Raw genomic sequence first — 288,358 nt, 5'->3', positions numbered from 1 at the left:
AAATAAGTTCATAAGTTAATAAGATAGAATATAGTATTGGTTTATGTTCTTCATAGTGTGCTTGAAAGACATATTTTTATTCCTGAAGAAGTAAATTCTCACCCAACCACCAGAGTGTGACTCGTTTTTATTAATCCAGGCTTTGCATAGTGAGGGAAGTGGTAAAATGTCTTAGGAAATACGTTCTTCATCAGAGTTGTTGACTGCATTCTGTGGTACAAACCATAAAGCAGTGGAAAGCAATGACATACTTCATTCATTTGGGACATGAAATTATCAGATGCTTGATGAAAAGTAGCATCCCTGATAACCTCTTTTTCACAATACTCTAATTGATTATCAGCTTGTCAAAACATGGGTAAAGCTGCTCTAAGTAAATGAAATCTCACTATCTTCTGAATAAAATGTTTGTAAATTTAAATCACCCTTTTGTAGCCTTAATGAGGACACCCAGACCTTGAGCAGCTGTGATTTTTTTCTTTGAATGTGGCCCATTGATTCTTGTGTCACTTTTTGAGTTGATTTGCTTATGTGGTCCTTTATATCATCCTTCTCAGCTTGTAGAGATTATCCTTTTGCTCTGCTTAAGAAAAAAGATAATAACCTGTAAAGCTTAAAAATTCAATGGAGCAATCATAATTAAAGTTATGAAAGCTTAGGAAAATCCTTCCAAGAAGCAGGAGGGTAGTTTTATTTAATTATGTTTTTTTCTTTTCAAATCTGCAGTTTCTTGTCTTGGCCAGAAAAACTCTGTACAAACTTACTGTTCAGAATACCATGCCATCAAATCTTCAATTTTTCTGGAGCATGACTTGAAGTGTGGACATTTCCTTGTATCGTATTATGAATGCATGTTGAGTCAATCACTTTGTTTCTTCCTCTACTATAAAAGCACATTTTAATACACATAGAATCATAAAACGACTTGGGTTGGAAGGGACCTTAAAGCTCATCGAGTTCCAACCACTCTCCATGGGCAGGGACACCTCCCACTAGACCAGGTTTCTCAAGGCCCCATCCAACCTGGCCTTGAACACTTCCAGGTATGGGGCAGCTACAACTTCCTTGGGCAACCTGTGCCAGGGTCTCATCACCCTCAAATTAAAGAACTTCTTCCTAATGTCTAACTTAAATCTCTACTCTTCAAGTTTGAAACCATTTACCCTTGTCCTCTCACACCTGTGTAAAAAGCCCTACCCCAGATTTCTTGTAGGCCACTTCAGATATAGGAAGGTTGCTATAAGGTCACCTCAGAGCTGCCAGGCTGAACAATGCAAACTTCTTTAGTATGATTGAAATTAATAATGAAAGTCATGTTGGTAGAACTGTGATTTTACTGCCATTGTACCTTTGAATTTCACATATTTAAAACAATTAATTCACATGAAAATACATGTCAGCTTTATGAAATTGAGCAGTATTTGTGGAAGAAAAAAGGGTTTCTAATTTAGAAATCATACCTATAGTTCTTAGGGTTTCTAATTTAATTTTGACTGAAAATATGGATGACCAACCCTGAACTCCTTTACTGTGTAAAATAGGATTTTACTGGTGTCTTAGCACTCCTAGTGCTTGTAGCTGTAGAAACATTCTTTATGAGAGTATCACAAAAAAGGCCAGTTTATGTAATAGAAAATTGTCTGTCTTTTCATGGCTAAAAAGGAAAAAAACCTGGTGCTTCCATACTTTTATCTTATACTGGAAACATATGGTTGATATTGCTGTTGTTATTAATGGTAAGAATATACTTTGACGATGAGATAAGTGTTCCTTTTACTCCTGTGATAACATCAAAAACTTAAATGGCTTTTCACATTTGAAACCATATAATTTGCTTTAATTTGGTGCCCTGAATTTTATATTCTGATGGTTAAGCAACAGACCTACGATTACCTGACAGAGGCTGCCTTCTTGACATTTTCCAGCGTATTTTTTATCCTCAAGTAGAGCTGTGTATTTTGCATAAGCCTTAGATAATCATGTAAACTAGTTGCATCACTGAAGAATTTTTATTTCAAATTCAAATAGATTGAAGGCATACATGAGTTTAAAATAGGTTTTGCACATCTCATCTAATGTCTATCTTTATCTGATTTAAATTGTTCTTAAATCTCTTTCCTATACCTTTTGTATCAAAGGCAAAAATCCAGTTAACTTTAAATACATAAATTATATTTGCAGAAGTATTGAGATAATGAGTGATATTTACTTCATGGTTTCTGTTCTTACCTTTACCATATGTGTTGCATCCTCACTCCCATGTTCTGTTCAGCATCAGGTGACAATACTGTGAACAGTTCTGCTAGGGCAAAGAGATAGGACTCTTACAAGCAGTTAATTTGTACAAGTGTTGAAAGGTTCAGTGTCCTTGATGGTTAGAGTTTTCAGTAAAGTTTTCTCTGAAAAGGGCACATGAACTATAAAATGACTTTCAGTCCTTCCTAAGGGTTAATGTTAGCCACTAGTGAATAACCCTTTTTCCTAAGAGCCTGGTGAATAGCAAAACTCATCTGTTGTCTTAAAGGACTAAAATTCAGATTTACTGAACTGTCAGGTACAATAAATGCTAGCTGTAGATCATACTTAATTCGTCTCAGGCCAAAGCATTTGATGTGTAATAAGTGCCATAGGTTGGGCATGCACAGAAAATTGTACAAATGAGTGTGTGTCTCTCTTCTTCAGCTGTCAGCCCAGATACATCATCATATATCATTGCCACTTCTAGCAATGACAAAGGAACATCTTGAGCAGAAGTGTACTCATGTGCACATGTAAGTATAATATATGGCACTTACCTCCCTATGGAGTGTTCCAAAGGCACAGCCACCTCGTTTGAGGATTAAAATAACTTCCTTCTTATATCATAAATAAGCACAGTGTGTATTGGTGCTTAACTTGTTCAACCCTTGTACTCTCCTTGTTGTGAAAATATAAAGGTGTCTTCATACTAAACTGAGAGCTAAAGCTACCCTCTGCACCTAAACATCCTTTAGAAAAGGTTGTGCTAAATTAGCAATAGGGGAAATGTACCCAGGGCATTTTAGTTCTCAGATTAGGTTGATTTGATATCTTGCAAGCTGAAGGAAAAAAAGATTTCTAAATTGCACTCTTCTTAATTTTCTCAAAAAGTACCAGGTACTGAGAGCCAGATTTTGGAAGTTATTTGAATGTCCAAAGGTTCAAATAGCTGTCTTTGGGTTACAAAGGACACCCACCTGCTTTGCCAGGTAGAGAAGAAGGAGTTGTCTTTCATCTTGTGGTAGGCATCTAATTTAGTTACTTCCATTAATTACTCAAAGTGTTTATTTGCATTTAGGAGCCCCTTTTAAAATTAAGAAGAGTGTAAAATTTGCTTTCAATTTTCCCTGTATGAAACCCCTCTCTGACCTACTAATGTGTCTGAAATTACTGTGACTTACAGTCATTGTACTCTCAGGAAAATAGAATTATATTTGCCTCAGACTCCAAGTGTACCCATGTGTACTCCAAGTGTAACGTTCTCTGAAATCTGTACTTTGTTCATGTGGAGGTTTGGATGAATTTTATGATTTTTAAATGATGAGTACTAGTTGTTTGTAATGCAGGAGAAAGATTTTTTCGTAGAGCAAGTAAAGCTGTTGCTAGAGGTGTCAAGTAGTCACTTTTCATCCAGTAATTGTTTCCAGTTACTCTTGCTGCAGGGGGTTGTTTAATTTGGCTTAGAGATGATGTGATTTCTTGTGTAGTGGATACCCAAATTAAAACCATCAGATTTATTTCTTATGAAATACTGAGAAGTAGTTAAATAGCAAAGATTCTGTAACAGTAATAGTCTACCTAACAAACTACTGTAGTAGTAAATGTCATTGGCAAAAAAATTATAAGTAAAAATTTAATCATATAAAATGGATTTATGTTAATAGTAGCTATTCAAATATTGATAAAGAGCTGTAATCTTAATTCCTGTTTTTATCTGTGACTGAAAATAAATTGACAATGTGTAAATATTTTGGAAACCAAAGATTTTATAATTTCTAGTAAAACACAAGCTTATTTTTCCATAATACTCCTTATTATTCAGTATAGCATCTTAAGGACTACAAGATCAGCTGAGCAGGAGAGAATGACGAGAGAAGTTACACTGTATTGGTGTGAAAATTTAGTTCCTTAGGTCTTTTAATTGGCTGTGTTTGTTCAGGCAAAGAATAAAGATAAGAATCAGCAAATTAGCTTTGCAAGGGTAGCTGGAAATAAAAAAAAGAAGGTAAAGAAGAAATATTTGACTTCTAAGAAAGTCATGGAAATTAGATAGATTTAATTAGATATATTAATTATTTAGATATATTTAATATGCTTACATATATTGAAAATCTAATTTTTCAGTGATTTTGTAAAGCCCTTCATTGACCCTTCGAAATCTCAGAAGGCCAAAATCTTTTCTCCACTATGATGGTGGATTTTCACACATATATTAAATAATGCAAAGTGATTGTCTAGGCTCAGGAAAAAGTAAATCAATTTCTTCTCAATTGTCCTTCCTAAAATTATTTTCCAATCATTTTAGCGCTCAGACTGACAAATAAATAGCAATCCTGTTCTTGGGGGATGCTAGGCCACATCTTACAAAAGGGGAAAAAAACCCAACTTCTATGGAACTAAATGAAGTGAAAAGCACCAGAACACATCTTATACATAATCAACTGAAGATTTGGTTTGGTTTTGATCATTGAAAATTCATCATTTTCCTTAAAGACTGAGTAAAGCTTGAAAATTTAGGGAAAAGAACTTTTCTCATGGAGTCTTTAAACAGTCACTAAAAATGAAGTAAAAAAGAAAATTCTGAGGCAATGTTTTAACAGGAACATTTATTTGTCAGGTTCTCCTCCCATAGATGTATTTCAGATCCAAGGAAGATGAGAAAGGAAAATAAATGTAATTTTTGGAGAAGGTAGCTAAACAACTCTGTCTTTTCATTGACATAATTTGAAATCCAAGCTCTCAAAAAACAAAGATAGGACTTTTAACCACATGTGAGCTCAAGCAAGCATCAGGAACTGTTCATTTGCCAAGCAAAAGCAGTTAATGTGGAGATGTCTGCCCTTAGTTAGCTAGTGAGTTACAAGTTTGATTGGTTGAAGTAACTATTATAAATAAATAATTTTAATTATAAATCCAAATTTGAATCAGCTAACCCTTTTGTAGAAGATACTGTCGTTGTGAAAAGGCTATGTTTTCTGTGTTATTTAACAGAAATAAAGCTCAAAGACTAAAGCTCACCTGAATAACATACTTGTGTCCATTTCTGAAAATAAAATCCAAGGTTTTCTTATTTATATCCCGTGCTTTCTGATAATTTTTAGCAGTATAAAAGGAAAACTTAAGTGGTTTAAATTGTTGAAATATACTGATGGTTGCCAGCTTTCAAAGTCTTTTTTGTGACTTTACTTCCTTTGGTCTTTACCTGAATAAAGGTAGCAAAGTAAACTGGTAACAGTAACAATCTAATACAAATACCCAGCTGATCTCAGAACACAAGGTAATGCTACAAGGCAGCTATTCTGCAAATTGCAAGAATGTGAGTCAAGAATAGGATGGGAAGCTCTACTTGTCTATGTGAGTTCTTGCTTGTAGGGTGTGTACCTGACCTTACTGTTATTTTGCCACATCCACCTTGCATTTCACTGAATCTTGAAGTTTAGAGCTGGAAAAATAATCATTTTAAGACATGAGAATTTAAGGACAGATGGAGGAGCAGAGAACACCCCTGAGTTGCATTCTTTGCGTGCCATCTGTTTAGCAAATACTAGAAGGACAGAAGGAACATATGTTGCTTTGCTGGCCCCGTTTCCTGCCAGGAAACACATTAGACTGGCGTGATCCAGGGACAACAGTGTTGAAGGAACTGTGAAGAGCTTCACAAGCATGAGCAATTTGCCCAGATAGCGAAGGAAACTGTAGAAAAACCCAACAGTCCTGCTGAAATCCCTTGGACCTGTGAAGCTGATTACATGTGGGACATGCAGAGTATGACTTCTGAGCTCCCCTTGCCGTCACCAAGTGCATTCAGACTCTTGTTTAACCAATTTAATGTAAATTATTTTTTTTTCTGACCTGGATTTGAAGTAGGAAGAAGGCTTCATCTGGATTTGTAGAAAAGAAAAACATGGCTTAGACTGTAGTAAGGCAAACTTTGTCCTAGTTCGCTGCTGCCCTCTGTATCAAGGAGTCTGCTTCCCTGACGAACAGGAACTGAAAATACATAAAAACCTGAACATTTCCCTACAGGGTGGTAAGGGATTAAACTGGTTCTCCTGGTTCATTCCCTACTTTTTCTCTGTCTTCAAACCTGTTTTTCAAGGGTCAAATCAGCATTGTAGCCTCCATGCAGGTGGGTGCCTGAAGATGCCACAGCACAAACCTGGCTCACTGACCTACACAGATGGCACCAACTGGGGTTACATTGCCCTCTCCCTACCCACTTACTGGTAAATTCATGTCCAAAAGTGAAGAAGTCTTATCAAGGGTGAATACAGAGGGCTAGGGAGAGACTAATACCAACCTTCACCAGGCACATTAGATTACAAAGGAAAGATGTGTGAGGTCAGCTCAAGCCAGCTATTTCATAAGAGTGTGATTTGATTACAGCTGGGCTATGGCCTAGCTAGATGGGGCAAGAGATAGTCTGGACATTTTTGCCATTAATTTAAGTGGGAGCACAGTCTTCTGCCAGCCTGTAATCTTTATCATTTATAGTTTGTGATTGCATTATTAAAGCAAGCTGTTTGCTGAAGCTCAGAGGCAGAATTTATATCGATTATTATATAGCTAGTACTTTATCTTGGCTTCTTGTTTAAATATAAGCTTGTTCATTAGCTGTCAGGCAGCCATGCACTCAAGTATATAAATAGCATTAGGAAAAAAATGCATTTAACTTTAAAAAATCTAAATTCAATGCCAATGTGAAAATGAATTTGCTTTGAAAACTGTTAGTACCCAGCAGATTAAGCTGTTTCATTTTTGTCAGGCTTTCACTTTACTACCTTTTAAACAGGAAGATAAAATATCATTGAAAGTGCAATCATAATGAAATGGCACAATATAAATAGATGACTTTCATCATAATGCACTGTTTTTAGAAATGTTCATAATTTAAACAATTATGTTCCTTGAATTCCTGCCAATTAAGTTTAGTCATCTAGGGACTGTGAATTTTAATGAGAAAGCTGAATGGTCTTTTGCAGATATGATCTGTTGGCAGGGACACAATCAAATAAGGAAAGGTTTAGCCTCTTATTTTCCCCTCATTTCTTTAAGTATCTTTAAAAAGATAAGAGAAAATATTTAAGTGGCAGAAGAAACAAAATCACTATGGAGAAAATGCTTATAGCTTTATGTAGATTGAATATATTAAAAAAAATTAATCTTTGCTTACTACCCCTTGAAATGAGCACGATAGGCTTAAAAGAGAGAGGAGATGTTAAACTTGCCCATGAGAAAATTAAAAATAGAAGCAAACTGTAGCCAATAGCTGTTACACTGGGAATATCCAGACAGTTCTAATGAATCTTTAAACGTTGGGGGGTTTTTTGGTTTTTTTTTGTGGGTTTTTTTTTTTTTTTTTTTTTTGGATCTGGAAATAATAAAAAAAAGAAAGATTAAATAGGATTGACATAAGATGCTTCAGATGGTAAAATGTGGTCCATGCATCTACCTTTCAAGGGACAAACCAGAATTCCCCTGAGGATCAGAGTTAGATTAGCTGAATACTTAACAGCTGTCTCACAGGCATGAGACTAGATAAAGCAACCAAGCTGTAAATCTGTGCAAACTGCATGAAAGGCTACGTAATGCAAATTGATTAGTTTAGGACTTGCATTAATGTGGTTGTGAATAAAAATAACCCACCAACAAATCCTCTCCTAATTTTAACAGCTACTGAAGAGAAGAATTTAACAGATGGATCATTATGAGGTATGATTCTACAGTGAATTTACATTGTGATCAAAGAAAAAAAATACAACCCTGAATTACTAATCCTCATAAAGTAAGAGTTCTAATCTCTGTACAGAAAGACAAATACTTGAGGTTTTAACTTGGATTGATAGACCAATATCATGGAATACCAGTGCCCTTTGCATTTTTTATAAATAAAAAGTATGAAAAAAAAAGGTATTTATATTCAAAGATAGAATATATAGTATGGGACTCAACTCAGTGATCATAAACTACCAAAATGGAACCTATGGTAACATTTAGGACTGATTAGTTACATGCAGTTTCAAGATTACAACATCTGAAATTAAGAATGGTAGGAGCATTGACTTTATTGTTTGAATTTCTTAAACCTAGAGAACCCAATGTTAAACCTGTTTAATTGTGTTTCTTGCTTACGCAAAGTGTCTTACTCAGATGATTTTTATCATGTGCCATTTAATGAGTGCTTAATTTGTAAGACATTTGTGAGTGGCAGAATTTTGTCATAACTTGTCAAGAGTTAATAACCATGAGATAACGAAAACACATTAAGATCAGTGGCTTACACTCTTTCCCTTCATGCTATCCCTTCATATCATCTTACTCTTTATTTATGGGCTGCTGTATTAATATTAATGTGGATTTGTTCTGTGCCATACACTGAAAAAAACTGAAGTTTCACTGGATTGGCAGGCTCTTGGCTGTAGAGAGGCTAAAAGACTAAAAGCCTCCTCGTGTGTATCTGCTGAGTTCTCGAGGCTTTGAGCATGCAGAAGAATCCTTCTGTGATGTTTCTGAATGCTGATAATTAGACTGTTCTGCCTAGTCTTGTGCTTTTAGTCAGCCAGAAGTCACATAGCCATAGTTTGTATAAAAGTAAAGCCCAAGGTAAAAGATGAGATCATAGAATCATAGAATAGGCTGGGTTGGAAGGGACCTCAGAGATCATCGAGTCCAACCCTTGATCAACTACCGCCACAGTCACTAGACTATGGCACTGAGTGCCATATCGAGTCGCTTTTTAAATGTCTCCAGGGACAAAGAGTCCACCACCTCCCCAGGCAGCCCGTTCCAATGTCTGATCACCCTTTCCGTGAAAAAATTCTTTCTAATATCCAACCTAAACCTCCCCCGGCACAATTTAAGACCATGCCCTCTTGTCTTACTGAGAGTTGCCTGGGAAAAGAGACCAACCCCTGCCTGGCTCCATCTTCCTTTCAGGTAGTTGTAGAGAGCAATGAGGTCTCCCCTGAGCCTCCTCTTCTTCAGGCTGAACAGCCCCAGCTCCCTCAGCCTCTCCTCATAGGATCTGTGTTCGAGTCCCTTCACCAGCTTGGTTGCCCTCCTTTGGACCTGTTCGAGGACCTCAATATCCTTCTTGAACTGAGGGGCCCAGAACTGAACACAGTACTCAAGGTGTGGCCTTACCAGGGCTGAGTATAGGGGCAGAATCACCTCCTTGGACCTGCTGGTGACGCTGTTTCTGATACATGCCAGGATGCCATTGGCCTTCTTGGCCACCTGGGCACACTGCTGGCTCATGTTCAGCTTCCTGTCAATCCAGAAAAACTGCATTGTAAAGGAAAAATGTGAGAGATGTACTGAATCAGGTAGTAATGCAGCCATGAGTAGAGATTGAGCAGAAAAAATTTATGCACATGGCTTCTCTTCAGTGTTGCCCACATGCCCTCAGCCACAGAGCACTTAGATACCTCTCTCACCTACATGTTCTAAGACTTCACCCTCTAAGGGTTTCTCTGCTTTTACCCCTGTGAGGTCTTATATGTGCTTTATGTTTTTTTAAGCACTATAGGGTGCCTGAAATCCCAGTTCTAAAGCCTGTACAATATGTAAATGATACTTAAATGCTCCTTTGACTCAAATCAGATTTCCCTCAGTGATAACAGTAATCACTGGTCTGTAAAGAGTCCTGGTCTGAGCCAGCAGGCACTGTATAAATGCAATATTTCAGTTGTTTTAACATGAAGAAAGAAGCACAAAATTGTATTTCAACTTTCAAAATTTTGCTTGAGTATTCAAAAATCAATACCATTTGCAAAACTTTCTATTTCTTTCAATGCTTCTGCGACATAGGGAGAAGTTGTTAATTTGGGATTGTAATTCATGAATGAAAAAACTGCAATCTCAGTAACCCTTGTTGAAGATAACAGTTATCATCACTGTATATCAAACCTTATTCTTACCTGATGGTTTGAGTATTTGTATACTGTAATCCTGGTAAGGAAAGGCTCTTGCAAGAGAGCTAAAGCCATCAGTATGCTAGCTAACAGCTACGTGTCTGAGTTCTTGTTCACTGTATTTTGGGGTGTAACTGAAGCAATTAAAAATTCAATAAAAAGTAATGAAGATACTTCATACAGGTAAAACCAAAATTTTGACACACATTTCATCCAATTTGGCATTCATCACAAACCCAAAACAAGGCAACAACCTCAAGAAAGGTTTTTTCAATAAGGAAAAAACCAAAATAATGCAGGGTTTGTGAAAATGAAACAATGTATTTTGTTCTGAAGCATAGATTGCGAGTTTATTATGTTATTTCACTACATAGAACAAGTGATACTAGAGGCCATAAAATGCTATAGCCTTTTAAAATTTGACATTATTCGACTCACTGACTTTCTGTGGCAGTGAATTACACAGGTAGATATATCTCATAGACTATATTTTCCCCATCTTTTCTAAGGATCAGTGATTTTTTTTTCTGGTCACAGGAATTCACTGTCTGCTACAGCTGTATATCATTGCTGCTTTCTTCCTGGCTAAGCCTTCTGATCAAGCTACAGGAAAGTAATAGAAAATTACAGGAAACATAATCCCCTTGCAGCACCCTATGTCCTAAGCCCATAAAACACTAAGCATTCAGGCCATGTTACAAAGAAATTGAAAGCGGACTTACAGAAAGTTATTTCCTATATACAAGTCCCCTTTACACCACTCTTGCTTTCAAGGGTATGTTTGTGGATTCCCAGCAGTGGGCTGAGGTTTACAGTGACTGTGGTATCTCACCCCTAGCAAAGGAAGGTAAGGAAAGAAGGAAAAGTCTGATTTTATTAGATTTCACAAGTCTATTTAAAAGTGTTTCACAAATAAGTTAACATATTTGTGCTTTTATGTTTCATTATGCTGAAGTTTTGTGTGGCATGGTAATCATGTGGCAATCCAATCATGTGGCAAGAGGAAAAACTGGAACAAAATACAGACGTACATATGCACTGCTTTTAAAGTTCTTATTTGCTTAATCTATAAATTAAAATAAATACTATAGGAAAAACAATTAATGTACATTAATGATGACTATAGAGCTGAAGTAATAAATGTGGTAAATGGCAAATGAAAAAATAGGGAAGATATGCACAGATAAATCGAGCGTGGTATATTTATTAGAGAGCATAAGGTTGGAGCCATCCCTCCCTTTCTGTTCTTTGTTCTTATTCCTGTACAGCCTGTTACTGTCTTACACTTTCTTGTTATTTTCACAGTATGTGGGATATTTTACATATGTCATACACAAATTCTTTTTTCTCTTTGTAGTTCCCTAAAACCTGTTCTAGCCAGCTTTAAAGGTTTCGTTCTTTCAGAGATCCATAGCGGCCAATTTATGATTTGTAGTCTTTGGCCTCCTTATTATCTTATGCCTTTATTTTCTATATTTTTGCCACTGCGTTGTCTTTGGTCTCCTAAGGCCCTTGCTACACTTTAATCTCCTGTGCTTTGTCCATGATATGCAGGAGGAACATTACTGTGTACCTGCTGTTAGCTCCTGCTATCAAACTTTTTCCCTCGAGGCTTGCAGAGGCTTCCACCTGCTTGTTGTTCTAAGGAAAGATGGAAAACAATCTATGCTCCTGGTAGCTTGTTTTGGTCAAACTTTCAGTGTTTCTAAGGACTTTCATCTTTCTACTTTATTGTGATCATGCAGCTTGTAAGTTGGAGCGTTTCTTTAAAAAACATTTTGCACTCTGACTTCATATAGGAAGGGGTTTGTCAGTCAGTAAATTTGCTGCTGTTGGTGTCTGGAGTCAGCTCTGCCTGTGTAGCAGAGTTCTAGAGGATGGTTCAATAAATGCCAGCACTTGTATTTGTCTCTTTTCTTGTTGAAGTTGGTGATATTTTAGCATTGACTTCAAAGGGTGATGTGTTGGTTACGAGATGTACCCTGCTGGGCAAAGGCCAAGAAGAAATCCTAATGAAAGAGGGGGGCATAAAAGAGGTTCCTACTGGTTGCTTGATACATTAATTCAATATATGTGGACAGCTTAAAGCAGCTGTTTCTGTGCCTCAGATGCCAGCTGGCAAGCTGCTCACACTCCCACATCACACATACCAGTTTAAGGTTAATGAAACAGTGGCTAGAGGACCCATGAAATTCCTACTGTCCACGTGTGGGGTTTGTGTTCTGTCGGATGACCATGAATTCATCTCTGTGAGTCATCTTCTGTATCTGAGTGTTAAAGATCTGGGGAGTGATGCTGAAGGTATGAAAGTAGGATCACAGTAACTGATAGGGAATGACCATTGTGAATAAATGAGAGATTCTGTTCTACATCAAAACATGCCTCATGTGCAGATAGATCAAAGGTTTTCTTGAAATATGGTAGCATTTACTTTTTTTTCCTATGCATACCTGTTTATAAAGCTGGGAGAAACACACGGGTAAAATGTTCATACTTTTTTATGAGCCACAAATGCTAATTTATGTCCTTGTCACCCTTATAAAATAGCCTGATAGTGTCAAACAATCCAATTCCTTAACAAATCCTATAATGTTTGAATTTATGATTCCTGAAATTTTGGATACTTTAGCTGTAATTGTATCTTGCTTTAATTCCCTACGTTTCATTTATTCTCTTCTCACTAATCTCTTCTACAGATATTGCACCACAACAATATAGTCTGTTGGGTTTTTTTGATTTTTCTTCCAAGCTGCTGGTTTGACAGGAGAGGAGAAAGGGCCTTTAGGCCTTTTGAGCTTTCCCCTGGCCCAAAAAAATAATTTCAGATTTTTCCATCAGGAATACTGATACCTGAATCAGTATTTTGCTTCATAGTTGGCATAGTATAAACTATAAAGTTAAAGAAAGTTGGTTTTTTCAAGCTTCCTGTTTCCTTGTGTAACAAGTAAAGCCTACACATCAAATCCTCTCAAAGGAGAGAAATCCCTTCCCTCAAGTGCCAACATAATTGTGACAGGATGGCATTGCTTTTTATGACTTAATGATTTAATTTATATTGGTGTTTTACCATGGGTTTTAATGACTTTTCCAATCCTTTTATTTTTAGAATCATAGAATCATAGAATAGTTTGGGTTGGAAGGGACCTTTAAAGGACCTTTAGTCCAACCTCCAATAATGAGGATCAAAATCTAAAATTGAGAGTACCTATAACTCATTTGCTAGCTTGTGACTTAACTACTTTGTCATTTCCAAGCCATCAGATGTTCAGCAAAATTACTTATCTCAGTTCCTTTCTGTGTTAAGTATATGTTACATCATGTAATGTGGAGAGAACAGAAAGCAGTGTAGGATAAAATGAAAAGCAAAATTTAGCCATGCTGCAGTGAAGCTTGTAAACTGAAGCATTTCATAGTGAGCAAGCTAGGTGGTAAAAGTAGTCATAACTAAGTTGGGAGCTTTCTTGTAAGCTGCGTTGTCTCTGGAATTTAGATAGAGCCAAGATCACTCATGTAAATTAATCACAGTATCTTGAGTTGATATGGCTCCAAGAATGAAAGTGAGTTCTGTGATGGGCAGGAACAGAGCAAATATGACCCAAGGTTGGAAGATATGTTTTCTTGTTCTTCTCTAGAGAATTAATTTCATCAATTTTTAATGAACCCTTCTGAGGTGCCAATTATATTACGTAGGCTTTGACGCTATGTAGAATTTTTTAAAAGCGTATAACTGGTTAAATACAGGGCATGTAAATTCCCCATATCATGTATTTTCCCCTCCCAAAGTTCTATCTTGACTTTAAAAGTTTTTTTGAGGGAATCGTTTGGTTTTGAAACTTAAAATGTTGAAATATTTCATATGCAACCTGTAGATTTTGTGTGGCATTTAATAAACTGATTAAATATGCTGTCTATATCTGATATAGTTGAGGAAAATAAATAAATAAAAAAAAAAAGTATAGATGAAAATCTCATCCTAAAAGGGATTTGAACTCCTAGCCTTCAGTGTTTGTGGCTGTTAATTTGTTTATTAGGCTATCTAATTAAGCACATAAGCAAGCTAGACGTATTTTGAATGTTAATTTTACCACTGGAGGGAGCCCATATTCCGTAAATGCTGAAGTAAAAAAATGATTAGAATTTCAAAAGGGAAGAAAAAGCTCACTTTCACAATAACACATTTTCATGGTGACGATTTTGCATTTATGAAGTTTTTCTGACATGTTTACTGTACTGTTAATTTTATTCCTTCCTCATAATATGAAAATTAAATGTCAGAAGTCAGAAAACCAGAATTTAGGTACAGCTTTTTCCAAAAATAGATACTTAAAATAAATTATTACCTTAGTTTTAACACTGTAAATAGGTTAATCTCTAGATTGCTAGATGAGTTTGGTTCCAGATTTTGCAGAGTCTTCTGCTCCCTTGGTTTTTACATCTTTTTCTATTGTTAAGTTTAATTTTTCATAACAATAACAATCTTTTAATCTTGGTGGACCTGCTAAGTATGATTTTTCATCTTCTGAGACCTCTGACTTTTTAAATATGATCTTGAGTTAATCTACTCTAAAGCACGGTTCAAATGTCTAGAAAAGTTACCCGTGAAATGCCGTTTGTCATCATCTTATAATAACCAGTTGACAGGCAAGAAGCTATTAAAGCTTTCTTCTCCCTTGTGGGTTATTTGATTTGTCATTCTCCATTTTTGCAGCCTGTGTACTCGAACCAATTTGTGATAACAGGATGGAAAGCTAAATTCAGTAAAGAGTTCATACTGACATTGTTCTTCCACACAGGAGGCCCAGGAGGGAGAGAGAATGCTGTTATTCAGATAACATGATGAAATGAGATTTTGTATCACAAATGCTTTGGCAGATAAGAAAACCTAAACATCTCCTTATATAAATTAGAAGATGATGTGGGGGTCATACTCTGCTTGCATCTGCTGTTTTTTTTTTAAACTTTTTTAAAGATAATTCAGTTGAACTGGGGCTGAGGGAGATGCATAGTTTATGAGAGGTTCACTCAACACATATTTTAAGATTTAGGTTTACTTTGGCAGGTATTTTTTATTTCAAATATTTGAAGTAGGTCAGAAGAAAAACATGCAATGAGCTATATTTATCACAGCAGATACTCTAAAAGTTAATTGCATAAGCCTGAAAGAGCTTTAGGTTTCCATAATTAAATTGATATCGATTTCCTGAATATTTTAAAGAATTATTTTTGAGAACATGGGGCAGCCCAGAATATCCTTACTTTTAGCAGTGATCCAGTAGACACTAGCTAGTTTATAGTAGAAAAGCTCACCTTTTTCTCTACCTTTTTTTTTTTAGCATCTTAGTTCAAATATTTTGTATTTTTTATTAATTATGCACTGTTTCTCATGGTGGTACTCAAAATGGAGTATTTTGACTCAGTTTCCTCTTATTTTTATGTAAATGCAATCTTGCCTTGCTACAATTAGGATTTTGGGTTTTGCATGTGTGTGCTGGTCATTGGTGACTGAATTTAACTTGCATCTTATATTTTTCTAAATATACTTCAAGAAAACCTATTTTTACATGAAACATAACATAGCAAAGCAAATTAAAATTAAGGTAGAATTTAGTGTATTGAAGAGAATTAAGACTAAATATTATCTTGTGAAGCCATACTGAACTGAGGTCAGAGGTATGTGGTTTAGAAATGATTCTGTACAGTCATATCTGTATATATATCTATGACAAAAATATATATTTTTTTTCTTAAATAGTTTTTATAATGAGTCGTAGGCAAGTCACTTTGGTTTTGATAGTTTGTTCTCAAAAGCGTGTGCTTTGCAAATTTTAATGTAGAAAAATGTCAAAACAGCAGATAAAGAAAAATAAACTACTTTAATTAAATATAAATTAAATTAGTGTAAGTACTGACATGGAGAGTTTCTGAATACTTCATTGGTTTTGTGATAAAGAATGGCCTAAGAGTGCATCTTTTATGTTTGCACAGTTAGAAGTTTTGCTGCCTAAAACGTGCCATTGAACACGGAGGAATTCCTTTTTCAAGCAGCTTTCTGAACTCTTCTTACTATCAGGTACATTTACCCTCAGAACAGCTCTTCAGTGAAATTTAAAGTGAGGTAAATAGAGTGCCTTCTGTGGAGTTCTTTTGATGTCAGCATTTCAAGTTGTTCAAACAAAGGGTTTGTTTTCATTAGGAGAAGGTAGAGAAAGTATCTGTGAGCTGTACAAAGCAAAAGTGGTATTTTCAGAATCCTGGCCCAGTTTAATTCTTTAGCCTACATAGCTTAGTAACCATCTCCTCATCCTCATGTTCTGTAGAAAATCACAGGCTAAACCTGCTTGATGCTGCTGGTGTTTTCTATTTTTATAAACTCCTTTTATTGAAGCAAATCTTTGTTACTCCTCCATCTCAATAGTAGTTTGGTCTTTCTTCCGTAGTGGATGTATAGAAAAGTAGTTTTGGCAGTGTTTTATAAAACTGTTTATAACTTTGCTTCACAAGTATTTTATCAAAAGATCAGTTCCAAATAATTAAAAAAAAGGATGATATCTGAAAAAGCAGGCCAGAAACTGGAATTTTTCAGGCAAGAGATACAGGAGAGGCCTTGTGACCTTTACCCCAAACTTTTAGGGCAGATTAAGGAAAAGAATTGACCATGACATTTTAAATGAAGAGCCCAAATGTCTATTTTGAATACACAGGTATTAAAAATAAAATAAAAATCTTTGCTCAACTCTTCATGTAGTACAAAAACTGAGCTTTCATTTTCTGAGCATAAGGAGGGGAACAGCTTAAAAGAAAAACCAGGAGATAATCTGAATGAGTTGAAGAAAATGTTTCTTCAAGGAAGACAGGGAAACTGCATGTGACAGTTGTATATCCCAGATACCATAAAATCAGAGTAGATACCTGTTAATTAATTAAGTCACGTGAACAGAAAGACTCTAGCCAAATTTCCGTCCTATACCAAAGAACCAAATTGACTTCCATATTTCCCTTTATAGATGATACATCCTTGGGAAATCGTGATCTCTTACATATTGCAAAAGACCAGAGTTTTCTTCAACAGGTCTCTATCTAGTAACTATTAGTGCTTCCTTCTAGGCTCAGATATCTTTTGTTTGTAACTCAAACATTCTTTGAAGATAAAGTTCTAAACTATATAGATATCTTTCCTCTGTGCTCAAGGTAGTTCTTTACTTAATTTTTATTCCTGTTCTTTCTAGTTTGCAACCATGCACCATTCAAAAAACCAACGTGCCAGACACCTGTAATTGGAAACATGGGAAATGTATTTGTAGCACCAAATGTTTTTAAATGGATTGGATTTTTTAAAAATTACAAAGCCACACAGATATTCATATTAAAACTTAGAATTCATGAGTATGTCATTGCAATCCATTCATTTGCACTTGGGCACAGATCAAGGTTGAGTTTAGCTGCATAAGCGAAGAGAGAGGAATGGTTTTTTTTCAAAAGTCATCCTTTATTTTGCAATGACTTTATGAGCCCAAGTCATCTCCTGGGTCTAATTGTCTCTCTTGCTGAGACGTAAGATGCTTCTTTTTTTTTTTTTAATTTGTAAAAATGTTGTGCCATATACAAGATTAACTGTTAAAATGAAAGCTTTTGGTTTGTTGTGAATTGCAACACTTTAACATGAAATTCAGACTTGAGCCCTGAATGGTTTTGAGACTTCTCTTAAAAACTTAAAAGGGTTAGTTACTGAAAAAGTAGAAATTAATTGTCCTTATCTTTAACATAATGTGTATTTTTTAAAAAATCACTTGGGACCTATACTAAGTGATGTGCTATTGCAAGAAGATCTCAAAAGGAAATTAGGAAAAGAGGAGAACGCAGTGTATTGTTTGGGAGGAGATCCAAATTACCCAAAATTATTGAGTAGACTATGTGAGTGGCAGGAAATATTCTTGAAATAATGATGAAAAGATTCTTTGGTTTTGTTGCTCTCTGTATCAATGAGACATAAACAGACAAGTCACAGCCTCCTTGTACCTGAGTTTTGTAAAATTATTATAAGCATCTATTTCATTCAGAGATTGAGCTAAATTAGTATTTGGAAATGTATTGAAGTCTTTTAAATGAACTGTTTCTAAAAATACAAAACATTAAAATAAATTATGTGAAATTGTAGCTTTAAATAGTATTGAGAATGTGTTGATTTGTTTTTTAAATTGCAAAGGGAGAGGAAAGTAAACAAATTAAAGGTAATGTAACAAAAGAACAAAATGGAAAGCCAAATTATGCAGCCATCTGCAGGAAATATTTTAATGACTATCACTGAACTATTTTTACAGATTTTGAATCCTTTAGAAAGCCAACTGTTATTTACAAGCTGGCCTTATTAAGTGGCAAGGAATGGCTCTGGCTTTGTTATTTAGATGATTAAACAAAACAAACCAAAGTCGATGTTGATTAGGGATTTAGGAAGTTATATGAGCTGCTCTTTGTGGCAATGAAGTAAGCATTGTAAAAAGGGAATGAATACAGCTTTCTGTTTTAAAGAAAGCAAGCAAATTAAAGAGGGAAATTAAAGTGTTAGATACCTACATTCATGGCAGTAATCCCATTTCAAAATATTAGTAAGATAATAGAAACATTTAAGCACATGGGTCTTGAAAAGAGCTGTGTTTTAAATGACAACTATAAGGCTTGCTTATTAGTTGACTAACAGAGCCTTCCCTTCCTTCACAGATCATCTGTTTATTCATTGCTTTCGCACTGTAACAGAGATTATTTGTTTTTTTTTTTTTAATAAAAAAATTGTTTCCTTAGGTCTTCATAAAAAAAAAACACCTAAGACCAATAATGAAAAACTGAAGCAAAAGGGTTTTACTTGTCACTGAACAGCCCTGTCACTTAGTGACCAGGGACACCACCTTGTCCTTTCACCCACACAGGGGGCATTCTGCAGCTTGCAGAATACAAGGATAGGAACAGAAGTCAGTCCCTGCCTTTTTGTCCACAGACTTGCTCAAAATGTTATTTTCATTTTAACAGTGCTTAGCTATGTTTTAGGAATACTTCTTTAGAGAGAAGAAATACATTTCATGGCAAGAAAGTGGTGGTATTGCTAATTTAGTGTGCTTGATTTAATTATGTGGCTACTATAAAGCATTTATCAATTTATACAGGGTAACAAAGGATTTGGTTTTATGACTATTTAAAAATGTATACTCAGTTTGGAGTCTTCATGTATATTACAGCACTTGCTGATCTGGGCCCCACTAGACGGAGTCCATTACACAGAATATAGCAAATAGTGTACTAAATAATTCTGCTATATACAGAAATGGTTCTAACTTCCTTAATTCTGGATCAGGAAACTGATTTAGTAGAAAATGAACATTTTTTTTTTAAAGTTTCCAGTTTTATGAATCCACTAGTCCAACTTGGTGATAGATGAGATGAATAGGAGCACCAGAGCAATGGAGGCAGTAGGGTTTGGCATTGAAAATGAAAGGCTGGGAAATGGGGAGGTGAGATTGCCCCACTTTACAGAAATGAAGGTTTTAGTTGGATCAAAGTGACTGCTTTGCCTAGAAACAGAGCACAGAGAGTAAGAAGAGAAAGTTAAGGAAAGCATACAGAGTTTTTGTGTGGAAAAGGTGATTCAGCCCCCAGCATTTATTTAAAAGAACTGAAACAGTTGATGGTAAGGTGGATTTACTTTCATTCCAGTAATGGTCTATTTGTAGCAAAATTGAAGAAATGTTTTGATAAAATTGGACATTAAAATCACATATTTGAGCTTTTTTCACTCTGAATAGTAAAAACTGCCTTGCTTTATAAACAGTAATTTATCCTGCTGGAAGGAGTTACATCATTTTCTGTAGCTTCTCTGTATTTTTGGAGAGTTCCCTTTGTTAAACTTTGGTAGCTTTCCTTGGAGTACAGGTTCTTTCTTGGGATTTTTCATTACCCCTTCAAAGTTTTGCTATTAAAGATAGATTATAGAAAGTTGGAGTGTTTGCAGCTACGTGTATAGTAACTATGAGGTGGTTTGGCACCAACTATAGGTATAGTTTGCAATTTGTAGTTTGCATGCTCCTAAGTGGGGTTGCTTTGGTGTTGACATAGTTGAACCAAGAGCAGCCACTGTAAGAAATCTTTGAGAAAAGTCCTTCTGTTTTGCAGCCGGTGACTCTTGAGATGTCAGGAGCATGTGACAACCCAACACAATGAAAACTACGACAAATGTGAAAAGGAAGAAGAAAACCATAAAATATGCTATTTTCAAAATGAAAAAAAAAACCCACAAAAAAAGGTGTGCATTAAGAAGCATCAGAGGATTTCAAAGTAATTTAATATCTTTTCCCATAACCCAGTCTTTGCAGTGTAATGTCTTTAAGCAATAAATAATGAAATTTTTGAAGGAAAGACATCTTACATTTTCAAATGAGTGACATAAATCTTACCATATGGATTAGGAAGTCATCCTTATCTACTTACAGTCTAATCTGCTGATGATACATAGTGTGTTCTGTTGTCATTTCTTTAATATGGTAGGAGATGAAGAACCTATCCGTCATTTCCAGATTACCTTCAAGATGGTTTTCAGAATGCTCTTTTAATGAGGATAATTTTTAATGAAAAATTGTGTACAACTTCTTGACATGAATGATGAAAATCCAATGAAGAAAAAAACACAAAGGCAACTATTGTAACAAAAGCCTTCTTGATATCTATTACTCCATCCTTATTTCTCATATTTAGTCCTTAATAATAAAAACTGTGTCTGAAATTTCAGCATATTCATGGAAGTGCCGACATCTGAAAAGCAGAGTTACTAATATTGGATTCAAATATAAAATATAGACAAATGTTCATATTAATCTATCTGAAAATTGTGACTGCTTAAATGACTTAGAAGTCTGAATTTTCAATAAAAGATGATAACTTGTTCATAACTTCTGGTCTTGTACAGTTACCTTTTTTTAAAGTGGCCAATATATCACATGTGTGATGACCCTTGATGGGTTTTCCCTGTAGATGGTTTTATATTGCTTTGTACATTTTAAATTTTGTTATTGCACCACTGCTGTGCTCTGTATGTTGCTTTTTTCATAGAATGAGTCATTAGTGCAATATATTTGGGGAATCACTCCTTTATTACAACTCTGAATAATATGAAAACAGAGTACAGAGAAAACTGGAGGAGGAGGAGCTTGTGTTCCTTTCAGTAGTTCTCATTTGTACCTTACATATACATAGAGATTGTGCAATCCTGTTTCAGCTGATGAGTTGCATGAAATAACCAGCCCTTATCAGAATGAAAGACTGATCATGTCAAGCAGTGGTTTGTTAGGTTTGGTACTTTTTAGCATTTGGTGTAAGTATCAAAAAGGTGAAAAGATAGATAAGATTTTCTTGTCTAGAGATGGCTTAAAAAAAGAATAAAGCAGTGCTGCATTGCAGAAATGGCTACTGAATATTTTTCAATTTAGATGGTAAATTCTGGGAACTTTTTATACGACTAATAAATCCTATATGATGCCTATGTAACATTAACTCATTTATGCAATGAAGTTGTGACTAACTAGTCATGATTTTTGAGTATTAAATAAGAATAAAAAGCAACCCTCTCCCTTTCAACTTCACTTCATGTTAATACATGGTTTTCAATACAGAACAGCTATATTAAGAGTCAAGACAGTGGCAGCTGTAAAGGTAACAGACACCTAACAATACAATCACAAAGATAGCAATATATTGATCCCTTGTGTTTTCTCATGAGTATAAATTCTGTCACTTAGCTAACTCTACATTCAGTAAGGAATAATTTATGAAAATAAACTACTTAGTGTCAAGAGGACTGTAGACATCAAAGTGATAGGGCTTGGCAGACAGGTAAAAGTGTTTTTTTAATATGCCTGTGATGTTTTTTTTTTTAAACCTGGTAAGAAGCAAATTATCTCATCAGATGATTGTCTTGTTAGTGTCACATTTGATGAGCCAAATGTGAAGGTTTTGACATGTTTTAAAACTCTGATATGAGATAAAACTTTGTATCTAAAAGGAAAGAAGGGTGGGTGGGGAAAGTATCTCCCAGATGTATTTTCCCAGAAGTAAAACCTGGCACCCTGATTGTCATATCTAAATGCAATTGTGAATGATAGCTGAAATGCCTGTGTAAAGGCTAACTAGATTCTTAACATTTTTTAATTTAAAGGCAAGCAAACAAGGGCTTGGTATTTATTTTTTTTATGTTTGTTTTTTGGGGTTTTTTTACATTGTGAGATTGGTTTTATGCTGTGTTTTGAAGAATATGATGGTTACCTTGTTATATACAAACTAAACATAGTTTACTATGCAATATTATTTTTCCTTAAAAAAAAAAAAAAAAAAAAAAAAAGATGTAGTAAGTGATAGGAAATATCCATATCTACACAGCATTGAAAAGTTGACTCTTTTTGTTTTTTATTGAAAAGGAAGAGGCTCACACATACTTAGATCAGTAAAAACTGTATCCTAGGCTTATCACTTTAACTTCTCTCATTTGTGTCTTTTCATCTGCTGTGTATTTACAGTCATAAAAATAAATAATTGGTGGCAGAATATAGAATGTGTGCTAAGATTTAGTTTCATTATTTGTAATGAGCACATCTATGAATAAATGTGCTATATCAAGCTATAAAACTTGTATGAACTTGCTGGAAAATACTTTTTGCTATATATGTGTCTGATGCGAGAAAAGAACCTCAGGAATTAAGCTAACCTCAAGCATGTTTCAGAAGTCTGTTTTCTGGGCTGTCCTGCAGGACTGAGAGTCCAGATTTGGGATGGACATGGGATCACATAGCTTAACCCTCTAAGGAAGTGCAATGAGACCGTTGTTTTCATGGGCTCCCTTCACAGTTCTTAAGAACCTACAGTTGAGTAAATTCCTGTGGGTTGCCATCTTTCAGTGTTTCAGTACCCTAAGAATCAGATTTTCCTGGTATTATCCTTAGGTCTTTTTGCCACAGACTTAAAATTGTGATCATTCTGCTTCTGTAGACTGACATGGGGAAAAAGCTTTGTCATGGGGAAAGAGCTGATGACATTTCTCTTAAGATATTATGATGGGGAGATAAATGGCCATAACCTTGCAAAATAATTTGTAGCCAAAAAAAATCTTAATTCCTTGAACTTTTCCAAGGAGACTGAGTCATAGATAACTTTTCTTGGACGAAGAAGCCCCTCAGCAGCAAGAAAAGTTGATGGATTTTGTTCTGGTCATCATGAAGTGCACGTTGATAAATTGAAGAAGAAGATCTTCGTGGGTTTTTTGAGCAGTGTTCCATTACTGATTTACATTCAGATGTAAATTGAATTCACATTCCTCACTGTGAAACAGCAATGACTACTGAGCTTTTCCCACTTGGTACTTATGCATTTATCTTCTGATTTATTGCTCTTCTCAGCCAAACTTTTGCTGAATGCTTTGATGATTTTAGGTTATGTCTTCAATTTGGCAAAATAATTTTGAATTTTGAGCTTATTCTCCAGATACCTGTCCTACAGGAGAGGTTGCATTTTCTCCTGATACGAAGCTGTCAACGTTATTAATGTATTTATTTCCTTATTTTGGTAAAGTTTCCCAGTGGGAGCTGTTTTGAGACATATTTGAGATATGACTGTCAGACACTCATAATTAACCCTTTGCTGCAATTTCATCATTCAGCTTTTGCCTTTAGTTCGTGTAAGTGCCCTGTAAACTTTAATTTACTTATCTCGAGTATGCTTATGCTGGAGGATACTGAAGTCTGGCTGAAGTTTCTGATGCCACAATAGTTTCAGCTGTTAGCTACTAGAAGCAGAGAAGCTTATCACCCCAAACTAATGTTGATAAAAGCCATTAAGTACCACTCTCTCTTCCTCCCTTAATACAGACCATACGCAACCTTTAGCACATCTTGCTGATGTATTTGTCAGGCATTCTGATATCATGGCAGCCCAAAAAGGTGTTTTCACTAAATTATCTTGCAGAGCAGAGCTTTAATATTAGCAGAGTTTCTCCATAATGGGCTGCAATTGCTTTATAGCATTAGTAGGACATCTTGAGCTCCCTCAGGATTTGCCTTGCAGCTTTGAGTTTTGAATCACTGCAGTTTTTCCTTCTGTGGTCGGAGTGCTGGCTAGCATGCTCATGTCCTGCATTTTGCTTTTGGCATTGGTATGATAATTTATTGCTTATGAATGCTTCTAAGGGTTCATTATAAACCTACAGACCTAATTTTAAGAGAGATCTACATGCAGTTTTAATTATTGTTGTTGTCTAAGGAAAGAGCGAAGACATTTAATTAACAATTTTGGAAAAATTGTTGACACCTTGAAAATACTTACTGAATAGTTGAACTGGAACTAAGGTTTCATTTGATGACACAATAAAGAGGCCAGACTTACACATAGTTGCATACATTGGGGGTCAAAAGGCAGAAAAAAAATAATGCTGATATTAGCCAAACTATGAATTGGGAAGTCTTCCTAATTAAAGTGGCAAAAAGATAAAAAGTTGTTGGTAATCATAGGTGAGTGAGATTAGGATTTGCTTACTTTATTATCTGCACGTTTCTTTGACCAAGGTAGTGCAATAAAAGATGTTCTCATTCAGCACTTACAGAAGGATATTTATTTGGTTTGCTCAGTATTATATACTAAGTTTTACAGTTTTTACAATATTGAGGTATCCGCAACACGTACAGGGCAAATATTGGACCTTCATTTTTTTGTTTGTTTTCCTTCTCCTTTTGGCCTGCCAATATTTTTTCCCCCCAATATTTAGCAGTTGAAGGGAAAGCTACACTCTGCTACTTTTTCACTGAAATTGTGGAGAAAATGGTTTCAGCAGCACTGTCTCTGATTCCTTGCCAGCTGGAGGCAAGCACCTGCCAGTTCCCCACCCCTCCAGCTGCCTCCAGAGCTGTGCTGGCTTTAGCAGAGATGTGTGGTACCATCGTTGGGAGAGACACCTGATGAGGATGGCTTTACAAATATCTTCTGCAGTTTTGGAAAGCTGCATAAGAACAGTCTTTCCTAAGACTGGTTTTTACTCCTGGAAATGTTCTGACTAAAAGAGGATGTACGTGATTTTTCACTCTTGTGTATCTCATTACAAAGCTGTGTGTGTTATTTGGGATGCAGGAGGGAGTGTAATATTAATTAACATTAGAGATGGCTCTGCTGCAAAAAACTTGGTTCTTTCTAAACGAACATTTGCTGTACATAAACAGCCATAATAGGCAATCAGGTCTACAGTTGGAAAGGTTGTTAGCCTTGGGTGATTATGGGTTTTTTTAGCAGAGAACATGTATTTGGTTCTTGAGGGTTTTTCTTTCCAGTGGAGAAAATGACAAGCTCTATTAAAAAGGATTGTATGCTTGTACCTTGAATGGGAGTACAACTGAGGATATGAGATCAGCACAAAGGTCTCTGTGTGAAAGTTTTTGAGAAAATAGGAAAGTGGAAACTAAGGCTGACTCATTTTGAAACTGAGGGTTAGATGAGGAGCCATAGTTTGCTAAAAGTATCAGTGGAAGTGTTAGGTAAAGGAGACTAAGGAAGTCAAGGCTGACATGTATTTTGCTGTTTTAGCTTGCCTTTTTTTTTTTTTTTTTTCCTCTAGAATGTTCTTTGTAGTTATGTTATTGTTATATTATCACTATCCCTCAGGTATATCTTTTTGACTTCCCCTGCCTTCCTGGCTGTGATATATCAACTGTACTCTGTTCTTGCCTTGCTTAGATTGCCGTACTTCTATTGAAGAGAGCTGTTCTGTCAGTTTTCAAAATCTCCCTCTACCACCAGAAAACTCACTGTCTGGAAAAATTCAATTTACTGTAGCTGCCTGTGCTTCCCCTGCATGTTTCTTCCTCCATCACCATCTTGCATTCACGGTTCCTCATTCACTTCATCTTCCCAACACCTCCTGATGCAGACATTAAATGTGAAGGGGGGAAAAAAAAAAGCATCTAAGTTCAGAAATCACCAGCCTAAGAGGTTTGAAGCTAAGAAGGCAGCACATCAAACACTGGAAAAAATTGGGTAGTTTCTTCAGTTTCTCTTTAGAAAATGAAACCTTTTTCTGTGTTTAAAATTTGCAAGAGCCCTGTGCCTGAAAATATTTGTCTGGCTGTCTGGGATTTGCAGACTGGGTGCATTAGCTGTTGAGACAGATAAACAGTGACATTTTAATGAAAATATTTTAAAAGGCATATTTGATTTTCATTCATTTCCGAAGCATGTAAAGAAGCACCTTAAGAAGCAGATATTATAGGAGATCGATCTGTGTTCCAAATGTATCGTGTTAAATATTAAAACAAAACTCAGTCTTCAAAGTTAAAAAAAAAAAGCCTCAACATGACCTAAAATATTACACTGCTATCAGTGTCTTTATGATAAATTGCCAAAAGCAATAATCTGTATCTGTAATGAGATACAACAACAGTGTCTGTGAAGTCACTTTTCTGCTTATGCAGAGGGCTCCATTCAATTAATCAAAAAGTGGATTTAAAAGCAGAACACAATCTGTTAAAATTCAAGACCTGGCAAGTTTAGTGTTTCTTCAGTAGTATAAAATCTGAACTGCTTTAGTTGTTGGTAGAATTGACCTTTTTCCTAGATGTTTGAGATAATACTGACATTTTCAAGATGTACCAAAAGTTGGCAAGCGAATAAAAGAGGAGAAAATGTTTTTAAATACTTTGCTATAAAGTACAAAATTGTGTGTGTGTGCATGTTAAATGGATGCCTGCATATTGATAGCTGCTGGAACAGGCAAGCACTCATCTCTGTGAATTTCATGTTTTTAACCATGTTTTTAAGCTTATGAATTAGTTATTGAAGGGAAGAGCACAGAACAGCAGAAGAAAATTCAGAGCTGTCTTTGTGTCAGTCTGGAGAAAAAAACTGGGAGACATGGTTGCATCCAAGAATGTTTTTGTTTGTGTAAGGAAGAAGCCTGCTAAATAAATACATAGTCATTGGGATGGTAAGGAGAGCAGCTTTGCTACATAAATCTGGTAGAGAGTGAGATGGTTGTAAAGGTGAGTCAAGGAGGACTGCTGAGATTTCTAGAGGGCATGCTGGCACATCTGCTGTGTGGAACAGACAGACAGAAAAGGTCAGCTCAAAAATTTCAGAATATACATATGTTTCAATTTCTGTTGAAATAGGTAGAGAGGGTACTTTCTCCTGATGACCTTGACTGACACAACAGCTTTCAATCGGTTCCCTTAAAATGCATTAAGTCTCTGCTACACCAGATCTCTGTTCTGGTTTTTGTTGAATTGCTTTTAAAGTCATGCTTTTATTGTTCCTTTGATTCGTAATAGGAACCTTATAACAATTTGATTTTGGAAGGTTTTAAAGAAGTTCAGATCACATGTCTCAGATCCCATAACACTTCACAATTTGGATTTATTTTCTTTTTTTACTTCATTGTGTTTTGTACAGAAAAAATATCTTTTGAAGTCTTCTGCAAAGAGGAATGGCCTCTTGTGTTCAGCCTAGTACTTAATATTGTTAATAAATTATGATTATTAAAGATGAATATGCAAGGTGAGGGCTATCTAGCTGTGTACAGTACAAATCAGGCTCCAGAAGTGCAGCAGTTCCCTGCCTGTACAGCTTGAGCGTGTCCTTAAGCCCCTGAAAGTTCAGAGCCTCACAGAAAAAACACAGGGCGAGAGGTGGGAAAATGTTGATCTTTTTGTATGTAGGGAAAGGAGGGAGGAGGTGCTTTTTTTAGAGGCAGAAATAGTTATTTAGAAAAACACCACCAAAAGCCAAGAGAAATTAGTTAGAGTAGGTGTGTGAGATTGCTGTAAGCTTCTTGTACCTAGTTCTTTCCAATTCGACAATAAATTACTTCACATTTTCTAAACCAACTTGGCAAAGTGTCTGAAGTTGCTCTCATGAACTGTCAATGATCTGCTCCTTGAGAAGGTGTACCTACCTATTTTGTATATGTTAAAGCAATTTAGGATTTATGATGTGTGAAAACGTTTGTGTGAGAACCTTGCAGATAAGAAACCATGATATTCAAAAGCTATTTTGTGGCTGATATATTTTAAATTGTTGGAACTTATTTTAGAACAGGGCTAATGAAGGGTATCTGAAGCTATCTGTGTGCATTACTATTTTTGCACTGACCCTAGTCCCTGTAGAAATATATTTACCCACAAACAGTGTTAAGTCTTTAAATTAAATTGAATAATCTCTTTCTGTTGCCTTCATCTTGCCCTTATGAGTTTGTGTAAATCTGCTTCCTTCATTGTTATGCATCACACAAAATATACTAAAAATAAGAGGCTTTTGTTTGGTTGGATTTTTTTTTAAGTGCATACTGAAACAGAGATAAAATGATAAAGTATATTGTGTTTTTATATAACTCCTGCTTGGCAGATATTACTCCTTTTAAGTGTCATTTTGTGTCAACATGCCCAGCAAAAGCTGTAGGACCTTAAATACCACTCACGCAAATAGTTTCTGATTCCTGTGAGGAGTCATTTTCCTTAAGTATCTATCCAACAGATGGATCACATTTTCCTTCTATGGCAGAAACAGTTAAAGTAGGATGAAGCCACAGGAACATTATATTACAATGTAGTTTCAATTCTGTTTACTTGCTATCTTCCTGTAACTTGCACAGCATCTTGAGACATTAATGATCTTCCCTTTTTAGTAGCCATAAAAATGTTCATACTGTGTTGTGTTTTCCTTTGTTTTCTAACTCTTGCCTGGCTTGGCAATATATTTCAAAGGACTTTGGTCTGACCTGATTCAGATAAGAATGGGGGGAAGTTTTCTGTTGCTGGAGTGTGCCATTCTTTTTGCCAAGAGTTAGTGGAATAAGTCATACAGGCTTCAACTTCTAAATTCACGCAAGGTGCCATGATAATATTGCATGGAAAAATGGAGAAGAGTGACTGCTCTGTAACATTGCTTGGTCCATGCCTTAGTAGATATTATGCCTCTCTTATAGAATTTTGCTGAGTACTATTTTATTTATTTATTTATTTACTTATATATATTTTCCCTGCCAGGACACCATATAAGCTGTCTGGGCTAGCTGTGTTCACTTCTCTTTTTCAGACAGCAGAACTGGAAAGACCTGGGTGCTGGGAATGGCCAGTATGGTTTTAAAGACTAGATTATGAAATAGGTTTTTCATGGGAACTAACGTGGGCTGGCAAGGATTGCATAGTAAATGAAAAGGCAGTCTTGCTTTTTAACTTGTTTCTCAGCTCTGTAATTCCTCTGTTTTCTTACCAAAATTAATTTACTAGTAATTAGTAGATCGCCAAAGCTCTTGGCAAGCTTTAGGTTTTCATTCCTTTTTTTTTTTTTGACAAACAAACTTTTTCCAACTTTTTGATTGCACCAACTGCCATTGATGGATTGACAGTGTACGTTTCTTTGGGCAATTTTTAACACATTTCAAGATTTGCAGCATGGAGGCAATTCATTTCAGTTTCTAATCCTTCACCATATATTAACTCTGCACTATTGAGGCAGTAGTCAAACTATAAATTAGACTATAGCCTGCCACTGTACATCTTGTAAGCTAGCATTTAATATAAATCCTAGTTAAGCAGACATGAGTTTTCCCAAGACAGAAAGACTCTTCATGACTAAATAATTGTCATGGCCTGATATTTATGTTATACTGTTGCTTCTTGAGAGAGAGGACCAACTTCAGATCTCATTCCAGAGAGATCCAGTGATGTTATTTGAAATTTCCTCTGGTGAAAGTGAGATCTGAACTCTTGATTCTTGGTGTTTTAAAGCAGGCATAGCAAGTATTGAAGCACACTTCTTGGGGGGAAGAAACAAAACTTAAGAATGAAGTGTTTCATGCTGAGTTGCATGGGATGAGAGCTGGGGTATGGCCAGCTGGAGAAGAGAAAGAAAAAAAGTGAGGAAGCTCCTGGAAAGTAGACACATAGCAAAAAGGAAGCAGGAAAAGAAATCATTGGAGAACGATCAAGAGTCAGGTTAAATATTGCCCTGTGTGACAATGTTTTAGTCAAAAGAGGTGAGTGTCTGGAGCATGGATACCTGGGGCACACAGGGGTATGGTGTCAGTGCACACTCATGGGGGGTTAAGTACTGCTCCACAGTCAGCTGAGGGCTGAGGAGAACAGCACACTACTGAGGATCTTATTTGTGTTAGCTTTAGTATTTTAAGTAAGAGCAGATCTGTTTGGGTTTTTTGTTTTGGTTTTTTTTTTTTTTTTGCTTGCTTGCTTGCCTTTTTTTTTTTTTTTTCCTTTTTTTTTTTTTTTCTTTTTTTTTCTTTTTTTCTTCCCCGAAGCTTTTAAATCTGTGAAGCATATGGGCAGTGCAACTGCTTCTTGTATGGCTGAGATGAACTGTATCCATTTCCTTCAGAAATATAGCAGTGACCTTAATAGCTTTGTTGCCACACTCTTAATTTTCAGTAATTCTTCAGACAAGGTTTGTGGAAAGGCCTTTTTAATATTTTCAACCTGAAAATAACTCTGTACTAGGAACAAATATAAAGAGGAACTACTTCAGGATCTGGTGAATTAATTTTCAAGAACATAATATCCTCACTCAATATTCTTTGAATATTGGAGGACTAGATTGAAAATCTCTTTGGTTTGTAAATGTCTTTCTATCATTGGCACTGGGGTGCTCTACAGCTCTTTTCTTAGTGACCAAACATAGTCCTTGTGCTTTTTTCTTTCCTCCTTGAATATTTACTTCAGATCCAAATCTGCTGTTGGGATGCTGACTGGCCACCACTGATGTTTATAATACATTTTTAAAGTATTTTGCACTGTTACAATCTCATTTTCTTTTAAGCTCCTCAATTTCCCTCAGGGAAAGACCAAAGATGCAGATGAATTGAAGGTACAGATGTATTAGCAGTCATTTGCAAATGCCTTGCTACAAAAACTGTTTGTTTTTCTGTTCTGCAACTCTAGATGGAATTATCCTACCATCTCGCTAGCACATGAAGTGTGACTATGCAGTGTCCCATTCTAGTAGCCATGCCTAATGCATGAGTTTCAACTTTAAAAGTTCCCTTGCATTAGAAACAATGCACAATTACATGCTGCTTCAAATGATGTAACGGGAGTGAGGGCAAAGGGAAAAAAAAAATTCCATCTGGAACAACTTAGCTTCCTAAAATACTTGTTTATGCTATGAATTTCAATAATTAATGTATGAATTAAAACATTTTGCTTATCTTCTTCTTCCAGCAGTAGGGTCAGCACCTATAGCTGCACAGAAGGAAGCCAGAAAAGCTTCCAGCCACAAAGCTGACAAGTACAGTACTTCAGCTGCAGCTTCAGTTTATGCTGCAAAACTCTGTAAGTTACTGCACTAATGGGAATGTGTTTGTTTTTTCTGGCCAGCCCACTGGTGTGCTGTTTAAGCTATCTTTTTCTGCTGAAGTTTTGTTTTTGTTTTTTTTTTTTTCCTTTTGGTATTATATAACATGTATGCCAAAGCCTTTATGCAGCTTTTAATGTGCTCGGAATTGTTCCTCTCTCCTTGCCTGTTATAAAGCTTGTTTACCTTCAGGAGTCAGCAGAGCCATTTGTGAACTAAGATCTCCTTGTCTCTCTGCAGCCAATTCTTTAGTAGCTCTGTTGTATATAGTGGTGCTCTGGCAGGGGGGGTTGGACTAGATGATCTTTCGAGGTCCCTTCCAACCCCTAGGATTCTGTGATTCTGTGTGATTCTGTGTGTTTCAGTATACTCACTAAAAAACCTGTGAGCTTCCAAGTGAAGAGTGTTGATAGTGCTGTTGGGGGCTCTTTTTCTTGTTTACATATGTAGAAGTTGCATGTAGGCACTATTTTTTCTTAAAAATGTTTGTGCGTTTTTGTTTGTTTGTTTTTTTAAATCACGGATTTTTCAAGCTTTAAAATGCACAACATTTTAAGAAATTCTTTTAGAGCAGTAAAATAGGATAAGACTCTTAGACTAACCTCTTACATAGGTTATTGACAAGAATAAATTCCAATGCCTGTTAAAGCAATGGAAAAGATCTTACGGATGAATCTCCTAAAATTCTGTATACTTACAGAGAAGCAAGCAAATGCTTTGAAAGTATAGATGTTTTGAAATTATATTACGTTATCCTGCATTATTCATGTGAATTTAAACATAAGATTATGGCAGATTTGCCATCAGTAGACTCCATTAGTTTTATCTGCATGACTAAACACTGAACTGGCATGTAAATTGCTTGGAGAAGTGCAAGAGAAAAATGATTAGAATACTGAATTCCCCAAGACGAAAACATGAAAAATATTTGTGTTAAACCTGAAAGTTCCAAAGGTAATTGTGGAGGGGGGGAGGACTATGATTAATTTGGAGACTGCTCTTAGGAAAAGTTTGATGATTTTACATGTATAAATACATGTAAAAATTTATTTTTCACAAAAAACATGAATTCCAAATCCCTGCTTACATAAATGCTTAGATAAAAAGCAACTAACATGTAATATCCACATTGTAATGCAATGAAATTGCCTGCTGTATTGTAACTGAACCATAGTATTTGATTTATACCCGAAATTACTAAACTTCACTTTGTGTACCCCAATTTTCCTACTTAAAAGGGATTAATAAATAGAAGAGAGAGAAAAACAGTAGATTCAGAAATATATGAGGGATATAGATTTGGTGGAAATCTGATAAATTATTAAGATGAAAATATGATAAATCCAAAAGCATATAAATTATATAGACTCAATGTAATTATTCTGACTCAGGTGAAAGGAGAGTACCCATGTCTGTGAACAGCAAGCATTTAAAAAAAACAACATTCAAGCAAATACGTCATTTGAGTGGACTGGTTGTGTGTAGGCTTGTAAGGTCAAGGTTTTAGTATTCCTGCACTAATTAGTAAAGACTAATCTAACATACAGTTAAGCACACCTGTACTCTACATATGACCTCTGATGTTCTGTATGTCTCAGTCAGTAAAAACATTTCCATGTAAGATTTGCACGGATAACCCCATTTTCTCCCCCACTGCAGAAACCCTGAAATAGCACAGGGAATGAGTAAACTTGTGTGTAAGCACAATAAAATGCCAGCCAAATTTGTATTCTATCCTGTAGGTTTGTTCTTTTCTGGGAGGCTTATATTTAAGTATCTCTTTAGTGCACATGTATTTCTATTACTACATCTTAAGAGAGGAAGGGGAAGGATTTTGCAATGCTGACAATTGAATATCACCTTTACCCAAAGAGGCATAGCAGAGAAAAATATGTGGGTTTCTTGCACCTAATAGACCAACTCTTGCATCCAATTGCTTACATGTGTGCCTGTGGCAAGTAGGACCAATAAAATAATGTACACAGAGCACATCGTAAGAAAACTTGGCGTATATAGAGTATAGATTCTGATAATTTATGCAGAAAAAAAAAATCTAGGCAACTGACTTGTTGTGATTCTTTTTAGACTTTCCAAGGGATTATCATCACTTTGGTAATGTTGTTTTCTCTCAAGGAATGCTTTTATATCTTTCAAGCAGACATAAACTGAAATGAATAGTGCTCATGTTTCATTTAGGAAACTGCTCTCAGGATATGAAATGGCTTTTAAATGTGACATAATTTCATGAATTCATGACAAGATTGTGAAGTCTACAGAATTTTTTAGATTATTACTGTCTTGGGGCAGAGAGAGGCCAGAACAAGAAATATTTAGGCAGTTATATTTAGACCATCCTAAGCCACACTGAAATGCGGTTGTGTGAAAAAACATCTCCGTACATAGCACCTCCCATTAAGCTAAATATACTAAATTTCTGGTTTCTGTTTTGATCTCTAAAGTAAAGCTCGGGGGTTTTTTGTTTCTAGAGGGGTTAAGGTGAGTGTAGTCACTGTTATTTTGGGGAGTCTTACCATCATTTTCCTCAGCATCAAATGTATATTGTATAAAGATGACAATGAAATTTGTATGATAGTTACTATGTCCTGTAATGTCAAAGGATTGCTTTTTTCCTTTCCTCTTTTACAGTTGTAACAAATTATATTTACACACTATTTACAGACTTGTACAGGTTTATTGGAATATACTTACTGGATGAGAAAACACTGTCAGCGTACTGAAGCTGATCAGTTTTCAGGTGAACACTGAAATCAGTGGATGTTTGCAGGGATAATTAATAGTTGCAGTTGCCACTTAGACTCAGTAGAGATTTTAAGCAATGGAATAATTTAAAAGACTGACTAATTGATCCCTGCTGCAGTGCCCTGAGGCAGATAAGAAATGCCATGCTGCACAACCGTGGTAGAGATGATAAACTGAGGCACAAATCTTTTAAGTTTGTAGCTAAGCCAGGATTATCACCCAGTAGACCTGAACCCTAGTCATGCATGTGCTTTAGCCACTAATGCTCATCTGAACTAGAAGAATTACCAAAGTGTTCACATCTTAGAAAAGAGAAATCCTCCTCATTATCAGAGATTTTCACATTTTTCCTGTTCAGTAACTTGATAAGAGCATCATGTTCTGCGGCTTGGGTCATTCACCAATCTTTTAAGTGCATATATATGCATTAAAAGACAGTTAGAGATAGACATAAAACTGCTATGTGATATGTGCAGCTTTGTTAATTTCATTTTATGACAATGTGATCCCAATACCATACAAACTTAGATTTGCTCAGTGAGGACTATCCATTAGACAGTGGGTGTTGAACTGAAAGAACCAAAAAATTTTTTTACTGTAAGGGTGACAGAGCCCTGGAACAGGCTGCCCAGGGAGGTTGTGGAGTCTCCTTCACTGGAGACATTCAAAACCCGCTTGGACACGTTCCTGCGCGATGTACTCTAGGTGGCCCTGCTCTGGCAGGGGGGGTTGGACTAGATGATCTTTCGAGGTCCCTTCCAACCCCTAGGATTCTATGATTCTATGATTCTATGATTCTATGATTTCTCAAATAGTAATTAAAAAACAAAACAAAACAAAACAAAACAAAAAAAATAGTCCTGGTTTTAGGTACACTGTATTTGGGGCTTTTATGTCTGAGTTCATGACACATCAGAGCAATTATGCTTATTATCATCCATTACACCAGAAGTAGTTTCTTTGTGTAAAGACTATTCCTGTCAGGCACTGCTTAAATCTCTGAAGACTTATTTTTCATCACAGGCAGATAACTCTTTCTCAGCTAGAAACTTTTTTCAGTCAAAAGAAAGCAAATATCTAGAAATTCCCCCACATTAACCAAACAGTAGCCATGTTTTATTGGCATATGGGTTGTGTGTGACATGTGCATGGATTATGCACTATCAGAAAATATTAACAAGTGTAAAGCAAGATCAGAAAGTATTTAGTACGTGTTAAGATAAATTTTACTAAAGGATCATATCTTCTTTCCCAGTTATGGTATTTAAGAAGGTATTAGCACTTTTCAGACTTCGAACAGCGCTATTGTTATTTCAATATAATTATGCAATCTTTTAAAGTGAAGTTACAAAAACGAATGCAGCCTTTGTTGCAAAAAGTCTCAAGGGAAGGTTTAGGATGACAAGTAAGCTATTCCAACTTGAAATAAAAAAAATTTATGATATTATTTTTCCTGTGTACTTAATATTGGTGTAATATACTAGTGATCAGTATGCCAAGCAGGCAGTGAATGTTAATCCTGAGTAAGAGTTTGATCTTCGTAGTTGAGGAAAAGTGTTTACCTTTCATAGCAATATACTATATTTTCCTCTGAAATTACTAGCTAGGTTGCAAATTTTCACAAACATGTCCACTAATACAATATATCTCCAGATGAATGAACCTGAGAGTGTCATTGCAGTCACATGATCTCTCTCTTCATTGGAAAAAATTATAAGGATTCCATATCTTGGAGTAAAGAAAAACATATTTCTTACTGGTAAGAACTCAAATTAAATCACACTTAGTTGTCATGGAATTTCTTGGACACAATGTCTCAGACTGTGCAATGAAAATATATATTTTTGGCTTTCTGCTCATTGCTTTTGGTATAGAGATTACAGTCAGTATTTTAACCCAAAATACAGTGTTTCTACCTACAGCAATTCAGTGTGATAAAAATAGTAACAGTTCCTGTCTTTCTTACCTCTTGTACCACTTCTGGTTTTAGATAGTTAGCTTGAACTTAGTGAATTACAGTAACCTGGAACTTTTACTTAAGATTTTTTTTTTAAACTTAAGAACAAATATATATCATTTTGTATATATTATATAACTAATATAACTCATTGTGACTGACCTGAGTAGTCAATATTTGCTTGGTGATACAATAAGAACCATTTTCTGTGTGTTCATGCAAAAATACATGCATGCACATCCATACGTACATATATATAGATAAATCTGAACAGTGGTCAGGATATCTCAGGGAAATTGGCACCTAACAAAGCCTCCATATGTTCTAGTATTAAAATCACTTAAGCATGGGTGTGTAGTGAAATGAGGCAACCAGGTGCACTAATTGCCAGGGAGTGAGCATGAGCCTGTGCTTCAGGCCTCACCTTTTATTGGCCCCCTGGTCCTGCTCATGTGCAGTGGGGGCCCGCCCTAATCAGGCACAGGTGGGCTTGACACAAGCTTATGCTCACTCCCTGGCAATTAGTGGCACCTGGTTGCCTCATTTCACTACAAGGGTGTACTGTCAACTAATTCCACAGCCATGTGAATACTTAGTTACATCCTTCTTCTATGCTTGTAATTAATACTTCACTGTATATAGGGGTCATAGTGATGTTAAGAAAAATGAGGGTGTTCAATCAATGTTACTTCTTGGCTGGAAAAGTAATCATATCACTCTGAGAATCCTGTTGGAGAAGGTGAAGGGAAAAGGTTTCACCCAAAGGTGAAGGGAAAGCATGCCAGGCTTGGAATGGACTGTGTTACCCTAGCCTAGCTACTTGAAACCATAACCATGTCTGAGGTTCCATGGGAAGGATGAGCAACTGCAAAGCTTTGCCCTAAGCATGCCCACTGTCCTTTCAAGCCTAATATTTCCCACTCTTGTTAACAAATTTAAGTCAGGTTGGGTTTTTATATATACATACACGCATATAGTATCTATATGTATATTTAGGGATGTAAATTTATAAAATAAATAGAGTCTCCTTAAGTTCTTACTCTGTGTGCTGCCTAATAGGACTCTCCTGGTTGGACTTCACGGGTCTTAATTTTGAAAGTTGCTTGTTTTAGAGATCTGTATTTTCCTTAGAGGTAAACTCCTTTCTATTGCAGTGGGAAAAGGTCTGGGAGCTTCTGTTTCTCTGTCTAGAGAGAGCTTATTTGGGGAATAAGAGAAAACAAAATCTGAGCACTGGAATAAGACCTCACCTGTACTAATATACAGAGCAGCACACACTAAGTCCTTCATAATCCATGTGTTTTCCTAGGAAATCTTGATAGCAGGCCAGTGGAAAAGACACCAAAACCTGTGAAGAAAACCCAGATTTACTACAGTGTGCACAAAAGATTTTAGAATGAAGTTGGAAGGGAGTTGGAGAAATTGTATCTTGCTGTTGTCCAGATCACTGGTAAGAGAGAGACTTCAGCTTTAGATGAGTTTCTTAGTTGTTCAATTTTTTACTTTCCTTAAAAGTCCAATTAATTTTTCCAAGGAAATTGTATTTACTTTATAATAGAGAAATACACCGAACTAAAAGTCAGTTCCTAGCTTTGTGATCGAAGAAAAAGGTTTTCTTGAAATGCTTTTTATTTGAAGCAGTATTTTATGTAAATGAGTTTATACTTTTGGAAAGTGCTTTCCCCATGGTCAGGATTGCATGCTGCAATTCAGTCAAAATGGAATTCTTTAAAAGATTAAATTTTCTGCACTATTTTTTCTTTTTTTTTTTTTTTCCTCTTGAAAAGGAGTGTCAAGAAGCCACAAAGACTTTGCTTTGAATATTTTGAAACATAACATAAAAGCCACAAACCCTGGCATTAATTTTACAATTATTAAATTTTTAAATATCAACCGTTCATGCTATTCCTGCTGTAGATTTACTGTACTTTTATATATATGACTTTAAAAACAAACAAACAAACAAACAAACCCCAAACAAATGAAAGAACAGAAAATCCTGCCAATATTTCATGGCCACTTTAATTTTTTCTTTGAAACTATACAAACTTGTTTGTATCATCACAGTTAGTGTAAGGGAGCATAACTTTCCATATTTATTATTTTACTAATCTTCATTATGACTCTACAGTTGGTCAAATAGGATTTCTCAGTAACTGAGAAATAAGTAAGTTTTATATGTAAGATCTATTCATTGCAGATTCTCCAAAAGTAAAAGTTGGTACTTTTATAACTAGCTTAGAGGAAACACTGGGTTTCTTTGAAGGCTGAAAGCAGAAATTCTGGAATGACAGAAATGTCTCTATAGAGGAGGGGAGGAAAGGAAATACCTTCATAAAATCTGAAAAGCACATTCCTCTACTCTGATAATAGGTGCCATAGCACAGTATTTGCCAACTTTTAGCTAAGCTGATAAGAACAGGAGAGTGGTGGAAAAGTATTTGGAACTCAAGCAAATTCATGCTATTCTATTTATAAATAAGGAGTTGTGCAGGCATGAGTGAAATTCAAACATGAAAAAACATAGAATTTTGTCTTAAGTGGTATAATGGCAGATCAACATAGTTGACCTAAAGGTTATTTTAACATTTGTATAGCTAATATTTTCTATTCAGGAGGGCCAAACATTAAATCCGTGACAAGAAGAGTGCTTATTTTGTATGAGATTGCAGCACTGATTTCCACCATTATTCCAAGAGAATTTATTGCAAATGAAGTTGGCTTTTTTACTTGGTAAATTATACACATTAAAAGATGAAAGATCACAGATGGGGAAAGCATTGCCTAGATAGATTTCACAGGTTCCTAGAGAACAAAAAAAAAATAAAGATATAAATATATGCATATGCATGTATGTATATAAATATAGAATCAGTACATGCATACACAGAATTAGATGCCTGTGCTTGGTGCTAGGTAATGGCACCAAGATCCAAGAAACTTAGAAATCAAAAAGATTTCTAAGTTTCCAGTTCAGTACCTGGATGATAATTACCATTTATTCTTTTCTTACTTTGAACAATGTAGTTTTAAATCCAACGAAAAAGAGGAATTTTTCATTAAATTTCCAACACTTTGTAATTTATTTCTTAATGTAGCTAGTGGATATCTATATCTTCCAAATGATGCTTTAAAATTTACAAACTGAAAAAACACAAGTACTGTGAAGATTGCATTAGTACTTAAATAATTCATAGTTTTATTTAAACCAGTTTTCTAATCCTCCGCTAGGCCATTTTGTTCATAATATTGTAAAAGGACATGAGCTCTATTTTTGGGTCTGCAATCATATTTTAAATGAATCATACTATTCCCCTGTCTCTTTTTCCACATTTATAAATAGCAATAATAAGATTTGTCTGCCTTAGCAGTACAGTAAAGACAGTATAAAGCTCCAAATTATTAATACTTCTTAACACATGCATATACACACCTAAGCAAATGAGATCCCATTCTGCGAATGAACCTAAAGTAGAAGACTGGCCAAGCATCACAGAACAAAAAACTTAATCTTTGTGGAGAAAATTTAAAAAGCATGGATTTGCAAATATTTGGAATGTACCTGGGAGAAGAAACGACTTTATTTTGAGGCAGCATCCTTCTGACACACTGAGGAAACAGAACACAAGAGGATATTGTGGCACAATTGTGGAAAACCTGACTTGGGAAAGCTGCTGTTTTAAGCAGCCATTTTACAGAATGAGTTCAGCTGGGGAGATCCAGAGATGTTTCCAGCCCTTGGGTCTTGCTGTGGGCAGCATCTGTCTTCTGACTCCTCATTTACTGTCACATGGACATGCGGTAATGCCTCCCAATGCCTTCCCAAGAGAAGGAAATGCATCTATCTTTCCCAGATGGTCCAGGAGTGAGAGTTTTTACACTTGCCAGCAGTTAGCAGACAGTACAGAAAAGTACTACTTCTGTTACAGTCATTTCCCATGTTTCTCATAGGGATGAACATAACAACTACCAGTAAGAGTATAATGCTTTAATACAGCAACACATGCTGTGATGCTTCTGTTGACTATGAAGTAATTACAGTATTGAGCGGAATAAAGTTTTAGATCTATCTATTTTTTTTTTATATCATAAAAGCATACAGAAATAGAGGGATTACTTTGAATTGCATGCATTTCTATAGGGTTTTGTAACTCAACCTTTTGTATATTGTGCAAGTACATGGGAACTGTGAAGTGAAAGGGAGCAAAGCCACTAATCAGTTCACTAATGTGTTTTCCTTATCAGGCTGAAAGAAGTGCTAAGAACAAGCAAGTAGCATACATTATGAAAAGAGATGGAGTGTCAGATATGGCCTTTTGAGGTACATCTGTGCAGTGTGAGAGATTTAACTTTTCCCTTAATATAAAATTTCTACTTCTATAAATAAAATGGTACGAAAATACTCTTGGGTATATAATCATCTGGTATACATATCTGAATTTAATGCATGTTTCCCAGGTGACATTAGGCAAGTAACTTAAATCTCCTGCACCATCAGTATGGGTATACCTCAATATAACCTATAATCTGTTCCCTTCTCAGGCAGCTCATTACCAATATAAAAAATGCAGTATTTCATCCTCATTCGATGTATCATGTCATCAGCCTCCAAACAACTGCAGCCACTTGCTATAAGCATCCAGGCAATTTTTTTAAGCAATTTTGAACTTTAACATTGTGGGGTCTATTTTGAGGAACCCATTCTCTCTGTGCTTCAACCACTACCTAGTTTTGTTCAGTATCTTTAAATACTGCTGTAACAGAAAAAACAATAATCGTATTGGTAATGACCTTTTCATTGTAATTCCTAATGTGACCGTTCTTAAGTCCATTTAATATTAACAGCTACCTAACTTTGGTAGTTGTATAGTTTTGGGAAATGATTTTGCAATCTTAAGGCTTGATTTGGAGTGCAGATAAATCTCAGTTGCCAGAAGACGATTCAGCCCTAATATAACAACATTGCTGTCATTTAACTACTCATATTTTACAATTATTTTCCACTTTATGATTTGCACAGATGTACTGTGAGAGTGGAAAAAAACTTCATTTGATGATGATCAGGTTGCAAGACATATCATAAATGCTTGGCTAACATTGAATTTCCTTGTGCAATGCATCTTTAAGTATTTAAGCAATTAATGATTGCACAATAGATCACTGCAGGTTTGATGTACAGCTCTCTTCAGTCTATTTGCATGAACTGACTTTCAATAAATAAAAGCAATAGTGTCCCTTAGGGATATCTAGAGAAGGCCACTTTCAAAAGAAAGTGAATTAAAACAAAGGGCACACTGATAAACTCACCATATACAGGAACTGAGCCAGAAAATTTATTATAGCATATATCTTTCTTTATCTAGTTCATTCACATTTTTAAAATTACTGAAAAAATTGTATTTATGTATTTATGATCACCTTTACAGTCTGCTGGTTTTACAGCAGACTTGTAAGTTCCATGGGCTGTGATGCCATTTTAATTGATTTTGATGGACAGACTCTCTTCCAGAATACCTATTTGACATGTAGAGTATGCATCTTCTTGTATCCTGTTCATCTGAAAAACATACAAATTAAAAGGACATACTGTGAAATAGTTAAAAAAAAAAAAGTTTATTAATGAATACTCAAGTAAGATTCGGTGCATTAAAAGTAATAAATTAAAAGAGAGCATACATAAGTACCTCAAGCTGGCTTGAATAAATTTGATTCAGCACTTACCTTGAATTCCTTAGAGTCTGTTAATTCCTTTCAAAGAAAAAATATACATGAATACGTTAACGGTCTGCACAGAAACCCCAAATCATTGCCATTCCACTGAAATTGTAGTTGTATTAATAATTGCTTTGAACCTATATAATCATTTTAGTGCCATAGAAGAATTTGCTAGCTACCTATGTTTATGCAAAAAGAGAGATACTCTTTATTTTACTCAGTGAGATAACCTTTTCTGGTTTGTTAGAAACTGCAAACACAGTGAAGATGTAAGCTCTTTGGAAATGTGACTGTGAGCCAAATGCTTAAACTGCCCAAAGCATCAGACACGCTTATATAAATACCTAACAACATCATATAAACCCTGAGGTGAGAATTTAAAATGATTTGCAATAGGCAGCTAAATTCAGGGTGATGTCTTGTGAAAAACTGGTGAAATAGTTGAATTAGTTTTGAATATTAAAATGGAAATCAGAATATACAGTGGATCTTATTCTTACTAGTGTCCTTTACCTAGAAACCATTGGCAGGGATGCCGGGGAGGAACAGGTTAAGGTATTAATTATTTCCAGCTGGATCCCTCATATAGTCCAGAGCGTTCTCAGGAGTGTCTTAAACTGAACTGCCTTGTTGCTTTGCACCTGCTGTGCAGAAGAAATATGTGAATAAGTTGTCATCTGCTGGGTACCATTGTGGGACAGTGGTGGGAAAAGTTCTGTCAGTCTTTCATGCCTGAGGAATTTCCACTTTGCTGCTGCCAACACTATTGATGTTATGGTTGTTGCCTTCATCTAGAGCAAAGTAAGTGTAGGCATATGGGAAAACTTAGTCCCATGTCCAAGCACACAATTAGTTATAATCTCCACTCTTGATTGCAAGCCAGGAGAAGATGGTGAAGGCATGCAAGAAACGAGTCTCAGAGATTATCCCAAGTAAGCACAAGGCAGTAAGCTTCCAGGCTCCCACTGATATTAACAACTGAGCTATAAAAATGACTTGCAGCTTAAATCCGGGCTCCCCTATTGATTTCCAGCTTGATTTTTATATGAATGTCATATCTCTCTCTTATCAGCTTCATGCAGCTCTAGTTGGTTTGGCACTCTGTGATGTTCTTGACATTGTTCAGAGAGATGCTAAGTTAAAGCTGAGCGGCTTTCTTGACCTGAAAACTAAACAAGAATGTGACAGTGATGGAATTTTACTTAAGACTCAGAAACGTCTTCAAAAGTACCTGAAAACTGCCTTTTTAGAACCATTTCAGGCAAGCCCATTGCTAGCAGTAAGTATTTAATAATTTGGGAGCCATTATTAACTGGTTGGGATTTTGATAGACACAGTTCATCTAAAGAACAAAAACTATTTAGGAAGGATCTTCTAAATCTAATCTTAAGCCTGTGCAAACCTTTTCTTCCCCTGCCCCACACAGAAGATTGTTTGGTTTCACAAAAACATGAGTTGATGTGGGTGCCTTTTACACGTGACGGAATGAATAAACCTGAAGGTTTCACAATCATTTTGTCTGGACTAGCATCATCTATGTATTTTAATACAGTTCTTAAAAAAAGTCAAAATTGGTGGTGTTGGTGTTAGAATCATAGAATCATAGAATTGGCTGGGTTGGAAGGGACCTCAGAGATCATCGAGTCCAACCCTTGAACCACTGTTGCGGTTGCTAGACCATGGCACTGAGTGCCACATCCAGTCTCTTTTTAAATATCTCCAGACACAGAGAATCCACTACTTCCCTGGGCAGCCCATTCCAATGTCTGATCACCCTCTCGGTAAAGAAATTCTTTCTAATATCCAACCTAAACTTCCCCTGGCACAATTTAAGACCATGCCCTCTTGTCTTGTTGAAAGTCATCTGGGAAAAGAGACCAACCCCCACCTGGCTACACCCTCCTTTCAGGGAGTTGTAGAGAGTGATGAGGTCTCCCCTGAGCCTCCTCTTCTCCCGGCTGAACAGCCCCAGCTCCTTCAGCGTCTTCTCATAGGATCTGTGCTCAAGTCACTTCACCAGCCTGGTTGGCTTCCTTTGGACCTGCTCCAGGACCTCGATATCCTTCCTGAAGTGGGGGCCCAGAACTGGACACAGGACTCGAGGTGTGGCCTCACCAGTGCTGAGTATAGGGGCAGAATCACTTCCCTGGACCTGCTGGTGACGCTGTTTCTGATACAGGCCAGGATGCCATTGGCTTTCTTGGCCACCTGGGCACACTGCTGGCTCATGTTCAGCTTCCTGTCAATCCAGACTCCCAGGTCCCTTTCTGCCTGGCTGCTCTCAGCCACTCTGTGCCCAGCCTGGAGCTCCCCATGGGATTGTTGTGGCCAAAGTGCAGGACCTGGCACTTGGCCTTGTTGAACCTCATCCCTTTGGAATCAGCCCAACTCTCCAGTCTGCCCAGGTCCCTCTGCAGAGCCCTCCTGCCTTCCAGCTGATCCACACTCCCCCCCAGCTTAGTGTTGTCTGTGAATTTGCAGATGGTGGACTCAATCCCCTCATCTAAATCATCAATGAAGATATTAAACAGAACTGGGCCCAACACTGATCCCTGGGGGACACCACTAGTGACCGTCCGCCAACTGGATGCAGCACTGTTCAGCACCACTCTCTGGGCCTGGCCCTCCAGCCAGTTCCTAATCCAGCACAGAGTGCTCCTATCTGAGCCCTGGGCTGACAGCTTTTTCAGGTGGATGCTGTGGGAGACGGTGTCAAACACTTTGCTGAAGTCCAGGTAGACCACATCCACAGCCCTCCCCTCATCCACCAATCGTGTCACCTGATCATAAAAGGAGATCAGGTTGGTCAGGCATGACCTGCCCTCTCTAAACCTGTGCTGGCTGGGTCTAATCTCTTGCCCATCCTGCAGGTGCTGTGTGATTGCACTGAGGATGATCTGCTCCATAACCTTGCCAGGCACTGAGGTCAGGCTGACGGGCCTGTAGTTTCCTGGGTCCTCTTTCCAGCCCTTTTTGTGGATTGGTGTGACATTCACCAACTTCCAATCATCTGGGATGTCCCCAGTGAGCCAGGACTGTTGGTAGATGATAGAGAGAGGCTTGGCGAGCTCTTCTGCCAGCTCCCTCATTACCCTTGGGTGGATCCCATCCAGTCCCATAGACTTGTGGGGATCCAAGCATCTCAGTAAGTCACTGACTGTGTCCTTCAGGATTACAGGGGGGCTGTTTAGATTCTTGTCACCTTCTATAAGCTCCAGAAGCCATCCGTCCTCAGGGACATCTTTCTGCTGAAAACTGAGGTAAAGAAGGTGTTAAATACCTCAGCCTTTTCTTCATCTTTGACAACTATATTCCCACCTGTGTCCAGTAAAGAATGGATGTTTTCCTTGCCCCTTCTTTTGCTGCTGATGTATCTGTAGAAGGACTTTTTTTTATCCTTCACAGAGGTGGCGAGATTCAGTTCACATTGTGCCTTTGTCTCTCTAATTTTCTTTCTACATAACCTAACTATATTCCTAAATTCCTCCTGAGTAGCTAGCCCTTTTTTCCATAATTGGTAGGCCCTCTTCTTAACCCTAATTTCTTTCAGAGTCTCCCAATTCAGCCAGAGCGGTCATCTTCCCCGCTGGCTCGCCTTTTGGCACACTGGGACAGCCTGCTCCTGTGCTTTCAAAATTTGCTCCTTGAAGTACGACCATCCCTCCTGGACCCCTCTGTTTTCAAGGGCTGTTTCCCAGGGCATACTCTGAACTAGTCTTCTGAATAGGCCAAAATCTGCCCTCCGGAAGTCCAACGTAGAGGTTTTATTGACGACCCTCCTTGTATCCCTGAATATTGAAAACGTTATTATTTCATGATCGCTATATTATTTCATGATCCACCTTATTATTGCTGACCTCAACTTCTACAGTGTCAAGAGACTCTCTAGCACACAGAGCTATCCCTCCGCCTCTCCTAGCCTGCCTGTTCCTTCTGAAGAGACTGTAGCCACCCATGGCAGCACTCCAGTAATGGGAGTCATCCCACCACGTTTCCATGATAGCGACTACATCATAGCTTTCCTGCTGCACAATGGCTTCCAGCTCCTCCTGTTTGTTGCCCATACTGTATGCATTGGTGTACATGCACTTCAGCTGGGCTGCTGGTTTGTCTCTTATCTTGGGTAGACCACCCTCAGGCTCCTTTCTGGAGAGCCCAGTTTCAACCCCATCCCCCTTCAAACCTAGTTTAAAGCCCTCCTTATCAGCCCCTCCAACTTATAAGTTAGAGTCCTTTTCCCATTGTTAGTTAGATGAACCCCATCTGATTTGAGGACTCTAGGTAGTATGGAATTTGCCCCGTGGTCGAAAAACCCAAAGTTCTGCCAGTGGCACCAGTCCCTTAGCCACCTATTGATCAGATAGGTTTTCCTAGTCCTCTCTTCATTCAGGTCTTCTATAGCTGGAACTGAGGCGAACACCACCTGTGCTCCTGACCCACCAACTAAACGACCCAGTGTCCTTTTTAATCACCTTTGTAATTCTCCCAGTAATGTCATCACTGCCAGCCTGGACTACCAACTGTGGATAATAATCTGAGGTCTGAATTAGCTGAGGGAGTCTCCTACTAATATCCCTCACCTGGGCACCGGGAAGGCAGCAGACCTCTCTGTGGGATGGGTCAGGTCGACATATAGGGCCCTGTTAGAACAGATACAGTATGATGAAAGCAAAATTAAAGAAAAAGAAGGTATGTTAAGGCAAGGTTATCCCCCAAGTATTTCTGAGCAGACTTTTATATAGGTATGGGCAATGTTTAAGGATGCTGTGGAGAGCAGAGAATGACTGTTAAACTTGATGTTTTCAGTCTTAATTATTATGCTTTGCTCCAGCTATGCACTGTCAGAAGACTACAGTCACTATTATGATCCCTAATCTGTATCCCCTTTTTGTAAAGGGTTTTTGCCTGTTGTCCAACTGACAGATAAAACTGTCCATGAACTGAAAATGAAAACCTGAAATATATATCAAGAAAAAGAACGTGTAAGCTTTTAAGAGCTTCGAAATGGCAACACAGGAGGGTTTCCTGAGGAATGGGCTGGGGAGATGACTCAAAATTGGAAAGAACTGTCTTGTATGGTAAGGTTTCTTTTCTTTGTGATCATTATTTTAAGGTGATATTTGAGCACCCTATAGTCTCCTTTCTGGTCCTTTGCTTCACAGTAGCTTTGCTAACTAGGACTTGACAGGAGAATGTAAAGAGCCTTCACTGACCTACTTTCAAGTCTTGTGAATTATTTCCTTGTGATAATGTTTCCCACTGAGTAAGGCATAATACTTTCATATTCATGTTTAGAAAGTGTCAAATCAGATGAAGATGTATGTTAAGTTTCATGGATTATACACAGTGCTTTACAGCTAATCAAAGACAAAAAAGCTCTTCTGACCTTAATGGTGATAAATGATATTTCTTTTCAGTATCTCCTTAGGAATTTAGAAGTAGATTTGCAGCACATGCAAAGAGGAGTCAGGAATTACACACCTGAAATAAATACATGGAGAATCTGGAAAAAAACTAATCTTGCTTTGATGAGCTAATTACTCGTAATTGGCTTGCTGAAAGCTTTTGGGGGAGGGGAGTAAGTTGTGGATAAAAGTGATGTAAGGATTTCATAACTGATTACAGCAAGGTGTGAAATTGCTGTAATCAGGTACTGACTGATAACAGGGAATCTCATACCCTGTTACAATATTGCACAACTGAGAAGACATTCTATGAGATAGCTATATGTAAATTAAGTGAACATTTAGCAGGAACTAAATGAAAACAAATTATTGTTTGTGGAAAACAACATAATGTAAGAGAGGATACAAAATAAAAGTGGTAAGTTGTTTGATTTTTTTTCCTTTTTTTAAAAATTAATATATATCTTTCTTATGTAGTTGATAATATAATCTCATCTACATAAAGGGGTGTCAGTGGCTAGACAGTGACAGATACTAAGTAATAAAAAATATATTTTCTTTCTGTGCTAGAAGCAGTTCATAGCAACACTTTCGAGGTTTGTGTTTGTATCTATTTGCTGTTTTATAGGTAGACATCTTTTATGTATATAAAGAAAGTAAATAACAAAGACTAATCCCAAACTCACTGTGTTTAGGTGGTAGTGAATTCAGAAATAGCTTTTATGTCTGGTGCAAAGGAATTGCCTGGGTCTCACTCTTGTGGCAGTTACAGTCTCTGGGGAATCTTTGCACAAATAAGCAGACTGGATTCTTAATTCAGGAGAGAGCAAGAACAGCAAGAGAAGCACTTGGATGATCCAGTTCATTGTATCCCTGTTGCTAAGCAGACAGGCTTTTGTAACACTTGGAATGTTTTCAGGCTCCGTGGCTGCATTCCTAGATGAATTGCAATAATTAAATGTGAAAGTACTGATTGCCAGCATTGCTTGCCAATTCCAGATTTATCAAAAGGGGCAAAACCATCTGATCAGCCCTAGACAGAAACAGAAATTTGTTTGACCTATAATTATGTGCCAGACCAATGGCAGTGTGAGAAACAAAAACATAAAAATCCTCCTAAGCTATAGGTTATTTTAGTATTCTGAGAGGAGATACTCCTTGTTAGGAAATACCCTGGAGGAGGAAATTTCCTTTAAGTGACTCTGTTTCTACTGGCAGAAGATTTTTTTTTTTTTCCTCTCCTCACTTATTTCAAGACTCTTTGAACTTCAGATTTTGCTAGGCACTGGGCAAGTTCTTTTTATGTAATGGATAAGTCTAGGTATTATCTTTAATCTCCTGGTTTTCCAGTTCATGTTGTCTTATCAGCATTTTTAGCCACCTCTGCTAGGGACTGAATAACAAGGTAAAGAGAGAGAAATGAACTTTTTGCTGCCTCTTTGTTGACACCTGCAGGGGTGGAGAAGTGGCAGTAATAAACTTGTGGTTTTCATGTGACTGAAAAGGCCTACAGAGTAATTTTCTATCCATTTGGATGGACTGTGGAAGCAACAGAGGGCTATTAGTGATTACTGTTCCTAAATGATGTAAAAAGGTTTGATAATATGAGTATTGGTACCACCCAGAGAATAAAACCAGCTGTGTTAAAATGTGGTGAATTTGTTTTTTGTTTATTTGGTTTTGGGTGGTTTTTTTGTTTGTTTCTGTTGGTTTTGTGGTTTTTTTTTTTTTGGTATTTTGGTTTTTTTTTTGTTTGTTTGTTTGGTTGGTTTTTTTACAAACTTTTATCTAAAAAAGGACAGGTATATTTCTTCAGTATATAAAAAAAAGGTTATCAGAAAAAACAATATCAAGACTTAATATGGAATGTTCTGTTTTACCAGCTTGGTACTAGGCTTTTTATTCATTGATGGTTTGGTTGTTTGTTGTTTTGTTGTGGGTTTCTATCTAAATGATTCAATCCTCTGGCCTGCACATAAGCTTTTTTCACATAGAGTACAAGACCAAATGAGAAAATAAGTGAGACAGTTCCCCTCTTCATTGAATCCTACCTCAGTTTGGGCTCCTTGTGAACTTGCCTATGAGAGCAGATGTATCGAATTTTCTTTGCAGTCTGCACAACTACTATATTTAAGTAGTTGTAATTTAAGTTTCTCCCAACATGAAATGAGACATCCTCCTGGAAATGGTGGCTTTGCAGAAATGGCTTGTTTTCCACTGGAAAATAAATTAGCATAAACATTTCTGGACAGCTTTTGTGAATACAGATAGATTTTTCTTCTCATATGGGTAAGATGAAAATATCAAAGTTCAAGCCATAATTCAATACTGGGGCTGGAGGCTTGTCTTGAAAGATTAAGGTTTTTCAGTATGGAAATCATTCTTTGCTGTGTGCTTTCAGAAGCTATATAATGGTAATTTGTGAGGTCTCTAATGTCCACGAATATTTTTAGTTTGTACAGGTCTGAATATTGGAAGTTTTAGAATGGATATAAAACTGTGAAGTAAGTCTGAAGTGGTCATTTTTATTATATTTATAGTTTTACTATTTGTGCTGTTAATATCACAAGGCTCTGCAAGTTTGTCACACTGAGTCAAGTAAAATTTGAAGGACTTGCACTGGGTGTGATAGCCAGGGAACAGGTATCAAAACAACAGAAAGTAGCTTTCCTGGGCAACCTGTTCTGTCTCACCACCCTCACACTGAAGAATTTCTTCCTAATACCTAACCTAAATCTGCCCTCTTTTCGTTTAAAGCCATTACATATCATCTGTTACTACACACCCTTGTAAGAAGTCCCTCCCCAGCTTTCCTGCAGCCCCTTCAGGTACTGGAAAGATGCTATAAGGTCTCCCTGGAACCTTCTCTTTTCCAGGCTAAACAACTCCAAGGCTCTCAGCCTGTCTTTGAGGCAGAGGTGCTTCAGCCTCTGATCATGGCCCTCCTCTGGACTCGCTTCAACATCTCAATGTACTTCTTATGTTGAGGGCTCCAGAACTGGACAAAGTACCCCAGGAGAGAATATACTGTGAGGGTGCCCCCTCAGCACTGTTGTTTTAAAAGTGGGTGAAGATTAAGCTGCAGACAGGCACCCTGCATGTGGGACAGGTTTGGCACAAAGGAATCACTGTGTGTTGAAAGGAATAACAGTTTTTTCCAATGGGTCCTCTATGAAGGCAGGTCCTGCTACTGCCTTAGCAAGCAGTGCAATATAAAAAAGTCATGAATTGGAGATATTTCGCAACTTAGTAGCTGTGGGGGGTGTTAAAACTCACCTTAGGAAACAAATATTTGTGAATAGTTACTTCATAAATACATCCATGATGAATATTCATCTGCTGTACAGAGGAATTTCTGGCTGGGATTTGACTTGCATGCACGTACTATGACAAATTTTCTACCACAGGCAATTACAATAATTTAAAGTGAGACATGATGAGAATAAAGAGTAGAAAGAGCAGTTGTTGCCTTAATGATTCTGTTTCATCTAAAAAAAATGGTTCATTTAATTTCCAAGAACATCTGCTATGTATTTTTTCATTATGTTCTGATTTCAGAATAAATAATGAAGAGGGTAGCGATACTGGATTGAGAAAAAAACAATAATCCATTAAGTCTATTAATTTTTAAGGATAATTCAGGTTGGAAGGGACCTCAGGAGGTTTCTGTTCCAATCTCTTACTAAAAGCAGGGTCAGCTATAGGATCTGCCTGAGTTGCTCAGATCTGTATTTGGTGCTTGAGAACCTTCTGTAAAGGGCATGGCATATATTTAGCATGCATATTTATTTTTATCAACTAAGAAAAATATTCAAACTTGTGCTGAAACTGAACAAGACATTGAAGTTATTGTGGGATGAAACTGAATGTTTTTTTCAAGAACATGGTAATAACATCAGCATGTGGTTTCACCCTGGTGTAAGTAGGAGACAGCTAAGTCCCAATGAGAAGGAGAAATGCACCCTTGCTGCTGATGCAGAATAAAGTGGGGAATTGTGAGCACCTGCCATGGAAAGTAACTTATGTTGTCTGTAGTCTATTTTTTTATAATTTGTATTTTGTATAATTTCTCACTGGGATCTTTCCTCTTACCTTGAATAGGAGTTAACCAGTTGAACCATATTTCACGTGTTCATTCCAGTTAAAATCTAGGTGAATTTTGCTCCTTTTTGTACTTCCACAAAGCAAAGATAGTGAAAGTAAAGTATTTTTATGCAGAATTGTGGTAATTTCTGTTGAGGTTTGCCTTAGTGGCAACACACCCTTGACCTGATATGTCTCACCATCATGGTGATAAAAGGTTACTGAGGATAATCAGAATCATAGCAAGCTTTTCAGGAAATAGGTTTGATTAGATTAGTCTTCATGTTCTTTTACCATCCCAGTCACATTTCCAGAGGAGTGTTTACCTTGTTAAAGTAGGATGCGAAAGTAGCAAAGTGAAAAGGCAGTTTCTCTGCCTTTAGGAAAACTGGAGCATAGACTTTGTGTTAATTCTCAGTCTTCTCACTTTGTTTTAACGGGACTTAAATCTCTGCCCTGTGGTTTGACTCCAGTCCTGTAAAGTGTCTGTTCTGATTATCTGGTATTACATTCATACCATACTCACAGTCACTGAGAAAACTACAATTGTGGGAAATGCACTTACTCTCCTCAGCTTCCATTCCTACACAGGCACGTTGTTCCCCAGTGTAATTAAATGGCAGGGAAACTTTGATCTGTGACAGCCAGGGAGAGAGTTTTGAATGTAACGAGGGTTAGATCTGTAGGAAGAAAATCTGGCTTTAGGGAAAGGAATTATTATTCCTTTTCACTTTTGAATTATGTAGCAAGAAATCTCAATTTAAATTTGCTATCCTGCATACATACCTTTTGTTTAATCAACTAAATTTATGTACTGTCTAGAGAAAATTGGAACTTATACTTTCTGAGTATAGGATCTTATGTCACCTTTTACTGCATGTACGTTTTTTATCTTGTTACTATTTGCTAAACAGTTACTAGTCAATACTTACTTATGGTTTTATTTTTCCTTCCAAATTTTAGACTCATAGATTAAAAATGAGCAAACTTTATTGAATCTAATGGGATACAAACTACTTTGACACAAATTTGAATTGACCACAGACAAAAACCCCTGTGTTTTTTCCTCTTTGTTTTAAAACTATTAATTTAGAATGCCACGTCAAAAATGTCATGAGTTTCTATGCTGAGTGATGTTCCTTGTGTTATTTGATCCTTTTATATTTGCAGATGCATTTGTCTTTGCATCATGAACAAAAGCATGTGAAGGCACAAGTGAGTTTTAAAAAGAGCTTACCTACAGTATATGCAGGCAAGAAGTAGAAAAGAACGTGGAACTTCCGCACTGATTGCACAACCTGCCTCTTGGTCAGGATAGCATGTGAAGTACTAATCAAACAGGTTCAGTGACTAAGCTTTTATTGGCAATCATTGCAATATCTGAAAGCTACAAGAACAGTTTTATTATACAAGGGGTGCTTATGCTCTATTTTGATTCAATTTAGAGAGGTCTTGTGCTTTGGCTAAGAGAGAAATCTTGAGAGAGGCAGCAGGATGGGCTAAACTAATCATTGCCATCAACTTAATTAGTTTAATATTAGCCTTATTTCACTTTCATTTTTTAATGAGGTATAGGATGTAACTACCAATCTGATAAACAGTTTAACAAATAGTTTGCCAAAATATTCTGTTTCTTTTCATAAGAACAATTTTTATGAGGTATGAATGTGATTCCTTATATGAATGTGAAGTTTAATATGTTCTCTGAGTCAAGCCAGACAGGATATATAAAGAGTATGTTGTCTCTGCCAGCTACACTGGTAGCTTCAAGTGCTTTGCATTATTTATTTGAAATTGTCTGTTGCTTAAACATTGGCTTTGACTGCATCCTTTTTAAGTGACAGGAAGTCTACCATTTTGGATCCATGTAGTGAAAAGTGAAAGCTCCTTCCCATAAATTCTGAGCTGCAACTGTAGGAAACAGTGTCAGAAATGGGAATTAATGAAGTTCTGTGTGCAAGTGGTAGCTGACTCCTCTAAACAAATGGTTGCATTGCTCTGTGCTTTGGTTTTCATTTCTCACCAATGCCATTTACACTGTGAGCATGTAACATGATTGTGACATCCTCTGCTGCTCATGACACATAAAAGATGTGTGAGAAAAGGATTGACATCTAATACTCCTGATTTAAAACACCAGATTCTATATTCTGAATTTTAAAATTTCTACCATCCAACATAGATTATTTCTTATGTTTAATTAATGAGATGCTCCAGCAGCAGACCAAGATCCAGATTTTAGATACATGTCAGATCCTACAAGTCTATTTTAGTGGGATTAACTGCTAAATTTCCCAAGGAGCTCTCCCAGAATACTGAGAACTGAGAGAATGCTGGGTCAAGAGAAGGCTTCAGACAGTTCCTCTCTGACCCCTGTGCTGAGGTGTCCTGATACTAAGATGAAAGTCTGATGGTGGTCCCTGGTTCTGCAAATCCTGCCTATATACCACTGTTCAAGGTCTACATTAATTGAACAGTAGTTGACACTCTCTACCCTAGAGTAAGAAATGTGAAATATTTCCAACAGAGATTCCTTACAATTCCTAAAGTCTGTGGTTTACTGAAATTTTGTTCCAGTTGATATTTTACAGGCGTAGAGTATAAGCATATTTTTCCTCACAATGAGTACAATTTTTTACACTGATCTCAATGTTTTTCACTGAAGCCATTTCAGAAGAAAAAACATGATCCTTAGTCATACAAGACATGCATGTGAAAACATACAAGAAAACTCATCTGCTCTGAGAATTTTTGTGATAGTAGTTTGAATCAGTAAAACAAAATAATGATACAGAGATAATTTACAAGAATTGTCTTTTAAAATGCCTGGAAAGACTGTCTACTTGCTTTGTAGAAAGGCTAAATATTTTGGTTTGGAAGTATCAATGGTTTTTAACTCAAGAGTAGTAATGTATTTTGATGTTTTAAAAGGTACTTGCAGTGTTAATGAAAAATTGTAAATTTTTTTTTATTTATTTTATTTTTTTCCATTCATTGTGAAATGGCTTCTTTCATTCAGAAGTCATGTTGTCTGGAAAGTAAACTCTTAATCCTAGCAAAAGAACTAAGTCATTATGCTCTGGAAAGAAGGTGACTTCCCCTAAAGCAGAATTTTAGAAAGGGAAAAGCCTTTCTAATTGTAAAAGTCTTTAATTTTCTATATTTGCTTTATAAGGGTGTATGAGATATGGTTCTTCATAAAATACAAGAGAATACTTCTGTAGTGATAATAGTTTTAAAATAAACACATCTACAGGATAAAGATGGCAATTTCAGAGTATTTATCACTGAATTGAGGGGTTTTTTTAAATAAATATAATAAAGGAGAATTTCTAACAATACCACGTAGATCATAAGTGTGGGGGTGGAAGAGAAGGTGTAAGAGAAAATACTAGTATGATAATTTAGGAATAAATAATTTTTGAACCCAGTGTTGTTGGAGGTGTTGGGCTCAAGGTTTTCAGCATAGGAATATTAAAGATAGATCTGAAGATAGATGAGGATGTATATCTGAGTAGGATTAGAAATGTAGGGACTGTTTTCTATTTCAGGTTGCCCATTTGTTTTTTAATACTGTTATGTCAACCAAAGAAATCCTTATTACAGTCTTTGTACTGGAAACTTCAGTGTTATGAGAGTGCTGACCTTAGATTACTGGCAGGACTTCCTGAAATATGCAGTCTAAATAATTATTCAGCAATTATACTAGCTGTGTTTCAAATATTATTTTATCTGGAACTTGGAAATAGGATAATGAAGACACTTTGTTCCAAATCCATGGTTTAGCGTAACTCAAGCCCAGTGAGTTTTAATGACTTTTAAAAATAAAGTTTTATAGTGCAAACAATGTGGTTACAAAATGCAGGTGGAAAAAGATGGGCTGAGTCACTGTGGATAGTGGAGATTTTATTTTGTTACGTTTTGAGATATCAGTCCATTCTCTTCTGCATAATGTTTTTTTGTGGGTTTTGGGGTTTTTTTTTAGGATACGTGCATATGATCTTTAATACTATTTGCAAACATCTATAGTTTGCTACAAAAATGGAAGACTTCACATTGATGCCATCTAAAAATCTCACAGAATTTGGAATCTTCCCTGGGGTCCTGTCCTGTTCCCATTTAGACTGATGGGTACCTTCCTGTTGTTCTCTGTTAAAATAGGCTCAGGGTCACAGTATAAATTTGAGAGTACTAAAGTATTTTTTTCTTCTCTTTAAAATGACTTCCACAACACCTTAAAATGCCCTTGATGTTTTAGTGGTTCCTTTGTACAGACAATAGCTGCTGCTTCTAATAGCTCAGTTTGATATAGGAGAGCAAGTTACAGTTTGTTTATAACACACCAAATATAGGCAGAGATTTTTTTCTATTTTAACATCAAGAAAAATTCCATAGATATCCAAAGGCAGGTGACAAGAAAAGAGGAGGAAACAAATGAAAAGAAAACTATAAACTACTTTTGAAATCTAATTAACTGTCAGAGTCCCAGACCACACACACTGAAGACTATGATATGGTCTAAATAATAAAAAAAAAAAAAAATATATGTTTTCCTCCTAACTGGCTAGTATACAGTAATTTGTGTAAGACTTTTTATTGTATCTGTCTGTTGATTTTTTATTTCTTCGCTCTACTCTGTTAAAGCCCTAGGGATGCTTTGATTATCCAGTGGAAATACTGTCTTCAACTAAGTTCTTTACATTAAGCAAAATGAAGCTCAGACCAGGTGTTGTGTTACTTGAATCAATCCAGAAAAAAAAAAATATCCTCAACAAACCAGTTTCTTGGACAATAATGAATTGTAGCAAGATTTAAGTGTCCTTTGGCCTTTTGTGAAAATGAGAGTTTAAAAGAAATAGAAATGGTTTGACCTACTGAAGGTCAGCTGGCACCTGATGTTGTCTGTGCAGCTGTCTGGATGCAGTTTCTCCTCTGTGAACTGACTAACTGCAGATCTGAAAGTGAGAGGGGAAGTCAAGTCCCTTTTTTCAAGCCTTGAATCACTGTAGGTTTTTTCTGCACTCATCAAAGCTGGAGGCAAAGTCAAAGCACAGCATGTCCAGCATGTTATCTCTAATGTACAGTTTGGGGAAGAGCAACAGGGAGCATACGGGGAGGTTAGCTGGGACAAGAAATACAATATGTTTGTATTTGGGAGGGAACTGGAGCAAATCCCATCTCTCTTCCCTTCTAAGCAAGGAAAGTAAAGTAACTGTATTACAGGTCCTCTCTTTGGAAGTTTTTTATGTGGCTTGTCTGGTTCATCTCATTTTCAAGTTATCAAAGGGATGGAGCTGTGCCTGGTAGGGGAGAATTTGCTCAGCTTGATAAATCCCTCTTGAAATTAATTCTTGCAGTTTGACAGGAGGTATTTTGTAGTTTCCAAGACTTTCAGACTTGGGAAACAGTGGATCCAGTTAATATGTCTTGTATTTGTCATCTAACCAATATTAATTTTTCACACTAATCTGGTTTTATAGGTTAAAAAAAGCATATATTATTAATTCAGGCAAAGCAGAAGATTAAGGTGTTGATTGTTAAACTTGGAAAAAAAACCCCTCTAACATGAGGAAGTAAAATAATCAGTGTAGCCTTAGGGCTTATCAGAGGTGAAATAATTTCCTTTGCATTACTTAAGGTTGTTGAGGTTAATCTTGGCCTTAGGCCAATGGGGGCAATTCAGCTGCTAGCAGCCCCTTTGTGGAATACTAAGCCTCATAGTGCAAGCCTGAAGCCATCAGTGTGAGGGAGGTACTCATCTTGTTCCAAACTGCTCCTAGCAACAGTTATAGTGAGAATCTTTCATCAGTTCATCAGGGATGGGCATCCCCACGCCCTCTGCTTGTGGCACCTGTAGCCTGTCTCATGCTGCTGATCAGAGGATGTACAGCTCTTTCCATGACCTGACTTCTCTCAGATCATTACTGTGCCTCATTAGCTGGTTTCTCTGGCTTCAGTGGCTTCACCCTTTTCAGCTTTACAAGACTGCTATCAGTCTTCTAAAATCAATAAGAGTATTGATTGTACAACCGTACTCTTAATTTTGCAGTCTCTACCATGTCCACAGCTTGTCAAAGACATCATGCAGGGTATGAATAGTCCAGGCATCAAAGCAGACATTAACTGTAACTTGTAACTCCATAACTTTTGTTAGTTGCAGGGGTTCCTCCCTTCATACCTCCTGTATGCTTCCATATGAAACACTTGATATTTCTAACGTAAGGATCCAGTTTCTGATGCTCTTACTCACCTTATCTTGTATTTTTAATTGAGATCTAATACTCAGTAGGTCTGTTGACATAGTTCAAATCTGAGTAACATAACAGAACTTAGATTTTTAAAAAGTCCGTGTAGACATGAGAAAATTGACAACTTTCAGTTTTTATAAGTGGTACTATCTAAAGAAAACTTCTCCTGAATGTCTGGAATGCAGCAGTTTCAAGTGCAGCTCAGGCAGTCACAACAACTGGTGTTTGAGGATCCGGTACCTGGTGTTTCAGGACTGAAATAGCCATTAAATAGTTTCCTTTAAGATGCCTCTTTTGTATAAGTAGGCTTATTTAGAAATTTGTTACATATATTTTTCTCTTTGCTCATATGTCAAATGTCTGCTGTAGCGGAGGATAGATTGTGATTTGTCTGTGTTTTATTTTTCTGTTTCATAGAGGTATATTAAATCCATTGCTGATGTTCTTGAAACTTTGAGCTATTTTGTTCCTGTGGGCCTGCTGCTGTATGCCAGGTAGCCTGGAAACATAGATGTTAAGGAAGAAGTTTGTCCAAATGCTGGACATCATAATCATAATATTGGTTAGTTGAATCTAATGAATGTTTGGTCACTGCCTATGTGTATTTGCTGAGAATAACCATTTTTTTTTTATTATTTTTTTTTTAAAGTAGTAAGTACAAAACTTAGTTAAAAGCTTCTCTTGTAGTAAATTCATGGGTAATACTTTATGGAGTTTAATTTATGTTTTACAGTTACTCTTAGCTTTAATTTTTAAAATAGAACTGAATAAACAAAACTTCATCTTGAAAAAAATACAAATGAGACTATTTCCTGATAATGAAAGTCAGCAGAGCATAGCCTGATTTCTTGTGATAGGGATAAATATATTGGCACTAATGTGCTTGAAAGGCAAATATTAGTTTTTAATGAATGCAAGAGATTTACTTTTTTAGCAGAGCTACTAAATAATCATACATAAAGGAGTATTTCACGCAAGCTCAGGAAATTATATGCAGAGATTTAGCTAGGGAATGTGGTTCTGGTTTGAAAGATAACATTCATTTATATATACAAAAAATTGTTTAGTTCATTAGCATACTTTTATTCTGCAGACACCAAAAAGCTTTAATGCCCCCCAAATTACTTAAACGTAACTTACTTTTGTGAGTTATCAAGCACTGAAGATATAAATAGCCTTATTATTCCACCGCAGCTAGTTCAGTACTGTTCCAGAATACCACTATGGCAAAATAGGAGGCATTTTAAAGGGTGCTTTTTTCTTCTCCTAGTGTACCAAATGAGCTTGATTCTGAGATAATGTACTGCTGAAAGTGGCTGTATGATTTTAAGACATCTGATGAAGTTCAGACTTCCACATTAAAGTGTTAAAATGTGTCTAAAGGGCAGATACTGTTTTTTGAAGTGAGGTTTTTATTCATAATCTAAATGCAGCACCAATGGAAAATTAGTCAAATCAATTTAATGAACAAGAAAAGTGGTCGGACCAAAATGTGTTGCCTTCATGCTGGACACAATGTTCACTTGCTCACATCTATGAATATATGTGTATATGTATATATATAAAAGCTTAGTACCATTGGTGATGGCAACCAGTGAAGCTGCAGTTATGAAAAAACAGACTAAAGAAGCAGATATTTGGCATTAACTTAATTTGTGAGAACTCAACAGGTATCAATAGCAGGAGTCACATAGCTACAAGATGCACTGCATGTTGAGAATTTCTCATAAATTGAAATTAATCTCTCCCAGTTCTCCAAAGAAACTCATGACATGCTGTATAGAAATTAATATCAGACAGTAAATATCAATGCATCATCAGCAGCATTGATTATTAATGACTCCACAAGGAAATGCTCAAACTTGGCTGAATTATGCACACAGGAATCCAGTTAACTTTGGTTTAGGTCTGCATGTCTTTTGCTTGAGACTTTATATTAATCACTGTGAGTGTATTAGATAAAAAGCAGAAACCGGATAAACAGAAACAGTATGTTGGAAATAGCTGTCATTCTCTGGGAAAATTATTCAAAGGAACTTAGTTACAACTTTATAGGTGAGAAATGTGCTGTACAAGTGATACCTTTTGTCTCTACTAAAATAATAATAATAATAATAATAATAACACCCCAAACTCCCAAACTTGTACAAGAAAAATATACTGTAAGGAACTGCTAGCTGTTATTACCCAAACGGTACTAAGTGATAATATTCTTATGCCACATTGATAAGCACCTGTACAAGAAATATAGATTCCCAACTAAATTAGTCTGGTAATCCTGATAAGTCTATAGTGAGGTCTATAATGTCTGCTAGGGGCAAAAATGTATTCTGTAAGACTGGCTTACAATCTATACTTTCAGTCTATGCACGTCAATCAAATTATTTCAGGAAGGGCTTTAGCTTCTCAGATAGAGAAAATGGCCTTGAAAATTTCCTTCAAATCCAAGTCCTCAAATATAACTTTCAGCAAGGTAAGAGATAATGCTAACTAGGTTAAGGCTTTAAAGCTGTCTGGGGCTTTCATGGCAACCAGAGGCTGAAAGTGAAATTTAAAAAGTATTTGATCTAATCCTTATTTTTAATTTTTTTAATTTTAATTTTTACTGTTTTCTTCCAAGGAAAGAACATGGTTAAAGCTACTGATGGCAGTATGTAAGTAGCAACAGCGGAGTTGACAGAAAATGCTATGGCTGGTTGGGATTTAGTCTGGAGGAGGCTCAGGGGAGACCTCATCACTCTCTACAACTACCTGAAAGTTGATTGGAGCCAGGGGGGGTTTCGGTCTCTTCTCCCAGGCAGTTTTCAATAAGACAAGAGGACATGATCTTATGCTCTGTCAGGGGAGGTTTAGGTTAGATATTAGGAAGAAATTTTTTACAGAGAAAGTGATCAGGCACTGGAATGGGCTGCCCAGGGAGGGGGTTGATTCTCTGTCCATGCAGGTTTCTAAGAGATTAGATGTGGCACTCAGTCTAGTACTGGGTCTAGTAACCTAACCATGGCAGTGGTGGGTCAAGGGTTGGACGTGATGATCTCAGAGGTTCTTTCCAACCTGACTGATTCTCTGATTTTGTGGTTCTGTAATGCAGCAGACACTTTGAATTATATTCTTTAATCATTATCACATGGTTGGGACACATTCTGAAGGCTGTTCTAAAATGGTTTATGTAGTCTGGCTCAATGACGTCAAACAAGAATAAAAAGGTGATTTTAAAATTCAAGATGGGTTACAGGTGGCTTAGACTTACAGAAAAACTATATTTGTATTGAATTCAGGCAGATTTTGTGAATAGAACTAAGAGCATTACATATAAAGCTAATAAACTCTCAATGTGCAGTCATGTAGGCAGAATACAAGTGATTATATACTTGCATGAGAAATTCCACATAGTGAAAAATTATTTCTTTTGATGGCCACGTATTTTATCCTTAGTAACTTGTTCTGTCTGAAGAGTATACATTAAATCTTATTTAAGAATGTATGAGGTAGTTTATGTGTATGAGGCATCAAATGAATCTGTCAGAGAGCTGACTGTTGATAAGATATGGTAACCAATGGCTTGGCAACTCTCGACTCGCAAAACTTCTTTGCAATCAATACTGCATTAATCATTTAGTTTCTGCAACTTTAAAATGGATATTCTTTCAGGGACCCCATCTAGCACAGTGAAATACGATGTAGCATCAGCAGTGCTGTTGTATTCAGGATGGGAAGTCAAACCAGGAAATTTTAAATTGGCCTCCTAGGGCGAGTGTGACATTTGTCTGCCTGAGTGTAATTTTTTCATGGTAAACTGAATATGTTGGAATATTTTGTGAGAAGTTTTCCCTGAGAGACACTTTCCCTGAGGGTAAAGGCCAGAAAGAAATCATACCAATGGCAGCAAATGGCCAGTGCAGTCTTGACTGCGATAGGTGGCAAACATAACACTAAGAGGCTGTTGAATTTTCCTGTACAGTGTTTCACTTACTTGTCCCCAGGCATTTGGTTAGTGGGGATTTTCACATGAACACAAACCAGAAATTCACATAAATTATATAGCTGAAGGTACAATGGTTACTGACCTGAAAGGGGGGAAAATGAGAGTGCACTTTTCTAGTATGATTCATGTTAACAGAACATAATTTGAGAACTGCAGTTCATTGCTTCACAATGCATTACAAGAGAAATTATTTTATCATAGAAATGGAGCAGAGCCTTTAGGATGACAAATGTTTTCTTGTGTGTGACCTTCTCCCAAATTCTTTTCTTCAAAGTTTAAAAGGTAAGAAGGTGCCAGTAGAGGTAGTAATTATTATAAATCTGTTCTCTGGAGGCTCTCATCTGCTTGTATTATTAAATTATCTGTCTCTTCCAAAACAATATTTGAAGAATTTCGTGGGTTTCTGTTTTGTTTGGTTTTTTTTTCTCTCTTTGTCTGCTCCTATTGCAAGGTAGGCCTGCAGAATGCTCCCCATGTTCTGCACCAGAGCAGAAGTCTGTGGTGAAAGATAATTCTACTCTGTGGCTATGTGCAAACAGACATGCCTTGAAATTGTTGATTTCACTGTTTGCTTTCAAATATACTGAATTTGGATCCATATTGCACAACTTATAAACTTTTCCATATCTTTTGCACAAGTGTCTTACTGGTGCTAACAGCAATTTTATAGCTAGTTGAAATGTGTACTATTATACGAAGCCCAAGTTAAACAATCTTGTCTTTGTAGCACGTCCAGATAAAAACCATCTTTATTAGTCTTTCTAACTTCTTTGGGCAATTACACCTAAGAACTTTTTAACTCCAGGTTATGCTCCATTCTATTCTTTGTTATATACCTTAAATACTTTTTTTTTTTTCTGTGAAGATGGTTTGTGAAGTACAGGCAAAGATCATGCAATGGGATGGCTTCAGCTGTTCTGTAACTTTTAAAGGTCATCATGCTTGCTATTTCTCTCTTCACTACTGAAAGAACAAAAAAAATATGTAATGAATTGCTGATTTTTAGCTAACTTGTAGGTCCAGTGACAAAGAAGATGAGTCATCTTTGAATTTCTGGTTCCCCTTTGGTAGAGGGCAGCAAAAATATTTGTCCACAGAGATAGCTAGAGAGGATAGACAGAAAAATAATAATCCAGTAGCAGCTGGGTTAATCTGTACTTCAGCAAAGTTAAATGAAAGGCTTGTTTACAGAAGTTTTACTTGAAGGCTGATCTCCATACTCAGGAGAGTTGAGAGGATTTGTAAGGAAATTCAGGCTTGTAAGTTTCAGAAGCAAACCCAATATAGGGTTTAACATAGGAGAAGCAACAAAATCAAACTAGGCACTTCCAAGGAATGATGCATGATGCCTGTCTTAGGGCCTCTTGTAGGCTGAGCTGATGGAGTGTAATAGTGCCAGCTGTCTCTGTTGGCAATTAAGGGAAGTCTAGAGGGCTCGCTCAGATGCAGACAGGGCAAACACCTAAGGCTGGCCATTTGTTTTCTAATGTACTCTCTGCAGTTTGTGAACATGCAGATGTAGCCTTTCCTGTGTTGGCATGCAAGGTGTGCTTCAGGCAAATCAAATTATTACACTGCTTTGAATAAAGCTGAATGCATTCTTAACAACTCTGTCTTATCTATTTTGTGGACTATTGTTTTATAAATAACACTGTATAAGAAAAAAAGGTATGACTGTATGAGGTGTGTTAGTTCCAAGCCTGGCAATTTCTGGAGCATTTCCTTCTAGTTCAAAGAAGTTTGTCAGGAGCTTATGTTTTCATGTCCACATTGGAGGTGATGCAGTCCACGTGTCAGCCTGAGTCAGCACTGTGATGGTTGTAGTGCCTGACATGAGATGTTTCAACAGAGGCAGCAGATATTCTTCAGAAGGCTTTGTTTCTAATCCAGTTTTATAAGGAATATTTTACTGAATGTATATGGACCACAGTTACACAGACTTTGGTCGCAGCTGCAAATGTGTAACCCAGTGCCATGACTCATTTCCAAATATGTGAGGTATTCAACAGAAACCTTAGATGCTGCATGTCGTTTTATGTTTGTCATCTGCTCCTTTTCTGTACAGATTACAAGTAAGGACTGAGGCCAACACTGCCAAAGAGTTTTATGGTTATTTAGATGGCAGCTATCTAGGTGCAGAGAGTTGCTCAGCTGATATAAGTCACCTGGGCATTTTTTGTGTCTGTTAACAAAAAACTAGGTGATCAAGTTCCTGAGATAAGCAGGATCTGCAGTCTTTCACACTTCCATGTGTGCTTACATTTTATGTATTCTTACAATACTGTATGCCTCCTTAATGTTGGGAGCAGTTTTAGGCAGAGAATCACCCAAAAGAGAGCCTTTGGTGTACTTCTTTACAGAACATTCTGACAGTCAAACATAAAATTCTGTCTTTTCCAAATTATAGTTATTCTAGTTGCTTGGTCTATTGCATATCCTATAAGATCACCTAATACAGAAAAATAAAATGAGCATAAACCAGGCTTTAATATAATTTATTAGTAAAAAGGCTTAAAAAGATTAAAAATGCCAAGTTTGTTTTAATTTTTAAACTGTTATGCATGACTTGCATGACAACTGAAGACAGTGGTAAGAGAACCAGTTTTCCTTTAAATTAGTTGCATCCTGTGGAATTGGGGATTATTGTTTAAATTATAAAACACTTCATGAAAGAATTAAAATCCTAGAAGCATATAAAATGCAGGAATGTCAGTATTTGCAATGAGATGTGTTTATAAACACACTGTTATGTTTGCTCATCTGTATACTCCACATTAAAAAAGCTTCCAAAACTTTCTGGCCAATACTTTGACTGTTGGAAATGTAGCAGAATCCAAAGTTGTATCAAAAGTGCCCTTTTTGGCCAAACCCTCATCCCTTTTTGGACATGTCTGTGTCAGAGCAGATGTGTTGTGCAGCTGAACACTATTTGCTACGAGGGAACATCCAGCTGATCAAAGTTTCCACCCTGTGACTGCAATAATCCTTCCTTCCTCTCTGGTGTTTGAGATCCCCCAAACCAGTGAATCTGATAGGGGGGTTTAGTGTGGGCAGCGAGGAGGAGATATAATATCTTTAGAAAGAGAAGATATTAGCAGTATGCTATTACTTGCAATAGTACACTTCTGAACCAGACCTTGGTAAGTGGTGGTGTTAATAAGGAAGACTTTTCATGGCAATTGTTTTGGCTTTGGACTTGCTGGATGTTTACACAAGGGTTGGCCATGGATTCAGTGGAAACAATGTTTTACTCATTTGCTACATCAAACTGTGAAAGGAGATTTTTCACATACTGGTCTAATTTCCTAAAGCTCAGGAATTAGAAAGAATGTGAAAAATTGTGTGCCTTTGTTACGTGTATATATTTTTTTTCATTAGGTAGATGATGCAAATCTGTGTAGCATTTGCTTACAATCCTTTTAATTACAACTGGTCTCTTGTGCATTTAAAGAGCTTCATTCAAATGCAGGTGGAAGGCAGACTCGGCTTGATTGACTGTAAAATGCTTCCACATTTAGATGTGTTTTATGAAATAAATATGAAAGAAAAATCCTTTGTATCTGAAAATGCAGTTATCACTGCCATGTGAGAGAGAATGATGGGAGGGAGGAAGATGCAGAAAAATAAATTGTGAGATAAGGGGCAAAGGGAACTTCAGAAAATATTGAAAAAAGCCCTACAAAAGAAACACACAAAACCAAAACATATACTGAATGAATTAACTTTTCAAATGAGTCATAATTTGGAACAAAAAACCCTTTCATACACAGATAGTGTGCCACCTAGGTTTCTACTGTGAAAAAATTTAACTTTGGGTAATATTACTCTATTCTAGGGTGTACTCTAACCAGAGGAAAAAAAATATATAGGAATGCATTTCCCTATCTTATAATTGCTATAAAATGTTGATGCTCTCAAAAACCTGTAAATTTATTTTTTTCTTAAATGCAGTTGAGGGTTTATGGAAGATAAATACAATTCACTATACTGAAAATGGATTCCCAAGGAAGATCAATAAATGCTGTATGCAGCAGAATGAAGTTATCAAAATGCAAATATTTTAAACAAAACAGAATTTAACAATTGCTGAGATAAGATATTCCCTCAAAGCACACTGAAAACATTTTCTAGTTTACATAATGTAATTAAATTCAAGCCTGAAGAATTCCAGTTTGTCCCACAGACATTATTGGCAATGTGATTTAATGTGGTGATAAGGATGAAAACATAGCCTGTTTGAAGGCCACAAGAGTATTATAAAATTACATTTGAAAGCTGACAACAATTGTTTGCAAGCTGCTTTTTTTTTTTTGCTTCTTCTTTTTTTTTTTTTTTTTTTTTTTTTTTTTTTTTTTTAGAAAACTACTCAGTAGTGACACAATGAATAGAAGACCTTTTCCATTTTTAGCAGCAGAACTTTCTCCTGCCACAATTTGGGTCAAGTTCACCCCAACATAACTTTCGCAGTCTCACTGAAGATACGGCATATCAGGAGAAAATGTCCTTTTTTTTTAATATGTGTGTGTGTGTGGGGGGGGATCAATTTAAAAAACAAAAAAAACCAAAACAAAAAACCCCACCAGACCCCAAACATGTAAGTGAACACAGTCTAAGAAAAATGTGAATCAGTGCTTTCTTACAATGGAGCAATCCATTTAGTTCATATTCTTTCAACAATATGAGAAATGAATACATGTTTTCTGTACACTGTGTTCTCACAGTTGGTTTTACTATTTATATGATGGGAAGACAGTGTGATCTGAGTGCTGCCCTTGAGTTAGGAGCTCCAGGGGTTCAGCCTTTTTTCTGTCCCCAACTAATACTTCTAATTACATTTTAAACCCACATTTCATCTGGAAAACAAGGATATAGTATTTCTCACTTTGTAAGATCAGCTAGTTGAAAATGCAACAGCTCTTGCAAAAATATTAATATCATGAATGTTAATGTCCTTTGATCCTTTTGTATTTTGAGTGCCTCAAGTCTGGTAAATGAGGACTTAGTCAGGGTACAGAAAGATTAATTCTGTGAAACATATTCTGGCAATGGGGGGGACATCTTGAAAGGTGCCAGTGTTTTGCTGTTGATGAGCATGGGTCATTTAGCTTTCTGAGATGAAAGGGTCTTTAACTAGGATTAGAAAGGGAGAGAACCATTTGGATAGGGGCTCTTCTTACTGAGGAAGCTTTATAGTCAAATTGCTCTTCTTGAAAGGATTTACTTGTTCCTTAACAATTTTGTGGCATGACCCCTGATTGATAGTGATGTGGTATTTATAGTATTTAGCCAGTCATCAGAAATGACTAATTATACCTCCCTTGGAATATGCATGCTTTGATGACTCATGTAATATGCTCTCATTATCTCACAATTTGGTATCTCTGATATGTTTAAAAATATGTACATAAGTACAGTAGTACATTAAAATCTGCCTTTCTTAAAGTTCCATAAATTAAATGTTTTGTAATTTTTAGGTAAAAACTCTTGCCCCTCCTCTGGTGTCCCCTTTCAAAGTAAGAGCTATTACTTGTTCAGTCAGTCATTCTTCCACTTGTCATTTTACAAAATCTTCTAACAGGCTTGAATGCACATAAATCAAGGAAAAAAGATCAAAGGCTAATCCATTAGTAGCCTCTCTGATCTGACCTTCCCTTAAAAAAGATTCTATGAAAAGTTTAAAATAACTTTTTACAGAAGGACTGCATACTATTGCAGAAAAAATATGAAATATGTGGCATGTGCAACAGCAGGACCAAACCCCTGGTTCATTTGCTTCTCAACTGGAAAATCAGATTAAATACTCACATAATATGTAAAGAATAGTTTGTGTCCTCAAGTTTGCTATTTATGTCTTGCTTAGGCCGTACTTTATATAACTTCCTTCCAAAGAAATCTTGAAAGTGCTTATTGTTAAATAGTACTTGAAAGCCACTAAACTCTTCTGTTCTGTTATTACTGTTGCTTTAAGCTTATCACAGTCTCTTTGATTTCTGTTTTTCAAGTTAAAAATTACCTAACTCAAATAAAATGTCAATATTTTTTTTTTCAAAGTAACAGTGTATTTTGCCTCCCTCTGCTGTACCCAGCCTGATACCTAAGAAAAACGCATACACCCCATTTTATTATTTCTCAAAAAAATGCCTTATAGCAGGCACTTTACCAATATTATGGCAAAGTTTCTCTATCAAGAATTGTATTTTCACAGTACTTGCATTTGTATCCCAGGAAACAAAGAAACAGAAAAACAAGAAACCTGAAAAAACCACCAAAATATACTCTATTAAGTTGGCTACCTAGATGTTGGGAACAGTTTTAATTACTTGTCTTGATTCAGAGCAAAGGTGTTCCCCTGGGTCTTCCCTATCCTGGATGACCCATTGATACAAGAGAGCTATTCTGAAGGTAGATCCTATTGCTTGACCTCACAGGGTCTGTATTTGTTGATCTAAACATTCATAGAATCAGACAGGAATTTAAGAGATCAAAAGCTTGTTAAAGCACTCACCAGGTACCTAGGAGACAGTAGCCTAAATTCCTGCATTGAATGGATGAGGACAGGTGATGGGAAGTAAACCATCTACTATGGAACTGTGGGCATTAATCTTTACATAGGGGAGATATGCCTTGAATCCTGCAGGATTGATGGCTATACTCCAGCCAGGACAAGTCTTTCAGGTGGTTCCAATGGACTTCTGCCCACTTGGGAGATGCTTGCCAAGGGCCTTGACTAAATTGGTTGGAATATCCAACAAAGATTAGGAAAAAAGGAGGTTTCTAACCTGACTAGAATAGTGATGAGGCCCAAAAGACAAAGATGTAACCAGTCATGACCAATTTTTATGCCCATAAGCAGTGAGCAGGACCCACGTAAGACTTTACTCATAATAGCTGCTAACACTGATCATAATGTACTAACACTTTGACCATTATAATTTAACTGCTTACTCATTCTAATCAAGTATCTCTAGGGTACTTAATAGAAAGAAAAAATATAATAAAACAGAGTGCAAATTTTATCACTCCTAATTTTAAAATTTTATTGGCCTCCTATCCAGTGGTGAAAGAACAGATTATGTTGTTGAGCAAGAAAAAGAATGAAAGAAGGGGAAACAGGATTTCTAATGTAGCTAATTACCTGTGAAGCAAGTTAATTTTACATCTGAGAAATCATCTAGCAATGTCAAGTGGCTGAACATAATTATGTATGTATATGAAGCTGTGTACATGTTTTATGCAATATTGGACGACTTGTGCATGGTACTTTTTGAACTTGTTTTTGAAGTCGTTGGTTTTAAGGGATGTAAATAAAGATTAAACATTGCCTAGTGGATTTTAATGTATAGACTGTTATTCTTGGTAAAAATACTTGATTAAATGCCCTGGTGATCAAGGAAAGCAGTGGTAAATTAGTAATGAAAAGTGTATCAATACAAACAGTATCAGCCTCTTATAGAACGTGATAAATTATCTCTAGTGGTATAAACTAGGCACTGCAGACTTTGGGGTGAAATGCTTGTACTGAGACCTTCTATTTCTTTCAAACACTTTTGGTTAAGTCTTTTTCTGCTGCAGAAAACTGAACTATGAAATCACTGGAAATGAAATGAATGTGTAGTCACTTTTACATTGCAGTCCATTCAGTGCAAGCTGTCCAAACACAAACATTTATGAAATGACAGTCACTTTTTCACAGAATAAGAAAGCAGAAGATTTGCAGATGAAATGAACATAGTACATCACACCATCATGCATCTTCATGAAAAACTCATCTTCTGCTCTGCTACCTGCAGACCATTTCTCAGAGAGGAGATACCAACCCCTACCCTGAGCTTTTCTGCATCTGACAAGCCAAGGCTGAGATGGTTTTGGCCTAACATAATCCTTCTGTCTGAGATGAATTCATAGGCAGTCAGTCCACTTGAAACAGTTGTCTCATATCTAGAGTCTGGATAGATATGTCTTGGACTTTCAAATGTAGGTGAAAGTTTTTCAGTTGTTGATGCTTTGTAGGAGTACAGAGTTAAGCTAAAAGGTACACCTTAATTTGTGGTATGCATCTATATCATGTAGAGAAAAAAAATAATTCTGTGAGGTAAGCATTTAGTTCGATATTTTCTGCCTCTAGATCTTTATTTAGGCCCCTAGAGTAACAAAGCTTATTTTTAGAGGTACCGAGTGGCAAAGTGACTAAAAGTCAAGTCAATGAATTATCTAAAACTAGCTGCAGTGCTCTGTTTAGATAATCATGTTTCACTATTATTAATTTCCTAACTTCTTGGCATAAATACAGTTGCAAAATACTAAGATGAACACTGAAAAGTGAATATCAAAGAGACAGCTTGGCTTTGGAAAGCAGTTTTTCACTCAGCAATGGGAAATAGACAGAATTACTTATAGGCTGCAGTTATGGCAAGGTGTTTTCAAACCTGGTAATTAAATTCAAAGGTATGGCAGATCAAAAGGAAACTGCACATGAAAAAGATGTAAAAAGAAAGTCAGGAACAGATTCAGACAGGAGTTTTTTGCTGTACATGTCGTTGTGAATTAGTATGGCAGGAGACTCTATCAATAAGATCAAAAGAGGAGAACAGAGATGAAAACACTCCTTTTACTGTTAATTACTCTAAACCAGGTAGGAATGTATTTGAACACTTCTGGCAGAGTGCTAGAAAGCAGTAACTTTCTCCCCCACCCCATTCTTCCTGAAAAGTAATACTGGAGCATTTGAAATTGAAAAAAAAAAATCCATTGTTTCTGGATGATTTTAGAATTTTTTCATTTTTCTATTTTTTTCCCCCACTATTAACAGTGAATAGCTGCATCAGCTAACAGCCACTTTCTGACATGCTTCCATTTTGTCTTAAAAGTAAGTATGAATAGCATAAATTAATTCACAGTGATCTTGCTGGAATGTGTTTATTGTAGGAGGTCACCCAAAGAGGTGCTTTCCTCTGTGCAAACAGACAGACATTTCTCATGTTTGGTTTGTTGTTTTTTGGGGGTTTTTTTTGTTTTGGTTTGGTTTTTTTGCAAAGGATCAAATACTGAAGCACTGTGTGATCATTGAAAATTCCAGGAAATTTTCTCAGGCACTGGGGAAGCTAATGTCATAGTTCATTCCTTAAGAGATAATTCAGTTTTTCTTGTAGAAATTTCATGCTGGTTCACTTGCAGGTGTTCTTCATGTTCTGTTTAAAATTGCTCTTTAGTGTTGCTGAACGCAGTTGGTTGTGGCTGTGATGATTCCAGATAGAAGAGAATTTCAATAGATGTGAGTGATGTGTGGGGATCCCAGGTCTTTTAAGAGGGATGGAAAACTTGGCTGGGATTCGTCTTGCATTTCTCAGAGTATATATAGTTAGGTGCATGTGTATAGGTATCTATGAGTGAATTAGCTGTATAAGATCCATGCTTGGTCAGTGTAATTCTAGTCAATATAGTTAATGGAGCTTGGAGAGCTACTTGGCCAACTAAGGTTGGTGTCTTGATAAAGAACTCTCAGACTTTGACTACATCGATTTGATCTCCATTGATTGTGATGGGAAATTAGCCACCCAGCTCACAGGTAGGCATCCACATATACATATAAAAAACTTAGGTGTCAGTCTCTGAGTCAAATCTCACCAGTGGGATTTGAGAGCTAGGGAAAAAATAAATGTCACTGACATTTTCAGTTCATGGCAATTCATTCTGTACACTCTGATATGAACCTTACTTGTGTGGTACTGAAAAATTAGTACATGTGAATCAAAATTAGTGGTAGTGTGAATAAAAACAATATAAATTTTTTCAATCATGTATCATGAAAGCTGATGTAACTTTCATCTTTTTGTGTTATCAAATTAGTGGCTTGTCTGCTGCTGGTTTATCCTCCTCTTTTTCCATGTCAGTTTCTGATAGATTGCAGCTTACTAACCTTTAACTAGCATTTCCTTTGATAGCAGTGTGTTGATGAAAATAATATGTCCTTGGAATTCAAACACATCATGCATGCTTTCTATGAGATTGTTTATACTACTTTATAGTAATTGGAGGTGATATTTATTGTGCTTAACTGAAACTGGCTAAAAGTTTATTGTCTCACCTGAGTTAAATGTTGATACCTATCTGTAAGTCAGTGGAATAAGAAAAGTACCTGCAGAGAGGGACTGGTCATCTTCCTCTCATTTTATCAAAGGATGAGTTGCCCCACAAGGTACCTGTAGCACTGGCTGGTTTAGCTGAGATGCTTCCTATTTAGGTAGCTAAAGATGGATGTGCTTTAAGCTCCTGCCTGTGCTTGGTTTCAAACGCAGTGCTGGCTCCTTGCAGACTCTTAAGATGCTGCTGTCAAGCATCTTAGCTCTCCAGAGCAGAGAAGTTGTTGTGATGTGAAGCTGGCAGGATTTGTGCCCCTTCCTAGTTGTACGTCTGTTCTGCTGCCTTGCTCCCATTGATTGAGCCAGTAGGAAAACCAAGTTGCTCTGCATCCACTCATATTGGGGCTGCATGTGTCAGCATTTCCCTTTTGCAGTTAGATATTGAAATCACAATTCAGTGCCTTCATAATCACTGGGAAAGGTGAAAATCATACTGCATTGCTATTTGTTTTTTTGTTTGTTTCATCTATGAGCAGCTGTATACAGCATCAAAAAAAAAAAAATTGAAGAAGTAACGTATCATGCATTTATCTTGACATTTTTCCATTTAGGCACTTAAGGATGTGGAAACTGATTTTATTATATTTTACAGCAGCAAACAGAATGCAGATAAAATCTTTTACATATCTCGTGCTTCAAGGTGTTTGGTTTTTTAAATTAAAATTAGGAGAAGAATTGTTTGGGAAGAAAAGGAAAGGCATGGAAAGAAAATTGACGCATCCTTAAATAACTAGAGGTCACTAGATTAAAAAGACTAAAAAAAGTCATTTCATGGGCACAAAAATGGAAAACTTTGGCTAAAAGCCTATTCTTGTTCAGCTCACAAAATAAGGGCAGCAATTAGAAATTAAAAACTAAAAAACTAAAATTATAAATGAGGAAGTGAGTACTAATCAATATAAATTAGAAATAATAAATAAGGAAAATTTATATGGAAAGCCAAAGCAGGAAATAAAAAAAAAATACGGTTGGCAGGGAAAAAGAACATTAGAAAGTTTTTAAAAAAAATGTTAATAGTGTAAGCCACTAGATGGAGATAGTAAGATTGTTATGAGTGATTTGAAGCAGCCAAAAGTGTTAAATAAATAGCTTGTATTCTGTATTTTGAAAAAAGCTCGATGCTGTTCTCATGTCATGAATGTGTTGAGGCAGTTTCCAAAATGTCTGAAAGAAAGCAAGGTATTAAGCAGCAACTATTAAAAACAAAAAAAAACCCAAAAACTAAAAATCCAAACTGAAACAAAACCCTAAAACCAAACCAACAAGGATCTCCCACCCCCAACAACCTTCAAAAAAACCCCAAATAAACCACGCATTTCTGAAGCCACAGAAAAGTGCAGGAGTGCTAATGATTTGCTGGCATTGGAATGTAACCGATATCACATTGTTATCATTTCTAAGCAAAACAAAAAGGTGTCTAATCAATAATGCAATAAATTTAGCTGAGTTTAACTGAATATAACAGACAGCTAAAGCAAGCAGTATAAACAGACCATTTCAAAATCTAGTATCTGGGTTTTTTAATTGATGATGATTTAAGAGATGATTTAAAGATTATTTTAGAAATTATAGATATGCATAGGCCATTGTTTTCTTTTAAACAAGAAACTGTAGCATGCACTATACAGCATGTACACATATGATTAAGAAGAGGTTAATTGACAGCTCCTCTGCATAGTACAAGTAACTAATGCATGTTGGTACAATCAGAAATGCAAAAAAAAAAATTAAAAATAAAACTAAAATGTTAGAAAATAGTGCCGTGGATTTGCTGATGAATCTTAAAAAGTATGTTGCAGAATTTTAGAGTGTGTTAGAAAAATGAACAAAAATGAACCAAAAAAAAAAAAAAAGGCTAATTTATTCACCAAGGCTAGTAATGGTTTACCTATATGTGATAAACTTAAACCCCACACATTAGTTAAACAAATTTTGCTGAATACATTAAACAACTATATCCTATGGGATGGAGGGAGAAAGAAAGGACTATGCATGTTGGAGATGATGTAATGACAGGTTTGGGTTTTCATTCTTTGACTGAAAAAAATAATAGATTTTGTGTGTGTGTGACAATATGTTTGACACGGACTCAGCCAAGCTCCTCATTCTTGTTTGCTTTTAAGACTTTCTTCCTCTTCAAAATTTTTAACTGTGTTTATGGTCAAAGAACCACCTGCACCAGCTGTGTGTTCATTCACATCCATTATCTTAAATATTGTTAAATCCTTAGGAATAAATTATGACAGGAATAGGCATTTATTTAAAACAAACAAAAAACTCCCAACAAAAGAAAACAAAAAAAAGCAGCAATACTTCTTAAAATGTCAGTTTAGTTTTATGTTAGTAGCATGCTGTTTGTTTGTGTACTAATGATCTCCGTATCCTTGGGAAGAAAATTCAGAAAAATATGCCCTTCCAATTGCTATATCATCTGTGTTCAAACTGTATAATACAAGAATTATTTGCTTTAAGCTTACAAAAATGCATATTGTTGCTATTTGTATTTCTTAAAGCTTGCTTGTAGAAAATCCCAGTTTGCTTGAAAAGAACAGTGCTGCAAGTACTGTTACTGAGCTGATAAAGTCTGCACAGTAAAGATTTGTAAAGGCTCTTAGAATCAAAGGTGAGTCTTTGTTTACCTCTTGAAAATGCTTTTATAGGAGGTTCTGGTTAGCCATTTCCAATAGAGAATGGAGCAGTTGATCAGATAGTAGCTAAACTAATGAAAAGCATCATGGAAGTGACAGGAAGATTAATTAAGTTCCTCCAGTTGTATTCACGTGTGGCGGTCCAGAGTTCCTTTGGGTACTGCTGCAGTTAAATGGTATTCATGGTGACAAATATTGCAGATTTCCAGAAGTGACACATCTGAGTCAAGGGTAAAAAAACACATTTGGTAGTTTCAGCCAGTGAAGAGTGTGCATAACCAAAGATGAGCTTCTAAGGCTAGCTAAAATACACAATTGTAACTTATTCCTTCTAGCATAATCTCCAGAGATTAGCAACGAATCACAAACTCTGCATTATTGTGCAGTGTGTCTTAAACTACTCCAGATGTCTTCAAAATGAAAACAAACCAAATTTCTAGTCAATGCACTTGGTGTATTTGATTTGAGGCACAAAAATATACACTTGGAAACACTTTTCTATTACTTTTGGAGTCTTACAAAGCTGCGGTTTGTTTGCTGTTTTTTTATTTCTGCACTGTGGTTGCTGTAGTACTAATGGGAATCAAATATTCCCAATACGTTCATTTCCAAATTACATAGAAGTTCTAGCTCTACTTAACCTTCAAGAATCTTTAGTTTGGTGGTGAATTAGCAGGTCAAATGTGATTTGGATTGCATCTCCCACTTTATTTTCTGAGATAAATGTTTGCTGATGCATTTTTATTCTTAATAGTTGTCTCTGTACAGTAGATAAAGTGTATTTAAGGAAAATTTGGAAGCATTTCAAGTGTATGAGATATTTCAACTTGCTACACATGATGCATAAAGTTAAAATGTTATGTCATTAGTTGTTGTCTACTATTACATTTCTGCCAGTGGAGTCCCTCAATATGCTTCTCCATTTGCAAAAAAAAGGCTTGTGGTCAGCCTCACTAATTGAAATTCATCAAAGCCAACTGGTAAGAGTCTGGATATAAAACTAATATTAGTTGTCTCCTGGGAGAGTTCAAAACTGGAAAAGAGTTTTCCAGGAATACTAGGGAATTAACTGGGTGCATTAATATTAAATATTAATTGGTCTCTACAACAGACATGCCTGTGAGTGGCTTTCATACTTACAATGGAGGTATTGGGTAAATCAGTAGAAAGCATAGGTAGCATAGCTAGTTCACAAAGTGGCCTTCCAGCTCTAGACCAAATCAAGTGTAAGAGGTAGCATGTGGCTTTTCCAGCTCTGGAGAAATGTAGAGTATGTGCTGTACTTCTGGGAAATGTGTAGTCTCAGTTTGCTTTTTGTTTATTCCAAGGAGGTAGTCCCTTGTAGGGTAGTCTTTGTTTCAATATTCTGCCCTTTGTGGCAAACTTTTTGCCATAGTGGGGCTGTCAAAAGCAGGAAGGGCAGAAGAAATCAAGATGGAGAGACACCATTAGGAAAAAAAAAAAAAAAAAAAAAATGAGCAGGTTTTTCAGAAAGAGGATTTCAGACAATAAAAGCTAATTCTACTATTAGAAATAAGTCTGTGGGGTAGCTCTTTTAGCAGAAGTGCTTTGGTTTTTTTCATGTTACGTCTTTGCTGCTGGTGAATCATGAGGGCTTGGGGTTTTGTTTTTATAGGTGAACCATGCACGAAAATACAATAATTTTGCAGTTGACCTGCATCTCTGCCAAAGCTAAACACTGGTTAGCCTGTGCTGGCTTGTTGATGACTGGGAGTTTGCACCATGGGCTGACATCATGGGCTTATTTAGTCTTTCTACATGATTCTGCATGTCCAGACTGGGTCTGCTCAAGTCTCCAGACACACACAAGTGTGTTTGCTGCTCCTGCCTCTGCCTTCTCATAGCTGTGTTTAGCAGAATCCTGTTCTTGAATGGAAACAGCAGCAGTTCTCCTGAATCCTTTCCAATTACTAACCTAATCCTCGCTTTCACTGACAGTGACAATATCCCACTCTGGGAATAAAATGTATTCTTTGTCCCTTGCTTGGAACTTCTTTTTTTAAAATTTTATTAATATTGTGTGTCTGTGTCTGTAAGTGAAAACAGAGTTCAGAGTTTGGCATTGCGTATGTGAATCTAGGCTGTGAAAGCTTTTCAGGAAAGCCAATGAGTGTATTTCCCTCCTCCCTTGTAACTGAAATGCAAAGAAATGAAATAAAACTTCTTGGTTTAGTTTTGCTTTGGTTACTTTGATTGTATGCTGATTGTAAGAACACAAGCAGCATGCAATAAGTTGGGGGAGGGAGATGACCCCAATGGTTTTGAATCCTAAAGTGCAGAACCAAAGTGGAGGTAATATTCAGAGCCTAGTAGTGAACATTATGTTGGTCTGCAAGGTGCTTTGCTGTTCAGGCTTCCTGAGGGGCTGGCCTGCCACCAGGCTCCACCAAATTGGTTCTGGCATTGCAACTGAGCAGCCAGCTCAAGACATTTAAAAGCTCCACGGTTGCTGCCTGACCGCTAATGCTACATCCACACAAACAAGAGTCATCTCTACCTGGGCTCCATGCTGGCCAGCTGATGGCACAAATCAGCAAGGCATATCAGCTTGGAGGAACACTGAGAGCCGAGGTAGCCTACATCTTGCAGGGTTTGAGTCCCAGCAGATTGAGCCTGAGCTTTTCTGTGATAAGGGAAACACAGCCTAACAGCAAATCCTGTGCCTGGGTGCAGGTTGGCCTGAAGGGCATCATGCGGTGCCTCTGCAAAAGCACTTTAGAGCTAGCAAAGGAGCTGAAGGGTTTCATGGTGAATTGATTCTCTGGGATTTTACCCATGGTGAAGGGGAGGGAATGCTTGTGTTGCAGAAGGCTCCTAATAGTAGCTTATACCTGCTGCTCAGAGGACATTGGAGTGGCTCACCTGAGATATTTTAAACCAGGCTTTGAGGGTGGTGCTTTCTCCTGTAGCAAGCTGTTTTTCCTTGTACAGAAGTGAATGAGCATAATAATGATGAAATACAGGAAGAAAGGTGCGAATAGCCTCTGTTTCATGCTGTCCAAACCCTCTAGTTAAAATACAGGCTGTTTCTTTTCTTTTTTATTTTTTTTCCCATAAGTTTCTAGATAGTATTTTTTTTCTTCACTGAGATTTAGGATGTGCTCAACTTAAGTTGCCATTAGTCACCTTGAACAACCACATGAAAAATCCTGATCTTCCTCGGTCTCCTGCATTGTGTACTCTTTCCTTCTTCTTATGAAGTTTATGTTAGAGTTTTTCTGTGTGCTGTATCTCCCTCTTTTCAGGCATGCATGCCTCTTTCTGAGGGGCAGCTGAAATATGGAAGGGCACTGAGAAAAGCTAGGTGTCAGACAGGGAGAACTATGGGGACTACCAGTAAGGGACAGCACTGGAATTCATGCCCCCGTCCCCCCGGGCAGTATTGAGTCTCGGTGACTTTCACACAAGCAGTATGAAACCTCATGAGAGTCATGCAGGGGAGAACTCTTGCCGAGAGATGTTTAAGGGCAATGTACACTGAGGCTCTTTACATTTCTGCTGCAGTTGGAGCATTCCTAGGCTGCTGTGCTGGTGGGATAATTCTACCGTAAGTGATTTGACCTCATGAAATGATAGTTACTGTGTGGAGCTCTTACAAATCAGAAGTGGAGCTTTAAATGAATTATACCTGTCATCCTCTTTCCTGTAGGATAAAAGCATTCATCTCATTAGATCCTATTATAATGAAATAAACACTTCAGCATACTGTCCATTATTTTTTACCTTTATTTAGTTTAAATGTATTATCAGTGATACACGCCGGACAGACAGCAGGAAAGCAATGTCCTTTATTGATTTATAGAAGAGACATGATAAATGCATAAATACAGACCACATCGTCCTCACCACATTGCCATGCCAGTGTGTGTCAGGTCTGTCCTGAGGCGCTGTGTGGAGATGGTGAAGAGTATTTTGGTATTTCTTTGGCCTTCCATCCTCTGAAGCTGCTGCTAGTTCATATAACAGCAGGGACTGTGTAGGGACCTATTTAAAACAAACTTAGGACCACTCCATTTGTCACAGAACAGTGAAATAGCTACCAGCTGCTAATGACTTATCATCCTGGGCTGGAAAGGAACCAGAGACCTGGAGGGTGAAAGGTTGTAAACTCCATTACAAATTCTCACTGTCATACATCTCCTGTCCTCGTGCTTTGTTATTCGTGTGAAGAAACGGTGGTTTAAAAAAATCAGTTCAGCTCTATTGAAATTGAACAATTGAACTACCCCTTTGTCAGTTGCTTTTTAAAAATAGAAACAGATGGAGCTTTTTCCAGCATTTGAAATAAAATAATTTCCTGAAATGATACTATTGATTTAAAAAAAAAGAAAGAAAAGGAAAAAGAACAAAAAAAAAAAAAAAAGGGAAAAAAAAAAAAAAAAGACCTAAGGGGACATGGTCTTGGAAAGTGCCAAGCATCTTTATCTTCTACTGAAGATGAGGAATTGGGGCATTCAGGGCTTTTCCTGGAGCCAGAATTGGGGCATTTGGGGCTTCTCCTGGAGCCTGTCCTTCAAAATAAAATTAGCTAACAATATAAGCTTTGTCTTTCACATCTGTTATGTAATTGAGCATGTTATGTCACTGAAAGCTGACGAAAAAAAAAAAAAAAAAAGGAAAATAAATCCTGGTACTATTTTAGAAGGGCTGTTATTCCTTTTGGGCTTTTTCCCAAGCCAGAGTTAGGTTAGCCAGGATATAAGAGCACACCGTTGTGAGCCCGTTAAAGAAAAGATCTGTTTGTAGTACTCTTAGTCCTGATGTCACAGGCACAGCAAGGACATCAGAAGGAGGAGTCAGATTACAGTAAGAATGGGCAGTGCAGCATGCAGCCAGAGTAAATGCTAAATCAGACAGGGATTGTATCAGGGATAAGACTGCCTGCAAAGCGCTCATCCTGAGGAGGCACACTGCTCACACACGCTTCTTGTGCTGGGAAATTTCCACATAATGTAGAATGAAAGAGCTCCGTTTTCCATGTCAGCCCTGTGTGGGAGCTAATGCTGAATACACAGCGGTGGGATCCTGACTGCATGATTAATGAGAAACATAATGTATTTTGGTAAGTGTTAACTGTGATGTAATTCTTCTTCTGCTCACATTATCAATAGGAGTGATTATTTTAAATTTCGGATTCAAGAACATTTTGTGCTGGCACGCACCGAAAACTGACAACTGGGGAATCCTGTCGGCTGTGCAGTTTGAAAGGATTCCATTGTCTGGGAAATTCTCTGTTAGAGTGGGCTACCGCGTAGTTTTAGAAGCTTGGAAAATAAGCTAGGTAGGATGAACTCATCCTGGGTTTGTTTTAAATGAACTTGTGTTTCATCTGCCGAGAGGGGATGAGAAATGGCTGTGAGGCATGGGAAGTTTTAGACGAACTTAACGTAATGGACGAGCTGCTACTGCACTGTCTGTGGTGGGGAGGCACAGCAAGCCTTAGTATTTCATTCAGCTTTTAGTTTGAAGAATTGAAAGATACAAAGGCAAAACAATGCTTTATTTGCAGTGGTGTGTTTGCCGAGTACTCTGCATTATGCAGATCACCGGGTGTGGGGCTGGCTTCTAGTGTACCACGAAATGCATATTATTTTTAAGCCTTTAGAGGTCTCAGAGCTGTGAAATATTTGTGCAGAGTTTAGTTTTGTTGCTTGATGGAAATCTTCCTCAGGCTTACAGCTGAGCTGGCTGCATACCCTAAAAACATGTTGGAGCTTGGAGCTATGTCCAAGCAATGTACTTACTGCTGCAGTACTGGGCTGGGATGTACGATTGCAATATAATGCTGCAAGTTCGTGCTGCTAAATAGCAAACAAATAAAGCAGAAAAATTGGTGGTGGAATGGAAAAGTACTATTCTTGGCTACTTGAAATCTCAGTCTCAGTGTTAATTTATAACACTGAACACAGAACAGAGAGTTGGAAGATTTCTGGGACATCCAGAAGCTTTCTCAGTTTCATTAAATATTGAATCAGGAGTTCACTTCACAGCTTTAAGAGAAGAACTTCTGTAATATTCTGAGCTCTTTCACAGAAGTACTATGCTTCATGACATGCTAAGCATTTTCTTTCTTTCATAAAATTATAATGTTGGGGGGTATTACTTTACCGGTAAAATCCATCAGCTGTGAAAGCAGATTGATTTTGATGTAAATTCTCTTAACAGAAAAAAATATAAATTGGCTGAGTTGTCAGAACTGTTCAGAGTCCCTTTGAAAGATAAATTTGTGGTGTTTTATCTTTCCTACGTTTTCCGAAGACTGAATTAAAATAGAAAAGCATTACAGTTTTATGTTTGAGTAATCTGGATTAAGTTTCTCCACCACTGAAAATGTGGCCTTAGGTTAATTTTTTTGCTCATTTCATTTGTGTTATTTTTCTACCTTTAATATCATTGCTAGCACAAGAAGGGTTTTCTTTTCTTTATCATCAGTTTTGCAGCAATTGCCTGTGTGACTACGATTAGAAGTTATGGCTCCCTGAAGTTATATGGGTTAGAGTATTAGGAATATGTACGGTAATTTTATATGTTTGATATATTTTATACTGTATGGTACGTAATTTTATAATTATTTTTTTAGGTTTATTTATGGTTTTCAGAAACGCATAATGGTGCTCAAAATTATTTTGGTGTTATTTCTTTGGAAAAAATAAACATCTGTTTCACATGCTTATTTGTTTTCTGGTGCAAAACAAGTTTTTCATTGGAACAAACTGGGTTGTACTTTCTGCTTTGCTGGAAATTCCACTTCTGAGAACAGAGTTGAAAGTTTCTGTGAAGCAGGTTCTTGGTCTGCTTTGTTCAGTCTGAAACTCGCATTAATATTTTTAAATTAACGTTCTTGTTTTGGTCTTTTGAATAGTCTAGCATGAGCTAATGGGCATAATGTTTACCTGTGCTTGCTCTGGATGTTTTCCTGCTCTGTCCGTGAGAAGCCAGAGCTCCTGCAATCTCACCTGTCCCTGTTGTAACACTTACTGCACAAGGCAGTGTTGCACAGAGCTGGATGAAAGCTCGACCGCATATCTCATGCACCTACTTCGGCTTAAAATTACTTCAGCCTTCCCGTAGGCAGTATCAAAATTTTATCTTTCCTGAGGGAAAATAAAATAAAAACCAATACAAACCAAGCAACCAACTAAACAAAAATACCCCATAATTTTCTTTCAGTATTATTGAAGAATTCTGTGGTGTTTCAGTCTCTGTGCATGCTGCTATTGGGCCACCTAAGGAATGAAAAGGGAAGAAAAAGCAAGCGTTTCTGTATGTTTGTGTGCATCTTGCTTATATTTCTGGGCCTTCTCATGGAATGGATGCTGATGTAAGGCAGCATAGTGGGAACACGTGTGTAGTACTAAGGTTGAAATAAATACTGAAATAATTACTGTGGCAAGTCAGAGCTAACCCTCTGAAAATATTATTCTTCTGTAGCAAGTAGTGAGTTTCTTAACCATTGCAGACAAAAGTTGCTAAATTCAGTTGCAGTGGTTTTTTTGTTCTCTTTAAACCTGTACCCTCCAAAAAGATTTTGAGCTGAGATAAAGTATGCTGTACTATTTAGGCTGAGCCTTCAAATAATTAATCTGATTTATGACCCTTTTAATTGCATAAGCTTTTCTTTTACGTTGCACCAGAATTTTGATGGAGTGGTTTCAGTAACTGCTAATTTTCACTCACTGTGCGGTGCTTTAGAGTTTGTTGTTTGATCACCGTGGATACATTTGTTACTTTCTCTATTGGTTTTGCATTCATCATTTCCAGTTGAATAGAGATGTGGAATTGTAATAATAATAATTATTATTATAAAAAATCCTACAAAACGATGTAGTGCATTTATAGAGCAAGCCAAAAGCCAATGAAAATAATAAATTTCTGCTAAATGTTTTAAGAGGTACATGTTTTGCACTTAAAAGCATACGTACCTACCTCAAAGCAAATTTTGTTGGCATTTATCATCAAGTTAATAATTTAGTGTAAGATAAAAGCCGGTCACCACTCTTCTCAACAGAAAGGGTGAGCGGCTCTCAGTGCCACAGCGCTGATGTTAACAGGGGAGCTCCTCCAGCCCTCCTCGACACGAGGGCTCTGCTGTGGCTGATGGTCATAGCTGGGCACTGCCACTTCTACCTTAAAAGGTCCCACTGGTTACTGCCTTGGCTCAGCCTCCTCCCCCACATCATCCTGCCCTCCTCAGCCCGGCAGCGCTGGTGGCTTGTGGGAGCCGGCTCATCGGGTGAGTCTGGTGGCTCTTGTGGCTGCCCCGTGGGCTGGGTGTTTGGGTAAGGTGGAAAGTGGTCTTGGCAGTTCAAGAGGGAATAGGGGAGAGCTTTTGGTTCATGCCGTGCAACAGCACTGTATGGGACGGGCATCTCACTGGAGAGAATGCTGCGGTGATGGTGCAGTTATGGGGCAGAGAGCACGAAGTCCTGAAGGCTTCGTAAACCTGGGCTGGGATTGAGAGGAAAGACAATCCTCTACCCCTACTGCTATAAAAATCCCATTCCTCCCTTGTGCCTCCATACCTTGCTCTTACTGAAGAATCACAATTGAAAAAGAACTAAAATTAAAGTTTATAAAGGGGTAAAAAAGGGGGAACCTTATACTCTTCACCATTTCTTTTCTTTTTTTTCTTTCTTTTTCCCCTAACCTCTCTGGACCTATTACTGTTTTAAGTAACTTCTAATCTTGATGTTTCCATTCACATTACACAGAATCTAGTATACTGAAGTGGCAGTAATAGAACCAGTAAGGGGAAAAATCAAACCATTTTTGCCAAAAAATGCCATCACGTTTTTATTTGTATGTTGACTGATCTTGCTGGGCATTTTTTTTTATTAGTATTGTAGAGTGTAGTAATTCATCTGCATGCATACTACTATTCTGAGTATCACTCTTTATTTCTGGAACACTTTTTTGTAGGAGGGATTCTTGCTGGATGAGTCATAGAAGAAAAAATACACCCCCACACCCAAAATCTCACCACCTCTTTAAAGAAATCACGCATTATACGAAACCAACCAACCAACCAAAGCAACCTGTTTCAGCAGTTTCAGTGAAGATATTTAGATGTCACTGGTTTGTTTTTAGGAGGTTATATTTCTTTCTAGGTTAAACACAGTGGAGGCCTTTTGTGTGATTTCTTTTTGACTTCACTTTAAGCAGGATGAATCAGTGATGATAAGGTTAGGGTTTCTCAAAGAATGCTTTGAGAAATGCAGATATTGGATTATGAACTGTATTTTACCACCAGACATCTGCAATTAAAAAGTATAGCTAGTATGTAATGGATGGGGTATGTGACAGAAGAATTCAGCTGAGCAAGCTGATGTATAGGATCTTAAGACTGCAGGAGCCTGTGTTTATACTAGGGATATTACACCATCCTGGGCAGTGAAGTTTATATCTTAAAGTACTGAATAATCATTAACGCCTGTACATGCTAATAATTTTTTTTTTAAATCCAGTTTGAACTTGCAGAAACTTCTGTGTGATAGACTGCAGCCTTTTAAATTCTGCTAGAGAAGCTATTAATTTAAAGTTCCTCTAAATATATCCAGTATGTTGCTATAGTTATTTTACCACTTCACACACGCACACACATCAAGTTATTCCCAATGTTATCCTTCTTGTGGGTGGCAGACTTGCCCCAAAACCAAAATCAGAATTAATGTTTTCTTGCTTCATTAGAGATTAGATCACAGTTGCTTCAGCTGGAGATCCTTTAACAGAAAATGTGTGTGTGCACGCATGCGTACACATGAATGGGCGTCTGTACATGTTTTTACTGGGATTACTCTGATATTTAATCTTACATCTCTTATTAACAAATACCTCACTCTTAAGAAATCAAAAGTTAAGTAGAAACTGTTTTGTTTTTTTTTTTTTTTTAATTTCCATTATGGTGTTATGCATTTGTTCTTTCTCATTTTTTTTTCTTGAGTTGTATAAATTATTTTCATAAAATATTTTAAAATAATGCGAGCCTTTTGGTGGAGAATTGTCTCTGAGTCAGAAGGCTTGTACCTCTTTGTGCCTGTGTACAAATATCCTTTTTTTTTGTTTGTTTGTTTGTTTTGTTTTTGTTTTGTTTTGTTCTGTTTTATAACCTGATGGCAGTTCTAAAAATTCTTGCAATTGCAAAAATGTTAATCACGTTGCAGGAGTCCTTTCAAAGCTTTTGCCTCTCATTGCACTACAGTTGATGATGGCACTTGAAAAAGAGGAAATATATTTGGAGTTGATAAAGGCAATATTTCAATTTGGTATTAGATCATGAGAAGTTCCTGAAATAGAGGAGAGGTCATAAGGGCTTCAATTTTAAAAAGAGGTTATTGCATATAATACACCGCTAAGATTAGTTTTGCAGATACAATTGAATGGAAGACTCGTAACATTCTGAGAAAAGGAAGTAGAAGAGGTTGGCTAGAAATCCCAAAGCCTCGAGTATCTGAGACTGTACTTGAGTCAATTGCTGGGGTTGGAAGTGTGAAGAAGCTTTGCCCTGCTGCAGGGCTTAGTCATTATATGACAAAGCCACATTCTGCAGGTCAGTCAGCCTGTACTCTAAGCAATTTTTTTGTGATATGCTTCTGCAAGGTCTTCTTAAGGGTGAAAAATCTAATGCGTTATTGTCATGCTCATATATTTAGACATCCTTGCCCATTTTGTTGACCACTGCTTTTGGGTCATCAGTTTGATTCTCATTAACAAATTCCCCCTAGTTTTTATTTACTTATTTTTGGTTTGTACACATGCGCCATTAAGAGTTGGTTCCAATCATGAGAATAGTATGACAGATTAAAGAAACTAATAAAAGCTCTGGATCAAATGTGAAATAAGAAAATGCAACTGTAATTTGATATTGGAGTTGTAAAGGAGGCTTTTATGAAAGTTCAGTTCCTATATAACCTTGCCTCTTGTTAACATAGACGATAATATGGTTCTGTCTCTTTTGATGGTTAAAATTATATCCATGTAGGACTTTGCATTTGAAAAAAAAGACATCTTCAGTCCTCACCTAGAGCATTTAAACAAAAGCACTTACTCTCTCCATAATTCTTTTTTTCTATTTTTTTTTTCTTACTTCTGCTTTGGCAAAGGTTACAACTATTTTGAAAAGTTGGGGTTAGATCAGTCTATTTCTTTTTTTAATGCCTCAGCTAGCTGGCTGAACACGTTGTTTGAAAATAATGGGCAATTCTTTCATCACTGTGGGTTCAGGTCCTGGCTCTATTACCCAGACAACTAATTTACTCTGTTTTATAGTCCCTGCAGATTTCAGAATTTAAAACCATAATGTACCACTTGCTTTTCAAGTAAAGCTTGAAAAGCTCCTGGGGTTTGGTAATGTATAGTATCTTCAACTCTGAAGCAGTTACAGGAGATACAAAAATGAGATTGACTGGGAGTGTCTGCTAGCTCAGGGTATGGAGTTTGAAGTTTTAGCATATACTTAGTATCTCAAAGGGCTTTGTGTCATCTTGGTCTTTTTTGTAGTGTATTTTTATGCATTCTTTTTATTACAATGCAAATTGGCAGTCTCTTCCTCAATTCTCTCCTTCAGAAAACAGGATAGAGTCTAAAAAGTGGGTTTATGTTAGAAAACTGTCTGAATATTAAAACTGCTTTCCTAAGAACAAAGGGAAAAAACTATGCTTAATTTTACTCTTTGATTATTACTTCACAGTGATTCTCCTTTTTATTTACTTTTATGCTGTAATTGAAAAAGAAGATGGACAGTACAGTTCATTCAAAGAAAAACCATGAAAATGTTCTCAGCATCTTTTGTTGGTGGTGACTTTGTTTACTCAGATTGTTTACTCAGTTTGTTTACTATGGACTGTAGTAAGTTATAAAGACAGAGGGAAATAATGGCTGCTTTCTAATACTGGTAGCCATTGTTGCTTTAAGGATCAATACTGAATAAAAAAAAAATAAAATTCAGCAAACACAAACCCTTGGCAAGATAAGCAGTTGTGAATGCACAAGGAAGAGGTGTGGGGATGAAGCCAATCTTGGCACCACAAACAGTATCACTGCTCTTCTTGCTAAGCCAAATAATTTTTTCAGTAATGACCTGAGGGTCTAACTGTCTGTAGTGCAATTTTTAGCAAATTAGGTTTTGTTTGCTGATCTTTACCTGTGAAAGCCAATCCATTCACCTTCCGTCATCGTCCACATAACCAAAGCATTTAGTTTGCCAAATAGGTGACTGTTATGTAGCAAGCACACAGCTCTTTTGTTTTTCTGTTATTGGTGGTAAGTTGTGCTCCTCTGAGAAGCAAATTTTTCAACCGGGGAAGTTGTTTGAGCTTGCCTGCTTCTTGGTGGCACAGGAAAAAGTAGTAGGTTTGCTTCAACCCTTCACGCAGCATTTGTTATTTTCGGTAGCCATCTTTATTTCTTCAAGAAGGGAAAAAAAGCAGGCAAGCATAAAACTACCTAACCACCTATTTAACTTCACAGTTCCTGTGTTTGTAAAGAATAAATTCCAACAAGTCAAACAAGCTGTAACATGGTGCATATGCATGCATGGAGGTGTATTTAAACCCTTTCCCTTTTTGTCTCAATTTCTGGCTGAGAGCATGACAGCCACATGAATATGGATGCATTATTTCTGCTATCCTTACATGCATTTATCACTGAAGAGGTGATCCAATAATTTACAAACATTTGTCCTGCCAATCCTGAACACAGCCTATCTACCTTGTAAAACTGGTTGTTTAGTCCTCCTGTCCGCATGCAATTCTAGGGAAGTAGCACTAACCTCCAGGTAAGGCATTTAGTTTCTGTTGGATCAAATCTTAGGACCATGGAGTACCTGGAAATCGCATTGGTCTGTATGGTGTGATTTTTCTCTCCATTCTTTACTAAGTAGGTTCTGAATTAACTCTTTCTTTTTGATTGGTTCAAACTTAAAATTTTCAATACATTTATAGGTTTCTAGTGTTGGAATTTTTTGTTTGTTGGGGGGTTTTTTAGTCCTTTTCTATATTTTTAGTGAACATAAAAGATATCTTTTTACATAGATACAGCTAACAAACCTCAGTGCTAATTAGCAACACACCATTCATGGTTCAGTAGCATCTGGAAATCAGACATCTCTGCAGATATACTATAAAAATTACAGTGCCTTGCAGAAATGCCTATCATTGGTTAGACATGTGTATATGAGATGGCTATAAGATTCCTATTAGTGTTGAGTTCCACACACACTAAGAGCAAATGTGATAGGTTATCTTCCCAATACACACTGTTTTTCAAGGTAAAAAGAATCAGTGGCCTTAAAAAGGGATATTACTACGCAGAAATAGCCCATGCAGATACGCTTCTTTGCATGAAGGTAGTTGTTAAATGTAATAAACAAACACTGAAAGGCTGAAAACACAATAAAAAAAAATCAAAACAACAGTTCTAGATACAATCAAAGAAAGAGTGTGTGAAATGTTTATAAACTCTTCTGGCAGAGAAAGGCAGGCAGCAGATGAAGCACTGTGGCATGCTGGTGGTGCTGCAGCAAAATGGAACTGGCAGCATCACCCTGCACAAGCACCCCAAGGTGACAGAACAAAACTGCTCTGTTTTGCCCTTAGTGACTAACTTGAAGCAAAATTGTCGTCACATGCTGTCATCAGCACACAGGGAAGAACATTTATTTGAGTGGCCTGAAATTAACCTTGTGAAGGAAACGGACAATGGATGGTGCTATGAATCACTGTGGACACCTAGAAAACTCGACAGATTGTTGGAAGATAATACAGATGTTATGGAATATAGTTTATTTTTATTGCTTATTCTTCTATGTCCGGATTATTTTTTTAAGTTAAATATATCCAGAAGTGTTAATGTAGTGAGGAAAAGCAGCAGAGGACTATCTCAAGTAGGCAGTCTTTGATGATACTGAGCAATGAGGGAACATTAGCAATTAGTCCTCCCAGTACAACCCTCGGTTTATTTTAACAATGTTCATGTGATTTGTATAAGCTTTTTTTGCATTTCTAGTAGGAAGATTTCTTCATAAGAATATTCACAAAATTAACTGTTGCATGGAAGTTTATTGTAAGATATTAAAAAAATTTCTACATTAAAAGCAATGCCAGCACATTTTCAGCAATACAAAGTTCACTTTGGATTAATTTTGAAAAAGAACCTCAGTACACAGTCATATGAATTACAAATGGTTTATATCAAATATGTCTGAGAGACGACAGCTGAGCTACTATCTTCCAAATCACAAAGATAAGAAGGAATATTGTTCATTCTACATTACTAGCCCTTTTTTAGGAAACTCAGAGAAATAAATGGCTAGTCTTGTTAGAGAATGTTTAAAGTAACAGATAAGTTACTCTTACAAGAAATGTTTCCAAGGTGCCCATGACAGGTAGATCCCCAGTTTTGCAGGTTCTATTATCCATGTAGCCTTCTTCAGTTCTAGAAGATAATGCAGGGAGCAGATTTTGACAGTATATTGGTTGAGGTAATATTGATGCTGTGAAAGAAGATGAGCAATTTTTGAAATCTGTTGATATAACGTGTGTAGGACAACTGCTAGCAGACAGAAAACAAGGCTTGTGCAAGTTCAAGAATATTTCAGCAGAAATTGAGCTTTACTCACTGATAATATTTTTACTGAGTCAGAACTGTTATTCATTGTGAAGGAGGAAGATTTCAGAGAGTAATTATTATTTGTAATGAACTGTGGAAAGTGTTGGACTGTGTTAATAGATTTGCTTGAACTCAATTTCATTTACTGGACCTAACATGCTGAGAAACTTCCATGGTCCTCAGTAAAGTTTAGAGTTTCAGCTGTGCTGGAAATATTAAATCAAACCTAGTCTAATTAAGGTAACTGTCAAATAATTTGTAACAGTTGTGTTTCATACCTCCAATAATTTCATATGTGAATTAAATGCTCTTAAAATCTTAGACTAAACAGCAGTGTAGTCAGATTTTTTCAGCCACTTAAGCAGCAGGTCTAGGGGTAGAGGACAGTGGCTTGCCCAGCAGCATGGCCACCATGGGTTTCTTCTTCACCTGCCACCTGCCTGTAAGTACAGGCAGAAGGATTTATTTGTTTGAGTTGCAGTTCCTGCTGGAACAATTGTTCCCTGTCTCTTTGCCAGAAGAAGCATTGAATGTGATGGGAACATGAGTTTGGGCAGTTTGATAACCTGAATTGCATTGGCCTTGTGTGGGAAACCCCACTTAATTGGAAGATGCACCTGCAGGAGGGAACATGCTGCTGCAGGTCTCCCCTTGCACACCTGTGGGGGAAGAATCCAGCTATTCCCTTGTCCAACTGAGCTTTGATGGTTTCCATGAGAAATCTCAGAGATTAACAGGCAATGAAAGCTATGCTGATTTTTTAATTTTTTTTTTCCCCAGGAAGTAATTTAAAACCACCAACCTCTTTTCCAGAAGCTAGAAAACAGCTGTCAGCTTCAAAAACAAATATAGTCATTATTGTTCACATCAATTTCCATTCCCAAGTTACCAGTGCCAGTACCAATAATATAAGGTCAGCTGAACTATTTATTTCTATAAATTTCTAAGTCCATATCAATGACCATTCTTATTTTTTTTAAAACCGAAAACAACTGTCCAAAAAAAATAACCAAACAACAACAACAAAACTCGAAAGCTAAAGTTACCATAGCTGTCCTTTTTAGGTTAACATTTGCCAGGAGTTTATCTGTGTGAATAGGATGGGGCTTTGCAAGCTCTCTTGATTTGCTACAGGTTACAGAGAGTATCTCTTATGTCACAGAAGTCCTATTTAAATTCTGTTCAGTTTCAAGGGTTCAGCCTCTCAAATAATTTGTTGAACTGGGATGCCTTTCTTTGTCTCATTAAGGTATGTTATTGGCAATATCATTAAAGAGATCAGGACAATCCAATGAATAGTTTATGGTGATTCTTCTCCAGTTAACAGATTCTACACTAGTTAAGCAGAACAGCTGCACTAAAGAAAAGCTGAGGCTGGTTCTTCCCTCTCCAGGGAGAGGAGGCTTAATATTTTTTTTTAGAGCATAGTCTCATGCAGCTCTGTTGAAACTTATGACCAGAAATCATACCAAGCTATCACTTCTGTGGGTTTGTAGCTCAGCCAGAAAAAAGCTGCGTGTGGGAGAAGCTCATTTCTAGTCTCCAAGATTTTAACATTTCCAATTGTGCGCCTGGAGCTGCTGAACGGCCATGTATTAAAATTATATGTGGGTAAGATTTCTAGTGACAAGGAAACTTTAATTTATAGTTTAAATGTCAGTTTGACTTTTGAATGTGTCATTTTGGAAAGGCCAGGTAACTTTATACTGTTATAATACATAGCAAATTTGAAATTATAGTGAATTTTAGAGGGAAAGAAAGAAAATCTTGTACTAAATCGTGTCTAGTAAGAGGTCATTGCCCATGCAATGTCTTAAAAAATATTCTCAAAAATAGATTTCCATGGGAAAAAACTCAAAACCTAAAAGGCTCCTAGTCCCCTCAAGTGTGTATGTGTATCCACTGCCTTACATGTTTTTTCAGTGTGCAGGAACCTTCTGAGAAATATCACATACCATGTTTCCCTAGCTTTTAATGAGGAGAAAAAATCCTGAAATCATGTGAGCTGGAAAACTTAATAGCCAGGGGCTTTTTAGTACCAGTCTTTGGGACCCTTAAAAAAAAAAAAAAAAAAAAAAAAGCCAAACCCCAAAACTGGACTAAACCCAGACTGATTAAATCTGCAGAGGAAGTTGTACAGAAACCCTGAAGGGTCTTACTGGTGCAGGAAAGAGATGTTCTGGTGGGAACCAGGTTTTCAGCTTGTACTTGCAAGAGCAAGTGACCTACTCACTTCAAGCCATCAAACACTGAATTATACCGAGTTCCTCAGTCTTTTTTTCACTCTTCTTGGGTCTCCACCAGTCTTGATAGTCTGAATCTGCTAATTGAATGACATGACCAGGCTTCGCCTTGGTACTACTCTACAAAAATCAATGTTAAACAGGGCACAGTGGGGAAATCTGTATTGCTTTCTTTTGTGTCCCTGTTGCAATTGCACTTCATAGTTCTGTTAATGCTGTTGGTGCTTGACCTGGGACACTGAGGTACGTTCTACTTTTACCACTTTTGGAGCTGCAGAAACTCATCTAGCTGAATACCCGAGTCATTTGATGCTTTCTCTGAACTTGAATGGTAGGTTAAGTGAGAAAACAATCTGGATTTTTTTTTTCAGATGTGGTAGCAACAGAATTTACATAGCAACACCAAACAGTTGTACGTGTTTTAGGCTTTCTTAAGCCATTTTAAATACAATTTAGCTTTCTGAAGAGTGTAATGAAGAAATCCTGATGCTTTCCATTTAAATTCAGCCTTTGTCCAGGCAAGATTACCGCATACTCTCCCCAGACGCAAGTAAAACAGAATAGCCAGAAATACAGGTTTGTAGAGTCTTGCCTTAGATGCTAAATCAAATATTTCTGTAATGCATAATTGAAGATCTATGAAACTCCAGATACCCTGTGTCTGAGTTAAAAGGGCAGAAAGTGTAAGGTCCCAGCTTGATTCACATTCTTAGATATGTGCCAACATTGGAGCTTTGGGGCTCAAGAAGGGTGTGTGAGAATTGACTTAAATTTCGTTGTGGCTTGGCCCACATCTGCTGAAATTTTCTCAGTGTTTCAGGTTTACACATCCAAAACACTGTGCTGTGAATCAGGTGATTTATGTTTAGTTGCAACTCCAGATCTGTAAAATTGGCTTGAGCATAGGCTTTGGAATGCAACCCTTATACAGGCAAGCTGTGTTTGGTTTCAGGTTTCTCAGAGGCTTGCATGCAAAATTGCCTCATTGCTTGAATTGGTACCTCTAATTACACAGATACAGTGCACTGCATTAGTTGGCTTTAGTATTACAGCTCAAACCAACACTCAGTGTAACTCTCCTTAAGTCACTGGAATTCTACTGAGGGACAGATAGGCTTCTTTTTCTCAACATGCTGTCTTTTTCAGTAAGCCTATGGGGCTTTTTAAATACAATTTCTCCATTCAAGAAATACGCCCTTGTCTCTGGAACAATCCTATTCTTTTTTAAAGATGTGATGTAAGAAATAAAAAGTAGAAGTAGTAGCAAGTCTTAGGCTATATTCTTAGAGGACCTTCATTTTCATCTTAAGCTTATGGTTTCATGATGCATTTCTGTTATGTAGTGAATCTTACTGCTCTGTGGGTTTTGTTTGTAAAGATAGTAGTGCCAATTTCTGGATTAAGCAAACATTCTCTCCTGTCTGTAGTAATGTAGGTTAAGTATTCAGGATTTTGATTCATCCTTCAAATTGAGCACACTTGGTAAAATTTTAATTCCTCTTTGTTTGAAACTCATTGTTATGGAACATTTTGAATGTTTAGTTGGATGGAGACAAGCAAATAAGAGATAGACCTTATCTCTGCATGCATGATTTAAAAAAGAATTAACTTTTCAGAGGTCATTCCACTGATGAAGTAGGGATTGGAATAAATATATGCAGAAGAATGTGCAGTTTGAAGTTTGTCTGTGGCTTAGAAAATCCTTGCATTTCTATAACAATATGACAATCGGTTGGCTCACTTCTCTGGTTAAATATAATTTCATTTTCTTGGTAATGTCTTGTAAGGTTACATCTTTTGGAAAGCAAAGTTAATAGGAGTTTGTGAGGCTTCCTTCACTCCTTAGCAGTAGAGTGAGGGCGGGGGAGAGGGATCCAGCTTGTCAATACACAGTTCCACTGGAGGCTCTTCGCCCTTGCCTTGCCCTTTTAACTTCCCACAAAGGGTATGGTTCTTCTGATCAGTTTATATATATATATGTATATATATATACACCAGATTTATTGAAACTCAGATGTTGGAGGGGGTTACTTGCTCACCTCCAGTAATAAAAATATACTGAGAAATCACTTTAAGCATTTGATGTAGAATGCAATTAAAATAAATGTCCGTTGCCTAAATCAAGTAGATTGCTTTCCTGGTTTCATGTGAAGAAAGTAATGAAATTATTAGGAACATGCAAAATAATGTGATTCAAAGAAGTAAAATGATTATTATAACTTCACTCCAAAAAGCCACAGAAAAGAAATACAATGACTTAAAAGGATCAGAGCAAATACTTCCTTCTATAACATTTGGCGTTATAATAGCTAGACATAACATTACAAAGCAGCATGATTCTTCTGATCTACATGGATTATCAGAAAAGTCTGCATAGGATTTTTTCTCCTGTTGGTTCTGTATTCTGTCAAAAAAAGCATATTTTCTTTAGTAAGTCCCCAGTAACTGCTTCACATAGAAGAACCAAAGTTAGTTCTGTTTTGTTTTATCTTTCTAGCAGAGAAAGGCTTAAAAATAAAATAAAACATGTCAACTGTGACTCTTTGGTGCTTGTTTGTTTTTTTTTCCTACGGAGTTGTGATTTCTAGTGTTATGCTCAAGGTCTGGTTTTTTTCAAACATCTTAATAGCAAGTAGATGAAAGACAGTCTTTGAATGGAATGATATTAAATATTTGAGTTGTTGTTTTTATATGGCCCTGTTTTGTTTATATTTACTGTTTCTTCAAGAAATGCTGAATTCTAGACCATGAATGATTGCAAAGGCAAAATTAATGAATGTCTATCTTGAGTTTGTGATGCACACATAGTGAAATTTTATATTTATGTAGGGCTTTAAGTAAATATTCTGATCAAGGTGATTGTATGAGCGAGAAGAGAGCTCTCTAAATGTTATTTAAGTGCTTTGTATCTCTCTCCTATATTTATTTGCTGCGAGAAGGATTATAACATTCAAAAATACCTTGATAGAGGACCAGAACATAGCTAGGCTGACTGAAAATCATCCAGGAAAGAAATTATTTTTTGAGCTCTTATCATATTCCATTTTCTTTAGAGAGGGTTTCAGGCTGTTCCTGACCTATGTAAAAATGCAGATGAGTACTATTGTCCCTTCCACCGTGCCTTGACATCCCTAACCAGCAGCAAAATCTGCACATCAGTATGCATGGAATAGTTTTGTCACATGATAGTAAAGCACTCATAACGAGCATCTGAATAGGATACAGAAGAAATCAAATTTCATAACTAATTTTATATACCTTAAACAAAGATGAAGATATTGTTGGCTTGTGTTCATATTTTTTTTGTCAATTAGTGAAAACTGCTATGTGTATATATAAGTGGATTGTAATCAATAGTCACTCCCCAACAAGCCCAAATTATATTAGCCAAGGGCAGGGATTCCCATTCATTAAATCTGTGGAGGACGAGCCTTTATCTGTTTCAGTGGATGCAGCCTGGAGCATCCAGCATCTCATGCATTAGATAAATTGGGCCTGACATGCGTGTGTTTCTGAAAAACAGTAAAAAAATTTCTTTTTTCCTTTGTGTCTTGTCTGCAAAATCAGTGGTAATTTGCTCCCACCTATAGAGAATGACAGGAGATAATTCCCTTGCTTGAAAATAATTTAAATATTATATACATGTTTTATATAGAGATATAAATAAATGGACCTCCAGCACTTTCAGAAGCATCAAGAAACGGACAGTCAACCTACTGACTGACATCTATTCCAGTTCTCAAAACATTTGCCTAAATCAGCTGTCAGGGGTAAGCTCCCAAAATTGTAGTTTCCATAGCCTTTCTTTATAGCTAGCCATTTTCTTAAAACTTCTGCACTGAAAAAGCATGTGTTCACATTTCAGAAAGGCACTAGTCCTGTGGTTAAGAGATTCTTGTAGCGTGCTGGAAACCCAGGTTAAAATATTTCATGAAGTGAACACACATTTCCACAGATATAAACTGCTCCACAAGAGATCATTGTGCAAGTATCCCCACTTAGTCAACATCCCAACTACTGGGACAATTCCCTTAGGCACTGAGGACTTAACGAGCAGGCTCAATACAGGCCATTGATTAAAATACAGACCCTATTTTCTCTTGTTTTTTAAACTTCTATAAGGATTTATTTCCATTATGAGTAGGTGTGAGAGTGTAGCTTATGTATAGATCTGCAGAGAAGCCAAATTCTGACAGCTTTGCAAAACAGAAAAAAAAAAAAGTTAAATTTGACAGTGCTTTCTCTCCCTCTCCTGTTCACAAGCAATGGCAGCTTGAAGCAAAGCATCAGCCAGAATGCCACAGAGGAATATTTATGACTAGTTATCCATAACTTTGTGATTGCAGGGGCATGTGCTATACCCAGGCCTGATTCAAGGCAGATGGGCTTCTTTTTCTTAATAGCATAAAACATGGTTTCAAAGTTGTCCTTTATGACAGGGAACAAAACGACAGCGTTATAGAAGTGATTTAGGATAGTCTGTTTTTTTGTTTTTCCTCTGCTGCAGAAGGGTCATGGCTGGGATGTGTTAGTGAGAATGAAGGTGTACTTTGTGTGCAGTGGAGCATTTAGATTTTTAGAGAGTTAGTCAAACTCTGTTATTTCAAGCCCTCATACCTTTGGGATTTGTCAGATTATTATTATTTATTTTTTCCCTGACATCTCGAAGTGTTACTCAAATGTGAATATTCATGAAGGATCACCAAGACCCAACTTTTGTGTTATCATGTCTGATGCTTGAATCTACCATCACACACACTGGGAGGAGCTCGTTGTGCCATAAAACATTTGCAGGATTACCTTTTACTGGTATCTTTAATATAGTCTTCACCCGTAATATCTGGAGGGAGTTGAATTCAGCTCCAACTCCACAGCATTAGTATATATGTGCTGATGCTCTTACAGGACATTATAAAATGTGTTTATGTGATCATTGTCATAGACAGGAAAACTAATGTTTTCTTTATTATTCCTAATATAACTCTCTTATATATCTTCATCTGTTGTATTATGTAATGGTATGGGGTTTTGCTTACACTTTTTTGAATATAGAGGCAGATTTATGGTGTAACTGTTTTCCTGACTGTAACTGTGTCTACAGCACAATCCTGTGGTTTTTGGAAGGAAATAAAAACATTTATTCATCAGAATATAGTGAGAATTAAAACCTAGAAACTGTTTTCCAGCACATCATATGGCACATGTTTATCTCTGTTTAAAAAGAAAAAAAAAATAGTTTGAATTGCACAAGAGCAGTGTGTCATTGCAATAAGTAGTGTTGGCAGTGATGTTAGTATTTTCTAGATGCAATACAATTACACAGCTATTACTTTTCAAGAATGTTTTAACATGTCCTATTTAAACTTTATTAAAACTTAATCTGTTTCTTGATCTAGAATTTCCATAAAACATCTGTTTAATTGATTCTTGCCAAGGTTTAAATTCTTCCCACTGGTTTTAAATATCCCATTCTTTCATTTTCATTCTTGTTCTGCCTGCTGCCCTCATACTTTGCCTTAGCTTCCCTTTCATTGTTCTCCATTATTCCCCTTCCCAAATTTGATGCCCTTAACATAATCTTGAGGGGTTTGCACTTTATCAGCATCTGCTCTTTTCATGGTAGACCTCTTGCTGAACTCAAAACTAAAGCCTCAGTCTTTCTCGGGTAAAGGATGAATGGTAGATGCATTGATGAGTACAGAAAAGCACAGATTCTAGGAAAGTCAGTGACTATCTGCAGTTTCTGGTGAATCAAATGACTCCTCTCTCCACACTGGAAAGCTGCTGTCTTGTTAGTATTCATGCTTTTGTTCTCTCTGCCTGCCCAGCTTGCTGTATGTTAACTGTGGTTAACTTCCAATTTCAGGCAAGGGGGCAACAGAGCAACAACTGATTTAACTTCTCCATAAGACAGTGTGATGTAAGCCACCTCACGTGCTTAATGCTGAAGGGAATGGCTCTGATAAAAGTCTTCACATATTCAGGTGGTACTTAATAGGAGATGGAAAGATTTTTCTCTTCCCAGGGTACAATTTGCCTCCTTTTGTTTTTTTTTTTTTCAGTTGCCTGCTGATGAAAATCCAGAGATCAGTCATTGCTGGACACAGTGCATGTGTGCTTTGAGATGGAATAAAATCTAGTTCTAGAAAGGCTCAAAGAGTTAACTAAACATTTTATCCCTCTCTTCTCCATCTCTCTGTGGGCAGCAAATTCCAAGCACAGTCTGTTTTTCCTTTCTCTTGCTTCTCAATCCAAAGCATGGTTGGTCTTCTAGGGTAACTTCAACTTTTCCTATCAGCTTTTCCTGGTAAGTTTTGGTCATAGATAGAGCCTCAGGCTCTTGTTTTTTGCACACACACCTCTATCTCCTAAGGACTGAACTGGTTTAGTTTCATGAAAGCATAGTTATTTCATAAAAAGTAATGGGTTGGGGTTTAGAGACCATATGATCTTAAGTGGCTTTGTATCCTGAGAAAGAAGATTATAAAATACATTCATGGATGCTGGTTTGGTTTTTTTGAACAACTTCAGATATTTCACTCAAAGTGGGAAATAAAGTATTTCATTGGTGACTAAAGTTCCTGAGTCAAATAGCTTGACATTTTTAATTTAGAAATGCATACAGGAAAAATGATAAAATATGTATTTTACCTTAACAAGCATGGTACAAGTCAACATGGACTGTATGTATAGTGTTTTGGGTCCAGGAGCCTGTCCTTTAAAACTCACTTCTGTCTCTCATGTCTGTGGCTGTACCCAATATCAGTTTGCAAATCCTGTGTTTTTGGTTCTACTCTACTTTAATAATGTTCAGCGAGAAATAATACCACTTAGTCTTTTGCCTGCCTATGAAAGATCATCACCTTAGTAGTTTTGAACATATACATGGTTTTTTGTGAATCAAAATTCTAGGAGTGTAATATTTTCTGATGTATTGTGTAAGTATTTGTGTCTTTATGCACAGGAAAAAAAAATTTAAAATACTGGTTTATTTCAATAAGTATGCATTTTTATTACATGTATATAATTAGGTCATCTTATGCAAAAACTGAGGTTAATTCAGGAGGGAAATATTACCTGCACTGGCATAGACTCATGGAGGCTGTTGGTGCACCAACAGCCAAGTGGATCAACATAACCATAGACTTTCCATGACTCTTTTCTCCCTTGACCTCTCTCCCTTCTTCCCCTCCTCTCTCTCTTCATGGACCTAGCTTTTATCTGACAGACTTTGCTCCTTTGACCCAGATTTTACCATCCTCCTCCTCACTCACTTCCCATGTCTGTCTACCTGTTATTCAATAAAACAGGAGACGTTTGACAGCTAGCAGAAAAGCAAAGTGGTGCTCTGTTCCACTTACTCTTGTGCTATGCAACTAAAAATGTGTAAAAACTATTTCCAGTGAACTGTTAATAAAATTTAGTGAAGTTGAACTTTCCTTCTGCTAAATGGAAGAGGCATTGCTGTACAGCACTGCTCTCATAGAGTCTGGTAGTGGAGTATGTCTATTTCATGGTATTTCATGGTATTAGGTACGTATTTGTCTCCTTTGTATGCTTGTTTCATTTAAAGTAAAGACATCAGAAGTTAATAGTTATTTCTTTCCAAAGCATGCTTTTGAAAAATTGTACTTCTAAAATTGTTAATATATTCATCGTAAAAATGAGAAATCCTTTGAAAATCTGTTTGCAATACAGTGTACTTCTGATTAATAGCCCTTGGAAATCTGTGCTCATTAAGCCATAAACATGACCTTTATAAAAACATCACAAAAATACAACTGCAGAATATGCCAGGTCAAAGATTTGTTTTAAATAGCCAAGAAGGTAAAGCTTTAAAATTAATATGTTTTTTATAATATTTGGCTGATATTTGCATTTTTTTCTTTATTTTATTGATTTATTTACATATGGGGTGAATGGTGTTGGGTCTTTTTGGTTAGGATCTATTTGGACACTGTGATCCCTGGGCAGCACACTTTGTGACAATTCTTAATGCCCTTCAGCAGCTTCCTCCCTGTTGTTCAATATTTAGATCTACTTAATTTGTAATGATATTTTTGCTGGGCCTGTAGTTGGTTAGACCTGGCAAGGTCTAGTAGCATTCCAGTGGAGGCTACTAGCCACATACTCTGACCTGCTGGTTAGAAGACATCCACGATGCACTACTGAATAATGGAACATTAGTCTTGCACTATCAAAAGTTTCTTTGTCTGCTCAAAGCTCTAGAGAAGCACTGTACATGCAGGGCTGGGGAAATGCACATTTGTAACATTGTGCCATTCCTCTACTCTGTTAGTCAGCCATGCTCCTCTGGAAACAGCCATGCATCCCACACTCCACAATATACACTTTAGCTTGAGTCTGAATTGTGAATCTTACCACTCCAGGTTGGAAATCATACTAGAATCATAGAATGGTTTGGGTTGAAAGAAACAGTTAAGTGTCATCTAGTCCAACACCCCTGCAGTGTGCAGGGAGATCTTAAACTAGATCAGGTTGCTCAGAAGACTGTCCAAACTGGCCTTACATGTTTCCAGGGGTGAGACATCTGCAACCTCTCAGGCAACCTGTGCCAGTGTTTCAACACCCTCATTGCAAAAAATTTCTTTCTTGTATCTAGTCTAAATCTACTCTATTTTAGTTTAAAACCATTACTCATCCTATCACACCAGGCCTTGCTAAAAGTTTGTCCCCATCTTTCTTATAGTACTCCTGTACAAACTGAAAGACCATAATTACACCCTGGAACTTTCTCTTCTCCAGGTTGAACAACCCTGGCTTTCTCAGCCTGTCCTCATAGGAGAGGTGTTTCAGCCCTCTTATCATTTCCATGACCCTCCTCTCTTTTTCCTTGCTGTGTTAGGGGCTTCAGAACTCAACACAGTACTCCAGGTAGGGTCTCATTAGAGCAGAGGAGGAGAATCACCTTCCTTGACCTGCTGGTCACACTTCTTTCGATGCAGCCCAGGATAAGGTTGACTTTCTGGGATGTGAACACACATTGCTGGCTCATGTCCAGCTTTTCATCCACCAGCATCTCCAAGTCCTTCTCTGCAGGGCTGCTTTCAATCCTGTCATTCACCAGCGAGTAGCAATTCAAGGCATTGCCCCAACCCAGGTGCAGGACGTTGTGCCTGGTTGCGGATGTACTGTGGGTAGCTTCTTTATGTAAGAATAGGTAGCCAAGATGGAGATCTTATGGTCATGAAAAGACAGAGGAAAGTATTTTTTTTTCTCTAATATCCAGCCAAACCTTTCCGAGCTGACATTACTGCTTGGTGGTAAGAATGTCTATGTATATTTCTATCTCATTCTAGGCAAGGCAAGCTTTTCACTTCCTTGGGTTCACTTTCTTACTAAGAAAGCAGAAAGTTGTATAATACATGAGCAGCAGGGCAAGGAGCTGCAGAATAGAGCTGGTACTTTTTGTCAGAAGTAGAGAGAATTAGTAGTACAGGTATGGTGTTATTAGTCTGCTCATCTTCCCTCCAGCATTTGTGGCTGGGAAGGAAGAGCAGGTTTTGACATTGCCTTTACTATTGTAAGATCACTCAAGTTTGGGTGTAGGTGTGTCCAGTTCACCCTACAACTAAAACCAGGGAAGGATTTTTCAGTTCTTACAGCAGGATATTTCAGGATTTACAACTCAGTCCCTTGGCCTGCCACAGATCCCTCTGTGAGCTGTGAGCAGGTGACTTCAGCTCTCCATCCTCAGCTCCTAGCTAAAAAATGGGGATAACCTCTTGCCATGTAGAAAAGTCCTGAGAATTAATACCAGAATTGCATGGAGAAAAAAGAAAGCTGCTGGGCATTTAACATTTGATTTTTCTTTGTAAGGCAAATAGAAATTAAAATCTCCTCCGTTCTCAGGAGGGAGTAGATCTGACATTCATGGACATTATTACTTGTTTGTCATCTCCAAAGCTGTGATGCTGGCAGTCTTGGGCCTTGTGATTCTCTGATAACTGGCATGGCTGGTACTTGGTATGGGCAGCTGGTATTAAGGTGGCCAAGCTGGACAATTTTTTGCTGTTTCCTTCTACTAGAAATGGCCAGAACTTTGCAGAAAGTGGAACATTCATTTTGGATTGTTTAATTTTCAGTGATCCAACAGCTTCCAGTAGGGATAAAAATTTTCCAAATTTCTCTGACCAACTGGAATAAAATCTCAAAGGACTCAAAGGACTTCAAAGAGCTCAATTAGGTCATGTCGAAAAAATTAAAAACTTGGCTTCTTTCCTTGTGCAGTTTGTAATCCATCACTAGGCAGTGTGAAGTACTTTAGTTCAGATTGTGGGGGTTTTTTTCAGTAAATTTTCCTAAACTTAATTAAAAATATTTTAATACGTAAAGTGTTTCTTGTGTGCGATAGCATCTTCTAGATATGAGAGGAAAGTGGTGATGTATTGTGGGGTTCAGGGTAGGTCTGTCATTAGTGTCTTGGGGGTGTCAGGAATGTAGTAGGTTCTGCAAAATGTTGTGCATTACCATCCTGTCCAGACAAAATGGACTTCATAGTCTGTAACCTGGGCAAACCTGTCTGTTAACATGGCTGGATAATGGCAGAAAAACACGAGGGAAGTACATAGAAAAAAAGGAGCAGGAACCTGAGCTTGCTAACCAGAAGTGAGGACAATCATGAAGAGACAATGGATGTCAGAATAGTTGTGTAACTTTCTGTCTCCATTTTCCTAGTCCAGCATTATAAAAGTAATTTCACAGGATTCTACACCACAAAACAAGATACCTGCTCCTTTAGGTATACAGAGGGGTACATTTTTCAAGAGTCTCTTGTATCAGGATATATGATTTTAAGTTTTTCAAAATGTTAGTATGTATAAAAGAAATTACTTAAAAACTCAGTATGATGCATAGTCACAAGCTTCTAAAACAAGTATTATTAATAAAAAGAGTTCTTTTTCTAAACTAGCTCACTTTGCAGGAATCACAGTATAAATACTGTCTCTAGACAAAATTATACTTCGGATAGCTGCAAGAGACCAGAGTTGATTCAAACTTTCCAGGTGAATGGTCCACATGCTGAAAAGAATGTACTTCATGAGTAAATAGTGGGTACTGATTTGTGCCTGGAATATTTTTACTTCTTAAAACAAAACAAAACAAACAAATAACCAACCAATAAAAAAAAAAAAAAAAGAGGTTATGAAATACTTCAAAAATATTTTTGTTCTGAATAGCTTTCAATTGTTTGGTTTGGGATGTTTGAAATTTGCCAATCTTTAAATAATAGAAATGGTTAGGTATCCAAGTACAAACTATAGAATTTATTTCATTATGGGTGAAATAAATGTTTCAGCTGACACAATTTTTTGCAGGGTTTTTTTTTCCTCCCTAATTGTCTTTGTTTTTTGGTTTGGCCAGTGAACTGAAAAATCAATTACTCACAGATCTCCACAGCTGAGACAGTGTTGCATTCATCCTCTTCGAAGTGACTACCCACTGTTAACACCGCTAACTGCAAAACCTCTGAAAAGAAAGAAAGCTTGTATTGCCACACAGTGTACTTGAGCCTCAAGTTGTCTCAGGAGAGCTGGCAGGATTGAGGCTGATGTGGTTGGAACCCCATTTGAGGGCTGTTCTTTTCTAGTGGGTGTCAAAGATGCAATACATTTGTTGTTTTTCTTTCTTTTATGAAACTAAATGTCATAAATATTAATTTCATTATATTTTAATATAAATTTAACTATTTAATAGTTCAATGTAAATTATTAGCATTTTGAGGCTATTATATAACAAAAGTAATCTAAAAAAATGTCTGTGAATAATACAGAGGTCAAAATCCCTTTTTTTTAATAATCATTACCTCATCTAAAAATAAATAAAAAAAAAAAAGCTCAAAGCTCAAACCACACACACACACAAAAGAGAAAATATATTTCCTGAGCAGTATTTCTCAACAGGCATCAAGTTATTTTTTCCTACATAACCTTCTTTCAGTCCGTGTGGAATAATATGTAGCCTATTGGAATTAAATATTTAACATTAAGAAATTACGTGTATCCATTTATGCACATAAAAAGTACAGGTTGCACATTAGCTAACGTTCTGTATGCTGAGTTCATATTTCAGTCACTTGAGTAGTATAATGGCTGCTAGTAGGTAGCTTGGTGATTAGCTGAAGCCTATTTTGCCATGTCAGATTAGATCACTGATACTACTTATTACAGAACTGAATTTATCTTTCAAGTGACAGTCTTGCAGTTTTTAAGAAAAGCATCTATTACAAAAATGAAGGCTATCAGGCAGTGACTCCAGGTCATGACACATTAAGCTAATTCCTAAAACCAGATCTACAATTTATATTGAATTTTCTCTGTTAAATCTCAAAGAAAGTTATTATTTTGTCTTTGAATGTCTCTAAGTTCCCCATTTTGTCAGATTCTCTGAAGGGATAATACTTGAGGTGAAGAATGTTCATTATTCATCAGGACTAGCCTGTTGTGTTTGATTGCTTATGTCTTTATTGTCCTTTTGAAGAAAATCCCTTCAAATTTTTCTTTGGTCCATTGGCAAACTAAATAATGAATTAAAAATTCGAGTTGATGTAGAGTTATCCAAATGTAAATGTCCTAGCATTTATAAGACAGAACATGATCTCCCCACAGATCTCTTCACTTTTCTATTTTATAATAACCTGAGTTAGTTTTCTTGAATATACTATAGGAAAAAAAAAAAAAAGAAAAAAAAGAAAGTTTTCTTTTCTCAAGCTCTCTAGGTTATATTGTAATCTTTACTGGGTGTGAACTGTAAGATATTAGGATCCTATACTTAAAAAAAACCAAAACCACAACAACAACAACAAAAAAAAAAACCAAAAAACCCCACCAAAACCAACCAAACAAGCAAAACCACACACATACAAAACCACTTTTTAAAGTTACCTTTTTAAGTTGCCTAGAAGTTAACTTCTAAGCTGGAAACCAGTGGTACATTTCCAGCTATTCCACTGAGTCATACCAGCTGAAAGCTTCTGCCAAAGTAGATTGTGTGTATTGTTTTGACTTCAAATAACCTATTATGGGAATATTTGGAAAAGCATGACAAGGGGTGGAAAATTTGGGAATATCCATGTCTGGTAGAAACCTATTTATGATAGTGGAAAAAAAACCTCAGGATGGAAGGTAATTGAACATTAGTTTAGGGTGTGTCTGAGGTATTGAAAATGGCTTTACCTGTGGCCAGAAGGAAAGAATTGCAAAGTAATGAGGGAATGAAAGTGGAATTCTGCAGAGATTTGCTTTTTTTCTTGGTGTTTATGGTGGTAATAGCTAGTGGTGGAAGAACTGCAAAAGATTTAGATTAATGAGGTATTAGTTTAGAGTTCCTGCCCAGTTTACATACCTCCAAGTTCCAAATGCATTGCAAAATAATTGCCTAGATTGTTTGTGCCTGCAAAAGTTGGGCTGGATCTTTCCATAAGAAATGCTATTTGATAATAGACCTGGTAATTCTTTTTCTGGAAACTAAAGCTGCCGTTGAGTTTAAAGAACTGAGAATGAGAATGTGCATGAGGGAAGGCTATGCAGAGGAAGATGTGAAACATCTTTATAGCCAAGTCACAAAATATAGTAACGTGAGGTTGCCAAATGGCTGAGCTGGTTTTTAGGGGAACCTGAGGGACAGAGATCTTGGCCTCCTCCAAAACTTTGAGAAAACTTACTATTATCCTGTGTGTGTGTGTGTATATATAAATATATATACCTTCTTTATCATGTCCATTTGTGCTCTCTTTAATCCAGAATTTAGGGGCAGTACTTACAGTCAATTATACTCTTTACCTGACACTGATCTGAGGCACATTTCAGGTTAACTGGGCACAAGAATTTACATGAGAGACTTTCTTATCAGAACATGCTATTTCATTGAAAGTAAAAATTTTCTCCTGAAGATGTTTTTTGGTTGGTTGGTTGGTTGGGTTTCTTTTGTTTTTGTTTTGTTTTTTAAAGAATTGTGAAAAAAATATCTTTCAGTTAAGGTCAAAACTTCAGAATTTTTAAGAATATTGGTTTCCTCATTTTACAATGACTTCTCATTATAAGATCTACTTTCAAATCCATACTGAAACATAGTCTTTAAAGTCCAAACAAGGGGTGGGAGTGGTGGTGTTTGGAAACCAATACTTCTTCACATTTCAACTCAAAAAAAAGGTGACAATTCTTTATGGAATAGACAGTTTGAGGCTGAACCTGAAGGAATCATCTTAACATCTGAGTGTTTCTGTAGTCTTCCCTTGATTTCGTATACAGGTGAGAAAGGTGATGTAGTGATGAACATCAGTAGTTTCTGAAGGAGAACCACTTGAGCAGGTGATGCCATAAAGAGCATGAACCTCGTGTTGCACCCACAGCTTTGTGCTATGTAAGCTGTGTGCACTCAGAGCTTAAAACTGTATTGCAAAGCCTAGTGGTAGAGCAAAATGTCTAGTCCCATCTGGAGACAAAAAAGTGCATCCTTGTTTAAAAATGCACTGTGTGATTGACACTGAGGGAGTTCCCAAAAACTGTCTTAATGAGATACAGGAAGGGGTGATGCTTGTGGCAAGTTTTTCTTCAAACTTGTTTACACACTCTTACTTTGGACATATTGTTAGTGACTCTGGCCAAGAGATTATAGTGGCTGTGTTTCAAATTGCCTGAAAAATTGAAGAAATAAATTATTACCTCAGCCTCGATTAAAATGCTGAGCTAAGAAGTTGCATTATTCCTGTGCTTCCTACTTAGAAAATTAAGGTAAAAACATTGACGTGATTTTCCCAAATGCCTGGAACATTCCTCTTCCACTTAGGATGTGAACTGGCTGGAAAGATTCTTCTTCTCTAAGAAAACATTAGACTATAACCCCTAACTTGTAACACTGGAATAAGTAAATGCATTGTATCCTCCTATTTTAAGAAATTGTAGCATGCTACTGATAAACTGTAAATTTAGACCTGTCCTGCCCTACATAACTTCTAAGTCAGGAAGTGCTTGCACCTAGTTTTTGGCAGGGATGTCTATGTGAAGCCAAGTAACACCACAGAGCATGAAGCCAAACACAGGCCTTGGACATCCATGTGTGGGACATTATCCTGACTCTACTGGTAAAAGTGGAACTCCAAAGCTTGCTGATGATAAGTCTATAAAAAAGCTGACATTGAACCTTCATTTTGTGTTGATATGCAGTGGGAAAGCTGGGAATCTGCACAGGGAAATGTATGTAGTTCTTTTTGTGCAAGCTTATCATAGAGAAAATTAGAACAGTCATAAGCAATCTCTGTGGTTCCTCACTTCTATCCAGTGTACTGGATAACTAAAAAAATACCCATATCTTGCTACAGTAATTTTCTAAACCACTGATTTTCAAAGTAAGTTCTGATTTATGAGTTTTAGTGTGTTCTGCTTTCTTTCTCTTCAGTTTAGCTTTCTCTGTTCTCATGTTTTCCTTCTGTCATCATTGATGCCCGTGATGGTGCATTCTTTACTGAGTTTCTCTACATGTGCCCTTTTAGGACTCTTCCTGGTGGACCTCTGTCCTTCTCTATCCCTCTGCTGAAGGATAAGATGGGAAATAGTTAATGTTGACATTCCAAATGTTTTCCAAATGTTTTTCAGTTAGGCTGAATCACAAAAATGGTTGCCACTGCTTCAGGTTTTATGTTGCTGATTCTCAAGTCTGACTCTGCCCATTAAATGGAAATAAAAGATAATTTTTGCAGCCATAAACATTAGAGAATTTCTTTCAAACAAAAGTTCAAATTTCATGATACCTATCACATGCTTCATCATTAAGGGTCATGTCTGACACTATTGCAAAAACAGATCAGCTGTGCTCCTGAACATACTCATTTTCTGTGCCACTGTAGCCAGGGCTGTGGTAGATTTTAAACTCTGTTCCAGAGGCTCTAAGCCTCAGCCAAACCCCTGCAGAGATGGTTTGATTTTTTCCTTTTAAATATTCTTCTTGTCCCCAGATGACTTTTTGCAGCACTGGCTGGCAGCACCAGGTGTGAGTGCCTAGTAATGCCACAGAAAGGAATCAGAAAGAACTCTCTCATCCTTCATGGCACAATGTCTTAGAAGAGCATGGAATAGCAAGAGTGTTGCTCTAGGTAATCCAGACCTGCAAGTCTCCCCTCCATAGCACTGAAGTAATCCACTTGAAGAGCTTTGTCCCCCGCCATAAGCAATATTTTGCAATCCAGTTTGAATGTGCATCTGTGAGTTGGAGGATACTTAATCAGCTTCCATTTCTTTGGTTTTGTCAGGCAAATGCTAACTTTGACATTTATGTGTGATTCTGTAAAACCTCAGGTGCAACTGGGAGACTTCTCAGTAAGTTTTGTATTCTCAAGGAATAACTTCTTCCCTCCATGATCTGTAAAAGCTTTACATGAGAATTAAAATATTTCCAGCATCTAAAAAAAAATATCTTTATGATCCTTTCCTATTCATAGAGGGTGAGATTGACCTGTTTAACACTACCTGTTTTTTGGGTTTTTTTACACTGGTTTTTAATGATTCCACAGGAGTGTAGCAATTGCCAAACCAATGGCAATCATTAAATACTTGGTGGTTCTATTCTGGTGGGCTATGGAAAGCAGAGCTGCTTGCCCTCTGCTTCTCTGTAGCCCATATCCATCGCTATTGTGTTCAAAAGAGTGATTTGGTATGCTCCTATATTGAGGTAACTACAGAAATTACTCCCAAAATGTCACTCTGGGGCAGAAAACAGTGCAGGACTGAAGGGAAATCTAATCCAATACCTTTGATTTACTAATGTCTAATGTTTTCCTTTCAATGATTCTTAGTAAAATGCTTGATAGAGAAGCTGAAAGTTGGCAAAAAATACTGCCTCTGAAAATTTGGCTCCAACTGATTTTATACCTAGAAGCAGAACTGTGGATGATCAGCTACAACTGGTTAATTGAATCCTTTGCTCTTAGCCCTCAATTAGGTGCATTAAATTGCAAACCTTGTTAGCACATTTGCTGGCCAAATACAGAGAGTTTCCATATATCATTCTGACTGCTTCACATTTGGGCTCTTCAAGAATGTATGCAGCTTGTCTAATGAAGTACCTGTGTGTACAAGAAGAAAAAAAAGGAACAGATTTTCGATCTCTCCCTGTGCTGTGTTTCTGTTGAGTGAATGGGGCAAAACTCCCCTTACACTTTGAGTTTTTTAATGTTTCTTGGACTCTCACCAGCAGGTTTTTACAGTCTGTTGCCTGCCTCTTAGATTAGAAGAACACTGGCATATTTTATCAGTTTCTTAGGATCCAAATAGTATTTAATTAACAGGGAATTGATGTCTTGGAGTGCAACCAAAACACGGGAGACACTGAAAGCTGAGAATGGGCTTGGATACTTCCAGCTTTTAGCTGACTGTGGCAAGGGGCAAACAAATAAATAAATCAGGACCTGCTGCAAACAGGTAGTGACTTATTGGTATGCAAGGGGATTTCTTCATTTGCATTATGTTCCTACAGAGTTGGTGGTTGATAGCCTTAGCTGGGAGGAGCTTTCTGCCGCTCAGAGTCTGAATCATCTGCACCCTTTGCAAGAGCAAAAAGGGTTCCCTTTCCATAAGCCACGTTTTGGTGGCTGCTGAAATGGTTCTTATGTTAGATTTGTGCAGATCAACTCCTGAGGCAGTAGGGTATGTCACGTATGCGAGGTTTAAGTTGACTCTGAAACTGTAAGTTCCTTAAGTAAGTGCTTAATTAAAAAAGCACAAGTCTGCAAGTGACATTACTTTTGCTGAGCAGAACAAATAGTTGTTCTTTTTCTTCTGGAGCATTTTGCCTTAGGAGGATTGAGTAATAGGGCTGAGATGAAACACTGAAATTACAGCAGATGAGACTGGCTGAAGTTCTAAAGGGAAGTCAGACATGCGCTGAACTATTGTTCCAGATAGTCCAGGGAGAGAAATGGTTTACTAGATGAAATGATTTATACCTGAAGCAATAACTGGCAAAGAATTATAACCAACAGTCACTGAGTCAGCTGTGCTCTTTTTTCAATAATGCAGTAGCTGGTGGTCAAATAAAAATCTATTTGTTTAATCCAATAGTGGCTTTCTATTGTTCCTTTTTTGCGTTGTGCGTGGGTGGCTGGATTTTTTTTCCCCCTAAACACAGAACTTGCTGAATTCCTTGTCTCTTTCTGCACATAGGTGGTACATGCCAGAGCCCTGCTCTTCCAGCCCTAGTGCGTCCTCCTGCTCCGCCTTTGCAGCCGTCGCTGGATATTAAACCATTTCTTCCTTTCCCTCTGGACACAGCTGCCGCAGTCAATCTCTTCCCCAACTTCAATGCAGTAAGTACACTCCTAGCAGTCACTGTCCCAGCATCACTGAGCCACACTTTCCGTGGAAGACTCAAGAGGGCACAAAGTAGAATTTTATGTACTCAATTAAACCTGGAATATCCTCCCTTACCCAGGGCCAAATTGTTCTTCTAGCCACACTGGTAAACTGTAAATTAAAGTCTAGCTGAGTGGTAGCCAGAAGTAATGGAGAAGGAAAAAATTATGTGATCCCAAGTGACATGCAATAAAACTGCAGGCCCTATTCGATCCCAGGGCTCGTGAGTTTCCCACTCTGATTTAAGATGTGCAGAGTTTCACTAACCTATGGTTCACTGCAACTCCTAGGGAGTGAAACTTTCAGTCATAATATTCTACATTCTGTCTTCCACAGGCTTCCCAAAAAATACTTAAAATTTACAGATTGGAGTGGCTACAAAATGTAAAGCTGTCAAGGCAATTAAAGTAAGAATGAGTACAGCATTAACTTGCACATGGGCTATTCATTGGCAAACTACTCAGTATATTTTTTCAGACAAGGGTAATTTCTTTCTCTTGTCTTTAGGGTAAAATGAGGTTAGATTTCTCTTTAGTAATTTTTTACTTAGCCATATTATCTATGACTATAGAAATCTTGTTCCATCTTAGATATTTTCATTATTTTACTGACAAATGTCATGAATTCTTCAGCTTTTCAGTTTCTAGCTATTTAATTCTCTAAAAGTAAAAAAAAAAATAAATTATTTTTGTGTTAATTTTTACTTTGTATGGTTATGCCCCTTTTCAATGTGAATGTACGCTGAGAAGTTATTTAGTTACATATATGAGATATATGAAGGAAAAACTAAATGTGTGTGCTTACCTATTTTGACAGATGCAGAGAGGGGTGGAAATTGCTGTGCCAAAACAATTCTAATTAACATACAAAAAATCTTAATTATAATAATAATTAAGCTTAGTAAAAGAACATGCCCATTCTAGAAGCAATTTATAGTAATCAATAACAAGTTGCCATAATTGAAATTTCCATAATTCCATTTATTTACCTTTTATGGATATTCATTTTGCTTTCAAGTAATTAAAGTAAGCTAATCATCAAAAATATGTATTTATGCAGTCTTTAATTCAAGCAATTCATACCATTACTAGAGATCAGAGAAGCTGTACGTTGCAAGACTTAAAATGCTCAGAAACTATGTCAGTTATTACAAGGAACTTTTATTATAAAGGAACTTTTCAAATTTTAAAATGTATCAAGGTATGCAGCAAAGTTTTTAAATATGCTGATTTTAACCAGGTTATTGATAACTCATGAAATGGATATACCTTTAGACTTGTTTAGTATGTGTTAGGGTTTTTTTCTTACCAGTTTTGCTTTGTGATCACTATTTGTATTTTATTTAATAGGCCACCTGAATTTTTGGTAATTGTCTATTATAATCTCTTTCTTCTCCATGGTTCAGAGTCATCCAATTGCTTTGCAAATTGTTTAACTCTGCATAATTCAAATGCAACTTTAATGATGAATTTGAGTAAGTAATTGTTAATCTTGTGTTGTTCTATGAATGTGGAGTTTCTTTTTTCTTACAAAGAATTAATTTTATACTATCTTGGGGTAGGGGAAGATATGGTAGTGTTAATTTGGAGACAAAAAAATTAAAAAGAGACCCCTGTTGTTATTATTGTAGAAGTCTCTAATTTGGTATAAGCACTGTTGTTGGACTTTGCGGACTCCCGGTCTCTTCAGTTTTTTAGTAAACTAAACCTAGGTTTCAAGGGTGAGACTCTCAGTCCTTTTTAGCAGCACTCTGAAGTTTGTTCCCGTGCAAAGCATGCTGTACCATGATATGTGGCTGCTTTCTAAGTCCCCTTTTGCTGAATACATCACTCCTGAGTGTAAGGATGCTGTCATCAGCAGTGTTGTCACCCTTCTCGCTGCTCATCATCTCTGCCTTGCAACATGACCTTTGCCTTCTCATCATGTGTGCTGACATGCAGCATCATTTCTCAGTGTTCCCATTTTCTTTCTGAACAGTACATTATTGAACGCTGCTATATTTGGCCAATATGCTACAGCTGGTTAATGGCATCCTCTAGACATGTAGGCTACCTGAGAAGTTCTGCCTATTTCTGGAAATATGGATTCTGTTGAATCTTTTGGGGATGTATTAGCTGCTGCTGAGCATTATCAGCCTGAGGAGAAGGTAACCCACAATTCACATTAGACTTTAAACAGGATGTCAGAAAAGGGCTTCAGCTATGTGAATGTGAGACAGAAAACAAGTGTTTAACCAAAAAATGATCTTGTAAATATACTTGCTCATGAATGACTGCAGCTGTTTAGAATGCTTAATGTTCATTGTCTTCATTGACAATCCTACAGTGTCAGAGGAGAGGCATTTGTGTTCTGTGGCCAAAACAAGGTCAAGCAGGTGGTCAGTAAAAGACTCAGAACTCTGAACCCCTGAACTGGATGCTGTCCTTTTGAGTTATTGATAAATTAGCTTTAACTTTTTTGAGGTGTCAGGGTCATAGATTATGTCTTAGGAAACAGGTTTCAAATAAACTCTTTACCCTCACAGGACTCCACAGAAACTAAGATAATTGACAACATGTCCAGGCTACTTCCCCAGAGGCTAGAAGGAAGTCCTGAGTTTTAGCCTTTTACTGTCCGCTTTTCAACAGCATTCACTTGTAAAGAGCATGATCAAGGAGAAATTTGAGTAAAAAATCTGTCATTTTTCACAGAAAAGAAGTAGTCTATGGCCATCCTAACTCAACTTGAGAGTTTGGTTGCGATATGCACAGGCATCTGAGCTAACCAGACTGTTTCTTTGCAAAAGATAAAGGAGAAAAATGAAAAATTTCTCAAATGTTTTATGTTATATACACAACGATATGTTGCAATGCAAGTAATATGTCTGCTTTGGCAAGAGGTGAAGTGAACCCTGAAAGTTCCCATTCATCTCTGCTGACTATAATGAGGTACTGCCTCAGCTGCATCTGCATTTGGTTGGATGAATCCCCACATTATGGGACAGGTCATAAGTTATTCACAGCTGATACATTAAATTCCACTCAGAAATTACATGACAGAAATGCTGACACTGTCTTGTATGTTTACAGCGGAATGCTCCCATTTATCAAGCAATTATGCTTCTAATTTTATCTAAAGACAATCTTAAGGGAGTTGGAAGATTCAGATGAAGTGGGTAGAAATATTAGGAGAGGTGAAAGTGGAAATAATTTAGCAAGAGAGAATCTCAGACACATAGATAAGAACTAACAAAACCAAATACTGATCTTAAGTACCGAAAACTATCATAGTAAGGTACTGTGTTTTATAACTTTTTTCACTCTATTTCAGTTTGTTGCAAATGTAGTAATTATTTTCTTCTTTTACTGGTGATTTTGGTCTAAAGCTAGCTCAGTTTTTCCTGGCCACCTCTCAGGAAAATTTTCAGCGATGATTTCTATGAAAGCAAAAGCTGTCATGGGAGCAGAGTACAGGAGAGATAACATGGGGTGTGGAAACCTTTGTCATTAATATCTCTGGACACTTAGAAGAGGGAAAAGTAAAAAGTGAGTAATGTGAGAAATGTGAGCAAGAAAACATGTGAACCTTTGAACCATACCATTTCAGGATAACATTTTCTGTCTATAAAGGAAAGAATAAAACAAACATACCAATTAACAATCTGGTTAGCTGAACATTTGTAGGTGCTGTGCTCTTAACTGTGAAGCAAATGTGTACCCTCAAGTTGAATGTAAAAAGAAATTTTAACAACACAGCTGTTTAAACTCAAACCAGCCCACTGGTGCAGACCCTGAGGAATAACAAGTTCATTGCAAGTTTATCTGATAGAAGAAGATGATTCATATGCACAGGAATCAAATGGCTATATTTTATGAATGAAAGAAACTATGACTATAAGCAATAATGATACAGCTTTTAAAAATATGATTTGGAGATTGTCAGAGGAATAGAAAAATAATCAAATTGCTTACTCTGAAAAATGCTTGAGATCATTTAGCAAACATTTAATATAATTTTGCATTTTCATCTGCAGAGTGAGAAGCTTAAAATCAGTGTTCTTCTAAGAATTAATTCTTAGAGACACAAAGCTTTAGCAGTTGTAGTGAAAAGCCCACTTGTCTGTGAGCACGTGAATATGTGTATGTGGTGTGTCTGTTCATGAGTTAATGTTTGGTTCCAAATACATTAACAAGGTATCCAAGTTTAGAAATAAATGAACTTGTAGACAAATAATGATATGTGTCCCTGGTCTAAGAGGAAATGCTTAATTTTCCTAGACATCAGTATCAGCCTTAAGACACCCTCCCATAGAAGAAAAAACTTGAGTTGGATCTTGTTTTATACCTTATTGTCTCCAAAGTCCAACATCCTCAAAGCATGGATGCTTCGGAAACCAACTTTTGCTAATTTCTAAAGATGACAGAATTATAAATTCTGTCTCTTGAGCAACAGAGTCTAAAATTTACGAATCTAGGACATTTGCCATTGCTAGATGGAAAATCAGACAGTGCATTGCAGTCTTAGTTTGTTTTCTCTTTGAAGAATATGCTAACCATTTTCCTGGAAAAATATCTAAAAAATATTATATCAGGCTTTGCAGACTGTGGTATGAGCATAATCTGTATTGGAAGAGGTCCACAACGTACCAGATCTGAGTAAACCATTATAAACAGGAATAAAGCTGTTGCTTGAAAAAACTACATCATAACTGCAAACTAAAGCCTGATCCTCCCTTTCTTGGTAGTGAAAGGTTTTCCAAATAAGCATCTTTTGGAAAGAAACAGCGTTCCAGCTAGACTATAAATTTATGACTTGGAAGAGCAGTGGCAATATCACAATTATTCTAAAGGTGGATGGAAAATTACATTACTCTACAGACATTTCATTCCCATGATCCATCTATAGTAATCTGTGTTCAGTCCCTTGATTTTTCCTGTTAAGTTGTTCTGTGCCAAAAGCTCCCAATGCAATATTTAGACCTTCATGTTTCACCTTCCCCTAGCAGAGATTTGCCAAGTGAGAAAGGAGGAGGAGGTATCAGAGTCTGCTGCCAATAGATTAGGGCTCCTAAGGTAATGCTCCAGTGGGAGCTCCTTGCTGTAGTGAAATGAGGCAACCAGGTGCCACTAATTACCAGGTAGTGAGCATGAGCTTGTGTTAAGCCCACCTGTGCCTAATTAGGGCGGGCCCCCACTGCGCATGAGCAGGACCAGGGGTGAAGCTTGAGTGGCGCAGCCGGCTAACACGCTGTTACACAGACAACCCGACCAATGCCTGAGGCTGCAGGTTCAAGTCTCCTCAAAGCCTCACCCTCATGGCGAAGAGCTCTAGTGGAGCAATGAAGGTAGTGCAGTGCTGAAAGAAGCAGTTAAAGCCAAGCATGCTGAGATTGTGAGTTCCAGTGTGAGCTGAGTTTGTGATTCAGGCCTTACCTTTTATTGGCCCCCTGCTCCTGCTCATGTGCAGTGGGGGCCCACCCTAATTAGGCACAGGTGGGTTTAACACAAGCTCATGCCACTCCCTGGCAATTAGTGGCACCTGGTTGCCTCATTTCACTACACCTTGCTTCCTGAAAACCAACCTAAGCAACATCCTGGCAGCTTCCAGTGTAGACAGGTGGCTGGGAAGGCCCACAGCATCCTGATTTGTATCAGGAACAGTGTAGCCAGCAGGACTAGGAAAGTGATTGTCCCCCTATATTCATCTCTGTTGAGGCTGTACTTCTCATACTGCCCTCAGTTTTGGTGCCCCCACTACTAGAAAGACACTTGAGGTGCTGGAGTGTGTCCAAAGAGGGGCAACAGAGCTGGTGAAGGGTCTGGAGAATGAGTCTTATGTTTAAGGAACAGCTGAGGGAGACCTTATTGCCAAGTGGGTGTCTGTCTCTTCTCCCTGGTAGCCAGCAACAGGACAAGAGAAAATGTCTTCAAGTTGTGTCAGAGGAAGTTTAGATTGGCTATTAGAAGAAACTTCTTCACTGAAAGGTTTTTCAAACACTGGAACAGGCTACCTAGGGAGGTGGCTCAATCACCATCCCTGGAGATGTTTAAATACATGTAGATGTGGTGCTTAGCACCAGATTCAGTAGAGTTAGGTTAATGGTTTGACTTGATGATATTAAAAGTCTTTTGCAACGATTACTGTGATTCCAGAGTGGCACAAAGGCTGCACTCTGTATTTATAGAAGTGAAGCTTGTGTTTGTAGGTACTGGTAGTGTGCAGTGGCTTGTTTAATTTAAAACTGCTGCCAAGCTCTGCCTGACCTGCTGGTGACCACTGACTTAGCTCATGCTGGGTGTATCTTTGTAGTTGCTTGGGAAATGTAGTCTTGTCTTATTGTGGCCATACAATGATAGAAACGGACAATGTATCAAAATCTGCTTGCTGACAAGTATTTCTGGGAAGAGTTATGCCAGGATATATGGTGAAAACCTGTCAAAAAGCTGCCAGAAGATGTTTGAAAAATCCTTTCCTTAGGCTCTTGTCCGGGATACTTTTTTTTTATCTAGAAGAGAGATATGGGCTGCAGAAATGACATTCCAATTTTCTGGATATTATGAATAAGATGAAGCTTTTGATAGCAAAGAGTAGAGGAGGAATCTTAAATACATGTTATTTTTTCTAAACATCAGTAGCCTGATATCTACAAAATGAACCCAGATTTTTAAAATGTCACTTCACAGTGCTTTTGTTTTATGTATTCTGACTTATGTGAGTAAAGGAGAATAACTAGACTATCTTTCCTCAGCATATAAAATCATTTAAAGTTCAGTAGTGACGACATGCTGTCAAATACTTTGTTCCAGAAGGCAGTCAGGGGACAACACAATGGCCTCAGTTTCATGTGAATCAAAATGGAATACTGTCTATGTAGAAAAACTTGGCACTAAAATATACAGTCTCTGCTGATTTTTAATGTTATTACCATGAGAAGGACCTTTATCAGGTGGAGGACTGTAGTGCAGCAAATTGTTAATTTGTTAGATAAACAGGAGATTGTTGTTTCTGGGGATATTTCTTGCATGGCTGCTCATTTACAGGTGTTTAGAAAGAGGGGGGTTGGGTTGGTCTTTTCCTTTCCATAGCACTGCAATTGAGCTGCAAGGTAGTTATGTTCTTCTTTATGGTCTATATTTCTATTGCTCTTTAGCTGCATATTTTTCAGAATAGGGAAGACTGTAAAAATAATGTTTTGGTTCAGGAGTTCTTTATCCTAATAACATTTTCTTCACTGTTCAGGTCATTTAATTAGAAAGCCTGCAGGGGAAGAAGAGGGATTAGGGAATGAGCAAACAGAAGAACACCCTGGCAATTCAGATGTTTTTATCTGATGCTTGCAAAACAGGAATGAACCAACATCACTATGAAATATTCAGGCATTTTGAATTCTAGGAATTGGCCAGAATTATTTGCTGCATGTTTCAATCCTTAATGTACAGCCTGGCCTCTGTTTGAAATTCCTGTAAAACCCTGAGTCTCTGATGCAAAGGAAGTGTTCACAGCATTTCTCTTTCTCATTTTGAGTTAGTTTAGGGTTGATAAGGATCTCCAGTAATACTCTGTCTGTGTATTCTTATATATGGTCTATTCTCTATGTCACAGGCAGGGAACAGAGTTTATATTCTGACTCTGTATAAATGAGAGTTCCTTCAAGCCTCAGGTAATCTTCTCATGGTTGCCTGTGGTTGCATGGTTGTTATTTTGTTTTGCACTGCAAGAGTGGGGAGAAGGGTTTCAGCTCCCTAGCAGTTGTCTTCAGAATGATAGCTATGCTTTTCTTTGGACTTCATGCATTGTAAAGGAGCATCCTACTAAATCTAGCCTTAATCCCCCTGCAACATTCTCTAAAATTTTTTGGCCTCTGTTTGCAACTAAGTGGAACTAACTAACTAACTTGCTGGGAATCCTGCAAGTATCAACCCAGACTTCAACAAAAGTTTTCTTGTTATCTTTCTCTTAGCATTACCTTACATTTTTGCAGCACTCCTAGCTCTGTTTTTTGCAATCACTTGCATTGGGCCCATGTGAATTGAAACTGTGAAATAGCCCATTGCAGATGACTAATATTTGGAATTGCTTTCCTTGGGCTCTTGTGAACTTTGTGAGGTTGAGCAAGTCCAAGTGCAATGTCCTACAGCTGGGTCACAGCAATCCCGAGTATCAGTACAGATGAATGGACTGAAAGCAGAGAAGGACTTGGGGATACTGGTAGATAAAAAATTGGCCATGAGCTGGCAATGTCCTCTTGCAGCCCCAGAAGCAATTGTATCCTGGGCTGCATCAAAAGAAACATGGTCAGCAGGATGAGGGGAATGATTCTCTCCCTCTACTCTGCTCATGTGAGACCCTACCTGGAGTATGGCATCCCATTCTGGATCCCCAGTTAAAGAAAGCCACGGACCAGGTAGAGCAGGTCCAGAGAAGTGGCAGAAATGATCAGGGAGAAGGAATATATCTTCAATAAAGAAAAGCTGAGAGAAGAGAAGGCTCTGAGAGGACCTTATTGTGGCTATTCGATACTTAAAGGAAGCTTAGAGGAAAAAAATGGAGATACCCTTTTTTTTTTTCTTCTTCTCCAGGGTCTGTAGTGACAGAACAATAATTTTAAAAAGAAGAGGCTTAGGTTGGAAGAAATAATTTTTTTACTGTGGGGGTGATGAAACATAGGAATAGGTTGTCTGGAGGAGTTGTCCCTTTCAACCCAAACCAATCTCTGATTCCTCACAACTGATTTGAAGAATTTTAGGATTATTTTCCAATTGGTGAATTAGCAGTCTCCTATGCTTATGAGCAGGTGTCAGTTCTTGCCACATGTAATATAGCAGTCTTGAGAGCTTAGGGGCGTTGACTCATGGGTACAAATGGATAGACACCATGAAAAAAGTCCATTAAAATTTTTTAGTTGAATTAAATTTGTATTGAGGGTGCTCCAACCTTCTCTGATTCCTTTCAGTAGAAATTCAGGTTTCTAGGATGTGTGTTCTCCTGGGGAAGCAAATGTTAAGGTAATCTTAAAATAGCCAAAGTTTGTGTCATGTCACCTTGCTGAACATTATAATAGTTATCCTTGAATTAATCTCTATAACAATAATGTGAATGTAAATTTTCCGATTACAGCTGTTTCCTGGTTGCAGTACAGTGTTTGGAATGTAATGACTGCCTCTTGTAAATCTCTTTTGATTAATCTGAAAGACTTATTTCCAGTATGTGTATAATATCATCACCTGTGTTTGGCCTTCACCAGCTACCATCTCTGTTGGCATTCAGCTCTGGGGCCTCATTCAAGGTCCTTATCTCAGTGCTGGTAATCCTTTGGAAACTGCTGCCTGCAGACTGAATTTCCTTTGTGGGTGCGGGTAGGATGCTGGCCTTCGTGTTTGATAGCTCACAGTTTCTTAGGGATTTTTCTAGCAATATATCACCCTCTAGTCACTCAGCACCTTCTGGCTGAAGAACAGGTGTTTGTGCAGCTCTTTTTAGCCATGTGAGAATGGGTGGCCTTCCAACCCGTCTTCACCAACCTCATGGCCATAATTAATTAAAAGATTAAAAAAAAAAATTAAAAAGGTCTGATGAAGAAGCACTCATTGTATAAACTCATGGCTGTAATCTTAGCTACATGTCCATACAGTAGGTCATGAAGTATAAACCTGAGGGTGCTTTCATGAGCAGTGTTGTTGGCTGGGAATGATCTCTGGACAAACAGTTCCACACACCTAGAAATGACACATAACAAGCTTTGTTTCTGTGTATTTTTAAAATTTACTTAAGTGTTTTGTTGTTTTTGTTTTTGTTTTTTTTTTTCACTTAGGTCTTTTTATTGTTAAAAAAATCAATATGATCTAACTGTCTCACATGCCTGTTTGGTTAACTGATATTTAGGAACAGCAAAAGAATAGACTTGGAGTTACTCATCCTGTCTTACACATTTGCTAGAGGGTACTGCAGAGTGGGCTGACAGATAACTTGCTGTTGGAAAGTCATAGTATCCAAGGCAAAGGCAATAGAACAGCTTTTATTAGGAATTGAGGGTCCCTCAGGCTTTTGCTTTGCATGCAAAACATTCTCATAAAGGAAATAAAATGAAGCAGTCTTCAAATTTATCAAGTCTTGGGGAGTGGAATTACTTAAAACTAGATTTTGTAAATCATTGTGTAAAGCATTTTAAATAGTGTTTTAATCAGTTGATGTTTACGCCCTTTGTTTTAATAGCACTCAGATACAAAAGATCAATGCTTATTTTATTCAGCAAAGACTATAAAACTTTAATGGGTTGCATAACAAGTATAAGTCACAAAATCTACAGTTTTAATATATGGGTTTTTTTTAATATACAGTTTTTATATGTGGTTATAAACTTATTTTCAGAAAAGCTGCAGTTCATGTGAAAAGGAATAATAACTCCAAACAATTATTTGATTACTGTAGTCTGAGGAGGAAAGAGTGATAAAATTTTAAACTTAGTATTATTTCTGCTGATGAGAGAGACATTTGTATATATTGAAAATAAGGCACAAATCTTTCCTGGCCTTAGGCATTTTGGTTCTCCTAACCAAGCTGAAAAACTGCTGATTTTTTTGGACACCCCTCAGTTTGTTTTTTTAGGAATTTCAAAGATTTGTGTTGAAAAAAGCATGATTTTGCATGACAGGTGATTTTCTACAGAGTAAACACATTCCTAAGCACAATTACCTCATTAATTGCTTATTTATAACTTATTTATAACACACAGTCACTTTTATCCTTCATGATAATGAATAGATCTGGAACTCTTTCTTTCCTACTCTTTTTAGTCAAGTAGTTTGGGCTGGTAAATGGCACATTCTGAAGAATTCATTTATATGGAGTCATTGTATGATGCACCTTCTGTTGGAATATTTCTGTAATGTCTGTGTCCTGTCTACTTTATTTTAGTCCAAATTTTTTTTGATACAAGAATAAAATCCCCAAAGGTTATATGCTGGACTAACACAGTAGAGTTGGATATAGAACTTCAGATTCTCATGCAACTACTGTTTTTCCTGGCATCTTTCCTTTGGCTTTACTGAATGCTTAAAGTAATACTGTGTAAATATCTGTACAGATTAAATTAGAAATCAAAATAATTCATAAAAAATAGTACAAAAGTTCATATCTCTCAGGAAATCAGCATTTCTCTTTTAACTACATGGGTTTATATAAAATAGATGAGTATCAGATTCTCTCTTTAAAGGAATACAAATCAATGGTTTTCTGTCAAATGCTTTGTGATGTCATAAGTATAAAGTTTTAGATTACATATTACAATTACATACTGTTCTTACCAGGAATATTGCAAAAATATAAATGGTGTATTTTCCATACACAACAAAAGCAATTTTGTTTAGAATGAAATGTTAAATTGCCTTAATGACTCAGGACAGAGGACTAGTCTGCATGAAAACTGCAGGTTAAAAAAAAAGCACTCAAAAACAGTAGTCAGCTCCCTCGAAGTGCTAGGATGTTTGAACAGCAGAGTGATCCTAACAAATGGTGGCCATGGTAAGAATTCCTGGTTGAACAAAATAACCTTGTGACAGTAGCATCTAAAAAATAAAAATAGGGGTATTATTTGAATAATCCTGGGACGTGTCAAGAAGATAAACAAGGTGTAACTGGTATCTTTTATTTCCTGTATACCTGTGCAGTTTTCACTAGATTTATCTGTAGTCCACCATGCCCATGCTTTGTTAAAAACACACCTTACAAAGATATCAGTTTGGCCAACTGCAAAGATGTTTTTTGTTCTTTAATCATCCCTCCACTCTCTGGAACATTGAGTATCTCAGCTGATATACCTGTACATCTTTTGTTTCAACAGGTAGGGCAATAGCTGCTATTGGTGCAATGAGATTATAACAAAGAAAATCCAGAACCAGACTGAAGCCCTATCTGTTCTTGCAGATGTTCTTTTCTCCTGGCAACTTAAGGAAAAGCAGAAGAGTAGAGAACACATATAGCAACACTTGCCAGACAATTCCTCCAGTGAGATATGTTTTAGTAAGTTCTTGAGCCAAATGTGTTGTCGTGATATGTGATAGCTCTCCATGAAGTAACATGCTGAAGTGGATGAAATCAGCAGGAGAGTTTGTTTATTTTAACTCCTAATGAGGTAATTTGAGTTTCCTCATTCCCTTCTCCAGACGGTGCCTAACATATCTAGGCAGGGACAGGGGCAACCTGCTAGTAGGAAGAGACAGGAGTATATGAACTATGAATTTCTATAAGCTGTAGAAGTCCAAGGATGATTTTGGAGGTTCTGTGCTTGTGGGGCCTGGAAAATTCCATCACCTTATTCATTTTCTGTTTGAAATGTACTGATTTGCTAGCGGATTAAACCCATTAGATTATTTGTGTTGCAAGGATTTAGATCACAAAGTTAAATAAGGAATGATGCCAGAGTTAATTATAGCAGTGCCCTCCCAAACATCACTATTAGCTCTGGGAAGCAGTAAAAGCTATTGTTGGAGTTGCAAGGTAACATGAGAGCGGTGTCTAGGAGAGGGGCAGCAATGAGAAGGCTGCCAGTGAAAGTTTTGAAGAAAAAGAGGAAAGAACCTCTTGGAAGAGAGGTGGGACAAAAAACAGAAGGTTTTTAACAAGAGAGACATAGAAATATCTCAGAATAGATATTTGAAAGATGCACTTCAATTGCATGCACACAAGCACACTTACAAAAAAGTAATGGTGTAAATACTGCAAAGCAATTTTCAGTATCCAGGTTCCACTTAATGAGTCCTTATATCTTTGTTCCTGGCAGCAACAGTTCCTTTCCTTTCAACTACTTGCATTTCCCAGGAAAATAACATCTCCTGGAAGTTTTTGAAGCAAGTTTGTTCCATTGTTCTGTTTTTATTTTACAAGGGCTAAATATGCTTAAAGTATAATTGTGTTTTTTTTCTAAATTTGAAAGAAAAGAGAGAAATTACTGCAGTATTTGCTGAAAATATAAAAAAAAAACAAACAAAAAATTTAAGAGTCTGTTTCTGAAATTGAACAAAATCTTTCTGTAGGAACGAACCCTCAGAGATTATAAAATGTCCTGTCTCCAGCAGCTGTTCACTCTCTGATCCCCAGTAAGGATTCCCTTAGGAAAATTGTTCTTAAATTTCTGTGCACAAAAAGGATAGTATGTATTTCTGGTCTTAAGTGACTTCCTTGTCCATTAGGTAAAGTAAAGTCCACTTCAGCAAATACTATGTGTGTATGTTTCCTATGCAGTGTCAGTAATTAGTATCTCCTCACTCCTCCAGAAGGCTGAGTTTCTAACATTTGAAGAAATGCCTGTCTCAAATGACATCAAATTGCACTAAAACTATTGATCTGAAGATTAGTTTTTTATTTTCTTTAAATTACTAGGACACCAACAGTCAGTTTATTGGGAAAAGTTGTATTTCATTTAGAATTATTATTATATGCAAGTCACAGCAACATTTTCAAAAGTTTTTCAGTTTCTTTTTTAGAAGCTGTTGTGATACAGCAAGAGATTTGGCACATAATTTGATGCTAAAAATGAGTGTGAAGATTTCTTTTAGTGAGATTCCATATATAATGTCCCTTGAGCAGCTCAGGTAAACATAGCAACAAGTAAAATTTTGTTGTTAACAGCATTTGTATTAATACAAGGAAAGTATTAACTTTGAATGTGAACAAGTAAGAGAAGGAAGTGTTAATTCTGGTAAAATTGAAACTTTCTTTTCTTCTAGTTTAAAGAGAAAAATTTAGAACCTAGCTAACTCAGAACTTGAAAATACAGACTATGCAATGTACAAAATATGCTAGGCTTCCCATCCTTAATTAGTTCTGTGATTTGATTAATGTCTCTGCTTCATGCCAGTTGGACTCAGAGTAGAACACTGGATAGTATATCTGTTTCCTAAAACAACATTTCTGTGGACTAAAACACACCAGGAGAAAGGTTGTGAAGAACAACTTCAAGTTCAGTAATTAAACATCTTAAATATTTGTTAAGCTTTTTGGTAAGACACAAGATTAATCAAGAAAAAATCCCCACCACTTAATGCCGCAACAATGTATTATTTAGTGAAAACCTTCCCTTAAATAAGAGGAGGATTAGCAATCATCTGCTTTCATCTTTAGCTATCATTAGCAACATTTAAGTCGTCAACCTACGCAGGGCTTTAAGATGATTACATAATCAGCAGATTTTTTTTTTTTTTCCTTTTTTTTTTTTTGGCTAGCTACAGCTGGTGATATGTATGCATTATGCCAGGCTTCTGAGCTGTGCTATGAACTTACTGTCTTTCTGGTCTTTTGTCACACAATAGAATAAAAAATCATTGATATCAATTAGTTGTTCCTCACTGTTCACCATACAGAATGAGAGGGAAACCCCAAGTCTTTTACAAAATTGAGTTGAGAAAGGATGTTCTTGCTAATAGTGATGATTCTTAAAGGGAGTGGTAACTTTATTGGAATAAAAGTCATTATTCAGGTGGGGTTTGAACTCAGGGAAGTTCTACATGGTAATAGGAACTTGTGAGTAATCATCACAAGCCTGGGAGATAATTTGGATTCTCTTTGTAGCCAGCTCAAAACTGTAGATGATAAGCTAGACTTGCATCATTTTTTCATTTGTTTGGGGTTTTTTCTTCCTCATGTTTTCTGGGCCTGAAGTAGCCTTTTGATGTATATTTTCTTCTTCCCAGTAATACTGAAGAACCAAGAACAAAAGAAAATCTGTTCAAGTTTCTCTAGTGGGTTTGAACCTGAAAAGTTCAAATTGAAATTGCAGTCTTTTAAAACACATCCCTAGGCCTTGTTTTATGTCATCTTGTTTATCCATCGCTAATTTTACACAAGAGATCTCAATTCTGAGTAACTTTAATTTTGCTTTACCATCCATCTCTTTTGTCACAATGTAATCACCACCAGCCTTTCTTTCACTTCTCATTCAAGTGATTGCTAGCTCGAGCTTAGTCATGAATAATTTAATAACATAAACATTGCTAAAATATCAATATAGATACCTTCCATACACAAGATTAAATAGAATCGTAAGACAGTATGTCTAAGCTGTGGTTGTGATCCAGTGATGTCTTAAGTTGTAATTCCAAAGAGATTACTGACAAGGGCTGTGGCTACTGTTCATCTGTTTGATTTTCAGCTGAGTCTCTCATTTGGAGCAAGTCCAGCATGGCTTCCACGCCCTTTGGCACGAACAGCCTAATCAGGTTGGCAGAGATCAGAAACTTCAGCAAACTGGATCTTGACTAGTTCTGCAGATTGCACATCTCCATTAGCTAATGAGAATTGTCAGGACTTAGTCAAGCTTTTTCAAGCTTTGGGAAAGTAATTTCTCCCTTTTAGTGCTTTGATTTACTTCCCATTTCTGGAACAGGAGTGATAGTGAATTCATGCCCTCAGGTCTCTGTTGGTGTTTTGAAAACAAGACTAATATTCACAGAAAGCCTGTAAAGTACAATGTGCCTGAAGAGTCCTACAAACTATACAGGTTTACAGGTATCTGCCCTAGGAAAGTTTTTATGCTTCTGTCATATGTGCTTCTCAGTTAGAATGCACTAACCCCCTCCCCTTCAAACTCTACAGAATGCTTATAAATATTGGGTTATCAGTGTTTGTCAGTTATGACTGCTTGATTCAATCACCTAATTTCTCTATTCATGTAAGTATCCATCACAGCTATGCTTAAGAAAAAAAATATGCCTTAATGCCTAAGAACAGTTATTTCATTGCTCTATCCAGTTTAAAAACAATCATTATAGGTGAGTCATGCTATTATTGTTTAATCTGTACTGGAACCACCTCATTGGTCCATTTTTACATAAGCACATGAAAATATTGCATAAAAGTAAACATTTTTATATTGTTGAAAAGTTTGTCTAGAATGATTTACTGCAGCAATCTATAGGTCTTCCTGGTGACACTGAATAGTTCACTCTTTTTTCTATGCCTTTTACCTCTATGACAGTATCTTCCTGAAAAGCATATGGCTCTAACTACTGAGCTTTTCTTAACTTAGTATTCATATCTGATTTTTATTGCCATCACTGTCTGCTGGGTCTTCCTTAGATAGGCAATTAATTAAAGGAACTATTTTGAATATATTCAGATTTGTCCTTATAATCAATCTTAAAGAACTAATGCAAATGAGTGTATTTGATCTATGAAGACAAATCTCTTTGTCCAATTCTATATTAGGCCTCAAATCCATATTCATGTAATGAATTAAAAAGGAATGTCCTAGATCTCCATGAACTTAATGGTAGAAAAAAGCCAAGTAATTAGACTGTCATGGACCTTTCTGGCTTTTACTTCATAAAAATAGAGTTTTGGTACAAGTGGGGAAAGTAAATGTCAAAACAAACTACAAGTGTTTTCTTTAAGTTAGAAATTTACAGTCATAAAATAAACTTATTTATTGTGATAATGGCAGTCTAAAGATCAGGGCTGAAGATTAAACTTATTAGTTTAAGATTAAGATAAGATTAAACTTATTAGTAGCATCCGAGATACTTAACTTTAGGTTATGCCATTATTAAAAAAAAAAAAAAAAATTGGCTTTTTTTCTCTCACCTCTACATGTTGTTTGACAATTCTAATGCGTCAAAGTATGATCCTAAACCTGCAGTATAGAAGGATGTAACCAAATCATACTGTGACCTTTCTTGCAGAAATTTAAGTTAGAGTGAATGAGATGTATCTGACCTAGACCCTAGACTGGTGTCTAAAAGCAAAGTGTCCAATCTGAGCCAACCGTTCAGCTGCTTTCAAAGTCTGTGTTGAAAGATAAGTGGCCACATAAAGCAGCCTATCTCATCTGAGATGCTTACCTGGGTTGGCAATTATCTACAGGAGGTTCTTATCTTCAGTAAGTCCTATACCAACTGTACTGTATTGAAATGCTATAACTGAGGTAATCAGCTGACACAGGAAATTCCAGTTATATCTTAAGAACAATTTATTTCACAGTGGGAATAGTCAAACAAAATACTGGTTTTCCCAGGCAAGCTGTGGACTCTTCATCCCAGAAAATACTCAAAACTTAAGTGGACAAAACCCTGTGTGAAGGCCAGGACAAGGCTGCGAGTTAGTGTTGCATGAAGAACTAGGGAGTTGGAGCAGATGACATCTAGAAGTGTTTTAGCTAACTAAACAATCCTATGAATTCTAAAAGCCTAAAGCAAAACAGAGACTTGAGACCATCGTGTTTAGAGGAGATAAGAAATCATGAAAGAGAGGTAGTGAAAAAACAAAGGAGAAAGGATTCTATCCAGCCTGAAATGCTGCTGAATATTACAGCTCAAGCAATGCAAGGTTGATAGGGAGAATTAATATATTGTGTTAGATTAGCAAGCTAGCTTCAAGTGCACAGCTTCTTTTTTTTTTTTTTTTTTTTTTTTTTTCTTTTTTTCTTTTTTTCTTTCTGGTTTTGCTCTTGCTGGAATACAGAAATCAAACAGAAAGAGCAAACAATGCAATGAGAATTAGAGAAGGTATGACATATATTATGAGATAGATCTCTAGTTAAGACATTTTTTTCTTAAGTTTGTGAATATTTTGTTATTGCTATTTTACTCCAAAGACTTAAAAGAACATTTCCAGTGCTCATAATCTTGGTGGATCTCTGACTAACTGTTTATAAATGAATATGGGAGCACAGGGAGTAGGGGCAAAATATATATCAACTATAACACTTGAACTGTGACAGAGTATACTGCCTCCCATCCAAAGAATGGCTCTCAAATGAAGCTATCAATCCTAAGATTGAGATCTAAAAACAGTGATTAGATTTCACCCAGGCTTGGATATCTTTGTGGCTTAGTGACGGAGGCTACTCAAAATCTATTTGTGCCTCTGTTGGGGGATAGAACAAGAGAGAAAATTAAGTAAGAATGGAAATGGTGTTCTTTATTAAATTGTGACATCATTCCCTACTGGATATTTACAGATTTTCTTTTAATCAAGAGGAGGCCACTTCTTACCTCCTTCAAGAGGAGGTAACACTTCTGAAGTTACATTTCCGCATTGAATTAGGGACTAGTAGTTTTCAAGTGTTATGTTCCTTTAAAGCAAAATAAGTTAATACTGCTTATATATAAAGTATTTATAACTTCATGCAGTTGTTTGAGAAGAACAAATACTGCTTGAGTGCTTCAATTAGACAGTGAGATGTTCAGTTTGGAAAATTCACACTGTGAAGGAGAAGCTCACGATTAGAGCTTAGAGTCTGATCTGCATTCTGCTTGCCAAAACATCTTCTGCAAAATGATGTCTTCTTTTGACACTGCATGAAATTAAATTCCTTTGATTAATGTTTTCCTGTACTTTAATAACATTGCAATTGAAATTCAGGAGGTTTGACTTGTATGTATGTGGCCAGGTATGCATTGCATTTATTTTCCTTCAGTAAAAAGGCTTCCCTCTTCCTGTGAGGAACTGTTTGAGTCCCTTTCATCAGCTGCTGTTGTGGACACTTAAAAGTACTTTCTAGAGATGGTCAGTTGCCATAGGTGTTTATACATAGGTGTTAATTGCAAGCAATTAAATTCAGTATGCTTGGTTGGGTGATTGGCACACTCCCAAAGAAAAATGCAAAACAAGGTGCTCTTCACCTCAAAGATGTATTTATGGGGACAGGTAATTGTAGCTGTCTCTGGGGAATGAGTGAGAACTGTGGCTATTACAGCAGGCCTATGGTGGAGTGAACTGCAGAAGTCAAGGGGATTCTTGTCTCCTGTGAAGATTGCTTCCTAAGTAACTGGGGGGATACATACCTTATAATTGTGCCACTGCATTGGCCTTTAGAATGTGGAAATACTTTTAGATCACTTTTCAAAGAGGTAAGTTTATAGGAGAAGATTTATAACATAATCAGTTTCCCTGGCTCTGTAACAGGAACAACTGAGGCAAAGATGGGTAAGTGGTTAAGTATTAGGTCTGGATTAAACCTCTTTTTATGTGCTTTCTTTACAGGGATTTGTTTGAGCTTGTTGATTGTAAGGAAACTTTTCATCCATCCATTCCAGTACTCAGCTTCCACAAACTTAAGCTAGTAGCCTAACAAAGTTGTTTATTCAGCAGATTTGTTGCTGAATTGTGAAATTAGAATTAGTGGAATATTGGAGCTTTTGCAATTATATCTTTATTTTTGTACCTTCATACAATGAACCGTGTTCATTTATTTTCACAAAAACAGGTTAGCTATAAACAGGTTGAATGGAGAATAGATTGACAGTAGTACTGAGAAAAAGGACTTAGAGGTTGGTTGATGAACACCTCAACATGAGCAATCAATGTGCAGTTGCAGCCCAGAAAGCAAACCATACCCTGGCCTACAACAAAGGAAGTGTGAACATGAGGTCGAGGGAGGAGATTCTGCCCTCTTACTTCCTCTTGTGAGACACCACCTGGAGTATTGTGTCCAGTCTGTAGCACCCAACACAAGGAGGACATGGAGCTCTTGGAGTGAATCCAAAGAAGAGCCACAAAGATACCAGAGGCTGAAGCATCTCTTCTACAATGACAGGTTGAGAGAGTCGGGGTTTTTCATCCTTCAGAAGGTTCCACCGAGACCTTATAGTGGTCTCCCAGTACGTGAAGGGGCTACCAGTTGGGGAGGGACTTTTTACAAGGGCATGTAGTGATGGGTCAAGGGTTAATGGCCTTAAACTGGAAGAGGGTGGATTTAGATTAGACATTAGTAAGAAATTCTCTACCGTGAGGGTGGTGAGACATTGGAACAGGCTGACCCAGGGAGTTTGTGGATGCCCCTTCCCTGGAAGTGTTCAAGGCCTTTTTAGGTAGGGCTTTGAGCAACCTGGTCTAGTGGGAGGTGTCCCTGCCCATGGCAGGGATGTTATAACTGGATGATCTTTAAGGTTCCTTCCAAAGCAAACCATTCTATGATTCTATAAAAAATGACAGTCTATTGGAGCATATTATTCAAGTTGTTAACACCTTAGTGAAGGTTAATAGGTTTAAAATTAGATGTTTATGATAACATTTGTAGCACAAAAGAACATTTTAAAGGGCTGTGCTCTGACTGTTTCTGATGTTGGTTGAAAGGTGGCTTGCAAAACAGATAAAAGGGATAATGGGTATTTTTAAGCAGGATAATGTAGCAGCAGATAATACAAGAAAGACTTACAAAGACCACTTTCAGCATATCAACTCCCTAAACTTCCTTCACACTGAACATGTTCCAGAATCAGCTGTAACTAGTCTAGCTCTTGGAAGATTTCTCTGCAAGAGATAGAATTCAGATAAAGCACCAAAGGATAGGATGTTAAATTAATCCAGTATGGATGTCAGGCCCTACTTCTTCAAAGCATTTAAGCTTGAATTTGCACATCAAAGTTATGCACAATGACCTGCTACCCAGCAACTTATGGTGAATTAGCACATTGAATTATGGATGACTAAAAGGCAGAAATCTAATCTTCAGAATGGTCAGTCCAGCTTTCTTACTAACAATGTTCATTATTACAGGCAAATAGCCAAAGAGGTTGAACCATATTATCATATAATTGTCCTCCTTTTGCATTGCAAAAATATTTGTCTTTAAAATGATGTTTAAAAATAACTGTAATGGTGTTTCCATCAACTTTTGATTTTAGGTCAATTAATGCCCTCCCTAGAAAAGAAATTTATAAAAAAGTTAAGAACCAAATCATATCATTCAAGATGTTCATAAATTCCTAAACAGGAAGGTTACAGTGAAGAAACCTTGGCAAAGCCTTCGGTATAGAAGAAGCACTACTAGACCCTGTAATAAGACATTTGGTGCACTAGCACAGAAAGCACCAGGGAAAAGCCCTAAAATGTGTTCTGTTTGTTTCAAGGTGAATATGCTTTGTAATCAGAAACACTGAAAATATTTTTAAAGCACAGATTAATTTGAATGGAAATTATATTTGGTATTTTCAGTTCTATTTCAAATATGCCAAATTACATAATGGAAATATTGGACACCTACTGTAGCGTTTATTGCATTGCAGTCAGATCCATCCTGACAAGGTTTATCTATTGTCTTATTCAATTCCCTCAGAAAAATGAAATTAGGTTTCTCTTTGTGCTCTTGAAGCAGCAAATTCACTAGGTCTGTTGTATTTTTTGATACTGGCTTTATAGAATTTTCCTTCTTTTCTCTGCAAGCTTATCAACATTTGTAAATCAGTATTTCTTTCTAACAAACTTCTCTTGCTCTAACTGCTTAAAATTCTACAGTCCAGACAGACAATTTTGAATGTGACTGTATTTTCTTCTGGGGGGTCATGGTAGCATAGCAAAAGGAGGATATGATATTCACAATACGGCATGTTAGAATACTTAGTTCTTATTTGTATAGCATTAGAGTGGAATTCTTAACACTGTAAAACATATTTTTATAGTAGTATAATTAATTTTCTCAAGGGTCAGGGGCTTCTTTTCCCTTTGTGGTAAATTATGCTAAGTCTTCATGAGTTAATTAAAAATCTTATCTGTTAATTATCTACAGTGTATGAAATAGCTGTTCATGTTAGTTCTAAGGTTAGGTGGTTATTTTATCACTGGCATCTTACTGGCTAGGTTAGAAAAAAATGCAAATATCCTAAGTGTTGCTTTACAACTTTGACTTGAAGGCATTAAATTGTGATTAGTGTCAGTCACATCTATGTTATAAGCTTAAATTTTATTGTGGCTTGCAAAGAGAGCAAGTACTAAATGTAGGGAATGCAATTATTATTTAATGAATCTCATTTATATAAATACCAATAATGTTGTTATTAACGTTTTTGCTAGTAATATAGCATGTTGTAGGCATATACCATTTTTTGGTCAGGGTCTGGGAATGTTAAAATCATCCTAATTCTATGATGTTTACTTGGAATAATACTGTTATCAGAGATTCAAAGGATTAACTCTAAGCTGGATTTTGTAAGTAAAGATGATTTTGTAAGTTCAGAATGATTAACATTTTTGTTCTCATGATGTAAGTCAGTCGAAATATCTTGATATTTGTTTAAAACTACCAACTACTGCCTTTAGAGAAGGGAGTATTTTTAACATGCAACACTCCCCATTAGATTTCGTTTTCTGCCACAACTCACCTATGAATGCATCAGTTTCTAGGAGTGGTTTGTGGGCAGGGGAAGGGTGTTTCAAGGGGACCAGGGTGATTTTTTGTTGCTTTGTAGGATGTTTCTTTAGTTTGTTTTCCAAAAAGAAATGAGTTAATGTAGTCTCTGAAGCTCTGGTGTTCATTGTAATATTTTTTCTCTACTATTAGTTCCTGACGTGTGAAGTGTTGGTGAGCAGGTTCACGGGCAAGAAGATAAGGAGAAATTTTTAAAGGAATTATGCAGTGCTTTTTATGTCATAAAGTCATAAGCAAAAGAGAGACAAATTAAGATTGTGGTAAAAGTTTGGCAGGAACACGTTTTAAACTAATGCCAGTACTAAATGCATAAAATCAGTAATCGAGTTGGGAGTCATGTTGGAAGTGGCAAATGTGCTACATTATCTACAAAGATAACACACAGTGTTCATTTTTCTTAGTAGCTAATTTAACTACAAGGTTTTTATTGCCACTTCTGCTCAGTCCTTCCATTATTAGCAGAAGTCGACATTTCCCACAAAAGTTCATCCTTGGTAGTAATAATTTGCTGCCATATAAAATAAATGACTTAACATAAAAGATTTTACTGATTGCAGTGCCAGCTGGCACTTTCTTGTTCTTTGCTGGGAGTGAGCACAACAAATTGTCTATTACAGCTGCACAACTACCCTGTGACTGCAGTGTGTTGTAAGTTTTAACATTATTGCTACTGTATGTATTTTTTCCCCATAAATTATTCTTTGCAGAAGAATGTTAATTAGTAACTGATAGATATAAAGATTGCTAGGGACAGCCCATTAATTCCATTTACCTTAATGGCACTCAGATATTAGCTTGCAGTACAGCTGTATTCAGACTGGATTATAAATGTAATTTTTTGCATCATTAACTACCCTGATTCATCTTAGACAGCAAAAGCGTAATTATAGAAATGCAGGACTTGCAATGTTCCAGTTTAAAGTTGTAGCTTTGTTCTATATTTACATCCTTGTAAACAACATAGGTTTCAAAAACTTAAACTAGAAAACAGTTTTTCTCCGTTTCTTAATAATTAACTTGTGCCTTGTACTAGTTATTTCTCATTTCTTCTTTTACTCGTGGTTTTTTTTTAAGGTTTTTATTTTGTTTTCAATTTGTAGGGGACCTTTCCTAACAGGATTTGCTTTTGACTGGTGCAATTAGTACTTGCAGAGTGATTGACCACTATTAGCAAAATGTTCTTTCTGCTCTTGGAATATTAAGGAAAGTGCATGTAGTCGTAGCCTGTTTTCTGGTGGAGGCTCCATAAAGGAGAAACATGAAGGAGTCACAGTGCAAGCTGTTGCCATACACAATAGGTCTCCCTCTAACCTTGATGGAGTAGCAGTATTAAACACCAGCCAGGCAGGTTGGCAACAAAGTCTTGTGGCTTTTTTTTTTTTTTTTTTAATTGGTTGGAAACAGAAGTGCTGAGGTACTAACAGGCTGAGTCCTGTTCTTACCTCTGCTGTCACAGTGGTTCCAAAGAATGTTTATCAATATGGTGATAGGCACTTTATATATATAAATATAAATATATATATATAATATATAGAAAGCTGTTGATTTTCACATTATAGTTGCCATGAACTCCCTGGCTAGAAGTCTGACAAACCACTCACTGTTTTGGGCCCAATGAGAGTACAAATTTGGATACCAGCCTCAGACAGGAGTAGCTTTGATGAGGAGCTGCCTTTCCAGCCAGGAAACGGAATGTTCTTCTTGAGTTCATGTTTAATGTTAACAGTTGGGAAATCTGACCTGCCTGGTATCATAAAAGCTTTAACGGCATGGGGGTTTTTGGCTTGTTTTTCTTTGGTTTTGATTAGCAAAATGCATTGTAAGCCCTATAACTGTTGTATGCCTTTGCTGTAGTGTTATTACTGTAAAAATGATGTGACAAATCCCCAACCTGATAAGTGCATAATGCTACTTAAAATATTAAACTTCCAGTTGCAGTTAATAATGAGAAAGACTAGAAGTGACAGAAGGAAAGAGAGATTTTGCACTGGTAATGCCATTTCAGTAACAATAACTCCGAAAGGAAATCTAGAAGCAGTTACTTGAATGATGATGTTTTAGAATTGCTATTTATGAACTGTTAATGGATGGTTCTCAAGAATATACTGGATTTTTCAGGATCAGTCAAGAATGCTGCGTGTTGTAAATGTGCTGTGTGGCCCCTCACAGAGTGTGAACTGAAGACTTTGAAGGGGGGGAAGAAGAAAAGCCTTCCAATGATTATTTAAATTTCATGAATGAACACATACCTTTTTTTAAAAAAAGCACGATTTTCTCATAGGTGGGAGGGTCTGAGTAGATACAAGTCCTTGTCAGTACAGCAAACTACACTATTGCTTTTAATTTTGTCTTACTATTGTTTTTAGTTTTGTATTTGAGTCTCCTGGCTTCATATTCTTTCAAGCCATAGGCACAACCGTTGCAGAGTCAATCCACTACACAAATTACAAAGAGATTACAGTAAGTAATAATACTATAATAAGTACTATACAGTAATAATAAGTACAGTTTTCTCATTAGTGCTTAAGAAATACAGGAAAAGAAGAAAGATGGAGGTTTGGAGCACTGAAGTTTGCAGCTGCTTCTGAAGGAAAAGTATTTTTTTAAACCTATCCTATCCCATAGCAGAACTGTTAGTGCATGCAGCTACTCCTGAGAGCTGCCAGTGTAAAAGTTTCCCTCTTGCTAGGTGCAACTGTCTTTGGAAACAAGAACCAGGAACCACAAGAAGTGGTTGGCCAAGGGTGTTGCTCTGAACTAGGAGGAAGGGGTTGGTGGAGGAATTAGTGAGTTCAACTCCTCATTCAGGCGATGTGACCTTGAATTCCATAGTGACCTTGAACCATTCATTACTCTCAGTTCCTATCAGTAAGATGAGGGTAATATTTCCTGGCCTTTTAGCTATGTCACAAGGATTCTGGTCAGTAATGATTAATCTTGGCACATGAATGTGTGCAGTTACATAAGTATTAAGATCTGGACATAGTTGTCAAAGCTGAGATCCAAGATAAGTCTTGGTTTTAATTTGTTCCATCCGAGTGTCAAGATGAGAAGGAAGAAATCCTGGTGGATAGGTTTCCTCTGTAATATAACTTCAGTATAAAGCTAAAACAGCTTTATAGTAGCAGGAGAAATGAAACTTTCATTGGTAGTTTTATTTTTATAATCACAGAAAATTAAATAGGTAGAATATGAAACCAGTGTTAGAGCTGAGGGGCCCACAGGCATCTAAGACAGAAGCAAATCCTTTTGGGTTTGCACTGCACTTTTGGTGTCGTTTTCATTTTTCCATAATTCTTTCATTAGTTTCTGCCATCTTATCAGCTCCTTCTTACCTATTCTGTCTTGCAAATATCTCTGGGGCAGAGCTTTTACTATAAAAGGAGAGACAATTCACCTATATGGTTTCCATAGGCAGCATTATACATAATAACTCTAGTCCTTCAAAATAGCCAAATCTAGGCTGCTAGTGCATTGTGGAGTTTCTTTTCTGAAAAGGTAGACTATCAGTGCAGCTGTCTTTAAGTACTTGACTTGCAGGCAACAAATAGATAGTTCACAGGCAATAAAATTGCCTGTCTTCACATCCATAGGTACTTGTATGAGGTACTTCAGACACAGATGATTTGAATCAATTACGCTTGTTCTATCGGGTGCTAAGGCTGTGAATGAGAACAAGTGGATTTGCCAAAAGTTCTAGTACAGCTCAGTTTTCATATGTTAATTACCTGTCTGTAAGTGGTCTTTGTAAAGCACCATGAAATACTGAGATGTGTTTAAGTTCATAATATACAGAAAATCCTTTTCAACGTGATTAATTCAAAATATTCAAGGGCACCTAGCTTCCCTGAATGTTGGCTGATAATGTCCTTATGGATGAGGGTCAGCTGAGTAGATGGCAGAACTCTCAAGGCCATTTGTCAACAATAGTAGCTCACTGTCTAACTGCTTCATCTCTTCCCTTTTGCCCAAAATCTGGTTATTACCTGCATGTATTAGGTCATTTGGGGTTGCACCCTGGAGGGACACAGATTAACCCTGCACCACAGTCCTTACTTGGTCAATAAACCTCTGACTACCTTTTGTGTGTCAGGATCTATATATCACCAAGACAGTCAAAGGTGATTTGGGATAAGAGCATCCAGTTTGAATGGTACTTTCCTGGCAAATCTTTTTTTTTATAAAATTTAGATTTGACATATTCAGATAAAATGTCTAAGATGAAATTTCATGGGAAAATATGCTTTTAACTTTATATCATTTTCCAAGTTGTATAAAAACACACTGAGAAATTTTATTGTGGCACATTTCAGAGATGGGTAGGAAGGGATTAAGCACTTCAAGTAGTGAATGAGCCATAACTATATTTTCCACAGCTGTTCAGTGCACTCAGGATTGCACTAATAATTTAGTCACTAAGACTGAAAGGAGATTTGGCATGAACCTCTGTGGCAATCTGTAGAGAATTACCCAAAAATACAGTCACAATGTGAGTATCCAGAGCAGGTATAAGTGTTTTCTTTTCATGAGAAGATAATATAATTTTGTTTTGTAACACAGAGAAAATAGGAGATGATTCAGCTGGTGGGGAGTTGGGTTAGGAATGTCATAAAGTCTATTTGTTATCACTTGTTATTTTTTTCCCCCTGTTTTCCATTTCTTCACCTTCTGAGTCTGAACAGAAGTGGGGTTGATCTCAAATTTACCATTATAAATACCCTATCAAAATACAAGTTCTCTTCTGACCATGTATTTTTCCCACTTTCCTGGGATTTTGCTGGTTTGTAACAAAATCTGGTGCTGTTTATGCAGCATGTGTGTACTAAGCACGGCAAGGTTTATTCTCATTATTATATAAGCTATTAAATTATATGAAGAGCATTTGCTACATTTTTTTTTCATTTTCCAATTTCATATTTCTCTCTCTCAGTGGAAGGGAATTTTCTGTACACAGACTCATCCTGTTTCAAAAATTCATCATGTTTTAGAAATAATGATGTTATGGAGGAAGTAAGCAGCTTAATGACTTCTCCCATAGACCATAATCTATGGACCAAACAATGTTAAAATACTTTTTGTTTGCAAGGAGAAGTAGTTATAATGGCCTTAGTGATTTGTGTGAGAACTATGAATATTCTGTGCACATTATTTACCCTTATACTTACCTGTTCCCTGTTATAATTGTATTTTTAGCTGCATGTGAAAACTATTACACTTCTAATGCACTTCAGTTCCCATGTGAGAACTTTATTTTTCTATGGTGACTGCTGGTGGTGAAATTAACTTAAATGAAATTGTCTTGAATCTTAAAATGTGAGGCAATAATAAGCACCTGTGGTCAAATAACTATACCAGCAAAATATCCACACTTGCATCAGAAGGTAAAAGTTTCTACTAGATTTTGCAGCCAGCCAGCCAGCCAGCCATTTAACAACTCGGAAAGAAATTTAATACTTTTCTGGTTATTTTGCTGTAAAGGGTTGTCAGAGGCCTAGTAGCCAAACAGGCAGAGCAGCTTTGGTAAAGAGTAAATATGGAAAATAAGAAGAATTTTTGAAATATGCTACAAAAGCATAGCAGCATGATCAGAAGGTTGCGTTGCAGAATTATTTTCCCACTTCTTGAAAACGTATGTGTGTAGCTACTTCTCTGAAAACCACATAATAATCTTCACAATTCCAGACACCACTCTGGACTCTCATACTTGTGAGCAATTCACTTGTAAGCATGAATCAAGTACCTCTTTGCCAGTTCTCTGGCACACATCCTGCTTTTACTGTTGTTGTGATTAGAAAAACCCACTATTATTAAATGCCAATTATAACATTTGGTCCAGTTTTCTGAAATTCAGTCACATCATGAATGATGCTATTGGGAATTTGTTGTGTAACCCTCATTATGCCTGCCAGCCTTTTGTTCTGAGCTCTTTCCTTAAGCACAAAATAATGAAAATGCCCTTAGTTTTTTTCAAATGTGTTCATTTTCTCATGAGCTCATTCCTCTTTTGTTCTTGGTTGAAGCTGGGAAAACAAATGGCATATGTGAACCTTAGGATTTTGTCTATATTGGTATCTTTAGAGACAGTATAACATTTATCTCTTTTTGCAATTGTTTTGGGTTTAATCATATTTTTCTGTCTGCCACTGGTCTTTTAAGTGAGTAATTAATTCCCCCCTTCTTTTCATGCCACTTTGGTAATACCTGATAGAAGTGGGGTGTGTAATTCTCCCACTTTCAAGGTGGTCTGTTTCATGTTAGTGTGTTCTTACGCTGCAACTGTATTGAGCATTGTCCACTGCATAATTGAGCAATATGACAAACATGCCACATTCATTTGTTTTTAATCTTTTCTCCTTTAGGAGACTCTTTTAGGTCTGGTAGAATTTTGGATCAGAACTGGGGAACAATCATGGTATTGTAATTTGGAAGATTATAATCCATGGTAATATTGCTCTGTTTGTTGAAGAAACTGGAAAACGTGTTTTGAATGAGATGGGACTTTAGAAAAAAAGAAAAGGCCATCCCATTCCAGAAAACCAGTTGGATACCTTGGAGAGATGTTTTGAGAGTTTTGAGGCAAGCTGTTTACCCCAAACTTTTCTCAGACATCTTTATGGATTGTGGGTCCCAGTTGCAGTTGAAAAACTGCGTTTAGTCTGTGTAGCACCTTCCCAGATGAATGTGAAGTCAGGAGCTGTATGGTGAACAGATGAAAGGCAAAGTACTGTCAGATATATTAAATTGGCTGAGAAAAATACTTTTATCTAACAAAGAAGTTTTGAAACTAAGTTCATTCTACTTGTGAAGTACTCACATCCTGTGTCAGGGAAGACTGTAGGAAAGCCAATGAGTGTGCTGATAATTCCCACTGGAAGTGAGGCCTTGGCTTTATACTGTAAATGAGGTTTAGGGCTATTCATTGAACCTCTTGGACAAAGCAGAACATTGAACAGTTGCTCAGTGAGTGAACATAGTTGATCATCTGAACAAAACAAAGCCAGAATCTTCCAGAAAAATATGTGAACATATTTCAGAAATGAAAATTCATAATGGTGTTAAAATAAGGCTTATAAGCGTTTCATCTTTTTAAAGTCTTGATCTGGCATCTAAATGCTCTTTTAGCACTGCGTGTTTCTGCATTAGGATACATACACGTACACACACAGATTTGTTCCAGTTTGACAGTCCTTCACATGTTGTTTAGTGTGTTTGATTAGCATAATCGCTGTGTGATTGTTTCTCACTATCCTTACCATATGCAAATTCTTGTCTTTTGACTGACACCCATTATTAGACAATCAGAGTATAAGGATTTGCATAATCTCTATGTGGTTACAGTATTTGTGTGCAATACCACTGTGAATGCAAATCTTTTTGTTCTGACTGGTTTCTGTATATTCAAGCAGTCTGCCAGAAATACTCCTGCTGCCTCAATATGTCATTGCCAAGTGGAAAAATCTACAAGAAAAAAAAGAACAACCAAAAACAAACAAAAAAAAGAGCAAGAGACAAATTCTGGAGTAACATCAGAATGGTGACTAGACAGCTAGACAAAAGAAATACTTATACCCTTACAAGATTTCAACAATAGAATAAAAAATTTACTTTGGGAATTAATTATGAAGGAATATCCAAATTACATAAACCAGTTACATTGTTTGGGAAGTGACTACTGTTTTCCTTTTGATAAATACCACTTTGTTAAAGAAAAGTACTTCTGCACGTTTTGCATATTACCGTAGTCGTTTCAGGTTCTTATATTACTTAGTTTATATTTAACTAAATTGAGCAATATTTCTGTTCTTTGTACATGTAAGGCATCAGGTTAGTTCTACCCTATTTCACTGGTAACAACAGAAATAGTAGGCACTAAGATGCACAATGCTGTGTTTAATTCACTGCATAATTATTCACCACAATTACTAGGACGATAGGATAAATTAGCTGTAAAAAGATAAAACATGCATGGTAGCACATCTAGAACATGGATTTTAACCACTTGACATTATATTGTTCTACTTGCATGTCAAATCAAAATACTGTTGAACATTTTTGTGTGTGTATTTTAATTATGCTTACTAAGCTCTTCCCATGATTCCTTTTGAATTGTGTTCTTTGGCTAGTTTGTAAGATTCTTAGTCACAGATTAATATAATGCTACAAGAAAAAAAAAAACAACACCCTGGACTGCTAACCCTATCAGTGGGACATATTTCATAGAAATACAAAATGTCAAATATACTTAGGATCAAATAACAGAGCTGTTGTTGAACTGCTCTAGTTATGACCTGAACACCAGAATATTTATAATGCATCAGGTAAATTGTAAGTTTCCTCTTCTGGAAAGTATCAGACCTACTACACATACTGCACAGATTATTATTCTTTAACATGAAGAGTTAATTGATACTTTCAGGAAGTTTGAGATGGATGTGCATACACAGAAATGTGCTGCAATGTGTAACACCCAGTAGTAAAATACCTCTTAGAAGTTTTAGACCTGTTGCACATGTTTTGTCCAGCTTGAATGTGCAGCTGCAGTAGATGCAATATGGACACCATATGAACAATATAATACTGAATGCCCAGCAGTTCTCTAAAACATCAGATCTGAATATAATAATATAGTATAATCAATATAATGTAACTAATTTGTATAATATAATTAATATGATGTAATTAATATAAATATAAATCTGTACAATTGACCATCATGATTGTAGGGGAAATGATTGTGTGTTCTTGACGTTACCGAGATCAGAGGTGAACTGCTCAATTCCTAATTGGAAATAGTCCAATTACATCCTGAGAAAAATTCTGGTTCAGAAAGTCTACCAGTTACAAATGATAGTGGCTTTATAGGATTGAGGTGCTTTCTTATACCTTTAGTATTTCTTCTGTGTTTCTACTTGTATGTCACAAATACTATACAGTGGGCAGTTTTCTGTTTGAATTCTGTGGTGTTAAAACTGCATCCATCACGTAGTTTTAACAATTATTTTTAAGTTCACCACTAAGTATAAACTGTGGAGGATATGATAATATCCTTGGATATGCTTGGTAAGACATACTATATGTGGCTGGTAAATGTTTTACACTTTTTTTCAGCGCTCTTATTTCACTATTTGTTAGAACATAAGAGAATGAATGAAAAGAAACCCCACTGACATATCTTTATTTCTTACCTTTTTTTCAATTAAGATGTTCACATAAGTCTCATATGGAAATACTAATGCCTTGCCTGCAAGTATAATAGTATTACAGTGTACTTGTTTGACTTAATTTTTGTATTTACAATTAGATATGCTTATAGCAATGCAGACCTGTGGTAAGAACTGTATTCAGGATATCATTCCTTTAATAAAGTTTTTATAGTAGCATTGTATTGTGTTTGCATCTGAATTTTAAGAAGTTCTGAGAGGTATTGGTAGCTGTGTCATGGTATCATGTACCTATTTGAATAATGGAGGTCAGTCTTGTGTAATTTTTTTTGTAAATTACCACTAAAATGGTCTACAGTAGTTTTACCCTGAGAGGTTCAATGACATGATGTGTTTTTCTGCTCACTTAGAATAGGGGCATAGTGAGTAGAATCTTGCAGCCAATTTCTTTGGCTTTGAGGTAGAAATACTTTCTTACTTATTTGACTGGTTTAGGCCTACTATATATTCTACACAGGCTCTGAGTACCCATGTTATCTTGATCTTTTGACCTGGATGTTTTTATTTCTAGATGTTAGTACAGCTCCATTAGTTTGCTGTCAACTTTAAGCATCTGAAGTGCTCACACCATGTCCTTTGGATTTAATACACAATTAAAAATAAAATAAAAATAACCTTCTTTTTTTATATATTTCTTTTGTGATATGAGGCTTTATGGATCAAATTTTCATGCTCTCCTTCACAGTTGGTTTATTGTTTTTTAGTTTAGCTTAGGAATACTCCTATGCCTGTGGGATAAGCAGTCACATAGAAATTACTGATAATTATATATATATTAAAGATTTCTTGATATTTAAGAAGAGGTATGCATTTAAATTCCAGTTTCCTCATTAAAAAAATTCTTCAACAAAACAAAAAGTAACAACACTAATTTTTTGTGGGAATTGTGTAAAATTTACATTTCCAAATGATCAGATTTCTCTGTAGGTAATATGTACCAGACCAGGTGCTGCCTTCTGCAGGTAACTAGTGAAACTTAATGAGTTGGAGACTAGGTTACAGAAAAGTGGCCCAGTCAGTTCAGATAATGTGATGTCTCCTGGATCAGCTTGTTTGTGATTTTGTGGTGACCTCTCCTTTCACCTGAAGAATTTTGTGATCTGCATCGGAACAAAGTAGAATGTGGCTAAAATTATTGGTCAGATAAGGCTGGACTTGAAACAAGCAAGCAAAGCCAAATGAGGACAGTAAGGGCAAAGCTAAGGAAATGGAGTAATTTGTGCCTTTGTTCAAATCAACTTTTGCTGAAGTACAGTGAGGCCCTGAAGATCTTAGGAAAGGGAGTACAGTAGTGGATTACAGCAAGTAAATAGTACCATGCTGCCATAAATTTCAACTTGAATATCTAAAACCTAGTTGATATCATTGCTTTGATGCACTGAAAAGATTGAAATATGAAACCTTTCACGTTTATCTTCATTGTCCAAATTAACAGTAACCTTGTGGTTTGCAGTGAATCTTGAGGAATGAGCTGTCTCTAGACTGATCTCAGGGAAAAATGTGACAGAGGATGTGTTACATAGTAGGATATACTTAGTGCTGGATAGTAGAAAGGCAAAACATAGTAAAAAAGCCTAAGGCAGAGCAGCTCACCCTCTTTGTGTTGGGACTTAAAGATCAAATACATTGGCAAGAGGAAGTCAGGGGACAACCTGCAAACCTCGCTCTCTTACACAGCTTTGACTGTTGGATCATAATCTTTCATGTAAATTGCAACCCTCTCTGTCATTCCCTGTAAATGGCAGTAAATTGAATCAATTGTACCTAAGAAATAAAATACAACCCTGGCAGTTGTAACACAGTACTTTTCATGAGTAAAAAGCAGATTTATCGAAGTTTATCGTCGTAACTCTTATTTTGAAAGCATAAGCCATTTATATAAGTTGAAATACAAGTTATATGTATAATCCGTAATATTCATCTAACCTAGAAGTCTTAGAGCTTCTGTTAAGTATCTCACCACTTGCTGACTGTCTCAGACACATGATATTATTTCCCTCTTTATACTTGCCTGCAAGTCTTGCTCTCTGTCTTCTGGCAATCAGCTCCCTCTCCTTGTTCCTCTGACTCTCAGCAGGGCTTCTCTCTGAGTGTCAGTGAGATCTGAGTACTTTACATGATGCACTTAGGTGTCCTATTACCTCTCTCAAATTTCCTGCATAAAACTTTCCTGATGCTTTTGATTTTTTATTTGAAATTTATGTACTGGTGGTGTTTCGAAAATGGAATGTCCAGGAAAAAATAATCATGTGAAATACCACTCAAAAATTCTGCCCCAACTTCATTAGAATCTGGGGGTAAGTTTTGAAATTTAATTCTGTTTTGCAGTACCTAAGAGCAACTGTCAGAAAAGGGATTCTTGCTTGGAAGAAACTTTTCTTAATGATCTTGGAGACTGCCCAGATCACTTCATCACTGAGACCCACAAACACAAATAATCCAGTTTATAATGAGACCATGCAGCTGTATACCTAGAAGTCTACATCTTTAGACAGAGAACAGCAGATAGATTATTCTGTGAACAGTGAAAATGTTTGGAGCTACTAGGAACAAAACTCCACATTTTTCCATGAGATGAAATAAACCAACAATTCTACACATTGATTAATTTCCTTACACAGCATGAAAGTCTTACACAGTGTGCTGGAGTGTTTCAGAGCCTGATATACTCTGACCTTGGCCATCAGTGTTATTTTTGGGGTTATGAAACAGTGGCATCCCTACTTTCTAGGTGGAACTGGTATTCTTTTGTGCTGGTTGTTGGACAAATGTGTGAGGCATTTCATTTTAACACCAAATTGAGGAGGATGTTCACATTGAGCATTTCTTCCAAACCTTTCTATAAAGCTCTGGCATTTTCCATGTTCCTTTTTTTGTTTTTAATCAATCTGAATTTCTTTGCAACTGGCATTAGTTTAATGACCTGTTTCATATCTGACACTGAACAGCTGTCAAGTAATACAAAATTTCTGTAGTGATCTGTTCTGGAGTCACTGCAATAGAGGCCATAACTGTCTACTGTTACAGATTCCATGAATAATTGATTACTCTAAGGAAAAGCTCCAATTCTTTATTTATCAAATAACCCTTTGCTAACAGACTGGAAAAAAAGTGAATAATGGGGACATGAGGACAGGAAAAGGTGTTTCTTCCCAAGGCACATACAAATTATGCTGTTTTATACTGGTTATCATCAGACTAAGAAAATTAGTTGCATTCGCATCACCAAAATCTCTGAATTTTTAACAACACAATTTAAAGATAACTTCCAGGTTTTCCATCTTTTTAAAACTTCCAGCTTTACTAAGTTGCTGTAAAGTTACTACTAATAGCCATCAAATCCTTTTGAAAAAGCAATATAAATAATTTTGACCAATAAATTTGGGGAAGTTGATTTTAATCTTCCACATTAAAAAGTCTCTTGTATAGCTTTTGTGAAAATGTCTTCCAAAATGATGCAGATAAGTGTTCTGGTAGAGGTCAGTTCAGGACAGCACTTTTCATAAGACTTTAAATTTATCCTTAAAGTATTGTTTCTTCAAAATATTTTCTTCTAAATGGCTGTGAAAATAACCTTTGGATGATTTGGGGTTTTCATGGGTTATGTAGAAGTTGTTTATGAAAAAGATAAATTTACTGGTTCCTGGGAAATAGAGGATTTTTCCTAACACTGAGATACTCTGTGCTTATTATATTTGCTATTTCCTTTGATCCTTTGGTTAGTAATGTTATTTAAATTATTCTTGTTTCATTTATTGAGCCAGCTTTTCTATGATATAAGAAACATAAACTGGTGTTTTGATAGGTAAACTTGTTCAACATTTACAGCTTATATTTTTTTTTCAGTAAAAGATAGGTGCATATAGAATTGAACTAAGGATAAGTATTTCAAGATAACTAATGACTCTTTTTGTTCCTTTCTGCCTTTCATCTTTACAAAACTACATAAAGAATAAATGTTCATTTTCAAAGAAAATGAGTAGTTTTCTGTATTGTGGAGTATGGTATAGCAGAGATAGCAGATATAGCAGAATCTGCTTTGAGAATATAGATAACATAGCATGCAGTGGAACAGCAAAAGCTTTTATTTTTCTTTTTTTTCTCTCTTTACAGATGGACCCAATTCAAAAAGCTGTAATAAATCATACATTTGGGGTTCCTCTTCCTCATCGAAGAAAGCAAATCATATCATGCAACATTTGCCAGCTGAGATTTAATTCTGATGTAAGTTGATCGTTTTGTATAAGATTAGAAATATGTACTTATCTTCTAGGATGCGCCATAATTTGCATAAATTGAATCTAAATGAAACGTTGTGATTTCAGTTTGAGGCTCAGGAGATGAAAGGCTGTAGGATGCTTCAAATAAACACAATTATTTGGTAGTGTTTATACACCCGGCCAGATTTTCCCTGCGGATATATTCCTGCAAGCTCATCAGCTTCAGTTGCACTACACGTAGAGTAAATAGGAAAATGAATTGATCCATTACTGCTAATAAGGCTGATATATATTTGCTGGATCCTAATTCTTCCACCAGTCCTGGCTATCTTTGCTTTTTTTTCAGCCTATAAATGTTAGAAGTTATTCAGATGTACTTATAGTCCTTGTGAATCTACTTTGCTTTTTCTATACTTAAACCAATATCTCTGTCAAGCCAGGATTGTAATTTGAATGTACTTGCCAGCACAAGCTTTAAAAAAAAAAAAACAAAAAATTACACAAATTAGACAAAGAAGCTGTGGTCCTCCTTGCCAAGGAATACCTGCTCTGTCACAGAAAGGCCTCTTAGAATTTAACTCCTATGTTTTCTTCTCCAGGATCACGCCATGTGCAGACAAAACCTGACATAGTAAATTATGTTTTCCTCTGCCATTCCAGTCTCATCCAGGATGTTTCTTGATAGGCACATTGCTAGTGGACTTACTTCTCCTACCAAATGTCTTTCAGTTATTACCTGGCTTACTGATTTACACAGGGATGTTATTTCTGTCAGAATAGAAATGTTTGAATTTAGAATGAGATTTTACCCAAAAGCATCCACAAGGTTCCTTTCTCATGCTAGTTCTATGAAGAAATTAAATGATTCCTGTATGCTTCTGTTTCTTTGTAGAAAGCTATTTTTGTACTCTCTGTAACTATTTTTGGTTTACCAAAGCCATGAACTTGTCAAAAAACTTGAATTTCACCTTTTCACCTCCTTGGCATGAAAATAATACAGCTTTTTTCATTCTCCTGAGCTATTTATTTCTTAGGAATAATTTTAATATGATCTCTGTCACAATTTCTAGACCAGTCAGCATCAAGTACTTATTTCACTGATGACTCCAGCTTTTTTCATTCACAGACTTAATGGAGCCCTTTCTCTTAATATTTTGACATCATTCCCAAACAGTGGTGCAAGGGTGGGAATTATATTCTCTGGAGCTATCATGTCCCTCACAGATAAAAACAAAAGAGTCAAATTAAGCTCTTCCATGTAGAAGCCAGATGTTAGAATTAGGACTGTGAATACTGAACCATTCATAGGGAAGGGACAATGGAGACTTCTGGGCCACATTGAGTCCCAACTCATTGAGCAGCCTAGGTCATCATTCACAATTTTCAGCTTTGCCTTAGGAAAAAACTTCCCATGGAATCATATGTAGTGTCTAGATGCAAGAGACAACAAACATCTCAGTGTTACATACCAAAATGAAACATCTCCTTTCAAAAAGTTCATACCTTTTGTTAGTCTGCAAAAAGATCCAGAGAGGGTGAACGCATGGTTAACATGGCTTAGTCATTAGCAAACTCTGTACTCTCATACATGAAGAGGAAAATTTCCCAGCTGACAAGAGCTAGCCATTTTCCCAATTGTTTGAAATAAAAAAATCTTCTACACAGAAGCAAACAAGATGTCAGTGGACACTAATAATTCTTAGAGGAATGGTATGCTCCCATCCTGGACTTTTTCTGCTGTTTTTAGAAAGGATTCCAGGGAATAGAGAGGATGAAGAATAGAGAGTCACCTACAGTAGCCCAAAAAATGGCTTCAGAAGAAATCTATTCACATAGTCTGTTCAGAGCAGACTCCTGGAAGAAAAGCTGTTAAGCAGATATTTAGTTGTCCCTTCACACCTTCAGCTGATAGAGGCTTGAATCCCAATTTGCCAACACTGTTCAGTAGAAGGTTTTTGTAATGCTCCCATTTTGCCAAGTAGATCAATACACCATTTATGGAATGGAGAGACCTTCTTGCTGAGTATCTTGCACTTTCCACTTTTAATATTCACCTGATTTTTAGAGACATCAGGTGTTTCTGATTGATGGAGAGTTTATGATCCAAAACCTGCCCATTGATTAACCTGGGATGATATTTCTAGCCCTATTCCCTACCACACAGAAGAGATTTATGTATATCTTTATGATGGTCTCTTCTCATTCCAGGGCATATAGTTATTGCTGAGAATCACAAAGTGCTCTACTGAGGTTTCTCAAGAAATAATAAGTACTCAGGAATTCCACTGCAGTTTAAAAATGTTTTTTTCTGTAATGTGAGGGGAATAGGAAGCGGTATTTTCCTCCATTGCTTGAGTTATTCAAAATATCCACCAGTTTTGGAAGAAAAAAATGCACTAAACTAAAATTTTAATGGTGACACTTAAAGGAAAGATTGCTTTGAAGAAAGAGAGCTATTAGCTATAATTTTTGATTACTATATGAATGGCATGTGCACACACTGTAAGTTTCTCTCATATTATTTTGAAATAGCTTTCATTTACTGAATATTCCTATCTTTCATTTTCATCATGTTTTGATGAACATAATTTAAAACCATAACAATAATAAATAGCTTTTCTGTTCAGAAACTTAGGGCTTTGTGGCTGCTCTACCAATATGTCTTTATTTTTAGATGCTGGTGATAGGATTCTTCACAGTGTAATGAATAGAAATTCTATTTACCTACTGCACAACAGTATTATGAAAATGTTTACAATAAAAAAAATGGTCTTTGAGATTTCCATTTTTGCAGAGAATAGTTTTCTCCCCTTTCATTCAGAGTTCTTTCAGAGCAGAAGAGCTTTTTTGTTTGGTTGGTTTTTTTTCTGGCTACATGGTATCAAAATTACATTTCAAAGAAAAATGAGAAAAGGAGTCTAAAATCATGGCTTCTTCCTAAAGGAGTTATCTATAAATCTTCATGACACCTGTGTGTTCAGTATTTCTTTTAAAAATAAATCTTTTCCTACATGGGAAGGGAGGAATGAGCAAGTTACCAAAGCCTCTCCATGCTGAGAAAAACCTATTAGAACAGCATAGGTAGGTTATGTGGGGTACATTTCAACCAGTGAACATTTTTCAGGATGTGTGTTTTTGTTTGGTTTTGGGTTGTTTGGGGTTTGTTTTTTTTTTTTTTTTTTGCATTGAGATAGACCTGTGTATAACATTTACATTCACATTGTGCAGCTAATACATGGCAACACACTTCAGTATATGTGCAGCTACAGGTGTGTGAGTTGCCATTTAGATTTTGGCAGCTGCAAGGAGCTACTGCACCACTACAGAAGAACTATAAACATATGCTCTGTAGTAAACATTAAACATCTGCTAAAAACACCATGCAAAGTGAAGTCTGGCTGGATTCAGTGGGACAGCTCATGTGACTACAGGTAGTTGTAGGAGGAAATTTTTTCTTAAGATGAGTTCTCACATAAAAAATAACAAAAAAAGCAAATAAAAAAGCAAATTCCACAAACCCCAAAACCCACCAAAAAGTCCTAAGCAACCCTGTGGCTTGGAAGAAAAAATTAGTTATTTGCTAATTTTTAAATCACCTTTCTTGATTGTTTGATATTCTTTTGCCCACATTTCTAATTTCATCATTTTATCAAGGTAGAGGCAGTACCTAAAACAAAGCCAACTCTTACAAAGGGATTCTCTTTCTCCTTACTCTTATTTAATGCAGATAGTTGAGTGATAACGCAGCTTGCTTTTATAGAAAGGTTGGGCAGCATTTTTGTGTCCTCACAGGACATTATGATGCACCGTAAAAATATTTCCATGTATGTAAGCCAGAAATTGTTTGGCCTAAATAGCAACTATAGTAACATTCTCCTGAAAGTCATGAGCTGAATGCTCATCATGGAGTCCCTATTTATTAGGTTTTTACCTTGTTTTTTTCCATCCCTGTAAAGCAAAGATACCAGTGAGCTATATGTAGTTCAACTCTATGAAGTTGTCAGGATTCAGAAAGTTCTGTTTCTGGTAAAAAAAATAGTCAAATATTTTTTGGAGGATAAGATTGAAATATACCTCCACAGTATTTTACTGTGGTACTAACTTGCATGGGGAAAGAAGTGGGACCAGAGCACTTATGTCCTCCTTAGGTTTGTGCTTGGTATCTAGGGCAAATGATTAAAATATCAATCTGTAAGCACCTAGGGGATAATAAGGTGAAAAGGAACAGCCAACAGGAATTTGTCAACAACAAATCACGTCAAACCAATCTAATTTTCTCCTTTGACAGGGTAATTGGTCTAATGGTTAACAGGAAATAAATAGATGTGGTATATTTTGTCTGCAATAAGGATTGATACAGTCCTATGTGACAGTCTTAAAAAGTAAGTAGGGCAATATGGTCCAGGTGAAACTGACAAAAGTTGGTTGTTTAAAAAATCAAAAAAATGTACTGAGAGTAGCTGTTGATGGTTTCATGTCAAAATAAACCATCACTACAAGCCAGGAGTTGCAGGAGTCTGTTATTCTAAATTTTCATTAGCAATGCACCTGACAAAATACAGAATACTTGTACCAAATTTTGGGGTAACACCTAGATGGAAGGTGGCAGGCATTTGATGGAAGGTGGAAATTTCAGGATTGCAGTCCAGAATTATTTTCAACAGCTGGAGAAAACAGTTGGGAATCCCAACAAGTGCAATAAATAAATCAGAATCTATTGTGCTTAGACTGGAAAAATTAAAGACACAAATTGTGAAATGAGAAATGTCTGGCTTAATCATCAGAAGTGAGTTATAGTACATTGCAGTCCCAATTACTAATGGGGAAATAAAGAAAAATAAAAACACCCAACTAATGCTATGATATTTCTTCTCCCCTCCTGAAGAATGTCCCTCTGTTTCCAAAGACAGAAGAACTTTCAAAAGTTGGTCCATTAAGAACCAGGAGAGGCTGGTGCACCTAACTCCTTGAAGTTATTTAGCATTTCACCCTTCTAATATAAAGTTTTTATTTTTCAGCTTTCAGAGTTATGTTTAAATGATATTTAAAGCCATGTGTGCTATTTGTCTCAGTCCTGTTCTGTGTGTGGCTATAACCACAGGTTCCTATACTTTGCATGTTTTGTTATGCCTCCAAATTATGGGTTAGATTTAGATTTCCAGTATCATTTGGATTGAGGACCCTGCTTTGGTACAAAACCAACAGCTTGAATTATAATGCCCAGCTTTCTTAATCAAAGTAACTTGTTGCAGGTATTGCCAAACATCAAGCACAATTATCTATTATTGCAGAGCAATTTTATTTCTGGTCTTTCAAAATGACTGTATCTACATTCTCTGAAGTCATCATCCTGATTCCTTAAGGAGATTCTTTTGTGCAAACACAGGTGCTCAGCATCCTCTTAAAGATAATATTACAGTGAGGCTATAGTATCAATTACAACACTTGTACCTTACCAAGAATAAAACTTCATCCATAATTAACTCATTTTTAAATATCTAGAAGATTATTTCTATCTATATAATTTTAGAAGGTGTATAATTACACATCTCTGTTTATGCTACTTCTTTGTAATAATGCACCATCTTTCCTGTACTGTGGAGTTCAGTGTAAGGAGAAATAAATGCTGATTTCAACTGTGAAATTACACATGCCATTTATTTTAGGTCAGAGTATGAGTCAGAATGGAAATATACTCATAGGTTGACAGTTTTCCAGAGATACTGGTTTATAGTATTCACTATAAAAAGCAGCAATCAATCACAGGAAATTATTAGTAAAGATATTTATTAGTGGGATACATGGCATTTCTATCAACATACTGGAGACCTTAAAGAATTGCTAAAAAATAATTCAAGATATATGATTTTTTTTTTTGCATTTTAAAAGTCTAATCCAATAGCACACAATATTTTACACTTAAATTGCATAGATGACAATTTTTAAAACACCCTAATATTTCTTGCCCAGTTGAATATCCAGTGGAATCTGATTTTATAGGCTTAGCCTGCAGCATTACCTCGTCTTTCCTAGGCCACAGTTTTAAGGGCTGCAATATGAACTGCAGTCAGGTCCTGTGTGGGTCTTGTCTTTCCCACACTAGAGAATTCAAACATGGGGCTTTGACTGTGTGTTGTATTTTGAAAGAAAATATTTATTTGTTTTTTATTTCAATTATCTCTTCTGTTAGATGGTGTTTCATTCTGAGATTGTTAGGAGTAGACTTTTTTCATGTAGGAGATGAGTAACTTAATTTATAAATTACAAAGTCTAAAATACTCTGTTTAACAATGGTCAAAATTTCTCACAGAACTTGTAGTGTCTCATTACAGTTCTATAGAGCTAACAGAAAGTATAAATGACTTCTTTTTGTTCTATAAAGTATTTTTTCTGTAATTTTCACCTTCTGTACAGTACTTTTATGTACCTGTACAACCTAGAAGCAGAAATTATTCACATCTGACACAGCATCTTGCTGTTTAGCTTCTGAGTACCCTGACTGATAGATAAGGATGTGGATAACTCTTTGCCTTTTCAGCATTGCCTACAAACCAAACATTTTGGGTGATCTCCAGTAAATGCTCTTAAGTGGCCTCTCTGGTCTGCCAGCTCTGGAGTTCTCTTCACTAGTTCACTAGTCCTTCTACCTTTTTCCTCTCTTATAGTGAAAGTAATTTATTCCCTCTAGAAAACATGTTCTCTCGCAGAACATGGACCAACCCAGGGGCATCAGGCTCACGGAGGCATTGCCTGAGAACAAGAAGGCAGTAGGAAAAAAGGAAAGTTTTAAGTTATTGATCTTTGAGAAAACAAATGTCAACTTAATGTCAGCTGGTTACTCAGTCTGTTGCTGGTGGTGATAGATGGAGTGCCTTGGTGTCCACTGTATTCATACTATAAGACTTACCCTTACCTCCCAAAATTCAGTCATTAGCCACATTCAGCAGTGGCAGCTGAAGAGAGAATGTCTAATTAAAGCATTGGAACAGGCTGCTCAGGGAAGGGATTGAGTCACCATCCCTAGAGGTATTTAAAACATCTGTAGACCTGGCACTTGGGGACATGGTTTAGAGGTGAACTTGATAGTGCAAGGTTAATGGTTGGACTCAATGATCTCAAGGATCCTTTCTAATCTAAATAATTCTATTCTATAAATCTAGGAAAAAGCAAAGTCTAGTGCTTCCAGCTATCTGCAGAACTAGAGGTTATGGAGAAATGTTCAATATCTTCATCAAACTAATATCAGTTTATTATTATTAATCAGTTTATTATTATTGATATTAGTTTATCAGCAGCTGTTGCTGTGTTATATTGTAAACATTATGTAAAACTTAGACTATTTTTTTATTGACATCTGTAAACTTTTGCTTCCTACTTCTGCTCATCTTGCCAGGTCACTTCATTTTCAAAGCATCCTTGTAGATGGAATAAGTCAGTTCTTCAGAATGTTGACATCTGTTGAATATTATTTGAATTTCTTAGAAATTATCTGTGAATAAGTAATGGCTTTCTCTGATACTCATGTTTCTAGTGTGCAAAAGATTATTGACTAGTATTCCAACTATGGAATATAGAGATAAATTTGTTTAGAATGTTTCTACTTCTGATACTCAAGTAAATGCAGAATTTGTCCCATTGGGACCGACTTTAACTTTTGCTTGGGCATAGATGATCTCAGAATTGCAAAGATCTGAAGAAGAGAAAGAATTCATACTACAGAAGTGATAATATTTAGCAAGGCAGAAAGTCTGAAATAAAAGCAACCTTCCTCCTGTATTTGAAAACATTCATGCTTGTTACTGTTAGAAATATTCCTTCTCTCAGAAATTTTTATTCTGAGAAATTTATATTCTAATTATTGAGTTAGAATATAAGAATGTACCAAAGCACATGGTACTCAGAAGCAGGAAAGCAGATGTAAATTGTCTGTTAGGTCTTAGATTTTCCAAGATCTGCTTTCAGTGTCAGGAAAGTGCTTAATTTAGATTATCTGTCACTCACTAAGATAACTTCCAGGCAAATTATGTGTGTGTTTATTTCCAGTGGTTTTAATGAATTGGTTCCTGATGCTGCATTATTTGGGTATGATAGTGTCAGAAAGATTTTGTGCCTGGTGGAGGGTGGCAGAAAATAAGAATGAAATTCAAACTATAAAGTTGGGCAGGTAATGGCTGACTGGAGTTTCCTTGAAGTCTTCAGCTAGAATCAGGGAAATGAAGTTAATGCTTGGTATTTTTGAACTTTATATTGAAAATTGCCATTTTATACATGAGAGAATTGGTATAGTAGACAATATAAAAGGCATGATGAGTATAAAAGGGAGGAAAAGAAGTCTCTCTTTCAAATCTCTCATGTTTTATTTAGGGAAAAGACTGCCCATTTCAACTGCAAGGAGAGAAACCTCTGCCTTAGCACTTTTTGCCATATGCTTCTGTGTTTTTGAGGCATTTTTTCCTGTCTAACTCTTCAGTCAGTATGGCAAGTAAGTTAGTCAACTCTATTAAATAACTAAAATTTATGAACTGTGATGGGGACTTTTTGCAGAAATCACTATCCATAAGTGAGTCATCACCTAAAAAGAAAGATAAATTTTACATTTTTTGCTGTGCAATCTTACTCTAACCTTGTTTTGGTGGTTGAAACTTGTTCATTATAGAATTGTTTTTAAAAACAAGAATTTACATAGTACAGAATGTGAGATTCTTTATTATTAATGATAGGTGCAGATAACAAATTTCACTATAAAAATGGCAAAATATTGTCTGCTTTCAGTCAGCAATCAGTGGCTAGCCTGGCTCTTTCTTAGGTACATATAAGGACATAAAGAAGAACTGGCAGAAAAGGAAGAGGCACGGCTTTATGTCATAGTCTGTTCCATAGAGAGAGCAGCTAGTGCAGAAAATGTCCAGTTTTGTGTGATATAGAAACATCTCCACCAAAATGAGTTGAACTATATAAACTATTTTTTTTCTAAAAAACCAAAAAAACCAAAATTATCCTAATTTCTTCTAATAATGCATTAAAAGCAAAGTGGCTGTTTTACTTAGCTTTCTATGATTATACTCCTTTTCAACAGCCATGAAATCTTTTCACATAATCTTACACTAACTTTGCACATTTATTTTTATTTTTCTCTCCTTGTGGTCAGCAAAATTTCACTGCCTGGGGTGTTATATTCTTTTTCACTGTATCTGTGGAGCTATCTCTTGTAGAAAGTATTTCCTTTTGTGAGAGTTACTATTAAACATAACTGCTCCTGATGTAAACAATTCCACTTGAGAACATCCAGACCTGACTTTTTCATCTCCTTGATTCTTTTATCACTCCTCACATCTTTTACAGTCTCTGGAGATATTTCTGTTCCATGTACTTACATCCCAGCTGAAGGCTGGAAGTCTGATCATCTGAAGGAGTAGAACCCAGTATCTGCTTTTAAAAGCTTTATATTGGAACAAGAAAGCACATATTTGAGTTATACCTTTGATCATGTATTGCCCCCACTTATAGATTTTTTTCTTCTTTTTTTTTTTTTTTTTTTTTTTTTAGTCTCAATTGAAAATGAAGTCTTTAAAGGTTTAAAATTGCCAAAGGGGACTGACTTCTTTTCAGGAAAGAAGCCAATATGGCATTTATGCCTAACTCTCCCATGCCCTTTAAAACCTTGATTATGAATTCAAAACATGTATTAACACTGAAGCCATGTGCTGCTGGTAGACCAGAGAAGTGCTTCCTTATATATAGCTCTGTGATGAGTTGATCTCGAACTGTGATTTTAAAAATCCAAGGGTTTATTCTGTTTGGAGTTTATATAGGTTTCGTTGTATTGTGGTGGAATTACTGTAGATACAGATGCATACTTAATGTACTGAATTGATTTATGTTAGCTCGTTTTCATGGGATATAACTGTTTCTTTTTATTCTTTAGATAGGAGATTTTAGAAGGTAGTCTCTGAACAGGTTTTCTCCTTCCCCCAGCATAGCCTATTTTCTCTGCATCAGTGGACTTGTCATGATAATCAACTTTTTTGTCCCAACCATCAATCACTCCTGATTACAGCTGGGGAGAAGTTCTGTGCTGTTGATCAGCCCATCAGTGCACATAATGCTACACCTGGTGACAAGTGAAAATCATCCCTCGGTGGGGGAATCGTTTGCCTTCAAGCCTTTTGTCTGAAGTATTTGAATTTACATTTAGAGTCCTGCTGCAATTGTCAGCACTTGCTTTGATTTTATTTCTTTGACAAAAATAATAAGTTCAGTTGCTCTTTCCCTACATGATTAGAAGAAGAATGCTCTTCTGCTTCAAATAACATCTTGTGCTGTAACTTTTTCACCTCCTTGTACAAATATTGTAGTAATTATTATAGATAAATTAAAAATTAGATGGTTATGTGCTACTCCACTAGGAAGAACCTAGTAAATGCTATCCCAGAATTTTTGCAAAAGGGATTTTGCTACCTTTTAATGAGATACTTGTCTAGGGTGATATTTATCTTTAGTATTCCATTTATATGAAGTGGCTGTGTAGCAAACATCATAGCAATGAAATAATTAAAAATTGATGACATCTTTCCTTTCTTTAGAGGAAATACGGTTTCTATTGGGATCATTACTGAATAACATGCTTCTCAAAATAGAGGCATTTAATGTATTTAAAGCTAAGCATTTTTCCTTCCTTGTAACAAAGGTATTTTTCAGGTCTCACAAGAATGATGAAACTTCAGCTTGAGCAAATATTTTATATTTTGCTAGTAACTGAAATGAGATAGAATGCCCAGATGTCATTTAATTGTACCAGGTTTTCTTTTTTTCCCTTTCACAGTCACCTTTCTATTCTAGGTATCTTTTTAAATTGTCATTTTTACAAGTTTATCCTTTCACAATATCAGAAAAATCGCAACACATAAGAAGAACATAAACCTGATTCTTTAAGAGCTACAGTATAAAGTGTAAATGAACAAGAAACTAGAATGTGAGAATATGGAGTGATAAAGATTTTATTAGCAATCATGTTTTTACATAAAAGGTTTAATTAGCAGTAGCTCATTTCCCTATTCCTGCTGGCCATTTTCAGGACAGTGATATATTGCTTTTTTGCAGTGAGCCATGCCACCAAATAGAAGGTGTTATGTTTTCATTAGATGCAGACACTTCAGCTTTATTATCTCTCACCTCAATCTACAGAGCAATACAAAACATGTCCAAATGTCATAATTTAATAGGCCAATGATATATACAGTAATTTAAAAGCAATGGGATATTTGCTCAGATGTTTTGCTTTGTTTTTTTCTCAAAAACACTAAATTGCAAATCAAATAATCACTCAGACTCGCTCCTTATGTTCTGTCTGCTTGAATATCCTGTTTGCCAAATACAGAATTTCATCCTTTCTGTAGAAGTTGATCTTCCAAGGTGACAACCTGTTTATTTTATGTTTTAGTAATTAATGTGAGTTTCCTGCATAATTTCTATTTTAGAGGGTACACCAATCTGTATTTACTTTCCAAAGACTCTCACCTTATAATTGTAATGACATGCTAGAAAATTCCCCTTTTTCATTAAAGAGAGATATTTGATGGTTCTTCACTACTGTAATTCTAATCAAATAGCTTACCACAAGATAACGGTCACTGGTGTTCAGTTTATTCCCAAACATGATTTTCATATCAGAATCTTATGGTAGTGATAAACAGTTGTCATAAAGTCAATTTCTAAGGTAAACTCATTCTGAGAAGCAGCAAAAAGTGAGTAACAATGTCTAAAGATGTTAGAAAACATGGAATATATGGAAATAATTTTCAACTTAGTGGAGGAATGAAGCATTTAATGGTATTTATTCTGTATCATTCCCAATGACTAAGATATTTTTTTTCTAAAATTATGGCCTGTGACATATATCTCTCTAGTCCTGAAAAGGTTATAAGGATGGAATTCTTCACGTAAGAGCTAAGAAAATATACGTCAAGTAGGTTTAGTGTGGAAAAAAAATTAAGAAAATGCAGTAAAAATGGTGCAGCAGTATTTTGGCTGTTCAGTTTCTTGAGTGTGAGCCCCATGTCTTCATTAGTCTTCATTAGTTTGGCTTACTACCAAAGCAAGCCAACAGGATATGAGATGCAGAGAAAAGCATGAAATCTTTGTAAGCTTATTAGCTTGCCTTGCACTAAATTAGTGCTGTTGGAGGGGGTGCTGTCACTAAAACAACTAGCAAAAATAAGGAGAGAATGGGTATTCAGGAGGAGAAAACTGCAGGTGTAATGACCTTCAGCACCAGGTATCACAAGGAATGGAGACTGCAGCAAGAAAGAAAAGATTCCGGTGCAGACTCTTGGCTGATGTAGATTGGGTTCTATTAATGATCACCACTTAGTCTCTTTTAGGTTTGATTGTATTTGCCTAAGCAGTGATTCAGCAGTTAAGACATGTTTCAACCCGAGGCACAAGTTCTGTTATCCTTCCAAGAACGACCTGCTTTATATTATGCATCTTCTGCACTAACAGAATGAATTGTAAAGGAAGAGGAATTCTTTGTGGAGGGAAGATGTACATTTCACACTTGAGTGAAGTTTGTTACAACATTGTCTAAGATAATAAGATCAGGAAAAATATTTTTGGGCTCACATCATGAGAGAAAAACAATGCAGAATTTTCATTGATGTGTGTGACTGTGTGTGCTGCTTAGAGGTAGAAAAGAAGCTTGACTTCTGTGGATGGGAAGCTGAACTTTGTGTGAATTTAGGAGGTGTTGCACAGCCTTTGAATTGACAGCACTGTCAGCCTGAGGTCAAAAGCAAAATTCTTCATTGAGAAGGATCTTGCTTAAACCATGGCAGTAAATGACTTTTCTATAACTTGTAACCCTTTTTGAGGTTAAATATTCAGTTGTGTCTGTGATGGCTGATAAGTTGCAGACATCAATCCACACTACCTCAGTCAGAACCAAAGGCAAAGTCCCAAGACACAATGGGGTCAGTACTTTTCTCATGTTTCTTGCTGAGTGTCCATTGGTGTGGATAAACAACCACTAGACACACAATACACTGGATTTAATTACTCGGGAAGCATTTTATTGGTGTGGTCTGAATTATTCTACAGTAATTATTTTTAAAATAGTGGAGGTGCTGTTGAACTGGTGATTTACTTAGAACTTGGAGAGAAAATATAGTATGGCTCATTTATACAAGGACCCTACATCTTAATACGTGTACTTTACAGATGTGTAAGATGAGATCTTTTCTCTAGAGGACTTATTTTCTAATAAATCAGAAATAAAACAAGAGTATAAGGTAGGCAGAGCAGCAGGGAATTGGCAAATGAATTAACAGAAAAATACTTTCTGAAACCCATTTTTAAGTTTTCTTGAAAGAAAGAGGATTTGACAACCAATAGGAATATGATTCAACTTATTAGATAACTTATTAGAACAGTTGAAGTCAATCTTGTAAAAGTTACTGAGTGTAAATCAGAATAACTGTATTTTCAGAATTTATAGTTTATGGAATAAATTATTTGAGTAGATGTCTTGTTCTAAGGCATGCAAGAAGGTGAGGGAGATATGTAAGAGAAGAGACAAGTAAGCAATGTTGAATAACAGGTGTGGTGATGCAGAGCGGAACATCAGTATCTGCAAAGAAAGAAGACTCTGAGTCTGGCATAGTTCATGATTTGGTATGTAGTGACAGAAAAGAGGTCATTTGAGAAACAGAAAAGTTCAGGTCTGAGAGTTATCAGTGGGAGAAAAATTACTCATCCATGAGCTATTCATGCTGAATAATCATAAAAGAGTTGGTTGAAAGCAAAGGAGAAATCTTCCCCAAAAGGCTGTGTCCAAATCCAGAGTACAGATAAGCCTGCATTCTGAAATACATTAGTCTGGCCAGTGCACGTCTTGTTTCTCAAATGGGAGGAGGTTTGTCATCTAGACATTCTCCAGCTGGTGTCACTTAGGATTCAGATCTTCTCTAAAGGGAGCTGTAGTTAATTTATTATTTTTATAACATTTATTATTTTTAAAGTTAAGATAGCTGAAGTCTATAAATTAGCTCTTTTCTGGTATTTGTACTAAGGAATAATGCCATAACCACCTCTAGAATGGTGTAAATGGGTAGCCACTTTAAATCTGGACTTTAAAAATGAACAGAGATTTCATATTCTCTCAGAAAACCTACTTTTATCCAAAAGATGCTGATTTCCACATTCCTTGAATAGGAAAATAAAGGCTGAAAATACTTACCTACTGTTGCCCTCAATATGCTGCCCTCCACCCCCATCAATGTCCTTCTGAAATCAGCCTGGTGATTTATTATGGCTGCTCCTACCATGAAAAAGCTAACAGAGAACTAAGTAAGAGAGAGATTCAGTGAGGAGGTAGAGCCACTTACAGTAATTGTGCTGTGAATTTAAATTGAAGCCTTGAAATTGTTGTTGCAGTCACAAGAATCTGTGTTTTTTGCAAAAGTAGTTCCTTTTTTTCTGTAAAAAGAGGTCTCACCAATACTATGTATGCATTTTTAATTGAGCACTTAGATTAATAATAAACGTATGGCTTTGAACTGTAGCCAAGATGCCAGAATTTTTCTTGGTTGCAGGGTGAACAGCAGTTCATCACATTTCAGTATGCTGTTTATAGAAACATGAATTGCATTTAGGACAAGGCAGGAGCCTTTAGCATTTTACTGCAAGCTGTTCTGGTGTGTACAAAGGTGCATTTTCCAACTGACAAGGTATGAGTTGGCCCTTCAGGCCCATTTTGGCTGGAGAGAAGTATAATTCTCATAATTCACTTTTATCAGTACTATAAAAGACAAATCAACATGATGATGATGTTATCATTAACATCAACTCTTGAGTCTTTTTCTTCAATCCTAGCATTGTAAATAATTACGTAGTGAGGAGTACTTATTAAAGCTGACAATTTTGTGTGGCTAGGTCATCTTTAATTCTTTTTGTTTAATGAACAGTAGTGGACTCCACCCCTTTTTTGAGATGTGGATGGTTTAAATGGGGAGGAGAGGGGACTACAGCCATGTGGACCTAAGATTCATATCAACAATGAATTCTGTTGCTGGATGCTGTGTTAGTAAGGAAATAAAGAGGGTAGGTATAAATTCCTGAACCTGCAGAAGTCATAAACTTATATTTGCCTGACTGAAAGGCATGTTTGCACTCAACTGAATAAATGCTTTGTCTATAGATTCAATCCGTTGTTAGCAGACAATTGCTTGTCCTCCTACCATAGCTAGATTAGTAAACCCTTTGGCTTAGCCTCAAAACTCCCAATTATATTCCTGGCCTGTTGTCTGCCTGAAGGAACCTGTTAGATTTAATGTCTGTAAGCCTGCAGGTACTAATACATTGTAAAACTCTCATCTGGAAGCAAATATCCGATTTTTATTTGGAATGAATTTAATGTAATGAAATGTATTTTTTAGACAACTGAAAGGCAAAAACACCGAGGCTGAAACCTTATCTGTAAAGTGAAACTGAAGAAGCACTGGATTAAGGATTAAAGTCTCAACCCTCAATTAATGGAAAGAATTAGAAATTAAATCTTGTCTGCATTTGGTAGGACTGTGGGTGGTGAGACCAATTGTCCCAAGCTTGGCCTGGATGTCCTATTTCTCTGCAAAGGGCTTAGCAACAGTCCTGCAAGCTGCCAGATGTCACACAATGCACATGACATCCACAAATCTGTCCTAAAGGCCTCTGGGATCTCATGTGGTAGAGTGTAACTTCTTGAAGTTCACTGTCATCAGTAGGGCTCAAGATAGTTCATGTAGGAATATCTGCCACTTAAGTTATTTATAGTGTAAAGCACTGTACTTGGGAGAGAAATTTATTTCTTCTATTTATTTTTATTACATGTTGGTTGCATTTTTATTATGGGATGAACTTGGGTGTAGTTTAACTCCAGGATCAAGTCCAGGAATTTACTTTATAAGAGAAAGGTAGTTACAGCTCCAGTTGAGGCCGAGTTCTAAGGATTATCTGCCTTCTGATGTTTTATTTTATAGATATCATTATGTAGTATTTCTTACGTATGCTGTGGCTTTTCATCCATCCATAAACAGATTATTTGCAACCCAGTAAAAAAAGCAGGACGAGGGGTTACATCTCTCTGACAAAAACCTGAGTCTTTGTTAGCTTTATACATGGATGTCTTCTGGATATATACATCAAGTGTACTCACCATTGGAAACTTTTCCATCTAATAAAATATCTTTAGTGAGATGGCAGGTTGCCTGTGGTGTGTGTGTGTAGCCATCTATACACATACACACATGCCTTTCACAAACAGGTTTGCTGTAATATAAAATAAACAGGAAAATATTCCTCTGCGGGCCATTCAAGTGTTGTAGTTGTCTTTAGGAATGTTAGATAGAAACTCACGAAGTGCAGAGCGACAGATCAAGTAATTTCCATTTGAGTTAAACTGTTCTGGGTGCTCTCAGTTTTCATTTTGTCAATATTTTGTAGCATGTATAAGATACACGGAGCAGTTGAGTGTGAGTGTGTTTGGGTCGTGCCTGCAAGGTTAAATGAATGTTCTCTTATTAAACTACAGTGCTCCTTAATCACTTCAGGAGCATTCCAGTGTTTGCTGGACATGGATGGAAAGTTACTGACTTAATTGTTCTACTTTGCATATATCAGATCTCTGTAAATCTTAATTCTGAGATGTGAGAAGTTTGGAGGTTTTTAATTTTGTTTCAGTTAAAGCTACCTTTACTTACATTGCAGTTACCATAGATTGATGGGAATCGGTACTGAGCAATAACAAAAGGAATAACAGCATAATAATAAAAACAATAAATAAAACCAAATATTTTAATAAATATTTTGAATAGGTATGAAGGGATTTGCCTGCTCCAATGAGTTTGGAGTCTCAGCATTAATTTCAGTACATTTTGGAAATTTCACTCTCTGCCCAAACAAATCTAAAACATGAAATGATTCATGTTTTAAAATCATAAAGAGGTCTTATGCGTGTTTACTTTGACCTTTTTTTATGTTAAACACCATAAGATTTCATATAGATTTTCCAATTTTGAACCTTATAACCCATCTTGACTAAACGAGATGGGAAACATAAAAGCCAATGTGACTGAACCTGAAACACAGAGCTTCTCTTAGGCACTAATTCTCAGCATATAAAATGTCCTGTTGATTTCAGAAAAACTACTCCCCTCCAGTAAGGCTTGTAGAATTGCAACCACTTTCTTGTAGCTTCAGTGACTATCTGATTTGTTAATAGAAAAAAAAGCAGATTTTCAGTTTTCAGTGTAACACAAGGTAGAGGAAAAAAAGGTTTGCAGAGAGGACACAAATTTTAACTGTGGTATAAACATTCTTATAAAAAACATATCTTATCTGATAAACATATCAAAACATTCTTATTAGGTTTTGGATGCCACTTTGTATCCCTAGTCACAGCTTCTTACCTAGAGCCTAACAGCTTAAAGGAGTTAAAGATGCTGACCTGTTAACTTTGTAGTGGATGATATTTTTGCCTGTTCCTTGTTTTAGTAAATAAATCTTATTTTTCAATCTCTGCAACTTTTAGAGCAACTTAATCTATCCCAAGCATGTATTAGTTTAACAACTATATAAGATTTTATAACTAATTTGCATCACATGTAGGTGCAGGTGCACCATGCGTATCTAAAGGAGGTTATTCAAAGTACTAAGACTCTGGCCCTCTAAGAGTTGGTAGAACTCCTGGGCTGTCAAACTTAGTAGGTATACACAGCATTTCGTGGACTTCACTGAGGCTTTCTGAATGTGTGCTCAGCGTCACCTGAGAATGATTGAAAGCAAAGCAAAAGTAACAAAATTATGGAAAGGAATAAATATTAACTTTATTGTAGGTTGACGGATCTTCAAGATTTACTGTGACTCAAAAACCTTTATTCCTACAGGATGTTATGATTGTTTTCCTCAAAATCTTTTCTTCTTGACTAATCATTTAGATAAAACTAGGTTTTAATGCAAATTTACTTCCATGGTGGGACACTAGTTAGCACCACTTAGGCATCTATTTTCTCTTAATATTAATTCCTTATATAAAAGAAAACTTACTTTCTTTAAAAAGTAAGAGATAGCATTTATTCATTTTCATTTATTTCTTCTTTGCTCTTTTTCATGTAGCACGTATTTTCTCTCAAAGAGAAAAGTCCTGTGGACAAATCTACAGTAGGACTTTTTAAGTAAACCACTAACATAAGATTTAGTCTGAATGAGCCAGGAACCAGTGGGCTGCGAGTTCTTTTATTACAAGAAAATACATTGCCTCTCCATAGATATTTATACACCTGGAAGGCTTGAAAACCCCTTGGAATATGATGACAATGAAAGACTCTGTGAACTCTTCCATCTTAGTCCTAGTCTTAAATCATCAGTCTTGTGCATCTGTGAAAACTTTTCACAGTGGAAAAGTTAATGCAGTATTTTACCTGTACTTCTAGCCTTCTACAACAAGGCTGGAGATTTAACCTGGGAAGCCCCTAAGTCCACATAAAATAGCATTTATATTTCCTTTTTGTGGGTTTTGAATTTCTCCTTATAGGTTAGACCTGATATAAAGGACACAGGAAAGACTTGTATTGAAATAATAATTGAAATATAAATTGAAAATACAAAATGAAAAATTTGTGTAGCTGTATATTTGAATAAAAGAATCAGAAAGTCAAATCAGTATTATGCTTAAGATAAGCATGAAATTTGGAAAATGTCAAATAGCTATAGTACTAAAAACAGTAATTCTAATAAAAATATTAAAAAATGTTTTTAAGAGCACAGTGACAGTGTCTCCACATACTTTCTGTTGTGTTTTTATGCATACGATCTGTATTAATGAGCTTGTAATTTTTAATATAAAGTTCTAGTAGTACTGAATTAATAGTAATTAAAATATGTGCTTTTTAAGCTTTTTTTGTTTTTTCGTAATATTTATCTTAGTATCTTCTTGTTGAGGTTACCATTATTCTTCCTTGATGCTTTGATTCGGTCAAAAATATATGAAACTCAGAATTCAGAGAGAATTGCTATTGTGCATGGAAACAGACAAAAATAGTTTCCTTTGCAACAGAAACCAGGTGCAAACACTCAAACAAGTTCCACTAACCCACCCACTTTCTTCAGTTATCAGTTCAAAAGCTCAGTGCTTAGGGGATTGTGTGGGTTTTGTTCAGTCAGTGCAAAGTTCCTAAATGACCCGAGGCTCTGGGCAGGTAAGTGTATGTGTACACCCTTGATTACCCTTAGCTGCTGTGAGCTGTGACAAATGAGATGCAAAAACCACTGCTATTTTTCAGATGACATCAGAAAAGTCTCTGAACTTTTCAAAACTATTCAGAAAATTACTGTCTTTAAAGTGGTTATTTTAAATTCAACAACATCCTTTTTTTTTTTAGTAAGCATCGTGTTGAAGCTAAACATTGGATTGCATTTACAATACTAAACTCATTGTTAAGTAAAGCACAAACAAATTGCATTATGGTGGTCTTACCTGCTTTGTTGTTTCATAGAGTGTTTGTTAGCTTTCACTTTTAGGATTGCCATTATTGATGGATCATTCAAAAGGTGTTATTTACCACTATGAATAAAAGATGTTTAGGTGTGTCTGCTGCTAGTGGAGGGAAGCCAGGATACAATTCTACAAAATTATAATGGCATATATCATAAGATCAAGTTCTCAGTCCCAGTTATGTCAGTTCCAAATTCAAAACTGGAAGCAAATATTTAATATGTAATAAACTGCATTGTTTATTTTATCATAGGTGTAGCACATAGAAGTGTGTAAAGATTAACCTCCTCCTATCTCACTCTGAAGTTAATCTGAGATTAGTCACTTGACTAATCTGAATGAAAAAAATCAAATTAGTTTAATATTCTCTTGGCATTCCAACTACACTAAGTTTTACCACAGAGAAAATAAGTCATTCTGTCAATTAATTCACTAGAGGTGAGATTAAAAGTTAAAGTTAATTTTATTGGTTATACTACTTTTCAAGAGTGTTTCACCTCCCTATCAAAAGCAGCCCTCAAAAAGAAACCATTATTGCTGTGGAAGTCACTATGTAAAAACTCCCAGAGACCAGAACTTGATAACCTTGTCAAAATGAGCTTAAAAGTTATTTGCCAATAAAAAACTTAAAACAAAGATTGTACAGCAAATAGTCCATCTATTGAATTTCAACATGCAATGAACTTTTGTGGTGTTGCATAAAGTGCTGGTGTCCTGAAAAGAAAAATGCCAGTTATGGGAAGAGATTGATTACTTGAGATATCTTCCCTTCAATATGCATTTATTGGTGTCTGTTTGAAATGCAGGGTGAAGTGTGTTATGTTTGGGCAGTTTTTTCTATCTTGGAGAGCTTCAGATGCCACACTCTGTGGCAAACCTACAGTACAAGCAGATGCACAGTCATAAAGATGCTGTGTTAAAGGACAAGTAGGAAATTAAAGATATTAAGTAGGAAATTTTAACATTCTGCATCTGACCAAGATAAAATAGCTTTTCCTTTCTGTAATGAAAATATTCTATTTTAGTGTAGAATGGATGATTTTACCATCAGGATAAGGTCAATGCCAATGTCTGACAAAGTAATGGAGACTCATGCCAGGTGCAGTCTCTCACCATTATATAAATGGCTATGGAAAGAGCCCAAGCACAGGGAGTGGGATGGAACAGCTTTGTTAATGCAAAAGAGCTAATGAGCTCAGAAAATACCCATTCACTTTGATCCTTGAATCTCAGGGTCCATTTGTTAATGTATTGAATAAGTGCTTTATGAAGGTGAAGAGGGAACAGAAAGTTTTTCTTTCCATGAAAAGAGAAAATTAAATACCTGAGAATTAGCATGTTGGGACAATTATTTTATTCTGACATAATAATGGAGAAATTGTTCATTTTTTAAAGAAAGATCTTTAATGGTACTTGCTCTGTTATTGTTTATTTGATTGTAGGGAATCGTTTGACACAGTTTAGGAGCCAAAAGGCTTCTCTCGAAGCATATCTGAAAGAAATAATATTACACATATCTTTGGCATGCTATACCACAGTTACATCTGAGTCCATAATGCAATTAGATCTCTGACTCTGTGTTACAGTGTGTTGATGATAGAGTGCACAAAAAATTGAAATGACACAATGTGGAAGATAAAGGTAAGATTAGCAGAAGGAAGAAATGATGACAGGAAACATTTATCTGCACTTTAATTGACTGCAGATTGAGTTTGTGTGGATAGGGCAGAAATCGGGATACTCTTGTTCAATATGAAACATGTCATTATGGTGACAGCACCTGTAAAATTATATTATATATCTTCACTTAATCTCCTAGTCTGTAAAAGCTTGCGTGGGTATTTAGCTTGTTTGTCTCTTGTACTCTTAGCACCGCCCTAGGCAGAACCAGCTGTTGGTCACCTCAAGGCTTGTTAAACTTTCTGCAAACTTATCTGGTTTACTTACTGGAAAAGTTCCACAGAGATCACTTCAGGTTACGTAAATAGCACATACCTGGTAGAGTAGAGATATTTCAGCTGCATACTGCAACCTTTCCTGAGCTCAGTGCTGTCATCACTGACTGGCCAGGCTGGTCAGTCTGTCTAGACTGGCAACTCTGAAGCCATTAAAAAAATATGATACTTGTTCCAAAAATAGAAAAGGTCTTTTGATTTTCATCACCTTCTTGCGTGCTTAGGACATCTTGAAAATCATGTTTGAAGTACCTATTGACAGGCAGACTTTAGGGAAATATTCTACACTCATTAAGACAATGGGTAGCATAGGCATCTGAGTAACTATTTCCCTCACTTCTCAAAAAGACAGGCACTCTCTTGGCTCATGCAGTTGTGACTCATAGTTTTCCATGTGTGTCCAGCTTACTGACAGTACTAGTTTGAACTGGGAAATTCACTTTTTGTATGTTGAGTTTTTTTGTTTTTTTTTTATGGAGGATCCTGACATCGGTTGCTCATGTATTAGCTAAAATTGCAACTGTTGTAGAGGGAATAACAGCAGAGGTGATGGTAGCATCCAGTAAAAACACGGATATGACATGATCTAGTGAAGTCTCAGATGGACAAAAAGGGATTTTCAACATTCTCAGTCACGGTTTAGAGCTTTCTGAGGGCACAGAAAAATGGCAGCCTTGCTTCCAATGGGCCAGGTGACATTAGAGTACACTCCATAATGCACATCTCTCAAAATGTATGGTCAAATAAGAAAGATGTATAGCAGAATAGCTGGATTAATTTTTGTGAGGAAAAATCAATGGAACATAATCACTGCAGTTTTAAAAAGTTATTTTCTTTGAACTGGCTTTTATTATGAAGGTATTGCCAGGAAAAGAAGATTTGTAACATAAGGTAGACCAGGAGGCATAGCAGAAGGGTGGAAGATGCAGTGCTGCTAAAATGAAAACTCACTGAGAATAAGAGAAAACCCTTTTTTGTCTCAATACACAAAATTAAGCACAATGTTTTTGTTGGATCAATGCCTAAGTAATGTAACTGCAAAGACATATGATTCACTTAAGTACATTAGTCAGGCAGACAAACTTATTTTGAAGCCTTCCATGTAGAAATTATGACAGTAATTGTAAGATAATTGTACCTGATTTTTAAAAAATATTTCATCTTTTTCACTGTATTTTCCACATCAAAATTTGCTTGGAAATATGATGTCCTCATGGTAATTGTGGTATAATATTGCACCTAGGCAGAGAAAATACAGCTGAGTTTTGACACTATGACTGGTATTTCTAACTGCTCACACCTGCATAGAGAATTTTTTATTTTTTTATATTATGTATATGTCTATGTGTTTATGCCATATCTATAAACACACAAAATAAATATTTATATTGACAAATATATGTTTTATATTTTAACAATATGGGAAGGTTAAAAAATTTAAGGATTAGAAAGATCTCTAATAATTAGATATAGATTCATGGAACCAGAGAAAATTACTTCTTTTGCAAAAGATGCTTAAACTCACATGTACTGCTCCAATGGACACGACTTCATTACAAATAACCTTGCAAAGTGATTTGCTATTTAGACCTCTTGCCATTACCTCAAAGTAATTCTGAGGCGAAAGATTATCTACATGTAATTTGCAGGATAGAGCCCTCAAAAAAATAAGTAAAAATCATTGAGTTTTCAAATTCAGATATTCAGAAAATCTTTTACTTCTTGTAAGACATTTTTTTTTTTTTTTTTAAGAATGTGTATAGTTTCTTAAAGTTCACTGTAATGGTGCACCAGCAATATTTGACATATTTCACATGCCTCATCACTGGCTGGGTCACACATTAGCTGACAGTGACTTGACTTCACAGTGGTAGGGTAATTTTGTGTGTCAAACGCAGAAACCATGATGTGAGAAACACACTTGGGAGTTATGATGAAAAGTAAGCTCTTTCTTAAGGTACTCTTCTAATATTTTCTTTTGTAGCCATAAAAAGAATTTAATAATAGAGGGTTTTTAGAATAGCTGGTTGACTTAAGATTCCAAAGGGTTCTCTAGTATTGTAGGATTGTCCTGAATTGCTTTCATCTGAGAGAACATCTGATTTTAGATCAAATAGATGTTTCTCAAAGGGATAAGGTTTCTATCAGGACGAGCATGTATAAAAGTCCATACCCCTTTACAAAAAAGCATGGAAAGGGAAATACACCTTTGATTCCCATGTAGGTGGGATGTAGGGTTCTTCAGTAGATGTAGGGCTTCACCTGTAACTGGCACTCATAATTTGTCTGAGCACAACTTCTGGAGCAGCTGGGGAAGGTAATATGTGAAAAAGTGCAAACTATCTTCTTGGTTTTCACAACTGTTGTACTCTGACATATCCCAGAGGTAGTAGCCCTTTTCTGAAAATTATGAAGGAGTACAGGCTCTTCACTCGGTTAAGCATCACAATTGGCACCAAAAAGTAGAACTAGCTTGTCCTTCACTCTCAATATTATTTAGTTCTGCATGAAAGTTGTGGATAATTGCATTTTATGACCAATCTTATTTTTGTATTTAACCTACAAGTAAATATCATTTAGGTAATGCGTTTTATAAGCTACAAGTAAATGCCATTTAAGCAGTGAGGATTATTTTAGTACTCTTATGAGTACAAGAAATGATTCACTGAGTTACCATATTTTATGTTCCTGTGCTGAAAAAGATATTTATGGATTTTTTTTCTCCGTTTCCTCCATCCTACTCTTGCAAGGGTTCCAGTTCAGTTGTAAAAGTTCAGCATAAGCTAATTTGGAGCTGATTAAATGCTTAGGAGCAATCTGAGTGTGCTTGCATAGAATTACCATTAGCATGCCAGCTATAGTTATTTTGAAACAAGCTCAGATGGCTTCATGTCCCCACAGAGGGTGGAGATTTAAACTTTGAAATAAAAAAGACATAAAGATCTTCTTAAAATAGAGGCTGGGCATACCAGCAGTGCTCTGGGGGAAGTGAGTAAGGGACAGTTACACATAGGAGTCATCATACTTCTAAATTTGAGCAATGTGTTTTTACTTTGGGGGAGTTTCATTCATACATTTCAGAGCATGGAAAGGGTCACCAGTTTCTATGTAGGGCCTGATTGTGCACTCCTTTTGCATCCAATATGCTGCTCAAGTTGAGGTTTGTGGAGCTGTAGGTGTGGGGGGAAGAGATGCAGAGAGCGTAAGATCTGCCAACAACATGTGAAGAAAATTGAGCTGTGTGTCAAACTAATAAACTTTAATAATTCAGTATTAAGGACCATGTTCTGACTACCTTTCTGGTTTTTGAAGGATGACACTATTAGTTAGGGGGTAAAAACCAAGTGCAGTCAGAATCTGGAGCTGACTGGTAATTAAATTTGACTAGAAACTATAAAAATAGTTGGCAGAGTGACATGAGGATGTGCTGTATAATGTCATTTTTAATGCATCATTGTAACTTGACACTAGTCTTTCAGTGTAACAATAATTAACATCTCTTGACTGTTTGTATTTGGCTTACAGTATGTCTCAATGTTATGTGTTGGGAATTGTTAAAAGTGCATGATTGTGCTGTTTCTGTTAAAATTGTTTCTAATTAATAACTTCACTGTCCAGTGTTCTTTCAATAAGGGTACCTAATACAATATTTACATTATTTTAGGTATAAAGAAACTGGCTTTTCAACCAAACTGAATGATGCATCTCAATATACTACAAGAGCATATGCATCTGTGTATATTTATGTATGTATACACATGCATATTTTTTATTGGTTTAGACAAAGTCTCTCACTTCTTTCCTATTAATCTTGAGCTTCTCAAATCTCAGGCATCTAGAAGGAGGCATGACTTTTTCCTGGAACTTATAAATCTCAGTGTTAATTAAGGTACACTCTTATTGTCATATTCATTAGAACTTCCTCTCTCCCCCAAATTCAGCATGTTAAATAACTTTAAATAAAGTCTAATGGCTAACAGATGCCAGCTAATGCAGGATTTTTCTACCAGCACAAGTGGCTTAGTGAGTCAAGTGACTGTCATTTTATCCCCTTGATCCTCAGATTTGTAACCACTACATTACATAAGTGTTCTTTTCTTCTTCTGATTCTGCACTAGAAAGTGCTCACTTATTTTTCATCATTGTATTCTAAGTATCTGCTATTGTTTCATGCCAGGAAAAACACACTGACCTTTGTGAGTCCTTGGGCTGACTCAGCAATCACTTTTCATTTGTTCAGTTGCATAATAGCTAAACTTCTACTGTTTTTCTAAAATTTCCCTCTCAAGTGAGAAAGAAGTTGCTTTCAATCAAGTTTGAAGTTCAACAATAAAAATGCAAGAATTTTTTCAGGTTGTTAATTTATTAATTGGATGATTTATCTATCTTATAAGAGTTTCAATAACTAGAGAAGAAATAAACTCTGAAGAAGAAATAATTCCAGTGGTTTTTCTGTAAGGTTTAGTCTCACACTTCAAATACTATTCTTAAAATATATTTGCAGAATAAATTAAGTAAAGTTGATATTAACTTTTTGAATAATAATGATACTTTCAGTGTAATATACAAATCTTAATAGAAATGCATATAAAAATATATTTTATAACTTAGTGCTATCAAATAGCCAAAATAGATTAGGTATCGTGACAGGATTTGTGTGGGCTTTCTCCTTTGAAAGGATGCTTCTGGCTCTGAATTTCAAACATTACCTTTTGTAGAACATGGAAAAAAATAATTTTTATTTTTTTTAAATGAAAGCCAGATAACTGTATGTCTGTCTCACATTCAGTTCAATTGGTAGGGAAGGGCTTTTAAGAGAGTGGTTTATGTTTTGCTGTCTTTTGTTTGGAGTTTGGTTTTGGTTTGGGGGTTTTGGGTTTGTTTTTACTGTCAGTCTTTGCTGAGAAGTTTCTGATACCATTGTTAAAAGTGAACTGTTCTTTGAAGGGAGTTTTGACAAAATCTCCAGTTTGAAAAAGAAACTGGAAAAGTGCAAAGTTGCTGGGAGGGGAGTGCCTTCCTCCCTGTTGCCTGAGAAAAAATGATTTTTAAAATACAGCAAAAAAATCTTTTATAGAAAAACTGATGATAGCATGGTAGACTAAAAAAACCTTACTTTGGTCTGAAAGTAGTACAGTGCTATACAGTAAAATACTGTATTTACTGAATTTGAGTTGCTTGAGTATTTCTTCCGTTGTTTTCCAAGCATCATTCTAAATAGGCTTTTCTGTTTGGTCCTGACTTGAATAATGTGAATGGTACCCATTATTGAAAGGTAGTCTGTATTTGTACTAATACAGAGAATGCCAGTTTAGAAATGAGCCTGATTGCATGGTTCATTTTGTTCTCCTTTGTAGAGCCAGGCTGCGGCCCACTACAAAGGCACTAAACATGCCAAGAAGCTCAAAGCACTGGAAGCCATGAAAAATAAGCAGAAATCTCTTACTCCCAAGGACAGCGCAAAGACTACCTTCACTTCCATCACTACCAATACCATCAATACCAGCTCTGACAAAACAGGTTAAGCGACAATCTTTGTTGGTTTCCTTTGTTTGGGTTTGGGTTTTTTCCTTGGTTTCGTTTGTTTTTTGGTTTCTGTTTCGTTTGGGGTTTTTTTGTTTGGTTGTTTTGTTTGTTTTTTTTTTAAATTTTGGTTTGTTGTTGTTTTTCTTTTTTTTTTTTCTTTTTTTGTTTAATCCCATGTCTGTTTGGTTATGTGCTTGCTGCATTGATTCATGCTCGCTCCATCTTTCTGTGTGATGTTGATTTCTTTTAGTCCTTTCAGTAGGCTGGTGAGAGTATGACATAATGTAACTGCTTTCTCTTAGTGAAAAGAGGCTTCTCACTCTTTTAGGGTAGAATGCAATACACATGACCTAATTAATTTTTATGGTGGCTAACCTATTACTTATTACTGATCTAAACTTCCTAGTCTATGTGCAGTATGTGTCTATAAATCATTACATATTACAAAGTAACAAATTGAACTATTTGTGTCTGGAAGCCTCTTACAAACACATTGTTAGTAAAAACCTAATTTTCATAAATTTTCAAACATTGCATTATTTTTTTTAAATGGCTGTTGCATGATTTTGAGCTGGGAAATAGCCGCATAACCTCTATTCCCCACAATCAGGTAAGTGCTTTTGATGCCAATTATTCTGCTTAAGTGAGTCTTCAACCTGAAATAATATCCTTTAAATTGTTGTGTGGGTAAAAGGTACTCCTTCGCAAATAAAATCTATGTGAGGTAAAGTCAAAAGGATTTGATTAAGGTTGCCTTTCAAATATGTGGCTATTGCAGTGGAAATTTTGAAGGAAGGTTTTAAGTTCACTGACTGGTAGCCTAGTATCTCACAAGGTATGACTGTTCATGTGTATGAAGTGATACAGCTTGTACATTTACTCATGATCAACCCCTTCCCCCCCCCCCAGAAAAGCCATTAAGAGCCACTGCAGAAAAAAAACCCCAAACTGTGAAACAACAGAGACCTTTCTAACTGATGCTGAAAATTGCTCATTTGGAACCACTTCTGATGCATTATGCTTAGCACAGTAAATGGATGTGAGCTAACCTGTTATGTAATAACAAAGCAGTACCTTGCAGATGTGTGCAGATCTATTGCTTAAGATACATCTTTTGCTTTATTTGTCACAGACAGGTACCTCTATGTCTATCTCTATCTCTACGTAATCTTTGTTGCAGCCCTATGTAGACAGCATATGTTTTTATGGAGATTTGTATCTTAATAATACTATTGCTTTAAAAAGCAATTGTTACACTATTTTTGTATTTTTTATTTTAAAAAATATATACTTTTTTTTCTATGATAAAATGAATGAAGTATGGGACAATAGGAACAATGTCAAAAGTTATTAAAAAAAAAAAAAAGAAAAATTTCTAAGTGCATAAACACCTTTAAAAATTTCTCCTGCTGTTACCAGTTAGTGTGTTGAGAACAGAAAGGGGGTGTTGTATGGGAAGAGTGATTTATTGTTTACGAAATATGATGTAGTGATTGGAGAAAATATCTGAAGAGAAAAGCTTTAAAATGTATTATTCAAAAGCTTTATCTTATGCTGTGTAAATCTGAAGGATTTTCCGAGGTGCCTGAAAACCAGCCTGAGTCTTTCCATCAGGCTTTGAATTAGAACCCTGACAAGATGTATGAACTGTCTTGTCTCCAAGGTCAGTAGTATAAATCAGTTTTTATATTGGCAAAAGTAAGAAAACATCTGAAGTCCAGTTGCACACAAAAGACGTGGCCTATGAAGGCATTTCCCCAGCTTTACACACTGGTAGTGACTACCTGGATTAATTTTATAGAATGTGAGTATACATTTATGTACGTATCTATGTATACAAATATATGTATTCTATATTAGAAGTGCTGACCTCAATGGCATTCTAAAAGACACGTACTGATATCAGTTGACCAACAGCCCAAAATCTGACAGTTTCACAAAATACTGAGACCCATATTCAACTGCTGGTAAAAGCTTTATTCAACCACTGGCATTCAAAGAAAGGTGGTCAGTTCTGTCCAAATGTAAATACAGTTATTGCAGGTCAGCGTTTAGGGACTGGCAGTAGAATAGCATCCTTGGTGTGGAATCAGCCATGTATGTGTAGCAGGATGAAATAAAAAAAGGAAGGAAAAAAAAAGATAATTTTGTGTAGTTGAAAGGATGACATTTTCTATTAAGCATGACAGGTTAAAAATTTCATAAATCAGATTTTTCTTCATTTCCAATTGTTCTGTGTCTTATATTTGCTTGATAGAAATTTTAAGGACAAATTTATTTTTGAAAGCCAGACTAACATCAGAATATACTGCACTGCGTGAGTTTGGATATTTGTAAATGCTTACTATAAAAGTAAAATATTCTGATAGTAATAGGTAGTTCTAAAGCAATAATTGTACCAATTTATATAATTCATTAAGTAATATTTCATAATTTGAAGTAAGTTCTGTTACAAAGTCCCTGCACTTGTGATCATTTGAAACAAAAGATTTTTATACAGCATTTTAAAGCTCTTGAAGATTAATACTTGGTCCCAAATACATTGAGGATAGGGCCATGTTCACATCACCTCCTATATGTCATGTACAGCAGTGGTTAAATGGTGTATTACATGTCAGTCACAGCACATTGGTCAGGATTTCAGTTCACTGGTTCTGTGTACCCTTAGCAGCTCCAGCAAACAGAATGTCATCAGAAAATCTACAGTGCTGTGCAATGAAGACTGGGAAAAGAACCACACAGTAAACAAACAGATTCAAGACCCAGAGCAGCAAATTTTTTATGTTGCATATTCTGGAACTGTTTTGTTAAACGTGGTGCCAGGATGTGTCATTGCAATAAATAATGGAAATTGTACAACCCACAATGCAAGCAAACTCCTTAAAACCTTTCACAAATTATTCCTGATGGTGTTAATGTGTTAACTATGTTTTAATGAGAAAACATAAAATATGGCATCATTTTGATCATTCTGTGAAAGTCGCTATTTTTTTTTACCTCTTTAAACAAACTTTTAGAATTACTAGAAGTCTTGAGTTTGAGAACTCTTGGGGAGAGTGAAATATAATGAAGAAATATTCTGGCAGTTGCATAATGCATAACGCCATTCTCACCATGTGAAAACTTTCTTATTGATTCTATTATTTAAAAGCCTTCTTTTGTCTGTATGTACCATTTGTTAGGTGATACCTGTAGTCCCTCTGGGCAGAAAAACAAGAAGCATGACTGCTCCAAAGACAAGCCCACTTCATGGCAGAATGCAAGCCAGATTTCAGTATTTCTCAATTCTCCATTTCAGGCTTGACTATAAAAATTCATATTTTCACTATATATTAATATACATGCAGACATAATCCGTGGCATGAAGCTGTTAAATATCCTTGATAGCTTTACAAATTGTGTGTGTTCCCCCCCATCTGCAAAGGTGTATCTTTCTCATAAAGGTGTTTCTCACCCTGCACTTTGGCAGTAAGAACAGACAGTTTATGATCACCTTTCAGAATATATTTAGATAGAATTTGTTATATTAGCCTAAATATATGTCCTGTCCAGTAAAGTCGTTATCCTGCACTTGAATTTTTTTATTCTGGAGTGTCCAAGATTATATCCACGCAAAATTATATGCCTAATTATACCTAAATATTCATCCTTTCCAAAGTTATTTGAAGTTAAAAAGGATTTGCTATGACCGCATGGTCATGAATTAGGACCTGAAGATTTGAGCTATTTTTAGTTATTTATTTAATCAGCAGAGAACTCGGTGTGTGTAGTATCAGTTGCTAGAATGGAGAAGAAGGAATACACCTTTCCAGTGGGGAAAAACATGTAATTGGGAGCCATCACCATAGCAAAGTTTTTAATCATAATGTTGCTCTTGAATGTTGTACACTGTGTCCTCAATCTGATGCACTTAAATGCAATGAACAGGTCCTGAAAAACAGAAAAAAATGTGGTGAACAGAAAAAGTGTGTATCTGGGCCAAAGCCCAGACAAGATCATCTATCATTAGTAAAGCCATAACAGCTAAAAGACCCCCATGCTGTCAGAGAACAAAATAATGGTGCCTGTCCTAAAGAGCTTACAGCCTACGCATAAGATGAAAAACAACTTAGAGAGACAGATACTCTAAATGTAATAGACAGGTGTTTCAAGAGAGCAATAGCATAAATATGTTCAGGTGATAAAGGTATCACAAGAAATGGAAATGCTGAAGGATGGATTAGAAGGAAAAGGAGGAGAAATTCTTTTCAGATATTGTACGTATGTGTGGGTAACAGCATAGGAGAAAGCATTATTTTTTTTATTTTTCTTCCACTGGCACATATGAAGATTCCTCTCTGTGAAAAAAAAAATTTAGTCGCACTGCCCCTTTCCAGGTTTTTTTGTTTTGTTTTGTTTCGTTTTATCTAAGAAGTTATAGGATATTACTGCCTGGCAGGTGAAACACTTTCAGTCCAGATGGGTTAATACTGGGAGGGCAGATTGAGTGGGAGAGAGCAGTTAGTCTGGAAGGGTCTTGAGTTTAAAAGAAGAAGGCAGGAAACGAAAAAAGAAATTGGAAATTATGTGGAAAGTCAGGGTAAGCTTTGAAGGACACAGAAAGGAAGATGGCATAAAATGAAGAGGTTCAGGAAGATTCGGTTAGAGTCTGGTACCCAGAAAAAACACAGGATCACAGAATCTTTGCATGTCTGTGAAGAGACCTCAAAAGGGACATCTGGAGCCTGACAAGGTCACTGTTACAGGTCAGAGCAGAGTCAGCTAGAGCAGAATGCTCAGTATGTTTTTCATTTGAGTTTTTAATATCTTCACAACTTTTTGCTGAAATTTTTGTAGTAAAATGCTACATTGTAGTATTTTAATCACCCTCAGAGTAAAGAAGAGTAAATAAGTTTTTGTTGCATATAAGTCCAATCTCCTATATTTCAGTTTGTGCCTATTGTGTCTTGCCCTGTCACTGGGGACCACTGAAGAGCTTCTGGCTCTGTCTTTTTTTTTAACCCTGACCCTGCATTTATACACACTGCTGGATTATGTTTCAAGTGGTGTCTATCAGGATCCCAGGTCTTTCTCTACAAAGCTGCTTTCCAGGCAGTCAGTCAGTCCACAACCCAGATTTGTGTGTAGGGTAATTTCTTCCCAGCTGTAGGACTTTTCCATTTCCCTTTACTGAACTTTAAGGGACTTCTGTTGCCCCAGTTCTTCAGCCTGTCCAGGTCCCTCTATCCATCTATCCCTCTATACCTTATCCTTCTATCCCTCTCTCTGCAGCACACCTTTCTGAGGTGTCAGGCATTCTTTGAAGTTATTTCTCATCATCAAACTTGATGGGGGTGCACTCTGTCCCATTATCTAGGTCAGTAGTGAAGACTTCAAACAATATTGGCACCAACATCAGTTCCTGGAGGACTCCACTAGTGACTGCCCTCCAACTTTGTGTTGGTGACCACAGCCCTTTCTGAGCCTTGTTTGACTTTTTGCTAAAATGAGAACTAAGAAACTGGGAGAAAAAAAAAAAGAGTAAGTTTAAAGAAAGGAACTGAAATGGAAATGAGTAAAGCTTTTCCAAATATCTAAATTCTTCTAATGAGTGTCTTTAATAGGTTTGAACTAGTTTCGTAGCAGGCGAATCACACGTTAATTTATGTAACATGCATTGCTGCTACAAGATTTATTTTACAAGCAATTAAAATTACAGGATCCTTGGTGGGACCTGGTTTAAGTACAGAGGTCTTTTCTAGCTCTTTAAATTGTTTCTTCATGTCTTTGTGTTGAAATACCTGACAAATTCAGGGTTCTTATTTTCAGACCTGTTTTATTATTTTAAAGTGCACGTCATGCCTTGTTATATACTATGTTGTCTTTTCTAATAATTCCATAGTGCATTTTGTTACCTTTGCAATATTTAACTTGGCTTCTGTGGGATGAATCATCAGTCTGCAGACCCTGGGAGTAAAAGCTAATTCAAATCTGCTGCCTTAGCATGAGTTTACACTGGAGATGGACTTGGTCTACAGATATGTAGAGAGCAGTGGTGTCACACAGTATGCAGGTTTTCTTACACCATTACTGAGATGGAGAGCTTGGCTTCATATGGAAGGAGTGTTTCAACAGAATTAAATCTACTTAGCTGCTCTGACTGTTCATCTGTATTCCTGGTCTTATCGACTAGATGAGGGGGAGGAGGGCAGGCAGAGGTTATTAAGTAACCTCTTGAGAGCCTAAGTGAAATTTCTTTTACCAGCTGTAGACATAGATATTGATGCTAATTCCACTGGCTTCTCCTTCATGTGAGAGAAAGTCATGTCAATGAAGTCTGGGGCACAATTAATCTGATTCTAAAGTAAAAATCTATAATAAATGATATGAATGGTGAAGACCTTAGAAAAAGTGTAAAAAATGTCTCTGGTAGCTAGGTCAGATATACGCTTCTATGCTCAATACCAAAAGTTAGCTGAGACAAATTCCAGCCTCAGTGAACAAATTGTCCATTCTTTCAATGTGTCACACTCACAGGTTTTATTTAAGTGAATTTTGCTCTGTAAGAATTTTGATGCTCAACATTCAAAATCTGTGTTGCGTTAGTTAATTCTGAATGATCATGTAAAAATGACATCATTGCTGTCTGCAAGTGGGAATTTTTATATGCTTTTGAATAGCTTTTAGATTTCCTACAGATGTCAGGAGAGTTTCCTGATTTTTTGGTGTTTGCTTTTTAAAACACAAACTTTTTTCTGATCTAATCTTTTAGACATGGAAGAAAAATTATTGCTTAAAAAGGGTACAGTGCAGGAGTATGAGTAGCTTAGTATTAAAATTTTAACTTCATCTATCCCATCTTACAATCAAAAATAGGTGTCCTTGTGAACATATCCTATTAAAACATTGTGTTTCTTTCACGTTTCATGTAAGGAGTCAAGGGACTTTTTGCTAGTAGTCAGTATGTGCTGCTTTATTTAAGATTCAAAACTTATGCTTTAAGATGTAGGAAAAAGTTTTCAGACTTAGGGCTCACGTGAAAGCTTGGCCACATGAATCTTCAAAGAAAGCCAACATAATTGGCTATTACTACAGCAGTTTAAGTTTTCAAATATTAAGAAACATTCTTGTAATATACATAAAAGAATATGTTTCTGCATATTTGTTTTCATTTTTATCCATATCTGTTCAATACAGGTAGTAAACTCATTTCCTTCTGTATCATGGATTAGCACACCTTGCTTGATTTCTTTCTATTACTTAGATAGTCAAAGCCCTGTGTAAGTTAGCTCTGTATTTAGAGGTATTTGTGCAGTTCCTGGTTCATCTTCAGAACCTGTACTAGAAAGGAACTCCGATTTGAAAATGAAAATCAGTTTCCCTTTTATCTCTACTTTCATTTTATTTCCACTTTCATTTTATCTCCCTTCCAAATACGCTTTGAGCTTTTTTTCTTTTTTTATTACAAACATGTTTTGGTAGTGACCAATCTCTAAGGCTTATGCAGGTTTCCATATATTAGGAATTATTGGATTATTTGTAGTGCTGCTTCGTGTAGCTGCCTAATTTTATCACCTACTCTTCAAGGTATTTGTTTAATCTTTTGCTCTTAATAACAGACTACTCTACCTTTTTTAAAGAAACCTGAGGAAGAGCTACTTCTGTACCTATGTCATAAACATACTTATTAATTAAAAGTGCCACTGCCTGTTTTTAGCATCTTTATAGACAGCAGATGTAAATAAAGGAACTCCTACTTCTAATAGCAATGCAAATTTAAACTGTATTTATAATTCAAAAGTTTTTATAGTATTAAAAATCTGCTAGTAGATGCAGAAACTATTTACTGTATGACCTTAGTGTGTGATTTACTGGTACATCTTAGGCTGTGGATTCCCTTGTATCTGTAATCATTATATTAAGGATGTTTAATCTGAGAAGACAATTTAGTGCAGCCTGTTTGTGTAACTTAGCTGGTGTTTTGTTTCTATATGCTTTATTATATCAGAAACTGTGCTTTTGTTTTGGCAAATGATTTCTCCAGATCATTTCAGCTTTGCTTAGGGCACAGCAGAATTAATCAGGCTAATTCTGGGCTTAAGTTTATGAGATCATGGTTGTAAATTGATTTCCTCTGCAAGTCAATGTTTTAATACATGTCAAAACAGAACAATGACCTTAAAGCTTGTATTTGTAAGGATTTTTGCTTCATATTAACTTGTTTGACATATTTTGGGTGGTCCATTGTCGCAAGAGGGCTGACACACGACCAATGTGATCAGTCAGAATCCGCTTTTATTTAGAGCATCAAGCATATTTATACCTTTTACACTAAACTTATGACATTACATCATTGATAAATGGTTACAAAAGCTTAATTCACTACTGGTTACATGTTAAACATTCTCTACCTCTTGCAGTTTTCTTGTTCTATTCTCAGAACATCTTACTTCAGTGATCACAATGCTCTTCTCTGTTTTACTTCATTCCGGGGCTTTCCAGATAGCTCAAGGTGGATACATTCTGTCAAGGCCAGTGCTGACGCGAGTCCTTGCAACTTTGGCTAAGCTTACTTAGCATTAGTGAAACCCAGGCCTTGTAGTGGCAAAGCCCAATCTCCCACAGTCCATTCCAAAGTTGCAAACGAGAAATAATAAAGGAGGAGTAAATGCTCGGTAATTAGTACAACATAGATGGATTTTAGAGCCAGCTATAGGACTTAATGGCCCACTTCCATCACCCAGTTCTGAAAGTTCAACTTTGTCTTTTCTAATTTTATTTGAATAAAAATCTTTTAAAACCTCTATAGCCTGAAAGAAATGTTCTTATTTTCTGATTCTCATAATTTGCTTGGAAAGTAGAGATTAGTAATTCACTGCCATCAATTTTCTTAATCCCATGCTTGGAAAATTCAAACCAAACCAGTAACATTTTAACCACAGCCTAACATCTTTCACTTTAAATCACCTATACTTTGACTTTTCCATACTTCAGATAATCTGTAGCTAACTGCAACAGAAAATGTTATCAGCATTCCACAGACTGCTGTACCAGTTTTGAATTAGAGCTCAGTGGTAATTTGGAAGATAATAGCTTCTCTTTTGACCTCTGTGTAGAACTAGGGCTTTTTCTTTCTTTCAGAGTGTCACTAAACGGTGATATAAAAATTACAGTAATTTATGTGTGCCTTAATTGATCCTGAATGTACAATAAAATCCTTCTTTGCTTGCATCTACATGAACTGAGAGCTTCGTCATATGAACACCATGTGTTTTCTGTGGGCCCAGCTGCTTCTGATTGGGATTGCCTTGACAACAATTTAGTGCTTTAGGAATCCTGCAGATAGAAACTGCTGTCAGTCACAGCATCTGTATCAGCCTGTTGAATTAGCATGGAAGTCCTATAGTAATAATGGCAGTGTTTGTAGGTCTGAAAAGTATTTTCTATTGAAATATTATATAGGGTCATACAAAGTATCTCAGGGAAGTGTCAGCTTAGTTGCTGCATGCTCATAGTTGTAACTAGAAATATCTGTATTACTCTAAAAACTGGCTCAAGAACTGTAGTATGTATCTGCTTAATGACTAATTCTTCATTGTGTGTTTTGGGTTTTTTTATTTTTATGTTGGGAATGACATTGACACTAGTTAGTCAGATGGGTCTGAAGGCTCTACAGTTCTAAACACTGGGATATAAAAATAAAATAAAAGTTATTTCAGTCCTAGATCCTCTTTCAAATTTTTATTGTAAACCAACAGATTCAGAAGCCTGTTACTATTGGATAATTGGGTTTTTTGTCAGTTTATGGACTAACTTGGAATGGAGAAGAAAATTTCTTGACCCAGTGCTCTAAAGTAAGCAGTCAGTTTTTGTGAATTTGGAATTTTTCAAATGAGAAAGGTCTGCTTTGAGGGCAACAGAAGGGTTTTCATTGAAGTGATCCATTTTTTTTCAAGCCAGGAATATATAAATACGAAATAGTTGTTTCTTACCTGTTTGAGGACTGGTTTTGTTTGTGTGGGACAATTCTAAGAAAAAGGTGATATAACCTCCAAAGATGATTTAGAGCTTGCTTACACTATATTCTTCTGTTGTTCATGTCATGTTCTTGCCAATGCCACATCAAGAAAGGATGGGGGGTGCAGTTAAGAATATGAATAAGTGTGCTGCACCAAACGTATGGAGCGATCCAAAGAAAACCAGAACCCAAGATGTACTGATAAACATAGGCCAATCTGCTTTACCAAATCCATTTCATTGTCCATTCATGTTACAAGAACTCATCACAGCAGAAACTTTTCTAGAAACAGACTGTCCTACACATAGTAGGCATTTTCAGAAATAGGCCAAAGCTCAGTACTATTCAAAACCACTGTAATGTTCAAAACCATTTTATTTTGCAACAGTTATATTTATTCTGTCTTCCATTTGGTGATCCACATCTTTCAATAATATTTCATAAATAGTTAAACTATTAGCAGATGGTCAGTCATTTCTTTCCTCGGCCAGAGAGGTCTCATAGGTGAAATTCCTCTGCACTGTGTCATTCCTTTGCTAAAATATGCCTTCCACTTACTGTATTGATGGACTTAGACTTTGCAGATATTCATTTTATATTTTATCCCAGTCAAACAAAGATAAAACCAACTAAAATATCAGACATTCTTCAGTTCCTGACACTGTCATTCTTTCCTTACCCCTAGCAAAGAAACAAGTAAGAAATTTATAGTGTTTTGAATCACTGAGTATATATCAAAATACAAAAATTCATATCTGGTTGTTTTAACTGCTGGCAGTGCAGTTTTAAATCGTATCAGTAAGTCTAAGCTTAACCTTAGTAAAGTGTCTTCAGCATCAGCAAACATGAAATTATCTGGAGACAAAGCATATCAGTGACTGCCATTTCTGTTAAGGAAGAATGTAAACATGCTTAAAATTCATAGAATCATAGAATCATAGAATGGTTTGGGTTGGAAGGGACCTTGAAGATCATCTAGTTCCAACCTCCCTGCCATGCCTACCCCTAGATCAGATTTCTCCAAGCCCCATCCAACCTGGCCTTGAATGCTTCCAGGGCTGGGGCACTACAGCTTCCTCGGGCAACTTGTTTCATCCTCTCACTACCCTTACAGTATTTATTCCTAAAATTTCTTCCTAAAATCTAATCTGAACTTAGTCTCCGTTTTAGATGATTCTCCCTTGTCCTGTCATTACATGTCTTTGTAAAAAGTCCCTCCCCATCTTTCCTGTAGTCCCCCTTCGGGTACTGGAAGGTTCCATGCACCTGCACTCTGTACTTCTTAAACATAATGTAGTTTTCCATGAACTAAGCCACTGGTTTACTGGTAGTTCAGACAGGCCACGTCTGTAACTTAAGGGTATATTAAGGGTCTCATTTTCAAAATCCATATAGTGTTTCCAACATCTTGAAGTACTGTGGATTTCACCTTTGTGCTTTTTGACTCCACTGTGATACATCAAATAGCAGTCTTCCAGTATTAAAAATCTCGGTTTATGGCATGCCCATAATGGAATTAGTGTCAAAGGAACTAGAAAAGTTTATGCAAATTAAAAACTAAGAACTACAGAATCTTATTATAGGGGGGAAAAAATGAATACAAGAATAACTATAGGCTCATCAAGGGAAATGAAAAGGTGTTTTTAAGAGTAATGGGAACCAAGGAGCTGTATCTGATAGATTTGATTTGAGAAGGAAAAGAAACAGATTACTTATGTAAAGTTGATGTTAATGTTGATGTTTAAATGCTTTCCATGCAAATGGTAACATTAAGTGTATTTAACCATAAGTACTAAATTAGACAACAGATGAGGAGAATTTGCTTATGAAAGTTTCAAAAGAAGCAGATAAGGAGCTTTCTAGATAAGCTGTTATGTTTTCTTGTACACTGTAGACACTGTAGAAAATCAAGAGACTAGAAGAAAGTTAACATTGTGTGAGTATTCACAAAAGATAAGTAGAATGAATAATTTATAGGTCTAACAGCCTGACACCTACCTTGGAAAACAAAAAAATAGCTGACAAGGGAAGGGACTTAAGTACTGAAATAAATTAGATCAATTATATAATGACTATTAATATGAACTGATAGAAAGGTGTAGCTCCACTTAAAATTGTTTTTATGGTATTACACATTTGGTTGATAGAGGATAAGCATGCTCATGCTTTGTGTTTACACAAGTCTAGAATGTTCAGAAGTTTAAAATATATTGGAATGATGCAGAAGGAATATAGAAACTATTAGGTGATTTAAAGCCTGATCATTATATTACGGACTGCAGTCATGAGGTACAAGATTGTATAGAAATATTCTAATGAAATCCTTTTGTAATTATTATCTTATTTCCAGTCTAATCTTACATCATCAGTTACCTTCAAGGAATTCTAAAGCCTTTACACATTGCAAATGGCACAAAAACTGGAGTTCTCAGTAAGTAATAAAGATGAGCTGGATAGTCAGCAAACCAAATGCTTTTTAATACAACAAAATGTTTTGTTCCCAGGAAAGAATAATAAAGGATTTATTGAAAAGGGAAACTTTATGTACAGGTTGGGAGTACATGGTTCAATATTACTTACACAGGAACCACAGGTGTATTGATGCTTCTAGAAAGCCTAGTGAAAAGGCCTTTTTTTGAGGATAGTGGAGGAATGTAAATATTTTGGTTTCTTTTACTACTGTAGATTAACTGTATTATTACTATAATTATTACTGTCTTTTTCCAAGGAATATAAACAAATTGAGTGGAAACTTAGGGAAGATCTAATACAATTATTTAAGAATGGTTAATAGTGAAAAACCTAATAAGATATATGTTCAACTTCAGTATTTACTTTGTTAAAGAGAATATAAGCAGTATTTTGCTTGAAACAGCAATCTAATGGTAAAACTTCTGCTTTTAGAGAGGTGGGACAATATTCAAAGACTGCAGGTGGAAAGTAGTTAGGTTCATTCCACAATCAAGACAAAACCTTTTTAACACTGAGAAGGACTACAATATATACAGAATCTCATGTGGTATTCTCATAGTCATTTGATCAAAGCTATTAGGTTTGACTGAGGAATTAATAACGGAGGTCCTCTGGGCAATGTTCTGTTGTATGTCATAGAAAAGTGTGGACATAAGTTTTGTTTTGGTTTTTTTTTTTTGGCTTCAATGATATAATTTGTCTTCCAGACTCCTCTCTTTGCTGCCTGAAGATCTGTGTTATACATCTGAGGTGTTCTCATGAAGTTGTTTATATGGCAAATTTAATATTACTTAAATTTAAACACAAGACCAGTTAATTTGTCTTCAGTCAAACAACATGCATTTTCAAAGCTCAGGAACTGATTCTTGCAGTATGTCTTACCTAGATCAGAATATATTATCTTTCTGTGTGTGGTACAGGACTGGACAAGTGCATAGTGCTAGATTAAATAAAACCCTTGAAAATTATAATTGTTGGTGTAGATTTGTCTGGATAGAGACTTTATGGTGTAAAGCTGCCTGTACTTTTTCTCAGTGTCTTTAATTATGTCACAAATCTGACTCCAGATAATTAAAGATGGTTTACATTTCTGGAAGACTAATTTCTTTCTATTATTACACCTACTTTAGGATTTTATTTTTCTGTCATTACTAGTTTTAATTAAGGGAGAATTAAAATTCATTTTTCAATTGTCAAGTTGTATCAAGCATTTTTCCTACTTCATCAGAATTTAGTACAGTTTCCACTTTCTCTTTCCACCTCTGATTAGTTTAAAGACCTATAATGGGCATTTTACGAGATTCAAAATACAGTATTTAATCCAGTAACTCTGCATCTATCAAAGCATAGGTAGTAGCATTAGTTTTAGTGGTCCATGTTTTCAGCTAAGTATCACAGAGAATGAAAGTTTTAAAAATCAGTGGTTTTAATCAGACTTTTCAAATTATCTCATTTCTGCTTGCAAATAGCCATTTTCTTACATTAGAGCACTCAGATGAGCTCTTTAGTTCATTCACCTTATCACAGGAGTCCTGAGACAGCTGCCATGCAGCTCTAATCCCTTCCTGTGATGCATTTTAGTTTTTACTATTTCTGGTTCATTTTCCGCTTTGCTGGTTTTATAGCTGCAAGTTTCTGGCATCATATTAGCAGATCCATCTGCAAGTTACATCAACAGGTTACCCACTTCATCCACCTAGTTGAATTTGCTTGAGTTAGTTGTCCTCAATTAACCAACAATTTTCAGTAGGGATAGATGCCTATTTTCCTGTTCCAAGGGTAAGGGAATATTAGCATCTGTCAATGGCAATACATAGCTGGAAATATGTGGCAGATCTTGTCAGACAACCTTGTCACACTCTTCCCGCATGCATTTCCTAGTCTGATATTTCCTTGTTGCACTGTCAGACACGGGGCAAGGGACATGGTTTGGAGAAGGGTTAGTGCATTGTCTCCCTTACCAGGGAAAGTGAACTTCAGCAGATCAATTTAATAGATCACTAGCAGGGACACCTCTAGTATGTGCATGCACAGGAGTGGCAATGCTCAAAGGCCCAAGGAACATGTTATTTGGCGGAGGCTTCTGTGCAAAATCCGTAGGATGGATGGCAGTGTTTGTACTATAGCAGCCTTCAGTACCTGAAGGGACGGACAGGAAGGATGTAGAAGGATTTTTTACAAGGGCAGACAAGCACTGTGGATGTTAGTCTGGTTCGTCTAAAATGGGTCGTTGCATTTTCTGTTTCCTTGCACTTGTATCATTTTTTATTCAGTTTGTTATCACTTTGTTACCAGATGCTGTTTATGGGGAAAAAGAAAATCTAAACTATAACAACCAAACCCCGCAAAAATAAGTTGATCTCATTTCTCTTCTTGTTCGGATCTGTGCTACTTGAACTTAGTATTTTTCTGCTCGTCAGATGCCATGCCCACACTATCTAATCAGGGTGCCTGTCATTATAGAACTCATGAGATGTATTGCTGACATTTCCAGCCTTGCGTGTTTGGGAGTGCATTTATCTTCCTTTGGTAGTGTGTCATCTTGCTCTGAGCAATGGTTATGGTTGGCAGGGGCTGCTTTCCAGTGGCTGAGCCCACGCCACCCTGTCTGGGTACCAGTTTGAAGAACATGCTCATCCATTCCAAGGTCGTAACTATGTACTTGGGCAATCTCTGAATTGAGATAAAGATTTGATATTTTACCAAAATAAATTGATTCTGTGGTACTTTTGATATGCTTTTTTTATTGGTTTTGTTGCTTTTAGTTTATGATCCTGTTGGGTTTTTGTGGGTTTTTTTTTTTGGGGGGGGGTGGGCTTTGATTTTTTGTTTGTTTGGCTGGTTGGTTTTTTGTTTTTTTTTTCAATATATCCTTGATTATGTAAACTGAGCAAAGGCAAACATTTATTTTCAGTATTCATAATTAACCTAATATACCACTAATTGCTTGAAGTACTAGTTTGAAGAAATAAGTATTTTTTATTTTAATGAACATTTTTTTTGCCACTTGACCTGAAAAATCAAAGAACTGAAGTATGATATCTGAAGTATTGGCAATCAAGTTCATCGATTGACCAGAAGACAGCTTAGGAGACTTAAATATTTTGGCTTTTCACAGCCAGTTTAAGATATTTCTCAACTGGACTTAAGATGTGATCATGACCCAAAACACTATGGTTCTGGAAATTGAATTTGGTTTTAAGTTCTACAGAGTAGATATGGAAAGAAGATGCATCTCTGGGGATCTTGAATTGTTGACTGATGTCAGAGTAATGAACCTGATACCCTGAGTTGTTGTTTCACATATGAACAAAAGTGCAGTTGTAAAAGAGATGTGCTTTGGCAACCTGTTGGATTTTTATTATCCAGAAGGAAATTTTCATATAAGAAATAATATCCCATGGCAAGGGAGCTGGAACTAGATGATCTTAAAGATCCCTTCCAACTCAACCATTTTATTATTCAAATAACATTTATTATTTAGAACATTTCTTTAACCTTCCTTAGCTACAGACTAGCAAAGCAACAGTGAAATTTACACAAGATACCTTTCTGGGGACTAAAAGGAAAAAGAAGATTCAGATAGAGAAGCACAGGACTTTGTTAGCTGTACAGCTGTGTACAGATTCTTTTATTGGTTTCCCACTTATGGCAAAAACATGTCTATTTTCCACATCAGACACTTAGGCATGTCAGACACATAGCTCCCAGCTTTAAAAGAAGTACTGAAATGCATCATAGTAGCATTATTTATAGAAAATCTGTGAAGTTTTGTAAATGTACAAAGCATGTATCCTATAAAAGAATCATTAAAAACTTACTACTGAAATTATTTAATCTAGAGCTTCTGAAAGGTTTATGTGTTTAAGTAAACCTGAAGGCTTGAATTTCCATTGGCAGAACTTTGCAAGGAACCAGAAAGAGGTTTAAGGAAAGTTTTCCCCAGTGCCCATTTTATAAATTTATATTTACCAAATTCCACTGGTTGATATAGTGTTATCAGTTGAATAAATGCAGATGTTCCAGACTCAAATAATGGATTATTCTATTGCAATTCAAGTGAGTTACGTTACTGTTATGCAGATTGGCATTGCTGTTATCAAAGGGGGAAAAAAATCCAGAAAAATGGGACAGTTTTACATACAGAAGAATGGGAATGAAAACACAGTGGAATTGAAGGGGGAAATCCTGAAGCTCCAGCTATGTGTTAGAGGTCCCTGCCAGATGCAGCATTACCTCTTTGGTGGCTACGATGCCCAAAGTCCCAGAAGCACACGCCCCTCCCCACCCCACAAAAAAAAAATAATGTTTCCCTGAATACTTCCTGAGAAGATGACGTGGGCCCTGCTTTTCTGGACCTTCACTCAAGCTATTAAAATATATCACATTAATGTCTTAGAAAAAAACAAAACAATTGAAACAAATTATTATTGTGTGCTTGCCATTTTTTGGCAGTTCTAACTGAGGACAAGACAGGTTTGTAGGTGTTAAAACAAAAACACTGATAGCACACACTTTACAGCAACCTGTATTTCAGTGTTTTGTTCCCAATTAGTTAATTAATGTATTTGCAAAGCTGAGTTATGATCAAGACATACTTGCTGATAGCTGCCTAATCGTGGATCCTACTCTGTGTATGTCAGGTTCTTTAAATACTTTTTTTTTACAGTAGCTCCTTGTCTCTGGGACTCCTGGCACTATGACAATACAGACTCATTTCATTGTGTGTATTCCAAAATTTGAATTTAATTTGTGATAGTACTTTATCTAAGTATCCTCTGAAACTTCAGGCTATTTCTCCAGATGAGTCTTTTAACAGCTGTGTAGAACTGTAGTAAATCTGACAACCAGGTCTATTCTACTTTGTTCTTGTAAAAATTCTGATTGTGATTGCAGATTATAAGGAAGAAGTATTTGTTTACTGTAACATCAAATCACAGCTAAGTGATTTACTTCCAGTTAAAACACCCCTCCCCAAACCAAAAGATCATAACAATTTTTGTATCTTAAATTTTCCAAAGTAACTGAGTTGATTCAGCTTTTCATGTGGTCTGGCAAGCCAAGATGAGCCTGGGAATGATTCTGACTGATGAACAGTTATCAAAGCTTGTGTTACTGAAGGGTTGGAAGAAGAAAGGAAAGGGTAAATTCAAATAAAAAAGAGAAAATCTTTGTATTTAAGTAACAGCAATTATCAGTGTTTCTGTCTGTATTAATATTGTCTGAGCCCATTATAAAGAATTTGTCATAGCTAATGCATTCCTGTCAAATCAAGCAACATTAGAAGACGACTTTTATAATGAATATTAATATGAGACAGTAGTAAGTGAAGTAAATTATAGAGGCATGTAAATGTAGTATTAACTGCTACAGCAAAGTAGTCTTCCACTGTAAATCAATTTCTTCCTATAATGTTAATAAAAAAAATTAGGCTGCTTGGTAGTTGTCTGCAAGCTGCTGAGCATTGATAGGAGTTTTCAAGTACTTTGCTCATGTGTCTAGCTGTAAATTAAAAGTCAGATTCACGGAAATGAGTTTACAGCTGGTGCACTCAACTTGGGGACTGTGCTATAGTTTCTGCACAGTTCTCAAATTCTTGTTCACACATCAGAACACCTATCTCCCATTCAGCCATCTCTGACAATTTCCGTCAAGTTGAGGAATAAGTACAAGATTTATCCCTATGCATCAGAAATAAAATGCATGAATTTAAACTTTGGGTACCCATTTTGATCCAGGTTTTGAAAGTGACAGTGGGATTTTTTTTGTTGTTCTTGGTTTTTTTTTTTTTTGTTTGTTTGTTTTTTTAATGTAAGTTTCTTTGCTTTTTCCTTTCATTGTAAACATACAAATCTGTGTTTGAGTTAGGATTTTTGTGTTTATCTCAACTTTGTGTGCCATTTTGGATTAAAAAGTGTAAGTAGGACTTTGGCACATTAAGGATTATGAGCATGAAGTCAGGTTTGGTAGTTTTACTAATATATTGGGTTTGTTTGCTTTGGTTTTGTTTTGGGTTCAGTTAGTTTGGTTTGATGTTTTGTTTTGGGTTTTTTGTTTGGATTTTTTGTTTGTTTTTTGTTTTTGTTTTTTTTTTAGATTTAATTATCTGCCAACGTCCAAGCCATTGTGCCCTTACATACATACCTTACAAGACATTATGAATATTATGTGTCATTATTTGGAACATTTTTCCTTAATGCCAAGCACTGATTCAGAATCTTCATAAGTACATGACCACTACGAAGATTGTTTCAAGTAATCAGGTGTAATGAAGCTAAAATCAAGTATATTAACTTGAAAAAATGAAGATTTTTTTTAATTTTATTTTTAAGAGGTGATCAGAAACACACTTGGAGTTTTGGCAACAATTGCCACATTTTTGATATTGTCATTGTGATTGATGATTAATGATTCATCTTCTAAAATAAAAGGAAGAGTTGGCAAACCTATTCTAAGTACTTATTTCAAAATGGTAGTTCTATTTTTATTCTATATAATGTTAAGTCTGAGGGCCACTGAATAGAAACCAATCTGTAAACAGTTTTCTAAATGAACAAGTATGGAACAAAACGTACCATGGGATTTGATAATGTAATGAATTTTGGGTCTTAGGCATTTCAAATGTGGAATTTAACCAGCTAGGTCTGAATGTAAACATTTTAAAGCTTTTGCTCATCTTTCAGAGATATCTCAGTTTTAGCATTTAAGTTCCCCACACTGACATACCCTGAATCACCCTTTCTCTTTCTCTTGTTTCACTGAATTAAGCAATAGAGGGTTCATCAAACCTCTTATTATCAATGGTCTATGCCTTTCCGTATTGCATCTGCTGTTTATCTTACTAAATGATCAGTATGCAACAGTCAAATAACCTGCTTGGAAACAAGTTGGCAACTGCTTAAGACTTCACAACTGTTTCAATTTGTATATTCATTATAATCCAAATAAAGTATTTCAGGTCACTCAGTTTTCAACATTACCTTCATCCATGTAATATTACATTTCCAAAGTGAATATATATTTGAAAGCTGAAAAAAAGCTGGAAAAATAGATTATTTTTTTGCAACAAGCTATTTACAACTTTCAGTTCTTCATGAACAGATAGGTCTTCAACATAATCAGGACCAGGAAGAGGATGCCTTTGAAGGAAATAGTTATAAGGAAGATGAAGTTGCTACAGGTATGGTTCACATTTTACATACAGGAAGTCGTAGTCTGTAGGCATACAGCTATGTTTGAACAATATTTATCAGAACAATATGTTAGTTTCATAGTATCTATATGAGGTAAGCTGAAAGCATTCAGAAAAAAATTATTATTTATTCTCATAATTATTATTATTATTCTCATAGCAATTCCCGCTGATTTCAGAGAAGTCAGGATTTAATGGGGTTTTTTGTGTTTTCCTGACTTTTAGATTTTTCAGTTTCATAGCAAAGTTAATAGAAGGATGAGACCCCAGCCTTCTAGGTATGTAGTTATTGTTGGAGAAGCTACTTTTGAATAATTTTCAATGGTTCTTACAGAATAGTATGTAAAATGGAGAACAGATCTGTCAATATTTTAATAGTGTAGGTGTGCGTATGCTGCTTTTCTTATCTGGTTTTCCTTTTCTGAGGAATACTGAAAAAAAAGTTTTGGGAAAATAGTTCAAAATTTTCTAGGTAAGATTCTATTCAGATTTGAATATCTAACACTATGAAGTAATCTGTCTTTTATTGACAATGAATGAATGAGTTTCACTGGCAATTTAGGAAAGAGTTGCCACCTCTTTTTGAAGTTTGGACCATATTTGTTCTATGAAGCAAATAATTTATGTTAAACTGCTTTTCCCCAGTGTGTCATCTAGTATTCAGTGAATTTTCACTGAAAGTGGTTTACTAGTCCTTTAAATAAATAAAAAAAAAATGTTGATTATTCTGTTAGTGTCTGAATAGAGCTTATAATTGGAGAGAGAGAGAGAGAGAGATGTATTTATATTTATAAGCTGCTTAAATACTAACTACATGAACTGGCTTTCATGGTTGAAGGTGGGAAGAAGAGTGAAGGGGAAATAACAGTCAAGTGGAAGTGATTAATGTTCTGGTCAGCTAAGGACCATCCAAATTGAAACTTTAATGCTCCCTTCAGTCCATCTAACAATTCCATTTTATACTTTTCCAAAGCAAATGAAGGAGGAGGAAAAGAAAGAATAAGTAAGTAAATCAAGTGAGTCTCATATTTGGGCTTAAACTGGTATCACCTAACACTGGAAATTTGAGTTTTCTTTGTGGAAAGATATCTTCTTATAGTCAATGGGATGAAATCAGCCTTGCATTTGATCTCACTCTCATACAGTTCTCAAAAAGAGGACATGTCAATCTTCTATCTCTTTCCAGACCCTAGGGGGAATTGCTCAGGTGTTTACTTTTGGAGATGGACTAAATGTGTCTTGCTTAAATATCCTGTTTCATTTTGATTTTTAACTTCAAGGAACATTAATGACATTGTAATACTCTTCTGTCTCTTAGTTTAAATCACCTCTACACTATTACTGTGGCTTTAGTAACCGTGTCAGGCTGAGTTACGAATGAGAACCAGATTTGGGCTTCTGTGTTTATGGTTCCCACTTCTTTCTTGTTCTTGAAATACATAATTCATTTCAGATATCTACACCCTGTACCTGTTGCTTGTTTTTGTGAAGAGAACACACTGCTTACATTAGAAGGGCCTGTCAAGACACGAGATTGAATCTCTGCTATGCCTCTCATGCTTCACAGTTGCTATAGGCTATTTCCCACTTGCTACGTTGTACACATTGCTGTAAGATACTTTCTAAATACGTTTTATTAACACAGAGTGTGTTAATGCTTGCCTTAAGTGAATCTTCAAACAAAGTAGTCCTTAACTGGACTGTTTCCTTCCTACTAGAGATAGTAAAAGTAATATAATGGCCATGTTTTAATAGCATATTCCCCATCTGCACCTTCAGTGCTTCACAGAGGCTAATTTAAAGCATCTGTTTCCCTCCCAAGCTACTCCTATACATATGCAACATTTTCATCTATTATCTTTAGCTTGACATAAGAAGCACTGGGAGCCCTCATCTAAGCCAAAAGCAACAGTTTTTCTTGCAGACTCTGTAGAAGTAATCTTTGAATAGCTGCAGGAACTTCCAGACTCTTAATCTTATTCATACTGTTCCTGTTTACCATTTGGTGGCTTAAAATGTTAGAAGTGGAAAGTCATAATTGTTTTCATATTTTAAGAGCTTTAGGAGAGTGCTCAGGGCCAACAAGTTGTTTATGATTTCCACAATGCATCTTTTTATGGGAAAAGATCACAGAAGAATGAGAAAGAAACATGTAGGCAGAATGCAACTTTGTTTTAAGTCTGTGTATCCTGCGTATGTCTTCGCGTGTGTCTTTGCATGTGGAGGTGATTGTTTCCTCAGAATTTATATTAACTTAATTGCCTTAATGAAAAATTATCTGAGCATTAGTTGGACTAACATATGCTAAGGAAATTGTTAAGGCTGCTTTCACACTTCACTGCATAATTTTGTTGATTACAGGAAAAAAAGACATTTTTTAATATGTTGCTCAACAATAGATAGTAATTTTTTACTGTGAGATTTATAAATAATGACTCTTGGACCTCCGTTTCTTTTTGGGTTTTCCCCTCCTTTTTTCTCAGAGTGGTTCCATGGGAACTATGATTGCTTTAACACTTCCATATTAAAGACATTTCATTTAGTTCTTGCTCTTTTATATATGCTTATTTCCTAGTTATTATTGGCATTGATTTTCTTTTTTCTTGTTTATGAGTATCCTTCACTTATTTTATAAATGGATGCTATCTTCTTACATTTATTGACTACTTCCGATTGTACATTACATTCACACAGAAAAGAAAATGATCCCTCTGGCAAAGGGAGCTTAAGAATTTATTTTTTTCGTCAGAAAATGAATTTACTTCAGTGTAAATGCAACTATTCTTAACAAAATGTCTTCAGGCTAATGGGAGTGAATTTTATTCAAATGAGTGTTGTTTCCTTATCAACTGCAGTGAAAAGGGAACCTCTAAACATGTTGGCTTCTGTCTTTCGTTCTTTTTAAAATAACTTAGTCCACTTGGGTCCAAGATTTAAGACTTCCTGCTTACTGCTTTCTAATTACTGCTTACAGAGCTGCTATCTTAATTAACTAAATAAATTTACTGTTGTTTCTGAGTATTATCGGCACCTTAATGAGCATCTTTATTTCCCTATGTATAAGTTTTCAAGACTATAATCTATTTCGTGTTTTACCAAAATAATTCCAGAAACCAGGGTGATCTATTTAAGCTTTCTCCTTCTGTAATCCGGTAGAACAAGCATAAGTATTATAGAAAATTTCCAGAGGAAAAAAAAAAGAATAACTAGAAAATTATAAAAGTTCTTGTAAAAGTAAACTTTTATTACAGTGTTTACTTTTCACTGTATTGAAATAAAAATGGTTTCCATAACCAAGATATTATATGTACATTTTATCCTAAGAGCATAGCTGAGACCAGTGTTTCACACAGTCCTGTGTGCCAGTTCCATTAAATATTTCCTTTCCTAAAGGTCATTACTAGAAATTATCAAGGTTTTATTTAAGATATTAAAGAGTCGTGCAGGCTGAGAACAACAGCAAGCCATTATTTGTTAACACAGATGCAAAATTAATGCTGCTCTCTTCCCCATATCTGGCTGTTTTGTTCCTTTTGCTCAGAAGTGCTTTGGCTTGATTTCCTCAGCTAAAAAACTCATGACCTTCTGGATATTGGCTGTTCACTTAAATTCAGAAATCATCCCATGTTTGTGTGCTCAAATCCATGGAGGCTGCTGTTAATATTCATTCAGATGTATAATTTATATGCATAGTGAGAGTAAAGGAATGAAAAAATGAAACAAAGATAAAAATATGAATTTCCCCTTTCCAGATCTCGCCTGTCTAAAGATATATAGAAAAAGAAATGTTGACATTTGAACAGATATACTTCTAACTCCAACGTTCTTGTTGCAGGGTCCTTTAAGTGAAAGAGAAATATTTACCAGTGACCTATAGCTTTTTTTGTTTGTTTTTCTTCTCAAGATGTATTAATATGATCTATTTTCCATTCCATTTTTAATTAATTTCATATAACTTTGTATATTGGCTTTAACATTGTAAACTATTAGTGCTCAAAGACAAATACAATTCAAAATTTCATCAGTAATAAGTAGTTATGGCATTCATAATGATTTTTTCCTAAAATGGACAAAAAAGACTTGAAAAATTGCATGAATTCTCTCTGTGCATTTGCATTTGGTAAATCTAGCATTTAGAATATGGTTGAATAATGATTCAGCTTTGATCTCCTAGATAAGGGGGAAAGAGCATTCCTAGCAAGTACTAATTGATTATTCTTCTGTCTTTATGATTTTCATGCTTAAAGTTCTACCAGGATTAAAGAGTCTGAAGGGAAACTTAGCCATGTAGATTTTAGGCCATAGGAGGAAACTTTTTCTAATGTCGATTAAGGGTCTTGATGTTTAAAATTTATGGTGAAAAAAGAGCAAACAAAAATTAACAGCAGTTCTTGCAGCATCTCTAGTTATGTAGAAGATTTTGCATTAATGGAAAGTATGAATTTTTTTGTTTTGTTTTGTTTTTTGGGGTTTTTTTGATAGAGGTTATTCAGTAAAATTCTAATAACCCCACCACCCAGAGAGGGAAAGAAACCAATAAGACAACCACAAGCCAAATGTACCCAAAGTAGCTGTATTAGGAATGAAATGTGTGCAGCCTTTTGTCAGAGGGTATTATTTGGGTCACAAAAAAAGATATTTATCTCCCAATTGCAGTTTACTGGTTTATATATTTTAAGCATCTCTCTTATACAGTCTGGGCCTAAGGTGAGAATAAGATTCCTTCACCAAAAAATTAATGTTATTTTTTTCTTTAATTAAATATTTATAATGGGGACCTATAATTCCTCTTTTTCACCTAAGAAACACAGACAAATTGCTGCATTCTGAAGTAAAATCTGCACACACACAAAATTAAAAAAAAAAAAAAGACTTTGATAAGGTGCAATTAATAAAACTAAATTCTAGACTTTGCCTCTTTTGTTGAAGTAAATGTTTGGCTTTAGAGGTTAGAACTCCGGACATTTTATAATGTATTTTTCAATGCTATATTCACTGTTATCTCTTGAGATAGCTGGTTCAAAAATTAATATTTATTTCACTGAGACACCAGAGACTCAAGGACTTGTTTGTTTTTCAGTGAAATCTGCAGATTTAGAAGTCACTGACAGGATGATATCTCTTAAACTGGCAAGGCATTGTAGAGCAGAGGTCCTAGAGAGTAAAATCTGATAACCTTTGCAATTTTCCATCAAGTAATTTCAATGCAAGGAATTAAGTTATCTTAATGTGACTACTTATCTCACATGGTGTAGACCCCAAAGGGCAAATCAACAGACCCTAATAATTGGTTTTGAAAGAGAACAAATGATTAAAAATGAGTAGTGAGGATTCTTATATTTCACCAGCAGCTGAAAGAAATAATCCAGCAACAAAAGAGGACCACTCACTCAGGAGCATATTTCAGTCTGTTGCCTGACCCGTAGTGGGTTAGGATACAGACAGAACTCAAAGGGTGCTCAGATCTTCCTGCTCTTCCATTTTTCACTTTCCCTTTTCCTGGACATGTGGTATTGCTTATGGTCTCATATGCATCATGGTAACTCCATCAGCTACTGGGTTATTGTAAATCCTTTATGGAAAAGGTTACTGATGGTCATAGCTGACTGGACCCACTGGTTTCATCTTAACAAAAGGTCAGTGAACACTCCTTCTCTCTTTTATTTTGAAGGTGAGTTTGTGCAGAAGTGTCAAAGAAAGGCTAGAGGAAATATTTCTGTCAGAGCTTCTGTTGTGTTCTCGTGCATCTATGTGGCATCCTAGAACCCTTTTGCATTCTCTGCTGCAACCATACAGTTCCCCACTGCTGCCATGCCTTATTCTTCTTGTCCTCAATCTGTCAGTCAGAAAAATCTCTTCAGACTTCAACACAGCATTAACTCTGTATACAGGTAAATGAGATTTTTAAAAGCTAAGTATAGAAAATATGAAAAATTATTTTGAATACATAAATTAAAATCCACTCCAGACTGCCATAAGCTTCTCAAAACCTGTATCCAGATAGAAAATTGTTAATATGCCTCTTTATAAACTTTCTTTTATTCTATGTGTGTTATTTTTTCTAGTAGTTTTGACTTTTGTGTTCATATTTATGTTTCAAAGAAAATCAAACTAAGAATCAAATTATCCACATTTATAGTTATGAGGAAGTAATTTTACCCATGGAAGAGGAATGGATTACTTGATATAACATTCTTCTTCAATGGATAATTTCTATGGTTCTGTGATTTACTCTGTGCTTTTGTGAAAAAAGAGGTACATTTTTCAGCTTGACATGCAGCAACATTTGTCATTCATCATTTTTTTCAACTCTTGTGTTTAAACTAAACAGATAATTACAGTGAAGCTTTGTATCTTAGAATGCATCTGTTTTAATGAGCATTGCTAGTGTCTTGCACAATAGGCTTTTAAATACCAGAATTTTCATTTTGCAAATGAAATAGGCATATCCAGACGTCATTGTCACCAAAATTATACCCCACAGCAACTTTGAAAACTAATCTCCAGTCATTTCTATGTCCCTCCTCTCCCTTTTTTAAGTGCAAAATTACATAATTAGTTATACTTTGGGAAAAAAAAATAACACTTTTTCTTTTAGTCTTCATTGTTGTGATTGATTGAGCTCATTACATCTGTGTTTGCCTGAATCTTAGGTCACTTACGTAGCCTACAAGAGTTTTTATTGGTGCAAGGAATAAATCAGTTACCTGGCTCAAGGAAGGCAGCTGTGAGATCAATTGTACACTGAAATAATACCATTGACTTTCATCATCACATAACATGCAAATGAAGCAAAGCAAGTAGTTACAGACAATTCTGTAACATCAAAGAAAGACCTCCTTTTATTTAAAAAGAATTTAAGTCAGCCCTTTAATACAGAAGAATGAAATTTAAAATGGAAGACCTGTTTGGTCATGAAACCTCAGTGGGCCAACTTAATGTGTGTCTTCAAGCAGATCATCATGAAACAGTGGAGCAACAGATTTAGAATAGCTGGGGTTTACAGTAACAGGCACATGCTTTTAAGTGCCAGTGTGGGGTAATATCTGCATGTGACAGAAGACAGTCAAGGAATCAAACTCAGTACTGCACGCAAGTGAAGATACAAAAGCAAACAGAACACTGTTAGTGTTGAAGAGGAAGATAGAGTGCAATGCAGTGAAAATTATTTTAATTCTCCAAGGGGCTTTTATGATTGTGTCTGGACAGCTGTATGCAATTTTGAGCACATGTATAGTCTGAGACCTTAAAAAAACAGAGAGATTTAAAAGGGAAACTAGAATGAGTCATGTTCAAAGAGGTCGCATATGCAGAAAGCCTGGCAAAACTGGGAGTAAACTAAGAAAGCTGTTTAGGCAAAGTTATTTTTCTAGGTTTCCAACATGCTGTATATAGTGATGACTAATGCACATTAAATCTGGTGATAGAGTTGCAGTAAAAAGGTTAAGGACCAGATGATGAACATTAAAATGTAATGCAGGATTGGCTTGTACCATCAGAATATTGCAGATGGTCATATATTGGCTCAACTTGGTCTTCAAGTTATTTCATGCATAATGTTTCAAGTATAAAGCTGCATAGAATATTTTCATTTTTGTTTTGGGAGAGAAAAATTTTCTGAAAATGTAAAAAAACCTCAGAAATTGTGCAAATTTTTCTACAGCTGAATATATATTTGGTATACATGCATATAAATATTATTTAGGTTTTCTGTACAAAGCTGAGGACTGGTTCAGGGGATTATCATTATTTAGTGGGTTAAGGATTGCTTAGTCACAGAACAGACTCTCAGAATTAGTATTTTGAGACAGAGATGCCAAATTCAAGAATTTCAGAAAGCTCTAAAGGGAGAACAGATTCACCACAGTATCAGACCACCACATTTGGCATGTATAATATCAGAACTTTCTCCTCCTAAATAATTTTAGCAATCAAATTTATCAAGAAAAGTTATTTTTGTCATTTTCTTGCTTTGATGCCCAAACCAGCAGCTGAATTGTAATTTCAGGAGTCAGACTCCATTGGTGTGTAATTCTGTAGTATTTTCTCTATTTCACCATGACCAACGTCAGTGTAAAATCAGAGCACGTACACAGAGCCAGGAACTTCTCTGTTCTGGGATTAGAAGTGGTGGACACCCAGTGAAACTCTGTTGTTGTTCACTCTTTGCAATCCCAAAGTTTTTTTGCTGAGCTGATGGAATATCCCCTTACATTAGGATGCAGTGGAATGTAACAGCAATACCTGAAAGAAGATGTAAGGGAATAAGCAGTAAATGTAGGGAAGAATTATATGAGCATTGGTTATTGTTTGATTCGTATGTTGATGTACAAAGAGATTTTCCCATTCCAGACAGAGTTATTCTTGTTTCTGTTCCTTTACAATACTCATCCCTCTTTGCTCCTTGCAAGTTCTCCATTTCTCTGTCTGCTTCCTGAAATTATAGTTCTGACAACTCCTCATTTCTCATTTGTATGAGACAGCTTTAAAAACCACACTTCTTCTGGTGGATGCTCTGTTTAGTAGTGTTCTGCTGTCTTGCTAGTGATGTCAGACAGGTTTTATTTTCTATCTGTGGTCCTAAATGAAAACCCTGGGTTAAAGACTATAAAGCATTTTCTTTCCTGCTCTGACTAGTTTAAAGCTACAGTTTTGAATTTGGCTTGTTGGGTTGCAGTAATGGTGCAGCTAGACCTAAGACTTGTTTGGAAGAGCTTTAAGAATACAGGTTTGAAGTTTTAAAAACTGATTATAAAACAACTTAGCTAGATCCAGAGCAAAAGTTGTGTCTCTTATAAAGCTTTGGAGATAAGCCAGCTTCTAGACAATATCTTCCCTAGGGATACTCCCTACTGAAGTGGTTTTTGGTAATTTGGGGTTTGTGGTTTTTAGCTGTTTTTGTTTGGATGGTGTTTATTTGGTTTTCTTTTCAAGCTGATAGTGTCAGCTACTTTTGGAGACAGCATATTGACCTAGGTGGACCACTGGCTCCTTTGAGTGGTAAAAAATTCCTGCTTATACCACAACAATTATGCAAGGATCTTAAATGTGTTATTGCTTGACTATCCTGCATTTTAAACCAAGTATTTTTTGAGAAATTTCATTGTGGAGAATTTTCATCTTTCCACATTTGGTTAAATGGAAGTAGATATCTCTGGCTGTGATTCTTTAGGGATTTTTTTTGCCAAACTTTGCTCTTTGATGATCTGAAGGGGTTTGAATGGTATACACAGATCTGGGCAAGAGAGATAAGCAGATGAAAGGAAGAGATGATCAAAAGGGCATGGTAAATGCCTGGGATTTAAAATTTATTGCATGGGTCCAAGTCATGTAATGGTCTTCACCTTGTCTGGAAAACCAGAATAATTCTTAAATTACAGGACTGTGCTTCGTCTGCAAGCTGTATTGCAGTTAGTTTGAAACTTTTCTCATAACCCATTTCCTGTTTGTTTCAGGGTAAGTGTGTTTCTTTCTTAATATGAGGTTCATATGAGTTGTGGGATTTTTAATTTCAGTGTTGGTCTCATTGAGACTGTGTTGAACAGCCCAGTTCTTAGTTACTAGCTCCTAAATTCCAGGAAAGGTATTTGGATACTCATTCATAAACTGCAACTCAAAGTATTAAAAAGTGTTTACTTCTCATCTCTATTGCATGAATCTTTTCATCTACTTCATACTGTTGCACATTTACATATTTTAATTTACATCTTTAATATCTATTGGACAAATGAAATGTACGATTTGCTCTTATCTTATACAGACATTTTCTGAGTGTTCTGGACATCTCAAAGAAATGCTTACATATAAAAAAAAATCATCACCTGCCTGTGATGCAGCTGATGTTGCTCAGTGTACACATAATTTTCTTCAAGTTTTAACCTGAATCTAAAAATCTGAGAAACAACCAGACACAAAGACAAGTCAATTATCGAGTAACAAGTGACTTTATAATTGTTGAAAGTTTAAAAAAAAATTACATTATACTAAGATTTGGGTTGGGGTGTGGGAATAAATATGTTTCATCTGTACAGTAACTTTTACCTACAGAGCACCAATAAGCATTTCAATAAGAAGTTACCAGTAATGCAGTAATTGTATGAGTGTCTTGAAAAATCCAAAGATTCAGCAGTCCAAGATGATTCAAACATCTTTCTCACATTATCAACATCATGCCTAGAAAATAAGGGGTGGCTTTCAAGAGTTATAAAGGGCAAGCTGTGGGTATCAAAACCAGAAAGAAAATGCAAATGTAATGAGTATTTAAGAGATGTTTGTTAATCCTCTCCCCTGTCAAAATAGATGTGGGGGGTGGGGTGCTGTTTCTCTCAGCTGAAAACATTTATGGTGAAATTCTCACCTGTGCACTTCAGTGAAATAGTGAAGCTCGAGTGTGTGACATGAGCAGAGGGCTGGTGTTGAGCAGCTCTGGCTGCTCTGCCATGAAGCACTCTTCTTTCCTTAATGTCTTTTTGGGGCCTCTTCTGTCATTTACCAAAAAGGCCCTTTGAAATCACTGCTGCAGGACAGACCTGCTACCTGCTGTAAGCATTTGTACATTGCCTATGGGCAATACTCCAATAAAGCAATAACTTTTACATTCATTACCAGATTATTTTAGCTGCCAAAAGACTAATTTCTCAGAGCAAGCTGGCTTCCAAATAGTTCAGCCAGTCAGACACCATACAAAAGGAAATTTTGGAAAGGTTTGTCGAGAAGAGGTTTATGTGCTGACCATTTTGCCCCTCTCACTCTTTGGTCCCTATCAATATTCACATTATCTTTCATTTGCCCAGATTGGGTGGAGAGCAAATTTCACATATGGCATTCAGTAAACCTTTAGCAACATATAAAGTGAAGGAACAGAATATATCTCAGTTGTTTTAATATTGTAGGCTCCACAGCTGTTTGCTAGCATGACTGAGGAGTGTGCATCTAGCTAATTACAATGAATAAAAACATGTCTCCCCCTGAGATGTCTGAAGGCTATCTGAACACGGAGCAGGTTTTTTGATTATTGGAAAGAAAGAATATGATGGATGTGATTTTTTTGACAAAATAATGGCTGACTGCACAGTGAAAAGTTCATGGGAATTAATGCCAAGTCTTCCATAAAATCATCTAGTAACAAAAATGAGGTAAAGCATTCTGTTCATTGTGCTGCGTTTAATATTTCTGACTCTGAAACAGCTGACAAAGGATTTAATTATCTCTATACACATACAGAAAGAATAATTTTTATTATATTTCAAAATTGGTTTCATTTTCATTTAAATATGTACTTGTAATATACTCAGTGTAATTCTTTGCAGAAAAATAAAATATTTAAATAATTTTTATTAAAATTATGTAGTCATTAATTTTCTTACAGTTATTTATTTTAGAGCCTACTTCTATTTTCCAGATGCCAGGAACATAAGGACCTCATGAAAAAATGCTGTGAATTTCAGGCTGATCCTCCGGCTGCAAAGCTTGCCCCACTGGGAATATTAGAACCTATATCAGAACCTATATCAGAACTGTGTAGATCTCTCAGGCAGCACAGGTTACCTCAGAAGGTTTAAAACTTAGCTAGGATTGAATATGCTTACTGAGTTTCATTTTAGTCTAGGACAGATATCTACACTGGGACACCAGGACAGTCTCTGCACTGTAGTGATGGTTCTTTCTTTTAAAATTAACAGGAACAGTTCTGCAATATTCTGTATTACTGTAGGAACAAGTATAACAGATTTCTCTAGGAAACTGCCAGATTTTTCAGAAATGTATTTTTAATGAAAAAGTCTCTTGATTCATGGGCTTTCCTTATTTTATATCAATTTATATTGTTTTATATTACTAGTATTAGCATATTAGAAGTATATATAAACTGACTTATCTTCTAAGCTTCGCACTCCTATGCTGTGATTGTCATATTGCAATCCCTTAAAAAGACAAAGTGCAGTCTTTTAAAGAAGAGAAAGTTCTGGACAGTTCTCTCCCAGTCAGTAATTCATGATGCTATAAAGTGCAACATTCAATCAAACACTTTCAGGCTAATAACATTATGTGTGCCAGATTAACGTTTTCATTCCTACAGCCACCATCAAAAGCCTGTGCCCAGAAAACCATATTTTAATACTCATGCAGGAGTTAAATGCATTTTAATTTAAAATTGAGCCAATTTTATTTTTAACCCACTGGCAGTTCTTGTTGTTCAGTGTAATATCCGATCACTCTCTCTCTCAAAAATGCACAGTCTTAATTTATGTTTGTACCTTTCTGTGAGTGATTGAAATACCCATATGTATGTAATGTAGGCCAGGTGACATCACACGCAATGTTGAGATGAGATGAGAGTGGATTTTTAATGTTAGAGTTAGCTTGGTCACTTCAAGCAATCAATAATGTAGATAGGTTGAAACTGTAATGAAATGTGTTGCTTCTGAAGCTAAAACTGTTTTTCCAGGAGATGAAAGTAACTGCTAAATCCTTCTGGCATATGAGAAGAGATGCTGTCCTTCTTGGTTCCTATTGCCTACAGTAAAACCATGTGCTCCAAGTATGCATTAGGCATGTTCTTTATTATTAGCATGCTCTAAATCTCCTTGAACACTGATTAGTTTATGTTCCCTTGCCCAGATGTTTGGAAGAGCATAATGAACCTCAAAGTATGATTTATGTATATGGATTGCATTGAAAAGGCTACTGTTCATAGGCCTTTTCATTATATTCAATAAGAAGTGAGTCAGCATTATTTGACTCATTATTTGTAGTGTTCTTGAATGATCCATGAAATCCCCTCTCTAGGTCTGGAGGAACTACACGGTCAATATCTTAAGAGTTGCACTTGTAGAGAACAGCTTGACATCTGTTATCCATTAAGCTGGAAGTGGAGAGGGCATCTGGGGCTGCATGCCTGATAAGAGGCAAAGATTCCAGTTGGACAACACTCAACAAAAGATACTGGAATATCTGCCTCGAAGGGGCTGGACTTTTGGGGATATGATTACTGTTGTATTATTTGCCTGTCCTTCTGCAAGAAAAACAAATCATTAAAAAGTGTATGCTGTTAAGGTAAAAAAAGGAACCAATTTATTAATTTCCCTGTTGTGAGAGACAGTAATCTTTTGACAGATTAAACCAGAGAAAACTGGAAAAAATGAAAGCCCTGAAACCAAAACAACTTTGTGTTAACAAAGAGATTTCTTTAGAACTTGAGAATTTTTTCTTGCTTTCTTCATCCTTTTTAGAGGTTTACTGACATCTATCCTATGATTGTGATAAAAATCCAATTAGGCAAGAAAAAATTCGTTATTACAGGTGATAAGTAATATACAGTTATATGTTTGTCAGTTTTAGTTGGAATTTTATTTGGGGGGTTTCTAAACAGCCTAGAATCACTCTTACTCTTTCCTTTCCCAAGATAAACGAAACCTATTTTTCTAAATTTAAACATCTGCAGAATCACCTAGTCAGAGAGATACTCTGGGTCAGCTTGGTGGGAGGTGTCCCTGCCCAAGAAGGGGGGTTGGAGCTGAATGATCTTTAAGGTCCCTTTCCAACACTAGCCATTCTATCATTCTATGATTTGTCCCTTTCATCTACTGAAATACTATCAGTATTTTGATAATCCTTGCTTAGGTATACTCCTTGTACTAAAGTAGATTGGATTTTCACCCAGTTTCAAAATTGAATAGCTTAAATAAAAGGATAGCCCATTTCTATGGAATGCCAAATTCTGCTTGTGTGACTAAATTAACAAAATATTTATCAGTTTTCATTTGTTCAAATATCTATGAATTTTAAAAGTGTGAATAGTTGTCAATATAAATACTATTTAAATACTATTTATATATAATATATGAATACTATTTAAATATTTTGACCCTAATTCCAAAATATTTCAAATTTTCTATTTGGCTAATGATGGAGCAAAATTTTCTGTTTCAGTTCATTAAATATGTATCAACAAGTCCATCAGGTTGTTTCTTGGGTAACAAAAGAGTAAGTTTTCCTCAGTTCTAAGCAGAGGAAAATTAGTGCTTGACATGAGAACCAGTAATTAAGCCAAAATTGCTGTCTAGATGGAATAATTGATGTACTCAGTGAGGAAAAAGTGAAATCTCAAGGAAAATTGTTTCAGGCAGTTCCTACCATGAAAGAACTGCTTTTTTTTTTCATGATCCATTAATGACTGTTTTTTATTCAAACTTGAGACACCTGAGAAATATATTTATAGACTATTAAAACCTCTTTGGGGTGTTGGGGTTTTTTTTTTGCTTTGTTGTTGGTTTGGGTTTTGGTTTTTGTGGGGTTTTTTTTGTTTTGTTTGGTACTGATGCAGGACAGAGCTTTCTAAAACTGATAGAGGAATTCCATAGTCACGTTACAGCATTTGTTGTCTCTCAGAAAATATTTTGTTCAGTTATTGCTAGAAGCAATGTTAGTTTTGACTTATAAGTCATTTAAATTACCATCTGAGAGCTTCATTTAAAAGAAAAGGGGGGAAAAAAGTGTTTTATAATTATAGGCATATTTCTGTGTGAATTTCCTGAGAAACATTTGCTTGTTCTTCGGACTGTGAAAGCAAACTCTCACTCTGTACCTGATATTCAATATCAAATACTTACCAACTTAATATAATTCATAAAAATTCTTCATAGAAAAAGATGTGTATATTCATAAGTGAAAATTGTTAATGATATTGGTATCTTCTTGGTCAAACGAATCACTCTGGTACTAAATGAAATGCATGTCAAAATAGTGTCATTGAAGAATACAGTCAGTACCGTGTCAGAAGTTCTGCTCAAAAGGGAAATTAAGATGGGACTTATGATACCTTCTGTTTGAATGTCATGAACAAAGAGGAAAGGATTGGAAGGACTGGGGGTAGGGTTGCTTTATTTTTTAAGTTAATGACAATTATAATATTGTTTTCAAAATGGAGTTCTTGTATTTACCATTTGTCAGTGCACACAATAGTGAGTAGCATTTTTAGCTCTGCCACTGGGTGATATTCCTTCCCTGAACAGCAAAGATAAACACGCACCACAAACTTCTTCTGTCTGGAAAATGTATGTATTTTTTTTAAAGTCTGTGATCAAAAGGTTTTCATCAAAACCAGAAAATTGTTCTTTAGACTTTGTTTCCTTGCCTTTTGAACACAGGCAGCCCTGGGCTTCTGTGCAGATTGCTTTCTAGGAGATTCCTTTGTCTCGTTCTATGCCATTTTGGTGCCTGCTTTTTTATTTAACTTCTATTCTTGGAACAGCTGTCTCTTCACATGTGGTAGATAACCCCTATATCCTTTGCTTCTTAAAATCTCTCCATAAAGCGTGCTTCTCTTAAATAGCCTTCCAGATTTTTTCCTCTGTTCTCCCACAGCACACCTACTTTCATATTTTCTTAATACTCTCAGGTGACAGCATAAGTCCTACAAAGACTTGAATGCAAGCTTGGTAGTATAAACAAGGTTGTGCAAATTAAGGTATAAACCTCTTAGAACAATGGTTTCTTTTCTTTTTCTGTGATGCTGTAGACATACAGGTCTATGAAGTATTAGGTTTTTATTCTAGTTAGACAGTGTACAAGTCTATGAGTAAAAAATCTGTCTTTGATTAGCTTTAGAAGTGTTTGTTCGCTTCCCACTATTTGGACGTAGGTACAGCATCAGAACCCAATTTCTCATTCATGAGAAGCCTGCCCGTCGCCCACCATCTCTCAATAATGAAGAGGGGAAAAAAAAAAAAAAAAAAAAAAAAAAAAAAAAAAAGGGAAACCCTAGAGAAAGTAAGCTTGACACGTTTCTGTCAAGAAAGTCATAGGTCAGTGAGTATGTCCCTTAAAATGAGCAAGGAGATACCTCTGTCACTGAACTCTGAAGTGGCTCCTCATCCCCAGACTACTGGGAAGAAAAACATTGAACCATTTTGTTCAATGTCTGGTACAGAAAGAAGCAAATGTTTCAACGTGCAGCATACCTGTGTGCTATTTTTGTTGAAAGAGAGGTTTACAATATCATGGTCAATGCTGCAGTCTGAAAAATCAGGAAATAAGTATTTTACTACTTAATTAATAAGTTTCTACTACTACTGCTGTTGCACCAGTTTGAAACTTTGTCCTAAACTTGGTTAAAATTTCAGAGGTGTTAAAATATAGAAGGTTTAATTCTTGCTATCATGTAGGTAGACAGGAGTTCTCAAAGTAATACAGTGAGAGGAGAGGGAAATAGGCAAGTTGGTCCATTACAGTAAAACCAGACAAAAATGTCATCATTTAAAATAACAACAAATGGTATTTCCTCATGCAGGTAAACAATTTAGTATTTCACAGAGTAAGCAGTGAGGTGTATCCTCGAAAGAGGTTTTCATAAGTGGAGCTGCTGCATACTGTGTACTATCACCTTTTATTACAGCGGTTTTAACATCAACACAGTGCATGTTCAAAATGCCAAAAGTGCACCTTAACAGGAGGTGCCAATCACTGCCAGTGTCTGAAAACTGCCTTCCTTGCACTACTGCCTTAGGAAGGCAGTGAAGATTCTTCTGCAATAGTAAAAAAAATAGTTAAAAAATAGTAAAACATAGCACATTACGCACATGCGTAAGTTTTTAACTGTGTACAAAATAATGCCACATCCTAAACTGTGCAGCTGGAGTGGGCATTCTTAAAAGAAATTACTCACTGCTAAGGAGCTGTAGAGCTCTTGGTGATAAGGATTTACTAAAGTGTAATTATAGTTAATCAATTTTTCAGTTAACTTCTTGTAAGATTTATGTTCAGAACTCATAGTAGTAATTGTAAACCAAACCTGGGGCTTTTCACCTGGAACTTCTTGGAATTTATTTGGTCTAGCAGATCTGAATTACAAACCAGTCTGGTTTACTGAGAGGGGCAGAAAGAACTGAGGAAGTGCTGAAGGGTTTTCAGTCCCCATTAGTACCACTGCATCCAAGAGGAACATTCATGGTTATGTGATAAAGGAATGATTATGCAGTTCTCCTTAGCATCTGGATTTTAAAAGGTCTCTGCCCCAAAGCATGCGTTATATCCCTATATCTCTATTACTGTAGAGATCCATGCCAAAATTGTAAGAGACCTCATGTTATTACTGTAACGGATGAGAACAGTTTTCATAGGATCCTGTTGACTCTCTAGACATTTTGCATGATGTTGCATTAACGAACTTTGTCTGGAGCTGAAATTCTGTAAATGCAGATCTCAAGATTTTCTCATCATGATCGGATCTGCGTTGATGAATGAGTATTAATAGAAACAGGCATATTGCACATGCAAACTGGTTTAAAGCTATTTACTTCATATACAGATCAATGGTTTATGCAGCTCAATACATAAAACATCAACCTGTATTTGAATTTTGCTCTGTACCCCATATCCCAATGGAGAGGCAGTTGGCATTAAAGGTTCATCTGTGCATGAAGCTCTGCATGAAGCTCAAGCCAGCCATCCATTGGTCCCAGCAGAACCCTTGGGTAAACAACATGAACAGAAACATGGACAAAAAAGTGCAAGTCTGACATTCAGGGTAAATTGAGTGAGAATTTTGCAAATTTGACAGGTGATTTAACAGCAGCTGCTGATACTGGTGATGCAAGCCAGTGTACTGCAAGACTTTGGTCATAAAGCAGCAGCCTGTGAATTACTGAGCTGTTAGGCCAGGGAAAAAGAAGAGAAGCTGATAGGAAAAAGCTTTAAGGCCTTGAAGTTCAAAGGGGAAAAAAAGCAATATACATAGGCAAGATTAATGGAAATTTTTCAAAAGCTGGGGAGATAAGCTTTTGAGATAAAGATATGTTTCCAGTTTATTAGAACATTGCTGAGATATTTTTTGTAATTTCCAATCTCTTTGATTTACTGTTGCTGACACAAATATTACCTCTTCGAAGCTTGAAACAGAAAAAAAAAGAAAAAATTACCATTTTTTTCCCTCCATCATGCATGCTGATTAGTTTGTACTGTATGGATGCTGGCATTATTTATTTTCTTTTTTTAGAAAATACATCATTGAAGCATTTCTTTTGGGAAAAACATATGTAAAGAACTACATGGACTTTGCTGACAGGTATGAGAAATTATATTTAAGAAAAGGTAGACCACAAGCTAGGCCTAAAAGTGTTATCATCCTCCCTTAAATTCAACTTAGTTCCAGTAATCATAATCTGATGTACAATATGCGGCAAGATAAAAATACCTTATTTTTGTGGAAGGAACATATAGCAAAAATACCATTTTGAGACTTTTTTGTAGACTTGCTGTTGCAAGAACAATTGATCTTATTCCACTTCTGGTGCTACATAGAGAAAAATTCTGATTTGCATTTGAACAATCAAGCAGAATAAGTAGGACTCCGGTACTGCAAATTCAGCCCACAATGCCTGGGGAATGCAGCCACTCCGAGTGATTGCACTGGGGAGGACTTGATTATATCAAGTCTTAGACCAATATTACCACTGGCAAAATTAGCAGAATCACTGCATTGGCCCATCATCCTAAATACTAAAAGTGAGATCATACAAAGTACTTCTCTAGTTTTAGTGAATACCATTGATAAGGAATACTTTTTTTTTTTTAGGAATAAGGATAAGGAATTTTTTTTTTTAAGCTAAGGAATATTTTTGTTTACGTTAAGGAATATTTTAGGTCATGAAATGCATTCAAAGGATAACTTGGAAGTCAGAGAAGTGATGTAATCAGCTCACAAGAGACTTTCACCTATGTACAATGGAATGAGAAGCCTTTATTTTACAGTTATAAATAATATCCTTGAAGGAAATATGCTAGATAGGTGTGCTCTATAAAACCCAGCAAGTTTAATTTCAAAGAGATTTTAAAAAAAACACTGAGTATCCAAATATTTTGCTAAAACTTGCTTTTCCTGGGATGTCAATCGTTACATGGCATTTTTTCAGTATCCCCATAGAGCGGAGAAGAGATCTTTCTCAGACTCATCTCATTTGGCACTGTGGCAGCTGCACATTTGGACTGATTAAAAGTATTAATAAATTTAGATAAAAGAATTGATAATCAGCTATCCATCTGCAGATTTTTTGGCATTAGGCACAGATAGGTTAGATCTGCAATTCCCTTGTCCACGTTGTCTATCCTTTTTAATTCTGCCCTATCTGCTGACATTTGAAACAGCTGTTACAGCCTGAAGTCACAAAAAGGAAGATACTGCCAAGCATGGATGCTTTCCAGTCCAATCCTATTTATTTTTGCAGAATTAGTGAAAAACCTAAGTCTGCAGAGAGATATATTGATCAGTTGACTGAGTTGTGATTAATGCATTAGAGAAACCTGCTTGCTACCTTCAAGTTCATGCACTGAATGGTTTAAAGCTATGACTGATTCTTCAGAGAGAAAAGATCCATTCGCAAACCTTGCTTATGTGCTTGCAGTGAACCTAGGAATGTAAACTGGGATGCAAAATGTGCAAGAAAATAAATTGGAAGGTTGAAGTCAATATATACATTTTGTCCAAAGCTAAGACAGGTTCTTTGAGATTCTGCCTGAGACAACATGTTAGAAAGAATCCCATGTGTGTTCATAGTCTTTAATGTAGGGCTGGAATGTCAGTTATTGTGAGATATATCTTTAAACCTTGAAAGAGCAAAGACTAGAATGCATTTTAATCCAAATCATCTTTTCTGGCATTGCTGAGTCCTGTTGTCAATGATATATGAGATTACAAACTGATGAAGACAACGATGATGATTAGATATTGAAATGGACAGTAAGCGGATTTAAAGGGGTTGCTTGCTTGCTTATTATGAGGCTTTTCATTGGCTTTCCACATAAGCAGAATGTAGACAGATGAGACATAAAAGGGCACACAAAAATTTATAATAAATGTTATGGGGTATAAAACCCCAACCACTAGAATCTGTTACCCTTTTCTTTTTTTTTTTTTTTTTTTCCATTTCAGTTAGAAGGGAAAGTAAATAGTAAACCCTTGCAATTCCTTGCTTTCAAGATTTTCTACCTTGCTTGGTTTCAGGCTGCCTTTGTAAGGACTATGGATGGTCTACTTAAATTAAGAAAGCATCCAATGCTTTGCTCTCATAGCTGATGTTGGCTCCACCCTACCTCAATGACTTTTAGCCTTGCCATGTAAAACTGGGAAGTGTGTTCTTTTTTGTACTGTAATTCTAAGAGTTCTTGTGTCACCAAAGCTGCATTTTCTACTGCAAACTGTAGCATTCAAAGTGTTGGAACACCATATCTACTATTACTTTTTACTAAAAAGTGTAGACGAAGGATAGAAGGAATGAAAGGTTTTGTTCTGATATAAATTGACTTTGGATTATTACACTGCTCACCTGCTGGAGTTTCACCTTAATTTCTGACAAAAAATGTCTGAAAGGTTCAAGAACAGGTTTAGAAAAACATAGTGTGGGATTACTGCTTGTAATCCCACATTTGTGATGTTTATGATTGACTTACAGATTCAACATTCTTGCAGAATTTTGCTGGTGAAACAAAGCAGATTTTTCAGCTTGAATTAATTGAGTCACGTGTAGCCTGATCTTCAGCTATATTTTGTCAACATAAATCATCTGGGGAGAAGCAAATATTCAAGGGTTTATCAATTGTCATTTTCAGCCATGAAAATGAAAGATGTCTGTCTTCTGTTCTGTGTATGTGTGGATAATGCAGAGCCATGACAAATCTGGCTTTCACTCTGACTTGGACATGTGAGAGGTCAGATACCTGTGTGCTATCTAGTAAATAGACTTGGGAAACACAGTACAGTAGCTTCATGGGAAGCTACTGGTGGAAGGCTTATTTTTGAAATCTTTTCTGTTTTTCAAGTTACCGGTAAAACATTTGTTTTAATGTTGTATACTATAAATATTATATATTTGGGTTGCACTAGTATAAACAATGCTAAATTCACAATTTTTAAATTTTTGAAGTGGGGGAGATATTGTGTAAGCCTTTGAAAAGGAAGGAGGCAGCAAGGAACTCCTTTTTCATAGTAGTAGAAGTCTGATGTTGTTGCTTTGGGCATTTTTCCCACCTTCTTTCTTTTCACTGAAAAAATCTCATAGTTGTACAAGTCCATGAATTTTTCTCGTAGTTATGGATCAAGACATCTGATGATCTATAGTTTCACTTGATCTACAGTTCAGATGCTTTGAGAGGAAGGAACCTATATTCTGTTTTCTGATCAATTTACAGTCTTTCCCACTCACAAATAAAAAATCTATATAAATATATCTCCTGGAGCTAAAGTACCACTATAATCAATTGGCTTACAAGGTCACAACTGATGCAGATTTCTTAAAAAAGAGCTAAGCAAGCTCTCTACCTGTCTGCCAAATGGATAATGGTTAAGCATATTATAAGGGAACTCTTTGTACAAGTGTTGGCCAAATTCTTTACCTTGAGAATTAATCATTTCTCATTTTCATAAATCACTGCATCACAGAATGGTGGGGTTTGGAAGGGACATCTGGAGATCATATCATCCAACCCCCTTGCTAAAGCAGGTTCCCCCAGAGCAGGTGAAACACATACAAAAGGCTGAAACCTGGATTTCACAGTGAGCATTGCCATTTCATGGATGGGCATATTGGAAGTTTTGTTTCAGAAGAGCAGTGCTGTCATCTTTCACAACCCATGTTGAGTTTTCTAAAATGCAGTGTGATGCAAAGTGATCCTAAGTAAACCCGTTTGTAATTTTGTTTGTATAGTGTGGTAGCAACATTAGGATCCTGAGAACACGTGATGTACTGTGTCAGTGCCAGAGAGAAGCTTAAATGTTCTTGTGTTGGATGCTGCAGAAGCTGTGGGCTGTTCAGAAGTATGTTGTTGCAGCTGCTATTACTGTATTAATGCAGGCATACTAAAACAGCTTTATTAATATGAAGAATTAGGCTCTTAATTCTGTACATTTCATCCAAGTAACTATTTTTTCGACTGCAATAGGCTTCCCCTGCAAAAAATAATAATAATAAAAACTTTATCCTAATGGCTTTTTATTATTCGCTAGCTTTTAAGCAGAAGCAAGCAAGTGGAGGTAAAATGCACTCTTATAATGAAAAAAGTTACTGATGCTAAACTGAGTGAAGGTGTGACTGTGGAATGGTGGTGTGATTGTTGCAAATATGTGATACTTCAAGCTTGCATGTTCATTAACAAATAATTACATGGCTGAAAGGCTGTTGAGGCAGGCAACTTGTACCTGATCACCTAGACACTGTATAAACATGAATAGGAAAAATCCATTCAGCTATTCATAGAATAGCTGCAAATGAAGGCAACTTTCAAATATCTGGGCTTGTATTGGTTTTTTCATGGACTCTTATTCATACATTTGTCTCTGTTACAGTTTGTATGGGAGAAAGGTATGACAGAATGAAAACTAAGGAACCAGGAGTTCAGTATATTACACTCATAATTTTCTTTCTCTTCTGTCTTTCTGTCTCTCTAAGATCTAATCCTGGATCTGAATGATGTCAGATCTAGTGATGTCTGAATAACCGTCGTACAAGAAAGGAATAAAAAAATAGCAGCAGAAGGTAGGGTACAATCTTACAAGTAGTATAGTACTTGTAGTCACATTTAGGAGGGAAGCTGAAACCACTTTTGTTGCTACTGTGTTGTGGTTTTAGGGAAAGAATTATATGCAAAGGAAAATGTGGCAGATGTAGAGAATGACAGTTTGGGTTTACCAAATAAATTAATAAAAAAAATGCAGCTGTAGTCATGAATACCCTTCCCTACTGGAAAACAAATTGTGGAAAGATTAACCATTACAGAAATAACACAAACAGTTTGCAATTCTCAGCAGCTCTGCTCCTTTTTCATTGGGCTGTTTCCTTCAAATGTCCCTTCAGAACAGGCTGTAGCTCTCACTTTGCCTATGGCTGACTGGCTAAGAATCACACCACTTTACATTCTAGCTTCCTTCACTCAGCATGACAGAACTGTTTGTATTTGCAAGTACTGGACAAAACCATCCAAAAAATTAACTATGTCACTATGACTAATAATGTATGTCACATTTGATTTCTAGATAACAAAGGCCTTTACTGGCAGCCTGTCAGAGGATGTATGAAAGAAGGCAAAAGCCTAGCAAGAATTAAATGCCCCACCTAAGATCCTGTAGATCTTTGCTAAGATAGTCTTCTGCTGCCAATTTGGTGATAATTTTCATTTTTAATATGCAACTGCATTCTTTTTCTGTCACTGCAAGCCAGGAGCAGTGATTTCCTTACCAAGGTCTATTCTGCTAGCTTGGTGTCGTAAAATACAAACCCATCATTGTTCTATGTTTAATTGATTAAATCAAATAATATATTTGGTTCTATAAGCTTCAGAAATGGGGATTATATCTATGATTGGTGCCGTTGTGAAATATTTTTGTGATTTTCACTGGTCCCATTGTGTGTAAAAGACTTTATATAACTCACCTTTTCACTAGGAAAACATCTCTTCTTCTATTTTCCTTCTGTAGAGAGCTGACCTGCTAAAATTATGGTACTGGCTAGATAAATAACCCAAAGAGTAAAGCAGAGATAGCATCTTTTCTGGGTGACAGTGGACTGGAAGAGAGAAGAGGTATTTCAGTCTCTTCTGCCAAAGAGAAAATTTGATGAGAGGGAACTCACTAAATTACTGAAGTAGACAGGTTTCTCTTGTTCTTTGCCTATTCCCAGGGTCATCTATCCAACCTCACAGTAGTTTACTTGACATGTTTATTCTGCCAACCAATGTAATTAAACTAATAGTTCAGTTGGTAGCAGGCTGCCTGAAGGTAAAGACTGATGCATGATAACCAACAGATGTGTTAATATTGCACAAAATAATTGTTATATTAAAAACAAACAAACAAACAAACAAAAAAATGAAGAAAAAGGCAAAACAGAACCTGTAAATCAAGCCAAGAACTATGATGATGGCAAGTTATTTATTTATTTATTGTTGATCTGGATTCTCTAAAGAGAATCTAATTACTAATTACAATTAAACTAATTACAATATCTTTAGTTGTAATTATGACACAGGATGTTTCATAAGCCCTTTGTTTCAGTCCTAGCCCAGAAGTGACCTATGGTGGGTTGAAGTGGGAAAAGAGTAGAGGGGGGAACGTAGGCAATAGTAAGAACATTTGTTTTAGATGATAGAACCTTCTGGATATGTAAGTGCCAGTTAATAGACGGTTATAGTAACTGCAGCTGTGAGCAGTAAAAGATCCTTTCACAGACTCTCTGGAAATTGCAAGAGATTTCCTTTCCCAATACTTACTTGGGTGCTACTCTTGGGATGCACCTGTCAAGCTATGAAACATATTACCAACAGTATGTGATCAGCCAAAGGAAAAATTCCATGTAAAAGAATTGGACTGAAGAGGACTAAAAAAATCTAAATGGTATAATGGGAAAGTCAAAACACTTATTCACTCTAAAGGTTAATACTAAAACTACCATCTCCTATTCTGTTTTCTCATCAGTTCCTTGGGAAAATTTGTTCTTGCAAAATTTGGGTGTTTGGTATCTCAACTACTTACAGAAAAAGCAGGTGTTTGTAAGAAAGCTTTTGCTGATCAGTTCACAGAACACATCTGCTACAGGTTCAGCTTATGGTGCACTCCAAGACAGATGTCTGAAGGAATGTATGTCTTCTCCCTGTTCGCCTTGCAAAAAATGAAAAAAGTTATACAGTTACAACAGATGCTTGTACAGCTTTTGGCAATTCCAATATTAGACACAACATTAGTTTAATGCCAAAACCAGATTTACTAGCTCAATGCTCTCCAGTAAAGGAAGTAAGCTGCTGTGAAGGGAATAGCTTTAATAATTCCTGGATTCGAGACTGGAGAATGCCATGAGGCATTACACATATGAGGGTGGTCAGAAGTCAGAGTTCTCAGAAATTCTGAGTTGGATTATTTTAATTTACTACTAGGCTCTAGGACTACAAATCTGTTTTGAAGCTTAAACTTTAAATGCAGGCTTAGAAGAGGACATTCAATTTGCTTAAAATGCAGGGAAAAAATCAACTCACTGCTTAAAATGGAGAGAAATCCTATTCAATCTTCAGTCCAGTTCACTTATTCTTTCCTTGTTCCATTTGATTAATGAAAGTAATGTATTTTCTCTCCTTCTGCCAGGGATTAATTCTTCTCTGTGCTTCTTTGTTTTTGATAGCAGATTGCTGGGGGACAGATTACATAGTAAATTGTTTTTTGAGATCAAGTTTTAAATAGCCTGCTTGTTTTGTGAAAAAGACTTCTCAGCCTCCAGTAGTGTATAGCCTGGACTGTGCCTGCTCTGTATCACTGTTAAAAAGTAGGGAAGTTTAGGAGAGGCCCCTTTCAAAGCTCACTTCCCTCACTACATATGATAGTAGAAGGTGAAAGGGAGCAAGTATGGTTGGTGCTTCCTTCCCTGTGTCTGCAGGGTTGACATGCAGGGGCAGCAGGCAGAAACTGCATTGTAATTGCCTAATGGCCCCAGTAAAAATGGTTATTTCTTCCAGGTACTTGGCTTGAGTTAAAACACTAATATGTGTTTCGGTGGGGAAGTATTACTTGCTGGTGTTAGGGACATAGACAAAAACTGGTCCATGAATTCTCCTTGAAGAAATACTACCTTTACTACTGATCAGGTATAATTTTTGTCACCCAGGCCTTGGTGGTGAGGCAGGACCTATTTTTAAGCAGCATTTTGAACTACTGTCTACACTACTGATTCATGTGGTGCCAAGTATGTTCTTGGACATGGGAGTGCAACCATTGATTATTTCCACTGCTATAGCTGTCTCTAGATGGCTTCTGGCTGAAGCTAAGTCTCCAAGATATCCCTGTGCAGAGTCTGGTGTGCAAGTACAAGCCAAGGAGGGAAATTCAGTTCATGTGCAGCTGACCTGTTTTGGAGGGTAAGAGAGTTTAATAATATGGATGGGGACTTCTATACACGTTGTCCTCTGCAGAAAGGTACATTCAAGGAAAATTCATTTTACTGCAGAATATCTTACAGAACCTTATCCTTTAGTGGGCTGTTAGCTTTTCAGGAATTGTTTTCAATTCCTTGTTTTTTAGTGGTGCTGAACTCAAATGATTCTCTGTTTCTGCACATGCATTGGGATTAGCTACAAATATATTTTTGACTGTGTTTGCTTTTAAGTAAAAGCTGGCAAATGCATGCTGAAGCATGTGCAGATGTAAAAGTGGTGGCAGTTTGCCAGTGTAGCCTTTGATGTTTCCAAGCGTGAGAGACCTATGTATAGGATAATACAGCTTTCCTTCTATATGTGTGATTAAACTCCCATGTGCATGTTTTAGTCCTTATCTTAAAAGAAGTGTTTTACACTGCAGCCTCCCAAATAAAAAAATTTAAACTACCAAAATGAAATCAAACAGCCTGCCTCATGGATAACCTTCAAGTTAGAATCAAAATAGAAAATGTGTTATTTAAGCAGAGGGCAAATCCTCTTTACACTTGGCTGTAAACTCCACCCTTTAAACAAACACTTTGTCCTGGTTTCAAATTGAATTTTTCACTACACGAGTCTCATTAATTAAATGGCAAGATTAGCTGCAGCCAGTGCCTCGTTCTTCCCCAACAGCTTCTTGAGTGGGGACCCTTTCACTCATAGCTGGTGAAAGCCATTTTTCTTCTGCCTGGCTTAGAAATCTATATGACATAAAAGACAGCTCAGCACCCAAACCTAGTTGTCACCAAGAGTTACTTAAAATAACTTGAAAAATAGTTGCTCATCATCATCATCATCATCTTCTTTCCTTCCAGTCACGTTTTTGTCAGCTACATTTGCCTGAGAGTCCAAAACTCAGATGCGGCTTTGACATTTCCCTACCTTCCTCCTTCCCTTTCCACAGGCCTCTTACCCCCAGCTGTTGCTGTTGCTGCCAGCTCTGTTCAATTAACCTCAACAGGAATGCAGTCATCTCTCTGTGGTTAATCCTGTTCAGGATTAATGAACTGTGCTTTAAACCAAGGGAACTGCTAGTAAAAATGAGGTATAATTTTGTTAGAAATTGTGTACTGCTAATTAATGAAGAAGGTTATTTTAGGACATGGCAGAATCAAGTTGAACTGGAGAAAAAAAAAAATCCAGAGAGCAAATATGTGAAGTTTGCTACTTTCTTTTTACTCACACTCTCACCATGGATACCTTTTGTCACCAAATGTCCTGTTTCCTTTGTCACTCTCATCAGGTCGGCACCAATGCATGGAGCACAGGCAGGAGTAAAACAAGGCCACTTGCTGTGGAGACACTTGTCTCTTCATCCTTTGTTTGAGTGATGAACACTGGGTATAATGTGATTTATTTAATTGTTAAAAACCAAGTAATGGTCAAAATACTGAAGTCATTGCTTCTCCAGTTATGAACCCAGAAAATTCCTGGTATTTGGCTTTCATGCTTGTCCCGGGAAAGTTTGCAGTCCTTGTGTTTCTCAGTAGTGCTTGTGTTATGCATGTTAGGAAAGGCTTGGGCAGGATGATAGAAACACTCAGTTTTCACTTTCTGGATATCAAAATCAATGATGATAGACACCTAGATAAAGCAAAGAAACAAGGAACTTAGCAAAAAAGTGACCGGCAAGCCAAGGCCAGGTAGTCGAGGGTGAGGTAGAGGAGAAAAGGGAGAAAAAGGAAGGGAGACAAAACAGGTGAATAACTGATTTTAAAAAACAAGAAGAAGCAGCTGATCAAAAATTTCAAATTCTGTTCCTGCTTGGTCACATGTAGCTTTGTTTATAACTTTAGAGATCTTGGCTCTTTATGGCTTATTAATTAATATCTATTCTGTAAGAGATCAGGAAACTATCATAATTTCCAATATTTTGTGTCACTTTACCAAAAGAGGTCTTGTCATAAAGGAATGAAGAACATAACTGTCATTCAGATGTTTTTATCTTTTCTGAAAAAAAAACCAAAACAGTGAGGTATAGTACTGAACTCTAAACCATGATATTGCCATTAGTTTTTTCTCACAAAAAATTACATGGGTCCTTCCAAGGGGTCCTTCTGAGTTCTAAAAAATATGCTTCTGACTCTCTGAGTAAAAAGATATCCATTCTGGGAAGGATATGTCTTTAAAAATAATTAAAAAAAAAAAAAAAGTAGATTGAGTCCAAGTTTTGATTGTAGCACTGAGTCTAATGACTGGAATTTTCATATGATCCTGAGCACATTTTCTGTACCATATTTTGTAATGAGTGAAATATCACTGAAGCACAAAATATGCAAGTTTGTATTCTGCACATATAAAAGAGTAGGACCTGATATATTTGAGTCAAAGTTCCTCAGTGTTTTGTTTATGTGCCAGAGCCACACATTCTTATATTTTAGCATACAAATGCAGAAAGTCAGCCAAGCACAAAAATAAAATTCGGTTGTACAGTTATTTTTCAGATGGTACTTTGTTTTTAGTATACTCTGCTGTTGTATTTATAGTGTCAAAAGAAGTTACGTCTTATCTTCAAGTGGGATTACTACAGAGGACACAGAGCATGGGATTTTCAAATCAGGCCAAGGAAACAGAGGATCCAGTTCTTAGCAGATAGGAACATGTCATTATCAAGCACCCATACAGTTGCATGCTGTTGTTACTTGTGGGTTTTCTCTAAGTGAGTTAGCTGAGAACACTTTTGCAATACTAAAAGGTCTTACAGTAGAGTGAAATATTTCATATCAAGTTTTGTTTTGTTATGAGAAAGAATGTGCTTTTAAGTTTCTTTGGGGGTGGGATGTTTGGAGGTTTTTGGTTGTTTTTTTATTTCCTGGACAAGGCATGATAATGGGTCAAATGCTCAATCCTTTCATATCAGAGGAAAAGTTTAATTTAAATGACTGTAATGCATGGGAAGGTGTTAAATCACTTATTTTTAAATCATGCCACTTGAGATTGCAGAAGAAATAATAGGTCCATAAATAGTTGTGATTTGTTTGAAGACAAAGCACTTTCCTCTGTGGGTCTATTAATAGTTTCAGGATAAGAAATTCTTATGCTTAGTAGCAGAAACTGATGAGTGAGACTTTCACGTACCCAGAAGAAAAACCTGATTCTTGTATCTGGGATTTAAAATTAATCCTGTTTATTTAGGAAGACCTTAATCACAAACTTGCAGCTTTATACTAGAACTATCCGTAGTACCCAAAGGACTCAGTTCTCACAGAATTTTTTTCACCTGGCTTTGTCTTCTTGATGAAATAAAACTTTGGTTTTACCAGTGAGCAAGATTACTTTTTAATGTAATATTTTGTGTTTGGTTTGATTTGGTTTTTTTATTCCGTTGTTATATTAAGACCAGGAAAGAAAATGGATTATTGTGAATCCTGAAGCGTTCCCTTTTTTTGCTTCTGGAGTCCAGTTCCTCACAATATCGGCAATCAGCTTCTATGCCAAAGCCAGGCTGTGACAGTTGCAATAATGAATATTTGCTGCAGGCCACTGGTATGAAAATAGCACAGTGCTGCAAGCCTGCGTCACCAGAAACAAATCTTCCATTGGGCTGTGTCTGAATTTCCAGCTCTATTTTAGATCATTTATTATTGAAATAGTTCTTAAAATGTTGTCATAATATAATGTTAAGAAATGCTGATTCAGTCTTCAAGGCATCAGTTCAAATGCCTTCTTATTCCTTTTTGGTGGTTTGTTGGTTGTTTGTATTTTTCTATATCTTTAATGCTGTATTCTGTATTTAGGACACAGAACTGTGTACAGGCAGCCACACTGTAATATATTCAAAGATACACATGCTAGTTAGGTTAGAAGTTCTGGCTAGAGAAGGATTTGAATTACTTCTTTGTAAGCTTACTTGACAGCTTTTAGAATGTTCTCCCCTTAATTCCTGCAGATAATTCTCAAATCTGTATGAGGAGAAGCAGCTTTGCATCTTTGAATGAGTTATGGCTTTTCGATGGTGAACTTGGATGGTTTTCTTGTAAATCTTTTGATGTTAATAATATATTTGCATTAGTGGAATGTAAAATGTATTAGTATAGAGTGCCTTTTGAAGTTATATGAGTAGAACATATTCTCTGAATTTTGCTATTTTTGTTAGCTGAAAAATATGCTGATGACATCTACTATTTTTAGTTTAATGATTATATACAATACCACTTTCATGCATGCATATCAAAATACCCTCAAAAGGACTAGCTTAATCAATTGTATTTTATTTTCACTTTAAAATAATTACATGGTGAAATATTAGATCAACATACATATAAGAACTCAAATATTTGAAGCAGAATAAAATCTGCAGTTATTTAGCCTCCGTTTTCTATTCATTGCCTCACATTTTCCTATGGAAAATAAAGAAATTACTATCTATATTTTACTCAGAGCAAGATTCCAACCCTTGCACAGCAAAGCTGGCAGCAGTAATTGTGTACACATCTAATTTCCTACAAGATTAGAATGAGTACCAAACTTGCCATCAATCCTTACAGAATGTTAATGTCCTCTCTTTTCCTTTCCTCTCCCTGGACCTGTCTTCCATTTTACCAGCAACATGCATTGGCAAAACCAGCTATAGTACAATAGTCCCAGAATGGAGAAGAGTTTTAAAAGCAATGTTATGTACCTCTGCGAGGGGGCTTTAGAGGAAAATAATTTCAAGGTAGCAACTTGCAAGTGAAGGAAAGCTAACATCAACATAGATTCTCTGGAATGGGAAGTTAGTGGCTGGTTAAATGTATCATTTTATGGACAGTTTTAAAAAGGCTTCATTTACTCATCACAAAAGGTTTAATATTTTGAAACAGTATTTTTCTTCTGAAACATTATTGTTGGTCTGTAAAAAAATAATAAATAAGAACTGAATGTTAAGCAAGGTAACACCATTCTTTCTGCACCACCTGTTTGACACCCTCACTGCCTTTAGGATATAATCACCTCCAGATTTATTCTCAGGAAAAATAAAAACCCATGACTCTGATTAGACCTCAAATGGAACCTTACTTTTGCTATATGCTTTAGTGCCTGGGAATATGTAGAATTTTCACATGACAAACTTTGCTTTCTTGATTTTATGAATAATAATTTCTAAAAACCCTCTGGGAGAATTTGTAGAAACATTACAAAATATGCAGTGCATAAAAATTGACAAGGCTTGAAGAATCCTATTCCCACTGGCTGAAGGGGAATCACACCTGGATTACTCCTGTGAGACTGTTCAGCCAATTCCAAGTAGGTGATATTTCCAGATCTCTGTGGGTAGGCTGTTCTCAGGCATTACAGCCTTTGATATGAGAGAGCATTTCCTGATCTCTAATCTAAGTCTCTTTTGATGTAATACAATATTCCTTCTCCTATTAGTAGGGATCAGGGAGAATTCTTTGTTCTCTTATTTTTAGCTACCTTCTACAGAGATGAAAAATGTTGTCAGTATTTACCCGTCCTCTTCCTTTTCTTTTTTTGGCTTCTTCCCTCACAACCCTTCTCTTGTTGGTTTGCATTTGTTTGTATTTGTTGTTGGGTTAGCAACAAAGCAAGTAATTGTTAATTTTTGACACTGCAATTCCCAGACTGGACACAGGGCCACCAGTGCCAATTAGAGGAGAAAAAAAAAAATACTTCAGAAAGCTTTCACTTTGCACTTCTGGTGTGGGAACCTGTTCCATAACATAAGAAATCTGTGTTCACCTTATTATCTGCTACTGACAAGTCTTCTGAAAAACAAACAACCCAAAATCAGACAAAAAATCCAACCTTCTCCAAAAGCCATAGCACAGCTATTGCTCTTCATCCTATTTTAGTATATCAGGTTAATTACACTGAGTGCTGATTCCTGCAATTGCTTTATTGAAAAGCACCTATTTTTCTAGACTGTCTCTCTACCATATTAGAATTTTGAAATCACGTCTCTCAGAGTGTTTTTCGCTTACTCACAGTTTGCTATTTTCAGTGAAGTTATTTGGCAAGTTCTTTGTTAATGCAGTTCTTGAACAATCTTGGTCTGAAAGACACCTCTGTAGCATCAGTTAGTTGTGTCCCTCCTGAATCATAGCACACAGAAGCAAAAGAATTGTGGATTTGCCTATTCTAATAAAAGGCAATGAATAAAGCATAGAATGGGTTGAGCACCACTGACACCAAGGAATGAATGTTTATGTTGGAAAGTACCCAGTTCCAGGTGTATCAGTAAAGAGACATGAGATTTCTTAAGGGGAAGCTGCTACTCAGTGAGCTTGACATGACAGCATACAACATTACAAAGGCAGAACATCTCCTGTCCCTTCCTTGCCATCTTCTTCATTGCCTCACTGCCGGATTTCACTGTCCTTTGCCCTGCTAAGTACTAAACTATCAAATGATACTGCTACATCCACATGTCATGAATGTATAACTAAAAACACAGTATCAGTATGTATTTTGACACTCCTGGATCTGAAAACTACAGAATAACCATGAGTTCTTAGATGCAAGCACTAGGTTTCCAAATACATTTAGGTATATAAGATGCTTACATTTTTTCCAAACATATGAATGATACAAAGAACACAAATCCTATTAGTGTCTGTGTAGGTCGCAGATATTGAATCTTGTATATTTAATTACTATTAGTGTTTTTTTAATGCTAATGTCAAATAATGGATACTAACAATACATACATAAATGTCTACTGTGTATTATTTTAATTACCTTAATTCAGTTAATACTAGTTTTGCCTGATATCAAGCAAAGTATGAATTAACATTTTATTTTATCAAATATCAGGAACATACAATTGTATTTGCTTTAGTTTCATTAGTACAAAATATTAAAACTTTACTACTCAATTGGTGTAAGTATTATTCAGTACTGTGGCAGCTTATGCACCTGAAGTGCTGCATATAAATTTTAACTGCCTGTTGTACTGGTAATTTACATGACCCCTTTTAGTGCATTATTTTTCAGCTGTACATCTAGTCTAAATGACTTTCCTTTCAGTTTAGGAATTTTGTATTTACTGGGTGTTAGCAGAGTGCAGGAAACAGCATTCCTGGCATTTCAACACACGGGAGTACTGTGTTTCTTTACCACACAAAATACAAAAAATAAGGTCTGATTTAGTTCATTACCATTAGTCAAACCAGACTCTCAGTGTTGTTACAGCATTAGAATTCAAACAAGCAAATGCTAAGGGTCACAACCTTTATTTTGTTGGTCTGTTTGTCTGTTCTGTAACGCCCACAGACGCTACCACAGGGACACCAGCAATATCAACGACGACAACCGTGGAAATTCGGAAGAGCAGTGTTATGACAACTGAGATCACCTCGAAAATGGAGAAAACACCCACGACAGCCACTAGCGGCACCACGTGCCCTTCCGTTGAGACTGAAGAAGAAAAAGCAAAAAGACTGCTGTACTGTTCACTATGCAAAGTCGCTGTCAACTCTGCCTCGCAGCTGGAGGCGCACAACAGTGGTGAGATGGAGCAGTGCTTGCTTGCTTCCTTTTTTTCCTTCTGTCTCAAGAGCTCTGCAATTATCTTCCCCTGAATAGATTAGATCTCTTGCAGCAGGGGACAAAGAGGTGGCAGAAAACTGGCAATTACATGGAATTCATTAACTGTTAAAGAATAAAAATGACAGGCAAAGAGACTTTCATAAAGAGGGAAGAAAGGAATTTTATTGCATGGAAGTTAGCCATTTTCTTACATTTTAGCTTTTGCAGCTTCCAAACCTCATAGAGCTAATGACAGCACATGCTTCATTACCTTTGGTGTTCTGAGTTTGCATACTTTTGTTCGTGCCAGTTAGCAAAGATAGTATGAATGCCATTAGTTTTGTTTGAAATCTAGCAAATTAAGGCTGAAAGAGGGAGCATCAGTCAGTCAGAGTTCAATGACAGGAACTCTGCTCCCTATTCTTTTAATAACTTCTTACAATTATGTATGATTTACCTTTTTTTTCATCAGCTACTAGCAACTGCTGCATGAGAGTTGAATGTGTAAATGCTTACATGCATCTTTCTTAACTTTAAAGCCTTTTCTTGTAACTAGAGCTAGTAGCATCTGTAAGTTCCAGTAGTAGAGAGCCATCATTCACAGTCACTACTTAAACTCTGTTCTTGATTGGCTTTATGGTGAGCAGGGTTAAAAGATTTTGGGATTTAATATGAATATGGTAACCGCCTATAACACTTCTAAAGAAAAACTCTTGATTTTGGATGTCAGGAGTTAGTTAGGAGACAGGCAGAGAACCTGAGGTTTGAAACATAGACAGTGATGTTATACCTGCAGCAAGATGGTCATAGTTTTATGATGAAATAAAAAAAGAAGTAACTTTGGCATGTCTGTAGAGTTCACTGAAATTAAAAAGGAAATTATAATTTTTTGGTATGCATGAGAAACAAAGCCTAATTAGTTTTGAATGCTGTGTTTGCTGTATGCCAGATCTTCAGCTGGTGAAAATTCCAGTTCATAAAGTTGTACTCATTTGACCTATTTAACTACATATACGGATTAGACTCTAAACATTTTTCAGATCAAGATGAGATCCAAAACATTATTCTGAATATAGAAAGACAAGTTTTTGCTGTCTTTGCTGATCAACTGTGTGTGTGCTCACACACACGTTGCATGCTTGTAAACGTGTTCATGTGGAATGCATACAACAGTTATCAGTAGAATCCTGCTTCTGTACACAGTATTAGTCCATTCTCATCACAGACATGGATGGAAGTCAACAGTGTAAGAAACTGTTCAGTCTAAGTAAAGGTAAAAGCAACAGCATACTATTGTTTTCTATCCAATCTTTATTTTAATGAAAAATGCAAATGCATTTTTCTCACATGCATGTTTTGCATGTGTTTGGTTTTGGTTTCTGTCCAAACCATTAAGGATCCATAGGGTGCTGCCAGGACGCTCTTCCCCTTTTTGATTTGGAGACTAATTAGTTCATTACAGATTTTAGTGTAAGCTACCTAATGCACACTGGTTATCAATCTGTTCAGGAGGCCTACAAATCAAAGCCAACTACATCTTTAATAGCTGAATTACTCTTCTATTGCAACTACAATTCAGGTCTTATTAGCAGCAGGAGTTAATGAGAAAAGTCACACCCATTTAACTTCCCGTCAGGATACCTGATTGTGCCACTACTTACTGGTGTGGCTGCTTCCTTCTTAGTGCATTACCTACAGATTTGTTCTTTACTAATTAAATATCAGATGTGAAATAATGTTACATTGGTATGATTCTGATACAGACAAACACAGGCATATTCCAAGGATAGCACATGGCACCAAGCTGAGGTTCATGTGATTTTCTTTTTAAAAGAAAAGAATGAATGCAACCAAATTGCCAAAGTTGTTTCTGTTTCCCATTTCTAATGTCTCCAGGGACTAAGCACAAAACTATGCTGGAAGCTCGGAATGGAAGTGGAACCATAAAAGCCTTTCCCCGGGCAGGCGTAAAAGGCAAAGGACCTGTGAATAAAGGAAACACAGGCCTTCAGAACAAAACATTTCACTGTGAAATATGTGATGTGCACGTAAACTCTGAGACACAACTGAAACAGGTACTCAGCTAGCTTGCAGTGTGAATCCTTGGCTCTTCTTTGTTTTCATGATGATGAAGTACCAACACAAGCAGCATGTGTCAGTCTAATAGCTCGCATCCAAATGGAGCTTATAGGTTGTGCCCTTTGTAGTTGTCTTTCACGTTGCATTTTTTGTTTTGGATATGATTTTCCCTTGCATGTAATATATTTTCTCAAAAGTTATTGATTAAATATATGTCTTAAAGAATTATAGACACTGTAAGGTGCAACATATTACAATTGTCATTAGATTACTGTAGTTGTCGTGAGCTAATAAACCCTGCCATTTAGTGTACTGCATGATATTTGCCTTGACAATGATGTGAAAGTGTGAGTATTTCAACCAAACACTAAATAACCTGCATAGAAATGCAGGATGGAGAGGATTTGTAAATATTTTTTTTTTTTATCAATGTCACTGTAACTGAGAAGCATGACCTCTAAATTGCAATCGCACTAAGTTATGTTCAGTCATTCTTCAGATGAACAAAGCTTTTGTTCTGAAAAACACTTGGTTTAATTCCATGTGCCTCTTGGAATTAAATACTTGTTTAGGACCTTAACACTGATGAAGATAAATTTTGTAATGGGCAATAGCAATACTTGTCTTCCCTGGCTTTCAGGGAAAAAATGTCCAGTTCTTTGACTTTTTTGTGAGAAGTCTCTTGAGAATGAAAGTCAAAGTAAAAACATAGTTTTAAGAAGTGTCCCTTATATATAATAATGCTATAAAGTCTAAGGATTCTTGTCAAAATGTCATCAATTTTATTAACAAAATAGTGGGATTTGTGGTTGTTTTCCACTGTCGCTTATTTTGATATGAAACCATCTTTCAGCTGAAATCTTAAAAGGATGTCTATGTTTCTTAGAAAATTAAAAAAAAATTGTGACCTTCTTCCCCCTCAGCCCCTGACTGAAGGATGCTCTTCTATCTAATATTCTTCCAAAACTCTCTGTCAGCAGTGGATTGAATTTGATGGGTGCTTTTTAGAGCTAGGGAGGAGTTCTTCAAAGACTTCTTTCTATCTTTGACTTTATTCAGGTCCTGTTGAAGTTAACAAAGGTGAGAAAATCATTGACTACAGTGGAAGGAGAGTTGAACTGAGCACTGTGGAAAATCACAGTTCCAATATGTGATGCACAAAGGATCGTTCAAATTGGAGCAGACCCTACTCACATTCATTATTGAATTAGTCAAAATAACGGTGTTGTGGAGAGCAGTAGCCTTCAGTATTGGAGCAGCCTTGTTTAAAGTAGAACTTGAAATGATCCATCTCTTTTTTTTTTGTTTTTTTTGTTTTCCCCAAATGTATTTTAACAGCACATAAGCAGTAGAAGGCACAAAGACAGAGCTGCTGGGAAGCCGCCTAAACCTAAATACAGCCCTTACAACAAACTCCAAAAGGGAACACATCCCCTAGGGGTAAGCCAATCAGCATTTTACTTTACTTTTAACCATGCTGAGTAGGGTTTCTAGAAAAAAATGAGTGAAAAAATGTTCAAAAATAGTTTAAGTGGGAGAATATGTGTGTCTGAATTACCCCATGGAAGTCCACAAGGGATTTTTTTAATGTACTTTGATGGGTGTGGGCTACAAACCCTCGGTTCTTGTTTTTTACAGCTACTCTGAATAACCTCAGAAAGCAAGCTTGTTAGAAAGGTCATTAGAGAACAAAAGACAAAACACACAAATGTTAAACAAGATTTTTCCAGTTATCAATAAGGACATTAATGATTAAATGAAATAAAACTCTATAAAACATAAAACCTTTATTCTACCGTTATTTAGAAAGTTACTCAGATTGAGACAAATTTTAAAATTATTCTCTCTTTTAATTTCAGTCAGTTTCAGGATATTCTGGCTGCATTTTTGACTGCCAGGATAAACCTGAAACACACATCTTACTAGTTTAGAAAGCTGAGTAAAAGATTACTTTTTAATAAAAAAATGCCAGGATCTTGCCACTAGTTAAGAAACAGCTTATATTGTGGGTGGGATGGTGAAATATCTGTCTCTATCAGATAAACTGCATGATTGTTTTATGTGCCACAGTGTTTTGTAAGGAGTTTGGAGAGTGTTTTGGCAGAAGGATGATGATTATTCATTGGCCTCAGAGATTAGCCCCTTATTCCTGGACCGTCTTCTCCAGTCCAGGCAGAATAGGCAGCTTTTTTTCTGTGAAAATCAAGTTCTCTTTAAAATGAGTTAATGCTCTTCTATTAACAACAGAAAGTGAGTCTTTGTTGGGGACAGCCCTCATGATACATATATTGATGCTTGATTCAGTTGGGTAGGAGCTTTTCTAGATGTAGCACACTGCAGTGCACTGTGCTGGTAGATCTGCTAGGAGATAGCCCCATTGTTTTTTTCAGTAATCCACCAGGAAGAGCAAGGTCTCCAACACATATAAACTATACTGAAAGGAAAACAAAAATATGTAAATAGGTAAGTAGGATATGGAATGACTAAAGCCTCTCTGACAAGATTATTACTTCTTTAGGAAATGCCTTGTTTCCCAGGGGATGAAAATAACTATTACATTACTGTTGCAATTGTGCACAGATCTCTATTTGCCAATTTATGTAATAGTGATTTCTGAGAGCTCCAGCCACGGATCAAGGCCATTTAGTTGGTGCATAGACAAATAAAGGCAACGTGGCCTTTTCCTGCACCCTCACTCCCAATTGCTCACTCACAGTGTCTGCATCAGGTTAGAGGGGAGCAAAGATGTAAAGGGGATTTAAGGACAGAATAATTTAGCAGTAATTGAACAGATATGCATAGTCGAATGGAGACAGCAGTGCAAAAGGATGAGAGCAGTTCTCAGTTTAGTCTTTTTGTTTTGAATAGAAAATATACCATAATTGCTGTCACTTGAAATGCAGAATGGCATAGCAACAAGCCAAAGATGTGCTAATTTTGCTCTGAATGTAAATGTTTTTGATGAGCTCTAGACTTTTTCTTTACTTCTCATTAATTTTCCAAGTTATTTACTTTGTTTACTTCATTGGAAGTGAAATGAAAAATGTCTACTTTACTCCTAATGTTGACCTGTGTGTTAGTTAGTATTTGCAGAGAGGTTAAAAATGAAGGTGTAAGGTACCGTATATGATAAACATTACTGGTTTTGCAGCTATCTTCAAATTAGAAATATGCTGAAAAATTGACTTAAAAACTATCTAACTTCATTAGAAGTTCCTTATTCCTCCAAGAATAGAAGATAGTCCTAGCCTTTTAAGGTAAACAGTCACATAAGATCATTGCTCTCTGTGACAAAAAATGTATGACTGTCACCAGATTTATTTTCTACAGAAGTTAGAAAATGGTCATGTTACATTTTCATAGCTTTCCTAGACCAAAACCTTTCCAGTGCCATGTTTTCAATATATATCTGTACTGCTTTGTCTAGTTTAGCTTTGCATGCTTCAGAGAAAGAAGCTTCATGAATTCCCACAGTACTACTTCAGAGTGTACGAAATCTTGTATTGTTAGTACTTACTTGATATTTCTTCAAGCCAAAAATATCCAGCATGTATAAAATACTACACTGGAGAGAAAGACCTTATTAGGAGTTTGATTGTCCAAACTTTCTGCAATGAAATAGCAGAAAGTTCTCACAACAATCAGAGCCCTGTTGTTTTGGGCTGTTTTTTTTTAATTTTCAGCTTAGTTTTAGATTTGGGGTTTTTTTGTACTTTGTACCTAGGATATATATTTTTTTTTCTTTTGAGAGCTTTTTTTCTTGTTTGTTCTAAACATGACTGAAGAAAACTTACTAAAAAATATAAGGAAGGAGGAAAAAGTCAAATGCTGAGAAGGGGAAGAAAGCAGTTTGGAGCAGTGGATAACACTGGTCAATTAAAACATTCAATCATTAATTTTTATAGGCACCATGAGAAGTTTTGTATGAAGCATTCCTTAATTGAATTAGGGAATCTAGTCCCCAATGGGTTTCTCCCCCAGAGCCGTAAAGGAGCTTGAGGCATACAGAATATCCAATGGTTATTAGGAAAAGTCAAATTCCTTAATTCATCTGGCTGGTAAAGAACCAAGAGATTATTTTTTTAAAATATGGCAATAGTGCAAAAATGAAAGTCACTGTTGGTTCATGCCGGACTATTCCTGTCTGTACTTCCCGGGTATTCCCTCACCAAGGCACTGCTGAGTGGGGAGTATTAGACTGCTAATAAAAGTTAAATATTTTAAGGTCCCTTTCAATTCAAGGATGAGACACTGTGTTTCCCTGTGTCTGAGAAGTGTCCCTGTGTTTATGCACCTGAAGTTCTGTATATAAATTTGCTGAGGTGAAGCAGAGCATGGTACATAGGACATATTCAAGTTTATTTCCTTTGCAAAGGGCCTGAGTTCACACCAGGACACAGACCCACCAGAAGTGGGTCACTTCATCAGAGCCAACTAGAACTCTTTTTGCCAGTGGATGAGGTTTCTATTCTTATCTCAGAGTTATAAAACCAGAGCAACAAAGGTATTCAGGCTCCAGGCTTCTCATTAGAAACTTGAAATCCCATTGAAATCTACAGAAATCTATACAGATTACTCTGATGTTCATTCGTACGCGTACCAAATGTAAACTCTTTTAAATAATAATGGAACTTTGTGAGTATTTTCAATTAGTCTGGGAAAGCTTGAGGTTTTGTGTTGGGTTTTTTTGTTTTGTGGGGTTTCTTATTTTTTTTGGAAACTGAGTTTTTTCAAATCTATTTGGTAGTGCACAACACTCATACTTTAGATGTTTTTAAAGCAGAAGCCATAGTGACAATAACAAAAATACCATGGTTTGGCACCATAATAAAAGATATAAGCAAGGGGTTTTCATCACATTTTAAAATACCTGCCCCTTTTTTCATGGACTTTAAAAAAATAAATGGTATCTTAGTGAAAAAACCTTGAATATGGAGCAAGACAGGAAAGCACCCGTAAAATTCATCACCTCTTTGAATGCCTGAAACATAAGAGGATTTTCATAACTGGTGCAAGATAAGCTTTGTTTATTTGCTTGTTATTAGAGAAATGATCTAATAAAGGGAACCTAGCTAGAGATCTTAATTTTAAGTAGAACTTGTGTCCGAATGATAAAAGCAAAAAGTATCTTTCTAACTAGAGCAAGGAATAGGGTATGTTTTCATTCTGCTCTGGCCTCCATCATAAAGCTGTTCAAAAGGAGTCTTATTAATTGATGGCTAATTCTTCTGTATTTAATTTTTGCAGGGTGCATGCAACTTTATTTTGGTGCAGATTGCTCATCTCTTTTTATGCTTGCTTTGATTTCTACTGGGGAGACCTTATTGCTCTCTACAACCTGAAAGGAGGTTGTAAGGAGGCAGATGTTGGTCTCTTCTCCCAAGTAACCAGCAATAGGAAGAGAGGAGATGGCCTCTAGTTGTGCCAGGGGAGGTTTGGATTAGATATTAGGAAAAAATTTTTTACTGAAAGAGTGGTCAGGAACAGGCTACCCATGGAAGTGGTGGAGTCACTATCCCTGGAGGTGTTCAAAAATGTATGTATGTGGCACTTCATGATAAGGTTTAGTTGGTATAGTGGTGCTGGGTTGGACTTCATGATATTAGACATTTTTCCCAACCTTAATGATTCTAGGATTCTCATCTCATATTAAATTATAAGTCCCAGTGATAAGGCATGAATGTAGAAACTCTCTGTCCTCAACCAGCTCCTGCTCACCCTCGTCCCGTGTGCAAGGTCATATCTGCTGTCACAAGCATACAGCTCCTAGAGCCAGTAGCCACTGCAAGGCCTCTCTTACTTGATTTTGCACATAGAACATAAAGTCAAGCTTCCTGTCGTGCAGCTAATATGAACAAATTATGTCTCTCTGTTTGTTTGTTTTCTCTCTTCCCCACAGGTAAAATTAGTGTTTTCAAAGGAACCTTCAAAGCCAATGGCTCCGCGAATCTTACCAAATCCTCTGGCAGCTGCAGCAGCAGCTGCTGCTGTGGCTGTGAATTCCCCCTTCAGTCTTCGCACAGCCCCTGCAGCCACCCTTTTCCAGACTTCAGCACTTCCTCCAGCACTCCTACGACCAGCTCCAGGGCCTATACGGACCACCCATACTCCCGTGCTCTTTGCTCCTTATTGAACTCCAGACAGGAATTAATTGTACTGCAATAATTTTTCAAATCGGAAAAAAACAAACAAACAAACAAAAAAAGAAAACCAAGAACATTGAACTATGCAGTGTTTATTTATAGTTTAAAGTATATATGAAGAGCCAGGACTTTTGATAGAGAACTGAAAAAATTCTAAAAGGGGGAATGGGCAGTATTTTCTTCAGATGAGAACATTCCTCTTGAGTATTGATCGGTTTAGAACTGATCTCCAGCATTGACTTGTAGTGACATATAAAACTTATGAAGCCTTTTGACCGTGCTTTTTGGCACATATTTCCCTGCAATGTCTTTCCTGCTTTATGAAACAACTTACAAATTTGTCTAAAGGGCATTAACTGGTTCCAATGTACATAAAATACTTTATTCTGTAGATTAAAGAAGAAGGAAAACAAAAGAAACACTGTGAATAGTAGTACCCTTACCAATCCTCCTGCCAGATCAGCAGTTACTGGGTATTTATCTGAACAAAAGTAGATACAATAGATGTCTTGTAAAACAGTAGTATTGTGTCTCTATCTATGCCACTAGGTTTCTAACTGAGTTGCAAAAGATACAAAAGATACAAAGAACAAATTATGTCACTTTGGTAAGTAGTCAAAAATGATGACAATGATGTGGAGCTGTTCCTGGTGAGTAAAAATTGTTTTCCTCGCTCGTAGCAGAATGGATGTGAAGATAATCTGTGCTTAGGGCAAAGGAAATGATAGACAAGATTTAGTGGGGAAAAAAAGAGTAATCCTGGTGCTGTACACAGAATAGATCAAACTTATTTAGCTGAGGACATATGTGTACAGTGTGTGTATTTTCAAAAAGTGTAATCCATCCAGGATAGCTCAATCTTTAAAGCATGCCAGTGGACAACAAAATCACACTGTTGTAACGTAACAGGCCTGACACGTCAGTGTTGAGCAGAGGGAAGACACAAATGGGGTACACATAGACATAACTAGCAAACAAAAGGCAGGAGAGAAATCCTGGCATCATTTAAGTCAGTATAAATTTCTTCCTGACTCCAATGTAGCCAGCATTTCATTCCAAGAATGGCACATATTCTTTTTATATCACACCAGTGGGAGAGTGTATAGATACAGGTAACATTTTTTGCAATAGACTTAGTCTTAGAAACAGATTTATTATCTTGTTTTATATCCTACTGATGTGATATAAAATGTCTTAATATACCTATAAAATGTAAACAACAACACAGGAGATAGATATTACGAGATAACTGCACATCGTGGGTTTGGAACAAATACGACCTTTAGGATCTGAAGGGACCCTTGAATTCTGTAGCTGACCTTTATGTATGGACAGCTTAGAGCCTTATATATTTACTGTGAGGCTTAAAGGGGTTGACTGTGTCCTTTAAAATAAGATTTATCAGGGGTATATATAGATATATTGTATATATGTTAGAGTAAGAAAAATAACTTATAAACAGAAAGTCTACTATATAAAATAATTATATAACCATTGAGTTTCACATGTGGGTCATTAAGTGGTAATTAAAAAACAACAGAGAAAAAAAATAGATTTCTTGAACCCAATTCTTGCTGCCTGCTTTTTCCCATAGGGAGCTGAAAAGTATCTATTAATATTATGGAGTGCACTGCTCAGTCACATGTGACCACTCTGATGTGTAGCTAAGTGAAATGCCTACCATACATCTAGGAGGAATAAAATTTAAAAACATAATTTAAGTTTAAGTGGGGAAATGATTTGAAGTATTTTATTAAAAGGTAGTAATGCAAAATATTGACCATGTGGTTGCTATATAGTGCCACCTGTGGTTAATATGGACAATTGGGAGATATAGAGGATGGGAATATACAGCACTTTTGACTTGCAGTTCATCAATGAGCCTTCCATATACATCGATATTTGCCATTTTTTAAACCTCTCTGCATCTAGATTTTATAAAAAATATATATATAAAAAGAGAGAAAGAAGAGGTTCCATGGATGTCTGTGTCCAAAGAATTCCAAAGAGATGCATTTATTTATCTAGAAGTATTAAAATAATTTCTATATTATGTATTTGTATTTCATCCAGTTTATTTGCAAATGTTTGTGCCTTGAAATGAAATGGGCTTTTCTTTATATTTAATTCACTCCTATGTAGCCATGAAAAAGACACGATGATGATTTCAGGGCTGGTTAATAGCTGGATTGTTTTGGCCCAATTTCCAAAACGAGAAGAGTATGAATAAGTTCCTGAAGCCAAGTTTAGGCACTTGAATAACTAGGGGCTGACATTTAAAAGGGCTCCCTACTCTACAGCTCCCAGTAAAGAGGCAGTAAACAGGCCAGCCTTCAAAACCTACACCTAAGACTCCATTTAGAAAGTGTTTCCTTTTATTTGGGTACATAAATATAGTGTAGTAAGATTCAGCTCCTCTTTGCAAAACCTTGGCCTTGATCTTTTAAGCCTGCTTTCAACTTTCCGTCTTTTAGCAGAAGTTGTAGTGCCATTGCCAGCTGTGTTCAGAGTCCTCCTTGAATAGGGTAATGATTTTCAAGCTGTGCTCCATGAACCACTGTTTATCTGTAGAGCCTTTTGTAATAGTCTGGGTAAGAAAGATCTTGCTAAACAAGCAGAGGAGGACTGGTGTTTTGGGGAGGGAGGAGTTCTGAGAAAGTGATCTTTTCCCCGTGAAAAAAACATGCAGGTGGGAAAAGGGGAGATCCACAAAAATGCTGTAGGCTCTTATGCATGGCTTTGTGGTGCATGGACACCTGCTGTACATCCTGCCATGTTGTTGTGATGCCATCAGAATCAACGGGCTGATTTTTGCTAAATGTGGCCTGTGGCATGAATGGAGGCACAGTACTAAGGGCAGAGTTAAATGCAAGTTTTGCTAGAAATTGTGTCATTCCAAGTACTTACATCAGCTAATATGAAATGACACCTTCAGTTTTCTTGGACCTCTTTTGTCACAGTGCTCTATGGAACAAGTTTTTGTTCACACAAATCTCTTCTAAATTTCAGCTGTAAACAACAAACTCAATTCTTTTTATGTCTCTTACTCACTACCTAATAAAGGATAAAGCCTAAATGTTAGAATGTATAGTGAATTTTCTGTGCCTTGCTGTTCCACTCCCTTCTTAGTCAGTAACAAATCAACGTGTCCAGGATGTCAGCGCACCAGTTTATTATATATATGTCAAGGAAACAACTGGCACAGCAATCTGATGGGGCAGGGGGAATGTCTGGTCAAGGGTACGTCCACAGCACGTTCCTGACAAAGGAACTCGCAAACAGAAGATACTTTACACCTACTTGTCAATTCATCCTCTGTGGAGAGCCCTATAAAAGGAAAAATGTATCATCATATTTCATATTCCAGTAACACTGCAGGGGTCAAGAGGAAACGCAAAGCACAAGGAAAGAGATCGTTTCATCGAAGACACAGCCACCCACTGGAATTACAGTGTGAAATCAGCCTGCAGAGAAATGTCTGGGTATGAACTCAGCAAAACAAATAGGTTCAGGAATGTTTTCTTAAACTCTATACAAAGTGTTAAAGAATGTTTATTCTTTTCTTGCCCAAAGAGATGGTATTTTTTGTGGGAGGCATATATGCATTTATACTTTTACGCTTTCTGCATTATTCCAACTATTTCTGGCTTCAGTCCTGTGTTCTGCAGGGTCATCATTGCTCTGAACCATGAAATCACTTATTTTCTTGAAAGATGCTGTAAAAGCCAATGTGAGAGTTCAGTAAGCAAATGGTATAAATATGATGATCTAAAATGAGAAAAAAAAATGAACTAGCCATGTCAAAGAATATTGTATTGGAAAATTATACATCTTTATTTTAAGATGAAGTTATATAAAACTAAGAACAGCTAAATAAAGTTAATATAACTAGAAGAACTACATCTGTCATTTTAGTACTGGAGTATTACAATTGGCTTTGTATTTTAAAAGATAAAAACCTTTATAGATGGTGAATAAGTGCAAGGATGCTATGATTAAATTGAACATCTCACACTCATTACCTTCCAGCTATACCTGGAATATGACAACAGCATTGACCTGCCCGTAGTTACTTCTGTTGTAATCTCCAAAGATACAGTAGAATATTGGCCTGTTAGACTCTGAAAGCCAAAATCATGCATCTTTTACTCCTTCTGCCAGGAAACACAGTTTTTCGAGTCTCCTCAAAGCTTCTTGGGGATTTTCTTTCTTAATAGCTCTCATTTCTTTGCAAATGTAATTTTATGAACGTAAGATCAGCATGGAGGAGCAAGAACTGAAAAGGTTTGTTCGAGATTGCAGCGTTCATGTGGCTGAATATGAAGCACAGATATCCAAATTGTTTGGTTCCACAAATCCCTTAGAAAACATGTGAAGCTGGAAGCCTAACCTAGTCCACAAGGAACCTGTTCTTTTTATTAACAGGTGTCTGAATTTCTATTTTAAAATTTGATTTCAGCACAGTTCAGACTTCAGAGTTCCAAGCACCTAAAGCTCACAAGAAAAAGAAACGCAGGCTTCCTGTTTGCCTAGATACATGTGAAAATGTGAGACTGTGCTATGTAAAATATTACTTTTTTTTTTTTCCCCTCACATTTTCCTCCCTTTTCACTGTTTATCTGCAAGTGCCATTATTTCAGTGCTAGTGATTCATACAGAAGCTTCTGTGCTTGGATTCAATGCATGACTGAAAAAAAATAGCAATACTGATAAATAAATCCTTTCTTAAACTAGTTGAAATCTCAAACCCTCAATCTTAAGGGTTTAGCCAAGGACAAGAGTTTTATGCCCCCTCACACCTCCAGGTTTATTAACATTCAAGACCATTTAGGAGCAAATGTAACTATCTGGAGGATGGTTATTACATAGCCTGATCTGAAATGTCAGGGGCTGGAAGAGTCTGTGCTTCAGACTGAAATTAAGAATACTATGAAAGCCATAGTGCTCTTAACCCTGGGACTCCTGAAAACACTTGAAAAGATCTTTGACTTCAGTAGAGGCGATTTCTTGCCAAGTGCTTGAGGCCTTTTTGCAGTCATGCTGTACACTGCAATCAGGTGTCATTCAACTTTGATTCAGTATTGATACATTGATAAAGAAACTTGGCTGAGCCTGTAACATGATTAGCAGCTGCCTACTTTCTGTGGTCAGCTTCATGCTGGGATGCTGCTTGGGTGGTGGTGAAGTAAAAAGAGTCAAAAGAGTAAATTTGGAGAAACTGGTAAAGGGACCTGATCCCTTTTCCTTGTGCAGTATTGTCATATGGAACTCATGAAGCGTTAACATACTGGGAAATTCAAGGTTTCCTGTATAAATCATGGGGACTTTGAAGATAGTGAGATCTTAACTTTAAAAAATAATTAATACAGAGATGAGAACGAATCTAGAAGAATTCATTTGGCTTAGGTACTTCAGTTATTTGTAACAATGGTTCTCACACTATTCACTCTGTCAGCACATGAACATTTGTGCTGTTCACAACAGAAATTGAATCATTGGCATAATTAGAAACAAAGATATTTATCAATATTCCTTGCATAGGTATTGGACACTCAATGACAAGACACAAGAATTTTTCCTGGAAATCCATGCCTTCATATCTGTTCATACTAGCCAAGTTATCACTCCATCTTGCCAACAAATTCATCTCCAGAAAGGATGTGCACAATTTTTGTTTGTTTTCATTGCTATTTCCTTTCCCTTCTATGTTTCTTTTTTTCTATGAATCCATAAGTTCAAATGTGCACTTCTGAACTTGGTATTCATCAAGCCCACTGCTGGATCATTTGATCATGTTCAATACATTTAATTTTAAAATTAAATGAGTAGTAGAGTAGTACTGCTGTAGTAATAGCAGTATTTTATGAATAAAGAGCACATGTATACTACTGTGCTCTGTAGTCAGGGTTTTATGAAACGTGGTTCTTCAGTCTTTCACAGTTTCCTGAAATGTTTGTGTTTTGGGATTGTTCAAAGGTTATATGTAAACATTATTTGTTCTCTTCAGTAGTAACAGCAATGTATTTCTGCATGTGAAGACAGCAGAAAGAAGGATAAAAACCATAAACCGTTTCTCACTACAAATGCCAGCAGCATTTGTTAATAGCTTCAGCTCTTCCTCTGCTTGCAGCTGATGCTGGCATTTGCCATGGGAACAGTTTTCATTGTCATGTGTATCAGGTGAAAATTGTCTGCTCAAAACACAGTCTGCCAAGTGCAGATGTTCTTCTGGGGCACAGTAAAGTGGGAGATGACAGCATATGGGCAAAGGTACACCTTCATAAGGCCCTGTTAGAACTCCCCACAAAACTGCCTCGTAGCTGAAACCCTACAAGTTTCAAATGTGGCCATTCTGACATATTTATAACATAAAGGATTCCTGTTAAGATAAAAAAAATCCTGATTTGAAGATTTTTCCAAGCGCTTCATTCTGGCACATGATTACCCAACCTGCAAAGTGTAATCTTTCTATCAGACGTATTTTCAATGTAGTGTCATCCATTACACTATTGCCAGTCAACATGTTGCCTGAATCTGTTTTATCCATCAGAATAAAACCAGGAAGGTAAGTTTTGGTTGTCGGAACACCTTTGAATGAAAATATAAGTGTGATGAGCATCAAGTTGCGTCACAATTTTTCTTTTCCTGCAGTAGCCCAAGTCCTACCAGTTTGCTGAAATGTAGGTGTCAAAGGGGAAAGGCCTGTGTATTTCTTCTACTATTTTTATAGTTTTAGAAAGGTATATGGAGACAGCTGCATCTTTTTATCTGAACGATTCGCACACTAAAACCTCCATGCAGTTGATCAGACAAATGTCTGCATACATACTCTTTCTCTATATATGTACAGATCTTATTTCTCTCCCATTCCTCTCCTGAATCAGTGAGCTGGGACTCTGCAAGGAATATAAAAAAGGAAAAAGAAGAAAAAAAAGCAAAACACCCTACCCACATACAAGGTGTAAAATATGGTATATGGGTATGTAATATAGCAGCCCTTTATTCCCTTCAGTGGCATAACTTTACCAAACACATGGAGTTCTGCACTGAGTCCCTCATTACTCTATGAAGTGCTTTAAATGGTGACCACTGAAATCAATGTGGTTGGATGTGCTACAGTTAAACTTTCTTCCTATCTGAGTCTTTGTTCTCTGCTGGGGTACTTTGCATGGCAAAATGAATCCTTGGAAGGAAAGCCAGAGATATTTTCATCTCCTTTACAAAGCTATGAAAAGCAGTAGGAAAAAAAAGAAACTGGCTTTTAAAGTTTTATTGAGATCTGAGTTAGCTGTGTTCCAGCTAACTGCCAGGAACTTTGCAGCTGCAGTAAATGCTTTAGAAGCTCTTCAGTTCTGCTCCGTGAGACAGGATGTGATGGATTACTATTCCATGCAACAGATGCTTAATCCAGAGCAGCATGCAAATCATCTACTCTATTCCACCAACTCACCAAAAACCTTAAACTTCAATAAAACAGCCTCAAATCTATCAGGGCCCACTGAAAACACTGAAGATGAAGAGCACACCTTACCTGATGTATTGTTAAATGACTGCCAGGAGGAAATGCAGGTGAGGTCAACAGCTGCATTGCATTAGGGTAAGAAAGGGTAATGGCTCAGGTTCTGAACCCAAATGTGAGAATAAGTTTAACCCCAACCAGAGCACAGCAAGAATTGAGAAGGGGTATCTCCAGCTATGGACTATCTCCAAGAATGCAGCAGAAGACCTCTAACCTGAGACCTAATTATTCATCAGCATAGCAGCATATTCTTGGTAGACCTTATAGAGAACTAGTTTAAGCCCTTTATTTAGTAATACAATGCACATTTAATTAGTGGGTACTAAGAGTATTGATGGTTTCACAAAAACTGGCCCTGATCCATTCGTGTTTCAGAAGCACTGTAAATTTATATGACATATTTATAAGTTCAAGAGTAAAATTTCATGGTCTGGTTGTTTGAACTGGATTTTTAACTTATAAATAGTCAATATAATGTCTCTGATTTAAAAAAGGGTGGAGGGAGGTGACTGGGGCAATCACATCTTGCTGTTTAAAACCCCTGATGGGTGCCCCAGAGCTTTTCAAAGGTCAAGTGATCAACCACATGGAAAAGGCAGGGGGCTAGCAAACAACCTCTTCTGAAAGGTAGGTTAAAATAAATATTTAGGTATTTTCTTTCTTAGGTAAGGATAGGTTAATTGTTCCAGTAAAATATTTGAGAAGGTGATACATAAGAATTATTAAATTGGTACTATGAGGATTCAGTCTACAATTGGGAAAACAGCTAACTGAAGGCTATATGGCCTATGGAGTGTGGGGAGAAAGAGTAGAAGGCTGTTTCTCAGGAGCAATTTTCAGTTGTGTCTTATTTCACTGGTGATTTTGTATACAAAAGAAAAAATAGAAAGCTTGTGCCCTTGACATTTTTTTATACCACCCATTAGTAACTACCATTGGCATTGAGAGGAGCATGATATTTTCTAGAAAGAATAAAATGAGAACTGGTATAATAGAAAGGAGTTGAAACTCAATAGGAACAGGAGAGACAATCAGGTGTTTAGAGTCTAATAACTAGCTCTAAGAACTCAGCAGATCGAAATAGCTAAAGAGTACAACCTGTAGGTATTACCACTGGTGACAATGAGTTACAAATTCGATATATTTGTTAAATAAAAAAAAAATGTTCATCGATAGTTCATGAACATAAATTCTGCATTATGCCACTCCTGAATTAACATTTTTAATTTTTATAACTTCAGTGGGACATGGTCAAGAGCAATTGCTCTTGAGTTGAGGGAAAGTAGAGAACCTAGGAGATGAGGATATAAAAACAAAAACATTAATATACTTAGAATAAGGAGAGGAAAGCTGAAAGAGAGAGGGCTACAATTAATCCCTACTTATTCTGTGGTGGAAACAGTGGTAATCATGAGGAAGATAAGAAAGCTTTTCAAATTAAGAAAGTGTTCAAATATAAGCACATGACTATACAATTATAAATTCACTGGCTGGAAATCAGAAGATATTTGTAAGTGCTGAAATACATAAAAGGTGTCAAAATGGTTCTAAACAGGCAAAACTTGAGGCCCTGTTCAGATGGGCTTTGTCCTGGTTCTGAATGGGGTTCTGTGCTCCAGAGGCACTGAGTGCTGAGGCACTCAGCAGGTCTGCTCTGTTTTCCCTCTGTGGGCATACTTACTGTGTCCCTCCAAAAGATGTCAGTGGCTTTACTTCATGACTTGGTGTGTCAGAGAGACAACTATAAGAAATGGAGTTGTTTGCATTTTGTAGGGAAAAAAGACTTCTGAATCTAGTCCAGGGTCTATTTTGCCTGTTCATATAAAAAGTAGTCATTAAGAGACTTAAGTGTTCAAAATGGATGGGACTTTGAGCAGCCTGGTCTAATGGGGAGGTATCCCTGCCCATGCAGAGGGATTGGAACTAGATAATCTTTAAGGTCCCATCCAACCCACACCATTCTGTCATCTGAGTTTACGTAGATAATGTTTGGTGGTGGCTTTTTGGACACTGTGTGTCAGCTGGAATAGTCTTGTCATGTTCTTGCTGAAATAGAATTCAGTATAATTTTCCTAGACTATCTCATGTTAAAATACATCTGTCATGTTCAGTTGCAAAGCATAGTTCATGCTTTTAAAAATTCAAGCAGATGAGTGAAAATATTTAATGGTACTGGAAGCAAAGAGGCCTCTTGTTCAGTGAATTCATAAAAATATGCAGACCTCGGTGCAACCACATTTTAATACAGGTAAATCTCTTAAGTGTTTCCTTTATCTTGGGAAAGGGTTGACATGGGATTTTACAGTTGAGCATCCCAAAAGCACCTGTGACAGAGTCCTTGACACAAAATAAGAGGCTGAAGTCAAAGTGCAAGGCCTCTCTTAGCAACTCTCATTTCAGTCTCCTCACTGAGGTTTCTGAACCCTGTGAATTGTGCTCTACAGTGTGTAAGTACCTATGTGTTGTTTGACTGTGCCAGTTGGTTAAAAGGCCATTCAGTTCATATGCGGAGTTCCTAAAGCTGAGCAGTAAAATCTGTGCCTTTTTTCAGTTACTTGACTTGTTATGTGATGTCTGAATCTTGGGACTTAATGTTCAGTTCAGGCTTTAGGAAATTATTAGGCAAATAAATTGCCACTTGACATCTGTCTGTCTTAATTTTTTAAAATTTTCTCCTTCCATAAGTCACAAATTTCCCCATTGAAGGGGGACCGAGTATAAACTCATGCTTTGGCATATTGGAGCTACATTCCTACTCTCCATTCAATGCCACATTTTGCTGTCAAACAAAAGGAGAAAAAAAACCCAGCACACCAACCAAACCACCTCCCCTCCAAAAAATAAAACCCCAGTATCCAAAACTTGAGTCAAAGCTCAGTTATTTTCAGCGTGTTATTAGTTTATTTGGAATAGTCTTTCATACAAAATGTGTTCCAAAACATTCTACAGAATTAAAGGCTCTTTGTGACTACAGCACAAAAATGTAATTCAAAATATTTTGGCTAAAAAAGGAAGCCTTCTGTTTGCTTTACAACTGAGGCCAAAACAATTTTAATTTCTGACTTCTTAATTAATGTTAAATACAGTTTAGACCGAGTTTCCTATCAAACAAATATTGCAACATTTGTAGATTTGCACTTATTTAGTCCATTGCTTTATCTTTAATTTGAGCATCCTAAGTATGAGAGCAGTTAAATGCAAAGTCTTCAGATTATGCCATCTGTTAATGGAAATCTGTATTTCAGAGCTATGCAGAGCATGGATGATAATTTTGTCTTTTTACTATTGCTTGGTCATTTTTATTTTGTATTTGCTGTGTTCTTGCCTAAAGATTCTGATCACCCGATACATATTTTAGTTCATGGCAAAACAAAGGTCTTAGAAGTTGGTTTCATTATACCCCAACATTGCAAAGTGTTTTCTAATTTTTCATTAGAAGAGAAAGTGTCTGGCAGTCTGAGACATGAAGTTCAAGTTCATCTGTTTGTTCTGAGTCTCTCTGCAGACCTGAACTTGGGTTAGGACCTAGATAACTAAAGGCACTAAAGCCTTTACCACTGGTTCCATCCCCAGACAATTAGGCACTGAAGCAGTTCCCCCACTCTTTTTGCAGAAGTTGATTTGACTGATTCCTTCACATCTATCCACAGTATGTGGTGTGTCTACACCCCAACAGGTGCCTTTCACTAGATACAGTTTTAGGGAGTTGATATAGCTTACCTCTATTAAAAGCCCACTCTAGAATGAGATGACTTTTTGCCTGGAGGTGCTTATTTTCTCCACAGACTGCAAAGAAAGGCTAGGATGATAGATGAGAGGTAGAAAATTGTCTAAAATTGGTGGAAATGTTAGACAAATATTAGATGCCAAAATTAATCTGATCTGAATGGCTCATTAGTTCAGGATGTGGGACAGTCAAGGTGAATCCAGCGTGTGTGAGAGCATGCTCACAAAACAGTCTTTTTAGGAGAAACAGTCTTTTTAGAGCAAAAGTTACCATGTTGGAAGCTCTCCAGGGAACCACTATGGTTTTCTGAGAACAGCAAGGCTGGGGTACTCCACAGGGCAGGGGAGATGGAAGTCAAGTATAGCATCAAGGTGGCTGAGAAAGGAGTCTCATCAACAAGGGGTTGGTCCTACAAGGTAAGCAAAGCAGATCTGGTGGCAGTGACAGGTAAGCTAAGACTCCAAGACTATCTAGGCCAGGATCAGAAAGACAGATTCAGGGTGAGCAAGGTGCAATATCAGGCACAGGCATATCTACAGCATAGATCAGTCAACAAAGAAGAAACTTGGGAAGAGCTTCAGTTGAGATGCATCTCCCAAGTCAAGGGAAAGAGGCCCCAGATAAGGTGTCTTTCAGACCCTTCTCTGACTTTAGCTGCTCTCCAGCAATCAGGTCTCAGGTTATAAGGCCACACCAAGCTCCACACACATGATTGAGATGAAATCACCACCAACAGCTACTGCAGGCAGGAAGGCAGCATTGGATTCCAGCCACAATACTTCTGCAACCCTGTTTGAATGGGCCTGATGAGATGACATAATGTAACCTACACTGAACAAGGTATGTGGAAAGCTGCCTGACATGGGGCTCTATTTCAAAGAAAAAATACAGATTCCTTCCAGGCTTTAATTGCTTCAATTTTATTTGTTTTGCTCGTGGGGCTAAGATTGCCTTCAATAAAGTGAGATTTAAAAGAAAAGTAGAGTGAAATAACACTCTAAACCAGAGTCAAATGAGAAGAGCTTGGAGTGTGGCCTTGGGAGTGTGGCCCAGGCAGCTGGATCCCTGGGAGAGGAAGGAGGAGGCTACAAAACCCATGTGTGGGCACAGGTCTCTGGCAATGTTACCACATACTGTGTGTAGAGTAGAAGAGTTGATTTTGACTTCAGAAAATGCAGTCAAAGAATAGGAAAGGGAATGGAAGCACTAGGCTTTAGAACTGACCACAAAGGATAGAGCTAAGGTGGTTGAGCCCTTCTACCCTTGAGCAGCATTTCAATGAAACACAAGTATTCACAATGTATAATTGTCATGCTAAATTGAAGAAGCTGGATTTTGCAGCAAATGGAGAAGCTCATTGAGGACAGCAGGAATAAATCTTCTTAAGTGCAAATAATAGTGGGCAAATAAAAGCTTTCTGAAAACAGTCATATGCCTTGTTTACTTCCAACACAACTCAATCCATTCTAGAAAATATCATTCACCCATTTGTTAGCCACTTAAACAAATTCCCTAGCTGAGAAATCACACAAATCAGGTGCTTGCTTTCACTGCACAGAGCTGTTTGTTGGATTGAAATATGAAGTTTTAATTGTATACAGAAGAGCTCCTGCTACAAAATCTGAGGTTGTTTGATTTGAAAGTTCAGAGCAAGCTCCTTAGCTGTCCTAAATTAGCATAAACTTTTTTTTAGGGCTACAGCAATTTTTGCTGGCTGAAACCTAACTCACAGCTTGGAACACAATTGTTATTGTCAAAGTTTAATTGGGAAGATGAACTCTGTTAAAATGATTAAATTCCACAGTAAATATTTTCTGCCTTACCAAAGAGAACACAGCTGTGAAAATTTTCCATGAGAACTGCTACTTCCACTTGTTTTCTTTCTTTAATATTAAGCTGCTACAGAAATACTTCAGTCATGCAAACCACTTCTTGTTTCCTAAACCATGTCTGTTAGAAGATTTTTGATATTCTGACAGAAACTGTAGATAGCTTACTTCTATTTTATAGATTGAAATTATAATGATTTTTTTTGCTTGTCTGCCTTGGGGTAAATAGTAACTTCCTCATTCAGAGCCACCTGGACACTACAGCCAAAATATTTTCCTCTGGCCAAAGTAGAAACCTGTGTGTCCCAGGACTGCTGAGCAAGATAGTTTTCTGAGAGCATAAATATCCTCTGGTGGTTGTTGGAAAGGTGAAATGCTATGTCTGTGTGATCTTAACTTTAATCTGTTAAGTTTCATGGTCTTTAAGGGTTAATGCTGGCAACAGGGTTTGGTGGAGAAATAAGTAGTGAGAAAGCAGAAAAAACTCAAGAATGAAGACCTCTTGAAAAAGTGTTTTTTTGTTGGGTTTAGATTTTTTTAGAGGTTTTTTTTGTGTGTGAGTTTTTAGTTTTGGGGTTTTTTTTCAGTCCATTGAAAGGAGCTAGGAGGTAGCTTTGTATGTTGGCCATTCCTGGTGTTGGGCAGTTATTCAAGAGAGGCATCTGCTACTGATTGTGGATTCTGAGGAAGTGAGATGTTTGTTTACAAAAGAATTAAATATGGTCTAAGATCATACCTAGTGACTGAACTGTAATGAAACCAGTAGGTAACCACCAGTTACTGGGATTCAATAATACATTATTATACTGAGCCCAGTACAAATGGTAGTATTGCTGAAATACTGTTTCCCATACAAATTACATGGAAAGAATAGGTTTACATTCATAATGACAAATCTTCCACTTCACTGAGGATTTTATCTGAATCTTCTGACTGCTCCCATGATTCCCTACCAGCTTCCTAAGCCAGATTTCCTTGTCTTGTGTCGCCAGCTTCCTTTACCATCTCCCAATTACACAAGATCTCAAAACTCTGTGCTGGTGACAACACTGCTTGGATCAAATTTCTTTGTCGGTATTGTCCTTGGTCTCAGGAAAGACCCAATTTAAGTGAAGGGAAAGATTTCTTCATAGGATAGACAGTGTTTATGTAATAGCCTGCCTTCAGAAAAACAGCTAAAAATAATAATTTAAAAAATGCAGGCTCTCTGCTCCCAGGAAGATGTCACCCATTTTGTAGTCTCTTTTTGCAGGCAAGTCAGCAGCTGACTGGGCTGCTAAGCAAGAAGCCCTTAGCGTGTATGTGAAGTGTTGGGAGGTGCCCTGTGTGATATTTAACAGACACTACAGTACTTTATATCCGATTGATCTTATGTTCCTTTAAATTTTTGTTCTGGAAAAGGCATTAGTTGTAGATTAGCATTAGGATTAGGCATCAGCATAATCAATATCTGTGTTATGGGGCTTTACAGCGGGGCAGTGCAGGCACTTGTGTGATTCGTGAATTTCATGAGCTAGAGAAAAAGAATTGTGTTTATCAAAATGTCCAGTTAAGAGTTGCCAAAATTCTGCTCAAATCTCATGTCAAATATTTAGCTCCTTTTTTTTTTGGATCCCATTGTTACAGTCAAGCTGTTAATATCTCCAGTGGCTGTGACACATCATGCTCTTCATGTACTATTGGAGAGCAAAGAGGGTGACCTCAGTGTAAGAAATCACAGATATTCTTCCCAGGGGTGCTCTTAAATGAGCCTAGGGGGACTGACATGTGTGGATGTGTCATTCATCTCTGTCACTACAAGTGTGTGTGAGGTCAGAGGAAAGATCAGAGAACTCTTGCTTTTATCCCACAAATCACATAACCATTATAAACATGCAGATTTAAACCAAGATAAACAAAACAGCAAATTATTTAATACAGATGAAAGAAACTGAAGAAAATCCCTGTATAGTAGCTGAGGAAAGTTAGCCTTGATATTTCACAGTTTATTTGAAAGAATGCGTTTCTGCACAATACTGACCTGTCCTAACCACATCAGATATTTGTGGTGATCACCCTGGAATTAATATGTTACCATAGTTTCCTTTCCTCATTTGTTTTTCACTCTTCACTCAATGTTCCCTGTTTTAGCTGAGTTGCCAGAAGCTTGCCCAGTTCCTCTTGTTTTAGCTGAATGAAGTTGGTCCATCACTGAAAACAGGTCAGCACTTAGTGAACTCCCAGGGAAGAGAAAGTTATTTGGAAATTTGGTCAGGTATTTGATCTGTAGAACAGTTATAGTTTTCTGCTTTCAAGTGGCAGTGTATGTTTTTTAAGATAAATATGTAGTAACTACTTAGAGAGATTAGAGCCTGCTATAGAACTCAGCATAGTTACAGGCACCTGAGTTTTCTGTAGCTGTATTTACAGCACATTTACAAGGCTGTACAACTGCTGCTATCCCATAAGGATTTGGAAATGGAAACATGGCTCCAAACTGGGACTTCAGGCAGAACTTAATTACATGTTTTGCCCATAAATACAACCATTGCAAGATTAAATTATTTGTTGATTACCAGTTAATTCTAAAGATGCCAAAAGCCTGTTTCACTTTGGTTGCCTATATTCAACCATCAAACCATAGAAAAATTCAGGCTCATCACTGGAGGTCATCAAGTTCAAATTCAAATTAGGACTACCCTCAAAGTTAGTTCAGGTTGTCCAGGGCTTTGTCCTGGTAAGTTTTAAAGTTTTCCAAAGTTTCAAAGTCCACACCAACTCTAGGCAGCCTTGTTCAGAGCCTAAACATTGTGACAATTTTTGTTGCTTATATATAATGATATATATAATATATATATATATATAATTATATATATAATATATATAATATATATATATATATGCTTATATATAATTAAAATATTTTCCTGAAAGAATATATTGCCTCTTGACCTTCTATTATCCACTTCTGGGAAGACCCTTGCTCGACCTTGGCTCTTGGTAGACAGCAACCAGATACCCCCTTATCATTTTCATTAGTCAAACTCTACCTTATATGTCATGTGCTCTATAAACCCAACCAGATGATCCCACGGTGTACACACCCCTGGTGTGTCCCCATTTCTCTCATGGTGAGGACCCAAACTGGATGTGGTATTCTAGGCATGGTTGCAAAAGTGCCAAATGAAGAAGAAAAATCACTTTCCTTGATCTACCAACTTTTCCTTTGTCAATGGTTGCCTCTTGCTTTTGCAATGGTGCACTGCTGACTCATATTTAATTTGACATCCACTGGGACCCCAAACACTTCCACAAAGCTCCTTTCTAGCCAGTTTACCCCCAGCCCATACCACCAGGTTATTATATCTACATATATGCATGACTTTGCATTTGGTTTTGCTGAACTTTATGAGGCACTTGTCAGATCATTTCTCCCACCTCAAAAAATCTTGTTGTGGGACACCTTATCCTCCAGTTAATCAGTTGTTGACCCTTCTGGGGGTTCTAGCAAACAAAAGGATGACCATGAGCCTGTGATGTGCCCTTGTGGCCAAGAAGGACAATGGCATTCTGGGGTGTATTAGAAGGGGTGTGGTTAGTAGGTTCAGAGAGGTTCTCCTCCCCCTCTACTCTGCCATGGTGAGGCTGAATCTGGAGTATTGTGTCCAGTTCTGGGCCCCTCCATTCAAGGACAGGGAATTTCTTGGGAGAGTCCAGAGCAGAGACACAAAGATGATTAAGGGAATGGAACATTTGCCTTATGAGGAAAGGCTGAGGGAGCCAGGTTTCTTTAGGTTGGAGGAGATTGAGGGGTCACCTCATTAATGTTTACAAATATGTAAAGGGTGAGTGTCAGAAGGACGGAGCCAGGCTCTTCTGAGTGATGACCAATGGTAGGACAAGGGATAATGGATGCAAACTGGAGCATAAGAGGTTCCATGTAAATATAAGAAAAAGTGTTTTCCTTATGAGGGTGATGAAACACTGGAACAGGCTGCCCAGTGAGGTTGTGGAATCTCCTTCTCTGGAGACATTCAACACCCACCTGGATGCATTCCCGTGTGACCTACACTAGGTGGTCCTGCTCTGGCAGGGGGGTTGGACTTGATGATCTGATGTCCCTTCCAATCCCTAACACTCTGTGATTTCTTCCACCCTATGAGGTTCAGAAGAGTACTTTAAGGGCATATTATCCATATCACTAATGAAGCTGATAAACTGTGTTGGTTTTGGTATTGACCAGTAAGGAAAACTGCTCCTAACAGACTGTTGCATAGATTTTTGTAAGAGCAACTTAGGGCATGGTTGTCCAGACAACACTTTGTGATATGCCTCCAAACTCCACTGCTGGACTAGGAGATACGCATGGAATGAAAGCAGCAGAACAACACTTCACCCAAACTCTCCTCTCTCTTTTTTTTTTTTTTTTTTTTTTTTTCCTGTTATGCTTACAGAAACAACTGATGTTGTTCACATCACAGTATCAGTTCCAACTTTAGCCTTCCTGATTTCACCCCCTTGTGCACAGGCACTGCCTTTGTAATCGTAGGAAATCCAACCTCCCTTTTAGCTTTTTCACAGATTTTTTGTTTGGTTGGTGGTTTTGGTTGGTTGGTTGGTTGGTTTTCCTTTCCTTTTTTTCCTTCCCTTTTTTTCTTTCCCTTTTTTTCTTTCCCTTTTTTCCTTCCCTTTTTTCCTTCCCTTTTTTTCCTTCCCTTTTTTTCCTTCCCTTTTTTTCCTTCCCTTTTTTTCCTTCCCTTTTTTTCCTTCCCTTTTTTCCTTCCCTTTTTTTCCTTCCCTTTTTTTCCTTCCCTTTTTTTCCTTCCCTTTTTTCCTTCCTTTTTTCCTTCCCTTTTTTCCTTCCCTTTTTTTCCTTCCCTTTTTTTCCTTCCCTTTTTTTCCTTCCCTTTTTTTCCTCCCTTTTTTTCCTCCCTTTTTTTCCTCCCCTTTTTTTCCTCCCCTTTTTTTCCTCCCCTTTTTTTCCTCCCCTTTTTTTCCTCCCCTTTTTTTCCTCCCCTTTTTTTCCTCCCCTTTTTTCCTCCCCTTTTTTTCCTCCCCTTTTTTTCCTCCCCTTTTTTTCCTCCCCTTTTTTTCCTCCCCTTTTTTTCCTCCCCTTTTTTTCCTCCCCTTTTTTTCCTCCCCTTTTTTCCTCCCCTTTTTTTCCTCCCCTTTTTTCCTCCCCTTTTTTTCCTCCCCTTTTTTCCTCCCCTTTTTTCCTCCCCTTTTTTTCCTCCCCTTTTTCCTCCCCCTTTTCCTTCCCTTTTTCCTTTCCTTTTCCTTTCCTTTTCCGCCTTCCTTTCCCTTATCCTTTCTCCCTTTTGTTTTCTTTTTTTTTTTTTTTTTTTTTCCCCTCTGTTGAGCATTACTTACTGTACAGCACAAGGACAACTGGCAAAAATCTATTTTCAAATTCTGGAAATCCCTGACCTTTATCTCCTTCCAAACTGAGATGACACACCATTTGTCCTCTTCATTCCTTGTTTAGAAACTCTGGTGGCTTGCTTGGTCATTTCTTTGGTTTTTAATAGTACTTCCTTTAAAAGGAACCATGTATAGAGACATAAATGAACTTGGTGCTGGACTTTACGTGCTGACATAGATGTATTCCTAAAGATTTTCTCTTTGTTGACATAATGTACTCAACTACAATGAATCAGAATAAGATTTTACTAATTAGTAGCTCTCCACTCTAGGAAGAGCTGCAATCAATTAATTGTGAGATTTTATTACTTTATAAAATGACTGCTTTAAAATGTTTAGTCTGGAGTTAATTTCAAAGTGAGTGCTGGAAGGTGCTTCACATCCTGCTGCATGTCACGGCCATGCTGTGAAATAAAAGTACACAATGGTGAGCAGCATGAATCTGAGATTATAGTTAGCATGTCACTAATGTGGCCATTAAGTTTTCATGTTAAAATTTATTATGCTGTCATTACGGCACTTTAGTTTTTGATGTATCAAACGTCTGCTACAGTACGTATTTGTTGACATCTCATCTGTTTTAGGAAGGCAAATGCTTACAAGTTACCAAGGAAACTAATAAGCAGTGTGCAAAGAATGAGCTGCACAATCCGTTTTGCTAGATAGGAAGTCAGTGCTGTTTTAATTTCAATTAAATTACACCTACTTCTCATGTTGATAACAAAAACAAACCATGTACCATTTAAAAAAAATTTGCATAGCTATATTCACTTAGTAAGTTGAAATGAGAATTGTTTTCTATTTTATACAGATGGAAGATATAGAGGGATGTAATTTATTGAAGGTTTTGTGTCCTTTATACACAAAGTGTTGTTGCATTTTATGAGTTTGTAGGAAACCTTCTGTTCCCCTAATTCACAAGACTACATGACCAAAGACCTTAGCATCTAAAGGAGATTCTAAAAAATGAGATATTTAAATTTCTTCTGAGTGAACTGCCTGCATAGTTTGACAGGAAAACTCTCAAAGCTGCTCTTGTGCTGTTCTGTGCAAAGAGAAGTAAACCAGGTCAGTGGGGTTGAAAATGATTTAGTCTAGAGCCTTGGATAAAAAAGCCACCCCACTGCCTCAGTAGTTTACACATGGCTCAATGCCATGTGTGAGAATCAAGTTTTTAATTGCTTTTGAAATCAAGAGGAGGTTCTAAGGGAACTGTACCTTTTAAAGCCTTAATAGCTGCTCTTAGAAATTGTCATGGGTATTTACTGTGGAGGGAAAAATTAGGGACTGTCTTTAACCTTAGAGATCATTTGTTTAGGTGACCGATCCTGGGGCAAAGGGCTATTAATTTTTAAAGTTATGTTGGATATACTTTGTTATTATTTTCTCTCCTGCTTCCCCTATCTTGACATATTCTGGAAGATTTGGTTTATTGACTTGTACCACATCCCCCACCCTTTCCCATGTTTGTAAGCTGCCATGCTCCATAAGTCCACCAAAATATCAACAAGGCAGCTGGCAAATCAAGCAAACACTGCTGCTGCCTACACATGGCTTAAATTGACTGTCCCTGGGCATGGGAGACTGGGAGGGTGTGCTCAGATGAGTCTTAGGGGAGACAGAGTTGAGCAGGAGATGCCTACAGCTGAGGGAGTGGAAAAAAAAAAAGCCAGAAATTCGAAGGGATAATATTGTGGGGCACTGCTGCCACAATGATTTGTTAGGTGGATTTTTGGTTTTTTTTTTTCTTGCTACTTGGATTTGCTCTCGGAGATAGCAGAATTGCTCATTTACAGTGCCTGCAGAACAGATGCATGTGTGCTATAACTAAGACCAGACTGGTTTGTTTGTGTTTGTCATAAAAGACCTACTCTTAATTCCTCATATCAGTAAGGCTGAAATGAAAGCAAGCATGAGTGTTAACTTGACACTGAAAACTCTCAAAAACATCATGTTAGCTGGATAGAGTATTTTAATGCCTACTATAAGAAGTTCAGAGATGATGGTATGCTTGTCCCTTTAGCTTTAAAATCCCTGAAACCATGGGAGATATGAGAGGATCTGCTCAAAGCCTTTTTAGCTTTCTTTGTTTGGACAGCATTTTTCCAGAAGTATTTTCAGCAGTGGGGTTGAGGAGGTTTGAACAGTTCTATATTGAAATCCAATAATTGCCTGTAGCAAAATTAGATTAACAAGCTGTATAAACTGCTGGTGGAAATGATGAGTTATCCACCTCTTATCAGAACCTATTGAATTTTCAGCATAATAATTGCTGATAAAAATACACCATGGTAATTCGGACTGCCACTTTTAGATCATGGCATGTTTTCCCCCCTACACCCTCCACCTTTCTGGTGGTATGCTGATGTAAGCTCCTGGTGATCATACTGAAAGCAGCAAAATAACAATTGCACAAGCAAGGGCATCCTACGACACCTCCCACAAGAGCCACAGACCCAAAACGTGGGACAGAGTATGAACACAGGGAGCCATGGAGTCACTGTAAATGTAGTTTCGTAAGCTAAAGCAGTAAATGAAAGGCAGAGTAACATTGGAATGCTACCCTTGGTACACAGAAGTTGGGGGAAATGCTCCAACATGTTCCAAATTTTTAAAAAATATTTAAATATGTAAGTGTATGCATAAACAGGTGGCAAAAACCCTGTAATATACATATATATCATGTATGTTTTTGGAAAGACTGCTACTGTCCTGCAGATCTCTTATGCTGGTATGAGTGAAACAGTGCGCATGAATAGAAGGAGATAACTGGAAAATCAGTGAATGAAGCAGTAAGAATGGACAGGTGGAAAGAAAAAGGTAGGAATAGCATCTAGAAACCCAGAAACCCAGAGCCATATGATGAAAGTAATGTTTTCATTGATCCTGCCTATGCTCGTTATTTCCCACAGGTTTGACTTGGATACCTGGGGCTGGTTTTGCCAGTCCTCCAAGCTTCATGGAAAATAGTGGGGAGAAAGCTTCATGGGTGCTTTTTCTAACATATTTCCACCAAAAGGTGAAAACCTTCGGAAAATTGGCTGCACAGAAAAAGAATGAAAGTGAGTATCAGATGAATAATAAATATTTTACTGGTGTATGTAACCATGAAACCATCATTTTGTTTTGCCACATTTACAAGGACTGAAAATGTAGATATATGCTGAGATTATTTATCAAATATTCTATAAATCTGGAAGCTACATTTATCAGTTTGGTGTACTAGTTACTAAAGTATACAGATAGACTGGTAATGTGAAAGTACACACTTCATGATCTACAAAGATGGAACAAGTGTTAAAGTCAGGTCAGTATTTCCTTCAGAGGAAAATGCATCATTATAAATGAGAAATTGTTGAGTGTAAAAGTGAATGAGAATGAGTGAAGTGAATGAGAATGTGAACAACAACAACAAAAAAATCCATTCTGTAGCATCTTCTAAAAAGTAGCTAGGATTAAAATTATTGCATAGTGTATTCAGAAAAAAATTATGAAAAGACAAAATAGAAACACATTCTCTAAAAGTATTAATCAAAGACAAGACTTACAGGATGATTTTATGCGAGTCAATCAAACTTCAGACAAAGGGAGAAAGCAATGTTTAGATTCAAATTAAGAAATTAAATTATATAGTAACTCAGACAACTATTTCTGGATTTGTACAAGTAGAAGCCAGTCCATAATTTTCCCCTGTGGAATAAAGATGAGAATTTCAAAGGGTTTCTCCTGGCTAAATGCATTTTACATAAATGCATAATGCAAAAGTATAAGCTGCAGGGAGAAACATTCCAATTATACAAAAAGTTAAAATTATGTGACATTTAAAGTGTAGCTCAGAATATGTGTATGTGGAACACAGTGTGTTTATTTCTTGGACCCAGATCAACAACAAATTGCTTTCATGGCAGCTGCTTTCACAGAAGTGCTGTAAGGGTCAAAGAGGTTGAATTTGGGGACAGGGTCTGCCCTGGTGGAGGTGAACTGTCGCTTAGCTGTCAAAAACACAACTCAGCTAAAAAGACAAGGGTGAAAAAAACCCAAAGAAAACATACAGGGAAACTAGATGAAACTGGAAATCATGAGTGGAGAAATGAAATTCTTTAGTATGCAAAGAGAAAGGGAATAATAATCATCAAGATCTTAAATTAAGTGGCTGGATTGGACAGTTCTTGGAGCAGAACTGGTCGGAGCTTTCACATGAGTTTCTACTGTACTTTCAGAAAAGTGATCAGGGCATGATGAGGAGAATAAATGAAATATTCATGTTTTCCTAATGAGCATCAAGGGTCCCTCTATTTTCTGTTTGATATTAGTCTGTTCAGACTACTCGAAATTAAATTACAGGTAGGAAAGCCACAGGGAATAATACAATGGTGATGATAAGGTGATATCAAAGACTGGCAAAAGCTTGGCAAAGACTGGAAACAGCAGGAAAGCTATGGACCAGCAGAGTAGCTCCTAGCAGCAGACCATGTTTACTCATGGGTGCATGTTTATTTGACCTGGACTGAATAATATGATCATAAGAGATTCTAAAATTTGATAATTTCTAGTCCAGGGCAAAAGCTGAGGACATTTTAGCAATTTCTAGGGTGGTGCTGGGAGATAGGTGGGTGATGCTAGAGGATGGAAAAGAGGAAATGGCAGAAAGGCAGTCTGCTTCTCATGCATGAAGGAAGTGTAACAACCTATAGAAAACCTTCAGGAAAATAAATTTTACTTCAGACACTTAGAGCTAGACCTTTAGAATGTGCTGCTACACTGAATTGGAAAATTCCCTGATGGTCTCACAGAGACCCCTTTGAGTCAACTTTTCACACAAAGTACTCCAGGCTTCTGAAAAACCACCCACCCTGCACGTGACTTTACATCTGCATGCAAGGTCCAGACCAAAGACCCTCTGGGGCCAAGGAAGTAAAACCTTTGTCCCACTGCTCCAGGTGTGGGGTCATTGCATACACCTGCTGTTATTTCTCTTTAGTGCATAAGAAAAGACCTGTGAAAATGTGTGTTAGAACACAATGCAAGTCTTAATATTATTTTGTAAGCAAGGTAAGGGGGGATGGTCTATTCTGTGATTCTGTGTTAGATAAATGCACCCAGGCAGTTTCTACATTGTAACTTGGCATAGGCATGGGATGTTAGGGATAGAACGAGTTTCCTGTCACGTTATTGTGTGGCTTTAGCCATTTAAACAGTAAAACTTGCTGTGCACCTTCTAGTTTTGGAACATGGGATAAGAAATTAGGGAGGAGTCTTGACAGCCATTTTGCATTTACCTTCAAGGGCAGGAGCTTCTAAGCCTGGGTCAAGATTTCATGTCCCACCTCTCCAGCCCTATTAAAGGAGATTTAACAGACTTAGTAATAAAAATATACGTTGCATCCTGAGTCATCTAAATAAGGAGGCAGAAAAATTAATTTATTGGATGGCACAGGAAGCAAAGAATAAAACCAAAAGCTACTTTCAAGAAATACTAGGCAGTAGCTATGGTGTGCTACTCTGACTTTGAAGAAAATAGTAGACTGAAACCTGAAACCACTCTAGTAACCTCTGTAAGGGTAGACCCAACCAGATTTTTAATGATCTTTCCTAATAGCTTGCTATTTATATCAAGCAAGAAACACTTGAACAATTAAAAACCTGCATTGAAGCAATGATCCTATAGGGCATCAATGCTGCTCTGTAGTAGCAAACTCCCTTAAGAAATATTATCCTGTCATAAAATTACCCTTTATTTCCTTGAAGTTAGTTGTACCTGCTGGCTTACAAGTCTTACAGTCAAGTTCATTGACATGTATTTGAGTGGCAAACTTTTTTTTAAATATTTAAAGACTAGAGATAAATCCCTATTGATAGTGCTGAAGGCAAGTTCTGGTCTGGGACTGTGCACTTAATTCACACTCAGTACAAAGTTAATAATCTCTCAAAGTTTTCTGTATTCAGCTTCATTAATCTAGATGAGGTTTAGATATAGAGGTGGCAGAATGAATAATTTGAATTCAAAATCCTGCAACTGAGGGAAAAGGATCAGTGCACTAGCTGGCTCTCATTCACCCTAGCATAAATATATTCTTTAAAAAATATACTTTGGTTGGAATTTCAATGCTTTCAATACAGATTGAGCTGACCTTTCCTTTTCCTCTTTAGGTGAACACAAGCAATGTCCATGAAATCATCCAGAGACCTGGAAAAAAAAAAGGTGAAGCATACAAGTATTTCAGTTTCAGTTTCATACATCAATTCTCAGTGATGTAAGGATAAAAGTCAGTCTTGCAGTTCTCTAAGAGGAGAAGAGGTCATGCTGGGCACTTGGGTCAAGCCACCCTGGGAGTTTCTAGAAGACCCTGAATTACTCTTTTTGACAAAGCAATTAAAATACGAAAAGCAGAGGAAGTCATCCAGGACATACTGAAATTTTAGAGAATGGAAGGCACTTTTACTCTGTCAGTGTGATTGAGAACCTGTCCTGGTTTGAGAGGACCAGGATAAAAACGCACCCGGGATGTTGGGATGCCCTGAGCCCACCTGGGCCCCCATCCAGTGTTGCCTGTGGGGAGGAGAGGGTGGGTCAGGTGACCCCAATGGACCAATCACAGCGCTCCTGCCCATGGGGGCTCAACATAAAATGGCTCCTGTGGGAGCCCCCTCCCTGGCTGAGGTGCTGGCTTTGTGAGCATCTCTTTGGTTGATATTGCTCCTGCTCCTTTCTTCACTGGAGAATGTCACTTGTCGAGACAGTTGGCTTCCTGCCTTCCCAAGGAGGGACATCGTGGTTGTTCTCAGGCTGCTGCAGACTGTCACTGGGACCCTGGACTCAGTCAGCCCCACCTACCACCAAGTCCAACGTGGAACTTTTGTGCTTGGGAAGTAACTACCAACCGAGGAGCACAGGTTCCGTATTTACATAGTTTTTTATTTATTTGTAAATCATCACCATTTTTATTATGTCATTAAGCTTTTCCTGGTATTTTATTTCAACCTTAAAATGTCTCCTCCCTTGTTCCGTTTTCATGTGCCCCTGGGAAGGTAGTGGGAGAAAAATAGAGGGCATCTGTCACCTGGTTACTGGCTAAAACTGTGACAGAACTGAAGAAAATCCACCCAAAAATACCTGGAGCAGAAAAAGATGGCAGAGCTCAAATCAGCATTTAATGAAGTGCTTCCAGTACAGAAACAACACAAGTCTGATGTTTGGGCTTCAAGTTGCACTTTCAGTGCTGGTAACATGAGAAAATCCCAGGTACTCCCTCCAAGTTTATTGCTCTGCTCAGGATGCCAATGTTGCCTTTCTTTGACCCACTTATACTTGCACCAAGGGAACAAGGAAGGCTTCTGGCCTGTTGGACTGAATTATTAACGTAATGGGTTTGCATCTTGTTAGCCTGCGGATCTGCCTTCACTCTTCTGCCTGGTGCTCAAAGAATAAGCTTTTTATAAAAGAGCTGAGTGGTAAGAAATCACTACCCAGGTGTGTTTTACCAGATTATTGCTATCTCTGTCTTTAGTGGGATTTTTTGGTTGTGGCAATGTATATTAAATGTTATCTGAAAATGTTTCCTCGACCAAGCTTCCTACTAAGCAGAAGAATCACCAGATTCTGGATCCTGGTTGAGCTTATAATGGGTGAGCAATAGCAAGTGGCTTGGAGAGAGACTGTACTCAGCTGGAAACCCAGCTCTGGCTCAGGAGAGACCCTACATCAGGTCTGGATGCCTCTGTAGGGAAAGGACAGCTGAATGCCAACTGCTTAGGGATCACAGCACACATGCAGATCATACACATGTGAATTTTACCTAAGTCCAATTTCAACACAGCTGAATGGCTAGGGCAGGCAATCTAATAGCTTTTTAATAGACCTAGGTCTGTGTGCTGAAGTATGACCTTCTCTGTTATAATTGTTTATGACCAGCCAAGCGCTTCCAGTGCTTATTCACATGGTGTGTTTTAGACCTCAAAACATATGGGCTTCCAATGATGTTCAGGAGAATTATGAGTGTGTATTTATGGGTGATTTTTATCGCCAAAAATGTATGTGTATAAAATGTGTTCTCACTGTTCCCATAAATAACAGTATGCAGCATTTATGAACAGGCTAGAGTGGGACTGTCTCACTTTTCCGGCCAGCAGCAAAGCATTCAGCACATTAGATTGTTAATTACTTTGTTTTAAATATGTTGTAATATATAAAACCCCTGTGATTTCCCTTCTCTTTTCTCTTGCACCCTTTTGTGTCTCTATGCTGGGGACAGCTGCCAAGGGAACAGCACAGAGACCGTTCTGCCATGGCAAGGGAACAGGGAGGGGTCAGTCACAGAACCAGCAGGGCCAGAGCCCAACCCTGCAGTTTTGGGGAGGCCACCAGGCTCAGCTGAGAACCCACACTATAGTTTCACGGCAAATCTGAGGCTTGGCTGAGAAGCCAGTATTCAGGTCTAGGACTAGACTGCCAGGTTACATGGCTGGGCAGAAGCCCAGCTAAGATCCTGCTTGGACAATAGCTCAGACAGGGACTGAAGGTGAAAGGCTCTACTTAAAAGTGTCCCCCAGGAAAAGTGGGGGAGACATCCTGTGCTGGGGCTGCCTCTAGCTTTACTTATTAAAGCTTCCTTTAAGGCCTCCAGCTGTACAGTTTGTACGCTGGCCTCAAGCCCAAGCAGTTGAAGGCCTGGGTGTGGGGGATGGCTGGTGTCCTGCTCACCTCCCCATCCAGCAAAAGCAGATGGGAAGTTCCTGCCCAGGCACTTTTATCCACATGAGGGAAGGCCTGCGGAACAGTTCTTTACAAACTTGAGAACCATAATTTAGTGGGGTCTCCTTTTTTGTTGTTGTTTTTGTATTGGTGGGGTGAAAATACACCTCTGCTGCTGTTGAGCACAATCGGTGCTTCAGGAAATGCAGCCTTAGCAGGTCTGATTGCACATGCAGAACAGATTATGTAGCTGGAGAGTGATATAGCAAATAGTGGATGGTTAGACCAGGAAGAGCTGACTCCAATGTCCTGCCAAGTGCTGAATGGCCTCACCCACCCTGTTATGTATGTGTATGTATATGTCTACATAGACACCTTGAGTTCTACGACTCCTCTCTATGGTGCCCCAGGCTCTGAGTGCTTGAGGTGGGTGCAAACTGGAGTGTGGTGCAGCCCTGCTGGGCCACATTTTGGGTTCTAGTGGTCTCTGTGAAATAAGGTGTGATGCACCTTAATTCCTATCAAGACACTTTTGTATACTATGTATTTGGTTTTTAGACTTCCCCTGCGAAAGCACTGTATAAAATGGACCGCAAAGAAATCCAATGCAGTTAGATGGAATCAGTCAGTGTCAATAAAACTGATGAGGTATCTGAATTGAATAACTTTATTCAAGGATTTGGCTAGCTTGTCATGGGACAGGTGTGACTGGGTTAGATTTGGATACATGTGCTGAGCTGTCCCATATTTATGAAAAAAAAAGCTTTGCAAATGTTTTTTCTCTTCTCCCCTGTTTGGTTTGGTAGCTGATACAAAGCCAGAGGTGAATGAGGTAGTGTTATTGGTCAACAGAATGGGATCTATTTTTTTACTAAGTCTAATTCAAACTTGCAGAGATTTGTGGTCCTCTTGGCAGTCAGCAAAAGAATGTGCAGATTTAGTTTTGAGACCATCCTGACAAGGGTTTTCCTGATAAAAGATGCTCTCATGAGACTTTTGGCTTGTAATTCAAACCATCCTTACAGCATGTGTACTGCACCCTGATGGATTGTATCCTGGTGAGCAGGTTTGGAAAAAGAAACAGCTGCTGAAAAAGAAACAGAAAAGCAGGGATAAAAATCCCACAGCAGGGATAAAAATAAACAAAAGAGAAGCAAACACTGTATGATGGATAAGGTAAAACAGATTACATATTTTTTTCGCAAGAGGGAGGGCAGGAGATCTTTGCCTAAATCAGTGACGTGAAAATGCTCTTTAAACTACAGCTTAGGTTGAAAATTTTCAGTATGTGAAGAAGAAAAACTTTTCATGGGGTTTGAAACAAATCCTGATAACTGAACAAAGAGTGTGACAATCATTTATGTGAGATAGGGATGCTATGAATTTTGCTATGCAATACACCAGGGGAATTAGGAAATGTCAGACTGGGTGATTCAGAAGTATATGTTTAAGAGGCATCAGTTAGGACCAGCCTATGCTTTATTCAGAGCTTTAAGGCAGATAAAACCCAGCCATTGAAGCAGACCTCTGTCAGATGCTCTGAGTGACTCTCAATAACCCAGGAGCTGGCCAAAGATTATGTAAATGCCTCCCTTTTCTACAATTTACTTCCTTATTATTGCATATATCATAGTAATACCTCAGAATTCTCCCCAAAACTAAAAAGGCTTAACTCCTGATCTACAGTAAAAAGTTACGGAAATAGAACAACAAAGCAAGGAGAAAGTGTTTTACTGATCTTATATGTTCCAAGTAGTTCCTAGTCTGATTTAAGTCACACATTATATATACGTTAAAATCCCAACCACGGCTACAACTATTCAAGACACACAAATGTGTTAATCCAGGGCATGTCATGGTTCCTTGATTTAAAAAAAAAATAATATATTTGAGCACCGGGAGTAGTGGTAAATGTACATGAGGGATCAACCTAGTCACATCTCAAATGCCTGCCTTTGGCATGTTTCTAATTATGCACTCTGCTTGTTTGTAATCACTTCTTATGCTGAGTCCTGCCCACAAATTTTGTTCTGGGCTTCACCTATCAATTCCTGTATTTATACACTTAGTCTGCAAGTGAACAGCTTCAAGAGCTGTGTAAAAAGTCCTAACCAGGCTGCACATCCCCAGACTATGCTCCATGTCAGGAGGAGCTTCTGGCCTTACTTTTTTTTTTCTTTCCTTTTTCATCCTGTTTTCCTTCATTTCCTTCATTCCCCTTCCTTTTCCCCTTCCTTTTCCCCTTCCTTTTCCCCTTCCCTTTCCCCTTCCCTTTCCCCTTCCCTTTCCCCTTCCCTTTCCCCTTCCCTTTCCCCTTCCCTTTCCCCTTCCCTTTCCCCTTCCCTTTCCCCTTCCCTTTCCCCTTCCCTTTCCCCTTCCCTTTCCCCTTCCCTTTCCCCTTCCCTTTCCCCTTCCCTTTCCCCTTCCCTTTCCCCTTCCCTTTCCCCTTCCCCCTCCCTTTGTCCCCCCTTTTCTTGTTTTTCCTTTTTCCTTTTTTTTTCCTTCCTTTTTTTCATTTTCCCTGTAAATGTAAGACTGTATTAAAAAGGCAGACAAGAAATTCACAGAATTTAGAGGAAGTACAAGCAAAAAAAGTGTCAGTGATTGCAAAGCAACAGTCCTCACAATAAAGTAAAACTATTCCAGATGCATTCGCCAGCTCTGGATACCTTTTACAGGAAATGAAAGGCTTTTAGAACCCTAAAACTCTATGGTCTTATGTCACATATTGCCTGGCTTACTTCTATCTTCAGCTTTGCACTCAAAACCTTGTGACTTTAATTCTTTTCCAAAAGTTTTTGGTTTTGTTTTTTTTTTTTTTAAAGCATTTGGTATTTCCTGTCACATAAATTAATTCCTCAAGCTGATAATGTGGGAGAAGTTCTGCTCTTTTGCATCTCACTGAGCTCCCTTAATAACAAATGTCAAGCACTGCTCATATTGGTTTCAGTCAAGAGAACTGAAGGGAAGCTAGTGAAAAATTGTGCATCTGATCAAATGTTTGAAAACCCCTGAAGACCGAATTATGAAGAGTTGTAGTAAACATGTCAGCTGATTGAAAAATAATGGAAAATCCTCCATTCCTTTGACTCTTGTGTCATGGGCAGGACCTCAGGGAGCATTACAGAGCCAAACATAACTTAGAGCCTCATCCATGGATTTTTTTAATGGATTCTTATGGAGTTTTCTTTTGATAAATATTGACTTCGGTGTGGGCATTATATATATACACAGAATAACAAAATTTATATTAATAGAAATAAATCTGAATTTGATGCTTGAATTTATGTGGTAGTTCCTGCTGATGTTTGCATGCTGAGCTAAGCTGAGGAGAGTGATGTCACTGAAAACTCTGTAAGGAGATGGACCTATCTGAATTGTAAGAAAGGAGCTATTCTCCAGCTAGCTGATAGCTGGATAGTGATGCCAAAGTCAGAGTGACCTGAGGATGAAGTGCAGGAGAATATATCTAAAAAGTTGGACCAAAAAATTTGCATTCTCTGTCGCAGTTTATGGAAAAAAACAGAGAAAGTTGCATTGTACTCTGCAGCAGAGTACAAGGGACATGTGACAGCATGCATGCAGATTCTCACAGATGCTCACTGACAGAAGGATGAAAGAGGCAAGATTCCTGAAGAAATCTTTGTCAATGTTTCACCCCACAAATCACTGCAAAGCAAAGCTGGGTGACTGGGGAAAGACAGTAGATTACTTCAGCAAAAATTGCTATTAAAAGCTTTCTAAGTGGTCATTGGAACTTGAAAACTAGAAATAAGTCAGGAGTGAAACTTAGATAAAGCCCAATGTCTTACAGAACTATTTGAAAAAAAATAAAGTGGTTGTTATTGGGTTTTATTCATTGCATTCAGTTATGATGAAAATGAAAAGTGGAATTGAAATTGAAAATGAAAGTGAAAAAAGGTAAATTTTTCACTATGAGGACAATTGGGTGGTGTCCCAAGGGAAGTGGTACATTCCCCAAAGAGTGCTTAAACATATCATATAAACAATAATATTAGAAGTGCTGGACCAGATGACCCTTGAGGTACCTTCTAAACTGACATCCTGTGATTCTGGGAAAGTGAGAGAAGCACTATCAGGTATTCCAGCATATATTCAGACCCATCCAGACAGCAAAAAAAAGAAAAAAAAAAGATTAAACCCAATGCTGGCATAATGGCTGGAAGATGAGACATATGTTCTCACATGTAAAAGCAGCAGCCTTTTTTCAGTGTTTGGAAGATTGAAACACAAGGAAAAGATCTGCAGTAAATTCTAAAGAAGTTATTACTCATGGATAGTGAAAATAAAATCTTCAATTTTGCTTGTAATTTGGATCAGCCATATACTTATTCAGTTAGATGATTAACTAAAGGCACAACTAGTAAATTCTCCTTACTTCTAATGTTGCTTTGTCATACAGGTTGAAAAACCTTTCCTACAGAAGTTTGCATTTTTTACACTATCTTTGGAAGATTTTTGTTCCTTTCAACAATTTCAGTAAAGCCCACACAATATGAGACAATACATGGAATTTGAAAATTTAGAAATTGGAAATATTATTGTTCTTCTGTTGCTACTTTGAAAGAATCATCTATTTTATTGGACAATGAGACTAAAAATCTATCTGGATTGGAATTATTGTAGCAAACTGCAAAAGATACGGTGGTCTGTAGAGATCCATGTCTTCATTTAGTATGAAAGTTTACTCACAGTAGATCTGGGGGACAGAGATTCAATTTAGATATGTGATTGATATGTCTGTATACCTTAACTTACTTGGAATTTGAATTTCAGATGACATATTACCATCTCTAGCATTTTGATGGAAATATAATAATACTTTGTTGTGAATGGCCACCTTTTTGCCAAAGTCAAACTATATTTTTTACCATCATCTATTACCAGTTAGTAGAAACTATTGGAAAAAAAATAATCTTCTCTAGATGGGAATGAGGCATTGAAAGAAAAATCAAATGAAAAAGAAACTGTTTTCTTACAGATGTTAGATGAGCAAAGTTCCCTTTGAATAGATGCAAAATAACAGGCTTCAGTCCAAAATTTCCCCATTCATGCCTTCAGCCAAGTTTAGACATGAAAGAGATCATTCATACAATCAGAACTCAGAATTTACAAAGACAAAATAAGCTTTTACCACCTCAGATAGAGTTAGGTTTGGACCCGTTTCCTGTCTGAATACTGGCTTCATCCAGGTTGCCCTCTCTCCCTGATCAGATATTGTAGAACAGAATTTGTACCATTTAAAGCAGGATTTTGCTGTTGTTCCGAAGTCTCATAATTCATTGCAAAGATACATCTTTTGGGGATAATCTGTCCCCAGATACCATCTTTAAAGCCTGGCATAAATAAACATGTATTTTAAAAAGCTAACAGCAAGTTTAGCCCCAAGCTATAGAAAAAGAAATCTTCTGCAGTAAATTCTTTATAAACATCAAATAAAATAAAGTCACTGCTTTGTTCTCAGAGAACTTAAAGTCTAAGATCAGGTAGAGACAGCTGTACTAGAATAGATAGGAAAAGGAATGAAAGAATCAGGTATTTGCTTGTTGGGATAGCCAGTAGTTCAGGATAGTAATAGCTGGATTTATTCATCAGTATTTGTGAAAAAGTTGTAAGGAGGGGCCCTTTTAAACAATGAAAGGAGAAATTTTCAGAAGTATATACAGAAAATTGCTCCTGCAGCTAAGAAGAAGCCTGTGAGTAGCATGAAGATGTTGCTGTAGACACTTGGTAAGTAAAAAATATGAGTCTGTGGATGTCTGGGAGCAAAGGTTGGTGTTTCATAGTAAGTGGGACACAATAGGCATGAGGTGTGGAGGACTAGAAGAGAGACATGGAGAAATGCAAAGGGAGAATGCCATAATGCAATCACACAGCTTGAATACATCTGAAAACGTTTGCCATTCAATCAAAATATTTGCATTTAGACTTTGGATCTCCTGGATCCTACAGAATTAGTATAATTAGTGAGAATCCTTCAACAATAAATATTGCCTATGATCAGAGCACTCAAGAAGAATGGCAGAGGGCCAGTTTCAGGGGCTATAAGGCCATGGAGCTGATGTTCATAATTTCGAACAAGGATGAACAGAGGAAGGTTGAAGAAAAGCAGGTGTTTCAGCTATGAGATAACAGCTTAAATATGGAGAGACAAAAAGACCGAGTATCTTGGAGATGTTTGCCAGAAAGTTATCCTTCTGCATGTGAGAACCTAGGAAATAACTTGTGGGTGGTGGTCATGCTATAGGCCTGACGGAATGAGTAGGAAGGCAAAGTTGTTGGCACCAATAGATGGAAGGAAAGGCAAAAGGATAAGCAGGACAAAAAAAATTGAGGGTAGAGCTCATGAGACAAAAATTATAGGTCGAGGAAATCTCTTGAGAACTTCCCAACTCATTTTCTCTCAAGAAGAGCTTGTTTTCAGAAAACTTTCCAGCATGTAAAAGAATAATGTGCATGCTATTGCAGACATTGCATCCTGATTTTGCAGCTTTAGGACAAAAGCTATAACAGGAATATGCTAATATTTCATTTATGTAAAAATATTAGGCAAAATTATGAATTTCTTGTGGGTGCAATTTCCATAAAAATTTTTACTATTCATCTGTCCCTTTCTTAAAAATCACTTTGAGCTTTCTACACATCAAACAATATGTTTATAACAGACTACCATGACTTTCATGGTCAAACTGAAGTTTGCATTAACACCAATATCATATGTAGGCCCCAGTTCTGAAAATAAATAAGCCTATGGCATGTGCAACTAGCTAAAGACATAAAATTTTGGTAAAATATTTAGTACATAGACTTTTTTGTTCGGCAAAAGCATGAGTTCCTGGCCAGAGCAATATATATGTTTTGAAACCTCTGTTGATGATTTTAAATGTGTTTAATTAATTTTCTTAACACAGACAAGACAGAGTTAATTCACCTTCATGGTTAAAGGAAAATGCACTTCTAAATTTCCAGTTTTGATTTTTATTGAATTTGTAACTATTTCCTTTACTCAGTGTCACTTACAAAGGTGTGGTCTTGATCTGATTTGTATGGTGTTTTTTGTTCTCCTATTCCAGAGGCATAAAATTCATTTTAAGATTTAATTAAAAAAACTGCTAAGTCAACTGATTATTAAATAGATGTACTTGTACTAGTAACAGCACTGAATATATTATGCCATTGATCTGCTATAATTATATCATCTTCTTTTATCAGACCTAAGCAGTAAAACTGAGTTACTTACCTCAGATCTAGCTATAGCAAATGGAAATTACATAGCTACAACTCATTTTAGATAAAACAAGATTATATTTTTGTGAAAAAGACATCATAAGAACAAATGATGGGTACCTGATTTGCTACCTTGTTTTCGCTGCTTTTGCTACAAAGGAGATTGATTTGAATCATTGCTTGGTTTTAAATTAATACACATGAGTGTTTATAATATCACACAAACTCATTTGTATAAATATTTAATATAAAACTCTCTTTTGTAACTTCCTTTGCTTCCAGCTATTGACTCCACAACCATTTTGACTTGCATTTCTGTTATTTTCAAGCAACAGTATTTAAGCTCACCCTAGGGAAGAAAAAGTGAGAGCCAGGATCCTCAGAACCATTTCCCAGCACCTTGCAGTATGACCTGGCTCTGCTGCGTACACTGGCAGCTCTATAACTTCCTAAGAAAGTCTAAGGTTTGACGTTTGCTCTGCAAAGCCCTTAGTAGCTGAGATCTGTCCCCTGGAAAGACCGGAGTGCCCAGGGAAAGTAGAATTTGCATTCTTTCTTTTTGACAGAAGTTGGGTCTGGCAGTTTTTGACATGTATTTGTGACACTGTGGTCCATGGATATTGTGGTTCTGAGAAAATCTTCATGAGGTGCTGGGCAAGTACTTCTTGAAAATGTGCTTGAAATGGTGAAAATGCATTTTCTGACAATACCTCTAGGGAATTAACAAAATTGCAGTGACTCCAATAACTTGAGTTCTTATAGTCAGTTTAAGACTAGAAGGTAAAATCTTTCTGGATTGGATGCCCGGGAGCAGAGGGGTTTGCTAATTAGATTTACTTGTGTCAGCCTGTGGTGCCTGATAAAATTCAAATCAAATACTTAGTTGGCACAATGAGCTATATAAAGCAGTGCCAAACCGTAAAAAACCCCAACTAAACAATACAGAACAGATCCTCAGACACTCTGCATCTTAAGGAAGGTACTGCCTGCCCATTGTTAGTCCACCTTGTGGCTGGGGATTTTATTCTGCCTCCATTTATCTCTATTGTTACATCCTCATTTGCCTCCAAGTTGCTTCACAGTGGTCTGCTGTCACTGCTTTGTGTTCCTGTCTCAAAAAGGGTGACTGTTCCTACAAGGAAAAATGTCTGTGACTGCATGTGGTTGGATTCAGATAAATGAAAGACCGTGGGGCTGGAGATAGGCTGTGGCAGGAGAAATGTGAAGCAGGCAGGCATTTGGGCTGAAAAGAGGGGAAATACTAAGGGTTGTTAGGAACAGAAGTGTGGGCTGGGGGGTTTTTTGGCAGCTAAAAAAAAAATGCTTCAATAGTTCAGTTTGCCTCTGGCAGAGAAAGGAGTTTTCAATAGAGAGCAAGCACAGAGGTTGGTGACAAGAAGGCAATCTAGAAGGGATGAAGTGAACAGCTGGTGAAAGGGAAGGTATTCTGGATAATTGGTGCCTCTTACAAAACATCAGCTTTCAGTGTAACATTGCTGAAGATCAGCTTGCTGGAGAGAGATGGGGTAATGTGAGCGGTCAATCTCAAATTACCTTTCTGAAAAAGTATATGAGCATGGTATTCATGAATATTCTAGTGTATTACAAAACCAGGTGCTAAGCTATGTCTGTTTAAGGAGGCTGTCTTAAAACTCTCTTTCCCTGCCAGGATTTCCTACCCAGAACATGATGCTGGCCTCTGTGCTGTACAAGACCTATTAATCAGTGCCAGTGAGCTCTGCCCATAACCAATCCTGAGCCAGGATACTGGGGAGCTGGATGTACCTTTGACTGTGCTGCAAACATGCAGCTTGGCTCTGGGTACTTCAATGGTCTGGGCTTCTTTCTCCTTTCTTCAATATCTTCCAAAAGTACCCAGCAGCACAGGTGATGCTCTCCTGTTTCTAGGGACTCTGGCATAATGGACATAAACTGGGGCTCTGAAGCTCTACTGTACTCAACCTACGTTACTTTATTGAAATTTTGTTCGTTTGTTTGTTTTTCCAGATTTAGTTGAGAAGTCATGGCATTTTTTGATTAAAGTCTTGACAAGTCTTTCACATCCCTCTAAGGACAGAAAAAAGTGGCTGAGCCTACTCCTGTAAGACTATAGCTAGGGATAGGAAAGATGCAGAGGAGATCTGGAGATGGATGGCCCTGACAATCTGAGTTACTGTGACTCCACTGTTGTGTCATAGTGACTGACTGTGTACATGTCCTTACCTACCAGAGACAGAGAGCAAGACAGAACAATTTAGCTTCAAGTCACCTTCAGCATGGTAACACTGTTATGTGTCTGCTTAGACATACACTTGCTGTTTTTCAGTCATGGCTTTGGTCCTTTTTCTCCTCCTTTAGAAGAAAACAAAATAAAATATCACAGTTTCCTGCACAGTCTAGAAATGAACCACCCTTTCCACTTCCCTGCTAGTTGCTGGAATTACTCTCAGCAATAAATATTTAGTATTTATGTATTGGCAAACTGTATACTAAGGAAAGATGAGAAAAGAATCATCTTTAAGATGAGAAAAGAAAGTAAATCCAGTGAGGTAAGGGGAGTATGCTGTGAGGGAGAGAGTTAGAAGTGAGCCTGGTAATATCTGAAAGAAATCTGTGTTAGGAAAGAGGACAAGGTGGTAAAAGAAAAGAAAGGCAAGAAAACTGCAAGGAAAAGAGACTGAGGGAGTCTGAAGTATTTTGTAGATAAATGAGACCAAGGACCAAGACTGTAGAATAAAAACTAGAACTTTCCATTTGCTATGATAAGGTAAAAACTGATTTCCACATAGGTTTTTCTGTAACATAAAGTAGGAAAGTGGAGAACACAGTGCAGGTTAATATCAGTAGAAGAAGGGACCCCAGTTCCAAGGTGTGATGCTCAGAGCAGACTGTCTATAATTTTTTTCTGCAATTCAGGGACAGCCCTAGTCTCATGTACTAATAATTTAATCATGGCCCAAAACTTTTCTAGCCTTCTTTAAGATACCTTTAAGATATTCCACATGGCTGTAGCTGGATACCTATTAGTGCTTGAGCTGGCTGATGGAAAGCTGTCTTACTATTGTGAGTACAAGTTAGAAGTACTGCTGACTTTCATGGAAATTATTTATAATACCCTCTCTTTTTTAGAAAATATATGTACACCTCTACATCATTTAAGTGCTTTGAAAGCCTACTCTTAATCCAAGTATTGTGAAACTATGAGTGGGAAGATGCTTATGAGGTTACATTGGGTAAAGCCCTTGGCAGTGTTCACTACAGCAGTAAAAAATCAATGAGGAAGTGTTGAAATTGTGTCAGAGGAAATTGTTTCAGCAGGGAACTCATGACTATAAAAATAAATATATATTGCTGCCTTGTGAAATGTTAATAGACAATTTGGAAAAAAAAAATAGGGCTTGAGCCTTGTAGTCCTGATGTTGAAAAAAATTGCAAAATGTAATTTAAACTGTTTTCTTTGTGATGAATTCAAGGGTGGGACAGCAATCTCAGTATCCATTCAGTCTCACCAGTCTTGAAATGACTGGAATAAATTATTGTGTAGTGGGAGAGAGCTCATGAAACCCTCTTTTTATTTTAGTAGAAGTTTAAAGATTATACAAAATGAAAGGGAGACCCTAAGAAAGTCTTACACTTTGTATCACTCAGGAAAGCAGTGCTAAAGGGAGCTTGTGTAATTATTCTTCATTGCAAAGAAAAATATTAGGAAGAAAAGGTTACATGTGATAAAGCAGAGGACACTGCAGAGTCCAGTGGCAAGTTCAGTCAAGCCCATTTGCCTAAACTTGCAAAATTACATGCTCATTACACAGCAGATACTTTGCTCTAAGAACCAGTTATCAGTCTTTCCCAAGCAGTGTCTCACAGGTATACTGAAAACCACAGGAAAAGCAAAGCATGGTCTTAAAAATTTTTCCTTTTGCTTGGCTCATTTTGGTGTTAATTGTAGAGACTTGTGGCCCCCTTTGGATGAAATTTCTTTCTTTTTGCAGAACAGAAACACTTATGTTACAATTAAACCCCTATTTTCAGTGCTCAAGTGGGACTCTTTATTGCGTAGGTCTGGTATTGAAGTAATTTCTGTGTTACTCCTTTTTTCAGTAGTTTGTGTCTGCAGCAGGTTGTACCGTGTTCTCAGCAGGTATTTATGTAAGGGACATGGCTAAGAGTATATAATTTTCAAAATAGACAGAGGGTAAGAATACAGAGATTTTCATGTGGCTGTTGTTCATCCTTCCTATCTAGTTCACCATGATATGGCAGTTGCACAAAACACATTCTACTAGGGAAAGCCATAGTTTCATTTTTTCTTTTTTTGGTTTTTTTTTTCAAAGTCTGATCTTCCAAATCAGAAAACAGACAGAATGGTGTGTTTTAATGGATTAGAAGGGTTAATCAGGAATTGCCTCTTCTGGATAACCTTTTGTGAGTCCTGCTGTTTTCTTTAAACACTTCCAGCTGCATGACTACACTAATAGCTATCCTAAATTTCAGCCACTGGCCAGGACAACATGAAACTTCACTCAGGGCCAGTTTTACTCTTAGTTTTGCATTTGACTTCAAAAAATGCTAGTAGAATACAAAGGTTGCTTGCAACCACAACAGTGTTAATTTATAATCCCTACTAAAGTTTTCTGTCCTTTTCTAGTAAATCCCAGAAATTAACATAATGTTTCTTAGAGATTTAGAGTTTGCATGCATGACAAGAAAGCAGAAAAGTTAGCCTTTTGATGACCCTGTAATTCAGTGTGCAAGATCCTTTTGCAACTGCTTACAAGATGAATACCACATATTTGGTTCAGGAAGTACATTAATGTTGAGATGAAAGTTATATTCTTAGTCATTATGGGAGAGGATGAAAAGGAAGCTACATCACTGGTTTTTTTTTAGTGTAGGTGATGTAATGGATACATCAGAATCAATTGCACTGGGAGTAATGGAGTGCGGCTGCCCACATCATTACTCTGCAGACATTAATTTCTGCCTGCTCCTCCCACTGCTCACAGCATCTGATTTGGTGGTTCATTTCTTATGTCACTTCTTTGGAAAGATAACTTTGTAAAAATACATTTTCCCTTCAGGCATGCTGTTGTGGTGTTTCTATTGAAAGAGTTGGATGGTACTAGCAAAGATTGGCAGATCAGAGAAAAAAGTCAATCTAAAGCATTAATCATTTTTTTTAATATTGGACAAAAATGGCTTTGGAGCTGGACATCTGTCCTGGTTTGGACCAGGATAAAGGTGATTTTCTGTCTCGTACTTTTGCTTTTAGCTAAGTCTCTTGTAAGTAGTTGCACTTGCTGAAATTAACAGCAAGTTTCTCAGACAGTGTCTGCTTCTAGGACTGATAACACTCGATGTTTATAGTTACTGCTAGAGACTGGTGTGCAGAGCCAAGGACACTGCTCAGCTCTGAGGAACATTTTACCATCCAGGGGGATAAAGAGGTCCCACCTGAGCCCTCCTTTGGGGAGGAACGGACAAGATAGATGCCAGAATTGACCAAATAGAGTATTCCATCTCTAAATTTAATTCCTACCTCTAACATGCTCTGATCATGCAGTTTTTTCTTTTCTTACCATTGACCACTGTGTTTACTTGACTCTAAATCTCTTGTCCATTAAGTGTTTGCATAATGCACGGTGTGTGCACAGTGCACAGAGGCCACAAGTCCACCTGGTGCTTTGAAGTCCTAAGGTCGGAGGTGGCTATAGTGACAATTTAATGTTACCTGCACAGGCAAAAGCCTGAATTCCATGAAGCTACACTTAGGCTAACAACTATGGATTTTACAAAAAAATAATATATCCAGTCTTTCACAGCTGACAGACTGAGCTGTAATGACTGCAGGGAGCAAAAAGAGAAAGAGGAGGAAATGAATAGCATCAGAGATGACTACATTTTGGGCCTAGCTTCCCTCTGGGGGTTCAGCTGAACAGCTACATAACCTGACTCTCTCTTGAGCACTTCAGCTACCTTTACATTGCCCTATTTAGGCTGCAGTGTGTTCCCCTGAGCTGCCCTTCCAGGCAGACTTAGGACTGTGGAAATGGTCTATCAGTATCAGCTGCTTTGGCACATGTTAAGAGCTTTATGGTACAGGAAAGGCTTTTTAGCAGTGCCTGCTCTTGATGGTCCATAGTTTGACTGTTGACTATATATTTGTACAGTTAAATGTCTTGGGAACTACAATCCAGTTGTAGTAAGTGGGGAGGGAGAATGTGTGTATTAGAAAACCCAGAACTGGAACAAAGAAATATTAGGAAAAAAATGAATATCAAAGGACATCTCTGACTAGTGCAATACAGCCAGGGTAGTAATTCCAAAGTGGCCAATTCAGCCCAGAATATCTACACTGGTTATGTGGGAATTATTGAATTCAGTTATTTATTTTTTTTTCCTATGACAAAGATTTTGATCCTAAACTACTTACTTATTACTAAAGATGACTGTAAATGCAGTTATGTGTTTGGGAAAGGGACTTAAATATCGACAGGGTGTCATGTATTATAATTGAAGCTTAATTAGAAACACAGGAAGGATGTCACAGGTCTAAAACTTTAAATGCATTGTTACTTTTAGAAACCTTCAGTAATGTAAACAAAGAAAATGAAGTTGTTTTAAATTCAAATAACCACTCAAATAAAAATACATGTTTTATCAAAGAAACTAAATTCCAAAGGGGCAGAAAGTTAAATTGTCTTTTTGGTTTCTCTTAGTTTCAGTGGTATGTGGAGTCCAGATTGTACATTTGAAACTGCAGATTAATTAATGCAGATTGGTGAGAAAAGAAGTGTTGCCTCTGCTTCCATGTACAGTTCTCTCTTAGGCTCTATGTGGCTTTTTTCTTCTGTTTTATTGTGCCACAAAATACATGATTCAGTCCATGACACCAGCAGCAAAACACCTAGGAAAAGTATAGCAAGACACTATTGCAGACCTGAAAGGTTTTTAGTTAAGGTATAAACCACACTGCCAGAGGTCAGTGCAGAACTCTGTCCAGTTCTCCACATAGAAAAACAAAAACTAAATAATAATTAGTTGTACTGAACCTTGTTTTATAAAACTATGTCTACCCTAGTGATTTAATGGTATTCAATGGTAAGTAATAATGAAATGACAGGCTTTTTAGTTTAGTAGTTCTTCTTTAGTTAAAAGAATTGGTAAGGGATGAATTTATTGCATTTCTTCTCCTTTTCATCTTTTACCATAAGAAGACAGCTTGTACCCACTAAATCCATACTTTTGGAATGAATGAGATACTTGGTTCTGACTGCAGTGTCATCCACCAGAGCTTTTTACAAAGCAGAAGAGAAGAGATTCTGGGAAGAGCTGGGCAGATGGGGCTCCTTTAAGAGGACCTCCCAGGGGAGCATTTCTCTCCTTGCATTCAGGCTGAAGGTGAAGCAGCAGCTCAAAGAGGCCCAATCCACAGTAAGTTGAAACTGACATAAAAATCATTGAAGCCATGATGTTTGACACCAGGTATTCAAGGCTTTTCAGTTATAATAATTTACTACAATTCCCTGCAATAACTGACTAATACACTAATACAGAACTAATGTAAAACTGAAGAGATATAATGATCAACAGGACTCTTGCAGGCACTTTGAACCCCCAAAAAACCCCTCTTTAAAATGCTGATAATGATGTAGAGGGGCTGTTAGGTGTTATGAGAGGCTCAGAAAAAAATGGGGATAGATGATAGGGAAGGGCACTACACACAGTTCCAGCTGGAGAGGACCTCACGTCATGTTGCTGTCACTGGATCTGAGACAGAAAATTGTAGAAGTAGGTGTCTTTACCACCATTGCCACAGCTGTAAGATACACAACCTTGGCTGTGTAACATCTACATTTATAAAAAATTATTCTGCATTTGAACTGTGTATTGGAGGGAACAGTCTCAGATAGTTCCCAGGCATGACTTCTTTCTAACACCCTGCCTTGGTAGGATGAATTTGTGTTAAGGGGCTTCAGGCAATATGTATTAACAAAGCCAGTAAAGACTTTCTGTATTTTTGGTAGCAGAAAGTTGTTTTGGAGCTTTCTGGCTCTTGTGCCATCAATCATAAAAGCAACTCAAATTGTTTAGTCTACTTCTGGACCTTTTCTTGAACTACTCATCAGGGGGTCTCAGGAGTAGAAGGGCAGTGATTCTTAACAGAAGCACAGAAAATGAAGCAATAAGGAAAGCTAAGCCAACTTCTTTGTTTGATTTCTTTTGTGAAATGAGACAAAAGAAAGAGAGACAAAAAGATATTGAGCAATCTAGACTTGCAGAGTGAATAGTCTGACACACTGTGCATTTTCAATTCACTTCAATGGAAAAAAGGCTTTTTGCTACTACAGTTTTTCCTGTTTTATAAAAATACGTCTATGCTCTTTGAGATCCATTTGGAATGCTCTTGTGTTTACCCTTTCTGACCATGATGCACAATTTAAAATGGACTAAAGATATACAAGAAATTGTACTGTATGAACTGAGTTACTTCTGCTACCTCTCTTTTCTAGCAGCTATGTTGCTGAAGTTTCTTATTTGCCTACATCTTCAGATATCCAGCATCTCCTAAGTTTCTTCCATCCACCAACTCTTACAACAGATAGAGAAACATGTAGCATGGAATGGTATTTTTTTGCATAGATATACTTCACAGTTACAGTAGAGATAAAAAGGACAGTCCTGCAAAGGGGTAAGCTTATGGAGATTTGTATTCTAGTCTCTGCTTTAGTATGAACATCATGGATAACCATTCAGTTTACCTCAATTTCAGTTTTATGAAAATAAAGATGAAGAGAAAATCTATTTTTTAGGGATCTTATGATACTGAACAAGAGCATGTGGTGTTCACTGCTTTGAGAACAGGAGTTGTACAATTGCTATGGATAAGTGTATTAAATAGTATCTCTGATTGAGCCTTCTGAACAATTAGTGTCTCATCACATCTACCCAGATATCAAACAGTTTCTAACATTCATCACAGTAAATACGAAACCCCAACACTACAAAAATGTTTTCTTTGAGATATAAGGAACATAGGTTATATAACACAAGTATACAGTCAAAATATAGTATTTAGTGTCCAGAAACACTGGATGGGCCCCATAAAGGTCTTGATACTGCTATAAGTATTAGTATTCTACAGCTCACAGATCTAAATGTGAATAAATGGCAGTGCCTTATGTTCTAATCAGGCAGGTGGATAGAAAATTTATTATTGAGCTCCGTGAACTCTTACGGGCATAAAGTACTATTGATTGTCCCTATTTACTATGACATGCAGTCTGTGGCAAAGGGTGCCAACATGATTAGATTCTAGCAAGAAGTATTTGAGAACAATTTCCTATATTTAATGCAGAAAAGTCACAAAACTTGTATTCTTTCTTCCAAAAGCACCCTTTCTCATTTTAATCTAGTAGTCTGCCTGTTTAGCACCAATCACCCTTATTTTCTGAGTCTTGGTGCTATCAGGTGGGCTTGGTGCTGTATTCAATTTAGTGAATGCTACACTATCAAACAGTGTTATTTACCCTTTAAAAATAGACTTGTAATTTCTTTTTATTTGCATCTTACAGTACACATGTACATATGCAGTGTACACAATGCACTGTAATTAACAGAAAACTCCGAGTGAGACTGAACACATTCTTATTACCTAAATCCGTCCTGACTTCCTCTGAAGAGAAATGTGGGTAGTGCTATGCCCTTTGGGAAAAACTTTTCTTTGAATAACATTATTGGTCACTGAAGATTTTTTTTTTATTCTAATGAAATACAGCTGCAGGTGCTTTTTATCTATGTATAAATAAGAAGCTTGAGAAAGCTGAAAGCTCCCAAGAGACTGGTTTGTGTATTCAGTGTTTCTCTTTGATACCTAAAGCAATGGTAAATAATTATTTGTGTCCTCTGTGCAGGAACAAGATGGAATGTCTGCATTCACTGAATATATCCAACATAAATTTCCATGCTGAAAATGTCTCCTTTGCATCTAATTCCTTAATGTGGATTAGTTAAAATCAGGAGCCAAACTTTGTCTTTTTAAAAGTCTTGCATAATACAAGTCCCTGTTGTATTTTTTCAAGAGGTATCTTATGCTAATCAAGGGCACTTCATTTTGAACTGCTGACTAATGTAAAATATTACATTTTGCTTTTAGAAAAAGACACCTTAGTCTTCAGATTCAATTACTGGAAATAACCACTTCACCCATACCTGCTTTATGTCCTTTGCCTCCAACAAAACTAGGCTGATTCATTTGAAAGTTTAGACTTTTTGTCTTTTTTCTTTAGTACTAGAATTTTCCCAGAGACTTCCAAGAAAAAAGTGTAAGTTAATAATGGACAGAATAAATTTAACTGTTCTCTTTTGAAAGATTTACCTTGTGCTTTTCTGGTTCATATTTCCACAGTGCCCTCCTTTAACAAAATTGCCATTACAGGCTTTGAACAGATAGATAAAACTAATAGAATTATTCCTGTTATGCAGCAATACAAGAACAACTATGTTGTATAAATGCATCATGATTGAATAAACATAAATTCATTTTGCAGTATAAAGGCTGGTTAAATATTTGGCAGTCTTTCAGGTATTGCTTATAACTAAAAAGAACTTCACTACACTCATTATTCAGTACATAAATCAGTGATGCCATGTTCCAAAACTCTTCTAAGGAGACATTTAAAAAAGCAAAAATGCAGTGATTTCTCATGCCATTTCAACAGCTGGATAATTGGCACTGCCATGTGTGTAGCTTCAGATTATTCACATAAATGGGAAAATATTATTTTATTTTGTGTGGGTTAAAACATTATTCCTGTAAATAAATACTGTTAATTTTCATTCCCTTTACTTCATAGATCCATAACCTGGGATTTGCTGCTATAGTCAGCAGAGATGTTATTTCATAAATTTTATTACACAAATTAAGGAAACGAAATTATCATCAGTTGGGGTAAATGTTATCATAACAAGAGTTACACAGCCTGAGTAAACGGGTAATTCACTGAAAAAATATGCAAAAGTTTCAAACCCATAACTTTTCATAGGAAAACCTGTTCCAGTAAAAATGAGAAGACACAGACAAAGGCTCTGTATTATATCAGGCTTAGGACACCAACCTGGATATGGAAAAGTATTTTAAATCTCCTGAGATGAATCATGAGGGAATTAACTACACTGCTCAAGATATTCACTTAGGCAAAGCGTCTGACAAGCTTTTTGCTATTCTGTTTACTGATTTTTTGTGAGGAGATCTGAAAGAGAGGGGCTTCTTCATGTTGAAGGGAAATAGACACATGGTAAATTGGGAAGTGTTATAAAAAGAATATGAGTGACTTGAAGCAAATTGACATCATATTTCCCAGTACAGTTTCATTACTGAATGCAATTGATTTTTATAACTTTCTTTGGGATAAAAAGGAAATTCTGCTGGATAAGGTTTGTATCTTTATGTATAAATACATAAAATTAGATAATACAGAATTCTTTGCCTAAAAACACACTACAGCTTTTCTAATAAGATTTGAACAGTGTCCTTAGATGAGCAAGGGAAAGAAGATAGGTATCACTGTTTCACAGTCTTCCAAATTAATGTGATCTGAATCAATGTGCTTAGTATCCCTTACCAAACAACCCTGCTTGTTCATTCGACTGGGCCTGTAGGAAACAGCAACCATTACATGTGTAATTTTAACTGTGCCTCGAGTTCTGCCTGTTTCAATGACAATCAAGCATGGTGCTGATGTTCTATCTGCCCACATCTGGTTTCCTGAACTATGACCTAAGGTTATGCCATAGAAAGTGTGTGGGCAAACCCACAAGAAGCAAAATGGTTCTCCCTGCCTCTTTTTTCTGTTTTCTGATTTAGTCTCTTTGGAACCAACTAAAACCAGTCAAGGTGTCACTGCAACACCAACTACATCTTCATGCCTAAGAAGGTAATTGAAAATGTCTTGGACAAGCTGAACTTCATCAGCTGAAAACGCTGCCTCCTTAAACAGGACTTTACTTTGAGAAATGGTTGTTGGAATTGGCACTTCCAAATGAACTCTTCTCTCACGTATTTTGACGTGATAAGGGATGGTGATAAGTCAACTGCTGCTTATTTTGGTTAATGTTGCAGAGACAATGAAGCCAAGAAAAGTGAGAACTGTTCCATTTTTTCCTCCCATGCATTGTGAAAAGAACTTTTCACATTGCTATAGATGGATGAACATGAACCCTTCTCCTCTTGGGTGACAGAAACAACCTAAGGGCTTAATTCAGGTTAGAAAGTATTTCTTAGGTGCAAGGGGAGGAAGGGGTATTACCTTTCAGCTTTTAAAGTGTTGTGTTATGCTAGGGGTAATTCTCCAAACAAAAAAAAATGTTGAAAGACAAATCACATGGTAAAACTGCAGAGGAACAGCACATTTACAGTATCAGTTAAAAATCCTGAGTTTTGGTAAAATAGGGCTGCATGATATGAAGTGGACTTTGTATAAGAACTCAGATATATAAGAACTCAAATGCTTTATTGTAGCAACAATAACTTTGGACAACGTATCTTTCAGTAACTGAATGTGAAAGGATTATTTTCTCATTCACTGGAATATCTTTGACACAAATAGGACAGGAGGTGTAAAAATTTTCATCTCTACCCCTTTCAAAGCAGAACATGAAACAACTGACTAATCTACTTTTCATTCCTGTTTCTGTGATGGCTAAAGGCATTTCTTCTGGGTCTCTACACAAAATCTAAGTGCTTGTATTGTGGTGATGGTTGAATTTGACAGGTTTAGTTCTGTTCAAAAGTTACTTAGCTCCAATTCCATAATTAAATACAGCTGAAAAGAAGATGAATTTTGTAATTAATAGTCAGAATATTAAAGGCAAGAGGGAAGGCAGAACTGGCATTCAGGCTAGAGAGACTTCAGCCTTTGAAATGCAAAGTCTGGCAAGGAGCAGCCACAACAGTGGGATTAGCAACAGGATTAATGTTTAAACCATCTTTTGTTCATTTGATTTTATTGTGTTCTGATTACAAGAGATGATGGGAAGTGCTGCTTCTGTGTGTGTAGGTCCCTACCTAATTTAAAAGGATATAAAGAATTTTCTTCTATTTTATTGTAAGGACTTCCGGTAATTTTCTGAAGGAGAAATCAAATTAAATCTCCCCATATGATGAGTTCATGAAATGATGCTTCCAAAAATATATGGAGAAACATGACAGTGGACCGACTGCTCCATGGTCCATATTTCAGCATGCTCAGTGTCCAAATAGTCTCAGAGCATGGGAGGCTATCTTGTGAAGGACTCAGACTGAAATGAAACCTGGAAGAATAGAGACCCTCTGTGTGCTCACATTTTGAATGCTTCCAGCAGTTACCACACATTCTAACTCAACGTTTTCTTGAGTATATTTAACCCTGCTAAATACAGCGTAATGTTAAGCTGCAATGAGGCTGAGTAAGAACTCCCATTTATCCTTTTTGACCAGTAAAAAAATCCTGGAAACATAGGACTGTACAGTGATTTGCTTTATATCAATGTTAAGATATATAAAGAACCTAATTATATTCACACTGCAGATACATTTAGTCAGGGCTGATATTCCCTCTTTTTAACTGTATGGTCTAAAGTCTGTGGGACCTTGATATTTGTTGCTAATTTTATTTCATGATTTTGAAGTTCTGGCTCTTAACTGAATTTTAAGAATCATTCAGGTATAATTTTTTCCAGGTACCTGCCATTTTACAATCCATTACTCCTATTCTGATATAGAAGTTCAATTTTTTGTTTAAAAGGCCTTATGATACTGAATTAAGGAGGTCCCCAAATACAAAAATATTTTTGTTTGATTTTAAATACCTGCCTAAATTTTACTGACCTCAAGAGCTGAAAGGGATTTTCATGGTATATGGGAAAGAGAAATGTAGAAGACATGCTGTGTAACTGAAGTCCATACTTAAAAACATTATGTGAAAAAGCAAATTAAAGTATAGAACTCAATGAAATAATTGAATAATTATAGAACTGAGTTGCCAGGGTACATATATGTGATTTAATCAAGTTTTGTGCTGAGACACGTGGAAAAGTGCTGCTCATTTTCTTTCAAGAAAGGAGAGTGAAGCATTGAACGTTTCAATATTAAAAACCTTTTATCTGCAGATTATTCTAACTTTAATGTAAGAAAAATCTTCTGAGAAATATCCTTTTGTCCTTTTTTATATAGTTCCTGGATTTTGTTCAGATGTTAATAGTTTCATAGAAGAAAAAACATCTATTCAATCCATCTAGTCTAAGGCAGCATCAACTATATCTTCATTTTCCTTTATAGGTGTGTACTGAGCCCATTCTTAGTGACCTGCAGTACTGAAGTTACCACAGTTCTCCCAGGCAAAGTGTTTCAGGGTTTCACTATCCCTTACCATTTAGAAAGGCTTTGATAAGGACTAATCTAGACATTCCTTTGAGCAATTTAAATCCATTATTTCTTTTTTATCTGGGAAGAACAGATTATTAACAACTACTTGCAGGAGGTTTCAAAGCATTTGAAGTCTGCTCCCCACGTTTTCTCTTTTCTAAACTAAATGCTCTCAATTAAGGAGGCTGAAATGGATTAGTACTGAAATTAACTGTCAAAAATAATAATAATCCACTGAAAACTTAAAAAGCTATTTGTAAAGCTACCTCATATCATAAAATGAACTACTTACAGGCTATTTAAAATAAATTCTTCTTATGTTTTGCCTGACACGAGAGCTCATCAGGAATTTTCACAGAGAAATTTTTGTTCTTCAGACTTAAACCTTTTCTTCCAAAACACACCTAGCATAGACATTTTTTGAAAAGGAAGTACAACCTCAGTGATAAACTATATGCCAGCCCTGAAGAGTGAATGATGTACTATTTCTAGATCAGGTAGTGTTAAGCTCTTGTGTAAGTGTAAGGCTCTTGCCCACTGCTCGAGGGTTTCGTAACCTTTTTCTGATGTTTTTCCTGGGCAGGAGAAACCTGCCCTTCCTTTTTTGATTTTTCTCTTTGATAGGCCTTTGATTTGTCCTGACCAGCACATCTGAAATGCTAAATGTTTTCTGGATGAGAACATTCCCTTTCAACTTCAGGCTGACAGCTCAACTATACATGACACAAGGATGTGATCTAGGATAAAGCAAGGGTGGGCAGATCCTTGGGGACCAGGAGCCATGGAAGACACCTGGACTGGCAGGGCAGGGGCTTTGACAGACACAGGCAGGTCCATGGCCAAGTTAGGAAGTCTGGTCCTTGGCCAGGTCCACATCAGTGGAGTACCTGGCACTGGCTTAGGTCAAGCACAACGTAGCTTAGGTCAAGCACAGAGGGGAGACCCCAAGCTTAAATGCATGTCCCAAGAGAAGAAGAACCCTGACAGCTTGTAATCAGACCACCATACAGAAAAAGCTGCAAAAATCTGTGGGTTTGCTTTATTACAGGTATTGGATAGCTGAACATAATCAGCTTTTCTGACTTCCTGTGCCAAAAACCTGTTTTGGTTTAAGTGATATTTCTAGGAAAACATACACTCAAACACTAAGGCCAAGGAAACAGTCATAATACTGGTTTGCTTTCTCAACGAATGGACTCACATCTCTGTTCTCTGACAAGAAATTTCACTGAATACTCAGAATTTTCTGTAATACCAAATTAAAATATCTTTGCCAGAATATCAATCACTCATAGCTATGGAATGAAGAGACATTGAAGGAGATGCAAGTGGTGAGCTTTTTTTGCTGACTAAACATTTTCTCCTACTACTGATATGATGTTACTCTAAAGTGGTCTCCTTTCCTGCATTTCCTTGTTTTCTTTGCTGGCCCACTCTATATTCAGGCTGGTCTTTAGAAGTAACAAATCTTTTACTGAACAGCAAGTGTTACATACAACTCCTCCACAACAGCAACTTGGCAGAGATTTTGGGTTTTTTTGACAGTGGAACTCAAAAACAAACACTGATGTGTGAGTGGCTCGTGGTTCACAGTCCTCCTAAATACTAATTTTGGTTTTAATTTTTGTTCTGTTCTGGAGGAGGTTCTGGTGTTCTTAGATCTTTTTTTTCCTGTAACTTTGATCCACATGTAGGCAAAGGAGAATTGATGGCTTGTGCATCTTCTTGCACAGATACTGACTTAGCAGGAAACGTCATAAAACCCTGACCAAATTAGCCCATAGGAAATCTCTGAAACCACTCTGTCTTTTGCTGGTCCTCATTTTATATGTTATCAACAAGATAAGAGGGAAGAAGTCTGAAAGACAGAAATACTAACTTTGTCTTCAGGCTGAGCAAACTTCCAAACCCAGCTCGGGGAGAAGAGCTGTAATGAGACAGGCAGTTTCTGTTTTGCCAAAGCTGCAACAAGAAGAAGGTTGCCCTATATCCCACATAGCTTTTAAGAAGTTACTAAAATGAGCTGTGGATTACATTGCTCTGAGTCACTTCAAATCTTAATTTTCATTTTGTAGCAAGAACAAGGACAGCATTGTGCATTTGTTGAAAACATGTCAGACTTTACCAAGAAGTAAAGTCCCTTAGCATAAAGAAGAAAGGTTGTCTAAATACTTCATTAGTTTATATGGGGATTGAACTGGATACCATGGCAGGTGTTTCTAGGTTTTGTTTTTTCAAAATTTACCAGGATTACAATAAATGTCCTTTGAAACAAGTAACCAAAGAAATGTTTTGTACAGCCACATCCATTTTCATCATCCTCTGTGTTTTGCTTTCAGGAGAATAGCTTGAGGCTGTTATAAGTCTGTGACTAGTGGTACTTATATTGGTATGCCACCCAAGGGCAGCTGAGACATCATCATTCATGAATTATCTGTATTAAACACAGTATCACTTTTAGGATAAAAGGTTGTATAATGAGGAATTTTGAAAAATAACACAGCAGTTATTCACTTTAACTCACTGTCCATGGCATGAAAGAGTAAAGTGTTTGTGTACAAGACTTTGTGATTCAGTGCTTAAAGGTGAATAGATACTTCACAGCCCACATTCATAGGCAATTTGTAAGAAGAAAAAATCTCAGTGTGTTGAAACCATCCTGCTTGAAAAGATGTGATTTTTGAGTCATCTTTCAGTGGTGACAATTATTTAGTTGCTGTGCTCTTTCCTTTTTTTGAATAAAAGCAAAACAATAGTAGAAGGGGAGCCATTTATCAATAGTTCTATCACTCTACTCTGAGCCCTAATTAGAATTAATCTCCTTTTCAGGATGACTTTATGATCTAGATTTACCATACTTTCCACTTCGAGGTAGAAAAATCTGCTTTGAATTCTAAAAGGTATAATTTATACTTGATATTTTTAATTAATTTGTGGTGCCACTTATGGCATGTATGTATACATATACAGAGATACTACATATAAAAAAAATCTTATCTTGAAATCAATTGCCATCTGGATTGTAAACTAAAGCCTGTGTAAAAATAGTGCAACAATAAAACAATAAACTTATATCTAAACCACAGGGAAAATAAATGATCAAGAGGAGATAAAAAGGAAAAGATTCAGAAAAGGAGGGCCATGATTTTTTAAGAGGTTCTATGCAAGGCAGATAGCCCACTCAAAAATCAGCCTCTTTAGCAAGAGCAAAAAGTTTGTCATCCTGAATCACTATGATAACCCAACTGGTCTGGTATGATACTGTGCCTCCAGGAATGACCTGTGTTGACCTGGAAAAACGAGCAAGCAGCCTTGTCAGTTCTGCAGCGTGTTATATATGAGTTCACAAGCATTTTTTCCCTCCAAGAACCAGCTGATGTAGTATTGCTGGTTGCTGCTGCTGCTTGAGGTCTGCATCAGGGCTAAGCATAATTTTATAAATTGCCTTGTGTGAATCCTAATGGCAACCTGAACAACATATGTTCTGGGTTGTTTCCACACATAATATTGTTTGTTTGTTTGTCTGTTTGTCTTCCTCTTGTTTCTGAAGGCAGATTTGTCAGCATGTTAGAATACTTGGTTTGGGTGAGGTTTTTTTTGACATAAAGGCACAGACATCTCATCTCATTACAAGTTTTAATAAATTTGTCTCATAAAACTATTAAAATTGAATATTGAATGCATGTCTGCTCCATGTTTAAAGCTGTATTTTCAACCTTTGCAATGTTGTTTGAGAGGGAAGATAAAGACTGCAGTTGAAAACTAACTTAAGAGTCTGATGTAAAAGTTACCAAAGTTAAAAAAAAAATGGTTTACATCTACTGTGGTATATTTTGCTCTTCCAGACTTTTAGCATACTTTCAGGATGCTTTTATAAATTTTTAAAATTTGTGTGTATGTCCCTGAATGTTTGTCCTTGAATTTTGCATTAACTGTACTACTAAAAGCAGTAAAAAAAGAAAACAGCAGCTAAAATTGAATTTTGGACTAATTTTTTTTTTTTTTTTTTTTTTTTTTACTGCTTGTGCTTGCTGTTAGTTCTAAGTGCAAGACTTCAAAAATGTCACATATGAGCATGTAAGGGTCCTTCTTCTCTCTAACTGATGGAACAAGTAGGTTGAGTGATGGTGTACTTTATTGAAAACAATTTTTAAAGAAGGAGCCTAGCAATAGCAGAGCAAAGTTTTTGTCTTTCTGCCTTTCCATTGGTTTAAAAAATCTGGTGTAAAGCACAAGCCTCTGTGGATTTCTCTGCATTTGAAATGAGAGCTATTGAGTGCAGTTCTGCACTTGACATTGGAACAGTACTAATAATAACCCGTGGAAGAGCAGACTGTAGCCATCAGCTTTTTTTTTTTTTTTTTTTTTTTTTTTGTGCTGTTTCTCAGAACTATTATCACAAACTACATGATTTGTCTTTAAAGAGGTTTGTCTTTCAATGAACCCTCATTTCTCTAAAGTCTACAAGACACTGCTTTAACTGTATTAATCAGCTTTCCAGCTATACAACAAATGTATCACTTAGAAATAAAGACCAGAGAGCAAGAGGAATAAAGGTTGCCCATTTCTATTTAGACTCAATTTATTGTAAGGTCCCGATGGAATGTACTGTGCCATATTCGTTTCCTTTTCTATTTCCTTTTCATTTTCTTTCTCCTATTCTTTTTCCTCCTCTTTTTTTCCTCTCTTTTTTTCTCTCTCTTTCTCTCTCTTCCTCCTCTCTCTTCCTCTTCCTCTTCCTCTTCCTCTTCCTCTTCCTCTTCCTCTTCCTCTTCCTCTTCCTCTTCCTCTTCCTCTTCCTCTTCCTCTTCCTCTTCCTCTTCCTCTTCCTCTTCCTCTTCCTCTTCCTCTTCCTCTTCCTCTTCCTCTTCCTCTTCCTTTTTTTTCCTCCTTTTCCTTTTCTGTTTCCTTTTCCATTTCCTTTTCCTTTCTTTTTTTTTCTGCTGGTTTTTTTCTTTATCTAAACTTCTAATATAATATTGAGTGAAGCTTTACAAATTAATTTTTTGTTGCATAAATTCTTTTATGGAAAAGAAGAGGCTTTATGCCATTTGACTAAAGTGCTTTAGCATTATGGTTTTTGTTGCCTCTGTATTCTGACCCTTGCTGAATATAAGCAATAAGTAGCAGGTCAAGAAAACCAAGTGGCAATATTTAATCAAAATCTTTTAGTGATTTATGGCTCTTGGCTCTGACTTGGAGCTGTCATCACTACAAATACTTGTGTTAAAAAGAGGTGATATGAACTGCTGGTCTGATCAAAGACTAAAGCTAATAATTATGTTTCTGTGTAGATTGCCAAACCTCTGGAAAAGAACTTTCATTAAGTCTTCCAGGGGGAAAAAATGGACAGGAGACAAGGAACTGATTGTGACTGGTGTCTTTGCAGAGATTTGGAAGAGATGAAACACAAAGAGGAGGGTACTTTCTCTGCTTCCATGTTTTTTCTTTTCTAAAGATCTCTGAGTTCAAATCACAGAGAACACAGATTTCTCTGCAGTTGTGACTTAGGGCTTCACCCCATAAATTGCATGTGTAGCATTGTGCTATACAGACCAATTAGAAACAGGTCTGAAAAACAAGAAATACAGAGAAACCTGGAATAAGCTCTTGAAGAAGTCAGGGCTTACTTTACATGGATCATACACTGACAGACATTTATAATTTTCAAGGGACTTCCATGTAATTTCCCTCTGCACATACATCAGTGAAGACAACAGAATTGTAGTCAAAAAATGAAATAGATTGACCACCCACTCCCCCCCAAAATAATGAATGTTGGAAAGCTTTGGGGACTTAACAGAATATAAAAGCTAGGTAAAATCAGAATTAAGACTGAAATGGGATTAAAATTTAGTAACATTTCTCAATTACGCTGAGTTTCCCCCACATGTTTTATAATCTCCAGTTTGTTTGTTGTTCAATGTCCCAGATAATTATCAGGTTTCGAGCTGTAAACAGATATCTCCATTTGTTCCTTCTCAAGCA

At 36.6% G+C, this 288,358-nt stretch overlaps 1 protein-coding gene across 2 annotated transcripts; it reads left to right on the top strand.

The window, feature by feature from the left end:
- The first annotated feature begins 79,463 nt into the window (after window positions 1-79,463).
- On the top strand, window positions 79,464-233,778 carry LOC103538040 (zinc finger protein 385D). 2 transcript variants are annotated; one of them, XM_008504338.2, is made up of 8 exons: window positions 79,464-79,543; window positions 109,505-109,647; window positions 145,145-145,255; window positions 172,089-172,251; window positions 225,075-225,308; window positions 227,226-227,404; window positions 228,747-228,848; window positions 233,308-233,778. In XM_008504338.2, the coding sequence occupies exons 1-8, from the start codon at window positions 79,522-79,524 to the stop codon at window positions 233,539-233,541; spliced, it is 1,188 nt and encodes a 395-aa protein (XP_008502560.2). In that variant the 5' UTR covers window positions 79,464-79,521; the 3' UTR covers window positions 233,542-233,778. The 2 variants fall into 2 exon arrangements, with proteins under 2 accessions (XP_008502560.2, XP_030301076.1); XM_030445216.1 differs by lacking the exon at window positions 228,747-228,848 and having other exon boundaries at window positions 233,308-233,668.
- The last annotated feature ends 54,580 nt before the right edge of the window (window positions 233,779-288,358 follow it).

This window comes from Calypte anna, chromosome 2 (genome assembly GCF_003957555.1).
Source record: "Calypte anna isolate BGI_N300 chromosome 2, bCalAnn1_v1.p, whole genome shotgun sequence".
NCBI classification, from domain to species: domain Eukaryota; kingdom Metazoa; phylum Chordata; class Aves; order Apodiformes; family Trochilidae; genus Calypte; species Calypte anna.
Note: the sequence above shows the minus strand (reverse complement) of the source record. Positions and strands in the feature narration are given on the sequence as shown.

What these genes read in the sequence shown, in the direction of transcription:
- LOC103538040 (XM_008504338.2), top strand. Translation starts at nt 79,522, where the DNA reads ATGAGAAACATAATGTATTTTG. An exon ending in GAGAAACATAATGTATTTTG is followed by an intron (nt 79,544 to 109,504) that starts GTAAGTGTTAAC and finishes TTCTGCACATAG; the next exon opens with GTGGTACATGCCAGAGCCCT. An exon ending in TACCAGCTCTGACAAAACAG is followed by an intron (nt 172,252 to 225,074) that starts GTTAAGCGACAA and finishes TAACGCCCACAG; the next exon opens with ACGCTACCACAGGGACACCA.